Source organism: Pituophis catenifer, unplaced genomic scaffold, assembly GCF_029215685.1.
Source record: "Pituophis catenifer annectens isolate HBS135680 unplaced genomic scaffold, rPitCat1.0.hap2 SCAF_3, whole genome shotgun sequence".
Lineage (NCBI taxonomy): Eukaryota > Metazoa > Chordata > Lepidosauria > Squamata > Colubridae > Pituophis > Pituophis catenifer.
This window is the reverse complement of record NW_027256883.1, coordinates 47,089,630-47,377,987: the sequence shown is the minus strand read 5'-3', so window position 1 is coordinate 47,377,987 and position 288,358 is coordinate 47,089,630. Positions and strand designations below refer to the sequence as shown.

Genomic DNA, 288,358 nt, shown 5'->3' with positions numbered 1-288,358 from the left:
GCTTAGTTTGGATAATGAAATGCCTGCGAGAAAACAATCAAGCTCAGAGAGCACCAAGGACCTTCATTTCAACCCTAAACTACAAATATTCTCCTTTATCGATACCAATTTGAATCTGAAACCTTCTTCTGAATGTGCCAATATTTTGAAGAACTTTCCTGTTTTGTTGTATCTGTTTCCATCTTCAGTGTTTTTATTATGTCGTTCTAATATTGCTAATCTCCTGTAACAACTATATAATTCTTTGTTAAGCTGTTATGTTTGTCTTTTTTTACTTTGCCTTTTCTTCTCTTCCTAAGAATATCCATTCTTTGTTGTGACAGCCGTTTGCTTTCTTCTCTTTTCTGGTTTTTCAGCAGTCTCTTTTCACATTCATTCTGAACAATGTACTTGATTTTATTCCATAGTTCTTCTGGTTCCCCATCTATGAGGTTCAGGACTTTACAGCAGTCCCTAATGACTTCCATGAGTGTTCAAGATTACATTAGGAAGCTGGTTAGCTTTGTTCTATTTTAGTTTGATTTGGAACTTGCACTTGAATTGTTCTACAGTCAGTTTTTGTTCATAGTTTTGATGTTGTAAGTGATGTCTTCCATCTTGTTGTACCAATCAAATCAGCTTGATTTCTGGATATTTTTCTGGTAATGCCCTGATGTACAACTTTACTTGAAGAATATTCTAGGAGTGAATAAATAATTGGATTCTAAGAGATCATTAAATTTGTCTGCTTCATTTTTTTTGTGGGTCTATAGGAGTGATCAAAAGCAATATTGCTTTAACTAACCCTCAAATAAATGTTGAAAATAAATAAATATAAAGCTTTGAAAACCTGGCCTTTCCCCCAAATGCTAATATAAGATTAGGTGACTGTACCAAGTTTGACTTGATGCCAGGTTCTTCTTTTGTTTTTAAAATGTCTTTAATGTGTTTAGTATTCGAGTTTTAACAAGGGTTTTGTTGTGTTTTTTTTGGCTGTTTTTAGTTTTGATTGGGAGCTGTCCAGAGTTGATTATAAGATGGGCGGCTATGTCAATGTTTTAAATAAATAAATGAATATTACTGAGCAGGCAGATACTTTATGTCTCTTTTAACTAATGTATGTCTTTTATTTTCAAGGTTTTGTTAGGCTTCCTGAAGCATTGGTACAGTAGCATTTGAGACATTCAGGAGAAAATGTTAAAACAAGTACACAAGAAAAAAGGCTTCACCTAAACTCCTGAGTGATGACCTGCTGCTTGAACTGGAAGGTAATTCAGTGATATATTTCAAGTAGTTCATTCAGTTATACGAGTATATACTGTTCTCTGCTCCTTTCTTTTCCTACATATGTAAAAGCAGTAGGTATCTGTTTCAAATATGTTCCCTTGTACGTTTTAAAAAAAGAACACTTGCATTTTCTGGAAATGGAGAGTCAGAAACTTGAGTAAAGCTAATTACATGTGAAAGAGCTTCCAAGCAGATCTTTGGTATCCAGTCAGTTAGAAAAACATCAAATGAACATCTAGCATTCATGGTCACCAGCCTGCACTAAAATACATTTTTCTATTCTATACTTTATCTCATCAAAGTAAAACAGATGTTGCCGAGTGTCAGTGGAATAAAAAGATAATAAGGTGATACAGGTTTTAGGAAGAGACTGTCACAAAGTTGTATGAGGACCCGGATTGTGGGGACAATAAGCTGACGTTGTATAAAAAGAACACCGCTTAGGGAGGGCTGAAAGCCCTACTAAGCAGGTATATACAAAAGTATGAAGGCTATTGCTTAACGCATTGTAAGCCGCCCTGAGTCTCTGGAGAAGGGCGGCATATAAATCGAACCAATAAATAAATAAATAAATAAATAACTCCAAAGGCTTAGGACAGTGATGGCTAACCTTTTTCGGACCAAGTGCCCAAAGTATGCACGTATGTGCATGAACCGCCAAAATGCAATGCGTGCACTCCCCATGCATGCGCCTGCCCCCATGCATGTCCCCGCACCCCCTGCATGCACCCCGGCCCTCACACATGTGCGCATGGTCGCACTGCATGCGCCCCACCCCAATGCATATGCATGCACCCCACACATGCGCCCCTGCTCCCTGCGCATGCACATGTGGCCTCCTGCATGTGCCCCACCCCCTGTGTGTGTGCAGCAGAGACTCGAAGACCAACTGCTGGTGGGAGGTGCGCACGCATGTGCAGCAGAGCTGAACTGGGGCAACGGCTTGCATATCATCAGAGAGGGCGCCATAGGTTCACCATCACGGACTTAGGACTTGAAGTCAATGACTTATCATTCACATCTATTTTTCTATCAAATAAGAACCTTCAAATCATGTTCAGATTTGGAAGCTTGATCCATATTCTTTTTGTTCTATTTTCTGACCATTTCTTTCCATAAGAATTTATAGCGTAATAATTCACTCATGATTTACATGAGATGTATTAGTGTTTTGTAAATTCAGTACATGCATATATAAATAGTCACAGGGAAAGTGGAATAGTGTTGATACTATGAAAACTAGAAGGATAAATCTAAGACTTTTCGTATCCTATTTTGTCAATAACAAAATTGCTAGAAACACCTAAAATCTCTCAGTCTGTTGTATATGTGAATGTGCTGTATATATTTATTCTTGTCATGTAAAAATGCTATAACAGCTTAATAAATAACATTTGGTGAGGAAGTGCTACAAAATTATGTGTTTTATATATAGAAAAATATTTTAATCTTCCTGTTGTTCAACAACAGGCCTTCTCATAGGCGCCTTCCTTTCTTTCTTGTGTGAAACTGCTTCTAAGTACAAGATGGTTCTCTATTCATATGAAAGATAAGCCCCCCCAAAAAAGGGCTAAGAGATTTAACAAAAAAGAAAAAAAATAACCCCAAATACTTCTAAGTATTCCTGTGCTGCCCTCTAATGATCATTTTCTTTTCTTGATTCAAGGATGTAGAGATAAAAATTACTGTTAGCAATGACATATAGCATTAGTTACAACCTATAACCACGGAAAATTAGAAAATGCAGTCCTCCTTATAACCTTCCTCACGGCAAAAGCAGTGTGTTTTACCTCTATCTTTGTATCCTAAGTCATAGTAACCCAATAAAGAAACACTGATGATCTCTAAGCAGAGAACAATTGAAACTAAGATGGTTTTGGTATATTTAACATTATTCATGGCATAGAGAATTATTTCAGCCTAACTACAGCTGCAGAGGACCATTAAACATGATCTTCTTTGTCAGGAACCACTTCGCACTGAATTTATTATCTTCATCTGTTCTCTTTTCAGTTTCAGTATCTTAAACCTAGCCTGCTCATTCAGGTGCAACTTTCAAAGTGCTGAAGTTCAAGACAGTGATGTCTATATTTTAATAGAAAGCAACAGCCCAGGAAAAATAGGGCTATGATGTTCCCAGGAGTCACAGGTAGAACAAGTGAGGTTACTTGGCTTCTATCTGATACCTCTTTGAAACTGTTAGTATCAATATTTTTTAAATTATGGAACAGCCTCTCCTCAGAGATATAGATTGTCCTATTCTACTGGTTTTGAGGAAGATGGTGATGACTTGAATTTCTCACAAGTGAGGATGCAATCCTGACATGATTTGTGTGATCTATATGTATTCAGATTTTTTTATTAAGTTCTTGATTTGTCTTTTTCCTTTCTTCTTGTAATCTTGATAGTTGCATTGTGTTTTTATTTTTGTTCCTAATCAGGAACAATTAGATGGGAGAATCATATAGATTTGTGAAATATTCGTACTTCATCTTTAAGGAACTTTGGCTATTTAAAAGGGAAACTTTGCCTTCTTCTGTGAAAAGCAGGTCCCAGATACTCAATGAACAAGAAGACTTTTGCATAGTTGTTTGGAAAAAAGCTCTATCCTAATGGTTTCCTATCATTCCTCCCCACATCCAATGGTTGGGGCTGATAGAAGTGTGAGTTGGCTTTTTGGAGGACTTTATGTGGGAAGGTTGCTGTCATCAAAGAAATTAAAAAGGAAATTAAGAGAGGAGGGAAAAGGATAAAAGGTTGGGTAAGAGATAGAAAGCAGAAAAAGTTTGGGGGTTAATATAAGGAAATCAGTTTTGTCATATTCTAGACAAACTCTGATAAGCCATACATATTCATAATATAATAGTGGCATACAGTGGGTACATAATTCATTTCCCTAGTTTTGCACGCTCCCTTTTTATGAGAAGTGTTTTCTGCATCATTCAGAATTTAAAACTTCAGTGTTCACACTGCAGGTTTGAGGTTTTAAATGTCAGCCTGCTGAAATCTATATAAATGAGTCCTATACATTTGAGAAATAGCTTGTAGCTTCTTTTCCATAAAGAGAAGGGGAAAAAAGCAACAGCGGCAACACTTGGCAGCAGAGACTTTTAAAAGCAATTATATATTTAGTTACATATCATCTTCAGACCACTAATTGCTCCTAAGCCGTCACCTAAGGAGTCATTACATTCAATTTTTACCCCATCTCTGAAACCATAATTTAATGTTGAAACCAAACTGCATTGCTGCTTTTCTCTGCTGAAAGGTATTACAATTATCTTTTTACAAAGGCAAGTCTATTCCTCTGCTTGTCCCCAGTATCTCTCTATATATGCAGACAGTATTATATGTGTTGAAAATGGTTTCATTTTCTATAATAGCTGTTACTGATAAACGCTAACACTGTGAATTTTGATCAGTTTAATCAATAAGTTAATCAAACTTTAGCTCCGTTTATGATTGGGAATATATATTTTAGATAATGAGGGCAAATTTAAATGTTTAGTGTTTAAAGACAAAGTCACAGGTTTTTCATGATGCATAAAAAAACACACATTTGTGGACCTTAACTATGATAAGCCTTTCTTCCTTTTAAATATTTTCTTTTAAAAAATCATTGCTGATTCTGATGCCTTTTTTGCCATCTTGTTGTTCAGTTCTACTGCCTCCTTTGCCAAAATAGCCTCCATGTCTTTTTCTTCATGTTGTGAAAGCCTTTTCCATATATTTGCTCTGCTATACACATTATGTTTTCATGACACTTTCAAACTTTGAACCTTTTTACACAGTGCAGTCAAATTGTTTTTCCAACAATTGATAGTGGTCTGCATGATGCTGTCCCAGGCTATGTCAACGTAATAACTTTGCATATAGTGACTGACTTCCAGTAGTTAGTTCATCATCATGGTTTTCTTATCCCCTCAAGCCTTGCTATTAGACTCCCTCAGGTTCTGTGCCTTGAAAGCTTTTATTATGTCCTAATTGAGGGATTGAATCTGGTGGTGAAGTGCTTGATGCATGAAAAGAACCTCCATGTTTCGGGTGAGCATTTCTAAGTTCCTCATGGATTGGGGTATTATTCAAAACTAATAAAATCTTGAAGGCCAGGGTTTTGCTCTGGAAATAGAATTCAACTTTTGGGTTGAAACTCTTGTGGAAAGAATCCCAGAATATTTCAGATGTCATTCATGCTTTTTTGTTCCACCTCCACCTGGCATATGGTTCAAGTTTTTCCTTTTAAGTGCTTGTGGATTTTTAAGTGCTTGTGGATACCATTAGAGGCTTGTTCTTAAAGATGTCCTTGGCATTGGCACACAATAACAAAATTGCACAGTCCTAAATGATTCCAGGGCTTTGAAGGCCATTTGCATTATATAGGTTTGTTTGACAATGCCCTTGTAAAACTAGCCAGTCTCATCTCAGTTAAAAACCTATTCCACACAACCATATAGCACTTAGTAGATATTTTTTAAATTCTTGTCCAGACTCCTGATCTGCAGAACCTTGTCTCATTTGCAAGTTTAACATTTTTCATGCCATGTAGTCTATTGAAGCATGTGAGCCAGTCAGCACTAGGTGAGAAGGATTTAATATTTTTTTGACCCTGGGTAACATGGCCATACTTTTTTTTTTTTGACTTTTAGTCTCACAACAATGCTGTTCGCTATGTTTTTTAAAAAATAATTTTTATCAGTTTTTGTCAGTTTATGAATACACAGATTTGGATACTTTTTAAATCTTTTCATCATGCACTATAAAAATAAATTTGGTCCTTTTGGAGGGGTCTTATGTACAAATTGGCAAATTTCCCCCTCCTTTTTCTGGATCCTTTTTCTATCTTATTGTCAAGTCATTAACAGTGAACTCATAGCCAACAGCACTGTAACCCATGCCTGAACAAGGCTTATTTAGCATCTCTGTAAGGCACATCACAGTCTTTGTAGGAAAAAGATTAGCAGAGCCAGGAAAATAGAGTCAAAAGAGGAATCAGTTTAGAGCAGGGATCGGCAACCTTAAACATTCAAAGAGCCACAAAGATCCTAACCAGAAGCCCCCGTTCAATTCTGGAGCCAACCGGAAGTCCGGTTCCCCCATCCTAGTATCCTCCTAGTGCAGCGTCCTTTTTCCTCTGCCAACCGGAAGTCCGGTTTCCCCACAATAAACTCTCCTCCTAGCATGGCATCCTTTTTCCTCTACCTATCCTAATTGAAAACCCTATCAATTGTGGAGCTGACCAGCAACAGGGAGCCACAGCAGAGGGATGAAAGAGCCACATGCGGTTCTAGAGCTGCAGGTTGCTGACCCCTGGCCTAGAGTCTCTATATTGCCACAAAAAAGCTTGGTCCAAGCCCTCTTAAATTCAGTTAACCTATCTAGAACCAAAATAGTGTTAGCCATTAGTTGAGTAGATTCCTGTGCGTATGCATAATCAATAAATCAGTTTAATTAGAACTTAATGTGTGGCCCTCTTTCATGCCTTTTTGCATAGGCAAAAACTGTATACATTCCCACATACATACAGTTTAAAAAACTTAATGTGGTTATAAAATGGATGGGAAGCAACAAAGTAATGTTTTTTTTTTTTTTACTAGGAAGGTTTTTTTTTTAACTCACTCAGATTTTGTTTTTAAAAAATAAACTATGTTCTATATAAAACCTAAAAAGCAATTAACGTGATACCTGAGAAAAATTGGTGTAGTTCCAGTGACAATGTATTGCAATTTAAGTTTTCAAAGCTGATCTTTCCATAATGAACCTTTTCCTTCAGAAAAGACACCTGGATCTTCTGTATAAATGTAAAATATCTCTACCAGCCTATTGTGATATAACATAATCTGGAATTCAGGTTTCATGCTGAGGGTATGACATTTACCTATCAATAAACATAAAGTAATAAGAAAATTGGGAAAGAAAATAATATATTTTAATTAAAATTTTATCTTCAACTGGATTGGATTCTGAAACTGTTGTGTAAACAATTCCTTTTATTTATTTGTTTGTTTGTATATGGCATTTCTATACTGCTAACTGTCTTCAGAAGGACTTCTGACTATTTATAAAAGTTTATCATAACTTTTGTTGAGCATTGTAGGCTATAAACATATGTTTTCATTTCTAAAAGATCATTAAATGCAACAAATGGCCAAGCTTCCTCACTAGTAGGCATATCTAGGATGATACAGAAAAGAAATTAAAAATTGCTCCTATGAATTTGGACATGATTCCTGCTAAGGCTCCCCTAACTTTGTGAATAAATGAAATATGTATATAAAAATTTGCAAAGCTGCTGATGGAAATCCAATGCTATAATCACACTTCAAAATTAGATAAAAGGAATATGACAGCTTCAAGGTTCCAAATAAGAAGAATTGTCAGAAGGCAGATGTCCTTTTGTAATCCAGAATTAAATAATACTTCTCATTTTAAAAAAAGGACAAAAATAAGCAGTGATTCATTATAGAAAGAGAGTGATGGCATATGCTAATTGAATGTGCCTCAGATTTAAAGAGAATTTCAAAGACAATATGCCTTCTTGTGTTGCCTTCCATTTGGATTAAGTATCCAAGTGATTCCTAATATAGGGATAAACAAAGTATTCAAAGTAGGTATTTATCAGTTATACTGGGAAGTGTGTTTTTTCTGTTTATATTTAGGATTCATGCATTTGCATCAGTGGTAGGTTGCTACTGGTTCGCCCCGGATCGGGAGACTCCGCCCACCCTCCCGGATGTCTCTGCACATGTGCAGAAGCTTCTGCGCATGCGCAGAAGCATCGTGTGTGTGTGCATGAGAGAGCACGCGTCCGTGAGCGAACTGGTAGCGACCGAAATTGAAACCCATTACTGATTTGCATATTTGGCTATCTCAAGTTTAACATGAACTTAGCTATATAAAGTGCTGTTTACATGGTAGGCCAAGCTATTTACACCAAGCAGTGCCTTCCTCACATATTGAAAAAAAGGGCAATGCCCCCTCTGCAAAAGAAATCTAGTACCAGTGTTACACAAGTAATATTTCTCAAATAAATGTTTATCACAAACAGCAAGACCAAGAACTTACTCTTCTCCTCCAAAATTTATGCAGTGATGTTTCAAAAGTTAAAGAAGAAAAGCTAAAGTATAGAAAAATATCAAAGGACCAGTTTTAACCATGGCAAGTGGGATGAAAATCAACATTTCTCTTAAGATTTTAAATATATTTTAGGTGTCATATGTGTTGCTTTTTCTACACAATTTTACCACATCCTCAGATATAAGGAAGGTGTATAATTGGAAAATCAGATAAATAAACTTCTTTGCTGCAAGCACATTCCTTTTCTTCTCCCCTTATTACATTTAAATAAATCATTTATATCCAAATCAGGCAAGCAGAAGAGAAAGAAATCAATTCCCATGTTTCACAAAAATAAGCTAACATGTTTGGTCTTATCTTTTTCTTCCTTTAAACATTGGCCTGAAGGAAAAAAAGCAAAGCACACACTGATATTAGTCCAAGAAATTATCAAAATAATCAACATGTTCTGCAATAAATGTTTTACAAATCATATTTTTAATGCAAATTAGAAATAAGTAAACACTCTCAAAATATATATTTTTAATAAAAGCACAACTTAGATTATTTCCCTCCCTCCCTGCCCCTTTTTCAAGAGGCAACTGGACTTTCTGTTTTTTCCAAAAACACGCCACACCCAGTATTCAGGTAACCCTGAAAAATATCCAAGTGGCCTCAACAACTCTCTAAAAGAAGGCAAATGACCAGCTGTCTGCAAGGAATATAAATATAAATATAAATCCTTCCATTCCCCACCATCCAGTCAGAGCTGAAGAAGCTTCTTGGATGAGAAGTGAAATGTCTTCTAAGAAAAACAAGAAAGCACCTTTGGGACACTGCACTATGAATTTAATTAGATAAATTCTATACTGATTACTTACTTAAAACTTTACATGCCTGCAAATTCCAAGTAATCAATGAATATTGAGACAATGAGACAAAGCCTGTAGGTCTGTTGCAGCAAAAGCATTAAGGAATCTTGTGACACAAGTTGAAATCAGCCATCACTGCAGAGAAGTGTCGAAAAAGACAATATGGTGGCCCTATTGCTATTGCTGCACATGAAATTTTCATAAAGAAGAGTGGGTCTATGATGACATGGCTACCATACTGACTTTTACACAGAGAGAGAGAGAGAGAGGGAGGGAGAGGCAGAGGGAGAGGGAGAGGGAGAGGGAGAGAGAGGCAGAGGCCTTTGGTTAATATCCAACAATTTTCTATTAAGAAACATTTTTCAGTATAAATAGTGTGGACAACTAAATATACTGAATACTGGAAGGTTGTCTTCACTTCGCAGGTTTGCCCAATTTATTCCCACTCTGCCTCTTTTTTGCTGGGAGCTGCTGGGAGCTTGTAAAAGGTGGTGAGGCCCAGGGGTAAAATGCACTTATCTTCGCTACCGGATTGTAAATGCTTCCTCCATGCATGACAGAGCTTTCTGCACATGCGCAGAGGGTAAAAAAAGGGACAAAAAAAAAGGCCCGCCGCCGGCCCTACTGGCTTGTGCGAGCCGGATAGATCCGGCTGACTTTCACCACTGATGAGGCCCATACTAAAAATGAATTTGATTTGATTTGATTTGCATTTAACAAATTAAACATTATACATTAAAACTACTCTGTGCCATGCATTCAATAATGATTAATTCCTGTCACATTAAAATCATTTCTATCAATGAGGTTGACAGGCAATCATTTCTATCAATGAGGTTGACAAAACAAGCAAACAAGAAATTCCTAGGGATTTCTTTCAGAGCCCCTGTTACAGTGGCGGGTTGCCCCCGGTTCGGACTGGTTCTATAGAACCGGTAGTAAAACTGGTAGGAGGCTCTGCCCACCGACCCCAATGTCATCAGGAAGCTTCCCCGCGGCCCCATTGCAAACTGGTAGGAAAATTAAGTAGAACCCACCCCTGCTCTGTTTTTATTATAAATCTACCTTCAGTTCTCTTGATTGACCTTAGATTCCTAGAATCAAGAGACAGGCGAATCAATCCAGCACTGAAAAACTGTCAATCCCTACTTCAGAAGAATGATCAGATTCCCAATAAGAGATAAAAAGCCTGATATTATCAATTAATGTGTTAAAACTTTATCACCCATGTTGATTCTTGATGTTTCTTTCTTTCTTTCTTTCTTTTTGTCGCAAACATTGCATTATCAAAAGAATACACTTGGACTTGTTTTGGTTTTCTCAAAGATTTGGATATTTGCAATGAACCAAAATGTACAGAAGTAACCCACAATTTCACTGTGGTCTCAAAAAAGTAAAAAAAAATAAAAGCAAACCATAAATACTGTCACAGAATCGGACTGAAGATGGGTTCATGGTATCTTTGGGTTATATGTCATACAGGCTGCTCTACTACAAGAACAAAGATAAATTAGAAGATGTGCCCTCTGTACTTCATAGTGCTATCTTGAGAAGAAACAGAGACTTCCCTTCATCTACTGAGCTGTTAATGACTACTGATAAGAAAACAAAAAGCCTCTGTGCTTTTTTTCAATTTCTCTTCTATAGCTTCCCTCACCATACACCATGAAATCTGATTTTAAAAGCATATACACTATGCACACAATGTATTTAAAGGCTGATCAGTTTTTTTTCCTAAATGAGCAAAATGCACACACATTGTAACCTCTACTGAACTATATCCCATTGCAACCTTCATGATGACTACTTCTGCAAGTTAATTTCTATTTTGACTGCCTTATTAAGAATCTGCAAACATTCCTAGGCAGCTAAGGAAGCATTTTGAGAATGTGTTTAATTACGCAACCTTAGGAATTGTGAAGGTGATCTATTTGGAGCTTGCCAAATATTGACTACAGTTACTTTATTTTTTCACTTGGAAAAAGGAAGTCAGATTCATTCTTTTCAGTTTTGAAATTCTGGAAATTGCACTGTTTTGTTACTCTTTGGACAAGTATTTAATCCAATTGACAATTTTGTTTAAAGCTCCTATATTGGATTATTTTTTAAAAAAAGAATAGAACTCTTAAAAAGAATGAACTAAAATTCATTTGAACTAATTAGGATATTTTCTATTATGTTCAATAAATGGAATAATGGAATAATGTTGTTTTACTCTGGATTAGGATATTTTTAGTATACAGGTAGTCCTCGATTTACAAGTTCATTTAGTGACCTTTCAAAGTTACAATGGCACTGAAAAAAATGACTTATAACCATTTTTCACACTTACGACAGTTGCAGCATCATGGTCACATGATCAAAATTCAGATGCTTGGCAACTGACTCATATTTATGACAGTTGCAGTACCTTGGGGTTATCTGGTCCTCTTTTGCGACCTTCTGACAAGCAAAGTCAATGGGAAAGCCAGATTCACTTTACAACTGTAGCATGAAAAGGTCATAAAATGGGTCAAAACTCATTTAACAAATGTTTCACTTAGCAACAGAAATTTGGGACTCAGTTGTAGTTGTCCATCGAGGACTATCTGTATTTCCCTTACTTTTTCTTGAAGATAAGCCATCAAGTTTATTTAGTTGTTTTAAACATTTACCATTTGCGTTTCTAATAAAAATATAAAGGTGGGGAACAAAATCAATTTTAAACAATATCAATATGAAAATTCAAAGCACTAATAAAGCGATAAAATTAGAAGCCAATGGAAATTAGAAGTTTATACTGACTAATACATTATAAACATACTGTATATGACTGGGCCTATGGATGGAAATGAGAACTGCAACCCTGGAACCAAGGAGATCCAGGGGAATCAGAAAAGTCAAGATGACAGCTGCAATCAGATAATTGAAATCACACCCCATCTTTTACTTTATTTATTTATTTATTTATTTATTTATTTATTTATTTATTATTTATTTGTCAACAAATACAAGGAAACTATAGACCCGTGATGGCGAACCTATGGCACGGGTGCCACAGGTGGCACATGGAGCCATATTGGTGGGCACGCGAGCTCAGCTCCAGCATGCATGCGTGCGCCGGCCAGTTGATTTTCAGGCCTTCTGGGCCCAGTCAGGAAACACTCCAGAGGGTCTCTGCGGGGATGGGGAAGGCTGTGTTTGCCCTCCCTAGGCTCCTAGAAAGGCTCTGGAGCCTGGGGAGAGCGAAAAATGGGCCTACCGGGCCCACCGGGCCATCATGTGCCAAAAGCAGGGGGAGCATGGGGGGGCAGGGCACATAGAATTATGGATGTGGGCACATGTGTGCGTGACCCCCTCATGCTACCCCCACTTTTGGCACGTGTTGCAAAAAGGTTAGCCATCACTGGTATAGACATAGACATGGACACATGCAAAAAATTTTGGCACAAATAAAAGGAAATAAATAAGCAAAACATAGCCATAATGTTGGCTATGAGGACATATAAATGGGAACAGTAGGACAAGGATGGTAGGCACGCTGGTGCGCTTATGCATGCCCCCTTAGGGACCTCTTAAAAAACATGAAAGGTTCATAGTAGACCGTTTAAGGTAAAAGGTATGGGGATTAGAGAGACTAACAACAGGATCGGGTAGAGTGTTTCAGATATTTACTACATTTATTTTCTTGTGTGATCATAGAAATATGAACCCCAGTCTCCCTACTTGCATGCCTATTCACTAGATCAGCAGGCCCCAACCTTTTGGCATCAGGGACTGGTTCCATGGAGAGAGGTTTTTCCACAGACCTGAGGGGGCATGGTTTTGTGTGCTGCCTGCTGATAGTTTGCGTGGACTGGTTTCTGGCATGTTGCGGACTGATGATGGACCCCTACACTAGAGGACACAGACACTGTCTGTTTTTATTGTTTATTTATTTATTGGTTCGATTTATATGCTGCCCTTCTCCATAGACTCAGGGCGGCTTACAATGCGTTAAGCAATAGCCTTCATGCTTTTGTATATACCTGCTTAGTAGGGCTTTTGGCCCCCCTAAGTGGTGTTCTTTTTTATACAAAGTCAGTTTATTGCCCCACAATCCGGGTCCTCATTTTACCTACCTTGGAAGGATGGAAGGCTGAGTCAACCTTGAGCCTGGTGAGATTTGAACTCACAGTAATTGCAGGCAGCTGGCAGCTAAGTGCTACTTAACAGCACTTTAGTCTGCTGCACCACCAAGGCTCCAGATTAAAAAGGATAATTTGCTCTTTTCCACACACAAAAATCTCTGAATAGAAGTCTCCTCAAAGTATCTCATGATTTTTTTTTGTCTTTCTGCATTTTCCATTCTTTTCTAGTTGCATTCTTTTGAAACCTCTTCTCAATAAACAGGGATTAAAATATGATTATTTATTACTAATAAATAAGTTATTTGAATAACTTTATTTATTATTTATTAGTAAAATAATAAATCCCTATGCTGATGTTTCATTTGGATTTACACTAAAATAAAATATAGCTCAACAATGTAGCAACAGTACCAAATACTGATATATTCATTAACAATGAGGAATAAGTCCTTAAGTAATAAAAGATAACTCAACAATGTAATAATAAACCTATCCTACCTAAAATCTAGGAATCTCATAACATTTTGATCCATGGACGGGTGGTCCAATTTATGCTTTCTATTACCTTTCAAGTAATTCTAGCACAGGGGTGTCAAACTCGTGGCCCGCGGGCTGGATGCGTCACGTGCTGGCCATGCCCACCCCAGTTTAGCGAAGGGGGAAAAAGTTTCGATATGTCACATGACGATGACATGATGATGCAAGTTTAACACCCCTGTTCTAGCAGATGACGCTAGGAATTAAACATACTTGGAGATGGTCAACAAAATTTGGCTTGTAGCAGGAAGAGAGGAAACACTTGGTGAAGCATCAAAATAATTCCTTCTGATGTCTTGCACAGTAATAACCATCCATAGGTTTTAAACACAACACCTATTTGTTGCTTCAGAGAAGAATTTGGTGGTAAGTAGGAAAAAAAAAGTAGCAAGTTCAAGACCTAAAGGAATAGAAAGTGAAGTTGCCAAAAAGTCCAATGGCTTTTGCCAATTCTGAAAGAAATTTCCCAAAATCAGCTTTTCTATTTGATGTCTATATACGATGGTTGTACAGATCAAGGTAGTGGACATGTCATAATGAATTCAAACTTCTGGCATTTTTGTTGGCAAAGAAAAAAATCCAAGAACTAGTCTGTGGTAAAAGATAACCAATGGATTTCTCCTGAGTATCACCTTTTAGTAGAAGAGAGCACTGAATATCAGCCAGGTTCTCTAGAGCACAGGTGTCAAATTGGCGGCATCATGTTGCTGTCATGTGACATTTTATGATGTTTTTTCCCTTTGCGGAGCTGGTGTGGGCATGCCCTGCGCATGATGCAGCCAGTCTATGGGCCGCCAGTTTGACACCCCTGCGCTAGAGTTTTCAAATAACCCTTCAGTCAGAGTGACTATTCAATATAAGTCATTTTGTCAAATATTCTTAGGGCTTGTTTTGTAACATGCAAAGCAAAGTTAGAATGTCCTAATTAGATGAAATGTATTTGAATTTCTTGACAAGGCCATTCTGAAATGTCATATAGCAATAAAAATTTCATTTAGTGGCAAACTATTTATAAAAACATGGCCTTGAAGTGCAATAATTAGTGGTCAACATCACAGCAAAATCTGTGTCATTTATACTTCTTTTGCAGATATCTACACCTTGCTTTTGATGTTGGAGGGATAATTGGATAAAAGTATTGATTAGCCTGCAAACAGATTCTCACCCGGCATGACAGTCATTCACAGTCTTAATTATAATAGAGAAATACAGATTTTTCTTTCTAAATACAACTATGACAGACCATCTGGGAGAGACCATCTGTCAATGTGGTTGTACATGGCCACTAGCAGAAATACATAGGACAATTAGGAATTTGTCTTATACAAAGCAGAGCATATGTCATTACTGTATAACTCAGCATTATCTACATTGACTGGCAGCAACTTTTCAGTTTATTACACTACAATATTTTTTTTTTAGTTCTGTATAGAAATGTCTGCTCTGGGTTCTATAACATTAATTTTTATTAGATGAATAAGATCTGAGGTGCAAAATCCAGATGACCATTTGGTAATTGGAAGAAGTTATATGTATATATAAACAGATATATTTTGTTAAATATCTTTAACAAAAGTTTCCACCCAAAATTTCAGGAAAGTTCTAGGTAGAGCTCATAATTTCATTTTCACCCCTCTGGGATGCTTGGTGTACCTGTGCCTGTATGTTTTCCTGAAGATGTTTCATTACCAGGCCTTACTCTGCAATGCATAACAAATGCAAGCTCATAGTCATCATTACAGAAAAAGTCAAAGTCTTGGAACAGTGAGCAGTCACATCTTAGTTGATGAGAAATGACTAGAAAAATAAAGGGTGTATTGTGTAGAATTGGTTGCTGAAGGCAGAAAAGGGAGACAGACTGACTTAGGGGGAAGCAAGTGGATAGAGAAACAACTAGAAGCAAAAGATGTAAAGTTTAGTCACTATTTATTTATCCAGCAACTATGCAACTGTGTTCAGATCATTGCAGGTGAAGCTGGCTCTGCACATTCAAAAAGAAGAAAAAAGAGATCATACAGAAAGGGAGAGAGGATGATAGGTTCTTAACAAGCAGAGAATGCAACTGTGTTATAAGAAGACAAAAAGAAAGATCTGATAGTTGGTGATTCACTGCTATGAGAAACTGAAACAAGTGTATGCTGGCCAGAGCTATTAGCTCATGAAGTATGCTGTCAGGAAGAAGCTTCACAGATGTGTCAGATAATCTTTCCAGATTTAATGACAATTATGCCTTTCTGCTAACATGAAGGAACAAAGGGTATTAAAAAGGACATCCATAACCTCATAAACTTTGTAAAGTTTATAAACAAAGTTTCATAAACTTTGTAAATCTAGGAAGAAAACTCTTAAGAAGTTCAGCTGGTGTCCTCATCCAACTTTCCAGTCCATGATAAAGAACAAAAAGAAAAATACTCCAAGTCAAATACTTGCTGTTAGGATGGGAACAATTTGGCTTCTGAAATCCTGGTCCCTGGATTGGATTTAATGAAGCATGGGAAAGTTGATTAGAAAAGCTTTAAACTGAATCCTAGGTGCTGGTGCTGGTGGAAACAAAAGTAAGGACTGTGGATAAAGTCTTCTTCATTATAGAAAGTGAGAATGTGGCTGAAATAAAGCCATAGATGATGTAAAAGCAGTGGTGGGATTCAGCCTGTTCGCACCTGTTTAAGTGAACCAGTTGTTAAATTACCCATCACCACTATCAAAGTGGATCCTGGATGCTGCGTTGCACTGGACAAATGAGCAATGGCCGCTCTGTTGCCCATTTCTCCATTGCACCACAGTGCAGCACAGCGCAGCACCCAGGATCCACTTTAATGGGGGGTAGGATAATTTAAGAACTAGTTTGCTCAGGGTAAGGTTGGCTGTCGCGGGAGGCTCGTCTGGTATGTGCGGTGGAGCTGGAGGATGGGAATGGGCCATGCCTCCCACGAAAGCAAACCTGATTGTGGGCAAATGGGTTATTAAATTATTTGAACCCCCCACTGTGTAAAGGGCATTTTAATTTATATATTTAAAAAAATTAAAAAGGAAGCTAAAAACGAATATAAACTAATATAAAGTAAGAAAAAAAGAAAAAAGAAATCAAAGAGAAAGCTAAAGATGCGAAAAAGGAAAAGTGAAAAAAGATACAAAGTAATTGTTCTTATCTTCACACCAATTATAAACACAATTATAATTTACCTCTTACTCTATAACGTAATTCTCTTCTTCCTATAATATATAATGTCTAATCATCAGAACAATAAATCATAAATTCATTTTTTTCTGTTTTATGCAAAAATGCCCATTTGAGGGTGTTCAGTCAACAATAAACATGTTATCTTTTCTCTAATCAAAGAAGTCAATTTAACCATCTCAGTAAGTTCCAACATCTTCACCAACAATTCCTCCATTGTAGGTAAAGGTAAACGTTTCCCTGTCCAGTCGTATCTGATTCTAGGGGATGATACCCATCTCAGTTTCTTGGCCAACAGAGCCAGAATTGTCTGAAGACATTTTACATGATCATATAGCTTGTTTGTTCTCACTGAAGTGGTACCTATTAATCTACTTGGATTTGCGTGCTTTCAACTACTAGGTGAGCAGGAGCTAGCACAGGAACGGGAGCTTACCCTTTCCAATTGCACTTGGGTCTTGAGCCAATTATAGGTAGTGTCAGCTTTGGAAGCCATATTAGCACCAGATGCTTCCCTGCTGCCAACTTTTTGTGCTTTTTCTTCAAAAAAGTGGATGAAGCATAATTTTTGAATGGCTCTACTGTATTCTGCTTTTGCTATATCCATGTATTGGCTAGAAAGTCATATGTCTCTGGGATACTTTAATTTGGATTCCTACATTGAACAGGAGGTTCACCTTTTCCAACTATGATTCTATGATCCTTATGGAGACATGCCTAGAAATGGGGCCCATTGAACCTGCATCATCAGTCAAGTCATACATGGCCACCTCTTAGTCACTGATAGTTATGTCTGACAATTTTTGAATGGAACTTACTGAATTCCAGTGATTTGAAAGGGTTCATGCATTATTGAAGCATACCTATCATGACAAAGTAACATTCCTAACTTTATGTGATGGTGCCTCTGCAGCTTCTAGAATTTATGAAATCCACAAAATAAAAATTCCAAGCCAATGAAAAATACAACTGCAGGCTATATTATAGGGTTTAAAATAGCAAGGATGCTTTCATTACAGTGTGGCGCCTGTGGCTTATTTCCAAATTAGATTGAAAAGCACAGAGATGTATTTTCAGTTTGAAGCTCTTACTGTAGGAACAAGAAGGAGAAAGATGGAGGGGAGAGATTTAGCAACAACTGGAATTCCAGCAGTGGCTTTTTGAATGATGCATGAGGTGAAATTTTTCCCTGATTGTGCACAGAGGGAATATCAGATGGTGCTAGGAGAGCACTGCTGTGCAGGCATGTTTGACATAATATTCTGTGCCGAAAGTCTCGGGGAAACCCACCAAGCCCAGAATCCCACAATAGATATTTTTTTAAAGAAAAAATGTAGCATTTTAAAGATGCCTGTTCATTATCCTATATCCTTCTACTGCCGACCACATACTACCATTGCAAGCCAAATCATTATCTCTTAAGCATATACCCTTCTTGTAGGCTCCTAGTGAAATCCTATCATTCAGATACAGATATATGGATGATGCCCAGTTTGTTGGGGTTCTAGAAGACCTATAAGATCTGGCTTTGCTTCAAAATCTTTGCTTAATGTATTTGTGGGTCCCCTATCAGTTGCAGTGGATGCAGTGGCATAGCAGTTAAGACACTAAGCTTGTTGACCAGAAGATTAGCAATTCAAGACCCAAGCACCAGGCAACGGGATGAGCTCGCATTCTTGCCTGAGCTCCTGCCAATGTAGCAGTTACAAAGCATGCAAATGCAAGTAGATAAATAGTTAACACTTCGGTGGAAAGGTAACAATATGTTCCAGCACCTTGGCTATAGTCATGCTGGCCACATGATGATGGAAGAATCTTCAGACAATACTTGTTTCCTTGGCTAGGAAAGGCAGATGAGCACTTCTCCCTAGAGTTGGATATGACAGGACAGGGAAAACCATTATCTTTTTTTTAATTGTGTTTTTAATGTTATTTTCAATCTGAATGGTCACGTCCTGCTTCATGTTTTTAACTCTGTATTTGGATTTTGTAAACCACCCAGAGTCTACTGGTACTGTATAACCATAATCATTGTAAATAAATAAATAAATATGTACCTGGATTGCTATTTTGCATTGTTCTTTAGCTAGCTGAGAGCTAAGTGAATATACAATACTGTATATATGGAAACTTGAGTTGGACACAAATGGCTTTTAAAAATTGTCCCAAAATAAGCGGGTACAGAAATAGCTTGTTTGGATTCAACAATATATAATATAGTGATGTTAGTACCTTTGTACTCTATTACTAATTTCAGTTTCAGCTATTGTGTATAGTGTATAGTGTGTATACTGTTGAAATCTATCTGAAGTCTGGTTTAGAACTTTATGGACCTTCCATCTCTCTAACATTACAACCAGATAAGGCATTCTAAAATGGTAAATGGCTTTTAAAATGTTTTTTTTAATTAATGGATTGATTGATGTAATCATATGCAGTTGGTACATGCAGTAGAGAAGATGGAACTAAAGTTGCTTTTTCTATTGAGCAGAGAGCAGTTGTAAAGTAATAGCAAATAATCTGAGATAAACTTCCAGCAGAGGGCATTAGTGATCAGAGGTGAAAAGAAAAGGTGACACTGAACATCAAGAAGGACTAAACGGGAAAGACCGCAAGTCCAATCACACTCTGATTGGAAATATATGTAATGTATGGAAGCAAACATCATGAACTATACTAGCCACAGTACAACCTCATTAGTTAATTTATATAAATTTTGTATGACTCACTTTGCATGCTTTGCATTCGGTTCCCAATATACACTCTCCATCTTACAGTATTTTAATTCTAGACACAATCCCTGCAGTTTTAAACAAAGAAACAAAGATTCTGCATTTCCTTTAAAGCCTATCCATTCAAGTCTGGAGAGGGTGGACATAACCAAGGTTTGCTCTTCTGTGGTGAGGGATTTCATCTCAGGGGAACAGTATAGGAGTGCTTCAAATATATGGAGTGGTGCTAGGATATCCACAGGGACTGCTTACTAGCCAGTGTTAGGGAGTTCTCAGACTACGGCATTGGGGTAGGGCAGCTGTTCTGCTATCTGCTGGCATCTGCAGAAAGAAGTAGTTGGGTAGGCCAGGTATTGTTTGATGCCTCTGGAAACAGCCTTAATTCCTTCCTTAGAGTAAAACATGGGCTGTTGTGACCTAGGAAATCTTCATGCCAACCTTGGACACCATGTTAGTTTTAAAGAAGGATATCTCAAGCTGAGTCATTCAGTAAGGAGATAGCAAAAGAAAGTTTTTTCATCTCAGGTACAAGGACATCTTGGATCATTGCTGATTAGTCAGTCAAAACAGAAAACAATATTTATAACATCATAATATATGATACATATTGAAAGAGTTTTTGTATCTCAATAATAGGAAACCACAATGGCGTTATGTTTATAACTCAAGATTCAGCATTTAGAACTGTTTATATATACAGTAATGTTAGAAAAGTTTAATTCATACTCGACACCACAATCCTCCTGATTTCAGAAATACAAGTAGTCCTTGATTTAAGACCAATGGTGAAATGTAAAATTTGTTACTACCGGTTCTGTGGGCATGGCTTGGTAGGGGGGTAATATGACTGAGTGGGCGTGGCCAACTTTTTTTTTTCTTTTAAAACTATTTTTTCTACAACCTCTTCAGCTAAAAAATGCTTTTAAAGCCTCTAACGATCCCAGCTGACTTGCCTGATCGGCAGAGGGTTTTTTTCTCTTTAAAAACATTTTTTCTATAACCTCTTCGGATGAAGAGGTTGTAGAAAAAATGCTTTTAAAAGCCTCTGATGATCCCAGCTGAGCCGCGCGATCATCAGAGGCTTTTTTTTTTTACTTTTTAAAGCATTTTTTTAGCCAGAGGTTGTAGAAAAAATGCTTTTAAAAATAAAAAAAAAAGGCTTTGATGATTGCGCGGCTCAGCTAGGCAATGGGGGGGAGGCAGGGATTTTTGCTACTGGTTTCTGAACCACCCGCCTCCATCGCTACCAGATCGGCAACTGGTCCAAACCGGGAGCATTTCACCCCTGCTTAAGACCACAATTGAGTCCAAATTTTTGTTGCTAAGTGAGATATTTGTTAAGTGAATTTTGTCCCATTTTACAACCTTTCTTGTCACAGTTGTTAAGTGAATCACTGCAGTAGTTAAATTAATAACATGGTTGTTAAGTGAATCTGGCTTCCCCATTGATTTGGCTTGTTAGAAGGTTGCAAAAGGAGATCACATGACCTTGGGACACTGCAACAGTCATAAATATGAGTCAGTTCCAAGCATCTGAATTTTGAACATGTGGCGCACGGGTGTCAAACTCGCCATGTTATCTTGTCGTCACATGATATTTCACAATGTTTTCCCCATTTGCGGAGCTGGGGTGGGCGTGGCTTGTGCTTGATGCATCCGGCCCGTGGGCTGCCAGTTTGACACCCCTGATGTGGACCATGGGGATGCTGTAAAAGTCATAAGTGTGGAAAACGGATGTAAGTCACTTTGTTGTAACTTTGAATGGTCACTAAACAAACTGTTGCAAGTTGAGGACTACCTGTATGCAGTCTACGACAGCAGATATCCTTCTAACTTAATAGTGTGTTTCTAAACAGATTTTCAGTCTCTTGCTGATATTTTATGACTTTGTTTTTCTGTGACAACCACCATACTTGAGTGAACATTTGATTATTGCTATTATTGAAATGAAGCAAAGTAGCCCCAATAGGGAGATATTGCTTACTATTCTTTAATCATTTTCAGAGAGTTAAAATATAAATATCACTCCAATTTTGTCTCTCTTGCTGATCAATATAGCATACAGTAATTCAGAAATCTATGATTGGCTTTGTCTGGTTTACTTGATTCAACCTATTGTGAATTTAACACACATAACTGAATTCTGCATTGATTTTTCAACTATATCTGAAAGCTAATGTTTTTATTATTACTGCAATATGTGTAAATCACCCCAATCACTCAACTCCTAGGCAGTATGCAGCAATGCATCAAAACAAAAACTATCTCAGACTTCAAACTTAAATCATTATAGACCGTACAGCACAGTAAAAGACAGGCTAGGTCAAAGGCAGGCTTGAAACAGGATGGTTATCACAATCTTAAGAAATGCAAGGTGGTTGGATCCAAGCACACCTCCAGAGGAAATATATTTCAGAGTCTACTATTGAAAAAGCCTGACATCTAGACCATAGTCCATGTACTTTCTGTGGGAATGGGGCTTCCAACAGACTTTCTCCAGATGTTTAAATCAGATAGATTATTGCTATAGGCCAGTGCTAGGCTTTATAAGCCATGGTGGTGCAGTGGTTACAATGCAGTATTGCAGGCTAACTCTGCCCATTGCCAGGAGTTCAATCCTGACCAGCTCAAGGTTGACTCAGCCTTCCATCCTTCTGAGGTCAGTACAATGAGGACTAAGATTTTGGGATGCAACATGTTCACTCTTTAAATCGCTTAGAGAGTGCTGTTAAGCACTGTGAAGTGGTATATAAGTCTAAGTGCTATTGCTATAAGTGATAGCCAACACCCTGAATTTGCCAGAAGCCTATTGGCAGTTATTGTATTACCATCACAATACATATTGCTCTGTACTGCTCTGTCCAATTAGCAGTACAGCACTTTATAAAGTTGCAGCTTCTGAGTCATCTTCAAAGACAATCCAAATAAGCTTAGTGCTCATCATGATAAGAGTGACCATAAAAATGGCATGTTTGTCTAGGTTGAATGATAATTGGCTCATCAGCCATTTGGACAAGCACCACACCATGCCCTGGCTACTACGACTTTCTATTTGATTAGGAATTAAAACTCCAGTAGGACCCAAGATCATAGACTACCTGTTTCAGGGGGAGTGTAATTCCATATAGCACATGGGTGTCAAAGTCAATCATGTCACATGACGTATTGTGACGGTTTTTTTGCCTTTGCGGAGCTGGGGTGGGCATGGCCTGCGCATGACATATCTGACCCATAGACCGCCAGTTTGACAGGCCTGATCTAGCATAAGCACCAAGACATTAAAACAATTAAAAAAGGTTTAATAATTAAAAAAACTGTAACAGCAGTTAAAAGATTATACAAAGGCATTATTATGGTCTTCTTAAACCGTACTGGGGATGTATCTTTTTTATCTTAGTAGGGTGTTCTTTTCATGGTTAAGATCCATTTTCAGGAAAGAATTGAACTTCAATCCCTGAGATGGATCTCAAATGACTTAATGTGTAGTGGGGATCATTATCAGCCCTATGAGATAGACTAGATCAGGAAATTGACTCCACAGGAAGGAAAGAGCTGTACTTCAATGAGGCTATAGTATGATAATCTTGCAAGTCTTGTTGTGCTTTACCTCTCTTTCCTCTTACATTCCAATAAATGAAGGAAGAAACTGCCTAAGTCTCTTCTGAATATTTCTTGCTACCCAGTACTTAAGGCAGAGGTGGAGAACGATGGCCCCTTAATGACTTGTGGACTTCAACTCCCAGAATTCTTGATCCAGCATGGCACTTGAAGTCCACAAATTATAAAAGGGCCATCGTTTCTCGCTCCTGATTTAAGGAATGTTTCAGTCTTTACTTATGCAATGGTTCTTATCTTTTTCCTTCTAGGTAATCTCCATGGTCTTCTGCAATAATAGAATATGAGGCATTCTGTTCTTTTTTTTATACCAGAGTCCGGGACACAAAATAATGGTCTTCAGTTACAGGAAGAAAGTTTCTATAGAGGAAACTTCCTGCAGAGTTGCTTGACAGCCAAATGAATTACACAGAGAAGTCTTTAGCGCCATTAAATAAATAATTTTAAACTCTCTTTAATTTGGACTGTACTTGGCAAGGGATTGGATCTAATGGTTCCTTTCCAACTTTATGATTCTAAAAAAATCTTGGGAGTATTCTAAATTTGCCCTGGAAAATATTTGGAAAATGCCTTCTCTGATTATGTCAACATCTATAAGAAATCCCAAAGTAAACTGCTTCATCTTAATGCAATGTCATAAATGCTCTTGGAGACATTTCTCCTAAATTAAGTAAAGTATGTTCCTTCCTGTCCTTTAGATTTGACAGGATTTGGTTTTGGATTTAGTCATACTAACTGCCATGACTTAACAGAATAACAGAGTTGGACCTTGGAGATCTTCTAGTCCATTATCAGTGGTGGAATTCAATTTTTTTTTACTACTGGTTCTGTGGGCATGGCTTGGTGGGCATGGTGTGACTTGGTGGGTGTGGCTTGGTGGGCATGGCAGAGAAGGATACTGCAAAATCCCCATTCCTTTCCCACTCCTGGGGGAAGGATATTGCAAAATCTCCATTCCCACCCCACTCTGGGGCCAGCCAGAGTTGGTATTTGCTGGTTCTCCGAACTACTCAAAATTTCCGCTACCGGTTCTCCAGAACCTGTCAGAATCTGCTGAATTTCACCCATGTCCATTACCTGCTCAAGCAGGTAATTCTATATCATTTCAGACAAATGGTTGTCCAATATATTCTTCAAAATCTCTAGTGTTGGAACTTCTGGAGGCAAATTATCCCACTGATTAATTGTTCTAACTGTCAGGAAATTTATCCTTAATTCTAGGTTGGTTCTGACCTTGATTAGTTTCCATCTATTGCTTCTTGTCCTGCTTTAGAAATAGGCTGCTGTGCACAGGCAATATTAAACTAAAAAGCTGTTGTGAATTGCATATTCTACTTTCTTCTATCAACAGCCATTATAATAAAAACAATATTGGGTGAGGCTAAGCTGAAAATGAAGCAAACTACAGCTGACTGAAGCCAGTAAATTAAGGACTTTATTAGCGCATGAATGCACTTCATCCACCCAAGCGGTTAAGATGTGAAGCAAATACATGGAAAGCCACTGAAGATATATTTTAATACATATTTATGCAAAAGGATTTCTTTAAAATAAAAACCTTGCTTCAGCCTTGGAAAGTTGCAAAGTAGGAACACATACTGTGTAGGAGAACAGGATTACCATAATTTACTCACATCTGAAGAGAGAAGAGTACACCAAATTAATGTGTTCATTGGTAAAGCAGAGTACCGTTGCATTTCTAAGGAAAAAACCCACAGTGCATGTGGTCTTAAGCATCTGTAGAATTTTTTATCATTGTGGGACAGATTATCAAAGGTCCTTTAAAGCTCTGCAGCAATATCAAGCAGAATTACAGACTCATAGTAGAATCTTGAATAAATTTAAAATGATAGTAGGAAAGGCAAAAGTAGTACTATTCTATAGTAAAAGAACAGGTTTTTATTTTATTTATTTAGCATATGACATCTACAGAGATCATGGAATCACTGATATACTAATATACAATAGTTTAAATAAAGCTTTATTTAGTTTAAGTTTACATATACATATATACTACACATACTTATACAGTGGTGGGTTTCAAAATTTTTTACTACCGGTTCTGTGGGTGTGCCTTGGTAGGCGTGGGGTGGCTTGGTGGCCATGGCTTGGTGGCCGTGGCAGGGGAAGGATACTGTAAAATTTCCATTCCCACCCCACTCCAGGGGAAGGATATTATAAAATCTCCATTCCCACCCCACTCCAGGGGAAGGTTACTGCAAAATCTCCATTTCCTCCTGATCAGCTGGGACTTGGGGGGCAGAGAATAGATGGGGGCGGGGCCAGTCAGAATTTTTACTACCGGTTCTCCGAACTACTCAAAATTTCTGCTACTGGTTCTCCAGAACTGGTCAGAACCTGCTGAAACCTACCTGTTATACACATATACATGCACATATAGGTATACATATATGTATACATATACAATATGTGGGAAATACAATATAGGAGATTAAAATATTAAATTAAAAAAACATAATAAAATCAGCATAATATGGAGCCATAGAATTGCAATGGGATAGATCCGTGATGGCGAACCTATGGCATGTGTGCCAGAGGAGGCACGCAGAGCCCTCTATGCTGGCATGCGCGCCATTGCCCCAGGTCAGATCTCTGTGGTGTTTCTTTTGTGAGCGTCTGTTTCACTGCAAATGACAAAACAGAAGTTCACGAAAGAAAAAGATCTTACCTCTTGCTGCACTGCCAGTATTGGGATACCCCGCCTCCTGCCAGCCAGCTGGTCTTCGGGTCTCTGCTGCGCATGCGCGCATGTCTGTGCATGCGTGTTTACACGCACCTTTCAGTTTGGGCATGCAAGCGCACAGTTTGGGCATTAGGTGTCTAAAAGGTTCACCATCACTGGGATAGAATTAGATATCTAAGGAAGCTAGTCATCTAAAACTGTTTCTGTTGTGGAAAGAATAGGTTACAAGAATAGTATCACACAGGAGCAGTAATGAACTCTGATTCTTCACATAATATAAAGCAGTGGGAAGAAAATGCAGGGCCCCCCTCAAGCAAAAACATCACTGACATATAAGAACATGGTGCTTGCCAGATATAATTAGTAAACTACAACTCCCAGGATTCCTTGCCATGGTGGTTCAAAGTACCAAATTGGCAAGCAAAGAATAAGACCTCTTCTACTACATTGCACTATGCTTGCTAGCCTATAATGGGTAAAAATCCACTTTGATTTGGTCTCCATTAACTAAGCAGCAAATAGGTTGTATTTAAATTCTGCAGGTATGTGCAATTTCCTATTCTCCTAGTTATTTTTTTTGCTGTCAAAACAGGTTAAAAGTGCTTCTGTGATCTACACCAGGAGTCTCCAACCTTGGCAACTTTAAGACTTGCGGACTTCAACTCCCAGAGTTCCTAAACCAGCTAAGCTGGCTGAGGAACTCTGGGAGTTGAAGTCCACAAGTCTTAAAGTTGCCAAGGTTGGAGATTCCTGATCTACACCACAGTTGTATCACCTGAAAAACCAGAGCTACCATTCACCACCAGAAAAATTTGTGTCAGGTGTCTCCAAAAAGTTACTAGCTGTTTCTTTAAATGACAGAAAAATAAATTTTACAGAAATCCCCATGAATGCTAAATGGCAGCAAAATACATTATTATCCGTCTGTATATTCTTCTATCACACTTTGCACTTTAAAACTAACTCCTAGGCAAAGTTTTCTATTCTATTAAATATTATCCCCATAGGAACAACAGTATAAAAGAGGCACTTCTGTGTAGTGATTAAGAAGAAAGGAGGAGGAAAGAGTATGTTCTCTGCCTTGAATTGTATATGAAAAAAGCATAATTAAATTTAAAGGATCATTTGCAATTTTACCCCTTTCTCCAAATTGTGCTCTCTTCCATTTCAGATATCTTCCATTATCTTAGGAACAAAACAAATATTCAATAGTTCAATATGGGCCAATCCATTTTAGAGTTACCAGCCCTCATTGCTTTTTAATAAAATGAACAACAAATCCAATACCATCTGGATCCATCTTACTTTTCCAGCCATGAAATACGTATCCATTCATGTTTTCTTCCCACTTTGTTATCCCAGAGTTTCTGATAATTTAAGATTCCACCTCTAATGTCAGCCCAAAACCTCAACAGCCCCCCTTCTGCTATGATAACATCTTCCTAATCTAAGCTTCTTCTATTTATTACCTAGCATAAAGCATTTGTTTGGATGTCTGCATGGCTATATTAATAGTCAGTAGGAAGCCATGACTGAATGCCAGCTGCCCCCAACACTGCAAGGTTGACCTCAGAGCTGTAGTTTGTGCTTTGTGTTTAGTTTTGATATCAATGCAATTAAATTGCATTTGCTCTGACACTTGCTCTTTTCACATCAATGCAATTTGAGATACAGGCTTTGTTTTTGTAAATTTGAATATTATAGGAACCACATCGATTATACTTTGAGGACAAGACCCTTGCTTGGCTTTGGGGGCTTTTCTTCTTCTCCCCTCACCAGTAGAAGGGTTGCAGGTAAAAATGGAGGAAGAACTTTGTGGTGCTAAGGCTATAAATTAACTTTTGAATCCTGTATCAGAAGATGACAGCTGCTAAATAAAAATCCAGTGATCTTTCAGTTATCAGCTGCATTTTGCATTTTTGTTTTATCACGATCATCACATGTAGATGGTAAGGATGGAGAAAGGAATGGCCTCTTTCAGAATCTTGTGGTACTATCTAAGCTAGGACAGGCAACCTCGTGCCCTCCAGAGTTTTCTGTACATACACCCTCACTCATTCTAACATGATCAATGGCAAAGAATTTTAGGAACTGTGTTCAATTCATTTTCTAGCAATTTAGAAAGCATTCACTCCTCATTTAACCAGTAGTTTTTCTCCCCACTTTGACTGAGGTTTTGAAATATAAGTTAATAGTGGCTTTTCCATTTTCATTCAAATGTCACTCAGTTTATATGGGTAGACAATTATCAGTGACCTTTGTTATTAACTAGAACTGTTTTTCTTCCAGCTGCTTGACAAAAAAAATATATATGCATATTTCCATTGCCTCACTTGCCAACATTTAGCTGTGAAGAAAACTCTGTTGATAGTACTGTAATCTTTTAGGGCCAAAGTGCATGAATCTGCTGCTACTTTCAGAGGAACCTAAAAAAATAGCAAGAAAGAAAGCGTGCTGAAACTGTAAAATATTCAGCTAATGAAAAAATTCTGAAGAGGAAAAAGTAAATGCATGAATTATATATAGGAATAATTTAAAACTGTCTATCATAAGGTGACCAGATTTTAAGATTGGTAAAGAGGGACACCATTGTGGGCGTGGCTAGCTGGTCATGTGACTGAGTGGCCGTGGCTACCTGGTCATGTGACCGGGTGGCCATGGCTATGTGTATAGGGACTACTCAGAGGGCTGAAAAAAGTCATTTCTGACAGGTCCTCGCACTTTTGACTGGTCCTCACACTTATGACCATCCTCACATTTATGCCCATGCAGCATTCTTAACAACCATGTCACTCATTTCACAACTGCTTCTCTTCACCATGGTGATAAGACTGGGCAAAAAACGTAAAATGTGAGGACAGTCGTAAGTTTGAGGACTGGACAAAAGTGCGAGGACCAATCAAAAATAACTTTTTCAGCCCTCTGAGTAGTCCATATGCACAAAAGGACTAACCAGAGGGCTGAAAAAAGTCATTTCTGACAGGTCCTCGCACTTTTGACTGGTCCTCACACTTATGATCATCCTCACATTTATGCCCATGCAGCATCCTTAACAACCATGTCACTCATTTCACAACTGCTTCTCTTCACCATGGTGATAAGATAGGGCAAAAAACATAAAATGTGAAGACAGTCGTAAGTTCGAGGACTGGTCAAAAGTGCGAGGACCAGTCAAAAATAACTTTTTCAGCCCTCTGAGTAGTCCATATGCATAAAAGGATACAGCAATAGAGAGGGATGAAGGAAGGGAAGGGAAATTAGAGTAGGAGTGAGGGTAAGAGGGGGAGGAAGAGAGGAGGAGAAGGAGAAAGGAAGAGGAAGTATGGAGGAGAAGAGGGGGGGGAAGAGAAAGTAAGAAGGAAAGAAACGAGAGAGGTGGTAGGTTTGAGGAGAAAGATTGCTGTACAATAAAAAAGATGAAAGGGAAGAAAGCCAACCCCAAACAAATATAAAGATATTAAGATAAAGAATGAATGTTAAACTTTAAAGAATAAAAGAACAAATATGAATAAATAGCAGTAATTAGAAACACACATACAAACATACAATTTATTTTCTTTGAACAGAGTATTTGGCCGGTTCACAAATTTAAACAGTGTTTAGTCACTTCAATTAAATTTACAATTTCTATATTTCCTTTTTGCCATATTTATTCCTCATCTATTTTTTTTAAAAAAAAACAATATTACCCTTCATCCTCATCTCTAATCTTAATCAAATTCAATTTTTCCCTTCTATTCTATATTATACCCCTTTCCATTGTCATCTATTTTTATATCCATCCTCACATTGTTTAATTATGTAATTATGTAATACAGTTGTTTAAAACAAATTCAACATTTTAATATAAATCAATTAGTTATAAAACTATCTTTTTGTATATTAATCAATATGAACATGAATATTCCAATTATTTCCATGCAATCCAATTTCTTACAAATCAATTAATTATATTTACCAATAATAATAAACCAAATAATTTCCCCCATATATTCCTCTGAACCACAACTTAAACCATTTCTGCTTTCAACACAATATACAATTAATAGTATCTCAATTATTACAATTCCCTAGTTAAATACAGCTTTTTTTTCTTTTGTGTTTTAAAATCTTGAACTCTCCTCCTAAATTTCCCATTGTTTGCAGTTTTTCACCTACCTTTTTTGGGGAGGAAAAATAAAAATAAATCTCTCTCTGCCTCATTTTGTCACGTTGCACCAAAGATCCTGATTTCGGTTTCGTTTCTGCAGCTTAGCTAGGGGAAAAAAAAACTGCTTCAGGAACTCTTTACACTGATTGCCTGTAGGGCGGCCCTTTGAAGCCCCGGGCAAGAGTTTAAACAGTTTTTTTTTCTTCTAGCCATCAGCTGGGGCTCAAGAGGCAGCAGAATGAAAAATCAGGACTTTTTTGAAACGCCGCGGGACGCGGGACAAATTGCTAAAAATTGGGACTGTCCCGCCAAAAGCGGGACGTCTGGTCACCTTAGTCTATCATGTTGTAAAAGCAAAATGGGTAGCCATTTTATAGCATCAAATAAACAACCAAGTTTTTTAAAAAAAAAACTTTTTAAAAATCCCTTTTAGATTTCACCTATTTTCTAAAATGAAACAAAATTTTATTTTAATGTATGCCAATTAGTGTACATTCAATGTACACCAGGAGCCTGGTGGCGCAGCAGACTAAACTACTGTTAAAAGTACCATTTAGCTGCCAGCTGCCTGCAATTACTGCAAGTTCAATTCTCACCAGGCTCAAGGTTGACTCAGCCTTCCATCCTTTCAAGGTAGGTAAAATGAGGACCCGGTTTGTGGGGCAATAAGCTGACCTTGTATAAAATAGAACACTGCTTAGTGGGGACCAAAAAAAGCCCTACTAAGCAGGTATATACAAAAGTATGAAGGCTATTGCTTAATGCATTGTAAGCCGCCCTGAGTCTCTAGAGAAGGGCGGCATATAACTAATAAATAAATAAATAAATGTAACAATAAAATTTTTATTCTACTCTACTCTACTCTACTCTACTCTACTCTACTCTACTCTACTCTACTCTACTCTACTCTACTCTATTCTCTCCATGGTAGTGGTCTCAGGCTCTGCCTAGATAACCTGGTAATGCCCCTTTTTCTTTATCACTCTTTGACCAATAAAAAGAAAAAAGAAAGAAAACAATTTTACCATATTCCTTGTCATTTGGGGTAGTTAGTGGAAGGGAGAGTAGGACCACAGGAAATATTCCTGCCACATCACAGTGCAAACATTTGGAATAGAGGGGTTTGCCTATAACTAAACGAAATACAGAAATCAAACCAAACATCAGTGCAAGAATCAGAAAACATCAGACTATTCATATGCCGAAGAAAAAGATGGATGGAGATTGTCTTCCTGTTCCCAAACAATTGAGGATGTGTAAAGAATGTGTGTTCCGGCACCTGAGAAATTGTTGGTGGTCTGCAGTTGAGTTAGACCAATCTGGTCATGTGGATTAGGCTAAACCTGTGGAATACTGCTTTTTCAATTTACAGAAAGAGACTAGTTTTCCAGAGTCTCCTTTAATTCCATCTAACCAGGTTAATGTGTTTGCCAAGCAATCCATTATGTGAACAAAATCAAACTCAGACTAGAGAAAAAGGCAAATCACCACTCCATACCCAATTTACAAGATAGACTATTTATTCAAAAAACAAAACAGAGAAAAGCTGATGAAATGACAAATGAAATTGGCTAAAATGTATTAGGAATTAACTCATTTGTAAATAATTCAGTAACAAATAGAAAATTGGAGACTGAGCAGTGTGTAGTGTGTACGAGAGAGTGAGTGAGTGTGAGTGTGAGTGAATGAGTGAACTAAAAATGAGTTTTTGAGAATCACAATATCATTTGATATTGTTTCCTTTTTCCTTTTTATTAATTTTTATTAAAGAATATTTTAGAGTAAAAACACTTAAAATAAAAAGGGAAATCAAAGAAAAGTGGTGATAAAGGAATAAAGAAACAAAAGAGAAAAAGAAAAAAGAAAAATATAAAGGAGTGACTTCTGAAATAGAAAAAGATAAAAAGACAACTCTTTACAGCAGTTACAAATACTTTATAATTTTATTTTCTCTAAGGTTGCATCATAGCTCCCTTCTTTCCATAATGTACTCTTTCTAATCATCAAACCCAAAAATCCCAAGTACGTTTTTATCAGAGGCTTTCTAGTCACTAACAAATATAGTTACTCTAGCTAACCAGGTCAATTTTGCATCTCTGCAAATTTTGTCATCTTCAACAACTTCTTCTTCCCCTGCAGCATTTCGTGCACTTTTCATCTTTGTAGATTAATGAAGTAGTTTCTATAACTGTAACAAAAACTGTATTTTCCTATATTATAGGGCGAGGCAATGCTTAGTATCTTAGCTAATGCCATCAGACCAGGAAAAATGTCAGAGAACACTGTCCAGGTGAGTCTAGGGGCAAAAGGCAGAAGGAAGTCCCTTGAGATTAGCAATTCTTACAAAGAATAGGCAGATTGCCAGACAGAATGGGGAGAAGAGTAAATTCTTTACTCTTTAGCACTGCTGCTCGCTTGTGATCATTGGTCATGAGATGCTACTACAAGTCTGTGTCACCAAATGCTCATCTTGCAAAAGGTATAGATAATGCTTGAGATTTCTTATAACATATTTCTTTACCAGCTGCTTAAGTACAAGAAAAGGTTTTGCATAAACAAGGGGTTATTCGGTGAAATAGGTAACTCAGAAATAGTTTAAATACTCATATCTGGTCATTTTTTTCTTACTTAGAAATGTATTGAAGAGGAGAAGTCTAGATTTTAATTAGCTCTTCCATCCTTCACAGAAATGTGAGAATTCAGATGTTAATACATGTGAAGATGGATTTACCATTCCATTATAAATTAAGCAGGACAGTAAGAGAAGCAATTGCATGCTATCAATTTTAAAGAGGTGTTTCTCTTTTGCATTACTTTTCTGATCAAGTTAATATCTAAATGGTCAGCTTGAAAGATAACAAATAGGCCGTGAAGATGTATCTGGAGGTGTCAATATATACTGGGCTGAGTTTTCAAATCTTTCGGATTCATTGTTGTAGCCCATCTGCTGCAAACCTAACAAAATATAATTACTGAATTTTACACCTTTTGGAAACTGGTAGAAGCTTAGTTTTCTTTCTAACATTGTTAAAATCACAACAGGTGGGCAAAACCTAAATCTACTCATTTTATCCAAGCCCCAGGACTTACATTGTGCCTGCTGACTGCTTAAATTACTTCCAAGCAATTATTATATGCAGTGATCAGTGACAAACCTCTATTCTAATCTGGAATTTGTGCATTCAATATTATGGAGATTGTTTGTGTCTTTAAAAAAAAGAAGAATTTGTGATCATTCAAGTTTATGTTGTTTAATGCCAAATCTCTTAACATCCATGGAAGTTGAAGAATGTGCAAAGGCGATAATGACATGCTATAATGAAAATTCCTCAAGGTGTTGCCACTCTAGGAAGGACAGAAGTAATTAAGAGATAATTGTCAGTAGAATAGAACTGTCTGACAGGAAGGAGTTCTCCTGCTGCTACAAGAATGCCTAGATGAAGTTGGGGCATTTAACAGAAAATAAATGTCATGACAAGGCCAAGGTTTACTATAAAAAAGTTAAATACTATACTGATATCAGTGGCAGGTTGATCATTTTGCATGAACGAAAAATGTGTCTATGTGGGGTATGGGAAGAAATAAAAAATCTATCAAATTTCCTCTGGATCTGAGCCCAATTTATGGGAGGTTGTTGGAAGAAATGTCCATCTGGGTTCAGTTCCAAGTGAGGAAAAAGACACTGGAAAAATGGAGACTGCTTGGAAAGATGGTTTAATGGTGGACAGGAATCACATGGCTTGAGTTCCTGAACCGAAAAAGGGAAGAGATGCTGAGAGTCCCTGAGTTTTATACCCCTCTGGTTTTGAACTTCCTGGGGCACAGGAAGAGTATCCTGATTGGTTGCTGTTAGAGGTCATAGCTAGCCTTGCTGGCTGATGTAATCTTCCCAGGTGCCATGTGGGGAGTTTCTGTTGCTAGATGGGTCCTTTGTGTTTCAGATGGGATGCTGAGACCTTAATGGCCCATTAACAAAGGTGGGGGGAATGAATTTCTGCCTCCCTTTTAGGGGGAAATATTCTGCCTTTTTAGTATATCCTAAAATATTTCATTTTTCTAGGAGTGGGTTTTAACTTTGAACAAGGTTGAATAGGAATCAGTTTATAAGATCATCATTTTTTTCTCCAAAGAACTTATTGCTTAAGATAGGGCTAAAATCGCTGTTCAGAATCAAGATTTAGACCCCATTTTTGGAGGATGAATGGGAATGGAAGTTGCAAAGTTTCCCTGAAAGTATATCATACTAAAGCTAGTACCTTGAAAAGAATATTTTTAGAATTCAATAAAATGAAATATCACACATTTTAATTCATATTTGGATTCATATTCATATCTATTTTTTATGACAAACATCAAATCCTGAACGTAGTTCTTGAAATGTACTATCCTTTTGAAAGATATAAATGTGTTACATCTGAATAAATGCAGTGGTACTGATAATACTAGCCTTACCAAAGCAAGCAAGGCATTAGTGATTTCATAAATTATGTCAGTACATATATCAAAATAATATACATGCTGAATGTATCTTGTGATTAGCATACAAGCATGGTAATAATTATACTGGATTTATAAGAAATTTTAACAAACTGGCCATAGTAATTTTATTAGTAATTTTATTATCTAACATACATTATTTTAAAAATAATAACAGTAACAATAGTAATCAATAGGTGGACAAAAATGCCAAATCCAGTCTAAACATCTAGCTAACTGTACATTTGTTGTTGGTGATTGTACAACCAATCAAATTAATTTATTAAACTTTTATGGGTCCTGATTCTCAACAACTCTGAGCAATAAAACAAATTACCAATAATTATAATCATAATAATAATGGCAAGCATGATGATGTGAAGTTTCTCACTTATATATTATATAATTCTATAACACACATGCTATTTATAGTACTGGAAATTCAAATATTTGGAACATAAGGATCTGAGATTTGGTGAATCATTGATAGCAGAGCTCAGTTTATCAGGCAATCATAGCTTTCAAATAGGACCAGATGCATTTTCCTGAATATTCAAAGTATTTCTAGAAATTGTAATGGGATAAACAATAGGATTTTTGATTGTTGTCATATTGTTTAGTATTGTAGAAATATCTCTTTACGTATTTAATTGTATAAATAATTTCCAGCCAATGCTAAGAGATAATGTAGCTTTAGGGATCAGCTTCGTAAATGTCAATTTGTAATAATGTTTGCACAACGAGCTCTGATTAACAGAAGACAACTGCCACTGATGGACATATACACAAGTGTACACATGCACACATCTCTATTCTCACTCACACAGACCACAACCATCAAGTACTATATAGGTAATTGGAAGTTTCTACAAAAACAGCAGCATGACTATGATCAAGCTTATGATATAATTGACACCCCTTATATTTAAGTTATGTAGTCAAGAAGTGATGGCCTTTCATCAGCACTACCCTGCATTCAGAATGTTTTAACACTCTGCTTTAAATAAATTATTTTCATGTCTGTTCATGTTTTGATTGTCAGCAAGGGTTTAAAACACTGTTATGTATGATGACTGGCAGAAATTACGACTGTGCTATTTATCTTTTAACTTGGTGTCTTGCAATTTAAAAAGTCAAAAACTTCTGGAATAAGTGTAGTGTCAATCATTTTAGAAGACACTAGTCAACCCATGAGCTACTGGGTCATCTACTCAGAAAAATAAATTGTTCAAACATAGCAAAAACAAAGCAAAAAAATGCTTGGACAAAAAAGACAGAAGCAGCAATTTCCAATTTCTTGCTAGGTTCCCCATTGATGTTGCTTGTGGGAAGCTGGCAAGGAGCATTGGAAATCCTCCTCCTCCTCCTCCCAGTTTGTTGAAAGGAAGAGGAAAGAAGTGAGCCACAAACTGAAGAAAACTACATCCCCACTCCCTCTTCTAGCATGTTACCAAGGGCTCCCTCCCTCCAGGAAGTGGGCTCACCTTCTGTCAACCACCAGCACACCTCAGCCAATCCTGCCTCACCAGCAGACATCCAAGTCGCTCCCTCATTCTTCCCTTCCCATCCACCATTAAGAGATTTCAAATTTCAGCTTCAGTTCGAAAGCAGTCAATTGCTGCTTGCCTATTAGGCCTTGTTGTTTTCTAAATGGATGCAGGCCCAGAGAGACGCAGGAAAGAGAGTGGGGATACAGTCCTCCCACCTTCCCTTGTATCATACAAGGGGTTTCTGGGAAATATAGTCAGATGGAGTCATAGGAGACGTTCTGTAAATTAGCCCATTTGAGTTATCTTGGTTCAATAATTGTTGCCCTATACTTTCCAAATTAACCAATTGAAGGTTATAAACAAACAGACATGAGAATTTTAGTAGACTATACATAGCATCTTCTAATTCCCCCCCCCCCAGAAAAACACAGCTTTTAAGAATGCTAATTTGCAATAAACAGTAGTGCTTTTAATTCACTAAACTTACTATGTAACGTTTGGCCAAATATTGTAGCTTTGTTCAGCATTTCCTTAAAGTTGAGTTTGTGAATGCTTGAAATTGAGTTGCAGGCTGGATTATGCATGTTTGTATTCTGCCTGTTTTATCTCTGGTTTCCCAGCTTGGAGACAACTGAGTGAAGAGAACTTAAAGGGAACTGTGCTTTTATTATCATGAAAGTAAAGAAAGTTTCCTGTCATACTACCATACTAAGTACACAAGACTGGGAAGAATAACAGGTGGGACCAACAGAATGCAATGGTAGAGATTATGAAGCCAGCACACATAGCTCTGTGTCAAGCCCCTATGATTATCTCTCAGACTGGAGCCTAACTAGACAGCGGTAGAAAGTAAATAGGTTTGTCAAGTACTGGCAGTATCTACCTGCCTTCAAACTAATTCCTACAATCAATCCAAATACAATGGATTGTATTAACATAGACTAGGTTCAAAGCTTAACTCAAGGGAGAGTCATTTACTTTTGTCCACTCCTGTCTGGGATTTGATAAGCATTCCTGCAATTTCTAAGTAGGCTCTTACTAAAGTCATTTCAATGGAGCAGGGGTGTCAAACTCACAGCATCACGGCGGCATCATGTGACATATCAGGTCTTTTGCCCGTTCGCTAAACCAAGTGTGGGCATGCCCAGCGCATGACGCATTTGGCCCACAAGCCGCGAGTTTGACCTTTTTGAGGGAGACTTAAATATCTCAAAATCCTTTCCTCCCAATTCACAGTTGAAATTGGAACAGACCTTGCAAAGTGTCAAAGCAACTCTAATCAGTTATCTTCCCCTGCATGTAGCTGTTCTTTGGCCTTTTTATTTTCTGGTTTTCCACACAATTGATGCAATTCTTCCTGATAGCTAGAGGCCTTGCGTCCAGTTAACAATTAGAGTCCTGCAGACCTGATTTTTCTTCTTGTAGTGCAGTTTGGTTCTCTGTTTCTGAATTCACATGTTTTTAGGAAGATGATGGTGGTGATAATTGTGATGATGATGATGATTAAATTTATTTCCTGGTCATTTTGCAGTTCGAGCAACTCCAAACAGCTTACATTGGTGGTGTTTCCATTTTAGTTCTACTTTGCAAGGTTATTGCGAGAACAACATTTTAATAGGGTACCAAGTAAACTCCTTAGGGTTAGGAGAAAAAAACTCCACACTATAAAATGGAATTAATAATTTGGCCCATGAAATTTCTTCTCAATTCTTTCCGAAGACTGAAATTACTCACAGGGTTGTTATTGTGGAGAAAATAGGAGGAAGAAGGAGGTATGTTAGATATGTTTGCTGCCTTACGTTATTTGTAAAAATAAAAAAGCCTTGAATACAAATAAATTTAAAGAATAGAAAAAAATAAATTAGCCAGATCTTGAGTAAGATGAAACCCTATTTACTGGTATGTCTGGGATATGAAATAAGGTCAATTTCCCCCCTCCCCTTAAGTTGTATTTCACGTTATTTACTACATATTTCTTCAAAATTATAATGAAAGTCTCCTTTAAATTGAGCTGAATTCTTAGCAACTTTATGCAGGCTTCCATATAGTTTCTTGGATTCTATGCAAATGTGTTGCTCATTATTTTTTTTGTTTTTTTCCCTCCAACTTCCCAATTTTGTCTATACCCTTGAAATGTCCTGGTATGTATCATGCAAGAATTAACTAGTATCAGTCATGCTTTTCAAGGATAGCACAGTGGCGTCACAAAATAATACCACATATCAATCCAATTCATCTTCCTCCATGCCTATATCTCGTCAAGGAGGCAGATCTACCTCTATATAGATAATACAGAGACAGAAAGTTCTACTTCAGATGTAACAGATATTTAACTTCTGAATTATGGTTTTCTATGATCTGTGGCCAACTCACGTATAGAAGTATCTTTACAAGCATCAGGAAAATATTTACAGACCCCTCGCATCCTGGACATAAATTGTTTCAACTCCTACCCTCAAAATGACGCTATAGAGCACTGCACACAAGACAACTAGATACAAGAACAGTTTTTTCCTGAACGCCATCACTCTGCTAAACAAATAATTCCCTCAACACTGTCAAACTATTCATATTAGGCTACATTACTATTGCTATTGGTCTTCTCATTGTTCCTGTTGCCCATCTCCTCCCACTTGTGACTGCATGTCTGTAACTTTGTTGCTTGTATCCTTGCGATTTATATTGATATTGATTGTTTCCTAGTATTATTTGATTGCTTATTGTACTGCTGTACTGTCACTGGGTGTTGTGCCCTGAGTTTCTTGATGAGTGTATCTTGTCTTTTTATGTACACTGAGAGCATATGCACCAGAGACAAATTCCTTGTGTGTCCAATCACACTTGGCCAATAAAGAATTCTATTCTATTCTATTCTATTCTATTCTATTCTATTCTATTCTATTCTATTCTATTCTATTCTATTCTATTCTATTCTATTCTATTCTATTCCTTGTCCATCTACATTAGGCTGGCAAACAGCTTCTCATCCCATTATTTATATTTATTACAATTGTTTGGCCATCTGTGATTGTCATGCCAGGGACGATAACCCACAACTCCTCTCAGGGAATTTTATCATTCTACAAAGATTGGAAATTCTGAAACTGTAGTAAATCATTTTATAGCCGAAGAACCATCAAAATAAAGCCCTCATGAAACTTCTTCTCCATTATCAAGCTGTTTGATATTCTAGTCTTAGAACAGCATTAGTTGCCAGTTTTCAACACAGCATTTTACTACTGAGACAAATTGATAACTGAAACAATTCAAGCAGAATCCAGAGAAGACTGAAATGATAATGATCAGCAAATATCTATGATATAAGGTATACATGAGGAAAATGGGCCACTTGTCATCAACTATTCTGTGTCCTGTAAATGCCGAGGCCTTCAGCTATGGAGGAACTTAGACTCATCCTGCTGAAATGTGTGAACTGGTATTTTTCCTCTTAAGGGTTAACTACTGGATAAAGATAAAGAGGTCTCAATCTCAGCAATTTATATAAGCAAGCCTTTGGACATCTTTACCTTATTAAATAAATGTGACAACTTGTCAAAATGTTGTCATGTCAACAGATAATTTGTGAATTCATCCTGACACAGAAATGATAGGGTAGGATGATTTGGAAAATGAAGATGATGTCAAAGAGACCATTCATGTGTTCAGTTGTTCTCCAAAGATAATTATCCTGCAAAGTGCTATGTCCGGCCATATGAGACCAATCGCCTTGCATCAGCTGTGTGGCCTTAAGGCAGCAGTTAGTTATCCATCTTAGCTAGATGAAAAATAAATGTGTGAAAAGAGGAAAAACACCTTGTATCCTGTAGTGAATTTGCCCATAGATTGCTTGCAATCCCTTTTTGCAAACAGAGTGGCTCATGGGACTATGAAAAAAATCCCTCAGCTCTTTTCTTCTTGCCAGGTGATCAATACAAGCAGGAACAGATTTATGATTTCTCACTAGTAATGATAGTGGAAATCAGCCAATCTTGAACATGATCTCTGGAAAGGGATTATGATAACAGAAATCTATGTTGTTCCTCTGTAAAACAAATCAGGTGTAATTATTTCTTTCATAGACTAATTAGGAGCTATGGGAGAATGAGAGGGAAGGTCTAAGTCCTATTATTTACATTTTGTGAAAACAGGTGCCCCATGAATCAAGAAACAGATCCAATTCTCTATGGCTGCCCATCTCATATACATGATGCTGGGTGGATAACTGTTAAAATAGAAGAAAACCAAGAAGAAAAAGAAAAACAACCAAAATTAGAAATAATGTAACTAACATAAAATAGCAGGTGTTTTATTGACACCTTCAATAAAACCATGACCAAGAATTGGACTCACCTGTACACAGGGCCGGATTTAGATGAAAAGAGGCCCTAGGCTATTCCACTTATGAGGCCCATTCACCAGCGGTGGGATTCAGTTTTTTTAACAACAGGTTCTGTGGGTGTGGCTTAGTTGGGGGTGTGGCTTGGCAATCATGTGACTGGATGGGCGTGGCTAGCTGGTCACGTGACTGTGTAGGCGTGGGTAGCTCGTCATGTGACCGGGTGGGCGTGGCTATGTGCATAGACTTTTTTCAGAGGGCTGAAAAAAGTCATTTCTGACTGGGCCTCGCACTTTTGACCGGTCCTCACACTTATGACCATCCTCACATTTATGCCCGTGCAGCTTTCTTAACAACCATGTCACTCATTTCACAACTGCTTCTCTTCACCATGGTGACAAGATAGGGCAAAAACGTAAAATGTGAGGACAGTCGTAAGTTCGAGGACTGGTCAAAAGTGCGAGGACCAGTCAAAAATAACTTTTTCAGCCCTCTGAGTAGTCCATATGCAGAAAAGGACTACCCAGAGGGCTGAAAAAAGTCATTTCTGACTGGGCCTCGCACTTTTGACTGGTCCTCACACTTATGTCCATCCTCACATTTATGCCCGTGCAGCTTTCTTAACAACCATGTCACTCATTTCACAACTGCTTCTCTTCACCATGGTGACAAGATAGGGCAAAAACGTAAAATGTGAGGACAGTCGTAAGTTCGAGGACTGGTCAAAAGTGCGAGGACCAGTCAGAAATAACTTTTTCAGCCCTCTGAGTAGTCCATATGCGTAAAAGGATACAGCAATAGAGAGGGATGAAGGAAGGGAAGGGAAATTAGAGTAGGAGGGAGGGTAAGAGAGGGAGGAAGAGAGGAGGAGAAGGAGAAAGGAAGAGGGAGTAGGGAGGAGAAGAAGAGGGGAAGGAAGAGAAAGTAAGAAGAAAAGAAAAGGGAGAGGTAGTAGGTTTGAGGAGAAAGATTGCTGTACAATAAAAAAGATGAAAGGGAAGAAAGCCAACCCCAAACAAATATAAAGATATTAAGATAAAGAATGAATTGCTAAACTTTAAAGAATAAAAGAGAACAAATATGAATAAATAACAATAATTAGAAACACACATACAAACATACAATGTATTTTCTTTGAACAGAATATTTGGCTGGTTCACAAATTTAAACAGTGTTTAGTCATTTCAATTAAATTTACAATTTCTATATTTCCTTTTTGCCATATTTATTCCTCATCTATTTTTGTAAAAAACCAATATTACCCTTCATCCTCATCTCTAATCTTAATCAAATTCAATTTTTCCCTTCTATTCTATATTATACCCCTTCCCATTGTCATCTATTTTTATATCCATCCTCACATTGGTTAATTATGTAATATTAGTTGTTTAATATAAATTCAACATTTTAATATAAATCAATTAGTTATATAACTATCTTTTTTGTATATTAATCACTATGAACATGAATATTCCAATTATTTCCATGCAATCCAATTTCTTACAAATCAATTAATTATATTTACCAATAATAATAAACCAAATAATTTCCCCCATATATTCCACCAAACCACAACTTAACCATTTCTGCTTTCAACACAATATACAATTAATAGTATCTCAATTATTACAATTCCTTAGTTAAATAGAGCTTTTTTTTCTTTTGTGTTTTAAAATCTTTCCCTAAATTTCCCATTGTTTGTACCTACCTTTTTTGGTGAGGAAAAAGAAAAGAATTCTGCCTGCCTAATTTTCCAACCTTGCAGCAACAGCAAAGCAGTGTCAGTTTCGTTTCTCATCATAGCTAGGGGGGAAAAAAATCAGCACTCTTTGCAAGGAAGCAGAAGAGCCCTGAGCAAAACAGCTGAGACAAATCAGCTGAGAGCCGGGAGGCCAATTAGCCTATGCTGAAGCTCTGTGGGCCAATAAAATTACAAAAAAACCACCAAACCCTTTGTTAAATTGCTGGCTCCCCCGCCCCTTGCCCACCACTATTTATTGGCAATAAATAGTGGTGCGGAGGGGCGGGGCAAGCCAGCAATTTAACAAAGGGTTCGGCTGCACCACTGGCTGTAGGGCGGCCCTTTGAAGCCCCGCGGCAAGAATTTGAAGTTTTTTTTTCCTCTAGCCATCGGAGGCAGCAATAGATTGGGAGTGGGCAGGGTAAGCGAACGGCCGGCAATCCAACAGAACAGAGAGTGAGGGTGAGTGAAGGCGTGGAAGCTGCTTTCTCCATTCTGCTCTCTTGCGTCCAGAGCCGGTGGGGAACCACGTGGCAGCCCACGTGGATCCCAGGCAGCAGAACTCAGGCTAGGGAAGGGGTGGCCAATTGTGGCTCTTTTACAACCTGTGGCCTTGGCTGTCTCAGGAATTCTGGGAGTTGAAGGCCACAGGTTGTAAAAGAGCCACAATTGCCTACCCCTGGCTACGGTAGGCTGGTGCCGCGCGGGTGGGAGGCGAGGGGCGGGCGAGCCAGCAATTTAACAAAGGGTTCGGCCGAACCCCCTAGAACCCCCAGAATCCCACCACTGTGTAGGCCCCTCTTGATCTTGAGGCCCTAGGCTGAAGCCCAGTTAGCCTATAGGAAAATCCGGCCCTGCCTGTACACTTTTGGTCCCAAGCTTGATAGCAAAACCAGAGGCCAGCATAGTTAGTACAAAGCTAATCTCTGAGAGAATATTTAGCAGAATGAAGGGGTGAATGAAAGCTTTGGAAAGGAGGTTTTCAGGAATAAAAGGTAGGGAGATATATAGTATATATTATTGCTTTAAACTTGATTTAGTTTGGTGAACTTCCCTTTTCTTGATCTCTTGCTTTTCATTTCTTTTGCTTACTATTACTCACTTTCCTGCCCTTTGTGTAACATAGTTCACCCCAAAGGCGAATAAGATAATGGGTGCTAACATATATTAAAGGAAACTAAGATCCATGAGATAAGGGAAATATTTCTTCACAGAAAATTTAAAAATCATATAACACAAATATGTATAAATTTGAGGGAGTACAGATGCCCATGCTAAAACTGACATGATCAAATGTTCTTTTGCTTTTATATAATATGTCATTCACACATGATTTTAGGAAGCTTTAAACTGATGGATAATTTAAACTGATGATGCTTCTACTTTGGCAACTGATAACTTGTGCCAAAAAAATGTTTGAAGCTGCATCTAATATATGTCATTTATATTCCAGAATGATAGGTCAATGTTTGTTCAGCCCACAAGAGCATCTTGGGAAGTATTGCAAGCCAGATGGCCTTCGCTAATTAAGTTAGTTTAAGATATTGCTAATTAACACAGTTTGTACATAAGTTGCACGGATGTGGATGGAAGCTTGTAGTTGGTGGACATGCTGCAGAGCTGCACTGATTTACCCAGTGGCTCACAGCATATCATATTATCAAGGGAGAAGGATCCTTGGCATTTGCTGGAAAATCCCTTCACAAAACTCTGTGACAAATTAGAGCTTGGCACTGCTAATTCTGTAGTCAAAAAGCTGGAAATAGCTTCTTCTTCATGAGGTAGTAACAAAGGCAAACACATTTTACTAAGCCAGTTTCAGTGTAACAATTCACCCTTTACTTTCTCCCACACTGTCCATCAGAAATCTTTTATATTTGGCAGGATTGAACCTACCTAAAATTCTGAGTGGTTGTATAATATGCAAACAAACAAGCAGCACTGTCGCAGTTCAGATCTGCAGAAAATCTAAAGTAGATGCCTTGAGAAAGGACAGAGAAAATCATGGGTAATGCCAGTTATTATGTGCCAAGGACAAAAGACTCACAATCTTTAGACTGCAGTCTTAAAGCCATCTATATCCGAGATGAAAGCTCATTTAAAAACTCTGGAAGGTAGCACGAATGTACAGTAATTTTGCTACAGAAATGGAGGCAGAAAAGCACTTTTTTCATACATTAATTGACAGGCTATCTTGGGAGAGTCTTCTTTCAATTAATCCACAATCCTTAAAGTGGTTGTAAAGACAGGATGACTGATTCTTATATCAAGTATATAGGCCAGATATGCTGGTGAGTAATTACAGCTGATATTTTGACAGTAATTTAAGTTCTGGCTATGTCAGAGGAATGAAAGAACATAGCAGGTTGACCCAAGAGTCAAAACATTCTATGCTTATTTATTCCCGTATCCGACAGAATGGAAAATAAATCCTTCATGTACATCAGCCCTTGATCTGGTGCATTAGGAATGCATGTTTTTTTAAAAAAATTGTAGCTAGAAGGTCAAAGGGCTGAAAAAAACAGAAGTGGGAAAAATAGTAAGAGAAAAGAGGGGCATAAGCGCACCAGTGTCCCTACAGTCCCTGTCCTACTGTTCCTATTTATATGTGCTCATTTTATGTGTTTATGGCTATGTTTTGCTTATTTATATTCCTTTATTTGTGCCAATTTTTTTTCATGTGTCCATGTCTATGTCTATACTGTTACTTGTTTCCTTGTACTTGTTGACTAAATAAATAAATAAATAAATAAATAAATAAATAAATAAATAAATAAATAAATAAAGTTCCAAAGCTCCAATCCTGGATGCAGACTTCCAACCTGCCAAGCTTTCAATGTGCAGATGTTCCTCACTGTGCAATAAAAATACCTGGTATCTAAATAATTACATTTAAATTGTAGTTTTTAAAAATAAGGATCTCTCTTTAGTTTATCTTGAACCATAATACAGCATTGTGATAATGATGGTGAAGATGTGTGATTGTTATAGGGTATAACAACAATAAACAATTGCAACCAAATTCAAGTTGCATTCTTCCATTAGTCAGCAACAGCTCTGTCTAAGTTTATTTGTGTGGGTGTTCCAGTATGGCCAGGCAAAACACTGGTTTTACTGTGGCAAAGTGCTTTTAGAACTGTGAGGAGGGGAAACTAGTTGGTATTTTTTTTAACCTCAACTTTTCCCAACAGCAGTATTGAAGGATGCCATTGGGAAACTTGAGGAAATATATCTGTGGATGCAATAAAAAGCAGTTGAGAAATGACTATATATAATTAAAAGTTCTAGCTGAACAGCAGGAATTAATAGAACATTTTACCCCGTGCCTTCAAATGCTGGGAATGCGATTTCAAGGATTTTCAGCTTTTAATAAACGTTTTAATTGAGAAAGGCAATAGGAGGTAAAATTTAGAACAGGAGAAATTTTGGGGTTTTGTTTAAAGAGAAAAGGGGGGAACAGTGGGTTAAACTAAACTGTGCTATTATCAGATCTACAGAGGTGATCTTCCTTAATCGGATGCCCTTTGGTGCTCTTGAAAGGTCAAAAAGAAATTGTATTGAAAGCCAGATGGGGATCATTTAAAGTAGCGATTTAAGATAGTAGGGGTCTTTTTGGAGGTAGAGTCCTGGCAGTGTTCCATTGTATTTTTTAAATTAGTCTTAATTTGTTTAATGCTAGTATTTGGAATGTCTCTGCTTGGAAGCTGAAATTGTGAAATGTTCTGCTTTTTATATTTTCTTTCTTTTTTGAGTTTACAAATGCACCATTTTCTTATCCATGTTGCCAGTGAAGGGAAAACTTCTATAGGTAAAGGTTCTCTCTAAATATCTTTATAGACTGATGTGTCAATTTCTATGGATTAGGCTTTAAAAAGAGAAAGAAAACATTTAAATTGCAACATAATAGATCTATTGGAATCAAATAGAGTCACATGTTTGAATCCATTGTTTCAATGTTCTATTCATTGGCCGAGTGGGCGGTAAGAAGGGGCAAATGATAAAACAATATCATTACACAAACTTCATCTCTTTTGTATTTATGCTGCAATTGTGCACCCAAGTATGTTAAGGATGGAGCTTTCTTTGAAACATCACAGTATCATTTTGACAAAATCTTGGCTTCCTGTGGATACCTTTGGTTCAATCTATTGAATTTAGCATTTCATTTAATAACACATAATGAAGCAATGGTTTTATTTAACTGTTGGATTATTTCTTGGACTAAAATTGTGATTGATAAAGCTTTTGTATGGCAAAATCAATTACAGAATTGATGAAAACTACATCTAAAAGAATTGGCAGGCTTAATCATTTTTGAGGAAAAATATCTTATCATCCTATGGGTCACTGCAATATTTTGTTATTACTAACCACCATTTTATCCCTGCTTTTTTTCCTTGGATATAGTAAGTGAAAGAAAGCATCCTCTGCCTGTACCTAATCTTATACTATTGTATTTTCACCGCAAAGCATGAAGACAAAAAGACTCATTAAAATGTTGATTACAATGGCAGAGTGTAGTTCAGATGGAAGTACTAGAAAACCACATGCTCAGATTTCTTTGTAATTGCTAATTATTTTTATTGGTGGACTTAATATTGTGCTTATGGTTAAGTTGACTTTCTTAAGGTTACTGTACTTGATACTGCAAGGATTTAGTAGCAAAGTCCATCCTGTTCTATGTCTTTCAATTTTCAATATTCCTTCATAAATATTAATGAGCAAAACCCTCTTGAGATATGAACAAATGCTTTTGAGAAGTCTCTTTTTCTCAACAACAGATCAGTATCTCTTTTCTTTCTTAGTTCTAAATCAAGTTGACTTTTGTTCCTAATCTTGGGGGGGGGGGGACAGATTGCCTGGTTAGAGTTTTTGGCTCCATATCAAGGACTGAGTCATGGTTGAAGATCTATGCCTATATAATTTTTCTCTCTGATGATTAGTTAACTGAACAGTTTCCTTGTTGAGTAAATGAAAAAGCTTTTCCAACTCAGACAGTTAACCCCACCCGAGTCTAGCATCCTATTTCCCAACCAAGCCTAATGAATCCTAATCTTAGATCTTATTCACTCAAAGAGTTAGCTGTTTCCTTACATGGCTGACCATGTAAATAGTGAAGAATCAATGTTTGTTTTTCTGAATCCTTTTGTTTGATTCCCTCTTAACTTTAGAGTTAGTTTACTAGAATTTTCCAGTAATTTACTTGTTTGAGAATTTAGATGCTGGAAATCTGGAATAAATGGATTCAATACAAAACTACTTACAATATGTGTGATTTGCTGATAAATTCACTGTTGCCCAAAATTTTCATAACATGTACTGTTTAAATTGGAATGTGATCTGAGTCCACCACCATGCCTGAAAACATACTGTAAAAAGAGTGAGCCATATCTTCAGGGCTAACAGACTTCTGCTAACAAAAGAATAAAAGTCAAAACTACAAGTTCCCAAACCACCCAGTTTCTATCTCACTTGATCAATCTCTTTAAAAATCCAATGGAAATGAAACAAACATCAGGGTGGACTTGAAGGGTTGGAAAGGAGAATAGAACAGATTTATTGGATAAACGTGCTTATTTAATGGCACTTTTCCTTTATTATGGGAGTTTATAATGAGAAGCATCCCCTAGATCTCAGGACAATGCAGGAAGGGACAGCATGGCAATTGTCCCATGCCATCAAAACAAAATGAATATTTGGTCTTAATATTGATCTTTGAGGTCTATTGTGGAGCTATCATTAAATATGAATGACAGTCTTCACCCACTGTTATCACCGCTGATTTTAGAAAAGTCTGAAGTGACGAATTAGATGGAGGCACTCCGCATCATTTGATTAGCTAACAGCAGATAGAAGTAGTTTAGTAATGTTAAAGGCTGAGATTAGAAGCTTGACTACCCTCAAAGTTACAATTGATGTGTAGTTGTTGAATATAAAAAAAATAGTTCCAGGGGGTAGAAGTGGAGAGAGGAATATCTTCATTTGTTCTATACAAAATGTCCCCTGTCTTCCACAGAATAATGTTTTCTGGTTACCATTATTAGATGGGAAATAAATTTTATTCTGGAAAATAAATTTCTTCCTTTCTCCCTCTCTCTGTCCCTCCCCCACTTTCTCTAGAATTGTTTGTTTCCTTTAAAAGCATCTCTGGCCTAGCATTCAGAATCAAATGAAGATTATGTTCTGTGTAGTTTAAAAGACATACTTCTCAGGATTATATATAAAAAATCAGGCTAAAAGAAGAAGGGTTCCATCTTACTTCTGAATATACTGTTAAGTATGTTTTCAAAGCACTTCTGCATTAAGATGATTAGCAGCAGACATTAAAATTAAATGCAGTTTCACATAATACATATTCAATATTCTTTACTCTGACCCTTCCCATTTTAAAATAATTTCCCTTTTGTTTCAGATTGAATTTTATCAGCTCTTTTTGAAAGCACACAGTTAAATGAAAAGATGAGATGAAAGATCCACCTTCAGCATTTTTACAGAAGCAAAGGTGTTTTTTCTGAAAAAAGAATCAGAATACACAAATGAGGAATAGATGAACTATGGTTCAGTGTAATATCATGACTGAACTTCTATAAACCAGACAGAAAGACTGATATGTTTTCTTAAGGCTTAAGAGTTACCCTCTGGTAAGAGGGGTGGCCATCACATTTTCCAAATAAATAAATAAGGCTATCTTGTCTGGCCTGCAAAACATAGGATGACTATTAAGTGGCAGCACAATGTTAGCATTTCCTATATAGATTTAATACCATCTTGTGACTATCTGAAGTTTTGCAGCCAAGATAAAATATAACTGAACCAGTTCTTCTATCCCTGTGCAATCAACAAGGAATTTCTTAAACATAATTCAATTTTAATTTATATAAATATTGACTTGCTGAAAATGCTTTTTAAAAAAGTTTACTTAGTTGCTGGCTAGCTTCAAAAATGGAAGTTTGCCATGACATTGGTGCTTACAATATCAAGTTTCTTATTTTCCAGTGCCATAGCTTTCTTGGGCATATAAGAATCACAATATGCTCAAAAGTTGTTATATATGGAATCTTAATTTCACTGTAGCATTCTTCCTGTGTTACACAATTTGTAAGCCAGAAGCATATTTATTTTCAGGGAGAAGCAAGTTGAAACCTGGGTTGGCAAGGAGTTCCTTTGTGGTTTTGAGGCCTTTTGCTATCTGTCTGTCAATTGTCTTTACATTGCTGTTTCTATGAGGGTAGCCATGGCTGGAATTTACAGGCCAAAGGTGTAATACATATGTCTATAAACATTGCATCATAGAGTGTCACACTCTGGTGGATATTTCAAATAGAGAAGTTGAACAGAGGTAGAGAGGTAAACAGAGGTTGCAGAGGGTTGCAAATGGCCAATGGACACCTCCGAAATCCCATCATATTTGAGAATAAATTAAATGGTTTATTTAGAGTTAGGTTTTTATGTTTTTATATTTATATTGGAACCAGACACAGATTTGTAAACTATATTGACCCAAACCCTGGGCCACTTGATTTTAGCGGTATTAATATTATTACTGATAATTATTTAAGCAAACTTATGGCAATAACTTTTATGCTTTTGCTATGAAATCTAACAGAAATGCTCACCATTTTAGTGATTTTTCTTCTTCTTTTAGTTTATGGTGACTAATGCACAAAGGCATATTATATTCTATCCAAGCATCATTTATTTATTTTGAATTTGATTCTGGCTATTTTTTTTTAATATTACTAATGGTGAATTGCAAAATTATACAATCAAATTGAGGATAAAGAAAAAGACAAAAGAATAAATGTAATCCCCCCCCCAAATCTTATTGTTATTTTAAAACATATTTTGCTTTCTTATTCTCCTGTATGCCTGCACTTGAATGATGTTTTGCATAATGCTCAGGCTGTAGAAATTGTTTCATTTCTAAATATGGATTCAATTTGTGTTACTTCTGGAGGGCAGTAGCACCAGGGGAAAAAACACAGCAAGAGAACAAGAAAGGAGGTGCAAATGAGGAAAGCTAGAAAATTAGCCTTTATTTTAAAAAATTGAGAAGTGTAACTAGAAGTGGGCACTTACTGGTTTGCATTATTTTCCTCCATGTAAATCTCAGGATATTCAATTAAAGAAAAATTTCAACTTACAATCTTTTCCTAACATGCTGGAAATAAGGTACAATTTCATCAGCCAATGTAACTTTATCTCAATAACATAAAACTGTGACAAAACCTCTAATTAGCTGATTAGACTGCAAGAAAGACTTACTTTACCATATTGAATTTTGCATATAGCAGATACAACCTGGGATATTAGCTCAGCTATATGCCTTTCTCTGTCTTGTATAAATGGGAAATAGTTGGCAGACTGGAATGATATTCATATAATACTGACTCTTCTCTTATATACTAAATGCAAATGCTCCCTAAGACTATAAGGGTTTTATAGAATGGAATGGATAGACACTGAAGCAAGAAGCCTACTTAGACTAAAAGCTTTGAAGTCTTTGCATTTTTTGTTTTGTTTCCAGATTAGTGAAGGGACAGCAGGGAGGAAATTCATCAGTGGGCAATAGTATATGGAATGTATCTGAAGATTAATGGACCCTCACATGAAAAGAGAATAGTGCCAAAGAAAAGCAGACCTAGCTAAGTAGAAGTGTGATTGCATAACTTGGACTCAGTGTAGCTTAGAGTAAGCAGGAATGGAATGAGGGATTATTTTGTACTTCAATGATTGTGGGTTACCCTTTACAAACATCAAAGCAAATGGATGATACAGTCGATAGCTCAAATGACAGAATTAGTGTTCCAGTCCTTACATGTCAAATCCAGTTTGCCCCAACTATTAAAAGTCTTGACAAATCTCAGTGGAGAGATCCAATCTATTATTTTCTGTTCTTTTCTGAAATAAAAGCTATATGCTAGTTTTTATATATTTTTCCATGGGTAGCCTCATCTCTACTGGTCGGTCTTTCTCTGTCACAAGATGTAAATCAAGGTTGACAAACCATAGTATCCAGGTTTATAAAATATATACATATACATATACATACATACATACATACATACATACATACATACATACATATATCAGTAGTAGTAGTAGTAGTAGTGGGTTTCAAATCCTGCCACTACCGGTTCATTCGTGGGCATAAGAAGAAGTGTCTGGGCAGGTGGGCGGAGCCTCCTGCTGCTGCCGCTACCAGGTTGCCTGATCCAGGGCGAAGAATCTAGGGGGCGGTTCTCATCTCCGTTTCAAAACCAAAGAGTCAGTGCTGTCCAAAGATGTGTCTGTGGTCATGTGGCCGGGATGACTAAACGCCAAAGCGCACAGAACACTGTTTTATGTGTGTGTGTGTGTGTGTGTGTGTGTGTGTGTGTGTGTGTGTGTGTTTTATTTTTAATCAGTCACGCCTTATCCATGATGGGCTTTCATCTGCAACATTTTTGCATTGGTAAGGCTCTATCAATAATGCTTTGTTTCCCTACAAACTGGATGTAATTTACCAAATCCATAGACTTCTAGATATTGTTGGATTACAAATTCAAGCAGCCACAGGCTTTATGGCATATGGTAAGGGATGCTGGTATTTGTAATTTAATCTAGAAGGGTCCAGGTTTCACAACCCTGCTCTGGAATCATAGTGAATCAGTTTTCTTTGTACAATGGCATAGAAAAAGGAATATAAATATACAGAGTCTCTCTGTAGGAAATGGGATTTCCTAGAAGTGAAGAAGACTGTCAGAATATAGTTCAACTATAAGGCTTCATGATCTAGGCCTCTGGGCTAGTATGCTTATTTTTTTCTTTTCAAATTAATATACCAAGTAGATATGCTGATTTTTAAAATTTGTTCAGGAATTAGAAGCCTACATATAATGTTATGGTTGAAATGCTTCAAGGGTAGCCTTACAATTCAGATTTAGCACTTCCTTTTATGCATGAGCACAATGTTGTTCCTGAATATAAATACACACCCACACTAAGGCATTTATTAAAAGTGGAAAACACATTCACAGAGACAATCCTAATTTTTTCCGTTGCTTACAAAAGCTGGAACAAAGGCCATTCAGTAATGATGCAGTTAGTTCATTTGGCACAGTTCATGCAAAAGACAATAATGAGAAACTACTCTCTTTTTTGCCACAAACTATAGTGATGGAAAAAATTAAAGGCTATCCCAATCAGTAATTTCAGTGAGAGTAATCCCCAATCAGGTCACGCTAGAATTTTGTATTTATCTCATATTTATAACATTCTGAAGGGAAGACTCAATAAAAATTTTCTTGCTGTCCCCAAGTTATCATGGATCTGGCCCTGCAGGAACCATCTCTTCCAAAAGGAAGAAGCAATTGAGCATCAATAATGTATCAACCTCTAATTAGGGGAACATCCATTGATTGTGTTGAATTGTGTATCATATTAATGTAAAATGCTGACCATCAGGGAACAGGATGACATTACTAATATCATTTTGTCAAAGGCCTCAGGCCTGCCTCCTTCATGAACAGACCTCAATGAATCTTTTGCCACAAACCATCTGGTTGTGAAACAATCAGTGACATACTGTAAGTGTCATGTACAGGTATCTGGCAATTGCATCACTAAAAAGAGGAAAGCTATTTTTCCACCAGATAAAGTTAGGGCTTAATTTCTAAATCTTTTGTATCTTTAGAGAAATAATATATGTCAAATATATTTACTGACAATGTCAAGATATAAAATAATATATATTTTTACAGGTTCATTAAAGGAGTTATTTCTAAGAGTATAGCTGGAAACAAAGACTTCTAAAAATATAATATTAACTCAAATTTTCCTTACTACAGTATACTGAAGCAATGATTTATAGCAGGGATGGTCAACATTTGGCTTCTAAATGTTGTTGGTCTATAGTTTCTATTGTGGCTTGTCACTGTCATGCTGGCAATGGCAGATGGAAATTGGAGATTAATACTACTTAAATGACCACACATTTCTTGTTCCTTGATTATACAATTCAGATAATTAAAATGTGATTTTATTGTACTGAAAGATAAACATTCTAGCTCCCTCTTCCTGTCATCGTCCATGTGTAAATGGCTCCCAGAAAACCAATATACAATCATGAGACATTTATCCTCTACAGGTATACTATTTGCTTGTTCCCATTCCACCTGAATGCAACACCTCACAACTTTCCAAACTGCCTTAGGGTAGTTAATGAACATCCTTCCTATATGACAAACCACTTTGCATAACAAGGTCTTTTTGGCATTGTAACCTGTGTGGGGTTTATTTGCCAACATTCCTCAATTACTTCCAAAGGCTCCAGTAACTGGGGATTATGGGAATTGCAGCTGAGCACAATTGGAAGATTTTAGGTTTTGCTCAAATAAGATTTGGGTTTAGACTCTCCAATTTTAATCCAAACAATTTAACATCTATGGAGATTCTCCAGTCAGAGCTGAAGAAGCTTCTTGGATGAGAAGCAAAACATCTTCAAAGAAAACCCAGAAAGTCCAGTTGCCTCTTGAAAAAGCACCTTTGGAACAAACAATGTTTTTTTAAAAGTTATAGGTATCACCATATTTAGACGATATTGTTTTTGATAGCATACAGTACTTATAAATGCACAATATTTTGAGTTACTATCTGGAAACAGTATGTATTATTATTCATATTATTCATTAATTAATTTTTATTTATTAGCTAGAGATTCAGTTATACAAATATTTCTAATCAAGCCCAAACTATGGATTTGACTTACATTATCCATTGTTATTCATAAGAGGTCTTTAATCTCCCTCCCACCCTCCCTCCCTCCTTCTTTTCCTCCCTCTCACAATTCAATCATGAATTTGAAAAACAGTGTATTGATTCTGGTCTCAAATTACTTGGACTCTCATGCTGGAACCAAAAAAGCAAAAAAAAAAAAAAATCTTATGCAAGAATGTAGGATGTACAGAACTTCTTATTCAGCTGTGCCTTTTAAACTTTTCTTAGATAAAGAAAAATCTCTTTATCTAAGATACCCCCGCAATATGTGTTTCTCCCCAGTATTTATTCAATCCTCCAACCTCTCAAGTAATTAATGCTGTTGAGCCAGAATTTATTTTTTGCTGTTATCTGACCATTACTTTTGATTTATAGAGCAGGGAGGTAGCTGGATTTTTATAAACTCACCCTACAGAACTGAAGATAACAAATGTAATATAATAATCTAACTTTTCTAAGATATTGCACTGAAGAAAAAAACTCCAGCAGATTTCTTTATCTATAGTCACACACAGCACATTAAGGAAGTTTATCTTTCAATGCAGGCTGTACTACAAGAATAATTTTCAAAATTCTCTTATTCATTCTTCAGATTCAGAAAGCACACACACACACATGCGTGCTCTCTAGTTATGAATTAAATACTAGTTAATGATTTCAAGCTAATTTAATTCAATACTAGTTAATGATTTCAAGCTAATTTAATTCAATCATACTATATTACACAAATATGAGTATTTTATGACAATTTCAGAAAAATAGAGTTTTGGTACAAATATTAGATTTCAAGAAATCAAATTAAAAGAAAATGAGCAAGTGGCAGAATAGAAAAAAGTAGTTATATCGAACACGAAATGCTGTATCTGAAAAAGTAAATCTATAAATCAGTTGTATTAAAACACTGACACTTCCACATTTATAAAAGATCACTGAGCTCTGTACAGCAAATCTTTATAAACATATTAACAAGAAAAATGGAGAAAACAAAAATACAGCAGGCTTGGTGAGAAAAGATAAGGGCAACATAAAAATCACAGTGTTGAAAAGAATATATTTCGCAAAACAATTTTTGCTTTTGGAAAAGTTTTTGGAAGATTGATTTGGATTTGAAAATACATTTGCGGCCTTTTCTGTCACAGACAGATAGACACAAAAACATATGGACTTATATATACTGTACATACACTAGCTTAAGATACATTGTTCCTTGATGTGGGTGGAACATAACATTTTCCATCCCATAGATTCATAACTCACCAAGTCACCAAGTCTTCAGTATCCAGAAGAAAAATCCTGCCAACAATTTAATCTAACAATTGGCTGTTTTGAAAGTTATTCAGAGCAAGCTATATGAGGAAACAGCTTTACTTTCCCTAATAATGGGAATGGCTATGTGACACAATGATTGTCTTCAGCATCAGAAGAACTTTGCCTCATGTCTTACTATGTCATAGTCTGGTAAATGAGAAACTACTTTGATTATTTATTCATTTATTTTGATTTACATATGTTTCTGGAATGCCTTAAGACTTAAGGCAGCTAGAGTAAAGCCCAGCAGCCTTTCCATGTCACTACAACAGTGACAATAAAATCTAGCTAGATTTTAACAGCTTTAAAAGACAAAGAAATCTTTGTGGAATTTGCTCATCGTTTTTAGTTGCTCTGGAATCTCTATGGCATGCTTTGAATGCCAGCTATTAGGGAGAAATTGTGAACAAACATTCTCAAGCAAATTTGCATAGAATAGGCATTCCATATCCTTCTACAATGGACTTTGAATACAGATGGATCTCAATTTATGACCCCATTTAGCCCAAAATTTCCTTTGCTAAGCAAGACAGTTGTTAAGTGAGTTTTGCCCCATTTTACAACATTATTTGCCACAGCTGTTAAGTGAATCACTGCAGTTGTTAATTGAATCTGGCTATGATGACTCCTCCAGACACTTCCCCAGATGCCTCTCAAGATACTAGTTTGGAGGAAGATGAGCCGGTCCCAGGGATATCAGGGGAGCCAGCCGAGGGCTACGAATCCGGAGTGGAGGGGCCGAACACAGGAAAGTGACTGGACAAGCAGTCAGCTGAGCTAGAGACAGGAGAGGCACAGCTGCAGCTGGGAAGCCCAAAGTCTTCCGGTGAAGAGGGCACATAGCAGCCACTCATCAGTGGAGATGAAGAAGAACTGCCTCCTCCTCCCAGTATGAGAGCATGTAGGGCAGGCACAGCAAAAGTCATCTGAGGAGATAGCTTTGCCCCTCTTGATGGGCTGCACCAGGACACAGTTATTTAAGTTAGCAAGGGGAGTGAAACCATGCTGAGAACGTGTCATTTCCTTGCTTTGTGTTGTTCAGCCATTGTGATTCTTGCCTTGAACTTCAGGATCATGCCTTTGCCCTGTGGACTTACCTTGTCTTTGCACTGTGGACTAGTTCTGGCTTCTTTTGAGTAGCCTGTTGAACTTGGGGGAAGGGGGGCACAAAAGGTCGGAGCTGGCAAAGGGAATTGCTGGTGAATACTAATTCAGGCTTGGAAATCTAAATAGAGTGTCCTAATACCCATGGTATGTGTGTGTGTGTGTGTGTGTGAGTGGGACAGCATACTGGCTTTCCCATTGACTTTGCTTGTCAGAAGGTCACAAAAGGTGATCACATGACCCTGGGACATTGCAACCATTATAAATACATACCAGTTGTCAAGAGTCTGAATTTTGATCATGTGACCACAGGATGCTGCAATAGTCATAAGTGTGAAAAACAGCCCTAAAACTGTCCGTTCAAACAGTCATTAAACAAATGGTTCTAAGTTGAGCACTATTAAAATCAGCTTACTGCATTGTCATATATCATTAAGAGATGGCATTGCTTGTCAGTAGACATGAAAAGAGCATTTGTTAGCTTTTCAACAAGTTGCAAACATAGTTTTCCACTCTGAAAATAGCTGATGAGAATGCTATTGAATTCCACTAATTGTTTACAGTTTTTTTTTTTCCCTGGGACAAATGGGAAAAAAAGATTGCTGGATGTGAGCAGTCAAGCTGAACTTCTTCTATGACTTGTACTAGAGAATAAGTTTGAATGGGATGCTTTTTGGAAGACCTACAGAAAGTTTATTGATTGGCTTGAAGAAGAATGCATCCTGTTGGCATTTGAAGATGCTGTACATGAGATATCTGTTCTGTATGTTCTTCTGTACAGTTCCGGGTAAACATATTATTATTTTAAATAGTTTGTGTTTTGACAGCTTCTTTTGCTTTGGGGATGTCACACATAAATGTCCTAAAAGACAACTGGACAAATGAAGAAGTTCTTAGATGAGAAGCATAATATTTTCAAGGAAAAAACAAGGAAGTCCAGTTGCCTTTTGAACAGCATCTTTGGGACAACCATGACCTGGGTGACTGAGAATGTCCATAATCATTATTTGTAACTACAAATTTCTATCCCTCATTGAATAAGTACTACTTTATCAGCTAAAATTGAGTATAATATATATAGGGCTTCCTGTTGGTTAAGTTCAATATGAATGAAATTAGGTAGTTCCATGGGAGAAGGATGGGACAAGACAACGCAAACTGGGCAAAATACATTGGAGAAACATTTCAGAAAAGAGACAATTTGGGCATGTAGTTTCTAAATCCTAATCAGGGGAAATAAAAACCAAATTAAGGATGAGTGCATACAGAATAGGTACAGAAAAGAATACAGTTCTTTTCCAGGTAATGATGGCTTGCACATGTTTTATCCATAGGAGGCAAATGACTCTTTACCCACATGTCTTGTAAGAGGGAACTATTGTAAATGATTGGACAAGGTAAATGCGCAAAACTTTGATATCATTTCAGATTTTTGCAAGAACATGATCATTTAAATCTATGTATTTTTAATGGCAATTTTGAAACATTTAAAAAATTTTAAAAATACAATTAGAGTTTAAATTAATATATAAAGGCATATACAAGTTTGTTGAACCAAAACGTAAACATTGGGAGGTAAATCAATGGGTTCTCATCCTTTGAGAATTAATGAGGTTAAATAATGTCATATTCAAGCCATAAATCACCAACCTGAATCAGCTGTTTTCATACATCTGACACATATTAATGGCTAAATTTGACTTCCATAATTTAAGATATATTTCTCCCAAGAATGTCTTTGCCACCAGAATTTAGTAAAATGATGTGGCTATAATGGCTGTGATTGTCAGTTACTATTACCATGTAAAACAATGAAATTAACAGATTTGTCTAAATTACAAGTAACAGAATTAACTGTAGAAATAAACTGTGCCTTCAAACAAAAGATCACTAAAATACTCACGATCAAAACGGCTTAATCGATGGGATTAAACCCCCCCCCACAATCAACAAAAATCCATACAACCCATTTTATTCTGTTACTATTTATTTTTATTTCTATCTTAAATAAAAAAGTGTCTTAAGGTGAAATCTCTCCCCATCCCACACCCCATTGACAAAATTGCAATACCATTTGTCTATATGATTCCATCCCTAGGATGCTATAAAGAAATGAAATAATGCCAGTAGGTTGATTATGTTCTCAGGTATGGGATACATAATGTAATGTTCAACAGAATTATAATAAAATTATAGGAAAACTCATAGCTCAGTGACGGAACACTATTTTGATACATACCTAGTTCCCAGCATTTTCTTAACATAGAAGGTCACATAATCTATGTGGAAAAGATCTTTTCTGAAACTGTGAATTCAGTCTGGTGTGTTTTTACACCAATACTGATACAGAAAAATAACTTGGTTTACTTAGGTAATAATATTAAAAATGATAAATGATTATAGATTAGTAAGCAAACATTTTCTCAGCAGTTCACAAAATTATTAGAAAATTATCAAATCCTGCAGGTTTGAAAACACATATAGCCATACACACAGATTTTTATTGCATTTAATGAGCAATAAGGATTATTAATAATACTTATATTTGTATCATGAGTGGTCAGGGAAATCTATTCAGTGATACAGGTCTGAAATATATTAGGAAGTGCTTGTAAAGCTCTTTCTCAGATACACAAAAGGCATCTGTGCATGTTTGTGAGCACACATACATACTTGGGAATAAGTAAGATACTTATGACCTGGAATAACAATTATGGGATTTGTCAAGAACTTTTGACTATTTTTTTTCATTCCTTGTTCAGTGCAAGAGCACAAGGGTGAGAAAGAATTGCTGTATTCCCATTTTTCTTGAATGCTCCTCAGTTACCTTCTCACCTGGCAGTTTAACAATCAGTAAAGCAACTCTGGCAAGACATTCTTTAAAAAGAGCAAGAAAAGACTTTGAACCTTCCTGCTTGTGAATAGTTTAGGTTTCAGACATCATTAATTAAAATGTAAATTAACAGCATCTGGACCAAAACACCAAACAATAACCTAAAGCAACTGTCTAAAATTCTCTTATTTATAATGAGAACAGCTTATCTACTTCCCAAAGCACAGTACTATATTTTCAACTTTAATGAAAGCATAATCTGATTTAAAATTTTAGAGGAAACCATAAGCCTTTCATAAAGCATCAATATAAAACAAGACCAAAGAATTGAGCTTGTACATTATAGAGTAGCTCAAGATGAAACACTTCTAATACATCTTTGACTTCAAACGTCAAAAGCTGACATTAATTCGGCACCAGTGAATGTTTTCCCACCTTCCTCCTTTCCAATGTTCATCAAGTTTACTGTTCCATAATAAATTTGCATCCAAACTATTGTTAGCTTGGAGCTGAGGGAAGTGGGACGGTTCCTTGACATCAAAGTTTGAAAACAGAATGCCAGCTGCCAATTGCAAAGGACTCTGAAACTCCTATGCAGAAAAACTGACAATTGTGCTGAAGATTGTTCCTTTCTATTTTGTGGGGAAATCAAAACTGGCATTTTTCACAAAATAGAAAATACTTGTTTCCAGAACCCTCAAAGGTGACAGTGCTAAACCAGGTTCTATGTTGCCAAGAAAAATATTTGGCTTGTCCGTGAAGTCACCAGAAGCCAAGCTGAACTAAAGGTGATCCTTGTTTTATTTAACTGTAATAGTTGCTATAAAACACCGATTCAGATGTGCTTATCCGTCCTAAGTCATTCGATGGCTGGCAAATAAATGTCATGATAGATAGATGATACAAATAAATATGCTTCCAGAACTCCAGCTGATCTTAATGCAATAGACTATGTATCATAATGTAATCCAGTATCTTCATGGGCCACTTGATAGGAAAATATCAAGACTGCATCAATTGGATTCCTCAGATGACTAGTCTAAAACATACTGGCAATTCGTTAGGCAGCCATGTGTATCTGTAAGTGATGTACAAGTTTTGGTTATGCATATCCTTCCACAGAAATGTGTGACATTACCTGTTTTATTTTGATTTAGACAAGTCAAAGGAAAAGAAATCATTACTCTACTAATGGTTTCTATAGTTATGCTGGAAATGCACCATACAATTGCACAATTTACCCAAGGATATCATTTTGCCTTATAACTTACATTTATAAATCTGGTTTGGTTTTGCACTTTTGCCTATGTTTTTGATCTCATTTCAAATTGTTCTCTTACCATAATTCACTCTATTACAGTATTAAGAGTCATTTTGATTAACTTTGCGACAGTCTGCATCTGCACATGGTGGAAAAATACTACTAAAATAAATGAAACTAAGTTTTACAGTGTTATTTTAAAGCTGGAGATATTTGAATCTAATAAAAATTACAGAACTCTTAAAAATTACAGAACTTCAGAAAATAGTATTCCAAAAATTCATTCTGATGGTTGCAAAAATAACGTAATTGTAATTATACAAGCTCTTGTTGATGCTTCATCTCCGATTCTCCCTTCAGATGTCCTTTCAATCCCATGATCTCACTTCTGAATTGTAGGAGATTCAAATATTAACATATTAAAGAAAATATTTCTTCTGATTCTAATTAAAAACTAGTGAAATTAAATTCACACTTTATCAAATTGACATGTATAAGACAGAAGAAAAAAAATGCCATCATGACAATCAAGTAAAATGAAGTTATGACATTTCCAAATTTTTCACCTAGACTTTCCAGTTGGTACACTGTATTTCCCATTTTTGAAGGCAACCCATTCATTGACAGCATCTGTTAAATTACTCAAACAGAACTGCTTAATTATGTAGCAAAATAAATGGGATTTTCTCAAGCTTTCATTTTCTGTTTTTTTCAGGGGAGTCTTGTCCAGATGTTGTTTTCCATAATGCAACAATATACTTTTCCACATCCCCAATGCATTCCTTTATTGGTTTTATGTCTGATGTATTATTATTATTATTATTATTATTATTATTATTTATTAGATTTCTATACCGCCCTACTCCCGAAGGACTCAGGGCGGTGCACAGGCAAACAATAAAAACACATACAATACAAAATTTAAAAAATAGAATAAAATCAAATTAAATAATTTTGGCCCCGACAAATTTAAAACCCCAAACTTTTAAAACCAATTTAAAATTGAATATATAAATACTAAAAGATATTTAAAATTTTAAAAATCTTTTATAAAAGAGGGGGAAAATTAGGCCAGGCCGGCCTGGTGAAATAGTAAGGTCTTTAAGGCGCGGCAGAAGGTGCGCAGATCCGGGATCCTCCGTATCTCTGGGGGGAGCTCGTTCCAGATAGTAGGTGCCCCCACAGAGAAGGCTCTCTCCCTGGGGGCCGCCAGTCGGCATTGTTTGGCTGACGGCACCCGGAGGAGCCCCTCTCTATGGGAGCGTACCGGCCGGTGGGAGGCTATTGGTGGTAGTAGGCGGTCCCGCAAGTACCCGGGTCCTAAGCCATGGAGCGCTTTAAAGGTGGTAACCAAAACCTTGAAGCGCACCCGGAAGACCACCGGGAGCCAGTGCAGCTCGCGCAGGAGAGGTGTTACATGGGAACGCCATGTCGCTCCCATTACCACCCGCGCGGCTACACTCTGCGCCAGTTGGAGCCTCCGGGTGCTCCTCAAGGGGAGCCCCATGTAGAGAGCGTTGCAATAGTCCAGGCGGGAGGTGACAAGGGCATGAGTGACCGTGCGTAAAGAGTCCCGATCCAGAAAGGGACGCAACTGGCGAATCAGGCGAACCTGATGAAAAATCCTCCTGGTCATGGCCGTCAAGTGCTCTTCTAAAGACAGCCGTGAATCCAGGAGGACGCCCAAGTTGCGAGCCCTCTCCGTGGGGGCCAATGATTCGCCCCCAATAGTCAGTGATGGCGTCAACTGACTATATCGGGACGTCGGAAACCACAACCACTCAGTCTTGGATGGGTTGAGCCTGAGCCTGTTCCTCCCCATCCAGATCCGTACAGCCTGTAGTAGTTTCCATATAAATTTAACTAAAACATAGTACCCATATGTTGTATAACATGTATTATCTATTAGAGGTTTAATCCAATTTATTCCCGCTCAATTGAAATTTCTTAATTTCCCCCCTAACAACCAGATGTTTTTATTGGACTGATATAGATTGGAAGCTCACTTGATAAATGGCCCAAAGTCATTAGGTGAGCTTTCATGGTTGGGGATATAGTTGAATCAGATCCTGATTCAACATCTTCATCACTATGCAACTTTGATTCTCTATACTCTGTTTCCATTTCCCCTTTCAATGAGAGAAATATCTATATGGTTCAGGAAACTGTATGTAAAGGTTTAACATTGATTGTAATATAGAATGTTCCATTCCGACTATGGAATCCTTTTATAACAAATTGTCATTCCTATAGCAACTTAGAATTCGTTAGATTTTTGAGACAAGTATAAATGAAGCATTAACTATTTTTATTAGCAGTTTCTATTAATGATTGTTATTACAGTTATAATTTAAATACAGATTATTTAAATAGAAAAAAATACAATTCAGTCACGAGATCAAAAATTAGCATTTTATTCAGAACATTGGGGTCAGGGGTGTATCATTTATATTCTGGTACATAATACAGAGGCAAAGCTGTTGTCAAACATCTTTCTGGTTGTTTAACATACTGTGTAGTTACTCGAGCCGTAAGGATAAGGCTACCCCTTGACTTTTCAGTCTTTCTTTCTCTGTCTCTCTCACTTTCTCTCCCTTTTCTTTCTCTCGCTCTCACACAGTTTTTGTTTATTTGTTTTTGGTACAAATTATGTAAAACATTTGTGCTAAGAACTTTTTGCCCACCCCAAACAAATAAAACAAACAAAAAATTAATTTAAAAAACTCAAACCTTGAGTACTCTAACTACAGCTCAACAATTGAATCAATGTCACTTGTTTGCAACCTGTTTGTAAATACTTTACCCATAACAAAAGATATAAACATGCAAAAACCTGAATCCATAGTCCAAATAATACATACACGTGTTTGGAAGTTTCAGCACTTCCCAAAGACTATGCTAATAAAACATTATGTACACATATCATTTTTACAGTGAAGTGGGAAAAAAAGTACTGGAAAATGCTTTAAAAAAATGTGTATATGGATTAAGACCAAAATGTGTCAAACATTCTATCATAAGAAAAGAAAATCAGTTCTGCTACAAACTGGTGATATGAAAACTCCCTTTATTTGCAACCAGCTGCATAAGATTTAGAATTTTAGTGAAAAACCCTAGCATCTAAAACTAGAAGTATTGTACATTTTTTTCATGGCCTTCTTCCCCCACATGTCCCCAATAACAAAATGTTCCCATGAGGTTTTTTTCAATTTTGTTGTTTTAATAAAAGCAATGCAATGTAACAAAAGCATGTTGAAGCATATTGGTGACTGCACTTTCTCCCCATCCCCAATGTGATTTTTCTTCATTTTTCATAAATCAGTACCATTTAAAGCCTTAAACATAAAATTAATTCCAATCTGAAAAAGGTACAAAAAGGCACATAAAATCCCAGTGCTTCTGTACTGTAAAATTCAAGTGTAACTGAGCTCAATTGTTTGTTTTCCTTTTTTTTTTTTCCAAACAGCATTGGATGACTGATATTCCCAGTGAGCCCAAATAGGTTTGCAGCCTATGCCAAAGCCTTCAGTAAGCACTTGTGCTAGTAGACTACAAAGTTAAAGCCTAGCTTCTGTACGCTTGTTGGGAATACCAGTGAAAAGGTTTGTACTTGTCCAAATGCAACGATGGCCACTATGGCATTCAGTCATCACCTCCCCCGTACATATCAGCAAGTTTCTTGAAACGTGGACCCCAGTCATTTAGATAATCATAGTCTTGCTCGCCACCACTACTTGAAGAGTTGAGGGAGCTCAAAGATCCAGCGGTGGAACCACTTCCCTCATAGTCAAAGACTAGAAGAGAGTCATATGGAGGAGCTGTAGGGTCGTTGTCTGCAGCTTTAAGTCCCTGTAAACAATTAGGAGGAGAAAACTATAAGAAAGAAATTAAGAACACTACCCCAATCATTTCTCACATGAATTATGCAGATCCAAACTTGAGTGATTACTCCATGAGAAAATGCCTGGATTAGCAGCAGGTCCAGGAATAACTGAAGTGTAAGGAGAGCTATAATTACTTGCTTATCCTTCCTGCCTCTCACTCTATATAATTTCTAATCATTAAAGAGATTGGAACACTTTATGTCTACGCAACAAGAATAAATAAATACTGTCAAAGAATGCCATGTGAATATGAATGTCCACCAGTTAAAACATTCTTTCAATCTAGTTCAACAGTTTTAGCTATTTAACACATTGTAAATTATTAATAGCTGGCATGAAAATATTCATTGTGAGTTAAATGGCAATCTTGTTGTGTGTCGCTTGAATTTTTAAATTGAAAACTAAACAAGAACCAGTAAGAACTAAGTTTACAAATTAGATGCAAATAAGAAGTAGGTTTCATCTGTCTACATAAACATACCATTCAATTCCTTTCATACTTAAAAAAAAAGTACAATTTTGAATTGAGGACATTCTTTAAAACTTTTCACTCTCAAGATTTTGACTACAAAGAAATCAGCAAAAATCTCAGAAATCTTCCAAAGATATACTACAAAGAAAACCCTAAGTGCAATTTTTTAACTTCTGTGCTTTATAGTAATTGATAAGGCTTGCTTGGCATCTACACAAATAATCTAAAGCCTTTGCAAATAAACTGCAGGTTTTAAAAACAGCTAAGTGCTATTGTATTAAAACCCACTACACTGAAAATATTTTTTTGCTTTTGTCAAACTGGGCAAAAACTAGGGCCTCTTAGTTCAGTATCCAATGCTGGCCTTGGATGTATAATTTCTTATGCTATTTGAGTTTATGGGATAAAACTATAACAAATTCAATGTTCTAGGAAAGGCACTTCATGTGAAAACTAACTGTTAGAAAAAAAGTCCTGAAAGTTAGTTTTACAAAGGTGTGGCTAAAGGCTCAAAATCTGCATTATGGGAAAGTTTGTGCATTTCATGTTCTAAACAATTGATGTATATGTGATATAAAATGTGATATAAAAATTTAAACACTAGAACACTGAAAAAAGAACAGATTAATATTTCACAGATGTTATCTAAAAAAGTAAGTTCATTTTGAAAAAGCAGCACTCCCCAAATTGTTAAAAAAAAGCTAGTATGACATAATTTCTTGATACAATTTGCCATTTGTTGGTTGACAAATAGAGATCATTGATCCAAAACCCCACCTATTGAAAATTCAACAGGTATTGAACTGTACTAAAATGCAATGCATTCATAAAACCGTGTGTTACGGTACCAACCGTATGACAGGCATTTGTGATGACTCAAGTACATTCTTGCATTACAAAGTCTTATTTAAGTCCATAACTTGTAGCATCTTTATGATGTCAAACATGTGCCATTTGTCTCCTTTATTCCCCCCGCTTCAGAGATGTGGGGATGTTACATCATGATAACATCAGAGATGTTATTCTGTGGGGTCCTTGGTGCTCTCTAAGCTTCACTATTTTCTTGGAGATGTGGTAACCTGGTAACTTCGTCACTAATAATGTTACCTAGTTTGGTAATGAAATGTTTGCAAAGAAATAACTAAGCTCTGAGAGCATTAAGGACTCCATAGTTCAATCTTTATCTACAGATATTTTCTTAGTATGACTAATACCAATGCAGAAAAGTTAATTGATTCATTTGTTTTCCATTTAAATAAATTAAATGCTTTTGAACTTAAAAGCTGTATTTATATCTACAACATTGTAACTATCAACAATTCCTTAAAAAATCATTATTCTTTAGAAATAAACACTGTTCATAATCAGTACAGATTGGGCCTAGTAGGTCCTACAGGCACATGTTTTCCCTCCTTCTCCAGCTTTCAATTTACCTCATTAATGAAGTCTCCAATGTCCCCAGGATGAGGAGCTGCTGATCTAACTGGATATTGAGGTTCTGCATGAATAGGTCTTTCATCAAGTCGCCTTATTCCAACAGGTTTGATGGCATCTGGTTCTAAAGTGTCAGGTTGCTGGAGCTGACTTAAATCATAGTCCTGTAAATGATACATAAGATATTTATATATTGTTTTTTCATCCAAGAACCTGGTCTGGATCAGTGATTCTCAAACACTTTAGTCTCAAGATCCTTTTATATTCTAAAAGAAGATTGAGGACTTCAAAGATCTTTGCTCTGTATGTATGCTAGTTTCTATCAATATTAAGAAATTAAAACTCAGAAACTTTAAAATGTTTATTTTATTTGCAGATCTTTGAAAAGGTGTTGGGATCCTCACATCCCATTTTGAGAACAATTTGAGACTACATTTTAAGAAATGTCTTCTTTTAGACTCAGAGATTAATGCAGGCATTCCAAGCAACTTCAGCTGCCACCCCCCACTCTCCAAACAGTGTTGCCTTCAGTGAGAGAGGTGGCATACAAATTTGATAAATAAATTTTAAAAAACCTATAATAAACAAGTATTTTAATCACGGTTTTGTCAACTAGTAAGTATAAGGAAAACTACGGGGGGGGGCACCAAATTTTCTTGGCTGTTCTAATTCTAGCTTTAAGAAGATACCTTATCAGTGCTTTATTTGCATTAACATGCTTTTTGAAGTTTTGCTTTCTAAAGCTTTGCACAGCTTTAGTAACTAGGTCTGCTGTACCCTTGGGGTGGGTAGAATGTCCTGTGTGTGAAAAGCTGAAGCACACATTAAGTAATTTCCATTCCTGTCTTGAACATAGAGGTCATTTCAGACTCCAGGATGTGTAAGACTTCATGGAACAACAACTTATTTTCTAATTTGTCTTCTAAAAGCTGAATCCTATTACATTTATACCACCTGAAAAATGGGTAAATTGTGGTAGAAAAAATCCACTTTTGAAAAAAAAGGTGTAGCTCTGTAGAAAATAACTGTATCAAGCTGAGAGTATGAAATTAGAACCATTTTACCAGAACATTTGCCAAACAAAATGACTTTCTACAAAAACCAAAACCAAAATCACCAGGTTTTAAGGTAAAACTCTTGATTGGACATATCCTCACTGGTTTAATCAGTACCTATTTAACAAACTTGGATTCCTAGTCAGGAAATGTATTACTGGCAGGTTCAAGAATATCTCTCTTAGGAATCTATTATGCATGGGGATTATTTGATTTTGATCCATTCTTGATCATCATCATGCCAGTCAATATTTTCACTCCCTTTTTAATGTGCCATGCTTTTTAAAGGATTGCTCTGTGTTCCTGTCATCATGTAACATGCCTGCGGCCTTGGTTCCGCCCTAAGCAAAATTTATTGATATTAACTCTTGTCGGTGGAAGTAAAATAAGTAAAAAATTCTGAAAATAACAGAATTCTGAAATTCTGACAGAAACTGAAAATTCTGATAGTAATTCCAGCCTCCTTATTGTCAGCTAAAATAACTAGAGTATCACATACAGGAACCTATGCAGGAATTCCTTGGATGTAACTAATATTCATAGCATCTCAACTTTAGAAATTGGCCTGTTTGGCAAAGCAGAACTTTAGGAATGATACATGTTTTCAGATTTCTTATGTGACAGAGAACTCATAAAATCTGAGATGGAAAAAGCCTAGAGTAGAATGTTTTCTTTTTAGTTGTTTTACATAGTTTATCATCACAGCGGTAACATCTTTGATATTAATCAATGATGAAAGTGAAGTGACAGAATGGTAATGGAGGGTTTGTTTGCATTTTGGACATAAAATTAAAACCTGATAAGCATGACTACTGAATAGTAGATAAGGCAATCTGATGTTTTACATATTCTTGTTTCTCACTTCAGATTGCAAGAGCATCTTCCTAATTTATAAATGTTTTGCATCATGATATATGATGCTGAACCTTCTTGTGAAAGACCAAAATAATTAATCTCCATTCAGTTGCTGTTTTTGTGTTTTCTGATATACTTTAGTCTTCTACTGCTAGACACATGCCCAGGTGATTCTATCCTTCATGTTGAATTCCTATTTGAGAATCATTCAAAGGAAAGTGATTAGTGAAGAGCCAATTGATCGTCTATTTGGGCGATGTAAATATCTGAAGGGCAAACATTTGGAGTGTGCCTGGATACACACATAGCACACGCCAGGATGTCTTCTTCCCTGATTACACTGGAGGACAGTTGTATGAAGACAGAAAAAACTGCTACAAGCAAGCTCATTTAAATTCTAAACCATATCTTTCTCTCTGATTCAGATCACTTCACAGCTCTACCATCTAGAATCTAAGATTATTATTTTAAGACAGTAAATGTAATTTCTAATTAGGACTGTTCTAGTAAAAGCAATATACAGTTAACATATACATCCATGTATAACAATTATCAGAAAGTGATTTATGATTTAAATCTTAGTGGCACAGATTTGCTTGTGGAAGTAAATTTTGCTGAATGTGAATTCCAAACAGAATTGGAATACTTTTTTTTTAAAAAAAAATCTTGACAGCTATTTAAGTTACTAACAAACCTTGATTATGTGTTTTGAAAAAAAAGGTTAGCAATCAAGTTATTAAAATAGAAAAATTTTTACAGCTTTGAAAACATAATATTGGTCTACCATGAAAAATAGTAATTTGACTTGATTTTTATGCTTATGTGCTTTTCAAAAAATAGCACCTGATGTCCTCAGTTAAGTTTCATGCCTCAACAGTTTTGACATTTGTAGAATATACTAGAAATTTCCTGCTAATAATTTGTTTCTTCAATTTAAAGAAGTGAAATAACTATAGTCTGAAATATTTCCATTTGATATGCAATAAAAACTACAAATACATAATTTAAGGCTTCAGGAACAAAAATGTAATTTTAAAACCTTTTCTAGTTTTTTTAAATCTAAACATATTTATGTGGATTATTATTATTTACAAACACACCTGTATTAATTAAGAACTTTGATTTGTAATTCTAAGCCTACATTTGATCTTTTTTTCCCCAAAAAACAAATTGTTTATTGTCTAACTGAATGCAAAAAGAAATTTGATCTGATTTGGCCCTGAGATCAATGGGCATGAATTTTATATTTTTCATTCTTGCACAGCAAAATGTGCTGTGCAAAACATGGCAAGAATTCTTCAGTCTATAGCCATGATGGCAAACATATGGCACGTGTGCTGGAAGTGGCACACAGAGCCATCTCTCTGAGCACACCAGCTGTTGTCTGTTGCTCTTCTGGGTTCCGGCGGGCACATGTGCGCCGGCCAGCTGGTCTTCGCGTGGACGGAAGCATCGGAACTGGAAGCTCAGCTTCCCGGCGCGCAAATGCTCATCCAGTTTCTGGCGCTCCCCACCCGCGCGCTCCCGTTCTGGCACTCGGTGCTGAAAAGGTTCGCCAACACTGGTCTATAGCATTACGGTTGAAAATATACTATAAAAAGGTCACTGGCCTAACAGCATGCATTTAAAAACCTATCCTTGTTGGTTTTTTTTAGCAATTATTTTATGGAAGCCATAGCATGCCCTCTCTGCTAGATCCAGTGGTATGGGAATATGTAATTGGAGAGAGGCAGTACCTCAAATAACCCAGTCCCATACCATGTGCGACTTTAAAATCAGCATCTGGAATTGGACTGGAAACAAACCAATGGTTTGGACTGGAAAGTAACCAATGCAGCTCACGGAGAAGAGTGTAGAACACACAAAACGTTCTGTGCTGCTATATTTTGCATCAGTTGAAGGTTCTGGATGATCAAGGGAAGCCCATGCAGATCACATTACAATACTACAAATAGGAGGATCTATGAATGGGTGCTATTGGTAAACAATATAAAATTGTGCAAAGGCCTTTCTAGTCATGATTGTCATTTGCTCCTTGAGCAAGAATTGTGAATCCAGCAGGATGCCCAGATTGCCCAAGGGATATGCAAACTCATCTAGCACCAAAGTAGGCACAGTTTCAGAACCAAAAGGTCTCAATTCCGAAAAGCCACTCAGTATTGCCAAAGTTCAGTTGAAATCTATTTTTCCCATTCAGATCGTCATAACCTCCAGACAATGGGTTAAGACATACACAGCATTATTTAATTCTCCAGGAACAGATATGTATAACTAGGTATCATGGTACTGGATTAGCTCACCCAATGGTCTCATGTAAAAGTTAATGTGGAGAAGTGAAAACACTGACCCTTAGGGGCTGAGGGTGGGATTTCTCCTCCCCAATCATTGTTAATTGGAATTGACCCTGGAGAAAGAAAGTCAAGCAGCACAACACCATGCTACCCAGTCCTCAGAGTTAATCCAGGATATCATGATCCATGATATAAACAGAGAGAAAATCACCATCAAGAGATCAAGCAAATAAGGATAGATGTAATCTCCCATTCCATCCAAAAGCATGACTATTTATTTATTTATTTACTTATTTGATTGTTTGTTTGTTTGTTTGTTAGTTCGATTTATATATGCCGCCCTTCTCCGGAGACTCAGGGCGGCTTACAATGCATTAAGCAATAGCCTTCATACTTTTTGTATATACCTGCTTAGTAAGGCTTTTTGCCCCCCCTCCCTTCGAGCGGTGTTCTATTTTATACAAAGTCACCTTATTGCCCCCACAAACCGGGTCCTCATTTTACCTACCTCGAAAGGATGGAAGGCTGAGTCAACCTTGAGCCTGGTGAGAATTGAACTCACAGTAATTGCAGGCAGCTGGCAGCTAAGTACTACTTTAACAGCAGTAGTTTAGTCCACTGCGCCACCAAGGCTCTTTATGCCATTTCTAATGCCATTTCTGGCCAATATCCAGGTTTAAACCATGACTGAGAAGGATCTAGATAATCTCCTTTATCCAAGGAAAAGAAATAATTCAACAAAAGCATTATCATTTAAGTTGCTCATCGAAAGAGAAAAAATAACATCTTCCTCTACTAATTTTTAAATTCTGAACCCTACATTATGCCAAGTACTGCCATAAGTATCAATTTTAAGGCAAAACACTTCATTTGAATGCAGTCACATTCTCAATGACTGGCATCCCATGTGTTTTGATGGCTCTGCATCATCCTTACAAACATACACCTTTGTCTTTGATTACACTAGTAAAGGGTAAAAAATAGATTGAAATTATTATTCCTGTTTAGTACTCCCAGGTGTTTTGCAGCCAACTTTGTTATTTGATGACTATGTCTGCCTGCAAAAGTATCAAATTATGTTGACAAGGAGGTTGGGAAAAGCTATTCAAAGTAATCAGAAGCCCTGTATTTTTTTTCCCTCCAGAGAAAAGAATCAGTCTCTTTTGAAGCACATAGTGACAGCTTTCAAACACAAGCAGTTGTGGCAATTTACAGGCATGGTTTTCACAAATGTGAAAAGCAATCCTGATTATACAACAATAATAATAATAATATCACAGATTTTTGGGAAGGACTTCTAGGTGGATAACATTGCCAAATCCAATCTAAATATCTAGTTGACTGCGACGGACCATAAAAAAATATCAGTTCCTAATTAAGATGTTTTTGGAAAATTGCAGGAGAAGGAAGACCAAACTGAATGTAATTTGTATTGATTACAAGAAGGCATTTGACCTCCTGCCAAATGATTGGATAATCAAGTGTGTGGAAATATTAGAAGTCAGTAGAAACATCAAAGGTTTGTACAAAGATCAATGGAAGAATGGAAGACAACAGCTGTTGGTCAATAATTATAGACTGGGGGAGGTTAATATCAAGAGAGGATTTTTAAAGGACACTCACCATCATCACTACTCTGTCACTGCACTGATTCCACTGTCAGTAATACTGAACTAATCAAGCCATGGCTATCAAAAATCAAAAACATCTACCAGGCTATCCCACCTTATTTATACCAATGATCTGAAACTGTATTGAAAAAGGCCAACTGAAATAGAATTGCTGCTCAACATTCTCTCTATTCACAACCAAGTTATTGCAATGGAGTTTGGACTGAACAAATATACCACCCTGATCATCAACAGGAGACAATATTGAAAACCGAAGAAATCAAGATTACATATGGAAATAACATCATGACTCTGGATGGGAATGAACAGAAGATAAAATCTGTAGCTCAGGGTTGAATTGTGGAATCCTTGGTGCTCTCTGAATTTCACTGCTAGCACTGATGATGTTACCTAGTTCTGTAATGAAACATCTGCAAGAAAACAACCAAGCTCAGAGCGCACCAAAGACCTCATTGTGTGGACAAACACTACAAATACCTGGCACCCTTCAGGGCTGACTACATCAAGCACAGTGAAGTAAAGAAGAAGGTTAGAAATGAATACATTAAGAGTAAAAAAATTCTTAGAATCAGTGGAGGAAATACCATCTATTCCAGCAATTAGATACACCACTGGAATAGTGGACTGTACTCAAGCAGCACTAAAAGCCCTGAATAGAAAGACCAGAAAAATAATGACAATGAATCATGTCCTTCATCTTTGCAAGGATGTTGACAGACTCTACTTATCAAGGAAAATAGGTGGGCATGAAATATTGCAAGTACATCAGATGGTTGAAAAAGAAAAAAAAAAAGACATTGGATGAATATCTGAAGGGCAGTGCAGAAGATGCACTGAAGCTAGTATGCTAGTAAGGCTTACTGAGTACTGTAGAAACCAAACTGGCCAACAGGAAAGATCAGAATGAAGAAGGGAAAAGAGACATGGAAAGGTCAAGTATTACATGGACAGTACATTAAAAAATACCAGGTAAAGCAGAAAACAGCAAGATCTGGCAATGGCTAGTTGAAGTTGAAGAAAGAGACAGAGGGGCTAATTCTAGCTGCACAAGCCTTAAAAACAATGTGTACAAAGTTAGAATTGAGAAGACAGCAACAGACAGCAAGTGCTGCCTCTGCAAAGAAGAAACAGTGGACTACCTGGTTAGCTGCTTTAAGAATGTTGCACAGACCAGTGGTGGGTTTCTACCAGTTCGGGAGAACTGATAGTGGTGGTGGGAGGTTCTGCCCACCCGCCCGGACGTCTATGTTCTGTGCATATGCACAGAAGCGCTACGCGCTCTCACAGTCCCAAACCGGTAGTGAAAGTAAGTGAAAACCACTACTGGCACAGTCTGACTACAAACAACAGCACGACAAATTAATAACAATGGTGCATTAGAAGATCTGCAAGGAATACCATTTGCCTGCAAGCAAGAACTGGTTGGACCATACAATATAGTATAGAAAATGAAGAAACTAAAGTCCTCTGGGTCTTTAAATTTCAAACTGACACTTGCTACATAACATTCCAGATTTAACTCTCTATAAAAAAGGCAAAAAAGTCTAAATAGTGGACACGGCATACCTGAAAATAGCAGAATAGAAGAGAAAAGAACTGGAGAAGATAACACGATAAAAGACCTGCAAACGGAAATAGAATGACTGTGGCAAAATAAAGCAATGATACCCTGTTTCCCCCAAAATAAGACATCCCCGATAATAAGCCCTATTGGGCTTTGAGTGCATGGCAATAAGGCCAAATACTTATTTCAGGGTTCAAAAAAATATAAGACAAGGTCTTATTTATGGGTAAACACGGTAGTACCAATAGCAATAGGTGCTTTGGGTTCAATCCCAAAATAACTGCAGCACCACTTGGCACATGGCATCATCATAAATCAATTATAACTTTACCTGAAACAGTTTACTTCCTGCATTGATACTTCTAACACTATCAAACATAAACATCTGCTTATTCCAGGTCCTTGGGAAGTACTCAATACATGGATAAAGAAGTTAAATCCAATCTAAACAACTGGCTGATTGTGTGACAAATAATACTATTTCAAGAGCAAGCTATTGGAACTAATAAAATTAAGGCCAGAATTGAAAAATCATCATATGTTTCAAATTTCATTTGATTTGCAAATTGTGCAAAAAGCAGAAGAATTAGTAGATCATATGCTCAGTTTGTGCAAGAAGATTGCACAAGTTGATTCTAAATAAAAACAAAATAGTCATCAAAATGAATCATTGTAACATCTGAAAAACTGTTCATGTACCAGTAATGCAAAATTGTTGGGAACATATAGTTGAAAAAGTAACTGAAAATGAGCAGTTTAAAATATTGTAGATTTCTGAATAAAGATTGATAAGAGTCTTGGCTCATAATCACAGTTGTAACTGTGGTTTAAAAGAAGAAAGTGTGAATACAAGGAGCTAGTAGAAAAGAAGATGACATGTCGGAGAAGATCAGAAAGTATCAAGTTCTGAATATAAAAATTGAAAGATTATGCCATAAACAGATTGTGTGGTCCCAGTGGCTTATCTGGGTGCCATATCAAAAAAAATTTGGATGGCACTTAGAAAATCTGTCCACTGACAAAATTGCAAAAGGGCAACTCTTGGATTTGCACATCTACTAAACCAAAACATTACAGCAATGTAGGCTTTGGGAAAGAACTCAATGAATATGAAGATTAATACCAGCTAAAGAACTGGCTGCTGTGACTTTACATTGTTGTGAACGTAATAACATAATATGTATTTTTTTTCTTTTGTTCAATCATGTCTGATTCTTGAAGTCTGCCTGGACAAGTCCCTGGAGTTTTCTTGGCAAGATTTTTCAGAAGTGGTTTGCCATTGCCTCCTTCCAAGGGCTAAGAGAAAATGATTGGCCAAATGTCACCCAACTAGCTTTGCCTAAGGCAAGAGTAGAAATCATGGTCTCTCTCTCTCTCTCTCTCTCTCTCTCTCTCTCTCTCTCTCTCTCTCTTTTTGCTTGATGTCTTATAATGACTACAGTACAATGTAGTAGGGTATAGTACAATATAAATATTTCATTATGAACATATAATCTTACCTGATCTTCTTCTCCACCACCTTCTTCGTCATATTTGAGAATATTGTCTCTCACATCATCTTCTGGATCTATGAGTAACTGCTTGGCCTGACGTTCTTTATCACGGCGTTTCATCCAAACCACAAACATTAGAACTAGAACTAGATGAAGTGAAGAAGAAAATGAGAGGTTTATTTGCTTCTTCTTATATTGTTATTTTTAAAAATAGAAGAAATGAACACCTTCAGTACTTATCTGTTCAGGAATTTATCTGCTTCAACTTGCAATTTAAAGGAAAGAAGCAGTAAATTCCTTCTAAAACATTCCCTTACACTATGTAGGATGTATAGGACTTGGAGAATTCTGAACATGATCCATCAAAAAGATAACATTAAAGAAGAAGCTGTAAGAAACTGCATCTTGGGGAGGTCCAATTGGTTAGAATTCCTTCAGAAAAAAAGTCACTGTATGTGTCAAATCGAAGATGAAACTCAAATATTTTGGCCACCTAATGAGAAGGAAGGACTCACTGGAGAAGAGCCTAATGCTGGGAAAGATGGAGGGCAAAAGAAGAAGGGGACGGACTTCCGGTTTCTCTGCCTTCGGGGACTTCCGGTTTCTCTGCCTTCGGCGACGGCAGTGCCTTTCGGAGCTCCGCCAGCCCCGCCGCCCGTAGAGCCGCTTCGCTACTCAGAAGCGGCTTGAAAGCTTCAAAATCCTAAGGATTGAAGAAGTAGAGATCGCAGGGTACAGGTTGAGCCCCCGTTGTCCCCCAGGGAATAGTTTCTGGGGAGAGAACGGGTGTGGCTCCCTCCCAACCTGCGGAAACTCCGGGCGACGTGGGACGATTTTGCTTTTGCAAAACAAGCCGGCTGCAGGAAACGTAATTTGAAAAGAATCAGCTTTAACAAACAGCGAACCTATCTGAACCCTGAAATTTGGAAACGCAAGTATCAGCGCTTTGTTGATTTTTCAAACTGAGACAAATTTGAGTGAGTGAAAGTGCTTTGAAGAAAAAACATGGCGCTTAGCCTTAAAGTTAACGAGCCAATGAGTGTGGATTGGTGAAGTTATTTTGTGTTACAAGTTTCCAAGTTGTTGCAAAGTTGCCTTGTTTGCTATAAGAGAAGCAAGTGGAAAATTTCTCCCTTTCTAATATTGGACTTTGTTCTACTTTAGCTTTTAATTGATTAAATCTGGGGGATTTTTTTAGAAGTCTTTGTGCAGGAGGGAAAGGAAAAGGAACTTCCCTTTTTAGAAAATCCAGATTACGTGGCAGGATGGCTACAAAGAAGCAGGAAGGGAAGGCAGCAGGGGGGGGGATCCCCCACACATAAACAAGAAACGCAGCTTCCCTCTGCACAGCAGTTACAGACCCAGAAAAAAGAATTTGATGTGGGAGATTTAAAACAATTTATTTCTAAAACTCTGGATGATAAATTTTTAAAGTCTCAACAGGAGATAGATGACAAACTTCAAAAATCACATCAGGAATTTATGCAGGAAATTAATGAAGTTAAAGATATGGTGAAACAGAATCAAAATAAGGTGACCAAAAAAATATCAGAAGTGGCGTCTGGCCTGGCAGAATTTATTGGGAAAGTTGATTTTAAAGTTGAAGAATTTAAATCAGAAGTTAATGTCAAGATGAAAGACAATGATTATAAAATTGATGAAGTTGACAATAAAATGCAGAGAATTGAAGATGAGATTGTTATGATACAATTCTGGGCGATGGAATTCGCCATACGGCTTCGGGGAATTCGAGAGGGGGAGAGACAGGATTTGAGACAAGTTTGTTCTGAAGCCTTGGCCAAGATTCTACAAGTTAATCCTGATGTGGTATTTCACAAAATAGATAAAATCTACAGAGTGAACTCTTGGGTGGCCAGACAAAGACAACTGCCTAGAGATGTGGTCATATACTTTACAGAGAGAGAAATTAGAAATGATATCCTGCAAAAATCTTTTCATACTTCTGTACAAGTGGGGGGTTCACGACTTGAAATTTTTAAAGAATTACCTCCTAAAATGTTGAAAGCCAGAAAAGAATTTGGTTTTCTTGTTAAGGAATTGAAAAATCTACAGATACCCTTCCGGTGGGACGCACCAGCTGGGATAATTTTCAGATATAAGGGAGAAGGATATCGGTTGAATACCGTGGAGAAGGCACAACACTTTTACACTACTATTCTTAAGGAAAGAACACCATCTCCACGTACATCTACAGTTTTGGAGATTAAAGAGAGTGAAGAGAGGCAATTGCAAGAACAGTCCAAGCAGGAATCAGAAGTAGTGCAAGGTGCAGAAGGAGGTTTTCTGAGTGAGCCCTTGTTTGATTCTTCTCCAATTTTGGACTTGATTCAGTTGACTGAAGTTAAAGATCAACGTATAACCAGAGCTCAATCTAAGCTACTTAAACAAAAGCAACAACAACAACAGGAAAGACAAGACAAGAAGGCAGTTAAGAGTACTGTACAAGAGAGTGGAGCTATGGGAGGAGCGAGATCGAAGCTTTCGGATGATCTTCAAGTATTTTGCTCTGTGCTCCAGAAAGAGGCTGATGACCTTTAAGTGTTTATCTTGGAATGTCAATGGGTTGAATTCAGCACAGAAAAGGAAGAAAATATTTACATATTTGAAACAATTTAATAATGATATAATATGTTTACAAGAAACGCATATCACAACTCAAGATCAAAAATATTTGATAAACTCAAAACTAGGAGCACATTTTATATCTTCAACTTCGCAGAAAAAGAATGGTGTGGTTATTTATGTAAATAAAAAGTTAACAGCTAAAGTTATAGAAGTAGATCAAGATGGTAGGTTTGTAGCAATTGAACTGTTTACAGTAAAAGGCCAAATTCTTTTGATTGGAATTTATGCTCCCAATCAACAACAGGACTATTTTTACAAGATGTTATATACTAAAATATTGCAATGGGACTATAGATCTATTTTAATTATGGGAGACTGGAACGGAGTAATTGATTCTAAACTAGATAAAAAGAGTTTGGCAAAGTCTAGAATTAGACTACCACAGACTTTTTTTGATATGAAAGAAGATATGGAACTAAAAGATGTTTGGAGAATACATAACCCAAAAGAATTGGATTACACTTTCTTTTCTGATAGACATAGATCTTTTTCTAGGATTGATTTTATCCTGTTGTCAAATGATCTACTTGTTAAGACAAAAAGAACAAAGATTTTTCCAAGAACTTTGACTGACCATAGCCCTGTATGGATAGAAATTGAGATGGATAAGGTTGAGAGACGCTCTTGGAGATTAAATGAGAACTTGTTTAGATATGAAAAAAATATAATAGAACTTAAAAAGCATTTGAAAGAATTTTTTGAAATAAATTTGAATAAAGGTACCCCAATTGAAATTGTTTGGGACGCAAGTAAAGCTTATATGAGAGGGGTACTTATCTACATGAACTCTAAACATAGACTGTTCCGACAAAAGAAAAGATCTGAATTGGAAACGGAAATAAAGAATAAAGAACAGTTATTTATTAAAAATCCAACAGATGAAAGAATACGAAATGCTATAAAACTTCTGAAAGACCAATTTCAAATGCTTATGGCGGAACAAGTTGCAACAAATTTACAATATGCGAAGCATAATACATTTTGCAACGCTAACAAACCGGGCAGATGGTTGGCTTACACATTGAGGAAAAAACAAAGTATACGGACTATTGATAGTATTGATATTGGAGGGAAAGAAATTTTTCAACAAAAATTAATTAAAGAAGCTTTTGTGGACTATTATACCAAACTATATGCCAAAGAGGAGGTGCAGAATGGACTTATGGAAAAATATTTAAATGATAAGAGAGTTACAAAAATTACTGATCAACAAAAGGAAAGAATGAATTATCCTATAACAGAGGAGGAGATAATAGCAGCAATTAAACAGTTAAAAACAGCCAAAGCTCCTGGCACGGATGGTTTGACCGCAGTGTATTACAAAACTTTACAAGCTGAAATGGTGGGACAACTTAGAGATTTATTTTGCAATATTCAACAAGGGGGTAAAATACCCCCATCATGGACAACTGCTTATATATCTTTGATACCAAAAGAACAAGTTGGTCCTAAAAAACCAGAGAATTATAGACCAATATCCCTTTTGAATACAGACTATAAAATCTATGCGAAAGTATTAGCCAACAGGTTGATGCCAGTAATCCAAAAGGTGATTCATGAGGATCAAGCGGGATTTATTGAGGGCAGATATATGAAGGACAATGTAAGGCAAGTAATAGATTTATTGGAATATCTTGATAAGAATAAACAGATTCCTGCAGTGCTGGTTTTTTTGGATGCAGAGAAGGCCTTTGATAGAGTGGATTGGAATTTTCTACTAAAGACTTTAAAAAAGATGGACTTTGGGGACCAATTTATACAGGCGATTTCAGCAATTTATCAAGAGCAAAAGGCACAGATTATTATTAATGGAAGTCTGACGACAGAGTTTAAAATTGAAAAAGGAACAAGACAGGGATGTCCGTTGTCCCCACTTTTATTCATTTTAACATTGGAAGTCTTGCTAAACACAATACGGGACTCTAAAATTTTGAAAGGCATAATGATAAGGCAAGAGGATTATAGAATAAAGGCATTTGCAGATGATCTGGTTGTTACCCTATCACAACCAATGGAATCAACAATCCTGATGAAGGACATTATACAAGACTATGGTAGAGTTTCAGGTTTTAGACTGAATTCAAAAAAGACTAAAATGATAGTTAAAAATATGACACAAGATCGTAAACATGAGCTTGAAAGGAGGGCAGGTTTTGAAATTGTACCTAAGGTAAAATATCTTGGAGTTCAGGTTGCAGAATCAAACATGAAATTGTTTCAAAATAATTATGAGGTGTTGTGGCGAGAGGTTCAGAAAGACATGGAGATTTGGAAAAAGCTGCAACTGTCTTTACTTGGAAGAATAGCAGCAGTTAAGATGAACATTTTGCCAAGATTTTTGTTTTTGTTTCAAATGATTCCGGTGCTTAAAAGTGATAAACAACTGAAAGTTTGGCAGTCTGGTGTGAATAAGTTTGTCTGGAACGAGAAGAAGCCGAGAGTGAAATTGAAAATTATGCAAGATGTTCCAGAAAGAGGAGGTCTTAAACTCCCAAACCTACAGTTATATTATGATGCAGCAGCTTTAACTTTAACAAGTGATTGGTTTGGAAGTAAAAAGACTGGAATATTGAATGCAGAAAGTTTTGATCTTGAATTTGGATGGCATGCTTATTTATTTTATGACGACAAAGTAGATAAAGTATTTAAAAGTCATATACTTAGAGACTCTTTGATGAGAGTTTGGAAGAAGCACCGATTCAAATGGGATTATAAAATACCGCTATGGCTGGATCTTGGTCATACTTTGTGGAATACAAATATAATGTCACTCGGGGGGTTTTCATATAAAGAGGTTCTTTTTACAGATGCGGGCAGATGGCAGCTGAAGACATTACAGACACTGTTGGCTGAAGGGATTAATTTAACCTGGCTACAATATAATCAATTGCAATTGAGATGGAAAGAGGATCAAAAAACTGGTATTATGTTGCATGAGGAAGAATTGGTTAGACATATAAGAGAGAAAGGTCCAATGCATATTAAAAGGCTTTATAATGTATTGTTAGAAAGAGATTCAGAAACGGAATTAGTTAAAGATTGTATGATTAAGTGGGCACAGAATTTTGAAGAACCAGTGATGTTGGAAACTTGGGAAAAAATTTGGGTTCAGAATGTTAAATTTACACAGTCGCAAAACCTGAGAGAAAATTTTTATAAAATGTTTTATAGATGGCATTTAGATCCTAAAAAGTTGTCATGTATGTACCCTAATGTTCAGCCAAAATGTTGGAGATGTGAATGTTTAGATGCTACGTATTATCATGTTTGGTGGACCTGCAGGAAAGTTAAGGCTTTTTGGATAAAAATTTGGTGGGTCATGCAGAATGTTTTGAGGAAAAAAATTCAATTTTCTCCACAGTTGTTTTTATTGGGTATAGTTAAGGGTTTTACACGGGGTGAGATAAAACTGATATTGTATATGATAACAGCAGCAAGATTGTTGATAGGTAAATACTGGAAGAATGAAGCTTTACCCACTATCGAGGAATGGACTTTGAAGATGGCTAGTTTTGCAGAGATGGCGAAGATTTCAGCATATTTAAAAGACTGTTCACAAGAGACTTATGAATGGGAATGGAAAAGGTGGATAGAATATGTTCAGAACAAATACCAAACTAGAAAGTATCAAATAGCTTTTATTTGAAATAATGTATTAGAAATATTTTAATGTAAAGAGACAAAGAGGAAAAATTATACAGGGGGAGGGATGGGTTCAAGCTTATATATCAGTGTTACTAGTTATGAGTACATAATAGGGAAGTCTGGGGGGGGGAGGGTTAGGGAGGGTTAGGGAGGGTTTGGGGAGGGAGGTGGGGGGGTGAAAAAAAAGGGGTGAAAATGTAATTGTAAAACTTTTGCAATTAAAAAAAAAAAAAAAAAGAAGGGGACGACAGAGCATGAGGTGGCTGGATGGAGTCACTGAAGCAGTAAGTGTGAGCTTCATGGACTCCAGAGGATGGTAGAGGACAGGAAGGCCTGGAGAAATGTTGTCTTTGGGGTTGCGATGGGTCAGACATGACTTCGCAACTAACAACAACATATATCGAATCAGTTCAGGAGCCATAGCAGCCATAAACTAAATAAATGAAGAACAACAGCAGATATACAATATAATCAACCAGTTGCTGTAGATTTCTCTGTTTACAATGTAGATATGAAACAATTAATCTAAGGAATGAGAATCTAAAAACTCGGACTACTAGAATTTTTTAGAAGGAAAGTTAGGGTTTCAGCACAAGAATTTCAGCGAGGATTATGCTTTCAAATGAGCGAGTTATATTTAAGTGACCTATGGAACAAAGTCTAGTGCGTTTCCTTCTGCTTTCTCAGTGTCAAGAGGAGGAGGCTTGTTTCTGGTGGAAGCAGGGCACTTTGCATAGGTTCAATGTTTTGGTAACTGCTATTCTCAGAGCTGTAAACTACAGTAAATTATAATTCGATAAATGAGTGCACTTGAAAGAGCGAAATGTACATACATAGGCACCCAGAGGCAGTCAGAGTACTTTCTGAAGCTCTCACGCAAGCCTTGAAAAGACATGCCAGTTTTAGTGCTTGAGAAGGTGTGTTCTGACTTGTGTGTCATGAATGCTTAACACATCCATAACACATATTACATAAAATTGAGGTCAGTCACACACTAGCTTTCTAATTTCTTTATGTAATGAAGTATAAAACAGAACAACAATGGCAGGTAGGGAGGATTAGGATGAAACACTACAGAATGCCAAACCACTTCTGGAGCTCAGTTTGTAACAAAGACTATGTCTCTTTATCTTGTCTGAAACTTACAGCTCAAAAGCTAGCTGTTTACCATTGTTATTTTAGCATGACTTTTATACTTAAAAATGGAAGAAAAAAAGCATGTGATAATTGCTAAGCATTTATAATGCATGATGTAAGTTTGCTGCTGTTGTTTTACTGGGTTACTTTTACTGTCCTTAGTATACAACCTTTAAACACCTCTCTCTCTCTCTCTCCATTCTCTCTCCCCCATACATGCATGTGTGTACATGCACACACCCACCCACACACACATGAGATGGCACCAAAAGATGGAACTGCTGAGAGAATGCCTGGGGCAACAGAAAACATGGAAGGAAGATCAACCCATGGCAAGACAAGATCCTACATGGGATGTATCACTGACAGATAGCTTGCTGGTTGACATTAGAAATCCTATCAGTGGCTGAAAAGCAATGAACAAAAAGACAGCACTGAGGAATTGATCACAGTAGCACAAGAACTGATACTAAGCCCAAGTCCCATAGAATCAGGGCTTTTACCAGACTAGACAAAACCTAAGGTGCAGACTGCAGAGAGGCCTGAGACAGTCCACTACATACTGGTAGGCAGTAAGATACAGGTAATAATAGTATACACTGAACAGCACAACATGGTAGCTAACAAAGACCAGAAGACACAATGATGATAAATGTAGTGGTGCCAAGTGACAGTCATGTCAGGAAGAAGTATATATGAAAAGTATGAAGAACTGGGCCTGAAGGAGAAATTATAGAGGATCTGGAAAGTAAAGGCCTAAGTGGTTCCAGTGGAAGAGTGGAACCACTCTTCCACTGGAGTGGAAGCTGGAAGAGTGGGTCCAACAGATCCCAGGAACAACATTGGAACTCTTTGTCTAGAACAGGGGTGGGCAATTGTGGCTCTTTTACAACCTGTGGATGTCAGCTCCCAGAATTCCTGAGACAGCTGTCTCAGGAATTCTGGGAGTTGACCTCCACAAGTTGCAAAAGAGCCACAATTACCCACCCCTGGTCTAGAAGAACCCACAAATTACCAGGCCACTGGTAGGGGACCTGAGTTTATCAACCATAGAAGTGAGAAAAATAACATTTACACACAAATCTAAAATTTCAAAGATATTTCAGAATATGTCCATAAGAAAGAAACCACAACTTTTAACAATATCATTGACTATTATTATATATTCTCAAATTAATGGTTAATGTCCCATCTATGTATAAAGAATATACACAATGGCAAACCAATCTTTGTAATTTTTAGCACATGTAATAACATACCCAATCATTGCTAAAATAGTTAAAAGATTTACCAAGTAATATGATGATGCAGAGAAGAATTGCAATGATGGCACCCGTGCCTAGTCCTGCACCAACAATCCTGTCAGCATCTGTACAGTCTCCATTTAAATCACACTGACAAACTTTCACCTTCAGAATAGAAGTGCTAGACTTGGGAGGATTTCCAGAATCTGTTATTATTATTGGAACATCATATATTCCAGCCTCCAGGAACCTGATCTTTAAAGCCAATTGGGCACGGTCACCTGAAAAAAGAAAAGAAACCTAGATAAATACGGTTTGTTGTAGTAATTGAAGTAACCAGAAAACATCTGCTTTAGAATCTCTTTCTGAAATAGCTAAGTTATTTATTGGTGACTTTCCATCAAACGTGAAAAGTTTGTTTGAATTTTCTTCTAAAGCTTATAAAGACCTATGAGGAGCTGATTCCAGGTCTTAGAATCAGATCATCTAATCCCATGAACATATTTCTGCAATAGAAAAATCCCAAGACTAGGAAAGCTGAGTCCCCTAGTATTGCATTTAATTCAACTGAATATTATATTCTTATAATCACTTTAAGATATTATAAACAAAAATTAATAGGGACTACTATTACAAAACAAACACAAAATTTGGTATAAAAAGGAATGTATATTACCACTAATACGAACAATAGTCCAATTTTTCTTAACACTGGGAGGAGAATTTGGCAACTCAAATGCAAATGGTCCAGCATTTGGATCAATATCGTCATCTATTGCTGTGATATTTGTTGCGTTGGGTTGTAGTGTTTCACATGTTGTAGCTTCTTGAGGATCCACTCGGGGAGCATTATCATTGATGTCAAGCAGATAGATCTGAAGTGTACCAGTCCCACTCATTAATGGGATTCCTTTAAGAACACAAACACAAAATAAAATAAGCATCCTTTCTATTAAAAAGGGATTATTATTCTTACTGAACATACTACAAGAAACAAACATACTAACAGAAAAACGTACAAACTAAATAACATCTTTTTCTGACTACAAAGTGTTCTTTTCTGAACATAAAAATGCAGCTGAAACTGAGGCTAAGAAAATTTTTGCAGCAGTTTTTGCTTCAATGGAAAAATGTTGCATTGGGTAGGAAAAAAACTTCCAATTCAGACTCAAGGTGGAATAGTATCTTCATACTGAATTGACTTTATGACGCTTATGTGGATTTCCAGAGTAAAGACATTGTTTTTTTTTTCTGTGCCAACTTAGTGACATTGCCTGAATGAGGTTGGAATCTATGCATCAGAGCTGATTATAATGCAAGTTGTACAGTAAATCACCACATTCCTTAAAATAGCATCAACGTAGCAGTATTTTGACTACAAAATGGAAACAAATAGGAATGATACTGGTATATATTTCATTAGGTTGTCATATGCTATGAAATTTTAGAATGGCTTCATTTTATAGTTTAAAATTTTATTTGGTATATCTGATATTGCTATATTAAAAACCTGTATCAAAGCAGATACAGAAAAACGTATGGTTGGGTTTCTAATAGAATTATATAGATTTATTACTTACCGTACTTTTTGGAGTGTAAGACGCACCTTTTTCTCCCAAAAAAGAGGGTGATAATCTGGGTGCATTTTATACTCTGAATGAAGCCCCACCTAGCCTCTCAAATGGAGATTTAGAGGCTAAAAGAAGCCTCTGAAAGAAGCTTCAGAAAAAAAGTCTCAGAAAGGCTTTTATCTAAAATAATATGGCAAGCAACAAAAGAAGAATCAGTAAAGGTTCTAACCAAACTATGTTAACAAATCTGGAGAATGATACAATAACCAACAGATCGGAAGAGGTTAATCTACATACCAATACCAAAGAAAGGAGATTGAACAGAGTACAGATAGTCCTTCTGAAAGAAGCTTCAGAAAAAAAGCCTCTGAAAGAAGCTTCAGAAATAAAGCCTTTTTTTCTGAAGCTCTGTTTTGGAGGCTTTCAGAGGCAGAAAAAAAAGCAAGGCAGAGAGCTCACAACCAAGGAACCTGTTGTTAAAATTCACCTCTGGAAACAGCTGATTGGGGGTATTCCGGGAGGCCGATCCACCCACCAATCAGGTTTTTTCTTATTTTCCTCCCCAAAAACTAAGGTGTGTCTTATACTCCGGTGCGTCTTATACTCCGAAAAATACGGTAATTGTAAACTGTTTCAAGAACCAAGACGTTTTGTTTCATTTAGAATGAGCAAGTTTTATAGGTGTCAAGAGCAGAATGCAGAAATTGGTAATTTTGGGTAGAAATGTCTAAAAAGTAAAGCATTAGAATTCGCGGGGTCTACAATTTATATGAAAACTCATGGCTATCACACCACTGAATTCAAAGCTTTAGTGTATCATTTTGGAATGGGCACGCAATGTATCATGCATATACAAAGGAGAAAACTTTGTAGAACCATGGCAGCCATCTTATTTGAATTTGAAATTTGAAAACCTCCTTCTAAAGCAACCACTGTACGGTTCATTTTAAGGATTCCAAGTCTTTGAAATCTCACTGTTGCATGATACAGTATTTAAGAATCCTTCACTTTTAGTTAAAAGTATTTCCTTAGTCAAGAATATTTTCTGTTTTATACCCAAAATTTACATACAAAAATGACTCATGGTGTTTGCCAGATGTTCTAGTATCTCTAAATTCTAATGAGGTAAAACTAAACCGAATGAGGTTCTCAAAGTACAGCTCCTTGATGTTAAGCATAAAATTATGATGGTTATTTGATAACCTTAACAACAGAAATCATATGCTCCTAGATAAATAATATAAAGACAGGAGACAGGAGACAGAAAATGGCAAAGAACATAATTAATAAAAATCAAAAGTTCCATAGGAAGACTTTACACATGAAAATAGTGTTTTGGGAGCAGGTTAGGAGTAAATTAGGTTGTTTAACTCATTTGTAAACGAGTTACAATGAATAAAAAAAATTAAGTGCTTATGTTCAAGTTCATAATCTAAGAACTGAACTGAACTCAAGACTGGAACAACAGCATCTTTCCTAGCAAACACATGGAAATGGGCGGATTTCCTCTTAGTCATATTTTTTTTTTAATGGGAAAAATCCAACCTCAGCAGTCCTTGGTATCCAGGCAATGGACAGTGCCAGGATATTCTGGTCCTTAGCTCTTTACTTTCCAATTACTAATAGTATTGATCAGTGGCTGGTTTCAAATTTTTTTACTGCCGGTTCTGTGGGTGTGGCTTGGTGGGTGTGGCATGGCTTGGTGGGCGTGGCATGGTGGCCGTGGCAGGGGAAGGTTACTGCAAAATCCACATTTCCTCCCGATCAGCTAGGACTTGGGAGGAGAGAATAGAATAGCAGAATTTTTACTACCAGTTCTCCAAACTTCTCAAAATTTCCACTACCAGTTCTTCAGAACTGGTCACAACCTGCTGAAACTCACCTCTGGTATTGATGTCACAGAGTAGTAAATAACTCCGATTCAGGTACTAATTTCTCCATAACAATACCTATACCCAGAGATATAGGTATACTCTCTTATACTTTATTGTGATTATAGCACAGTATTTATATCAGTATTTCATATACTTGTTTTTCTGATGATATTCATGGCATTCAAAAATACAAATGACCTTTGAAATTAATCACATACCACTGTCGGTGGCAAGGAAAGTAGCATTATACATATTATTTTTCACATGTGGTGATTCTCTGTCCAAAATACTAGTTGTTGTTATTTGACCATTAATTGGATCAATCTTCAACCAATTGGCTGGATCTGAAAGTTTTGAATATCTGCAAAAATTTAACATAAAGCATTATATTAACATTAAATGCATTTGATCAAACAAATCATCAGCAGGAAAGGCCACACAGAAAACAAATTGTACCCAACAAAGTCTGTTTTTTGCAGAAGGAGAAAATATTTATACAATAAGCAAAATAATTTGTATTACTGAATAAATTTTCATATTTATATATTTGCTATATATTATCCAAAGTTACATAATACTTTTTGATATCCCTAGACATACACAATGACTTAAAATTGTATAGTATTTAAAAGCATTATCATGTAAACATTACATAACCGTTCAAAATTCAAATTATATCACTGATGAAAAGTAAGCCTCAATGATTAAAAAGTGCATTACTTGCGGTAGTCTCATTAAATTACTTGAAAAGTGGAATGTCTTCATCATTCTTAATTCAATTCTAAGGAAGAATCATTTAAAAAGAAATAAAATTTTTACTTTCTTTGGGGATTCTAGTCTGCAAGTAATATTTGGAAAGTCCTTAAAATTTAAACCAGACCAATTCAATGAAAAACACTTAAATCACATACTTGGTACAGATAGGAAGCTAAAATCTAGGCTACAAGGTAGCATAGGAAGACAGAGAAACAGGCTAATGAACGAGGATCTGGTGACGACAGGCAGGACAATTTTTTCAAAGGCTGCATTACATTAGGAAAACTGATCTAGTCCAGTGTTGGACAATGACAATTTCTCAATTCAAATGGAAGGCCAAAATTATTGGCGGAAGGAAAGGGAATGACTGTCCCTATGAAAAGTGAGGAAAGGAAGCTATTTTTATATTACACACAGTTCTCCAGATCAACTGGCAAGAGAGCTCAGCAAATGTGGGTCTAAATGACTAAAGGCAAGACGGTGAATTTAAGGTAACAGACCATGTCAGACTGGAACTCTGATATGAAGCTACCCTGAAGGAACGCTGTAGGAGAAATAAGAGTTTTGAGAATAAGAAAACGACAGTTGCAGAAACTCACTCAGTACAAAACCCAGCCAGGTAGAATTTGGGAAGAATTGTAGATATATATATATATATATTTTTTTTTGGATAAACCAGAAGCATGATCAGTTTGAGGATAAAAATACTATTTCAGTCAAAAACAAAATTGAAAGTATTTGGGCAAAGCTGTGTTAATGTGGTAGACATGGAGTTATTTGCTTGCACCAGACAATTTTAACTTCTAGAACACTGCATGTGTAGATGCATAAAATGTATCTGTAAATCATAGAGATTTAGATGAAGAACACTTTTTTAAACAATCTGCAAAGGAACAAAGAAGGGAGTCATTTATTTATAGATAACCAAAGGGTGAAGGCAGTTATGGGTTACCTTAAAGTAGTCTGTTGCATGTAACGATCTGGATCCTGAGCTGTGAATGATGTTAAAACAGCCCCAGGAAGAATCCCTTCCTCCTGACGTATAAGCTTTGTGACTGGAACAAAAGTTGGGCTTTCATTCACATCAATAACTGTAATCGATACAGTGGCTGTGGACTGAGGAGGATGCTGTATTCCTTTTGCCAAAGACACTTGGTTTTCTGCAGCTACGGTCAGTACAAATTTCCTATTGCTCTCAAAATCAATAGGCTGGCAAAAGCAAAATACAATATAAGTTATTTTAGTCATAGGCTACACACAAAAAAAAAAATAAGTACAATATACCAACATATAAGAGAAGTTGTAATATTACAGAAATACTTATTTAAAGTCTCTTGAAAATCTTAAAGATTTGCAACAGGAAGGAACAAACTATATGTGAAAGCCTTGTTATTACTATTATACAAACACAGCCTCCTCATTTTTGAAGTTGCTTCTTATCCTCTAGAGCAGGGGAGTCACCCTCGCTGCATCACATTGCCGTCATGTGACTTTTTCCCATTCACGGAGCTGGGGTGGGCATGACTTGCACATGACACATCTGGCCAACAGGCTGTCAGTTTGACACCCCTGCTTTAGAGCTGTTATGACTGGCTCTTCCAAACTCCCTTGCATGAAACAGATCTCTAGTAGTGTACATTTTTAATGACTATACTATGCTAGATAAGACTTGATCAACCAATCAATCAGTAAACCAAACAAAACCTAAACTAATCTGATTCACTTTAGAATAATTCAGTGTTTTCTCAGACTATTTCATTTTTATTTTGAACAGTATGAAACTTTTTGACCCTCAGCACAAACACTCAAACTGCCTCAGTGTTCTATTGGGTCTTATGTAGTACAAGTGGGCTATAAATATTTCAATTGTCTTTTAAGCAGAAACTCTGTGCAGGCTGTTTGAAAACTGACTTTACAAGTAGTAAGTGGTGGGCTCACAACTTTTAGCTTGGACAGAAGTCCATTACACACTAAATTCCATTACAAATGGAGACACCACTATGATGATTACTGGAATGTCTAATTAATTTAAAATAATTTACGTATTTCATTCTACAAATCAGTATGGCTCTGTAATACATTCTAAGGTGCCATAAAAACATATGCATAACTTGAACAGGGAATATTCACAACCTAAACATGCTACTCTCGGGCTTTTCTGTTATGGTCTACAAGGCTCTACCCATAGAAATTTGCTAATTGGAACAACATGCAAAGACTAGAATAGCCTCTAATATCCTTTTCTATGAACTTAATCTATTTTAATTTACAGTTATTTTCAACAGCTTCTGGAATTTCTTTCTAGTTTGAGAAATATTGCTTCATTCCATATGATGCTATTTTTTATTGTACTTTTAAGTATTGTAAGTAGTCAGCACCTTTCAAAGGGCAGCTGGAAGATACATATGAGGATGTTTGTAATGTATATTTTGAAAATTACATATTTGTTGGATGCTACTTTATCTAATTTGGGACAATTTTAATGTGTTTTGAATTTTTAACAGCCCCCTTGTGATTCTGTTTTTTTAATATGATTAAAGTTAATTGAATTTGTTTATGGTTGAATTAGCTAGCTATTTTGCACTTATAAAATTATTTATATTGTATTTCAGTGTTTTAGTAAGAAACATATTTGATATTAGATATTTTGAGGGCCATTTTTTAATTATACATATATGGTATAAATAACAAACTATTATATTGAATTTCATGGTGGTTGTGGACAGTTGCTGTTATTATTATGCGTTGATTAAGAGCAGCTCAAAATGGATCTGGAAAAATTATTAATTTTAGATTTGTCCACACTAATCTTTATCAAAACTAACATTACAATGTAAGCTCTGCCCTTAAGCAACTAAATAAGAGGCAGTTTCATTGTGAGATCACAATGCATATTCTGTTACTTGTCCCCTACCTCAACTATCTCCTATGGAAGCCATTCTCACATATTTTATATGTTAACTGAAACTGCAGAAATGGCTCTGAAGATCTGTAATCACCATTACGTAATCAGCAATAGAAGTTGGGTATATTCCTTTGACAAGAAATGTGAACAGATTACATAGGCATAGTTCTTAATCTTTTGTTTTGACCCCTAGAAATTTTGCTGATGGGTGTGATATTTGGAACTTTTGTAGCATAAAAAAAAAGAAAAAAATCAAAAACTTCTCTAATATCTGCAGTTTTTTATTCCATATGATTTCCAATAACTCATAGTAGTCAGGGCAACTTCTACCGGTATATCAATTTTTTTTAAAGATTATTATTTATTTATTTAACACATATTTATATGCCGAACACAAGCTAAAAACATACAATGATAAAAGAAGAATCTAATTAGTAGTAGTAATTACTACTATTAGTAGTATCCTGAGCTCAAGAACCCCAAATATATTTCACATTTAGCTGTTTATGCTGTCAAATTCAGATACCGTTTTCATGGAGTGAGGGATTGCTTACCAAATAAAATATAACCCCTTCAGGAATCATTACACTGTATTAGAGCTAATAAGGGCTTAGTGCTTCTCTGGGGAATTTTTCCACATTTATTTATCCAGTTTTTCCTTCATTTTTTTCTTGCTTGTATTATGACAGGTCTAAAAGAATTTAATTTGAAGCAAACTGAGCTGCTTCAAATAGATTATACTTTTGAGCCTTTCATTTCGTCCTCTTTACAGAGATTTAGTTCAATTTTAGCTTTTCTGTTTTGTTTTCCATTTCAGACCTTTTTAGTTTGAGTGGTTCACTTACGCATGAATATAAAGTACATCATCATGTACTTCTTATGAAAATGTTATACTTTTGGAAATATACAACAAAATAATCTAGAAATATGAAGTGATTCTCTTACTCTTCATACTAGTATGAAGAGACATTCTACAATACTGAAACTATAGTTTAATTTCACTTTGACTGAGTGCTTGGGGATATTTCATGCAAGGAAATGAAGTCTAGTATATGTACTGAAAGCGATTGAAATACCTATAAAATGGACATTGACTTACCTGAATGTCCTTTTTCGGAACGCTGCGTATACACTCCAGCATTGGGAAAATCCTCCTATCTGACAGCAACTGAGAGAACTTTTTTTACTTATCTACCCACTCTGTGCTCTATCCACGCCCCCTTTTGCACCCGAATCCCCAGTCTTGAACGAAGACACCACAGGTAAACTACAACAAAATTTATTAACACAAAACCACCACAAGCCAACATACAAAGAAAGGGAGGGAAATGGAGTGTATACGCAGCGTTCCGAAAAAGGACATTCAGGTAAGTCAATGTCCATTTTCCAGAACGCTGCTACTACACTCCAGCATTGGGACATACCCAAGTCTAACTCCCAGGGACGGGCAAAACACTATCCAACTCAGAGGACCCAGACACCACTGCTTGCAAAACTCGTCGCCCAAAAGACGCCTCAGCCGAGGCATAGGCATCAATCCGGTAATGTCTTATGAAAGGCGACAAAGAAGTCCAGGTAGCCGCTCTACAGATGTCCAACACAGAAGCCTGGGTAGCCCAGGCTGCTGAAGTAGCCGCACTCCGCGTAGAATGAGGCAGAATGTTCCCAGGAACAGGACGACGCTGATTCTCATAAGCAGCAGCAATACAGGCCTTAATCCAACGACCAATCGTAGTCGACGACACTTTCTGACCCATGGATGCAGGATGAAACGAAACAAATAGGGCCTCCGTCTTCCGAAACTCGGCCGTCCTACGCATGTAACGTCTCAACGCCCTGCGCACATCCAGAGTGTGCCAAAGAACCTCCCGATGATGACTCGGCGACGGGCAGAAATCCGGAAGCACTAATTCCTGCGCCCGGTGAAACCACGAATTAACTTTGGGCAAAAAGGCAGGATCCATCCTCAGAACCACAGTGTTAGCATGAAAAATGCACAAGTCTTTCCTGACGGATAAGGCAGCGAGCTCAGAAATGCGCCTAGCCGACGTGATCGCCAGGAGAAAGGCAACTTTGAACGATAGAAACTTAAGTGAAGTGGAACCCAGCGGCTCAAACGGGGACAAAGTGAGAGCCTGCAAAACTAAAGATAAATCCCAAGAGGGATAACGGTGAACCGTAGGCGGTCTCAGGTTCGTAGCTCCATGAAGAAACCCCTTCACCCACGGATGATGAGCCAAGGAAGTGTACGGCGGACAGGACAGCACAGTGGCCAGGGCCGCCACCTGGCGCCTGAGAGTGGCGGGAGACAAACCCCGCTCCAAACCCGCCTGTAGAAAGATGAGAACATCCTGAACCGATGCAGACGTAGGATCCACATGAGCAGTCGCACACCAACGGCAAAAGGCCCTCCACGTGGCTTCGTAGATCCTCGTCGTGGATGGACGACGGGCCGACTGAATCGTACCAATCACCGTATCCGGCAAACGGCCTTTCTTCAGGAGGACGCGCTCAAATGCCAGACGGCCAACTGCAGCCACTGGGGCTCGGGATGACGAATGGCCCCCTGACACAGCACGATTCGATGTGGAGGAATCACCCACGGTTCCGTCACCGAAAACTCCACCAGATCCGCGAACCACGGCCTGCGGGGCCAATGTGGAGCCACCAGTAACATCTCTGCCCTCTCCGCAATCATCTTGCGAACCACCTGCTGAATCAGTGTGACGGGCGGGAAGGCATACAGCAGACCCGCTGGCCAACGACACCGCAGAGCGTTCGTGTCTTCTGCCGCTGGAGACGGATAACGAGTGATGAACCGGGAAAGCTGGGCGTTGGTCGGACTGGCGAACAAGTCTACCAGAGGCCGTCCGAAGCGAAGACAAATCTCCTGAAATAGACTGGGAAGCAGCTGCCATTCGGCCTGGTCTATCACTTCTCTGCTGAGCCAATCCGCTCGTGTGTTGGCTTCCCCGGAAATGTGGTCTGCGAGGATGGACTCCAGATTCCTCTCCGCCCAGTTGAACAGACGTGTCGACTCGAGCATCAGCGACTGTGACTTCGTCCCCCCTTCCCGGTTTATGTGCGCTTTGGCAGATGTATTGTCCGTGAGAATCAGGACATGACGGCCCCAAATCAGCGACTGGAAATGCAGAAGGGCGAGACGAATAGCTCGAAGTTCTAATAGGTTGATGCTCAGTGCACGTTCCTCTGGAGACCATAGTCCTTGGCCCACCTGGGCACCTAGGTGGGCTCCCCAGCCATGGAGACTGGCATCGGTGGTGATCACGATCCGGTCTAGTTCCAGGAAACTGCAACCTTGCAGGATGGCCGACGACTTCCACCAACCCAGTGACAGTCTGACTCGCGGAGGCACGACCACCGTCCTTGTGGAGTTGGAACTGCCTGTTCTCTGGAATGGAAGAAGAAGCCATTGCAGTGGACGAGAATGTCTGCGTGCCCACGGAACAACGCGGAAGCACGAGACCATCTTCCCCAACAAACGTGACAGCGTCAATAGCGGAGCCCTCCTCCGGGTTAGCACTTGGCCCACAAGCGATTTGATGTTTTTCGCCCTCTCTGAAGACAGGAAAACCTGACCCTTCTCTGAGTCTATCAGGGTCCCGAGGTGTAGGATCGCGGTCGTGGGGACGAGCTGGCTCTTGTCCAAGTTGATGGAGAAACCGTGCTCTCGGAACGTCGAAAGCACCCTGTCTCTGTCTTGCGCCGCTTGTGTCCTGGACGAGGACAGGATCAGAATGTCGTCCAGGTAACATAACACCCTCACCGGAACGGTACTGAGAGAAGCGGCCACTACCGCCACCAGCTTGGTGAAAGTCCTGGGAGCCGAGGAAAGACCGAACGGCATCGCACAGTACTGGTAATGCCTGCCCGCATACTCGAATCGCAGAAACTGTCGATGCGAAGGAAGTACTGGAACATGCAGGTACGCTTCTCGCAAATCCACCGACTGCATCAGGTCCCCTTGGCGAATAGAAGACAGAATGGACCGAAGGGAGTGCATCTTGAAACGACGGTAACGTACCGCCCGATTCAACTCCTTGAGGTTGAGAATGCCTCTGACTCCTCCCGAACTTTTGGGAACCAAAAATAGAATCGAATAGAAGCCGGTTCCCCGCTGGTCCAACGGGACCGGTTCTATCGCACGGATCTCCAGCAGGTGCGCTATCTCTTCCACCATCAGGTTGCGAGAGTCTGTGGACAGGGAAACTGGGCACCGGACGAACCGTCGTGGGGGCCGATCCATGAACTCGATTGCGAGGCCCTCCGAAATAGTACGACGCACCCACTCGTCCGGAGTGGACCGGGCCCACCGATGACAAAAGGCCCGAAGACGACCTCCCACTGGTCCCGGAGTCGGTGAGTCATTTGCCCCTTCTGAAGGGCCTAGAAGTGGATCCACGATAGGGGCGCTTGGAGGAGGACTGTGATCTGCCACGCTCTCTGAAACGTTGTCTGTCGGAGAAGCGGTCTGGAGTCTGGAACGACTGCCGGTAAGTCGAGGGGCCTCCCTGCCCCGAGTAGGAACGAAATGGCTGACGTTGCGTGTAAGGGGTGTAACGCCTGTCCTGTCTGCGAAAGGACGAGGGCATAATTTTGCGTTTGTCTTTGTCCTCCACAAGAATCGGCTCCAATGCCGTGCCAAACAAGTTCGGAGCTTTATACGGGGCCGCCGCCAACTTCCACTTGGTTTTCACATCGGCTTTCCACGGCCGTAGCCAGAAAAGGCGTCGAGACGTGACAGAGGTCGCTAACGCCCGCGATGCAAACTTGACAGAGTTCAACGAAGCATCCGCCGAATACTCTGTGGCTGCAATAATTTTGTTAATATCGTGGCGCAAGCGGGTATCCTCTGGAGGGAGTCGTTCCTGAAGTTGGCGCAGCCAGATCAAAGAAGCCCTATTGAAGAATGAAGTAGCCGTGGCAGTTCTAACAGTCCAGGCCACGGCTTGGTGAGACCTACGAAAGGCCAATTCGGTGCGCCTGTCCTCCGATTTGAGCCCCTCCAGCGGATCGGATGAGACCATCGAATGCGAAGTGAGAGACGCCACCGGTGCATCCACAGTGGGCACGTCCAACATGGCTTCAAGTTCGGGCGCCGCACAGAACAGCTTCTTATCTAAATTGTTTGGTGCAGTGGACGACCCTGGTTGGGCCCAAGGCGCTTGCAGAACATCCGCGAACAGTTGAGGGCACGGAATAAAGTCCTTCTCCTGCTTGACTTGCTTAAACAGGGCATCATGCGGACCGGTCTCAGACGGGGTAGTCGGGGGTTGTGCTCCCACCGAACCCAGATTAGTAGTCAAACGAGCCTTGTGAAGGAGGGACTTAAATAGTGAGGGACGAAACAAGCCCGTGAAGGCTGGAGTGTCAGGTAACAGACCTTCATCCTCAGAGAATTCGAGTTCATCGGGGCCCTCCTCGTCATGGCCCGAGCCCTCAGACGAAACAGACTCACGAGGCGAGGGGGAACGAGCCCTGCGAGAGCTAGAAGAGGCCAACGTGCCCGAAGTTCCCGCCGCCGATGACTGGGCCGCTGTCTGCGCTCCGGCCGCCATAATAGAAGCCAACGCTGTTGACAACATCGTCTGGAAGTCGAACTGGGACGAAGGCGGAGGATTGCCCACTTCTCTGAGTCCCGCTGCTGTAGGCGTAAAAGTGGCCGAAGGTTGGCTTCGAGGGGGCGGAAATGCCTCCAACCCCGCTGAGGAAACATCAGGCATCGCCTGGGACACGCCCTTCTGCCAAGCCAAGGAACCGGATTGGACCGCTCTCCGCTCCGAAAGGTCAGGAACCGGAACCGTCTGGTGGGCGGATCCCGCATCACCACGGACCAAAGAAGCTGACGCCTGCTTGGCCTTCTCACATCTCTTTTCCAAGGCGTTATGACGCCTGAGAGCATCCTTCTCAGCGGCAGAGGAGGTCTTAGAGTGGCGGGACTTGTGACCGCCAGACGCAGAGCGTTTGCCCGATTGTTTCTTGCGGGACTTAGATCTGACAGGGCTAACCTCCTGATCACTGTCTGAGGAGAACGAGCAGTCCGCCATGGTGAGGATGCCCAAATTGAATAGTAATTATAAATTAATTGTAGTAATAAATAATGAATCAGTGATTGATTGCTTGATTAATTGATTAATTGATTGGAAATATGCTTATTTGAATAATTAATTGATTGATTGGATGACTGGCTGCTTTGAAGACAAAATTAAGAGATATCCGCTTGTTTGATTAATTAATTGAAATTTTGCTTAATTGCTAATTGATTGTAGAATTGATAGTCTGGCTACCGCTCTGGGCAATGTACTATGCCCCAACAAACAGTGCTGGCCCTCCTGCCACGCTGAATCCAAGGGCCCCCTGTTTCTGCCCAGGAGAGAGGACAAGCCTTGCACAAAAGGCTGCAAACGGGGTGAGCGATAGACTGGTGATGCTCCTCCCCCCTTCTTTCTTCCTTCGAGTCAATGCCCAGACCGGGACAGAGACTCAGCTGCCAGACCTCGGAGTAAAGGCTGCGGCCCTTTAACTAGGGTCCGCGCTGCCACGAGGTGCATTCAAAATGGCGGCCGCCCTGATGACTCAAAATGGCGGCCGCAAGTTGGTGGCGTAGTTACAAATGGCGGCCCGCCCGAGCTTCGTAGGATGGCGGAGCGCTTTTTTTCCCCCCCCTGGCGCCGCTCAGACGCGGACGCCAACCAGGGCTGGAGATCGGAGCGGTTTTGGCGCGTCGGGAGGGTAGCGAGCCCCGACAGCCACGCTACACCCCCCCCCCCAGTTGAAACTTACGGCCGGAGCTCCGAGGCCGACAATCCACGCCGTCAGAACACAGCGCCGCCCGCAGAAGCCTGACGGGACGGTCGCTGGATAAATCACGCCTCCAAACTCAGCGAGCCGGTAGCCGCGCCTGAAATGTCCTCCGGCCCGGCTCGCCGTTCCACACGAGAGTCGGGGAGCTATTCCCTTAGCCCCGACCTCTCTGGCAATAGTAAGGCTTCACCGGATCCGCCCCGCAGGGACAGAAGCCGGCAGCAGCAGGCGCTAAAGCGCAAAAGCCGGTACGACCCAGCTCCCTGGGCACGAAACCGACAAGCAGCTGAGGGGCTCACCAGAAAGAAGACAGAAGTCTAAACTGAACCGAAAAACAAAAAAAGGGAAAAATAAAAAGGGGGCTAATCAAAAATAACCAAAGGCCTAACGCAACACTCAGAGCACAGAGAAAATCCTCCCAGTGTGTCAGCAACTGAGAGAAAGACTGGGGATTCGGGTGCAAAAGGGGGCGTGGATAGAGCACAGAGTGGGTAGATAAGTAAAAAAAGTTCTCTCAGTTGCTGTCAGATAGGAGGATTTTCCCAATGCTGGAGTGTAGTAGCAGCGTTCTGGAAAATCTATCATTTTTAATTTACCAAACTATAAACATGAATTGAGCAACAGTTGCATGCCATGAAGAATGACAACACAAAGGATTATTTCTTCCCTATCATTATCGGATATTCATAAACCGAATCACCTTACAAATATAGTTGTGGCATACTGTATGAATGCTGCTTTTCTGCTTCAGGGCTGGATCTATTATTGCAAACTAAAGTCATGAACATGAAAACTTCCCAGTAAGGTACTGAATATTTGTGATGTAACAATCTTCATAAATGTGGTATTTGTTTAAATGTAAGTTTGGCACTGATGATGATAATGATTTTAAAAACATAATGAGGCATCATGAGACTACTTTGAAGTCCATCTCTTAAACTTCATTTTCACTCCAACTGCAAGCTTGGTAATAGCAGTGATCCCAAATAGGGGGGAAAAGGAAAAAAGAGATTATATTTTTTTAGTTCATATTGCAGAGATAATTGATCCAATTCTCAATATTATGCCACTACATTTCTCTTAAATTATGTTTGTACCTGCAGATTTATATTCATTGGGGAGATTTTAAAACAAATTGATCTGCTGCTTGCACATATAGTTTGATCCTAAATAACATAATTGGCTACACATAATGCAATTAATTTTAGCAACTGCAAGTCAAATCAGACTCATAAAACAACAAATAGATTAAAATCTATTGTTCTCAATCAGAATTCTGCCATTTATAAATTAAATATCGTGATCTAATTCAGGTTTTTCAAATTATGTTGTGTGGAACCCTAGTGTACCATGACATCTATAGCTGTTGGATGATATATAAGACATATCACATTATAATTCCACACTAAACCAATTAACTGATGCAGTGGAGGTATTTCTTGGTGTGTGGAGACTGTGGGAGTTTGAACGGGGAAGAACAGGCTTCTACTCGGCCCTAGCATGACTACATGGCTCTGGCTCTTGGCACTTTCTATCTTTTAATCCAGATTGGGCTGCACTATTTCAAGCCGAAGCAGTGCACAATTTGAAGGTCCTTCTTTTCAAGAACAGGTGATAGCTGTGGACAGCTTTTTTGCATAACTTCATATTATATTGTATCTGTTCCTAGTCCAGGGCTCTGCACACAATTGTGCCTTAGTCAACTCTCAAGTGGATTACTGCAATGTGTTCTACATTCCGTTGCTCCTGAAGAGCTTCTGGGAATTGTAGCTGTTTCAAAATTTAGTGCTGTGAGCAATTATAAGCATTCTTCATGGTAACACATCTCTTATGGGAGCAGAATTGGTTACTGGTATGTTTCTGGGTTCAACTCAAAATGCTGGTGGTCACCAGAAAGCCCATCACAGCATTGAGTTGGGATATTTGCCTGTTCCCAAACACTTCTACCTTTCCCATTAAATTTGGCAGGAGAGACGTACTATTGGTCCTGTTGGTTAAGAAATTTCATCCTGTGAAAACCCAGGAAGAGTCTTTTCTTTGTGGTGCTTACACTTTGGAACATTATCCCCTAGATTATATTGATCTTGATCAGGCAAGACATTTGCAAAGCTATGAAGACATGGTTGTGTGTCTAGGTATAGGAGTTGGGTTGTCAGAGCCTGTGATATTGTTATGTTAATTGCTGATTGACAACAATTGGCTCTTAGCTATGTGTTTTGCTATGTGGTTATTTCTTAATAGCCACCCGACTTGAATTAAATTAAAAAAATCACTTGAATACAAGGTTATCTTTAGCCATTTTTCTAAAGTATAACAAAAATGGTGAATCAGTGAAGAGAACCATTTTTTAGATTAGAGTTTTTGTAAATTTTAATTAATAGGTTTTGTGGTCAAGTTTTTTTTTAAAGTCCTTGATATAGTCCATTTGTTGCAAATTTAAAAATGTGCAACACAAAACATACCAGATTTCTTAATATGTGGATTTGAGATAGTTCAATTTGGCCACTTTCTTTTAGACAGAAACAATCTTAAACTACCTTTCTGAATTACCCATTCAAAGCAGACAAAGTTCCATTGTAACAATATTTAATTAAATATATTTCACAGGAGTACAGAAGTGTCAAAATTGTTTTTAGTTTGAAAATATTATTTAGTCAATTTGGAAAAGAACAAAGAAAATCAAACATCAAACAATTTAGACCAATTTAGTATTTCAATTTTTAAAATCAGTTCCACAGAACCTTCTACAGTAATTTTGATATATACTGTGGAATAAATTCCTTTGAACAAATTAGCTAGGTTCTTTAAACGAAACCATTGTAGACTAATACCACAATGCATATACTGAGGCTTTGAACAGATAAATTCTACCATTTCAAAATATTTGTATTTATAGAAATCTACCCTTAATTTGCTTTCCTCATTTAACAACAGGAGCTATATCTGTTCATGCTTAACTTGGCAAATACATACCTTCACGACAGTTACCAATCCGTCATTGCTATTTGGATCAGTAAGAATGGTAAACCGGCCTGAGGGATCGCCACTTGTCATTCTGTATACTGCATTCCAAGCAGGTGTGTGTGGCTGATCTTTATCTGTCACACTTAAATTAGCTACTATAACATCCACTCTGTTTTCAGGAACTTCGCCATAGAACTAAAAATATAAAGCACACATACTTATGTACAAGATGTCAACTTAGTATCCCTGAAACATTATTATGTTGTTTCTCTGTTGATGCACTGAAGATCCTTCATGTTCCTAAATGTCCAAAGAGTAGCTTTCTTGTGGAAAATCGTCTAAAAGGCTAGGCCACAACTTCTGATCTACTAAGATAGCGCCGCCGGAGGCTGCCTCAGTGAAATGCTCTCTAATAGTTTCTTTATTTTTAATTATTTTCTGCAACTCACTATGGATTTCTTACTCACAAGACCATCTTCTATTTGTACCCTATGACTATCATTAAGTGTTGTACCTTATGATTCTTGATGAACGTATCTTTTCTTTTATGTACACTGAGAGCATATGCACCAAGACAAATTCCTTGTGTGTCCAATCACATTTGACCAATAAAAAATTCTATTCTATTCTATTCTATTCTATTCTATTCTATTCTATTCTATTCTATTCTATTCTATTCTATTCTATTCTATTCTATTCTACTCTACTCTACTCTATTCTATTCTAATTATTATCTTCATTCAGAAATACTGTGCATGGGAACATTAGTTGGTATTTTAAAAGAAGTAACGTCTCTCTGACTCTTATGAGCTAGACCAGCCTTCCTGAGCTTGGCCAGATAAGGAAGATTGCAATTCTAGAATTCCTAGGTATAATGGATTGTAAGAGAACTAAAATAAATAAACAAACATCTGCTTCTGTTTATCAGGCAAACACTATAATTTATCTGTCATTTCCTTATTTGGTGCTCTAGGTAGCAAGTAATTCTGATTCATTGATCCATAGTCATTTTTCAGACTGACGATCACACTTGATCACAAAAAGTCGGTAGAGCCAGGAGAAAACAATAATTCATTTAATATACAATGAATTATTTCAGTAAACAATACATAAATTTAATTCAGTGATTTTGTGTATGTAATGTTGTTTCTGATATACAGACACATAATCTATATCTATATTTTCATTCAAAATTATAGTGCGATAATGGTTAATACTATCTTATTAAAGTCAGAGAAAGTCACTGAATGGCTAATACAGCTTGGTTCCATTGATGAAGAGAGAATGAAAATATGGAATTGAAGTTCTCATAAGTCAGAAACATATTCAATGCATTTAGTTTACTAGGCAAGCAAGTAAGAACTATCCACATTCTACATCCCTTTTCTTTACTGCATACTTACAATCATGGCGGTGAACTCTGGGGGATTGTCATTGATATCTGTCACTGTGATGATAGCAGTTGCCGTATTTGAAAGACCATATGTTGGATTTCCTTCCATATCTGTAGCTTGAATTATTAATGTATACTGTTGTACTTTCTAAAAAACAAAAAGCATCATCACAAGATGACATCAAGAGCAGTTACAGATAAAGCCAGCATTCCAAGGGGATAGCAAGTATTCAATAAAGTAATTTTTTTATGATGCAGTGAATTTATCACATTGGCCATTCCTATTAATGTCACTTAAACTGAGATTGGACTTGCAATAATTTAATTTAATTAATTCAATTTATATACCGCCCCTCTCCAAAGACTCAGGGCGGCTAATAATCAAGAACAATGAACAACACTAAATTCCAAAAGCACTGTTTTCTTGCTTGGTTTGGTAGCTTTTAAATGGGGAGAGCTATATCTAAGAGTAGTTTTTTAAATAGCAGGCAATAATCAATTGAAGAGCACTTTTTATAAAATATATTTTTCATTTTTAAAGACCCAAATGCTGCATAACAGTCAAAAGTAAAGTAGGTTGGGTTTTATTATCTTTTTTTAAGAAGGCTCATAAGAACTAAGCATGGGAGGGCACATTCTTGGCAAATGATTCAAAATGCCAAGGCTTTGTGGTGAGGGGAACTGGAGGGTAACGGTGGCAACAACCTCTCTGTATCACTATGGAAACCAGTGGAGGCAAGGATAACAGAAACTAGTCCCTAAAAGAGAAACCCAAACTAAATTATTTCATTAATGTTAAACATTAGGAACTAGATAGCTCTTCTTTGTCAACAGCACAGCTAGCTTCTTTTTTGCTTTGTCAAAAAAGAGCCTTTGGTGGTGGGAAAGTCTGCTCTTAAAGCACTGTTGGAATGAAGCCAAAGGCAGAAGAACACATTCTTCCCTAAGAAGAGGAATTCGCTTGCTTCAGGAATTAAATTGTTTGAAAATAATTAATGCATTTTATTAATTATTTTAAAATAATTAATAATTAATTTTATGATGTAGTTACTTGCAACGTCTTGGTAATGTATCTGATATGAGACATAATCAGTTATAAAAGAAATATTCTTTTTCCCAATATTTTAAAAATAGGATTAAGCATCCTATACTTCTTGTACTGATATAGAGATATTAATACCTAAAGTTCACCATCTTCCAAGAAGAAAAGTAATAAATATAGGCCTTTTTGATGTTGTTTTACAATATTAAGGTCACGAGTCATTTATTGATATAGCTAAAAATATTATATTTTTATAAGAAAAATACCATTCCTGGAGAATCAATTTTTTATAATGATACTTTTACGTATTTCATTTCTTAAAGTAACATAAAAAATGTTACTTTTTTTTAATACAGAGGAAGTTTTTCAAAATGCTCCACTGAGAATCTATGTTTAAGGAAAACCAAGTTATTTAATTTTTTTTAACTTTTTTAAATTTAAAGATTTAAATTGATTATTCTATCACAGGCCTGTCAAACTTGTGGCCCACAGTCCGGATGTGTCATGCACAGGCCACACCCACTCCAGCTCCACAAAAGCAAAGTTGCAATACGTCACGTGACGCGCTCGAGTTTGACACCCGTCATCTCCATGGGTTATACTGGTTAACAGAATTGGGTGCAAGATGCTTGTTGTCACTTTTAAAGCCCTTCACGACTTGGGACTGAGTTAATTAAGGGACCATGCTCTTCTAGTTGCTTCTACCTGTCCAATCCAGTCTGGCAGGATGGGCATAATCCAGGTCCCATCAGCCAAGAAATTCAACTGGCAAGAGATTGGGAGACATGCTTTTTCTATCATAATCTCTGTACCTGGGACATCCTCCTTTCTGAATTAGGTCCTGAACCTGTTGGCCTATCAGACCTGGCTATGTGCCTGGGCATAGGTTCCCAAATTTTGTGAAGTGCTCTATTTCTTAGTTATATTTACACTAACAGATTATAGTATCTCTTGCTATTTGTATTGTGTTTTAACTACTTTAATTGCTTTTATGATTATTTATCACCCAGAGTCATTGGTTTCAGACATACAAAATGACTGATGAATGAATGAAAAAGTTCAGCAATGAGTTACAAATTTTTCTCTTCTGAAGATTATTTTTTATGTCTGTGGGAGAAGAGAGATGAATGATAATCATGATCTCATTTATGGAGGTTGGGGGAGATAGTCCTGCTTGTTATGGGGATATGGGTACTTTTTTTCTCATTAAGCTATACAATGGTGGTTTCTTTAATAAAAACACGTAAAAGTTATTGTACATGATTTCTTTAGTTTTCCATATGTGCACACAAAAGTATGGTGGGAGTGATGTATTTTGGGCAATTTGTTACACAAAATCAGAGCATGATTCTGAGAGATTCCAGAGAATCAGAGGGTCCAAAAAGGAGTCAAGCCTATCATATGAATTGCTTGTCCTAAGATGAAAGCAGAAGCCAGAAAGAAACTAAAATTATGTTAAAAATAATCTATATCTACATTGAGAAGGAGGGAGGGAGAGGAGGAAATGAAATCTCAATTATTTTTTCAACCTCTGAGTATAGATTCATAAACAGCCACTCATCTTAAGACAAACATATTTAAAATGTGTGATGCCAGGCCTTCTCACCTCTCTGTCAAGTCCAGCTGCAACTGTGATAATGTCACCTGTTTCATTGTTGATTGTAAACATATTTGGAGAAGGGGTGCTTGGGGCTTGTGACAAGATTCTGTATCTCAGCATTCCATTCAAAACGTTGGGATCATCAGCATCAATAGCAGTGACAGTCATCACATAGGTGCCTAATGAAAGATCCAATAATCCTCTGAGTTAGACAAACACTTTACTTGGATCTTACTAAGGCACTTTGAAGCATAAACCTTAGTTTAATGTTTATTTCGTCTAACAAAACACATCATATTCCTTCAAATCAAGCATTTTCCCTAAGGCCTGTAATTAATAAGGAATTGTTAAGAAAAAACTATGAGTTTATATATTACCAAAATTCACCTACTGCTAAAGCAAAAGTAAAGTATTATGTTCAAATTGTTTCTTCTTTGACCTAGCTTATATAAAATGAACCCCAATAATATAGTAAGACAATGCCTGTTAATTCAACGTACAGGGTTGAAATGACCATTTAAAATGCAGATTTTTGAAGCAATAAGAGATGTTGGCATGTGATGAGATATAATCTGTTTTGAAAAGAGCCATGAAAGAACATACCAATTAAAAGAGTGTGTAACCTCTAGTATACACTCAGGACAAATTTGACCATGCTCCAGAACTGAGAATTAAAGGATAGGAGACATTTATTCAGCATAAAATTTCAAATGAAATCTGGCATACTGACGGAGAAAGAAAACCATTAAACTCTATTAAAATCCACATAAATCACTGGATATATCTCCCATCACCTTTGAAAAAAATAAACAATACATTCTTTAGTTTGTTTAATATCCATCAGAATATACTGTATACATAAATCATAAATTATTCCTCCAAGTTAAGAGTTAATCAAAAATTCTCTTATATAAGTCAGAAACAGACTTCTCTCTGGATCTACTTCCTTACTATAAATCACACTTTTAAATTTCCTTGCTAATATAATTTCACCATCCACTCAGGCATACAATTTGCCTACTGAAGTTTAAAGAAACATTCTGCTTGTAGTGTATTATGAAGCATATATATATCTTTTAGTTTTTTTTAATTCAATATTTTCTTTCAGAATAGCAATTTAGGATCCAAAATCCAAATTTAAGTACTCAAACTATGATTTTGAGTTTTTTAAATGTTGAAATTGTTGATATATTTTCTGGACAATATAGCATCCCAGCAAATTACAAGAAATTAAGTTTAAATAGATATCTAGATCTACTATATGTATACTCTACATCTCTCTATGCTACAACAATTTATTTGTTTGTTTGTTAGATTTCTATCCAAATGTTATTCTAAAAGATGAAGACATAAATATAATTCACTCTTTCCGGTTTTTATTCACAACTGTAAGATTGATTGATCCAAGACAAAATAATTGACCCAAAGCCTCCCCGGGTATTTCCATGGCAGAATATGGTTTCCTCAGTCCTAATCTAATTTAATCTTACTGTCTGTTTTCATGACTGACTATACATTTTCAAATTTAATGTGAGAGTGAATGTGCATGCATTAAAAAAGGAGAAAACATAACAGCTGAGTGTAAGAGAGAGGGAAGGGAAAATGCTATTAGACTTTCAAGAGTCTAAAACAATAGCCTGTATCAATAAAGCATAGTTCTAATCAAGTTGCTTAATTTTATCCTTCTCAATGGGCTGATAAAACTGCACAAAACAACAAGACAGTTCTCACATCTATGCCTTCTTTCTGCATCTCCTTCAATTGCAGAAGATCTTGTAACATAATACAGTTGATTTGCTAGTCAGGCTATTGCAAAAAGATAGAAAATCTGTTCCGCTGATGGATACAGTTTTATTTGCTAATACACTGGACATAGTTAAAGAATTTCTGGAATGTTGCTTGATAGTTATGACTGAGAAATACAATTAAGAAATTCTTTGTTCTAACTATCTCACTTAAAGATTTTAGGCTAACTGTTCTTCCCTCAGTGGCTACCCATCATCATATTTGCAGCATGATGGTAATAATAGTATATTAAGAGTCCTTTTTAACATTACAATAAGATAATAAACTTTTGACTATACCAATGTTATGACTGTTATTAAGGTTTTTTTTCACACTACATGCCTTCCATTTCTAAATCTGCTTCTTTGTACTGTAATTCACTAGTATACCGCCATGATGGTGTTGCCACAAGCTTTGGAGTCAAGTGTCAATTTTCTAATAATAGTAAGAAGAATAAACAACAAAAATAAAAAGCAACACCATCAAACATCATCTACCAGATTCTTAGAAAGTACTCAATATGTGGTAAAAATGCCAAATCTGGTTGACTGGGTGACCAACCATAACAACAAAAGGTCTAGAAAGCATTTAGGAATGGATAACTCATAATTGCAAAATGTTGCATTAAGTGGAACAGTGAACATATTAGAAATATATATTTAGCCATTCTAAATCTTTGGGAAGGATTGGACAGTCCAAAGTATCAAATCAAGACTGAACTATCTGGTAGACTGCGTCTAAATATAACATAATACTATCATGGCTATCACTGTCAGCATCTTTACAACTAAGCATGGAACAGAAACAAATATCAATTAAATAAAATTTGCAAAATTATAAAAAAGACAACAAACCTAGGCAATTGCAATTCTATTGGTTAATGGCATACCAAACAGATATTTACATAGAAAGAATACATAAAGTAGACCATTTGATTTATGTCAAATTTGTGCTAAAGTAATAATTATCTCAGAAATAATTATGTTTATTTCTTATTGTCAATATCAGCAAATATGAAATTTCAGATCTCTGTATCAAGATCCAGACCTGGTTCCTCTTGTGGACAAATTGGTCTTGTGTCAAATCAGGTGAATTGAATTAAGCTATTTTGAGTCAATGAAGAGGGATATTAAAAAGTAGCTTCTGCAAGCTCTGTCTCCTCCCAATACAGATGCGATTAACTAAAACTTGTCGCCATTTATTGAGATGAATACAATTAAACTTTTATATACTTCCTTTGTGTAAATTAAATTACATATTTAAAATGTTCTACAGTATTAAAATATGTATATTAATATTTAATATAAAATAAATGACTAATTAAGTTTCTAATATTTTACCTGGTTTTGATCCTTCTGGGACTGTCCCATTCCAAACCTGATGTAGGAATTCAGGTCTATTATCATTCATATCAATGACATTAATAACGATATCAATGGGATTTTCCACCTGATTCCCATTTACATCTACGGCATGTGCCCTTAGCTGCAAAAGATAGTTTTAAAAACTCAGAAAAACCTGAAACAGGTATCATCAGACAAGGTAATTGTTGTTGCTGAGAGGACATTTTAAACAGATTTTAACATTATTTATTTTGTCTTCTTTCGTTATCCTCTTTTGGTTGTTTCAAACATTTGAAAACAGATTTTAAAAAGTAATATCTTGAATTACCAAAACCTCATAATGCCTAAAATTAGCAAAACAAGACAAGACATTTCTGAGCAGTAAAAAAAAAATAAAAAAAATGTCATGCGGGGAAGGAGAAAGGGTAGAAAGAAGGAAGGAAAAGGAGGAGGAGCAGGAGGAATTAGCTGAAGGTAAAAAAAATTTTTTTTCTTATCATAATACTAGAATGAAACTAATTAAATGAGACTAATTTGTAAGATAGCTCAAGAAAATACTTTTTCACCCAAAGCAAAATTTATCAGTGGAGTCTGCTGCCAGAAGCTACAACAATTAGACAGCATGTTGGGCTGCTTCAGATGTCCTTCTCTTTCACTTTTCACAGTTTATAATATTTATCAAACATGAAATGTTTTTTCTAGTAATCCATTTATCCATGCATCCTCTTATCTATTTTTCCTTCTGCAATTAATTTAATCCCCAAAGGTGTTTATATTTAAATGAACTACACAATTAAAAAAATATCTCATGGTAATTTATTTTTTTATTTCTGAAATAACTATCACCATTTAATACTCATATAAAGCTTTCACATTAAAAACATTTCTTCTAAATTATGTGATTGAATTTGTAACTGGAAATTGAAAGAAAATAGAGTTTCTCATTTTGCTTCTTTTATCTAATTCATTAAATCAAACCTGAGTTGTTAAACTAGCGAAGTAATTCCATTTACATAATTTTAAATCTATAACTGAGAAAATAATTCTAGATAAGATATTTGATTTTAAACTTTATTCTTTAGTTAAAAACTTACATGAAAAGAAGCTATTTGTTCCCGATCTAATGGTTTTGTCACCGATAGTTGACCTGAAATGGGATTGATGATAAAGATGCCAGTTGGAGGCTGATCAGCACCTGGACCAGTAACACTGTATCGCAGGGAAAGGCTTTTATCACGATCAGATCTGATCTATATACCAAGAAGATGGTGAGTTTGTCAGTTATAAAAATATTCAGAGGTACCAATTGCTTAAAATAAATCTATCAATATGCACATGCATGCATAGCCCGCCAAAACAGCCATAGAAATCTTTCACATTTTCTTATCTAGCTTATTGTTTTAATTGCAAAAATTAAAGTTAACTTTTTTAAAAAGTGAACTGCACTGGACTTCTTACTAATACAAATGGTAGTGCTGGTATCTGCAATCTACAGAATGCCTAATATATATTTATCAAGTATTATTATCAAAGGAAATTCATCCATGGTAACAAACTAAATTGCCTGTTCTGTTACAAAACATGAGACGACTGGAAATTGTTCCTTCCACCAAAGAAACTCTATTATAATAGTTGGCTGTATGTTCAGACAGTGCTGAGTAAGGATTCTAGTTCAGACGGTGTTTTTCCATATATCATCAGTCCATGTAAAGAGGATTAAAGTAGGATAGCCAACTATCCTAAAGTAGGATAGTAGATGTTTTTAATGTTTGATAGCCATGGCCTGACTTGATCAGTATTGTCGAAAAAGGAATCAATGCAATAACAAACAGTAATGGTGATAGAAAGTCTTCTTGAGATTAACCTCTCCCAGTCTGTCTCCATTGAGCAGCCACTATGTTTCCCATTCTGCCATTGATCTATTATCCTAATTTTGCTTATGCCTCAACAGTATCAGTGGCATATCAACTGGCCATTTTGTACTGCTTCTTATGACCATAAGGATTTTTGCACAACCACAGCTTGTGTTGGGTTCTCCTAGGCCCGTGATGGTGAACCTATGGCATGTGTGTCACATGTGGCATGCGGAGCCATATTGGTGGGCACGCGAGCGTTGCCCTAGTACAGCTCCACGTGTGAATGCGCGTGCCGGCTAGCTGATTTTTTGGTCTTCCGGGCCTACCAGAAGTCAGGAATCAAGCTGTTTTTGGCTTCCGGATGGCCTCCGGGGGTGGGGAAGGCCATTTTCGCCCTTCCCAGACTCCTAGAAAGCCTCTGGAGCCTGGGGAGGGTGAAGAACGGGCTTACCGTGCCCAGTGTGCCATTGCATGCCAAAAGCGGAGGGAGCACGGGGAGGGGGCACATTGAATTAAGGGTGTGGGCACGCACGCACACGACCCCCCCGCACTCTGCCTAGTTTTGGCACACGATGGCAAAAAGATTCACCAGCACTGTCCTAGGCTAACGCTTTCTGATCTTTTATTTTTTAAATATAAAAACAATATTTATTAAATTGATATGCCTCCCATCTTACTATCCAAAGTGACTCATGCCAATAACCATTCAATAGAAAATATGGATTGAACGTAAAATCAATGTGTATATCCTTACCAGTGGTGGGTTTCACTTACCTTTGCTACCGGCTCACTCGTGCGCCACGTCTGCGCATGTGTAGAGCGTATTTGATGACATCTGGTGGAGCCTCACGCCGAACCGGGGTCAACCGGTAGCAACCCACCACTGATACTTACTTTAAAGCCCATTTGAAGGGAGAACCACACAAATCTGAATATCTGTTATCTCTATAAATGATATCATTTTACAAATGACATAAATTTGTGCAGATGATATAAACTTACAAAATGATATCATTTTTCAAATGACTTATATTAAAGCAAATGAATACATAGGACTTTATTTCAAAATAATACTGTAAAAAATGTTATTGGTTATATGCAAAGTCCATTAAACGGATATTGTTAATATGAAGAGTTAACTATATAACAATTTGTCTTTTACATTCTATCAGAATTCAGTATCCTTTTGATTTTTTAAAATCTGGCTAATAGTATTTGTCATATTGATAAGCCATGAATAGTATACTTGGACAAAAAAAAGCTTTATCTTATTTTTTCATATTTCTTCTCTTCTTCTATTGACAGTACATATAATACTGAGATTTTAACGGGATTACCTCTAGAAAGGTTTCTACTGAGGAGAGAATTGCCCAGAAATACAACAACAAAAATTCTCATATTTGGTTTATTTTTTTCCTTTACATATTAATAACCTGGTTTCATGTTTGATAATAATACACGGAATATTTTTTCATCTCAGCTCTTTCATAAAGAAAACCATTATTAAACTCCTTCAATAATACTCTTTTGTTCTGTTCTCTGTCTTACCCTAACTAATTCCTGAGGAAATGGCCCTCTGGAGTTTTCTGGCAAATTGATTGGAGGGATAACCCAATCTCTCTTCTGTCTTTGCAGATGGCCACTGTGTTTATTTTGTTGTCTAGGAAATACAATGTCTTCCATTTTCTTTTGTTCCTTGCAATTATAGATAATGAAAATTAATACAGATTAGATTCTTAAGGTTTTTCAAATAGAAAGCAGCATACAAATATTTAAGTACATTTACATAATGAACAAAGATTTAAATTATATAAAATAAGGCTTCCAAAGACAATGTATAACCCCCGAACTCACAAAATGACGTGACCTGGAATAAGAAAAAAAAAATCTATATAATACCTATTTTGTTTTCTATTAGAAGTCTGCAGAAAGAAAGTGTAAATTTTAAGCAATTTATTAGATCTTAGTTCTATACCTTATACTTTTTATGTTCCAACTGCAGCTTAGTTAATACCATTCCAAATTTAACAGTATGCCTTTAGATATTTTTCATTAGTTGGAGCTACACTTCAGGTAATGTTCTACTGTACATTAAATTTAGACCTGGGTGTGCTAAAATATAATTTGAGTTTCTAAGGAAGTTTAATACATAGTAGTAAGGACTGTCTCAAATATTTATGACCCTATTAAATCGCATAGAATTAATGTTGTAATTATTTTAAACCTATGTCAGCTATGATGGATGCTGTAGATGGCCCACTTTACACAGTAGGTATTAATCTCTGCAGGGTGTCAACAATTCTTCTCTGCATCTGTAAGCATTCTGGCTTTTGCTTCTTGATGCTGGCAGATTGCTAGCTTGCTTATTATGCATATGTTGAAAACAAAGAAAGACATATTTCTTCAATCCTTTAAAACAATTTTCGGTCTTTTCAGTTAAATGTGGAATAGAAAAAATAATGATTTCTTTTTACATTATGGAAGCCAGATGTTTCCAACAACTATGAATAAGTAATCTTAACTACCTTACATAAAATAATCTAATAGGGAAACATTTTGGAGATTTGCAGCACTAAGGTAATTTATCGATAAATAAATAGAAATATATTTATTTGTTTGAAACACCGATATGTTGACCTTTAAACAAAGCTTTAATGAGCATGCTCAGGACCAGGTTGTGTATTAAGAGTCCTAGAAAAAAATACCCAGCATTTATATACATATGCAAGCCCAGCTATATAGCTGGCGATGCTTCTAATGAGCTAGAAATGCAGAGTAACAAATTAAGTTTAGCTGGCCCACCAAACCAAATACATTCAATCAACCAAGTAGCTTGGCCTGTCAAGAATTTTAAAGTATCTCTCCCCCAATTTATACAGTCCCCATAAAGATGAAATTGCAGACAACTTACTAAGTCCTACTAAATATACACAAATAGGTATATTCGAGACCTTGTTTAAAAGACTGGGCTTGCTTATGTTCTGGTCATGCAGTTAAAACATGCTGAAAAAAATATGATATCCTAGCTGAACAGCAAGCTCTGTGACTGCATAAATATGATTACAGGTTTGGAGAGTCACAGTCCAGCAAACACCAATGCAAATTCCAACTCTATGGAAAAAGCAAGATTACCAGCATGAAAGTTTTCATTATTAGAAACCTTTGCCCAAGTTCACTAGCTATCTCTTGATTTCATGAATGAATCAAATCCATGTTTTTTTCCGATATTTTCAACCTTATGCCTATAATTGTTAATTTTATTGTGTACATATGTATTGACATAAATTATCCAGTATACTTTTTAGAAGAACAAGTAGAGAATGTCAAACAATGTGCATATTCAATGCTTACTGGCAGCACGGTTGAACAAGATTTCTTTCCAACTTGGCTGAGAACACTTTACACAAGAGGGAGGCTCCTTTCTCTAAAGTGGCAGTGGAGTCATGAATAATTTACACACATGCACACCCCAACATTTTATTACTGAGGCACAAAGCAAAGCCAATACTTTCTGCCAGAATTGCTTTTCCTGCTACATTTGTAAATCTGAAGTTCCAATGTTATAAACTTGACTGATGGGCCTGATTTATTTGTTTTTGGTTAGATTTAACTGCTTGAATAAATATTGAGTGCTTTCTAGGGATTTAAAATTTAAAAGACACATTGCAATTCAAATATCTACCTTTTAAAAATATACTCCTGTACTAAGGCAAATTTTAAATGTAAACAACTTCCGTATTTTCAGTGAAATGGGATGATGAAAAAAAGTATTTTGAAAATTAATAGTATTTAACAGATAAAATTAAGTAAGAATTCCCCAAAAATTGATAAATTATGAACCCCTTTCGCATATATATTTCTAAAATATATTAAGACATTTTACCTTTATGGAATCCTTTGGATCAAGACCTAGTTTTATGATCACTTGCCACTGTTCTTTTGTTTCTTTGTCACTGGCATACAGGAAAAATTCAGTGGGTTCTGGAGAAAGCTGAAAGCTTCTAGCTGCATATACCACACCATCTTCACCAATTCTGAAATCTGCTGGTGCGCTGCTTTCAAAATGGACTTTTCTGCTTGCTTCACAGCTTCTAAATCTTACTGCAAATACATAAAACACAACAGCTATAATGTAAAAGGTTTAATAACCCTGATATTCTGAATAATTTGTTGTAGATAAGTCAACTTTAATGTTGGTTAATTTTAAGTATGTTGATGAATCAATAGCTAACTAAAAACAAAGTAGAATTTTTAATTAAGATCTCCCACTAATTTGTTTTATGTAAGACCTGGTACATTAAGGTTAGTTTTTAGGAGTATATAATTTTTTATTTGTCTCATAACCAAACAAAATATTATATAACAATTGTTTCATCACTACTTTCCAATTTTTTCTTGAAGTATTTCTGAAACAACTGCCTTCTACCTTTTCTGCTCTAGAATATGAAAGTCTGAGGTTTGGTATCTTTTGGACCATTAACTTGCAAATCCCAGATTACAACAATGCAAAATGTAAGAATACTGTAAGCAATATATAGTACCTTGTGGGGTACTATTGCTGATTTGCTTCTCAATTTGAAGAATTGTTCTCCCTCAACAAATATTATATTTTAATTAAAAAATCTTGAAAATTCACCTTAACATTATTCAATATATTCTGAGAAAAGCAGACCCATGTCTATAGTACCTTACATGACTGCTTATGAGCAACCAGCTGTGCAACGTAGTGGTCAAAGCAACAACCATATAAATGAACAAGAACTACCACAAGATATAAAAAGCTTTAAGTACAGAACCTATAAATTGCATGTCTATGGAGATTCTCAGTCATCTAGGTCACAGTTGTCCCAAAGGTGCTTTTTCAAAAGGCAACCGGACTTTCTGTTTTTTCTTTGAAGATGTTTTGCTTCTCATCCAAGAAGCTTCTTCAGCTCTCTGAAGAAACTTCTTGGATGAGAAGCGAAATGTCTTCAAAGAAAAAACAGAAAGTCCAGTTGCCGCTTGAAAAAGCACTGTTGGGATATAAATTGCATGCCACTACATTAGCTAGCGTACTTTTTCCTTGCATTTAAATTATGAAATGAATAAGTTTCTTCTAATAGACCCTGAAGGAGTCTCATAGGAATATATGAATATAATTTGGACAATCACTAACTGGATTTCAGAATTTATCTGAGAAAGTTTAAGAAATGGGTATCACAATGTCTCTCTGTATCTCAGTATGCTTAAATATCTAATGGGAAGCTAGAACCTTCCTTATTGATATTCTTTCTTGAGGCAACTAGGTGCTATAAAATTCAAGCATCTTGCTGAAAACTTATAAAACTGGCAGTGTCCTAGCAAAATCATTCTCTGAAAGTAGTCATGTTAAAAGATTTCTGTGTGTGTATGCTTGTGAATGCATAAATGGATGGAAACAACATGTTTTTAGGCCACTGCTGAGCAATTGGGTTTGTAAAGAAGAACTTGGATTGGTTAACAAGCTAACTTTCTGCTTTCAAGAGAAAAAAAACACCTTTTAAATTATTATTATTGGTTATATTTTATATTAAAAAATCCCCTTGTAGAAAGTCATTATTAATGCCGTTATTTTCCTAAACCGATGAAAGGGATGACACATTTTTCACAGTATTGTGACATTTGTCTTTAGCTGCACTGCAATTTAAATGCATTACTCAGAAAGAATAAAAACAATTTTTCACAGTAAAAAATAAAAATGCTTATAAAGAATACCCAAATTTGGTAAATTATAAAATGTAAGCCAATATAATTTAAGCTTTTTTTTTTTTGTATTTTTGGTATGTGCATGTGAAACCAGGTCTTGAGTATCTTTTGGGGGTCCATCATAACTTCAAATAGTTAGAGTGACCAACAATTAAAAAAGAACTACCTGAATAGAAACATCATCAGTTTTCTTGGAAATAGTACTGAAGAGTAAAGTCAAGGGATTAAAATAGCATTGTTCCCTACTCCCTTCATTTTCTCCCCAGTGGCCTTAAAATTTTCTGGTAATTAAAGATATTCCTCTTTCATTGTTGGTCATCGTTGGTCATATCAAAATGGCAGTTCAGCTGCGGAGGGAGCACGAAGCTCCTGTCAAGGCCGGCTGAGAGCTCGGGCCAAAAAACCCCGGTCATGGCTGCTGACTCGGGGAGTGCTGGGCTGTCGCCACTAATGCAGGCAGGAGAAAAGAATCGCGAAGTTTCTGCGATGAAATTCGTCGGGCGGCGCTTGGAGCTCTTGAAATAAAATGGCTGCTTGACCAACCCACTTGGGAGCGTGAAGCTCCACCAAAGCGCTCAAGGTAACAATGGGAGCGTGAAGCTCCACAACCACCAGTCCCAGCTCCCTAGGGAGCATGAAGCTCCTCCACGACTGCTGTTCAACGGAGCGTCCCTGCAAAGGTAAGATAATGATCTTAATCAGGGAGTGGGGAAGCCCTTGCCTAAGGGCAGGCCAAAGATCTTCCTGGCCAGGCAGCTGCAACTCTACCAGTAGGTAAAGGCAGCTAATCACTCACAAATGTAGATCAACAGAGGTAACAAAGGTGTAAGGAATTGTCCATAAGGCGAAGAACAGTCAGGAAAGGTTAAAAGTTGCTCTGACACGACCGTACAGTCTGAAGGACTGAGTCAAAAGCTGGAAGCCTCTAGCAAAAGGGGCGGGACTTAACAACTCTGACAGACTCAGTCCTTCAAACTGAACAGACGAGTACAACCCATGCCTGGCTGTTGTCTCCATCACTATGGAGAAGGATTCAAGCTACATGAAATATTTTAGGCAGAAAGTTCTGTGCAGTGAGTTCTGTGAACAAGAATTCAATACATATCTGGGATACATATAAACAAATTATCCAACTAGTGAAAAATAACATGCTGAATCATGTTTTGATAGGGTATTTATACAAATGTTTCGCCATGGACGTATGTTAAGCTAACAGACAAAACATTACCTAAATAAATATTTCTTGCATTTTAAAAATAAATAATTATAAGTAAGTCAGAATTAATTATTTTTATCTTGAAAGACCACAATTCTGTGGGTTATTCTGATCCTTTTCCCTTATATGAAAACCATAACGGAAAGTGAACTAATAATGGAGAAAAATATTTATTCAGTTACACTATATGTCCTAATTTCCTTGGGTTATTATATAAGGCCCTCAATTTATGGTCATAATTGAGATTGGAATTGTGGTTGCTAAGGAATGCAATCATTAACCTAATCATGTGACTAGATCTATTTTATGATAATTTTTTCCATTAGTGCTAAGCAAATTACTGAATTACGTGGTCATTTCTCCAATTTACGTCGCTTATTGGAAACTGGCTGAAAAAGTTGCAAATAGTGATCAAGTACCCATAGGATACTGCAATTGGCAGTGAAATGTGGTTTGGTTACAAAGTGCCCGAATTGCAATCACATGAGCATAGGGGTGGTACAATGGTCATAATCTTGAAGAGAGATTGTAAATCACTTTTTCAAAGACTGTCATAACTTTGAATGGTCAATAAATGAGTGGTTGCTAAGTCAAGGACTACCTATATTTTATTAAATCTAATGTGCAACAACAAACCATATGTACTGAAGAGCAAAGTGTGAAGTATGCAATCTCATTTACAGAACGTTGAAGAAATAAACTGTGTACATATATTTCTAATGATATAAATAATTCATAATAGTTGTAAATTTGTAATCTCGTATATTTCACTATTAATCTTCAATTAAATAGTTTCATTTATCAGGCAATTACTGTTATCACAGTGACACTTAACTGTGTTACCATGCTGCATCCCAAACTCAATTCAAATTGTTTGAATTCTAAAGTTCCTTAGTGCTTTAGCGCCTTCATTTTTTATTACTTTCTCTATTTTGTGGTCCTACCAATCCTTGCTTGAAGACAAATTTTATTTCTTGCAGATCTTCCAATTTCCATTTGTCATGCCGTTGTTTGTAATCAGACTGCTTGATCTTCTTGCAGTAAGTAACTAGCTGATCCATTGTTTCTTCAGCTTCTTTGTATACATTGCTATTTGTTGTCTGCTGTGGTCTTCTCAAATCTGGTATTATTTTTACTACCCTGTTTCCCCGCAAAATAAGACATCCCCTGTTAATAAGCCCAATAGGCCAAGTGCTTATTTCAGGGTTCAAAAAAATATAAGACAGGATCTTATTTTTGGAAAAACAGGGTATTGTATTACTACTACGGTCCCCTTTTATATATTTTGATCAACTCAAAGAGCTGTGGTGGTGCAGCGGTTAGAATGTAATATCGAAAGCTAACTCATTGCTTATGCAAAGAGTTTAATTCTGACCAACTCAAGGTTGACTTAGCCTTCCTTCCTTTTGAGGTTGGTAATATGAGAACCCAGATTGTTGGGAACAATAGGCTGACTCTGTAAACCGCTTAGAAAGGGCTGTAAAGCACTGTGAAGAGTATATAGGTCTAAGTGCTATTGTTATCCAAATGCTCCTGCTTTCTATTTTTTTTTATGAAAACAACCCTGTAAACTGAGTTGGATTGAAAGAGAATGAGTGCCCTAAGGTCACCAAGCCAGCTTTCATGCTCAAGGCACTCATGATCTCTTGGTTTCTAGACCAGCATCTCTTACCTAAAAAAAAAATAAATGGGAAGTAAACAAAACAAAAAACTAACAGAAGTGCAACAAAATAAATATTTAAGAAGAGGAAACACTGGTGGCTACTATTAGCAAGCAAGGACTATCAGGCTCTCTATAAGAAACTTGAATTTGCCTGAAGCTTCACATAAACTTGAAATAATATTATAGTTTATTCCCAACATGATATCCTCTTGGATTTAACCTGGGGTCCCCTTTCCCCATATTTTCCATTAATAAATAGCAAACTGGTATCACATTTCCTATATTCAGATCTATGTGGCAGTTTCCTGTATAGATTTTCTGCATTCCTGCCCTAGTTCTAAGCCTAAATCCTGGGCATGCACAAAATACACAAAATACTTTTCTGTCTTGCAAAAAATTCAGGACAGTAGCTGACTTGTCCTACACCTTATCTCTCTCTATTTCTTTTTCTTAGGCATCAGGAATATTCAACAATATTTTGTTTTGTTCCATCAAAATACTCAAGCCATTTTTAGGTATGTTTTTCAGGTAAAAGCCAAGTGGATTGTTTTAACGAAGTTTCTGGTGGAGCTGTTGTCCTCCTATTTTGAAGCAAAATTTATTTTTGTAGCCATCCCTAAACATAAATACCTAAACATCCCTAAACATAAATACAAGCCCATATAGTTTAACTTTTTTGTTTTAATATGCTATTACTGCATGATAATTCAGAAATTAGCTCAATTCTATAGGGATTTTTTTGCAGGTAAGCACATAAACTATAGGATGAAATTAACTTTGTTTAACATCTTCCTAATGTGTGGGCACTGCAACTCTCAAAAATTAGTAGGCAGACTATTTGAAGAGCCTGGTAGCTGGCAATTCAATGGCGGTTAACAATAGCAATATATGTGGAAGATACTGTTCAACAACAGTAAATGAATTGTACAATGTAATTAATTTGATGCACAAAAACTTTTGGCAAATATTTATGCCACCTTAAAACAATAATTTCACCAATTACTACATTACATCGTTTTGTTTCCCAAAAAGGTGTAATGTAAAAAAAATTTAAGGCTTATTGTATTAAGGAAATGTACCTTTAAAAAAAAAAAATCAATGCAATCAGTATGGTCCCTGTAATACCTGGTTAGAATGTCTGCCTACAATTTATAGGCAGTACTGAAGGCGCAAGTTTATTTAATTCATCAAAATTACATTTCAAGATTTGGAGTCTTGATTTTACATTATGTTTTGCAATCAATTTTTTTAAAAAAACATTCTAGTTAATGCTATTCCCCTATCCCTCAGCTAATCAAATCAACATACATGGTATATTTTTAAAACTACCTATAGGTAAAGCACAATCTCAAAAATGTTCAGTGAATCTCATTTACACATTTTTACTAAAATGTTCTATTTAATTTCACTTCCCATAATCCTCTTTGTTTACTGAATAAAGTCATAATAAGCATGCCAGAAAGAAAATGGGGATAAAGTTCCTTCTGTTTCATAGAAATGCCTATGCAGCTCTTTAAAATAGGAATAGTGACAGTCAGCAAAAACACAGATTAGGTAACTCCAACAAACCCAAATTATATTCGATTCAATGATTCTTTTCAAGTTTTGCCACTCCCATTCACTGACACAAAATCCTTCATATTAGTCACTCTTTTGCCTTCATTTCAGTGAAAAAATATAACAGAAAGGGGTAAGCATCTTAGAGGAAACAGTACATTTGTATTTAGAAAACAGCTTTTATTTTCCAATGCAGATATAATAGAGAGAATCCAGCCTCTCTTGGACTATTGAAATTATTTAATATTATTTAATAATTATTTAATGAATAGATGGCAAGCATAAATCTGTATATTCTTGTGGAACTCTACTGAAGCCACCAAAATTAAAAGAAGAGGGACGAAATAATGCAACTGTATAAAAATGAGCTTCAAAATAATCAAAATTACTTTCTTGAATGTACAATTCTCGTTAATAAAAATGCTAAATATTAATGCTGTTTATTAATATAGATAAAATCTACTTTGTGCCCAAATATGTCCAAGCCTATTCCACTTATACAACAAAAAATAAAATAGTTAAATGATGAAACAAAAATAGTCTGAAGAGATACAACAGTAATTTCCATACCAATAAAATCAGCCAAATTTAATGAAAACCTGCTGGAACAAATATCTATTTAACAACTGATGATCACCATTAACAACAAGGTGCCAAAGAGACTACTGCATCAGAAAATTTCAAATTCTGAGCATCTATTTTAAAAAGGCTGTAAAATTTCTATCATTCATATTATGGATTAGAGAGCCAGGGTAGTGGTTAATGAACTGGGCTAGAAAATGGAAGACCATGAATTCTAGTTAGGCATGAAATCACTTGGGTAACCTTGGGCTTCCTCTTACAAATTTCACTGGTTGATGCAACTTAACCCTAAAACATTGTCTTTCATGCTCTTTTTAAATATAAAATATTTTATGTACTTCTAGTGAACCCACAACCAAATGTTTAGTCTTAAGGCTTAAAGTTAATAATCTTGGTAAATTGTTCTATCTCCTTGCTATAGGTTGGAACCAACCTTATCGATGCTTGCAAACTGCCTGCAATGATATAGGTTTTGGGGTGTTTTATTTTTTGGCCACAATGCAAATTGAACATGAAAGATCCTTTAACTTGGCAAATGATTAAATCCTGCCTATCATCCATGCAAAAACCTGAGCTGGATTAGCAACTTTACACTGACAAGGGGACTGGAAAAGAAATTACATATATTTTGAGTGCACTCTGTGTAAATGTCATGCCCAGGACAAAGACACAGTAAATTCCATCCTTTATTTCCCTATCTTGCCAAACTAAAGCTATAAACCTCTACCCTAGTAGATATATCCTGACAGAATCTAGGGCCGTGATGGCAAACCTATGGCATGCATGCTCGAGGTGGCACGCAAAGCCATCTTTCTGGGCATGCGAGCTGTCACCCAACTTACCTGCAGCTGCGCACCTCAACTGGTGTTTGGGCCTCCGGTGTGCATGCACGCAATTCAGGAGCCCCAGCTGGTCTTCGGAGCTCTCCTGCACATGTGCACGAGTACTTGCGCACAGTGCATGCATGCATAGATGGCATTCGCATGCATGCATTGCATGCATGAAAACCATGTGCATGCACAGATGGTGTGATTGCATGCACAGCGCATGGGGCACGCGCGAAAACCATGTGCATGCACAGATGGTGCAGTTGTGCGCATGAGGAGCTGCGCATTAGTGTGGATAGCACGCACATGCGAAGCGCGTACCTGTTCGGCACTCGGTGAGTAAAAGGTTCGCCACCACTGATCTAGGGTATTGTTGGAGCAGAACGGGTATGGCTAACTCTGAACCTCTTCTGCTTTCCCCTAACCACCCTGGAAATGCACTGCTTCATACCAGTGGTGGGTTGCCCCCGATTTGCACCGGTTCTATAGAACCGGTAGTAAAACCAGCAGGAGGCTCCGCCCACTGACCTTGACATCATCAAAATGCTTCTGCGCATGCGGCCCCGTTGTGAACCGGTAGTAAAGGTAAGTAGAACCCACCCCTGCTTCCTACCTAGAAAAGATCTGTGCTGACTCCCCTCCATTACCTCTTCAGATGCACATCTTATCACAGTAAATGATTTGCACAATACTGATTATCAAGCATCATCAAATAGAAAGACAGTCCTTTTGTCAGGTGCCTCCTTACATTCAGATAAAGATTTATGTATGTAAGGACAGTTGTGAGGGACAGTTGCAGTGTTAGTCTTTTGCTAGAAATGAAAGGAACACAACCAAAATACTTGGAAATCAATAAAGCCATCAAAATACTAGACAGAACTACTTACATATAAACATAGAGATAGTAAGTGATAAACAGCAGAAATATATCAATTCAAGATATAAGAAATGTGAAAACTTGCAAGATTCTGCTAGGAGGGTTTTTTTTATATCAGCATAAAATTAGACATATTTTAAGACACAAAGCAAAACAATTTTGTGCAAATTATGCAATATAGTGAGGTAATACTCAGTACCTACTTGGAAATTAGCATCAAGATTCCTTGCTGAACTATCAACATTTAGTTTAACAGTATAAAAGAAAAAAATAGAATGCCTACTTTCATATATGAGTATTGTTTTCTATGTTGAATGTAACATACTTTTTTTACTTGGTTTTCCAATAGTTCTATCTAATACAAAACACTGCACTTGATATTTTGCTAGAGAGGATGAGATAATGGATGAAAATGGCAACAAGCTTGATGGATTATAGGAAGGCTAAAATTCTACTTTTGGAAAAGGCTTAAGGGCAGGAATAGAATGTTTACTTTTGAGGACTCTATTACAGATAGAACCAATTACCTGAATTTGAAGATCCATGAGTATAGTATATACATTTGCCTGAATGAGAAACCTGAATACAATGTTATTCGTAAGTGGATTTCATTATCCAGATTTAATTTTACTATGAGTACTGGTGAACATTCTCAGTCATAATCTGTAATACAGTTTTCATGCCTCATACATAAAAAATGTTTATCAGCAAAGGGCACTTATTTATTTAGAATCATGTCCGTTGCTACTGGTGTTTACAGATACATTTTTTAAAGTACTAGTGTTTGAAGGTTCATTTTTTAAAAAGTATTATTTAAGATTTGGACCTAAAACTTCTTTTACAGACACAATTCTTTCTGTGTCTTTTATAGAAGACACAGAAAGTACTGGGTCTTTTACAGAGGACAATAAATTACTTCTACTCTTCAACACAATTGAAATAGATTTTTTTTCCTGCTTTCTGGAGATATTATGTTTTATAGAATATGCATTTCACTGAGGTGCCCTTAACTCTACACTTTTTATTTTTAAAAAGGGACATAAATTTCATGTGAATTGTATCTGATCAACTGCCTCTACATTTCAATACTTATCAGATGAACCTATTATAGTTTAATACACATTCACTATGTAATTCACAGTGGGTATAATTTATAATTTTATTACCTTTATATTTTAATCAATATTTCAACAACCAGTAAAAAGTTCTTCCAAGTGTTTTCAAAAAGTAGATTAAATAAGTACTATATGTATATAGGTACCTGGTTTATGTTTAATACTTCATAAAATGCAAGCATTAATACATGGTGTGTTTAGTAATCTCCAGATTAGAGATCCTAGCTTGAATAGAATATAATGAACAGATTAAAACTACGCTTGCTTATATTCATGGCATGCCAAACAAAATGCAACAAAACTCAAAGTTATATTCCTTACTATTAGCAGGGAATGCTCATATGGTTCAAATTCAAACTGTAATCCTTCAGGTGTTTGTCTACATCAGGGGTGTCAAACTCAAGGCCCGGTGGGTGTTTAAATCTGGAATGCGGGGCCGCCCTGGAAACAGCAAAGGCCTGGCTCTGGCTCTGTTTTTGTTGACAGAGGGTTTCAGGAGGCCATCGCAGCCAAAAACAGAACTCGGGAGGGCCGCACGTGCCCCTCCGGAGCTCAGTTTTCACTGGCAGAGGTTTGCAGGAGACCATCGCAGCCAGAAACTGAGCTAACCTCCTGAGCTCCATTTTCGCTGACAGAGGGTTGCAGGAAGCTGTCGCTCAGAGCCCGTTTTTGCTGGCAGAGCATTTGGGCCACCACAGATGTCTCAACACAAGTGATGTCGAGCTGGCCATGCCCACCTTGGCCCCCTGCAGTCCAACACAATCCTGATGCAGCCTTCAATGAATCATGTTTGACACCCCTGGTCTACACAATCCAGAACAGGACAAAAATCCCAGAAAACAAGTTGGGGGCTAAGATCAAACTAGGAGAGAAGTTAATAAACTGGTGGAACTATAGAAGGTGGTAGAGATTAAGGATAAAACTCAGTTACTGGGGGGAGGGGGAATACAAGGCTTCACTTCATCTGAAGCTAGAGTGCTAAACAAAGGTTCACATATAACAAGTGCAAAATGGCCACAGGACCCAAGAACAGACCACAGCAATCTCCTAGAATAGGAACCAATCATCATCACAGTAGCAGACATGCAACAGTGGGTCAAGAAAATGAAGATCTGGCAGCACCTGGCAGTGAGTGAATGACTGTCTATCAGAACAGATGAACCAGCTGCTAGCTGCAGGCTCCTACCCAGTATTCATCATGAAAGATCCCAAAAAGGGAACACTACCAGCCAACTACCAGCCAATAACCTTTCACCACACAACATGGAAATTTTTTATCAGACATCATGCCCACCAAGCTATAAAATCATATGGTCCAGAACAGCTCAGCAGGCACTGGGAACACTAGAGGCTCAAAACATAAGTTGATTGCAGGCAGAGCAATAACCAGTGGTGGGATCCTACCGGTTTAGCAACCGGTTCGTTGAGCGCGTGCACTTTGAAGAAAATTGAACTTCTGCATTGCTGAGAGCAAGGAAAACAGCTGAGAAGCAGCAATCCACTGCCGCCCCGATCAGCTTGGCTTCGGAAACAGAAATATAGGTAAGTATAACGCAGGGACGGGCGGGCCCACTTCAAAGAAAGAGAGAACCGGTTTGCTCACGGCTGAAAGTCGGAGCAAACGGTTCTTCTGAACCAGTCCAAACCGGTAGAATCCCACCACCGGCAATCACCCAATACACAAGATTTACATAAATCACTCTGAACACAGCCTTTTTTTATTACATAAAGCCTATGACTCTCTGCCTCACACATGGATCTGTGAATGCCTGGTGATATATAAAATCAACAGGACACAAAGGGCTTTTCCTCAAGAACAGGACGGGACTGTAGAAGACAAAATGAAACCAAGAGAACCCAGGAGTACATCAGTAAGATGACACACAAAGATGAACTTATGAGAGAATTCTTGAGGCAGTAGTGAACATGGGAGGAAAACCAAACACAAAAATTGCCATGGCAAGACAAGATCTTTCATAGGATGTACCACTGACAGACAGCTGAGGTGGCCGACAGTGAGAAATTCTACCAGTTTCTGGAAAGAACTGGACTAAAAGATAGAACTGAGGGACCGCAGCACAAAAACTGGCACTAAACACCAGATCCATTAAATAGAATAACAGAGTTGGAAAGGACCTTGGAGGTCTTCTCGTCCAACCCACTGTTGAAGCATAGATGCAGGGTCTACTGCACTAGACAGGATCCAAGTTCAGACTGTGTAGAGAGGCCTCAGAGACAATCCAATGCTTAGTGACAGGGTTAAAGATGCAAGAAGGAACAGCATACACTGAATGATACAACCAGTAGCTGGCATTGTGTCATTGTGCACAGAAACATTTACACAAGGTTTGGGCTAGACCCTTCCAAGTCCATATGGAACAGGGCTAGGATCCCGTGACACTTCCAGATCTAGATGGATTGATAGGTACCGCACAATCAGTCTAACATCGTGGCAATAGACAAGAAACAGAAAACACTGGTCGTGACAGATGTAGCAGTGCCAAGTACCAGCAACATCAGGAAGGAGTATGAGAAGCTGGAGAAGTACCAGAACCTGAAGGAGTAACTGGAGACAATGTGGAAAGGAAAGACCAAAATGATGCCAGTAGTGATAGCAGCACCTAGGGCTGTAATTCCTAAGTGGGAGAGTTACTCAACAAATCCCTGGAACAGATTGGAGTTCTCTGTCCAGAAGAGTGCATGCTAGAAACAGCTAAGATTTCTCTCTCCGTCCAATGGAGACCTTAACACTAAGAAATTAGCTCTTTAGTTTTTTACAGTTATTATGAAGCTTATATGATGTAAGTAAAAAATAGAACAAAAACTTATTTTATCTTTATTTTAGTAAAATAATTTTAAAATCCTACCATCATTATTCTCATGCTAAAATTGTCCCAAAATGGAAATATTTTTCTTTTAATGAGACAGAATCATCCCTGTAATTAAAAATATATTTACCAGAAAAAAAATTGGTAGTAACATGTGGGCAATATTTTTTAAAGGGATAAAATAAGTCCAGAAAAAGATTATATGGAATGTACATTAAGGTATGACATTTTTTTGCATTGTTGGCCACTGCCAAATTGATGTTTGTTAGAAGAAAACAAAACAAAACAAGTAGAACTAAAAATATTCATTCCTATGGATATTGCAATGCTTTCCCCTGGAAGAATACAGAGTAAAAGAAGAAAGAGTAACAGATGAGAATGGACGTTGGTCTTACCTGATACGTCCGTTCTCGACATGAGGAAAAACGTCAGTCATACTGGGGATATGTCCCGTCCAGCCAATGACCGAGACCTTTGGAAGCCAAGGCACCGCCCCTTTGAGGCCGCCCCAGTTCTTCGTTGAGGCGAAGCAAAGGACTCCAAGGACGTGTCCTCCTGAAACGACAAAAAATTAATAACACCCCCCCCCACCACCGCCGGAACGTACCCAGGGTGGGGATGACTGACGTTTTTCCTCATGTCGAGAACGGACGTATCAGGTAAGACCAACGTCCATTCTCCAACGAGAGGGAAAAACGTCAGTCATACTGGGGACATACCAAAGCTCGATGTCGCCCCGGGAGGGAAGGTACGGGTCCGGAAGCCGTCAAGCGAGGTGCACCGACTGGAGAACCCGTCTGCCGAATGCAGCATCCGAGGAGGCGAAGGAATCAACCTTGTAATGCCTTATGAAAGGACTGATAGTCGTCCATGTGGCCGCTCGACACACTTCCTCGAGAGATGCCTGAGTTGCCCAAGCAGCCGACGTAGAGGCGCTTCGTGTTGAGTGCGCAGTGATGGACGAGGGAAGCGGAAAATCAGATTGACGGTAGGCTAGGGCTATAGATGCCCGTATCCAGCGTCCTAATGTAGTACTTGAGACACGGGCCCCAAGCGAGGAAGGATGGAAGGCCACAAAAAGAGCCTCTGTCTTACGATGAGCAGCAGTCCGTGCTATATAAATCTTCAACGCCCGGCGGACATCCAGCGTGTGCCAAGACCTCTCCAGCCGATGGGAAGGACGAGGGCAGAAATCAGGGAGGACGAGTTCCTGCGCTCTGTGAAAAGGCGAGTTCACTTTGGGCACAAACGATGGGTCCAACCGGAGTACCACCCTATTGGTATGGAAGACACATAAGTCCGCCCGCACGGAAAGGGCTGCCAGCTCTGAAATCCTACGGGAGGAAGTGATTGCTACTAAAAAGGCAACCTTGAAGGACAAAAAACGTAAGGACACAAAACGGAGAGGCTCGAATGGAGGAGACATGAGAGCGTTAAGAACTTTATTCAGGTTCCATGTAGGAAAACGATGTACTGTAGGGGGCCGTAAATTTGTAGCTCCCCGAAGGAAGGTAGTGATAACTGGGTGACGGGAAATGGAATCCCTTGAGCTGCAAGACAAAACTGAAGCAATGGCAGCAACTTGACGATGTAGAGTATTGGGTCGCAATCCCTTATGAAAACCAACCTGAAGAAATCTCAAAACATGGAGGAGTGAGGCTGAAGTGGGCAACACTGGAACGGTTAAACACCACGTCGCAAAGGCCTTCCACGTGGCTTCATAAATTCGGAGCGTAGAAGGTCGGCGAGCTGCCTGCATAGTAGAAATAATGTCCAATGGAACTTTAGCCCCCGTTAGGAGGAGCCGGTCAACCGCCAGACGGTCAAGTGAAGCCAGCCCGGGTCCGGATGGAAGAGAGGGCCCTGGGATAGGACGACCTTGGAGGCAGGGATCCTCCAGGGAGGGGCCACAGAGAGGTTCATCAAGTCCGCAAACCAAGGCCTCATTGGCCAGAAAGGAGCCACCAGAAGAAGTTGGGCTCTTTCCTCCAGTAACTTCCTTATAACCTTGGGAATCACAGGAAGAGGAGGAAAGGCATATAGCAGGCCGGCCGGCCAAGGGCTGTGGAGGGCATCTGTAGCTTCCGCCTGAAGGTCCAGGAACCTGGAAAAATAACAGGGCAGACGATGATTTGCATGAGAAGCGAATAAGTCCAGGACCGGGCAACCAAATTTAGAGACGATGTCCTGGAAAAGGTCCTGGGAGATCGACCACTCGCCCTGATCCACTTGCGACCTGCTGAGAGAATCGGCCTGGGTGTTTGCAGAGCCAGAGATGAAATCAGCTCTGATGGATGCCAGGTGCTCCTCTGCCCACATGCCTAGCCTACGAGCCTCCTCCATTAAGGAGCGAGACCTAGTACCCCCCCAATTTGTTAACGTGGGCTTTGGCCGTTGTATTATCAGTAAGAACTAAGATATGGTTACCTTCCACAAGATCCTGGAAATGCAACAGGGCGAGACGAATGGCCCGCAATTCCAACAAATTGATATTGAGTAGGGCCTCTGTAGGAGTCCACCGACCTTGGGCCATACGATGAAGAATGTGAGCCCCCCAGCCAGACAGGCTAGCATCAGTAGTAAGCCGGAGCCTCAGAGGCTCCCTGAAGAGTGAACCCTTGGACAAGGACGGAGAAATCCACCAGCGAAGGGAACGGAGCACCGAATCTGGCAGCCGAATAAGGCGGGAAGACGCCTCCAGGTTGGCCCGCCGATAAGGTAACAAGAGCCATTGAAGCTCTCTACTATGCAGGCGAGACCAGGGAGTGATGCCGAAGGAGGAGACCATCATGCCCAACAGACGGGAAAAAACCAAAACCGTTGCTGTGCCCGTAGATAAACATTTATGAACCAGAGCACGCAGATTGGATTGACGGTCAGGAGATAAACAAACTGTGGAAGAAACTGTGTTGATCAAAGCCCCTAAATGAAGGATTCTAGAAGAGGGAGACAACTGGCTCTTGGACCAATTTATCGAAAAACCATGGTCTTGAAGAGAAGTGAGAACCAGAGACAAGTCCGCTAACGCTGCTTGACGGGAAGAGGACATAATTAAAATGTCATCTAAATAAAACTGGAGGCGGACCGGGTGAGAACGAATGTGTCCTATCAAGGAGGCCATAATCTTGGTAAATACCCTAGGGGCCGAAGACAGCCCAAAGGCAAGGCCCTATATTGGTAGTGTGTTCCTTTAAAGGCAAACCGGAGGAATTGACGATGAGAGGGCAAAATAGGGACATGGAGATAAGCTTCCTGCAAATCAATAGAAGAAAGAAAATCGGAAGGACGGATAGACTCAAGGATAGATGCGAGGGATTGCATTTTGAACCGGCGGTATTTAATGTGCCGGTTCAGGGACTTCAAATCCAAAATGGGTCGCCATCCACCTGAAGCCTTCTGGACCAGGAAGAGACGGGAGTAAAAACCATGGCCTTGTTGGGAAGCAGGAACCCGTTCGATGGCAGCAATCTGTAAAAGATGGTTAATAGCTTCTGAAACTAAACCCGATTTCACAGGGTCCCGAGACACGGGACAAGGAAGAAAACGAGAGGGAGGGGAAGAAGAAAACTCTAAGGCTAAACCGAGGGAAATGGTGTCAAGAACCCAAGTGTCAGAAATGGAGGCCACCCAACGTTCCCGAAACAAGGAGAGACGGCCTCCAATTGGTGATTGAAAAACCTGTTCATCAAGCTCTACGAGCCCAACAACCTCCCCTACCTCCCCGATACGCCCTCCGAGAGGGGGGCCTAGCTCCCTGTCTAACCTGGAAATCCGGAGGGGATCTGGAAGGAAAGGATCGCTGGGTCCGAGGTTGGAAGAAAGAGGAACCAAAGGCACGAAAGGATTGAAATCTGGAGGATGGAAAACGAGAATCAGCTCGACGAGAGGCAGGAGGGAGAATCTTGCGCCGATTCTTGGTCTCAACAAGTAAGGGCTCCAAGGCAGAACCAAAGAGAGGACCACTAGAATATGGGGCAGAGGCGAGTTGCCATTTACTGCGCATATCGGCCTGCCAATTCCTGAGCCACAAAAGACGGCGGGAAGTAACATTGGAACCTAAGGCCCTGGCCGAGAAACGAGTAGAGTTCAGGGTGGCATCAGCTGAATATTCAAGTGCGGCTGCGATCTTATTTAGGTCCTGGTGTGATCTTGCGTCGGAAAGAGGAAGTCTGGCCTGTAATTGTTTAAGCCACAGCAAGGCCACCCTGTTAAAGAAGGATGCTGATGTAGAAGCTCGAATGGACCAAGCCGTAGCTTGGTGCCCTTTCAGGAGTGTCTTTTCTGCTCTCTTGTCTTCGGGTCGAAGAGAATCCTCAGGAGGGCCTGCGGGATGAGAAGAATCTGTTAAGGCCACAATGGGGGGATCCACCGCCGGAGCTTGCAGAATATCTGACAGAGGAGGAGCCGAATTATAGAGGCGTTTATCCAAACCATTAGGGCTAGGACCAGCCCCTGGCAAAGCCCACTGACGCTGGAGCACGTCGAGAAACAATTTAGGAGCCGGGATGGTCTCGGGCTCACTGGTAGGTTCGGCAAACATGGCAGCGGCTGGATCCGTAGAAGATGAAGGAGCAATAGCTGTAGAAGAAGATCCCAAACGAGTGACCGCAATAGCTTTAAACAGCAGAGAACGAAAAAGATGTGGTTTGAAAAGTCCAATAAAGGCAGGCTGGTCAGGCCCCAACCCTTCATCATCCGACCAGGCTTGGTCTTGAAAATCCTCCCCTTCGGAAACCGAGGCCTGATCCGGAAAGGCCTGTATGTCAGAGCGCTCCTGATCTAGAAAGGTACTCTGTTGAGCCTCTGACAAAGGTTGAGAAGGGGTAGGAACTGTAGGAGCAACTGGGGCCTGGTTAAGGCATTCAGATATAGTCTGGCGGATGGCTCTAGAAATCATCGCCTCCAATGAATCCGCCATAGGAGTGGGAGGCGGGGGAGGAGGTGTAGGAGGAGGAGGGGCCGCTGGAAGACCTGGATCAGGTATAGTCTGAAAAAGCCTCTGAGGTTCAGAGGGCGAAACAGTTTGGGGACCTCCTAGAATATCTGGAGATAAATCTCTGACAGAGCGAGGAGAGTGTGATCCAGCAGGAGGGAGAGAGGAGGGTCGCTCAGAATGCCCGGCCTGAGATTGGGCCTTCAAAAATGCCTTCTCCATAGCTCTGTGCCTGCGCTGTTCCTCACGAGAAGCCCCGGATGTTGCCCCTTGAGAGTTATTTTTTTTAGATCGTGCTTTCTTGCTTGGGGGGGGATATTGAGGAAGAAGATCCCTCAAGGGGATCGCTGGGGTGGCGCCTGCGAGATGATGATGAACGTCCCTCCGAACTTCGCATTGCGGCCGCCATCTTGAATTAATTAGGGCGAGCGAATTTGGCGCCAACACAAATGGAGGCCAGGAACTCCTTTAACGGCCAAGGAACTCGCTCCGCAGGCGATTTACAAGGTCGCAAGCCCTCCGGCTAAAAAGCGACAATGGGGAAGCGGCTGGCCTCCGCTCCAGCCGAAACGCCGAAAAATCGCCCCCGCTGCGCCGTCTGAGAGAGAAAGGGAGGCAGAAATCCGTCGCTAACCTTCCGGCTACAAGCACGACGTAGGCACAGGCGGGAAGCCTCCGACGGCGGGAAAAAGGCTGCTTGGCAATTGCCGTTTAAACGCAGCCGCAACAGAAGCGAAAGGGAGAGTCCAGCTGACAGGCGCTAAGCCTGCAGCTCGATTTACTTGCCGGTAGAAGGAGATCGCTGAAATCGCTAAATTGAGGGAAAAAACGTTCTTCAGAGGAGGATCACGTCCTGTCAGGCGAAGACCGAGATGAAGAACTGGGGCGGCCTCAAAGGGGCGGTGCCTTGGCTTTCAAAGGTCTCGGTCATTGGCTGGACGGTACATATCCCCAGTATGACTGACGTTTTTCCCTCTCGTTGGAGAATATTACATGAAACACTTTTTCAAATTTGCATGAATTTTAACCCCATATTGGATGTTGCAAATACCAGATATTGCGGGATTTTTTTAAAAATAGCAACAGCATAAGGCATTTACAGTAAGGTAAAGTAAATCAGAAATTATTGCACCATTCACATTTTGGTTATCAGGAGAATGAGCGATTTTTCAGGAATGATGTAAGCAATTTGCAATATTAAATTTCATTTCTTAAAATAGCCCTTGACTTACGACCACGATCGGAACCAGAATTTCTGTTGCTAAGCAAGACGGTTATTAAGTGAGTTGTGCGCTATTTTATAGCCTTTTTTACAATTGTTGTTAAGCTAATTACTGCAGTTATTAAGTGAATCGTGCAATTATAAAGCAAATGCGGCTTCCCCAGTTGACTTTGCTTTCGGAATCTGCCTTAGAAAGGTTGCAAATTGTTATCACATGACCCTGACACACTGCAACCACTGTAAATGCATTCCAGTTGCCAAGCACCCAAATTTTGATCATATGACCATGGGAATAAGTCACTTTTTTTCAGTGCCATTGTTATTTTGAATGGTTGTTAAATTATTGGTTGTAAATTGAGGACTACCTGTATTGCTTACTGATATATTGTCCACTATACTGTTAGCTTTCAAAAATGTAATAGTGCAGAGACAAGGAATTTGTAGCTTCATATGTTGGTAAATACAATTTCCAGCAGCCTTTACCATTGTTCCTGTTGGATGGACTGGTTGGAAATTGTAGATTGTTAATATCTGGATATTCCTTGAATAATGCCTTATGAATAATACTATATCATGCAACAGCTTAGGGAATACTGCTGAAAAGTCTGCCTGAGTACAGTAGTCCTCGATTTACAGTGGCAATTGGGATTGGAATTTCCATTGGGAAGTATTGCAGCTGTAAAGCATGACTGCACTGCTTAGAATATCATCATTAACTGAATCCCATGATTCTTAGGTGAAGCGACTTCCTGACAGCTTTCACAAACAAAGCTGATAGGAAGTTATAAATCCCAGGCTGGCAGAGATGTAAGTAGGTGGTGAAGAAGCAAGGGGATGGGCAGGATGTAGTAGTAGGAGGCTGAAAACAATCACGATGGTGCATGGGATGGGAAGAGTGGACAGCAGTCAGTGCTGTGGAGTCGGAGTCGAGGGAAATTTTGGGTACCTGGAGTCGGAGTCGGAAGTACAAAAAACTGAGGAGTCCTGGCAGTGGTGAAATCTAAAATTTGTTACTACTGGTTCTGTGGGCGTGGCTTGGTGGGGGGGTTAATGTGACTGGGTGGGTGTGGCCAACTTTTTTTTTTTTACTTTCAAAACCATTTTTTCTACAACCTCTTCGGCAAAGAAGGTGTAAAAAATGCTTTTAAAAGCCTCTGACGATCCCAGTTGAGTTGCCTGATCGGCAGAGGCTTTTTTTCTTTTAAAAGCCTCTGATCAGGCAACTCAGCTGGGATTGTCAGAGGCTTTTAAAAGCATTTTTTTACAACCTCTTCCGCTGAAGAGATTGTAGAAAAAATGTTTTTAAAAGAAAAAAGCCTCTGCCGATCGGGCAACTCAGCTGGGATCATCAGAGGTTTTTAAAAGCATTTTTTTTACAACTTCTTCTACAACCAGCTGAGCTGCGCGATCATCAGAAGCTTTTTTTTTTTATCTTTAAAACGTTTTTCTGCTGAAGAGTTGTAGAAAAAATGCTTTTAAAAATTAAAAAAAAGCCTCTGATGATCGTGCGGCTCAGCTGGGCATGGTGGGGGAGAGGGATTTTTGCTACCAGTTCTCCAAACCACCCGCCTCCATCGCTACCTGATCGGGCGATCCGGTCCGAACCGGGAGCATTTCACCCCTGGTGCACAGGGGTGTATAAGTGGCTGATGCTGCCCAAGCACAGAGAGGGTGGCCTTTGACTTTCTGGGGAAGATGGAATGGAAGCTTGCAATGTTGATCATGGGGTGCTTGGCAATCCGCTGTTAAGTTTGAATGAGTTGCCAAGCACCCAGACTTTGATCATATGGCCATGGAGTGTTGGGACAGCTGGAACTCCAAGGACTGGATGTGCCGTTGTAATTTTGAACAGACACTGAACAAATGGTTGTAAATTGAGAACTACCTGTATAGCAAAAATACAATGCTGTATTTTCCTATTTGTAGTCAAAGTTGTGGAAGTATCAAACAGGATGTGGACACTGAAAAGGAACTGATTTTATAATCTCTAAGATGCATTCTAACTAAATGAACTGTGCTTGTGTAATTACATACAAAATTGAGATTTTTTTTACTATAACAGTATTTATAACACTGCAATATTTTATAGCTTTTATTTATTATTCCTATAAAAGAGTTTTCCTGTCCTGCTCCTATTAATGATTTTTAATGATTTTTTTTCCTCATGCAGAAAGAAATTATGACTACTTCATATTCAATTGCCTAAAAATTGCATTTTGAACAGTATATAACTTTGAAAAGTTATATATTTTATTTTTGTTAATTTCAAAGTTACTTATTTAATTTTTTCTTATCAAATACGTAACTTGTCCAAATTTTAATATTTTATATGAATGCAAAACACACAAAATGTTATCCTAGAGAGAATAAACTCAGCCAGTAAAACAAATACATAGAACTGCTGTTTTGAAGAAAACTGCAAAGCGTGAAACAACAGCCTGTTATCAGACACTGAGAGTCAAAAATTCAATACTGGCAGCTAAAACAACTGATCTATTTCACCATCATTTCAACAAACTGATGAATACCATCTGCATGGCAGTTAGAATCCAAGTCTTGCGTATCTATTTATTAAAAATCAAAGTTATATTCATTTAAATGGTAGATGGGACAGAGGGGAGTTGAGTTTACAAGAAAGAGAAAATTTAATTCATTAGCAAGTACATTGCTGAATACAACTGACCAAATCAGAAACTAGAAAATGACAGTGCTTAGGGTTCAACAACCTCAACTTGAGGGCATGAGGTTGCTCTTGAAGATAAAGCATGCAGATTACATGAAATTATTAATTTTTTTCTTCTTTTTATATTTAAAATTAGTTGGTTAAACAGGAACAATATCTTACATTTTAACAGAGAATCTAAACAGCTTAATTTATATGCAATATCTCTCTTTTATGACATGTTAATTTCATTACTAGAAGCTTAATGGAATGCAGGATTTCTACGGATGGACCATCATCTGTGTATTTTGATATGGAAAAATATAATATAAATGTATAAATATAAAAAAGTTTTTCTTAAGTATTTGTGGAACCCAGAGTTTAGCAAATGTATTTTAATGTTTTGAAGTATAAGATACTAATAATTAGAATCAATATCGTAGTTTTATAATAATTCTCCAACAGACAAAATGTGATTGATAACGTGAGACTAACACTCAAAATTACTCAAAAAATCATTTGGAAAAATATGAAGTATATTATTAATATACTGAAGATAGAAGAAAAAAATAAATATAATGTAACTTATAGTAAAAGATCATTTTGGTTTTGCTGTAATCAGTACTGCCAAGAAACAAATATGTTTTTGTTATATCCCACTCTGGAACAGACCTTGCACATTTTCATTGCAATTCCATATACGTTTATCTGAGAATTTATCCAATGAACATAATGGAATCTATTTCTCACTTTTTTATAAGAAAAAAAATGCTTATTGGAAATTTTTGGATAGATAAAAAATAAATAAGAATTAAAAAACTAGAGAAAGAAGAAAAAGATAAAAGAAAGCAATGCACTTAAAGAAAAAGAAAAATGTAATTGAAGAAGCTTTTTGCAATCTTTGTAGCAGTTACATACATATAAAATTATTATCCCTTCTTGTTCATTAAAATTACATTAGAGATCTCTTTTGTCCCATATTCAATTCATTTTATAATCAGCAAATCCACAAATCACCATTCACTCTTTTTTATATTCATATTCTATATTCATTAAAAAAAGATTTCTAGTTGTTTATAAGAGTACCTATTATTTTATCCCTGATGGAACAGGTCATTTTTGAGAATGCTGTCATCTTTACAATCCATTCCTCTATTATGGGCATTTCAGTACTTCATTGTTGTGATCATTATGATTTTGATGGAGTTACCATAAATAAAATTAATCTTCCATAAGTCTTTTCTAATTGCGTATCCATTAGTCTCAGTAAGAAAAGATCTGGTTTCATCTCAATAATTACCTTTAAAATTCTTTGCATCAACATTTGTATTTATATCCCACCTTTTTGTTGTTGCTACTTTTTCACAACTCCCACCATGCATGTCCCTTGTATTTTTCACATGACCAACATTGACTAGAAGTATCTTTATAGTTTTTGCCAGGGTTCAAATGAAGCCTGTTGTTCCTCATCCAGACTCCCAGTCTCGGGGCACAAGGCCAAGATGTTCACAGCCAGTGCTATGGAGTCGGAGTCGAGGAGTCGGAGGAATTTTGGGTACCTGGAGTCGGAGTCGGAGTCGAAAGTACAAAAAAACTGAGGAGTCAGAGTTGGAACATTTATCCCCCGACTCTAAAGCCCTGACGTCGGAGTCGGAAGTACAAAAAACTGAGGAGTCGGAGTTGGAACATTTATCTCCCGACTCCACAGCCCTGTTCACAGCATTGCTGAATTCACTAGGAGCAGATATTTATAACACAGTATCATTGGCATACTGATGATGCTTCACTTTATGGCACCAGACCAGATTACCCACAGGCTTCATATAGATGTTGAATAGGAATGGAGAGAGTACTGAATCCTGCAGGATATCTTTCCTGTAGTGGCACTGTACAAGACCATTTTATTTCAAGGAATTTAGTAATATAGTTAGATTTCTACTTATTAAGAAGATTCTAGAAGTTTAGAATTCATTTGGAGTTATATTTATCTTTCTTATTTTTCATTCTTTCTTGATGAATAAAATATGGGAAACCTTCACATAGTTGCAGAACAATAGTTTATCTGTATATTTCCCAGGGTTCTGTCAATTTGTACCTTCCAATGAAGGCCAGATCCTGCAGTGTCATGACCCTGAAAGCTAGGCCATGAAGTTTTGGTACCGTATCAAGTTTTCAGAAAACTTAGTGTTAAGAGTTTTGAGCTTCAACACAGACCTAGTGCTGAATGCTGTACAAATCTTGACTACTTTAAGGTATCTCCACTGTTGTTTCAGTGGAGCTCCCAATAGCTGAAAGGGGATATTGCTTGGTGTGTAATTCTTTTGTGTTTCTGTTTAAATTTGCTTTCTGAAATTGTTAATAAAGCTTAAAACCTCTTTACCTACAAATGTATTCATAGTGTCTGGATTCTCCAAGAATTCTGACACTACTTGGTATCTCACCCCCCCCCCCCCCAATTGCTAACGACTGGAATTGATCCTAGAGAAAGGATGTAAATCAGCACAACACAATGCTGCCCATCCTCAATCCTCTGAGTCAATCTAGAAGGACACTATGTTTGATGATATCAAACCAGCAGAGAAGTCAAGTAGAGCACGGATGGATGCAAAATAGCAATCCTGCCCTTGCCCTTATTTGGTTTAGACTATCAATACAATATGGTTTTGGAGGACTTTTCTTCAACTTGTTGATGTCAGCTCCGTTTGTCCTTTATCTCTCCAACAGTAATTCAAGCAGGAAAAGCATTGTGAATCACCAGCAAGTCAACTGACCTCTTACTTATACCTGAGTTTTCCCATAAAAACCTAGTTCATTCTGCCAGTCACATGCAGCATTCTTTTTCTCATATTTTGGGCATTCTTTTTTTTTCATATGTCACCATTTCAGACATGCTATTTCAGCCTTCACTGCCCTGAAGCCTTGCACTTTCTATAGGAAGTTTAGGCCACACATGAGCTCCTTAAAAAATATGGGTGTAGATAAAGCCTACAAAGACATCGTTGCCCATCATTCAGAGAGAGGGGGGGGAGAAGAGAGAGAGAGAGAGAGAGAGAGAGAGAGAGAGAGAGAGAGAAAGAGGGAGAGAGAGAGAGAAAAGCACTGATCAATAGAAGGAAGGCAAACTCTTCAGCCCCAAAGACATTGAGTCAGAATCAAAGAAAAAAATGACATATTGTTCCTAAGAATCATATATCCTTCCTAAACTAGCTATCAACCTGGGAAAGAGGAAAGAGTCAACAGGAATGGAGAAGGATAAATCTTAAGAGGAGATGGGGGAGGGGGAAGTCCTCATAGTCACAAGTAAGCAATCAGATTTCCACTTCAGTTCATTTTTAAAACAACAGAGAGAGAGAGAGAGACCTCTTACTTTAACGTCATGTGGGTAGTATAAGAATTAAGGAAAGTTAGAAAGTACACTCTTAAAATCAGAGCTGATTTTAATTGGAATAGCCTAGTTTAATAAACAAAACTGAGTCTTAATTTAATTATAAATAGAGCTTATATATGACATATAGCATTTTTTAATAATGGTTTCATTAATTTTTCTACAATAAATTTACTTATCAGAACTGTGGTATTCTTAAAAACTATTTTTGCCGTTTTCTTGCCTAGCTAGTTGCTACAGTATAAGGTTGACACAATGTTGAAAGGCAATGTTTCAATACAAAAATTATCACATACCGTCTACATGAGCATATTCTGCATGGGCAACAAACAAAATGATGTGAAAGGTATAAAAAAAGCTGCAACCAAATATATATATAAATCAATTCCTGTTTTAACAAAAATAAAACTAATGAACTAATTAAAACATAATTCATATAAAGTACATTGCTGGTCTAAAATTAGTCATGTCTGAAAGCTGACTGTAAAAAAAAATTGCTCATTTGCCAACAGTCCCCCCCCCCCCCCCCGGAGAAAAATAATGCTGTGATTTGGCTGACAAATATTCATTTGTAGGCGTTTTAATAAAATTAACGTTACTTTTGTAGCATGTGTTTTCTTAAGATGACTTTGTCACTACTTTACAGAGGAAGCCATAAAAACATTGGTTATATCAAATGTATTTCTATAATGACTCTATGGTGACAAATGATGAAAAACAGCATTAGTAAACCACCTAACCCTAACCCCCACCATGAGAATGTAGCCTTATTTATTCACACAACCCCTGGAAACCTTTACCTTATATCTCCATAATCCAAGTCCAATACTTTAATCACTACACTACATTGGCTATTACTAATTATATACCTATTGTTGTAAGCCCAACACTTGAGATATTGCTAAACACTTTAGGCTATTTAGGTATAATACAGTAAAATTGGGCAGTGGTGAAATCTGAATGGGTTTGCTGGCAGTGCATGCACGCCAAGCGCACACGCATGTGCAGTTTGCACCAAATGTGCGCTATGCACGCATTTGCAGTACGTGCCAAAAGGAAGCTTCAGAAGGTAAGTAGAACAGTGGGGGGGGGGATCAGTTGTGGCGCACGATCTTGGAAACCTTTTAAAATCTTTTTAAAGCATTTTTTTTTACTACCAGTTCGGGCTAATAGGTAATTAAAAAATGCTTTAAAAAAGTAAAAAAAAAAAAAAAAAGCTCGGACGATCACAGCTGTGCCACGTGATCGTCCGAGCCTTTTTTTTTTTTTTTACTTTTTAAAACATTTTTTTACTACCTATTCGCCCGAACTGATAGTAAAAAAATGCTTAAAAAGTTAAAAAAAAAAAAAAAAGGCCCAACGATCAGCTGAGTGACGCACGATTATCGGAACTTTTTTTTAATACTTTTTAAAGCATTTTTAGCTACCGGTTCGGGACAACTGGTAGTAAAAAAATGCTTTAAAAGTAAAAAAAGAAGAAGAAGAAGAAGAAGAAGAAGAAGAAGAAGAAGAAGTAGTAGTAGTAGTAGTAGTAGTAGTAGTAGTAGTAGTAATAGTAGTAGTAGTTCTGACAATCGTGTGTCACTCAGCTGATTGTCGGAACCTTTTTTTTATTTTTTTACTACCAATTTGGCGAACCAGTAGCATTTTTTACTATGAACTGGTAGCATTTCACTCCTGAAACTGGGCAAATAATATTATGTAGTCAACATCTTCCTGAGATAAAATCTGAAAGTAGGTGAATATCATCCAACATCTAGCTAATGAACAAAGGAAGTGATCGCATCAATGTTTTCCTTCCCATTTTCCTACATCTCAGTCAAATCCTTGTGATCAAAAGTATCAGTCACAACAACAAAATATGCAATAATCATAACTCACAAATAAGGAAGCAAAATGCCCTCACTCCAGCATCCTGGAACATTAATTAAAACTAATTGTAAGGGATTTATTCACACTTACTAAGCTATTGAGTTTCTGTACTTTGCCATGGTAAAAGTGTTTTAGGTAAAATTATTATTATTAAGAATAAAATATCCTCCAACATAAATTCCTTCTAAATTGGTTTAGGGAGAAAAAGTGTCCATCTATTGGCAAAAGCACTAAATAGAGACATGAGACATCCAAACTGTGACCTGCAAGAAACAGAAATATTGTTGACAGTGAAATCTGAAAATAGAAATGGAACCATTGAAATATAATGGTTAAGATGATGGAACAGATCTGGGGAGATTCAAATCTATCCTTGGCTATGAAATCTTACTGCACAACATTGGGCCACTCAGACAATTTTAACAAAATATACTCCACAACTTGTTTTGCAGGGAAAAAAAATTGAAGAGTTATTCTACATCAATCTCTTAGATAAAATATATAATAATGCCCAGTACCATGATCAATAGGTCAAAATTAATATTTAACCAAAATGTCATGAAAAATGCACCACACATGGATAACTCAATTGTGAAGAATAATTTTTTTTTATTTTTCATGAGTAGGTTTGCTTATTCATGAATGGCACATTTTTCATGGTAATTTAATTAGAACTTTGAGAGTCACCTTACTCATGGACAGTCTATTACATGTATATAATATTGATATGCTATTAGGTTTTGTAATGAAAACATAGAATCACATCCATATAATAGATTATGCATTTATAAAATATTTCCCAATAGGAATTGTACTTTAGCCCATTAATAAGGAAAAAAAGAAAAACACCACGACAATTCATGTGCAGAAAAAAAAACTAAGGCAAACCCAAACCATAATAGTAGTAATCATGATGATAATAATCTCCCCCATTGCGCCTCGCCTGCCTTGGGCAATGATTAGAGTCACACCCATGGCATAGCTTGCTCTCTTCCAGCTCACCGGTTTGGGCATTGGGAGCTTGAGGGGTAAATTGTGTGTCCTGAAGTCTGTCTGCTGCTCCTTCAAGCCCAGCTCTGGCTGCAGTCAACCATTGGCCACTTTTCTTCCAGCGCTTATGCAGGGAACCCGGGAGTGGCAGTATATTGCATGCTTTTCACTCCAAGCAGCCTGGGCTGGAAAACATATGGTTGGGCAGAGTGGTCCTCCTTAACAAGCTCCAAACTGTTGCTGCTGCTCCAAGCCTGGGTTCTCAGTACGAGCGCTGGAAGTCCGGTACTACTTCCCCACCCAATCGGCCTGCACTCCCCTCTCACTCTAGGCACCATTCCCCCAGCGTCCCACGCGCAACCCCCCCTCAAATTTTTGAGAATTAGAAGAAAGTTGCACTGATCTCTGTCTCCCTCTAGGACTGGCCTTGAAAAAGCCTGCCCTCACAATCGGACTCTCTTTCTCCCAGCATTTGTGCGAGAACCCAAAATTTTTAAAAATTAGCACCATGGGGAGGAAAGGCACACTGAGGCCACCAGCGGGCTTGTTAAGGCATGCAGTATGCTGCCACTAAGCTCCAGGGTTCCTCGCACAAGCACTAGCGGAAAGGGAGTCCAATTGTGAGGGCAGGCTTTTCCAAGGCCAATCTGGAAGGCAGTGGCAGCACACGTGGCTGCCTTTTCTCTTGCCACACGATCTTTGAGGCAGTTCCCTAAAGGTAATGGTGCTGTGGCGGCAAGGGGAGGTGGTGCAGGTGGATAGAGAATGCCAAAGCCTGAGTGTGCAGGAGCAAAGCACAACTTGCTTTTGCGTTGCCCATTCTGGGGGGGGGTGTCTTCGTCATGGTACATTTGCATCAGCTGATGGCGCCCAAGGCGTGGTCCGGGTCCATTGGCAACAGCAGAGAAGTGGATGCAGACTGGGCCGCCTGTTTGCACATCTGCCAGCCAGGCTGGCCAAAAAGTTTGTTCCCCATTGCGAGCAGGAGGATCCAAGGCAGAGGAGAGGGTGAATGGGCGTCAGCCCCTAGAACGCTGACAGAAGCTGAGAGCTGGGCTGCCTATACCTTCGATGGCGACCTGTGCCCCTCGGCGTAGGATTAAGTAAAAAGTCCCCAAACTTTCCAAAGGGGAAGGGAAGGTTTTATTGGCGCAGGACTGTTGCTTGGGCATGCCCCTCACCGCCTGTTCGTGGCAGAGCAACTTCTCCCTCACTGGGTGTTAGCCAAGGGGAAGCAGCAAAATCAGTTTTTATTCCTTTGCTAAAGCTGCCATTCCCTTCTTCACACGGGATCGCCCAGCAGCGGAGAGGGAGAATGGGGCAGCGGCAGCCGCTAGCATTGTCTGTGGAGCTAGCAGGAACAGCAACACACACGAATGCTGCCACCTTCTCTCTCTCTCTCCCGGCTGCTGGGCGAAGAAGGGAACAGCAGCTTTAGTAAAGGAATAAAAATTGATTTTGCTGCTTCCCTTGGCTAATGCCCAGTGAGGGAGAAGTTGCTTTGCCACGAATGGACAGAGATGGGTGGTAAGGGTCTTGTCCAAGTGACACTCCTGCGCTGATAAAACCTTCTCTTCCCCTGTGGGAAGATTGCATGCATACACACACACACACACACACACACACACACACACACGTTGGCTCTCTTTCTTCCTGCTCCCCTCCACCAGAGAACCCTGGATTCCCTCCCCAATCCTGCCGATTCCATATAGGCACCACCCACATGAGTGATGTAGAGTTGGCCATGCCACTCAGTCACATGACACCCATCCAGCCATGCCCAGACAGCGCACCCACTCAGAACTGGTTTTTAAATTATTTGCATCCCACCACACTCTATTAACATTTGAAGGTCTTGATCTGTTTCTGAACTTAATTCCAAAGGGTGAATATTGAAGTCTAGTTTTCTTATTATTGCCAATTTAAATATTTTTATATTCACAATTGCTGCTTATTTTAGTATGAAACAAAACACCTCCACCTAGCCTATCCACAAAGAGAATATTTCAATATTGATTTTCAGATGTTGTTGTAAATTGCCCTAGAGTGACTTAGATAACATGGGCAATGTAAACATTTGTTAAACCAAACAAAATAAATAATTCATGTTTTTATCAATTCTCTATCAGTTATTTTTATCAATACTATGTTTAGCAAATTATGAGGTGTAAAAAGGCCAAAACAAAACAATGGTAACTCTGAAGCCCAAGAGGATGGATAGATAAATATTGAAGTTTATTTTACAAAGAAGGCAAAATAAAATAAGACCCCCAAGTTTTCTAAGAAAAACTATATTTAATCTTAACAGAAACAGTACTTTAAAATTCAAAAACTGTAAAACTATATTAATGTTAAGTTTTGTCCATGTTAAATAAAGAAAATGAAAAACAATAATGGATTCAAGATTCATACATATTACATATGTTAATAAAGGGAGAAATGTTATTTTTTATGCAATTAATATAGTACAGGTGAATTTATGCAAATTTTGTAGAAATATTCATAATTTAAATAATTATTTAAATAATTAAATTTAAATTATTTAAATTTAAATAATTTACATGGTTTGCTAATGCCAAAGAAGTCTGGAATCACTTTTCCAATAAACCAATAAAATATATAATTTTGTTAAATTATGTTAAAGCAGAGTTCGATAAAAAAGGTCTAAATATAGACTGAATAAAAGAATGATAAAATTATTTTCTTAGCAATGGTGATCCACCATCATATATCTGGACTAATGAATTTCTGTGAGCATCTGATGTTTTACTTTCAATATACTTCCTAAGATATGCAATTCTTAGGAAGCACAGCTAATCATTTTGTCCTTTTACCTATTTTTTAAAACCTATTTACGCATACCATGGTTTGGATGTAAAAAACGCTCCTACCGCTTGTTATCTAACATTTTTAGCTGGAGATAACAAACATCAAACTGGGATTTTCTGCATCCAAAGCTCCAACTTCTGAGCATGTTGCATTTGGTTTCTATGTAAAATTTCCGGCATAATTATATAGTTACATCTTTGTAAGAGGAAATCACTATTTTTATTTGGATCTGACAAACTCATCTGAGATGGAATCCTTTGAATACTATTGGAGTTTCTAGAAAAAATGCAAGTGAATGTGGCATAGTAAAGCTATTAAAAAGAACATGATTATTAAGCAACTTGAAATGATTATCCCTAGACTACCGATTTCATACTGCTAAGGTCACTGTAAGTTATATAACTGAAGCTACAGTGCAGCAAGCAAGTATTCACAGGAGAGAAACTCACATATTTCCGTTATTGGAAATGTTATGAACAATAATCTTCTTCAAATTAATTTTATTCTTGAAATTGCATTTATCACATTTTCTATTTACTATTTTCCCACACTTGCTCTAGCTAATAACCAAGCATTATAATATGCAAAAGAAAATCAGAAATATACATGGTCATGCTGACTACGATGGAATATTTTATCCACTGTCAAAAGCCCTAAAGCTTCATTAACACAATCTAATAATATTTTTTTTAAAAAGAAGTTTTTCAAAGGAATGTATTTCTTTCATGTACATGCAGAATTGAAAGTCAGCAGGAGCCTTGGCACTTCAAGAAAGCAGACTGACATTTCAGATATTAATGATCAGTAGAGTAGTGTAGATAAATATCAGAACCTTAGTATTAACTGACCAAAACAGTTTCAGTAAATTGTTTCTTTCTTAACATTTAAATCAGCTTGTGTGTGTATGCTGTATCACTTAGTTATCAATTATAATTATTAATGTGCATTTGTATCCTGCACTTGGAAAAAAATCCATTGTTTCTACATATTATGTATAGCAACAATGCCTAGGCTGCAAGTTATTTCTCAACTTCCATTTTAATTTATTTACAAATAATAATCACATTTGGTAATACCTGATCTAGAATTTGTTTCTTCCTGCTTCTATACTGGTATCTATTTCTGCCAGAGTATTTTATGCCTGGTGTGTGTCAGGCGATACTTACTTCAGAGTAACTAAGCAGCCTTTGAGATGCACAACTGATAACAGCTTTCTACATATCTCTTCCAGACTGATTCTGAAAATATTAATACAAATTATTTGTCTGCACTTTTATATATTTCACAGCAAAAGTCACAACTATGAAACAAGAATAAAATAGGACAACTGAATGTCATCACATTCACTCACTTTTGGCCAATAACAGAAGTAACTACATATATTTGCTTTCCTCACTGGCATCCTTCAGTCTCAAAAGACTATGGTATCATGCTCTGGAAAGAGGTCCTAAAACAGCATCTAGTGTGACTAAAAAGGCCAATTCGAGTGGCAATCCCTTCCACACTGAGGGCAGATACATTCTGTCCCCTGCCCAGCCCCCAGATTTTGTTGGTTCCGGGACTGCCTCTTTGCCTCAGCCTGCTGAACGAGTGTCCCTTCGAATTGGAGAAGGCCATGCTGCGTCTTTAGCCTCCAAGCTGAACGATTGGAGGTCAAGGTTTCCCAGTTGTTAATGTCCATTCCCAGGGCCTTTAGGTCCCTCTTGCAGATATCCTTATATCGCAGCTGTGGTCTCCCTCTGAGGCACTTTCCCTGCATTAATTCTCCATACAGGAGATCTTTTGGAATCCGACCATCAGCCATTCTCACGACATGCCCCAGCCAGCATAGATGTCGCTGTTTCAATAGTGTATACATGCTAGAAATTCCAGCACATTCCAAGACTGTGCTATTTGGAACTTTGTCCTGCTAGGTGATGCCAAGAATTCGCTGGAGACAGCGCATATGAAAGGTGTTCAACTTTCCCTCCTGCCGTGCATATTTGCTTTACACATTCATACTACTCCATAATGGGATTTATTTTATACTGAGAGAAATGAATAAACCCATCTACCACAACAGAAGTGTTCACACAACCCAGGAAGCCAATATCAAACTACCTTATGACTTAACAATATATGGAAACCGGATTATAATTCTATTCTTGCTTGATATGGAATGATCCTCTGTTACACATAATGGAAATAAACTTTCAAGTCTTAAACTGGCACCCACTTTTAATCACTTATAAATATAGCATTTTTTTCTAATATATTGTCCCCTTACAGAGGCATACTAACTTTAATTTTATTAAGTTAATTGCCAACTAGTCCCTAGTGACTCTGGGTAGTTTACAAATTGTTAAAAACATTTAAAAACAAACCACTCCCCAAAAATGTAACAATACAACAAAAGAAAGATGGCATAGAAAAAAAAAGGCTGAAGAGAACAAAGATTATAGAAGAAAAGAAGCATCCACCATCCCTGCTAAAGGTGTGAGTAAAGAGCCTGTCACCATGATCCTTTGAAAACTGGGGGGGGGGAGGGGAGGGCATTCAAATGCCAAGGGAATTTCATTCCAGAGGTCAGGCATTCCTAAAGAGAAGGTGGGCTGCTCTGGTCCCAACAGATGGCTCTTTGCTTTACTGAAGTAACCTACACTTTGCCCACTCTGCCAGATTGGACCAGCTGGGCAGAGACTAGGGAAAGCTGATGTCCCACAAATAACTAGACCCTATAGGACTTTACAGATATATGCCAACACCTTGAATTGTACCCAAAGTAAACTAGAAAATGTCTCATAGAAGAGAGTAGGAATGACGTTGAGAAATATGAAGAACAGGTACTGTAATGGTCTGGAAAACAAAATTTTGATTCAGAGGAAGAAAGGTAGCAAAAGTATCTCAGAAGGGACCACTCCTACCTTTGGTGACAGTAAAAGTGGCCCATAGGAGGGGTACTTTCAGACCTGCAAGTTTCTGTTAATGTAACCTTACAATAAAAATATAGCTACTATTCCTAGTTGTGCTTCTTGTCTGAACTACTTTGCAAGACTAACAACTTCTTGCAACAATTTTTAGGATGGCTACCAATCACTTAAAGATATAATGGAACAGGTGTTGCAACAAATTATTAAGACTTAAAAAGAGCCGACTACTAGAAATTCCTTCCATGCTGGGATCAATTATGTCATCACTACGAATGTTGAAATGGGGATATTCACCTTTAAATAAATAACAGCTGCATATCATGCCCACTTAGAGATAAGGCTCACTGAACTCAAATACATATTTAAAGCAAGATTTGACAATGTGGTGTTTACAGTTTATGATTCCTCTTCCTGAGGATTACTTTAATTAACATAAATATAAAACTTAAAAGCAAAAATGTCAGGCGTGAGTAGCCTATTTAAATTTAGAACTATCTTGGGGTCAACAGTACTGCCATTGAAAGGATAAGAAAATCCTAGAAGCCTATTTCACTTTGTGGTAAATTGGTGTTTAGTACGGCTACAATCGCAGCCATTTTGTAAACTGGCAATTTCCTGTGCAGATATTTTGTGACTGTGCCCGTTATATGTTCTTACAAATCCAAATGTATCCTGGACCAAAAAGGCTGGATAAAATATGAAAAACTAGATGCATTATTACTAGAAACAACCCTTTACAAAGATTCACACAGGTTTAAAGGAAGATTCATTACACAGCCTTATTGGTAATGTAAGTGTACGGTGATGATGCTATGAATAAGCTGATTTTTCCCCCCTGTCTCATTCTTGAATGCAAGCCAGATTATTTGGAAAAAGTCAGGAAAGTCTAAGATGTCTGCTTTTAAAAAAAAATCTGGGCAAATGTTGATAACTAGTTGCCTGCGGAAGTAGACATCAATGATCTGAAGGAAAAACCAAGAGATTGAAATTAGAAAGCCTTTTAGATGCTGTTGTCTAGGAGACACCAAAATCTAACGTATTAAGTAACAAAAGAAAGAAAAGGCCGAATGCAATTGCTGAGGCTTTCAGCCTGTTTTCTTTCATCTTTCCTGGTTGGGAAAGGGATCGGTGCAGTGACAAATGCTGGTAAAATGAATAGCTGATTAAAGCAGAATTTAGCATCCATTTTACCACTTAAAGAGGAATCATGCTACCACAATATCCTCAGAAGATATAAAGATATAAACAGGAGTTAATTTTACATACAGAAGTAGAATTTCAAAGATAAATTCTACAAAGTAAAACTATCAGCATTATTAAGAGGTATTGACAAGACTAGGGAAGGAAACCTTTAATTACTTGCCATAGTTGCATTTACAAGATTACAGTTTTGTTTATATAATTTAAAGGGATCACAAAACAGAACTGTGTAGATTATTAACAAGCAGAAAAGACTTTCATATTTTGCAAGCATAAAACAAGTATCTCAAAATGCTAAGCCAAGACAAATCTACAGTCACCTCAAAAACTCAGGATTGTAACAGTAAAAGCTCTTGAAAATTGGAAGAAAATCAAAATCAGTTGTTTTTTAAAAACCAAACAACTCACCTTGAAGTGTGAATAGGATGACTTCTGCAGTTAGACCTATTCTATAACCTTCATTCTATAAACTCACTGATCTTTTCAATGAATGAGTATATTGTACTTTCAAATGTCTTAACTTGATTGTGTGAGAAGGATGTAGTACAAACAACTAATGGGCATACTTTTAACTGCCAGGAAGTATTAAAGCAATAAAACGGCACTCAATCTGACTCAATTGTTTGGAATCTTTGAGAGATTTAACATTAGAATCTACAAGCAGAAACTCCTATTTTTGCAACCTCACTGTAGTATGTTTAAGATATAATAATATTTAAGAAAGTTTTTAAATAGGATTTTCAGATATTCTGTCATGTCCAAAAGGAAGTCAGTGAAATCTTAAAATTTAGCACATGGTTATGTTGATGTTTCCCATTCAGCTTCCTTTCATCTGTATTTATAATCATTATAGTGATCTATATATATATTATTCAGCCAGATGTGGATCCTTAAAAAAAGATTTGGTTAACCATAACTCTGCAGATTTCGTTGGTATAGTCAATTCACTACTGGATGTATACACTTATTGGAAATCTAAGCTCAGAAGTTGTTGATTCAATGTTTCAAAAATTATTGCCATCAATGGAAAAATGCCACTAACACATCCAAAAGAAGCAGTTAATAATGGCAAAAAGAGAACTAAAGGTAATTATAAAATTTATAAATGCATACATCTTTCCACCACAGCAGATTTCCTTGATATATCTGTGGCAAACTTTATAATGTATACCATGAAAGGCAAATACAACCTTTATTTAATATATTACTGATTAGCTTGGCTTTCTCTAGACATTACATTTTTCCAATGTATGCAGCGATTTAAATAATTTCCAGTTACAGCACATCCTCCAGTTATCTTAATATACCCCAATATTGCTAAAATATTGATATTCATTAAATACTTGTAAAATAGTACAGAGTGGCTTTACACCAGGAAATATGAAAATGTACTGCATTGTGAATAGTTAGGAAAACAAGAGATCTTTGATATATCTAAAATTCATCTTTGTTTCAGAATTTTGGAATCTATAAAATCAATTTATAGCATTAATCAGAATGCTCAATTTTCAAAGATTTTTATTTCTATGGATTACTTTTGTATAAGAGAAAACTGCACAGGATACTTAATTACAGGACTACCTACAAAGTTCAAGTAAAAACAAAGTAAAACCATTTAAAGAAAAACAAAACATGTTGTAATTATACTAATTAGAATAAAAATATATTTTTCTGTTTATTAAATTCTATGAACAAATCAACATTTAGATTGCAAATCTGTGCATTCTTTATTCTGCATAGTTAGTTAACCAATTTATCAAATCTTTCAAAAAGTGGTGAATAAAATAAATACTTGCAAATTAATGTTTTATATTTCTAACTACACTGAGTGAGAAATATTCCCATTAACTTCAGTGATGTTCACCACTTTTTTTAGTATATAACTTGTGGGAATCCCTGCTCTTACTCTTGAGGCCCTGTATTTTTTGGAGCAAGATTCATAAGAAGTAATTATTCTACTGTAACTTTCTTATACTGCAATCTAGTTATTGCAATACTGCAATCTAGTTTACAAATTTAAAACAATGATCTTTTTCTTAGTTCAAAACTGTCATATGCATCTCTCTCTCATGATGACACTTCAGATAGTCCTCATTTAAAAACAACTCAATCAGCAACTATTCAAAATTAGACCACCACTGAATGAGTGGTCCTTAAAACCGGTTCTTGAAGTTTCAGCCATCCCAGTATTCCTGTAATCATGTGATTATGATCTGGGAACTTGGCAACTGGCTCAAACCTATGATAGTTATAGTGTCCTATGATCATGTGATAGTCATTTGCAACCTTTGCTCCTGGCTTCCCACAACCAAAATCAATGAGGAAGCCAGCAGGGAAAGTTGCAAGTTACTCTGGTAAATCACTTGCAACCTCCCCCACTTGGGAACAATCTCCCTGGTCACACCTTGTAAGTTACCTGCACATTGACCCCATGCCCAGTAACAGCCAACCCCAACTCTGCTTGTGCCTTACCTGCCTACCAGCCTACAATTCACTTAACAATAATCTTGGGGAGTACAATCTGTCTGAGACTCACTTAACAACAATCTCAGTGAGTTCCAGTCACATGACATTATTCTTTATGACCGTATTGCTAAGCAATGAAAATTCCAGTCTCAATTTATTAATTTATTTGATTTTTAGGCATAACATAATTTATTGAAGCCTTTACAATAAACCCACATTTTATTCCAACAGAACCTAATTGAAATAGGAAGTCTGCTATTTTATTCTAGCATGGAAAAGCAAACATCACAGCAATAGACAGCAATGCAGTCTATATTGTAAATATGTGGTGTTGATATATCTTATTGTTTGTTGGGTATACTGTATTAAGAGGTTAAGTAATTTATGGCTAAAATTACTTAACTGTATCATGACATTTATTTTTTAACTTTACATTATAGTGTCAAGCCTTAAAAAGTAGTTCTAATCAGGCATTCAACCCCATATTCAGGAAATTGCTTATAGCTGGAAAAGGTTTGTTTCCCGACAGGCCATATTTTGGAGGGTACAGAGAACTTGTTAAAATGCTTCACTTTCTTATAAATACAGCATTTAGTTGAAGCTTTGGAAAAGAATATTTTAGCAGAGCAGTCAACATGCAAAATGTATAGATTCTCCACAATAGAAACATAAGATGACTCACAATTTTTAATTCCTGAGGTCCCAGATATATAGGTCAAAGGTGGGGAGAATGAAATAAAATAGAATAGTGGCATATTCTTTTTTATCTCTGTCCTGGCATACTTTTTCCAAAGTGTATCATCTGGATTAATGCAATCACTTTCTGAGTTGCCTAGACAATTGAATTCAACTCATACTATTATAATAATTATTTAAACCATTAAGCCTTTTTCATCCCAGTCCATATTCCATGTAAAAATTGAAAGTTAGCAGTATACTTTTGTACTGAGTTCTTATCCTGCCAGAGTGCCTGATTTCATAGTTGGTAGTTAGTTTCGTCTAACATTGCCCAAATTTGGACTATTCTGCATCACATAAGAAGTGCAGCTGCTTCTGTCATTAGTTCAATTATAAATTCTTCTTGATAGTAGTCTGTGGTAGATTCCCCGAGCTTAGTCATAATGAACATGGAAGGTAAAATATTTGCCAGAATTCCCATTACATTTGTTGCTTGACATGATGTGAATGCTTTATGTAGGGTAACTAGTGCTGATAACAACAAGCAATGCTGAAACTTGCCTAGGATTGGTGCAGAAGCCTCCAGTTTTATTTTAATCCACTTTCTGGGTTAAATAATTTATTTGAATTGCAATTTGGTTTGGATACTGGACCAAACATTGGTAATTATATCCATGGTTAGAGGATTTGCAAGACAATGTGCAAACATGAATGAATTTTGTTGTGAATGCGTAAGTTCCTCTCCCTTATAATTGGGAGTACTAATACGTAGACTTTAATGTTAGCCTTCATTCTAGGCAGAGCAATAAATCTTAACACTAAACTTTGAATTCAGGAACTTTCTTAAGGAAAGCTGAAAGGCTAAGAAAGCTATTTTTCTGCAGGTGGAAAAAGAAGTCACGTGCACACAGAAGATTTGCCTACTGCAAGAACACAGAAATCAAGTCAGTTCCAGCCTTGCCAGCTTCGGTCCCTACATCTTGCCAACTTTAGTTCTCAGAATATTAGACAAAACCAAAAGAGTTACCAAGGAGATATGAGTGTTGCCTAAGAATGTTTGACTGCAAGTCAGAATAAGGATCTTCCTGCTCGAAGCATTCCACATTAATTCATTTTAATTGTGTTTCTTTCAGTTAGATTTGTATATATAATCTTAATTTTAGATCCCTTAACATGAAAACTATACACTTTATGCATAATGCTGCAATATCCTACTCAAAATATTGTTAACTGGAAATGGTTTGTGCTTTTTCAATTGGTTTAAAAATCTAAACCAGTTTGTTTATTTGAATGCAGAACTTTACCAAATTACTTGGGAGTAAATTCAACTAAAGGATATGATAGCCTTCATATAACTACATAAATAAATAAGGATCTAGTTAATTCACTATTCTGATACATGCCCAGAAAACATGAAAAAGAATGCTGCCCACTTAAATAGGCCATAGGCTTATTTTTCTCATAAGAAACTACGACACAAAAGAAGTTATAAAATGAGTAGACATCTGTTGTATAGACTTGCCTTAGGTTTTCTTTTAATCTAACTAAATGTTGATGGCCTAAATGAGCCTATGAAAATAGTTACAAAACTTGATCCAAAGTAGTGAAGCAGATGGGGAATAAAGTAAGTATGGTAACTGTTTATTGCCATATCCCAAAGCAGGAGTGAAATGCTCCCGGTTCGGACCGGCTCGGGCGAGTAGGTAGTGATGATGGCGGGCAGTTCGGAGAACATGAGGAAAAATCCCTGCCCCCGCCCCCCATGCCCAGCTGAGCCGCGCGATCATCAGAGCCTTTTTTTTCTTTTAAATGGCTCTGACAAGCCAAGCTCTGACGATCCCAGCTGAGTTGCCTGCTAATCGGTAGCAAAAATCCCTCCCCCTCCCCCCCTCAGCTTGCTTACCTTAGCTGCTGGTCGCAACGCCTCTGCAATTCATTGCATCAGCAAGCAACTGAATCTCCCTGCCTGCAATCAAGCAGGCAGGGAGTTGTGGACTTCAACTCCCAGAATTCCTCAGCCAGCAAAGCAAAGCTGGCTGAGGAATTCTGGGAGATGAAGTCTATAAGTCTTAAAGTTGCCAAGGTTGGAGACCCCTGTTCTATTGGGTAAGTTTTTTTCCCCTTTGGGAGCTTTAAAAAAATAGTTAATTGGTGTTTTTTTTAGTTGTTCTTTTTTTAGACCTAGCCATTTAAAGTTTAGGAAGTTTTAAATTTCAGCTGCTTTTATATAAAAATAAAAATAAAATAAAATAAAATAATATTTGTGCAGCTTTCTGAGATTTAGTGTGTTTCTGTAGTGTTTCACTCTAACTACACAAACACACAAAATCTCACAAAGCTGTATGTGGAATTTTGTGTGTGTAAAGTGTGAAAGTTGGGTTTTGGGGCTTTTTGTGGCTGTGTGAGGTTCCTGCTTGTTTCAGGAACCATTTTGGGTCTAGCACAGCTGCTTTTATATTGTGGGTGAGCCAGTTGTGTTGTGTTGTGTTTTGTAGGTTAAAAAAGGACAAAGAAGTGACATTGACTTGGCCACGCCCACCTGACCAACAAGCCACGCCCTCCCAGTCACCTTACCACCAACCCCGTCCACTAATTAAGCCACGCCCACAGAACTAGTAGCAAAATTTTTTAGTTTTCACCCGTCCCAAAGCCATTATAACCGAACCACAAAACAAAATACTAACTGTACAATCTTTTCTCCTGCATATATTCTGATAATGTTCATAATGATTAATGATCATTAATGATCTTTTAAGGGGAATTGGGAGGATGACCAAGAGGGATGGGGGGGTAATCCACCAAGGTCGAAGCCGAGCCTGGCATGGGTTAACAGTTTGGAGGGTGCAGGACGAAGGGCTGGGGAGGTGATGAAGGGCCATCCTAATGAGGGATGTACCATCAGCATGGTGGATGGGAGGGGCAGATATGGCGGGAGCAGGAGGCCATACCATGTGTCAGGGGTGCGCACTCGCTGTTTGAGAGCAATTGCACACCCCAGTCCCCAAGGCTCCTCTCCAACCTTCGCTTTGTGGTGACAGTTGTTGAGAGTGTGGTCGCACGACAGTTTCCACAATACCTGGAGGAAACGTCTTATCTGGATCCATTCCAGTCGGGTTTCAGGCCTGGGTACAGCATGGAAACGGCATTGGTCACATTAATAGATGATCTCTGGAGGGCTCGGGACAGGGGTTGCTCCTCTGTTCTGGTCCTGTTAGACCTCTCAGCGGCTTTTGATACCATCGACCATGGTATCATGCTGCGCTGGTTGGAAGAGTTGGGGATGGGGGGCACCGTGTTACGGTGGTTCTCCTCCTTTCTCTCAGACCGGTCGCAGTTTGTGTTGGCAGGGGGGCAGAAGTCGACGCCTCATTTGTGGGGTGCCTCAGGGATCGATCCTCTCGCCCCTTCTGTTCAACATCTATGTGAAGCCGCTGGGTGAGATCATCCATGGCTTTGGGGTGAAGTACCACCAGTACGCTGATGACACCCAGGTGTACATCTCCACCCCGGGCCACCCCAATGATGCCCTTGAAGTGATGTCCCGGTGCCTGGAGGGGAGGATCTGGATGGGGAGGAACAGGCTCAGGCTCAACCCATCCAAGACTGAGTGGCTGTGGTTTCCGGCATCACGATATAGTCAGTTGACACCATCCCTGACTACTGGGGGCGAGTCTTTGGCCCCCACGGAGAGGGCTCGCAATTTGGGCGTCCTCCTGGATACCCAGCTGTCCTTGGAGGAACATCTGACAGCTGTAGCCAGGGGGATTTTTTATCAGGTTCGCCTGATCCGCCAGTTGCGGCCCTTCCTAGATCGGGATTCCTTGTGCACAGTCACTCATGCCCTCGTCACCTCTCGCCTGGACTACGACAATGCTCTCTACATGGGGCTCCCCTTGAAGAGCACCCGGAGGCTCCAACTGGTCCAGAATGCGGCCACACGGGTAATTACGGGAGCCGCATGGTGCTCCCACATAACACCTCTCCTGCGTGAGCTGCACTGGCTTCCAGTGGTCTTCCGGGTGTGCTTCAAGGTGTTGGTTATCACCTTTAAAGCGCTCCATGGCATAGGACCTGGATATTTCGAGACCGCCTACTGCTACTAATGGCCTCCCACTGACCTGTGCACTTCCACAGAGAGGGCTTCCTCAGGGTGCCATCGGCCAAGCAACGTAGACTGGTGGCCTCCAGGGGGGAAAGCCTTTTCTGTGGGGGCACCTGCCCTCTGGAATCAGCTGCCCCCAGAGATATGAAGAATCCAAGACCTCGGTGCCTTCCGCCGTGCCCTTAAGACCTTTCTTTTTCAGCAAGCCGGGCTGGCTTAACACATTTTTAAATGTTTTTAATGGGTTTGTTATTGTTTTTTTAAACTTTGGGGCCAAAAGCATATATATCTTTTTAACTGTATTTTAATGTTTGTATTTATGTTATTTTGGCTGTGCGGTATATGAATTTGATAATAAATAAATAAAATAAAATAAAATTCATAAGATAATGCTTATTAATACTGCTAAAACATATATATCATGTTTAAATTATATCTGCATTAATACTGATGTTACATACCGTGTTTCCCAGAAAATAGGACAATCAAAGGCCAAGCCTGATTTTTGGCATAAATATACGCCCTCCTCTGAAAATAAGCCCTCCAGCAAACGTAGCCATTTTTGCCATGGATTGCGGCCACTTCTGCAACAGGAGGCCAAGCGATATGCCCCTTGTGCCTTGTGGCAGCCTTCCAAAGGGTACTGTAGCAGCAGCTCTCCACAATTTTTTTACCCTTATTTCGTCCTGACCGTACTGGGCCATGTGAGTGAGGACGAAATAAGGGTTAACAAATTGTGGATAGCTATTGCTATGGTACCCTTCGGAAGACCGGTGTGAGGCGTGAGTCTCTTGTTGCAGAAGTGGCTGCACCCGAGGAGCACTTCTGGAAGAGAAGGCAAAGGGGAAGTGATCCTTTGCAAACTCCCGCCCTGCTCCCGCCTCTCCGTCAGGTGACTCCCAGCAGCCCCAGATGCCCAAAGCCCATGCCCGCCTGGTTCCCTTTTCCACAGTGCCTAGCTCTTTATTGAGGGGGGTGGGGGAGAAGCGAGAGCCATGGACCAAGACAGGGCTCACTCTTCTTGCCGTCTCTTCTCCCCCTCTCGCCAGGCATGGCAGGGCTTCCTGTCCCTGCCCCAATTGGATGCAATTTGGAAATGGCAAGTGGGGAGGGTGGGCCTGGGGAGAAGTGAAATGTGTCTTATCTGCCTTGTAGTTCCGTCGCATTTCTTGCCATTGTCTGCAGGCAAACACGTTGTAGGATAAAAGAAAACTCACAAGTTCAATCAAACTTCTCGAACTCGCGAGAAGTTTGGTTTTACCCTACAATGTGTTTGCCTACAGACAACAGCAAGACACGCGACAGAGCTGCAAGGCAAGTAAGACACGTGTCTCGTGTCCCCCCCGGCCCCACCCCTCCCCACCTGCAATCCCCAAATTGCATCCAATTTGGGCAGGGACAGGAAGCCCTGCCATGCCCGGCAAGAGGGGGAGAAGAGATGGCAAGAAGAGTGAGCCCTGTCTCGCTCCATGCCTCTCGCTTCTCCACCGCTCTACCTGCCATTCCGCTCGACAAAGAGACGGCGGGAAAGGACAGAAGCCAGGCTGCTGTTACCATTGGGGTGCTTGGAGCCGTCTTACCTGCCTTGCAGCTCCGTTGTCTGCAGGCAAACGCGTAGGGTAAAAAAAACCTCGCAAGTTCAATCAAACTTCTCAAACTTGCAAGAAGTTTGGTTTTACCCTACATGTTTGCCTGCAGACAAAAGCGAGACACGCGACAGAGCTGCAAGGCAGGCAAGACTTGCGTCTTGTGTCTTCCCAGCCCATGGCGAGGGTGGGGGAAGAAGAGAGGGCAAGACGCGTTTTGCTTCTCCCCCACCTCACATGCCACCCCCCTCAATAAAGAGCCGGGTGCTGTGGAAAAGGGAGCTGGGCGGGCACAGGCTTCGGGCGTCTGGGCCACAGCAGCGCAACACAGCAGAAGCCATGAGGTAGCCACACTCGCTGTCTCCTTCACCCTCAAAATAAGACCGTCCCCCGATAAGGCCAAGCCCTTATTTCAGGGTTCAAAAAAATATAAGACAGGGTCTTATTTTTGTGGAAACATGGTACCACAAAGACATTTACAAACTTTTCTTGTTAAGTATATGATGTATTTGGCATAACAGTTTATACAGAGCCGTGGTGGTGCAGTGGTTAGAGTGCAGTACTGCAGACTACTTCTGCTGATCACCGGCAGTTTGGCAGATCAAAACTCACCAGGCTCAAGGTTGACTCAACCTTCCAAGGTCAGTAAAATGAGGACCCGGATTGTTGGGGGCAATATGCTGACTCTGTAAACCACTTAGAGAAGGCAGTAAAAGCACTATGAAGCGGTATATAAGTCTAAGTGCTATTGCTATATTACCACTCAACTCTCGTCATTGTAAACATTAAATATAGGTAGTATCAGTCTTGTAATTTTCAAAATATAGAACTTGAAGTCAGGGTGGATTTGCTTTAAATCGAGTTGATTTAAATCACAATTTAAATCATGATTTAAATCACTAGTAAAAAGGCTTGATTTAAATCAACTCGATTTAAATCATAATTTTTAAAGAGCATCTGTCATCTCTGCTACTCCTTTGACCCACTGTTGACTCACCAATAGTCCCAGTGTTGCAGAATATACAGCCTAATGCTACATAACTAAGTTCCATTTCATGCTGAATAAACGAAATTATTTATGTATCTTAAATAGAAAACTATCTTACAATAGATTTTTACCCCAAGTTTTTTATTAAAATAAATCCGATTTAAATCAAAAAAATCCAATTTAAATAAAAAAAAATCCGATTTAAATCAAAAAAATCTGATTTTTTTTATTTATTTTTTAAAAAATCATTGCTTTTTATCCACCCTGCTTGAAGTGCATAACAACATTTCAAACAAGAACTAAGTACTACTTGATTATATGGAAAAATAGTATATATGGCCTAGAATTGCCTCTAAATTTTACATTTTGGAGTGGGGGGGGAGGAATAGAATCTGAATCATTTGATGTATTGGAAACTGGCCCCTGATCATTGTTAAAATCATATAAATAACCAAACAGATGTTGGAATTAAAGAGCTGGATTATAAAGTGTTATATAGAAAAATAGGATTTTAATTTACCCAAGATTAAAGGACAAATGAAAAAAATAAGAAGGAATTATTACCTATGCATAACCTACAAGCATATGTAATCTCTTCTACAAAATTTCCTAAGAATACACAAACACTTCAAAATATTATTATATGCTGTTACAAATATTAAATAAACACTGCTGGTTTTAAAATCGCCTCCAATTTCAATCTTACTTTCTAATGAGCTCCTTTATTCCTAATCAGAAAGTAAATGTCTAGTCATTAAAGCAAAATTGGTTTTCAGTTTTGTAAATACAAAATTTGGATGAAATGTTGTTTTTCAAAACAGTAGTTTGTTCTAAAGAAAATCATTCCTGTTTCTTGTATTGTTATCTTATAGCCTCGTTCAAATGAATCCTAAAAGCAATCATAATTAAAATACAAATCCTAAAGGTTCATAAAAGTATCATGGAATTAATAGAAAAACAATTAAAAGGATGTTAAAATAAATGCATCTTTATTTATTTGAAGCAGAGAAAAGTGGAAGGCCAATTGTTACTCCATGTTACATTTCACAATCTGGATCTAACAAAGAAAAAAGGGCTTTTTTATTTTATTTTTAGTGGCTGATCTTCAGAAGTGCTTCTCTTGCAGATTTTAATAACCAGGCTTGGAATGGGAGATATTATAATTTAAAATTTGAATACTATAGTATAAACATGAATGAGACTATATTCATGTACCAATCTAAATGGACTTAATAAATGCTCAGGATTTCCTAATCACACACAGCTTTTATTAACAATGGCCATGATTCCATGGACTGTCCAAAGCAGTCAAGAAAGGTCTGGATTTATTTTTCAAACAATGATGACAAAAAATAAATCATTTTTAAATTTAATATTGCTCTCAGAAATAGTATGTGGTGTGGCATGGCATGGTGCAGGAGTTTGCTCTCAGCATTAAAGCAAAATTTCTGTTTTTAAAAAAGGTATTGCTTCATGAAACAGATATAATGCAATAAATATGGTAAGTAGAATAGTAGTCAAATCAAAGATTTTCTAACTTTCAAACATCTTACCTTATAAAGCATCTTCTCTTCCACATATCCATTCATATATTTAATATTTGGAATTCTCAACACGTTTTCACCCACCACCAATATTAATATTTGCAATATTATTATTTGCAGAAGACAAATTAATTAGTTTTTCATGTTTCTAAACCACCCATCTCCCTCAAAAGGAAAGCTTTTCCAATAAAGGTAGCATAATTTAGTCACTGTGATCTGAGTTGTCTTGTAACATATTTGAAATTAGGTGAAGGAATGGATAAGGAAAGGTATCAAACCTTAAAGCACATGAAAGCTAAAGCCCAATTCGTGGTAACATAACTTTTTATAGAAAATCTGTCACATAGAAAAAAATATGTTTAAAGTTATTCTTTAAAATTACAAAATTATAAAGATTTAAATTACAAAATGAATAGATGTTCATCTCATAATTTGAATTACCTAACAAATACTGAATGTAACATACTTTTCATTCTTTTTGCACCAAAGTCATTCTATTTTTGTCTCTACCATACTATTAAGAGAGTTTTTAATCTCCTATTTTCGTAATTGATTCAAATTTAGCCTGAATAAAGAAAGAAAGCTAAAGTGAAAGCAATATGAGACAACTATTATAGCTGCTTATAGAACAAAATGTAGACTCATTTATTTGAGATTAAGAGGCAGGATCTTGGTATAAGGAGGTGAAAAGCAAAGATTCCTTTAAGCTTAACTCTTTAAAACCTCTGTTTTTCTAATACAATGCAATGAAAAAATATGATATTTTAATATTTAAAGGGTTAATCATATAAAGTTCAAGTACAATGACATCCTGGATTGCAAAACTTACAATGTCATCAAGTAGAAATTAAGCAGAGAAATATTTTTTACTTCTGAGTAGTTATATATAGCATTTCAATGTAAATTACTTTAGAGTTAGTGATGACTTTCATTGGATTTAAGCCATTAATGTTCCTAGTTGTCCTGTCTTATTAATTAGCTATCCTTAAAAGAATAATAAATAATAGATGGACAAACCATTGGTCAGGGCTGTTCTGTGTTTTTGAAAAACCCAGTTCAAACCCATTGTTCCTATCACCCATCTCCTCTCACTTATGACTGTATGACTGTAACTTTGTTGCTGGTATCCTTACGATTTATATTGACTGTTTCCTAATATTATTTGATTGCTTATTTGTACCCTATGACTATCATTAAGTGTTGTACCTTATGATTCTTGACGAACATATCTTTTCTTTTATGTACACTGAAAGCATATGCACCAAGACAAATTCCTTGTGTGTCCAATCACACTTGGCTAATAAAATTCTAATGTATTATTCTATTCTATTCTATTCAAAAGAAATCAATGGCTTGCACCAACCCAACCCCTTTCTTTCAAAACATTCTGCTAGGTATATTATCATGGAAATGTGTGCTCACTCATAAATTTTTTTATATTTAATAAAGATGGGCAAAAAACCCCAAAACAATTTCAATTGTTTCCTAGAAATGGTCTCTTAAAATATAGGTAATTTGACACATTGCAGCGGGTTTGTTTAAACAGTGTTTGTATTTTAATCTTATTATTTATTTAAATTTATATCCCACCTGTCTCCAAGTGATTCCAAGCTATTTACATTTAAAACATAAAAACAGGACAATAAAAGCAATAAGAAACAAAAAGCAGTAGACATTGCAGAATAATAAACCAGGTAGAAACAAAAGAAAACAACCTAAATTAAAAAGGAGGTTTCAATTTCAGTCAAAAGCCTGAATAAAGAGCAGCATTTTCAAGGCCCTTTAATGGAGGCTGCCATTTAGAGCTCATTCCAGAGGCAAGCTGCGTAAGAGAAAAGTAGACCAAGAATATAGGTTGCCTTATGCAAGAAATACTTTACAGCAGCAAGCCTTCTCTTTAGCAAAACTCTGTACATTGTTGCTTTTATTGTCATGTTTTAAATGTTTTAAATCATTTCTAAACACCCTTGAGTTGCTTGGAATCATGCAGCATATACATTTAAATAAACAACACTAAAATACAAATATTGTTTAAACAAATCTGTTACTAAGTGTGGAATTACCTACTATTTTAAGAGGCCATATCTAGGCAAATTGTACATATGAAATTGTACTAGAATCCTTATAAAGATCATTAATGTATTCATAATCTATATTTTCAGACTGATTAAACTCCATGCTTCAAGGCTGGCCTAATCTTTGGGACTTCCTTGTTTCTTGCCCATTCTGTTTTACTTGTTTACTGATTTATATTGTTTTTAGGTATGCTGACTTGTGAATAATTCTGGATAAACCATCTTAATTTCTGAATTAGAATTTTTAACTTCTTTTCCATGGTGATATCTATAATTGCTTTTTCCCTGAAATCAAATTCATGTGAAAAAATTAGTAAAATGTGAAGAATTTTTTTTTATTTAGAAGTTTATCCTGGAAATGAAATATAAGATGTATATACAAGAGATTACAGCCACATGTTATGCTTAAATAATACCATATGTTTCTATTTAATATACTTATAATGAATTGGGACAGCACAACTTTCTTTTTATCATTCTTAAAATATAAGGTTTTGTTTAGCTGCTTTGTATGCTGTTAATCATACAACTAGCCACCAAGATATCCATTTTCTTTTGAAGCATGCATGCAGTACTAACAGTCTGTTTTTATTTTTTTAAAAAATTATCTGCTTCATTCCTTATATAGCCTCATGTCATTTTGCATAGCTTCTGAAGCTACTGAGTGAGAATCTTGTAAAGGGACGTTGGTCTTACCGTGATACGTTCCTTCTCGTAGTGTAAAATGGGAGGTGCCAGTCTGGGTATTCCTTGCTCTAGCTCTATGTCCTGAGCTGAAAAGTTCTGAAGATCCGCCTCCCTGGTGACGTCTCTTCAGTTTTGCCAGCGAAGCGAAAGCGAATGGTACGCAGTTCAAGCCAATGTACGCAGACTGAAAGATAGAAACAACATGCTCCACCAAGGGAGCCGGTCCAGGCAGCCTCAAGCAGGGTGGGGCTGGCACCTCCCATTTTACACTACGAGAAGGAACGTATCACGGTAAGACCAACGTCCCTTCTCCATAGTGTAGAAATGGGAGGTGCCAGTCTGGGATATACCAAAGACTGACCAGCCCTAAGGGAGGGAGCTGTCCTGGGCCGACGACCCCGGATCTTCATGAACCCGCTGCAGAACCCTTCTCCCAAAGGCCGCCTCCGCCGAAGCGAAGGAGTCAAGTCTATAGTGACGGATGAAGGGAGTGGGAGAAGTCCATGTGGCCGCCCTACAAATGTCTTCCACTGACGCCTGAGTAGACCAGGCCGCAGTCGTGGCAGCACTGCGGGTGGAGTGGGCCGTTATCCCTGAAGGCACCGGGAGAGCCTGAAGCTCATATGCAGATGAGATGCACGTCCTAATCCAGCGTCCCACCGTGGAGGAGGTCACCCTGTGGCCAAGAGTCGACGGCTGAAAAGAGACAAAGAGAGCCTCCGTCTTCCGGAAAGAAGAGGTTCTAAAAATGTAAATACGGAGGGCCCTCTTCACATCCAAGGTGTGCCAGCTCTGCTCCAAGGCGTGCCGAGGCTGAGGACAGAAGTCTGGCAGGATCAACTCCTGTGCTCGGTGGAACAATGAGTTGACCTTAGGAAGGAAGGCAGGGTCCAGCCGCAGAACCACCCTGTTGGGATGAAAAATACAGAGGTCTTTCCGCACCGATAAAGCCGCCAACTCTGAGATCCGTCGGGCAGACGTGACGGCCACAAGGAAAGCAACCTTACACGAAAGGAGACGGAGACTAGTCTCCCTCAACGGTTCGAAAGGTGTCTTAGTCAAAGCCTGAAGAACCTTAGCGAGATCCCAAGAGGGATAACGGTGAAGGGGCGGCGGTCTTAAATTAGTCGCCCCACGCAGAAAGATCTTTACCCTCGGATGGTTAGCAAGGGAGCCCCACCTCCCAAATGTCAAGACAGTGCCTAGCGCAGCCACCTGTCGCCGTAGAGTGTTAGTGGAAAGTCCCATGTCCAACCCGTCCTGCAGGAACTCCAGCACCTCCACCACCGATGCTGAAGTCGGGCTCAACTGTCTGGAGGCACACCACCCGGCAAACCTGTTCCACGTTGCCTCATATATTCGCGTGGTGGAGGGCCGCCTGGCCGCCTGCATAGTCCTGATGACCCTGGTCGGAAAGTTCTCCCGTCTCAAGAGGCCCCGCTCAACCTCCAAGCGGCTAACTGCCGTCTCTGTGGGTCCGGATGCTGAACCGGGCCCTGGCTGAGCGCGACTCTGTCCGGGGGAATCCGCCAGGGAGTGGCGACCGACAGGTCGACCAGGTCGGCGAACCAAGGGCGTCTGGGCCAATAAGGAGCCACTAAAACCAGTTCCGCCCCCTCCAGTATCAACTTCCGAATGACGGCCGGGACCAGGGGTAGGGGAGGGAATGCGTAAAGGAGGCCCCTGGGCCACGGGGTCCGCAGAGCGTCCACCCCCGCCGCTCCTGGGGCAGGAAACCGGGAGAAGAAAAGGTGGAGTTGTGCGTTCGCTGGGGAGGCGAAGAGGTCCACTACCGGGCGGCTGAACCGGTCGACTATCTCCGCAAACAAGTTGGGATGGAGCCTCCACTCCGAGGGATCCACAATGGCTCGGCTCAGCCAGTCGGCTTCTACGTTGTCCGTCCCTGCGATGTAGTCCGCTGTCAGGGACAAAAGGTGAGTCTCTGCCCAAAGACAGAGGGTCTCCGCCTCTCGCATTAGAGGCCCGGAACGAGTTCCCCCTTGCCTGTTGATATGGGCTTTCGTCGTCGTATTGTCTGTGAGAAGGAGCACATGCTGCCCCCTCACCTGCGGTAGAAAGGTCTGAAGAGACAGACGGGCAGCCCGGAGCTCCAACCAATTGATCTGATGGAATAGATCCTGGCAGGACCAGCGGCCCTGGGCCACCTGAGACCCGCAATGGCCCCCCCAGCCCGTCAGACTGGCATCCGACGTTACTATCACCCTGCGGGGTTCCCTGAAGAAGCACCCCTTCCGGATGGCCCCCGACGTCCACCAGGTCAGGGATCGTAGGACCCGTGGGGGAACCTGAACCCTCATCTTGGATGAGCTCGTTCCTGCCTTCTGAAAGGGGAGCAAGAACCACTGTAGTGGTCTCGCATGGAACCTGGCCCAGGGAACTATGTTCATACAAGAAATCATTTTCCCCAACAATTGGGATAGCCGGGCTACCTGAACTGTCTGGGATCCCTGAATGGACTGAATCAGCGCCCTGATACTGTCCTGTCTGTCCGGGGACAAGAAGACCTGTCCCGCTATCGTGTCTATCAGGGCCCCCAGGTGAACTAACCTTGTAGACGGTACGAGATGACACTTTGCCAGATTCACCGAGAACCCGTGGTCCCTCAATACCTGTATTGTCGTGGCCAAGTCCTGTTCCGCTCGCCGCTGGGAGGACCCTTGAATGAGCAGATCGTCGAGGTAACACTGAATTCTGATGGGAAGAGACCTGAGATACGCCGCCAAGGCAGAGAGAATCTTGGTAAACGTCCGGGGGGCGGAGGCCAGCCCGAACGGCAGGGCAAGATATTGAAAGTGACGGCCTGAATAGCAAAACCTCAGGTATTGACGATGCTCCGGCCGAATTGGGATGTGGAGGTAGGCTTCGGTCAAATCTATGGAGGCTAGGAAGTCTCCCTCCCTGATTCCGGCTAAAATGGAATGCAGGGAGTGCATTTTGAACCTCCTGTAAACGATAAACTCGTTGAGGCCCTTCAAATTTAGAATTGCCCTCCACCCTCCCGAGGCCTTTGGGATGACAAATAGGATGGAATAGAACCCTCGCCCCCACTGCCCCCGTGGAACCGGCTGGATGGCCCGGATATCCAGCAAATGCTGGATAGCCGATTCCATGAGTTCCCGCCTGAGCGGGTCTCCAGAAACGGGGCAGTGGAGGAAACGCCTCGGAGGGGATGAAAGGAATTCGAGGGAGAGCCCTGCTCTTACTGTCTCCCTCACCCAATTGTCTGTAGTGAGGTCGTCCCAGCGGTCTGCAAACAGGCCGAGCCTGCCCCCAAGAGGATCCAGTGACGGATAGTCACTTAGATCTCCTGGCCCCTCTGCCACCGGAGCCCCTAAACGGCTTGTTGGATGACTGTTGGCGACCCCGGGGAAAGGCTGATCTATCTGCCTGATAATTAGGTCTGGAGGAGTGAAAGGGCCGTTGCTGACGGGGAAAGCTTGGCCCAGCTCCCCCCTGGCGGAAGGAGGGCCGCCTATAGTAAGGGGATGAACGGAAATCCGTTCGCCTGCTCTGGGACGGGAGTACCTTCCTTTTATCCCTAGTCTCGATAAGTAGGGGATCTAAAGCTTGTCCAAAAAGAAACCCCCCTTCAAAGGGAGCGGAAGCCAACTTCCACTTGTTCTTCCCGTCCATACGCCAGTGGCGTAGCCATAGCATACGTCTAGCGGTGACAGACGAAGCCATGGCCCTGGCAGAGAACCTGGCAGCTGCTAAGGTAGCGTCCGCCGTGTATTCAGCTGCAGCCAGAATCTTAGAAAGGTCTTGGTGGGCCCGAACATCATCTGGTGCCAAATGGCCTTGTAGCTGGCGAAGCCATCTGACCGACGCTCTGGTGAGAAAGGATGCTGCCGAGGAAGCTCTTATAGCCCAGGCGTCCGCCTGGTGCGCACGACGAAGTGCCGTCTCCTCTCGCCTATCTTCTGCCTTTAAGGCGTCCTCTGCATCAGGTGGTAAAACAGAAGAAGAGGTGAGAGCCGCCACCGGAGTGTCCACCTTTGGAACCTCCAGCAAGTTGATCATGTCCGCATCCACCGTAAACAACTGGTTGTCCAGCCCTGAGGCCCTGGAGGGAAGAGCTGGAGTCGCCCACTGTCTACGGATCATGTCCAGAAACATTCCCGGGATAGGAATAGTATCTGCCTCCACCGCCTGTTCTGTGAAAAGATAATCATCCTGCTCTCCAGCACCCAGGGTACCAGAGAGTGCTGGGTCAGGACCCAATCGAGCAGTGGCCCTGGCCTTAATCAGAAGTGGTTTCAAAAGGGCTGGATTAAATAAACCTTTGAAAGCGGGCCTGGATGGTTGGATCTGATCCCCATCCGAAATCTCTCCCTCCTCCAGATAATCTTCTGCATAGTCAACTAGTTCAGAAGGGGAAGGAGAGACCTGTCCAAGGTAATCCTCAGAAGGGGCAAGATATCCCTGGGACTCCACCTCAGGTCTAAGGGCATACATTTGGGCAAACATCTGTGACTGAAGCTGCATCCCTTCTGCAATGCCCTGCCTAATAGCCTGCTCCACCCAAGACTTCATGGAATTCTGAACCTCCTGCTCCCCCCCTTCATCCTGGCGAAGGCCAGCCGCTGTGGGGGTATAGGTGGCTTCAGGACGTTTGTTGGTACCAGAAGGCCCTGGACATTGCTGGGGCTCGGCCTGCAATTCTGGAGACCATGCCCTGGATGGCCCAGCCAAGGTAGGAGAATGGACAGTCTGAGGGACAGAATCTTCCACAGGCTGAACTGATGGCTGAAGCGCAGGCACAGTGGCTTGAGGGGGATCAGCAGCCATATTAATGGCAGCGGCCTTTGCAAATTCTCTGTCCAAAGCACGGTGCCTAACTTGAGCTGACTTTTCCTCAGCCTTGGAACGCCCGGGGCGAGCTCTAGCCTTGGCCTTAATTTTATTGGCTGCAGCAAGGCTGGCAGTTCGTGGCCTAGAGGCCCTACCCCTATCAGGTAGAGGTGACCAGGAGCCCTCAGCAGAGAAAGATGGTTGCCTGTCAGCATCCCCCATGATGGTAAGTCAGATGGCAGTCACAGGAAACCAAATTCCAAAGACTCTGCAAAAAACAAAAAAACAAAAACAAAAATACAAAATGGCTCCCAGGTCTCAAAATGGCCGCTCCTCAACTGCCCAGTTCAAAGAAAGGCTCTCTCTATAATCAGAAGCAGTACCAGATCAGGCCGCCAAGCAAACCCGCAGATAAAGTTGCGCTGGTCAGAAATCCACTCTCTCCTCTGCTTCCCAAGGAAAGAAAAAAAAAAACACCAGCTCTGTATTCAAAGGTTGCCAGGGGATCACAGCCGGCTGGACTAATTCGCGCCAAAAAATGCGCGGGGACGAAGGCCGCCGCGACTTACAGGCCGCCATTGCCAGCCAGGGAGTAGCGTGGCCCAGCGCCCGGCCCACACTCCTCAGCCAAGGCACCTTCTTCCAAACCACCAGCCAATTCCAGCTGGTGCGGCTGCAGCAAGATAGAGAAGGCCTCAAACCGGCAAATAAGGCCCAAAAATGCCTCTCCGCCTCCCAGCTGACGAGCGGTGATCAAAGGGAGGCCGCGGCCCTTCAAAATGGCGCGCGCGGCTCCCGCGGCTGTCTGTGAAGCCTGAGAGGCTTCCGAAGAATTTTTGGAGGGACCGGGGCGAAAGCCAGCCGGCTAGCCCCTCACAGCCGCCCACACGATAAGGGAGATTGAGGGGAGAACAACAGCCACCCCCCCCCCACGCTCAATCCAAAACCGGAGAGCTTCCCTTTAAACAGTACCTGCAAGCAACGAGGAGAAAGCAGCTTCCAAAATAAAAAGAAAGTAAAAAGAAAGAAAATCCAGGGAAAAAAGAAATTATTTAAACTGGCTCAAAGCTCAGGAGCTAAAACTTTGCAACCATGAGCTGTGCTGAGCTGAAAAAAACTGAAGAGACGTCACCAGGGAGGCGGATCTTCAGAACTTTTCAGCTCAGGACATAGAGCTAGAGCAAGGAATACCCAGACTGGCACCTCCCATTTCTACACTATGGAGAAGTTTGCATTCTATTACACAAATCTCATTTATAAAGTGCTTCAGAGTTCTTGCCTGTATCATCTTTGATGCAAATATGCTTAAGAAGTGGGGAAAAGGAATGTAGCATACACCAATAAAACAGCAATTTATTTTTTTCATTTCTGCAAATTGAAAGCTGTCTAGGTGGCCTTGGTACAGTTACTATCTCAGCCCAACCAGGGTGGATAAAAATCAATGATTTTTTTAAAAAAAATAAAAAAAATCGTATTTTTTTATTTAAATCAGATTTTTTTTATTTTTATTGAATTTATTTTAATAAAAAAACTTGGGGTAAAAATCTATCGTAAGATAGTTTTCTATTTAAGATACATAAATAATTTCGTTTATTCAGCATGAAATGGAGCTTAGTTATGTAGCATGAGCTGTATATTCTGCAACACTGGGACTATCGGTGAGTCAACAGCTGGTCAAAGGAGTAGCAGAGATGACAGTTGCTCTTTAAAAATTATGATTTAAATCAAGTTGATTTAAATCAAGTCTTTTTACTAGTGATTTAAATCATGATTTAAATCATGATTTAAATCGACTCGATTTAAATCAAATCCACCCTGAGCCCAACCCACCTCAAGGGATTGTTGTTGATAAAATATAGGAAGAGAAAGGAGTATGTTTGCTGCCTTGATTTATTTATAAATAATAATAAAGGTTGGATAAAAAAATTATATATGGAAGTATGTGTATAATTTGCTTCCCTCACAAATAGTCCATATATAGACAGTATGAATTTGAAAAAGAAAATCAGAAAGTTTACCTGGTAGAGACAAAAATACTTATTTTTTCAAGGAGAGAAATAATTCCAAAGCAATAAAGGAAATTGAATTATATATTACGCAATTGTCCTAGCCCAATATTATCTGGAAACAGTTATTCAGTGCCTACAACAAAGATGAAGCCACATAAGCTTCACCCTTCATTACCCTTTTCCAAAGATCTGGCCTTAGAAATACCAACAAGATGGGGATTGTCTGAACCTCATTCCAGAGGGCAAGCACTGTAGATACTCCCCAATTTATAATCAGTCATTTAATAAATGGTTGAAGTTACAACAGACTTTAAAAAAATTACTTATGACCATCCTTGAACTTACAACTGCAGTACAACTGGTCACATGATCTCATTTCAGGAGCTTGACAATTGGTTCACATATACCACCAGTTTGCAATGTTCCAGTCACATGATAATTTGCTATGCTTTTTGTCATTTTCCAACAGATTCACTTAATGACCACGGTGACTTGCTTTATGACTATTGTAAAAATAATGTGACTTATGATTGTAATGACTTACAGCTGATATTCCATTGTGTTTATTAAGTTGAGGACTACCTATAGCGTAGGCACACTTCCAGGCTCCTAATTAATTGAAGGATCCTGGAACACATTAACCCAGTCATATTAAATCATCTGGGTAGATACTAGCTATTCACCAAGGGTCTCCAGGATGTGCTACTTATTTTTCTACACTTGAAATAAGTAAGAATACTGTTTGAGACTAGGGTGCGCTGTTTCTTGAATATGCCTCATTTTACACTTGCTCACATAAAACCAGATTGATCATTTGAATATTTACTAATCCTTTTGATCCCCCCCCCTTTTTTTTTGACTGTTCATATTGGTCTCTCCAATTCCTGACTTACTTTTCTATTCCTTATTCTAATCTTCTCCTCCTGCAGATTTTCTTCTTTCAAATTTTAATATGCCTTTGTTGGGCTTTCTTAGTAACTCTCTCCTTAAATACAAATTAAGTCTTAAAGTACTATGATGGCTATTTTCAAGAGTTTAAACATGTTTCACATCTAAATATGAGTACTATTTAGGATTAAACATAAGATTGTTTTTAATCCAGTTCATTCCATGATCAACTGTTTGAAAGAACAATCAATCATAGTTTATGAACATTTTACAATGTTCACAATGCTAAACTTTAACTTACTAATTCAATCTATATGGACTGAGACAATCAATTAACGTGATTAGAGGTTGAAAATATATGCACAGCACTAAATCACTTTTGGGACTGGTTCTGACATTTTGCTGTGATGTAAATAGCATTTTCCAAAAAGCAACAATACTGGTTCTTCAGAATAGTATTTATGCTTCAGCAGGGTTCGCATCTTTGACTGGCACACAGCTGGTGAGATGTCAGTTGTTCATAATTAACTAAATGGTTTATTTTGTTAAGATTATATTCTACTTCTTGTGAGGTAGTTTTTAAATCAGTAATGGTTACCATGTTTGAATTGAAACTAGATGCTGTTGCTCAGCAGCAACTAGAAAATGAGCAACAGCAAGTATGTTACAACCCAAACAATGCCCTGTTACAGGAATCAACACAGTTGTTCTTCACTAAAATTTATCAAACACTATTCAACTAATTTGACTATGAAGCTTGCTGAATTATCTTGCCAAGTCATACAGTTTCTTTTAATATAATTCAAAGGTCTACAGAGAAGACAGAAAGACCAGGAATTCAACTAAGTTCTTCTGCCATTAACTAAATTACTTCAGTTAATGAAATGGGACATGAACCATTCTTCTTCCTCTGCACCACTTTCTCAATACTTCAATATCTATTTTAACAAATTGAGCAATCCTCTAAAGGAAATTCTGGACGGTCTGGAAAAAGAGAGTAAACAGTCCCATATTTCCATTCTTCGAGCTTAATAGATGAAAAAAATCACAATAGCAAAAAAGAGGGCCAGAGGCATCTACCCGATCCATCACTTTAATCAAAATGAAAGTGTGTCACACCACTGCAATTCAAAGTCCACTCCTTTCATATATGCATATGGCATGCTGCTTTCATCATTGGTCATTTCCCCACTACTGGCAAGAATTACCAAGTAGCTCAATCCACCTGGTTCTCAGGGTCCTAACAAATAGCCTGTGATCTGAAGCAGTAAAAAAGATAAATGTCTGACTCTAGGGGATGATGCTCATCTTGTTTCTTAGTCAAGAGACCCAGGCTGTCCAAAGATGCTTCTGTCATGATGTGGCTTTCATGGCATGACTATATGCCAAAGGCACATGGAACTCTGTTGCTTTGTCACCCTAACCCTAACCTAACCTATTCATCTACTTACATTTGCATACTTTTGAACTGCCAGTTGGCAGGAGTGTTGAAACAGTATAACATTTATTATGCATCTTAGGAGTTTTTTCTGATGTACAAAAATATATAAACTAATCTAAGTGTTGGGAAATAAATCTGAAAAATCTGCTGATCTACCCAGACATGCAACCAGAAGTATTGTTTTTTTTTTAAAAAATAAATTTAATGTTGTCCTTACAACTATGAAAAAAAATAGGAATTTGGGCCAAAAAAATAAAATAAATAAAAAATAAGCACAACAGGCCCCTTTAAAGTTCCCAATTTAACAACATAAAAATCTTCATTCACAATTTAGTATATAGAATATAGTATATAGTATATAGTATATATTCACACTGGAATATTTCTTCTCACTAGATATAAATAAGTTTATATTACTAGATATTTATTCTATATACCTAATTATCTAGAACCCACTCCCATTAAATCTTTACAATGTTATTCCATTCCTATCCCTATCCTATGAGTATTATGATTGGTTATGGATGATGGGACATATAGTTCAAAGTTTGGAGGCTCAAAAAAATTTATTTAATTTTTATAGCAGCTGATCTAAAAACATTGATAACTATCAGTCTCCCATGTAGACAGACAGGAAACATGACAAGATAAGCCATTCTACTTTACACTAAAGCAACATTAACAGAATATTGCAAGTGTGAAGATACAATTCTCCTGCCATCTCTTTTTATTGCCTGACTCGGTATGGTAGATCCCGAGCTGCTTTCTCTGCCCATTGTTCAGCTTCGGATTCCTTGTCCTTTTATCTGATTGTTCCCTAGGCAGCATCTCTTCCAGTCTCTCAAGGTCATTCCTACATGCTATTACAAAAACAATTACAACCCATGGCACATTTGTTTACACACAGACACACATATTTATATATTTAGAAAAACATGCAGAAAACTGCAGTCTTAAAGTTTTCAAAGAAAATGTATTTTTTCTACAAATTACATTTAGAAATCCTCTTACTAGAGAATTTCTAAATGTGATTTGTAGGAAAAAATACATTTTTGAATATTTTGAGTATGAAGAATAGTTAAATGAAATAGATGTCATAGAACACAGGATACATATGGAAGCTTTATGAAGCTTTACAAACTTTAAATGAAGATAAATTCTTACCCTTGAAAACTATAAAGCCTGCTTCCTGGAGTTATGAATTGTTCATTACTGGATGTTTTAGAGCACAGATTGGATGATCATTTGCCTGGGATGCTTGATAATTCCTGCTTCCCAACTGCATGATTCTATGACCATTCAACAGGCTTTGTCATCAGTTATTATCATTATTACTAAGACTGCCATCCAATTAGAATTTCTAAGTCCTCTGGGCTGCAGAATTCCTATTAGCTTTTTTTTTTGCAGAAAATAAAATATGCTAAATTATATCTAATTAATGATATGATTCATAGGGTCTTTTCATGCTTTAAATATTCAAAATAATAGTGTGAGACTTCATCTTTTTTTTGTTCCAACTTATAGGACTCTGATGCAAGCTTCGTCCTTTGTATTGTGTCAGAAGTTCAGAGGTTATACACACTGTGGTATCTGTAAGAATGAATATACAAATCGATTTTACCAATTTGCTACCACTTTTAATATTTCAGAACATGTTTATTCCCACCCCATCTTTGAAATGGTATCCTTCACTAGTTATGGAACATGACAGTATTCACTATAAGGAATCAGTTCCCATATGAAGAAGTCAGAAAGGAAGATGAAGGAAATAAAAAACAAGACACATAAAGTAATTACTGGTAAGTGAAAAGGAAAGGAAAGGAAAGGAAAGGAAAGGAAAGGAAAGGAAAGGAAAGGAAAGGAAAGGAAAGGAAAGGAAAGGAAAGGAAAGGAAAAGAGACAGTAGTTCTATCATTAATACATGTAGTGAGTTAACATTATGTGTTGAGAGAACCGAAGACGACCTACTACCAAGACAATGGTCAGATAAAAGAGGACCAAGTCTGAGGCAGGAATATAATCTAAGAAAAAGTTTTACATAAGACGCTCATGAAGATATAGGGTAATCTTCAATTTACAACTTGTTGTTTAACTAACCCTTAAAGTTACAACAGACTTTTTTAAAAAGTTACTTACTTACAACAAAAGTTACAACTGCTGCCCCCTGCTATCATTCAAACACATTTTGGGCACTTGGCAAAAGTCAGTATTGCATTTATGACTGGTTGCAGCATCCCCTAGCCATGTGATTGCAATTTGGGCCCTTTTTTTTTTTGCTGATTTCTGGTTTAAAAATGCCCATTCAGGAGTATGAATTTAGACTTCACTTTATGACCACAGTGACCTACTTTACAACTGTTGTAAAAGTAGTCATAAAATTGTGCCTGATTATGTGGTGCCTCAGATTATGATTGCAACAACCTATAACCAAAATTTCAGGCTCCACTGTGGTCATAAGTTGAGAACTATCTTAAAGTGACAAAAATATGACAAAAATAAGTAATTTTTAAGATAAGTAATTTTTATTGCTGAAATCTCTACCTTTAAAGTTTCGATGCAGATAGGAATTCCTCTGATAAACATTGAGATAAATTGCATTTATTAAAATTCATTCAGTAGTACAATTAATGATACTATTCTATACTAAGCAAACAACCTGAGGCACATGATCCCGTACAACATACAGATAAAAGACAACACAAGGCAGAACCAATCTAAAAAGAAACAATGCAGCCAACTAGCAGAGGTAGATCAATCACAACAGACATACAAAACTACAACAACCACAATCAAGGGAGTTAGGACAAGCTGTTATGTACTGTATAAAAAAATCAGCAAACTCCACTCTCTTGTGTCAAAACACTGGCAATGTTGCCTTATGTACATTTAAATCTTAGATGTTAAATGAAGAAAAACAAGCTCATGGAATATCCAATTGATGACGCATTTTAACGCTTAACTATTTTGTTACAATAACTATAAAACTTTGACATATCTGCTAGATATGGTTAACTGCAAAGAATGTACAGATGTAAAATCCTATAAAAACTTTTCTTTCTTGGAAATTACACATCTTTAGACTAGAGGAAAACTGCAAATTTCAAAATTAATACATACTATTTTAAAAATGAACATATAAGGTATCAGGGAGGCCCCTTTAGGAGCATTAAGTCCCTCTAATTTTTTTGTACAGCCAGGAGAAATGTACTTCTATGAAATGAATCCTTCGATGTGCAAGATTTTGTACCTAATAAATGTAGAGGTTCATCTTTGATTCTAGTCCAGTTACCAATGTTTCATTTCTAATTTGAGATAACTTTAAGAGGATCCAGAAAGAACCAATGAGAAAAAATAGTTTAAACTGAAAAACAAAAGATTGTTCAATTCTTTGCAATCTTATGTAAAATTGATTGGATACTTAATTAAAATATTATTTAATTAAAAACATAATAATAAAGAATTTTCAGAGTTTAATACCAGCAATTCCAAGTGCAACACAGTCAGATATTTCAGAAAGTATTTTCTAAAATTGCAGAGCAGGTAATCTATGTATGGCCCCCAGATGCTTCATCATCTGCAGGCCACAGGTTCAGTAGTTGGGAGTAAGGAGAGGCGCAAGCCACCTGCTCTTCTTGTAAAAGTACAAGGCTGAAGGCCGCATATGCAAATTCACAACAGCAATGTTATTGCTGTTGTTACATATTCATTCATTTAAACTTCTATCTTGAGAATAGCTTGACTCTAATAATGTTTTGCAAACAGTTGTTATGTGTCTCATTCTCCAGCAAGAGTGTTTTGCTTTTTATCCTTTTAATTCTACTATTCTATAATATAAACTAATTTCTCTAACCTGAAAGTGCTAGAAGTAATATAGAGATAATGTATTTCATAATTTTACACTACATTACTCAATTTCAGAAAAGTCCCCAAATCTCTACAAGAGGTTCAGGATCTTGAGAAGAATAGCTCACCAATTACATGAGGACAACATTTATTAGTTATTAATACATGTGCATGTATTTTATCAGCATCACCAACTCAGGTATGGTATAGCTTGTATGTGCAGGCTCTTTTTCTATATAATGTGGTATTTAATAAAAGACACCTGAGAATACAATTGATAGGCAAGCAAAGAAAAAAACCCAGAAGAAATACAGTCACATTTTTTTCATTACCAAGCTCATTATATTTTGGACACATGCAACTCTCCATAGTAGTCTATAATGCTGGAAACTTGGAAGAAAAGTGAATAACAGAACAACCAACAGGAAGTTGCATGGACTCAATTACAGTGGCAATGGATGCATTGTTGGAAGACCTAAGAATATAGGCCAGAAACTGGTCATCCCTGAGATCAATCTATGTGATGGCTGAGAGCTAACCCAACTAGATGGCAATCAATCAAGCTGATATATAACAATAAAATATGTTTTTTTCCTATAGTTACAATCATATTAAAATAATTTTGGTTACTTAAGTCACTGATGTATATTAACATCCATACTATTCTAGTCTATTTTTCATAAATTCTAAATCAAATAAGAAGAATTGAGCTTGCTATCAGGTTTTCTTCTTTGTTAATTTTAAGTGATTTTAAAGTCATTCTAACTGAATGGATAAAACATTTCAATGTTTCTCTGAATGGCTGCACTTGTAAACAATGAGACATATTTCAGTGTCATAATACTGATTCTTATAAAAATGACCTAACTATTTCAGGGTCAATGAAAACAAGAGCTGCTTTCAAATTCTTTTTATTCTTTTCATCCAGTAGCCATATTTGCATATAATAGTAAGGAGTTTTGGCCTAATATTATGACAAGGAGTGTGTCAAGGCATATTGCCCTACTCTGCTGGCTTGTTTCCTCCTGACATTTAAACACCAAGGATGTGGAAAAGAAATTAATGAAAAAAGCCTCATGTTAATTTAAACTGAGAATCCTCTACAAACTAGAAATCAGAAATTTAAAATCATTTTTGTCTTATATGTAACATAAATAATGAATCAGGAATCACAATTCAAATACAAAATTTCTACAAACTTGCTTTTGGAAAGTGCTACAAGTAGTGACCAGTGGAAAATATATACCGCAATTACCTGCCAATCTGGTCCATTGTTCCATACAAACATCGGATTTTCATATGAACAATTCAGGGTGCTGTGAAAACAAACCTGGGGATGATAAAGTCACAAACGAAGAACTACTAAATTCCAAATGGCTTGGTAAATTTCCTGTCCTGAATGGTTATTGTTTCTCTGACAGGACACACTATCTTTTTCTCATAGTACTGGATTCATTGTCAGGAACCTATGTGGTATATGTTGTATAGGTGGTCCTCGGCTTACAGCTGTTTAGTGACCATTAAAAATTACAAAGGAGCTAAAAAAAGGTGACTTATGACCATTTGCAGTATCTCCACAGTCAAGTGATCAAAATTCAGATGCTTGGCCACTGGCATGTATTTATTACAGTTGCAGTGTCCTGAGACTGGGTGATGTGATCACCTTTTGTATCCTTCTGACAAGCAAGTGAATGGGGAAGCCAGACTCACTTTACAACTGTGTTACTAACTTACCAACTGCAGTGATTCACTTAACAACTGTGGCAAGAAAGGTCATAACATGGGCTAAAACTCATTTAACTGTCTCACTTAGTAACATTAAGTTTGGGATCAATGTGGTTGTTAAGTTGAGCACTATCTGTATGTGTGCTTATGCTTGGTGGGAAAAAATGTAAAGAAGGGGAAGGATATGAAACTAGCATTCACAGAAACAGACAAATGTAGGACGGGACAAACAGGAGGTTCTTCACCAGTTTAAAAACAAAGAGAAAACTAGCTTCAGAAGGAAGGGAAACCAACTCTAGAAGCACAAGAGTACTGAGGGCTTAGGGTTCTTTGCTTTGTATTTCAAGTAAGATTTTTCTAATCATAAAGACAAACCCATAGTAAGTATATTTTTAAGAGGGACAGAGTTATTGAATTTATTTACATTGATTTTACATTTCTCTGAGGTAACTGACAATGCCCTGAAAAGATCTCACAGATGCTGCCATTTTATTTAAATTTTTGATGCCAACTTCAGGAAACTTGACAATCTCTAGTTTGCAACATCTATGAAACTATTTTACAGAATTTTCCTTCTCTTATCATACAGTAAATGTATGATAAAGCAATAAAGCTTAAGGGTAAATAAATAAATATTCCTATATTGCAACATGTTCAGATGAATGATTGGTGGTTTGCTTTCTTGACAGCAAAGTTACATCAGAGAATTCATCTGATTAAATAGTGTGAACAAAACGTCTTCGATTTTTTTGCTGAGGCATGGTAAAAGAAAGGCCATGGGACACACACAGCTGAAATTGATATACTTTTTCTGATTTAAGGATGGGAGAAAACTACACTAACATAGCTATAAAGACAAAACCCACAGCAAGTATCTCCAAAGACTGTAGTGTAGTGTAGAATACTGCTTACACTACATGACTGAGTGGGAAAATGTCATATTGTTTCCCTGTTTTTAGGTATTGCATTGGTTTTAATTGTATATCATCCAGAGTCCATGGTGAGATATATAGTCTTTATTAATCTAAATAAATAAATAGGCACAGTCCTTCTGCTTGAACAGCGGATGCAATCGCCTTAAAGTTCTGGATGTCACAAAATTCAACTTTAAAAAGTCTTATTCAGTGTTAAAGCCATCTTGATAATTTTAGGATAGTTTCAACTTTAAAGCTACCCCACATTAGAATGTAAACACTGTTCTGGGATCATTAGTAGAAGTAAAACAAAGTACCCTTCTATGCATCCATCCAACCAACCAACCAATTGGTATATAAAAACAAACACTTTAATATTAATGGAGAATTGAATAAAGAAACAAGAATGCTATAAAAGATTCAGAAAAATGCAGTACTGCTTCCCATATGTACTTTAGGATCCATGGATGAAAATGAAATTGAGACGAATTTCTCTTATGAGTATAAATCTAGAATAATTGATGTAATTGATGTAAACTAGCAACCATTTCATAATTTATAAAACAATCTTCATATATTTGATTTCCAATAGATTATGATTACCATATTTGGACTACAATTTAACACCTTTTGTAACAATTTTTGTCCAATGAAGTAAAACTTTCCCATTTTATCATCCTGCCCAAGTATTGAATGCAACAGGACTCTCAAATATATCATTACAATATAACCAGTTTTCTCCATAACGTATTTCATATAGTTGACCTGCAGCAATTCTTGCTGTTAGTTTTATTTAACCTCTTAACACTGACCTGTAAACAAACTATAAAGTCAATTAGATTAAACATAAATGCATGTATCAAAACCGTATTGTTAATTTAAATATGTTATTTAAAGGGTAACTTTTTCAACAATAATGCCTTGTAATGTATTTGTTCCTGCATCCTCCAACCCCTCTGTAGCTTTAAACCACTTTAACATATGCCTTCATTAACTTTTTCCTTTCATTGTAATCAGTCAGTGGAATTTTGGCCACTGGAGGAAGACAAACTACTGAGTAGCAACTAAACAGCTCCAGCTGTCATGATAGTAAACAGATGAAATGCAATCCTGCACACTTGGGAAACTGCCAGTTCAAAGGTATCCTGATAGGCTGGTACTCAGTTTTTAATCAAACAGCTGCTGCCAGACCATTCAGAGCTATTTGAACAGTCAACTTCAACAGTACACCAAGCACAAGGGATTATCAAAATTAAGCATGTTTTAAACATTTTACATCCAAGGGCTTCTTGCTATTCTCAAATCACAACTATGCCTTGGACTGGCAATACTCTTCATCAACGATGCATTTTGTGCCAGACCATTATATTAGGATAAGGCCCACTGACATTTAGTACATCTGAAAGGCAATTCAAACTGGCAAGTTGCCTATCTTCTCAGTGCTTCTACAAATAATTATAACGAACACATTCTGTTTGTATAGAGGGCACAGGGAATGACCTTGAAGGGCAATTGGAAGAGCCATTACCAAGGCTACAACAGATAAGCAGATTGATTGAGCTACCAAGAGAGTAACTTGAGAAAATGGCCATATATGCTTGGCCAAAAAAAGATTTAACTTGAGGAAAAGATGTCAGATAAGAGATGTTCACACAAAGATATAATGGGGGTGAAGAAAGCAGATTCAACATGGAAAGATTCTATTACTCTATCTGTTATAATAAAAGTAGTCCTGAGCTACAAGGCATTGACTTTTAGTCTGATTTTCCTTGCAGAGCTGAAAATTTGTAACCATTTTGGTACCTTGTTTCAAATAATTTTATTTTCTCCCTACGTTTGATTTTTCCCTATAAAATGTTCTTTATTGGAGACTAACAACTCATTAAACATACTGAAAGAGAGACCCAAGTCCTATCATTAAACAAACTGCTTCAAGCAGCAAATTTGGAGCATCATGAAAGAATACCTATTTAATTTATTACTGTATTATTCCATGGATGAGATGTGTCTTTCTGGTGCATTTTTTGATAGTCTCTGAGCTTGATTGTTTTCTTACAGATGTTTCCTCATAGACTTCATCAGTGGTGGGACAAGGTACTATATACTGACAACCAGCAAATCCCAATTTCCCCCCACACTGATGTTACCTGGACAAGTAATGAAATATTTGCAAGAAAACAAGCCCAGAGAACACCAAGAACCAACAGTTCAACCCTGAGTTACATTATATTCTGTTCAAGAGCAAGTATTTTTCTGCCTAAATAATTCGGCTTCAGTAGCCTGATGGAAGAAATTCTTTTTTTGCTTTTGTTCTTTTATTTTTGCCAGGAAAAAAAAAAAAATCTAGACAGGTCCTGATGACTGCAAGTACAAACAAAGGCTTTAAGTTCCCTAACCATAATATTAGTAACTATAAATGTATGATATTACACCAGGGGTCCCCAACCCCCGATCCATAGACCAGCACCGACTTGTGGCATGTCAGAAACTGGGTTGCGCAAGCAAGCAAAGCCCATCCGCAGGATGCAGGAAGCATGCAAAACCATGTCCCCTCTGGGCAGTGGAAAAACCTCTCTCCACGGAACCGGTCCCTGGTGCCCAAAAGGTGGGGAGCACTGCATTACACAATCTTACATCAAGTTTTTTTATTTCTAATCTATTCCACTAGCTACATTTTCTAGGTCAAGGACATTCAAAGTATACCATGATTCTTAAGGGTAAAGTTGAATTTAAATGATGACGTCCTCATAATACTTCTACATTTGTAGTTTTAGTATGTATGATCATATTTTAACTGTAAATTACTCAAAATCTTTCTGGACTTGTGTAGTCTCCAAATCTGAATAACAATAATAATTTATGATGTGCAGAAATAGATCCAGAAATACATTGCATGAAAAAAACTGAAGACTGTTTTGGAAAAAACAAAAGGGTCTATGAAATAAAATCTCTCCTCTAAAGCAATTGGATGGATGTTAAGTTACTTTGAAAACTTTAGATGGGAATTGCATCATATATCCTATTGCCCTAACAGACCTGAAACTTCATGGATTATTAAATTGTGGATAAAAAATATTTTAATTTATTTTATTAGAATTATATGGCTGCCCATCTTGGAAAATACAACTCTGGATGGCTATCAGCATTAACAAAAATCCAACAAAAACAAGGAAAGACCACCTCAATCCAAAAATTACCTCTATTTAGATAAAGTCCTCCAGGATTTAATCTGGCTGTAGAGTGTATGGGGGGAAATCAGCAGTTAATGGCTTTCTGGAGGCCTGATGACTATCTGATGAACTAAGAATATTCTGTGAAACATGTCATTCACACTTTTTTTTTTTTTTGGAGATTCTTCTATTCACATGATACATTTTGCATAATTACCACTTCGGTTGTTTAACAACTATTAGGAATTTTAATTGCTAATTGATCCCATTTATATTGTACATACTGTAGCCAAAAAGATCCTATTAAACAAGTATTTAGTACTAGCAGAATTTTTGAATGGGATGTAACTGGTAACGCCAATGTCATTAACAAAATATTTAGATGTTTAAGAACCTCTTTTAAGTTGGTAAAACATTCTCTGGCGAACGTATTTACAGTGCAAGAATAAGACTGCAGCAATTTCAGATTCCAAGGGAAAAATACATTTCTCATTGTGCACAAGGGACATAACATATGTTGCCATCTCTTTAAACAAACTTATTTTTCCCAGGATCTTGCTGCAGCTGTGCAGGACAGGAAAAGATACAGTTGTACGGAACAGACTTCTATCATATTACTTTTTGTTTACATTAGTAGAAGAATAAATATCCTTTTATAATTTGTAGATACAAGATGCTATGTACTCTACATAAAAATTTTGTAAGATCTTTATCATGATGATCACTTCTTGCAAGCTAATAATAAATTATAAATTTGAGACAAATCCGAGACAAATGCTTAAGACTGCAAACAGAAGAAAATGCAAGTTGAAGTACATACAATTAAAATATGGCAACCATACATATTTGAATATTTGGAAATATGCTCTATTCCAGGGGTGGGTTCTAAAATTTTTTACTACCGGTTCTGTGGGTGTGACTTATTTTGTGGGCGTAGCTTGGTGGGGGGTAATGTGACTGGGTGGACGTGGCCAACTTTTTTTTTTTTTTAACTTTTAAAAGCATTTTTTCTACAACCTTAAGAGGTTGCAGAGAAAAATGCTTTTAGGAGCCTCTGACAATCAGGCAACTCAGCTGGGATCGCCAGAGGCTTTTAAAAGCATTTTTTTTTCCACAACCTCTTCAGCCGAAGAAGTTGCAGAAAAAAAATGCTTTCAGGAGTCTCTGACGATCAGGCAACTCAGCTGGGATCGCCAGAGGCTTTTAAAGGCATTTTTTTTCCCTACAACCTCTTCGGCCAAAGAGGTTGCAGAAAAAAATGCTTTTAGGAGTCTCTGACGATCAGGCAATTCAGCCGGGATCGCCAGAGGCTTTTAAAGGCATTTTTTTTTCTACAACCTCTTTGGCCGAATAGGTTGTAGAAAAAAAAAGCCTTTAAAAGCCTCTGATGATTCCAGCTGAGCTGCGCAATCATCAGAGGCTTTTTTTTTTTTTACTTTTAAAAGCATTTTTCTGCCGAAGAGGTTGTAGAAAAATGGTTTTAAAAGTAAAAAAAAAAAAAAAGCCTCTGATGAGGTGGGCAGCATAAGCAAGTGGCGACCGAGCCAGGGACCGGTTCGGGGGCATGGCCACCCAACATTATTACCAGTTCTCCAAACTACTACAAATTTTTACTACCGGTTCTTGCAAACTGGTACGAACCGGGAGCAACCCACCACTGCTCTATTCCTCCCACTCTTTCTTGTGTCTTGCACCATCCTTCATTCCACACCTTAGTGCTACTGTATTTATTTGCAGCCCTGTTACCTGACATGGTAAGAAGATTCCCTCTGGAAAATCTTTATGTATCATGTGATTGTTTGGTCTGTTTTCCTTCCCTTATTCTGAGGTTCCCTAAAAAAGGAATGCAAGTTCTTCCCAAGCAATATCTGATGGCATACATCTTTATGAGAACTTGTGCAGGCAGGGAGGGAGGGAGGGAGAGAGAGATGGGGGGGGGGAGATTTTCTTTAATTTTTCAGGAACGAGTTAACAATCTTAAAAGACTCTTTATTTTCCAGCCTATGTTGAAAAATGACACAATATTAAAATCCAATCAAATAATTGTGAGAAGTGGTAGTGGCAACTAATGTTAATTTAAACTAACTACACTAATTTTAATTTAAATGTAGTAAATATCAATAAATTTAACAATAAAAAGAAAAATTCTTTGGGATGGAGGTCCTCCATAAATTTTAAAAGAGAAAGGACCACAAGAGAAAAAATTAGTTTAAGAACTACTACTCTGAATAAAGTTGAGGATAAAATAATTATTTTACACATTTTGTAATTTAATTTCAATTTACAGAGTGGTAAACTGTAGATAAAAGCTATGGTAAATATTAAAAGGATTAACAAAAAATTGACCAAAAAAAATCTGATCAATTTCTCTGGCTTTCCCCTCCCCTTATTATGATAGAATGGCTACAAATTGATTTAGTCTTCTGAACAAATATCTTCTCCAATGTTTTATTAGAAACCAAATGTATAAACATTTTCTATAGTATTATTATATGAAAGCAGTGGGACTTACTAATGTTTAATTTATATTTTATTTTCCAATAGGTCATGAAGCTGATGAAAACAGAAGCAAAACCACATAAAAATAACAGTAGTATTATATAAAGGTTACAAATAAATTGCACTCCTTTTTCACTTGTTTGTATGTTAACTGAATGACAGATAGCATTTCTAGTGCTATTAAAATGCAACGATTTTTATTCCTAGCCTTTTCCACCATATGGACTACAAAAGTGAAAATAATGCTTTTAATTATAACTTTTACTGGTTGGTATTGAGGCTGATTGAATAGCAAATTGTTACAGATGGGTCACATGGTTTACTTATATTATTAATGACTATAGAAATTGATATTCTACTCAGTATTGCATTTCATTGTTCTCTGAACATTAAGTGACTATAAAAGAAGAAGCTAATGTCATGCCCACAAAAAATATTTACTGTCCATATACAGGATTTAAGGGATTTAAGGGAGAAGACATTTTGTCTAATTACTACAGAAACAATAATTCTCTAATTCTCTTATTTTTAGTTATTAAATTATTATCACAATTTCTACCATTTAATTTAATTTCTATGCCAAACTATTGATTGCAGATTAAAAACAAGAGAGTCATTTAATATTGTTCTCTTTAGCCTAATCCCAGCCTGTGTGTGTGTGTGTGTGTGTGTGTGTGTGTGTGTGTGTGTGTGTGTGTGTAACAATAAGATGTTTAACAAAAGGCTTATTTTGGTCCATCTACTACTTTATTAATTTTCTGATAATTTTCAACAGCTTACTCTAAAATCAATGTAGAAATATTGCTATCAAGAAAAAAATGACAATTATCATTTCTTGCTTGTGCTATTAAATTAACAATATATTTTTTCTCATTATATTTAGTCATTATTTATGCACTCACATTTTGCAAGAAATTGGGATTTCCTAATATTTTAGCAGCAAAAAGGATGTGTAGAAAGCATGCATGGTTAATATCCATAATATCTTTAGTTTCAACAGTCCATCACAGACAATTTCAAAAGTAGTTTTATACATTTTTATGTTTTCAATCTAATAAATAATCTAATAATCTAGCTTAATGAAAAAAGTGATAGTGATACCTGTTTGAAGAACTGAATTAATAAGAGGAATATTTATTTATTTATATCCTACTTTTATTTTATAAATAATTCAAGGCAGGGAACACAGTACTCCTTACTACTGTTAATTAAGGTACATCACAAGGTTTTTGGTGACTTTTAAGACTGTTGGACATAACACACAAAACAAAAAAGATTATGGAGAGGGAAAACCCCTAAACTTCTTTAAAATTTTGTCCATATTATTTTCCTAAAAATCACTTATTTCAACTTGAAATTGTATTATAAGTACTTCATATATTTTTTTTGTATACTGTGTAGCTTGGAATGTAAAACAAAAATTCAGCTTTTGAAGTTTAACAAATTTTAAATTTGTAATATTTATTTCAGAGCTGGCATTTTAAATATATCCCAAATTTGGAATCTGAAGGCTAAAACAGCCATATGTCAATATTTTAGTTTGGATTTTAAGTGATAGTGTGCAAACAGAAGGCATTTTGACAAAAGGAAAAAAAAGGATTTTAAATACCTTCAGTTTTCAAATAGTGGATGGAACTATAAAAATGAATTCTACAAAATATCCATAACTTTGTATTGCTTTTAGATGTCAATTGTATTAATTTACAGGTAGTCTTCAACAACCATTCTTTTCAGCAACCATTGAAAGTTATGATTCTGCTAACAAAATAACTTTACAGCCCATTTACAATCATTTACAACCTTCACAGTGTCTTCTCTCTTTTTCACCCTTGCTGAGTGGAAAGTCTGGAGGGAAAGGCATTTCAGAAAGTAAACTGTTTGTATAGTAAGCCCATGGCTCCCATTCCTGGGCTGCAGTACAAATAAGCAAGCACTAAGGAATTCCAAAGGACAAAGTAATGTTTAGGAGGCAAAGAGAAGCCAAAGGTGTGAAATTGAGTAAGTCTGGTCTCTTTCTAGTCAGAAAGCATACCTGCAATCATGTGACTTCCTATGTAAAATGAAGTTGCTGGTTCCAATTACAATACACACACATTTGCTCTCTCTCTCTCATATATATAATAATATAATATAATATAATATAATATAATATAATATAATATAATAAATATAATATAATATAATATAATATAATATAATATAATAATATAATATAATATAATATACATAGATAAAATATAAAATCCATTTAACAAATGTATCGCTTAACAACAGACATTTTAGGCTCAATTGTGGTAGTAAGTCGAGGACTATGTATACAGGTAGTCCTCGACTTATGACCACAATTGAAGCCAAAATTTCTGTTGTTAAGTGAAACATTTAAGTGGATTGTGCCTCATATTACGACCTTTCTTTTGCCACCATTGTTAAGGGAATCACTGCAACTGTAAAGTTAGTAACCCAGTTGTTAAGTGAATCTGGCTTCTGACTTTGCTTGTCAGAAGGTTGCAAAAGGTGATCACGTGATCCTGAGACACAGCAAAAGTCGTAAGTATGAGCCAGTTGCCAAGCATTTGAATTTTCATCACATGATCATGGGGATGTTGCAAAGGTCGTAACTATGAAAAACGGTCATAAATCACATTTTTCAGTGCCGTTGTAACTCTGAACTGTCATTAAATGAACTGTTGTAAGTCAAGAAGTACCTGTAGATAAATGTTAAAAACTTATTTCTTTAAAACTCTTAAACTTGCAACAATAAAATATATATTAACTTTATTAATATAAAGTGCAATTGTCAGATAATGTTGGTATATAAAAAGGGGTGTATGATTCAGGAGTTTAATACATTTATTTTGCCACCAACCTAAAGTGTAAACATACAATGAGGAACTCTTTATAACTCAATCATGTTGTTATTCAGGTACTTTTTATATACCACATTAAAAAGTGAAATGTATTTGTCTTTATTGTGTTTCTTTCTGTATCTAACCTATTTGGCAGGAAGTCAAAGTCACAAAACTGTATAGAACCATTCTAAGAGAAAATTCACTAATGTATATAATTCCATGTCTGTAGCTATATATTATACTATGCTACAAAGATATTTGTTGTACGGATTCAGCCTTTGAGGTTTGCTGATCATGGTTTATCCATTAGCAATATGTGTAAACAAGGCCTGCCATACTTCATAAGTCAATACCAACTCAGGATAGTACCTCTTAAAGTCAAGAGGTTGTGATACACTGAACTAGACTTTGTAATCTTTGATTTGGCTTGAAATGTTTTGCTAAGGCTAAGCTAAACTAAGACACAGCATTATGGATATTAAATGATCCTGCAGTGTCACTTTTAGCAATATTAAATTTGATATAAAATTTCCAGGAAATTCTACAGTTTTGAAAATAAGACTCTTTTCCAGTGCTTTTCAACCTTTTCTTCACCGTGGAGAAAATACAGTTTTGTGGTGACAGGCGATGACCCCACATCCCCAAAACTTAGTTCAAAATTTAAATCATAACATTTCTTCACGCCTTCGCAGACTCCCTGCGATGGCATTGTGGCCCCCCAGGAGTCCACAGGCCACAGGTTGAGAACCACTGTGTTACCTCATTCTAATTATGTGTAAAAGGAATGAAATAATCAAAATATGTGAAACTTGTTTCAGTTGTCTGTTAAACTGCTCAAATACATATTTTCTTATCCTCCATTTGTACTTGTCTGCAATTCCCAATTCAATTAAAACAAAAATGCGCCAGATCAGCTACTCTAGTCAGTTTATACATGTCTTATAAACTAGCATACAAATCAGAAAGACATCCTTATTTAAAATCTCCCTAAAGTCTCTGGATGATACTTGATTTCCAATTCCAAATTAGAAAGAATATAATTTTGTGTGTGATACATTGCATTTTTAAGTATTAATTTGTACATAATGGAATTAATTCCAAGTTTGGTTTTCGGTTTGTGCTGACTAAAGGTTACAGAGTATTCAGTAATGAGCTCTTACAATTTTCTGCAGTGTCTAGAATTTTTAAGAAGTTAAAGCAAAATAATGTTCCTAATGAAAGCTAAGCAATATAACCTAATGGATATTGATGGCTTGTGTTATTATGTAGCTGATCAACCTTAATAATTTGCTCTTAAACTTGCTACAACTTGACTCAATTAGTTAGCCCTATACTGAAATAATTTAAAGTAAGGCAATTTACACATATATTTATGTTCTGCAAGATACAATGTCCAATTGGAAAGCAACAAAGTAACCAGGTTCCTAAAAACAAAACAGATCCCTATATTTTGTTAAGTTTTTCATAACTAGAATATAGTATTATCACTTAGCCAATGCTTGAGCAATCATTCACAGTACTAATAAAATCACTGACATTTTTAAACACATAAAATTTGGCAGGGGCTCTAGTTGAGAAGGCACAATTCCTTTATTACTTCAGACAAAATCAGCATTAAAAACTGAAGTGCAAAGAAGAAATGCTGCTTTTCCATATAAAAAAAAACAAAACTAGAAAATATGTGGTAAGACTGAGCTCAACATACCAGGAATCTAATTTTCTATAGAGGCTGCCTTCAACTTACGACCGGTTACCTAGCAACCATTTGAAGTTATGGCAGACAGCAGACCCCCTCGAAAAAGCTACTTTGTTTTGAACTTAAGATCACTGTAGCACCCCCACAATCTTTCGCCGATTCTGACTTATTCTATACAGTACAAAATTAGAAACAAATACAAAAACATTTGCCTCTTGAGAACTGAAATTTATAATAACATTATTTTAATGAAGTTCTGGATAAGCATTTTAAATATTTCCTTTTTATGAAACAATGAAAATGAGGAGCCTGCAGAGGTGATAGATTTACACAATCTTTTTCTATATGCATACCTTTGAAAAAATTATTAGCCTACTTATTTTCAATTTGATAGAGCTATAGTTTTAGTGATAACATTTTTATATTTATTCCTTAATATAAGTGAAAAAAGTTTCAGAGGAAAAAAGAGAACACTATTTCTAATTAATGATTGTTTTAACCAGGGAAAACTGTATTTAAAACATCAGTGAAAATTACTCATACAAGCCACAATGTAGGAGAACATCGCTCTAGTCACAAAATTCAGGTTTGGCTTAGGAAATTGGAAATTTCCAATGGGCACTTTGAAGTGTATTATAGCCAACAAGTTAATTACAAGTCAAGCTCAAATTAATTTTAAAATACAAATAACAGTAAATTAATAATAAAATAAATTATTCTCCTATTCCAAATTCCTAGTTTTACAAAGAGTTTCCAAATTATATACCTGCATACTTAAACTTGGTGACCAATAGCTAGTGCACTCAATGACAGCTTTGAAGAAAGTAAATTTACATGATAGCAATAGCAATTAGACTTATATACCACTTGACAGTGCCTTACAGCCCCTCAAAGCAGTTTACAGAGTCATCTTACTGCAACCAACAATCTGGGTCTTCATTTTACCGATCTCGGAAGGAAGGAAGGCTGAGTCAATCTTGAGCTGGTGAGAATTGAACTGCCAAATTCTGGCAGCCGGTAGTCAGCAGAAATAGCCTGCAGTACTGCATTCTAACCACAGTTCTTGATTTACTCACTCTGAAAAGATTTCAGGAATCACTATAAATAATCACTCTAGAAATTGTTTGTGCTGCTTACACATTTCATGGACTTCTAAAACACATGACAATCCAAAAACTGCAATAACAAAAACAGGAAATGGCCAGAAAGATTGATGCATTACCGAACCAACTGAAAGACACTACTAATATATATGCTAATCAGCCTAGAGCCATCTTAATAGGCTACAAAGAAGAATTTAAAGTTCTAGCTGAACAGTGACTGCACCCAAATCAGATTATTAATGTAATCAGTGACAAGGATGCTTTGTAAATTTAACTGCAAATTGCTTTGGATTTTAAAGCACTTCTATGCCATCTTTAATTCGATACTGTATCTTTATTGGTTTGGATAGAAATAAATTCCTGAATTATTAATTTATTGAAGCTAATTCCGAATCATGATGAGGAAAAAAAATGAATTTTATTGTCATATTTCTTGCAAACAAACCTGCAATCTTCTTAATAAAAATATCATTGGTTTCCTAGATAGAGGGTTTGGGCCCTGCTACGGTAAGTACATGGCATTATAAATTGATTTGGGTTCTATCATATCAATGGTGAGAAAACAGAACAAGAGAGGCACTCTGTTAACTAAAAAAAATGAAGTCATTTTAATTGGACCCCAAATACTATTCATCATTATAGGGAATAAAAACTGATTTTTTTTTTCAATGTCATTCTATGTCTAAGAACTTTGGCCTATCTTTATTATATTAAAAAAGTTTTAAAATGATGAAATTAAATGTTACTTGTAAGAGTGGGTTACCTAATCACTAAGGTATTCATTAGTTAGCAATGATTAAATCATTTCCTTTACTTTAATGGAAGAGGAAAGAACGTCTTTTTAGAATATTAGGTGACCACCTCAATAGCATTACATGATCTTGGCATTTATGAAGTAATAAAATGAACACTCCTTTCAGCAAGAGGAAAAGAATTAATTTCGTACTGCATTATCATATAACTATTATAAACAGTAAGAAGACAGTTTATGTGATATTTCTCTAGCTTTTTTCAACATTTCATGTGATTATCTTCTAAGAAGTTGGAACTCAAAATTTGCATTCAATAATAATAAAATTATTATTGGCATTTTAGGTAGCATCCTGAACCATCATTCAACTGCTGGTCACATAGGGAGTCATAGGGGGAGTCTTTTTTCTTTGCAGTCCCAGGCAGATTTAGTCCATTTTCAAAGTTATTGTTTCTCTTCCCCTGCCATGCCAAATTTGATTCTGTTTTGTTTTCAGAGACCTTCTCTGTTGAAAGACAGAGCTCCTTTCCATAATTTATTTCCAATATTCCAGGGGACTGGAAAAATAAAAAAGGATGATATTGTTATAACAGAGAATATAAAATGGAGGCCTTGTGTTTTCATGGGCTTATGTATGGAAAGACATGTCTGCTCTAAGCAAAATTAACTGACATAAAATGAAAGATTATTTCCTAGGGTACTTTAATGCAAGGGATATCGAAAATTTGAGCAAAACAGAATGAAGGGTATAGCCAAATAAAAGGGGGAAATCTTCAAAGATAATGTTTTCATGCTTTATAATAAAATAGATACCTTCTTATTCCCTGCAGTGATCCTTAGCAGGGAATTGGAAAACAGACTTCATTACATTCCATCGATCTTACTAAACAAAGTGATCCGAACATATTGATCTAACCCAGCTAAACCTTGAACTGTTTGCCAGATCATGCATGATATACAGTTTTGGGGAACTCAAGAACAAAACAATAACAAAAAAAGCACGACTCTTTGTGCTTAGCATCTCAAAAATACATTTTTGTTATTAATGTATATCATTAATAACCAGTTTAGAGGAATTCAAACAAGTCCCCTTGAAAAATGTTGCTTTTCTAGAAATTTTATCCAAAGAAAAGAAAACATGAAATTTAATTCTATTTAATAAACATGTTTAAATTATAGTATAATGTATAGTTTATATTTATGGTGTAAGGTAATTTCAGTTACTTACACAATAGATATGAACTATATTAGATAACAGGAAATTTAATTCTATTTAATAAACATGTTTAAATTATAGTATAATACCGTGTTTCCCAGAAAATAAGACCCTGTCTTGTATTTTTTTGAACCCTGAAATAAGCGCTTGGCTTTATTGCCATGCGTTCAAAAGCCCGATTGGGTTTATTATCAGGAGATGTCTTATTTTGGGGAAAACAGGGTATATAGTTCATATCTATTGTGTAAGGTAATTTCAAATAAAAATAAACTACTTCACAAAAGTACTGATCAAAAAATTTAAAGCAATCCATTCTTGTGCTACAAGGGTTTTTTCTTTTTTCATATAATTTCATCTGGATAAAGACATTTCTCATTTTTTCACTCATCTGATAATCTCATTCTATAACATTTTGTCACAAATCTACGTTTCCAAGCATTGTTTGTTTTTCTGAATCCTGAGCTAAAGCTTCTTATGCTCAATGTTACGTTTTAGCAATTGTATGGATTTGCAAAAAAAAAAAAAAGTAATTTTTTTGACAACGATACAGAAATGGTTTATCACTGGATTGAGACAGCATCTTTTCAATAGGGAGCACCACAGCTTCTCTTAAGGCCACTAGCAAAAACACCTTCCTAAAGAGCAGTTTTGACAGTCTATCTCCCCACTGGATCTCCAAAGAAGGAAGAATATGGGTCAATGCCCAGGTATTGGAAATCATATATAGATTTCCAAGAATCTGGAAATTCCAGTTCATATAATCAAGACACCCCATAGGATTCTTCATGGGAAGTCAAGATCCAAGTGAATCTTAGAGCAAAATGCTCTAAGCTGTGCTTGGTTCCTCACTAAAAGGAAGCCTGCCACCTTACATAAAGCTGCTAGATATCAGATTATTGTTCCTTATCACAAGGTAGGCCTGAGCACAGGCACATACCTCTGCTTGGTCAGATTCAGCTTTATATTATTTCATCAAAGTTGTCAAGTCATCTCTTCTGCTGCTTCACGTTCTACAGTTCCCTGGTGAACACAGGAGCTAAACAGGATCAGTCACTGGAGAACACTTGCCTGGGTGGAATCTCATCAAAAACTTTTTATCTCCAGTGATAACTAGTTCTTTAAAGAACTTTGCCAGTTCAATGGAAGCACCAATCAGATAATATACCTACAAAATGGGCAGTTTTGACTCACCCTTTACAAATGACGACTGAAATCAACTCCACATAAAAGATAACCACCACAGTACCATGCTTCCGACTCTCATCTCAGAAGGATATTGTGATTAATGGTACTGAAGCTGCTGAGACATCAAAGAAGCTTGCATGAAGCTGAAATGGCTTAAATCAGTACACACAGTAGAGCGAAACCAAAATGAGCATCGTCATTATAAGAATGAACTTCAGATTAGTAAAAAGAGAATTGTATCAAATATTATATAGTTAAGACTATCGTCAAAGCTACTGTACAGAAATCGAATAAATGTATAAATAGTATTATTTCATTTAATACATTATACTTTAAGTTACCACTAGAATTAATTTTATTCTGTATTATAATGTGCCATATTGTTATGTTATTTCAAGAATTTATTTATTTATTTATTTATTTATTTATTTATTTATTTATTTATTTATTTATTTATTTATTTATTTATTTATTTATTATCAAATTTCTATACCGCCCTACTCCCGAAGGACTCAGGGCGGTGAACAGCCAAGATAAAATACAGATAATACAAATATTAAAAATCCCTTAAAATTATTAAACATTTTGGCCGAAACACTTCATTGGGAAACTTTATTCAATGGGAAACTTTAGACATTTTTATCTTTGTAACATTAAAAGATGAAAACTCAGTATTTCCATTTTTACTTATATTTACATTCATTGTAAATGTAAATAGTACAGTTGAACATACAATTATATACACAATGAGAAAACCGTTAACTTTATATAGAAATGTCACAAACACCTACTTTGACTACTATCCTTTTGATAGATTTTTCTTAATGTTAATGCTTGAAAAATCTATTTTTCAAATAAATGATTTACTTTTAAACTCTACTGCAGTGTTTGTCAATGTCAGCAATTTTAAGATATACGGATGTACATGATGCTGGAGAGTTCTGGGAATTGAAATCCATACATCTTAAAAATTGTCAAATTTGTTGGACACTACTCTATTGCATACCTTTGTACCTTTACTACTACTTTCATTTCTGAATTCATATTTCTTAATAGCTATATAAATTATCCGTCACTTAACAATTGATACACAGTGGTGTAAAATCATATGAAATCCTTATTTGCAAAAATACTAAGTAACAATACACAATGGAAAATAAAGGAACAAAAAAATAGTCAGATTGCATTTCTCCATCAATTGGAGGTTGAAAATTCATGCTGTTCGATGTGCAGCTGTAAACATTAATAATTTGATAACTAAATATACCGGTATTTCCAAGCAAGAATGGCTAGAGGGCATAAAAGAATATGAAATGACTATATACAAAGTTCTAAGAATTCTATTGGTATATATTTAAACTGTAAACTGATAAAATATGCTAGGCCTCAGCCTCAATGCAAATGTTCCTTTCTATGAAAAATACACAACATTTTGTAAAGTATAAAATATTTTATTTTTTTAAAATAACACAATTACACTTTAAAAACAATTAACAGATTTAACTTTCTGTCCTCTATTTCTTTTGAAGTATATAACAGTCCAAGCATTGATTTTGTATTGTTTCAGATTCACTATCATTATAATATGTTATTCAGAGCAGGGATGAAATCCAGCAGGTTCTAACAGATTCTGGAGAACCGGTAGCAGAAATTTTGAGTAGTTCAGAGAACCAGCAAATACCACCTCTGGCTGGCCCCAGAGTGGGGTGGGAATGGAGATTTTGCAATATTCTTCCCCTGGAGTGGGGTGGGAATGGAGATTTTGCAATATCCTTCCCCTGCCACGCCCACAGAACCGGTAGGGAAAAATTTTGGATTTCACCCTTGATTCAGAGTGCCAGTTTTATTCAGTGAGGCTGACTGACTTAAGTTTCCATCAGTAGCATTTGCAAATTCTGGCTCTTCTAATCAGAATGATGAAAGCAGTATTGCAGCATCAAACCACAAGTTTATTGTTCCTGACATCTCCTACTGTCCAGCAGATGCTTCTGGAAATGGTCTAAGAATTTATATATTGTATTGTTTGACAACACCAATCGTTTCCCAATTTACCAGTGATTTTTCAATTTATATAACTTTAAAAAATTATATTAATTTCACATGAAGCAATTTGGAAGTTATTCATCATTAGATCTTTTTCCTGCATCATACTAAATCAAAAGTGTGAACAATTCTTGCAATAAAAAACCAATATAGATCTAAATGGAATCAACATGGTGGTTACTGAAGCTAATGCAACATTTAAAGTAATATAAATATTCTTAGGATATTGTCATGTTAAACTGAAGAGCCAATTTGGTCTATTGGTTAAAGCATCAGACTAGAAAGCAGGACACTGTGAGTTCTAGTCCTGCCTTAGGCATGAAAGGCGGCTTTAGAGCAGTCACACGCTCTAGCAACCCAACTCACTTCATAGGTTTGTTGTTGTGTAGAAAATAGGCATGTTTTCTGCCTTGAATTATTTATAAAAATAATAAATGTATTTATTATGTAAAAATATAAACTATTTACAAAGTTGAAATTGTGAATTTATTCTATCCCCAATGGTTTTAGAAGAATCTTTATTAATTCCCAGCCTTGCATATGAGAAAATATTTACTAAATAATGCAGCATTGCTATCTGAAATTACAACAATTTTGAACATTATCCTTTTATATTCAAATAGCCATGCCTGATCCCATGCCATACTAAAAATGTGATAACAGCCTGAAGAAGGTTGCCAGGAGATTGCCAGGGAAGCACATTTCCACTTTGAGTCACATTCCGTTCCCAAATATAGAAATCAGTTGGATGCTGAGCATACCAGAAAGTTCACCAGCCAAGCACCAAAGATAAAATTGTCTGCAGTACTTCAGAATCAAGATAACCATTTTACAACACTGAGTTAATTTCTTTTTCTTTTTAGTATTTTAGGCAACTTCAAATTTTGGCATTTAAAAAAATAACCATATTTGTCTAATAATTTTCTATCTTCCATTTAACACATTTGCACTGTTTTATATATTTATTGGATTTATACAAAGCTCACTTACAAAGATATACAAAAAAGATACATAATTACAAAAACAAAAAACAGGAACACCAGAGAAAAATGTTAACAGGTCATAATCATCAACAGAATACATTTTTATCCCAGGATAAAGTCTCATTGGGTTCTGCTAATCAAAGGCCCTGAAATATTTAGGTTGGGGGAAGGGGATAGGCAAATCAACAATACCCTTGGACTTATGGCTCTAGGGCCGTGATGGCAAACCTATGGCACATGGGCCACAGGTGGCACGCAGAGCCTTCTGCAGGCACGCCAGCCATCGCCCTAGTCCAGCTCCACTGCGCATGTGCGCACGGCTCCCACTGGCCAGATCGTCTTTGGGTCTCTGCAGCGCATGTGTGGGGCGCATGTGCAGAGTGGTGCAGGAGGCTTTTCAGGCCCAAACAGGGTGTGGTGGGCCTTGTGCTGTGCCCATGCGTCCCATTTTGGGCCTGGAAAGCCGCCTGCACCAATCTGGAAGCTAAAACGGTGCGAGGGAGCATATATGCAGGGGGGGCAGAGTGCATGTACAGGGATGTAGGTGCATGCATGGGCAGGGCACATGTGTGGGGGGGGGCACTGGCATTGCATTTTGGGGGTTTAGGCATGCGCACGTGCATTCACGTGCATGCACGTGTGCTTTGGACACTTGGCACCAAAAAGGTTAACCATCACTGCTCTAGGGCTACATCGTAATTCAGCAACAACAATATTTTAGGAATTTGGATACTGCAGTTTATATCTGAATATTTGTGCCAAAGCTCATAATAGGCAAAGTTATGACAGGATTTCGGAATGAGGGTTTTTTTATTTTTTGTTGGAGGATGGCTTCTATCTTTCTTTCTTTTTTTTTTTTTTTAAATAGTCACATTCATTTTCCTACAGAAAATTAGTGGAAAATTATTTATTTGCATTTTGTTACTGAGAGCAAGTAAAACTATGACATAAGGCTCCTCAAAACAGGCATCCAGGCCCATAATTTATACTAATCTTCTTCCTCTACTCACACTATTTTGTTAGTGTGGGTGCTGTTTTGATTCCATATCCTATCCATGTTCCATCTAAAGCTCCATTCCTTTAGAATGGACTTTAATACACCACTTAACTGCACTTCCTGCTCTATCTCCTGCTGTGCTCACATTTGTTAATAGTAAGCTGCAACTAGAAAACAGATATCTGCCTACTTTGGACAATATGTTCCCTCTTGGCTTTCATCTGTGTTTCTCTCCCTGCTAAAGCCATCTAGAAAACCTGCCCAAACGTATTCTCTACAGCTCTCATCATGTGTTGCTGAAATGTGGATTTATGTCTATAAATAAAAGCAAGGAGAAAGGTAGTATAAAGAATATTGGGTAATGTTTATTATTTTGCTAGTATTATTAGGGAAGAAAAACATTTTGGGACGACTAGAGAAGCTAAATGCTTTTTTAAAAAAAAATGTTATTCAAAACAAATAATTAACAAATTAACTAATAATTTCTTATTATTATTATGTTCAATACTGTAGGAAGAAATATCCTTCTGGGTTCAGCTCCAAGTGCGGAAAAAGACACTGGAAACATGGAGATTTCTTGGAAAGATTGTTTAATGGTGGACAGGATCACATGGTTGAGTTCCTGAACAGAAAAGGGCGTGAGATACAGCGAGTCCCCAGGTTTTATGCTTTCTCTGGCTTTGAACTTCCTGGGGCCCAGAAAGAGTATCATGATTGGTTGTCAGACTCCCAGGGGTGGGGGTCCTAGTTAGCCTTGCTGGCTGATGTAATCTTCCCAGGTGCCATGTGGTGAGTTTCTGTCCTAGATAGGTCCCATTATGTTAGTTTCTGTCCTATTGTGTTGTAAATGATGGTCCATTGACAAAGATTGAGTTTCTGCCTCTGGCCCATTGACAAAAGGATGGGGGCAGGAAGGTAGGAGCTGCTTTGTCTTTTAAAATTTGCTTCTCCATTTCTCATACAGGGAAACATAATATTCTGCCTTTTTAATATTTCCTAAAATATTTCATTCTTCTAGGAAAGGGGTGGGTGCTAACTTCCTACAATACTTTTATTTATATAAAGATGGGCAGCTGGTAATATTCAGACAAATAATTCTGACTGAACGTTAGGACTCCACAGAATCTTTTAGAGAAGCTGTCATTTAAAGCCACTGTTCAAAGTGTCTATATGCCATCTCCTTTCAAAAGCTAGGTGTGACTGAACACTTTTCATATGCACAAATAGCACTCCTGTTATGATTGCTACTGAGCTTGCCAAATGGCTCTCACAGTCTAACTAGAAACATGTTTGTTGCTAATTAAGACATTCCTTGACCTTCAACTTTTATTATCTCTGTTAGTCAGATGCCGACTGTTTTTTGTACTGCACGGTACAACTCATGTTCTTTATCAAACTGGGCAAATTCATTCCTTTTAGAAAACCAACACATTAATATCACAAATCTCCAATCTTATGAGCACTTTTCTGATGGAAGACCATAAGCAGTAATCTGCTGGATCAGATTCCTGGCCCATATTCCATTGGCCAAACAACTACACAAGGAACTCCAATAGTCTTCCAGCAGATGACCTTCAGAGGCAGTCACAATGCCATCAAGACTAACAGCTTTGATACACATGACATCCTTGAATTGGTCCAATTTTTTTTTAAAATTGCATCCAGTCAATCTGGATGCAAGTTGCACTAAACCTGGCCCGTGTATATGAGTCTTTTATGAAAGTCATTTTGTAAAGTTTTTTATTCTAGAAAGTAACCTAGAAATATTTATTTGAGAATAATATTGTTAATCACTTTTCCTCTGCCAACATCTTAAGCACTTGGCTGATCAAAATCCAGCTGGCAATAGCCAAAAAAGAAATAGCTTTTTATATTACCCATTTGGTCTGAAAAAACCTCATCATTTTCATAGGACGCACTATTATAAGAAGTTAAAATACAGGCAATAAAAATAAAATAAAAGTAATTGCAAATATAAAGAAACAAAAATAATTTTCCTCTGAATTTTGCATACAGTTTTCATCTTTTAAATAATATGGGTACTAATGCATATTTTAGGAAAAATGAATGTAAAAATCTGTACATTTGGAAAAATTGGCAAATAATTCATATAATAATAAGTGAAAAATGCAACAAAATATTAGTCCAAATTATTCAATATACAAAAAACACATTTGAATTATCCTATGATATTAAATGAGCAAGCCTAATGTAAAATTTAATTTGACTTATGACATTAAAACAATGCAGTTAGTTTGATTTTGAAAAATTAAAATGAATGATCCTTCCCTAAAAATAAGAAAAAATAATAATTTATAAAAATATTAAGAAGTTATTGAATTAGAAAATATATTGCAGTAATACGTTTTTTAAAAAATACACATCAGTTTAAATATAATCAACAAGTTTCAAAAAATACTTATAGGAAAAAATAAATAAAATGCACATTTCCCCCATATTGTAAGTGACACAATATAACTTCCAACAAACTGAATTTGAAGTAGATGCAGCATCTGCTAATAAAAGTGTAAGGATCATATGGGAATGCAGGAATGTGACAAGACATTCAGAAGAAGATATCGAATTGTTTTCTACCAGAATTCTTTTTTAAGATAAATTTTATACTTTGAAGAGAAACAATTGTGCAGAAATTGCCTTTCCTAAATTTCGATAGCAAAAGAAACATGAAAGAAAAGTTTAGCTAGTTTATCTGTCTTTTCTCTGTATTTTACAGCTAAGAGAATAAAATGTCCACCTTTTCAACAAAATGAGTTTAAACTGCATCAACCTCTATAGAAAATACGTAATTAAGTGCAAATTTCAAATCTTGATATAAATCTGAACCAGCCCCAAGAACATAAATGAATTTACAAAATTTTGTGTCAAGCCCTAGAACTCTTTCCCTCCCCCACATTCTGACTCTCGGCAAGATGTATATGACTTCCATTGTCACATGCATCTAGTTTAATAACCAGAAATTGGACTTTAGACAACAATAGTACTTCAAAATGACAGTGTAATTAAATTTTAAGTCAAAGCCACCCAATGATGCCTTGTAAATTTATTAAACCAGCAAATGATGTGCTTTCAAGCATGTCGGTGCTCTTACGAGAATTAACCATTAAAATAATTTGTCTAAGAAGTTACTCTGGGAGGAAAAAAAAATTGTCCCACAAAATGCCCCACAAAATTTGTCAAGTAATTCCTATTAATCCATAGCATGATTCATTCCAAAACATAATATAAACTGCTTTTAAACAAAGATTTTTTGAATATATCAAATAGTGAATGTAGTGGTTGCCTCATATGATAAGTAAAGTGCTAGCCATTTGTATTTATTTATTTAATTAATTATTTTTTAACTTAATTAATGTATACACTGTCCTTTCTCACTGAAAATATCTAAGAATCTGGACTTTCAGGTTAAGAAACTTACTGACCTGATTACTTCAAGCTACTTTGTATTAATAAATAAGAAATAGATCATACTTTTATTTTTAGCAATCAGATCTTAATGTGATATCTACAGTAATATGAAGCCATAATTTTTTTAAAAAAATTTGATTTATATGCCGCCCTTCTCCAGAGACTCAGGGCGGCTTACAATGTGTTAAGCAATAGCCTTCATACTTTTGTATATTTATACAAAGTCATCTTATTGCCCCCACAAACTGGGTCCTCATTTAACCTACCTTAGAAAGGATCGAAGGCTGAGTCAACCTTGAGCCTGGTAAGGTTCGAACCTGCAGTAATTGCAGGCAGCTGTGTTAATAACAGGGTGCTTTAAACCACTGTACTACCAAGGCTCCTGTATTAATGAAAAAAAATGCAATCTAATGCCCTTCAGATATTTGGGGCTTCCACATTTGGTAAGAATTCTTGGGAACTGAAGTTCCAATATATTTCAGCATATTGTGGAAGAGGCTATTAAAAATTAGGCATTAAATAAAAGCAGAGCACAATCAGTCTATTGACAACTAAACTGCTAATGGTATTTACCTGAAAATAAGTCTGGCGTTTTTCCCAAATCATTTACTTTTAAAATTGGAAAGTTTTAAAACACAATGGAAATGGAGACTCTTGGAGGGAAGGGATGATAGTATACCGATTTCAGGATTGTATTCCTTTATAAATATATTTATCTATTTATAAATAAATACAGTACTTGAAAATAAATGTATGTGAAAGCCTTGAAAATTTCAAAACTACTTATTTTTGGGGCATGGATTAAAGCCAGCGTCTCATTTAATAATTACTATGGGAATGTTTTATTATTGTTCCTGATCAGAATGAATTGCAGATTTATGTTGTCTTATTAAAATCCAAAATACAGCTGATATATAAGAATATATCGCTAAGCCACAATTTAGTAACTAAGCCACAGTTTAGTTTATTTCCCATCTATAGCCAATGAACTTTTTAATTCACTACATACTAGGGTCACACCTGAACTTTCAACTGTACTTAATTGCAATGATATGATGAAAAGTGTCATAAACTATGGTTTGCAGAGTTATAAAATATATAAACTTTGACTTTCTTCATTTTTGTCTCTGATAAACTAGCATACAAGGATCTCAAATTTTTGTAATTATTCCAGAAAAACGTAATTTAATCTAATTAAATGAGATTAATCTTAATCTAATTTTTTGGTGCCTTCCTCTTCTCTTTTAAGCATGAAAGGAGTCTGCATGGATAGAAGTGGGCAGGAAAATCTCTTTTCACCATCTATTATATGGATGCTATGTCAATTAACTGAGTCTATTCTTAAATGATATATAACAAAGGTCATAATTCCTCAAATATTCTACTCTTTACGTATGTTCAATTCCTTTAGCTTCTGTTATTTCCAAATAATTTCCAATTTCTTCTTCAATAATTGTTCTGCCTCAGCTACGGACCGCAAAGAACGCAGCACACACAAAGTCCATTCAAACCTTAGTTTACTGAATAAACCAGTCTTTTACAACAACGGCTGTTAATTAATTGCATTAACAGCCACCAAGAATTAAAAGAATAATAACTGAAAGCTTACTATGGTTGTCTAAGCAAGACAAGTCACAAAGGTATGTGAACTAAGTTGTTCCCTGCAAATTGCTTCAGTCGGCGTTCCTCCTTAAATAGGCTTAGTGGCCAATTAGCCCCAAGCCTTACTCTCGAGGAGATCTCTTCCTGAGGAGCCATTCCTGCCTTTTGGCAACTCTGCGCGCCGTGCATCAAGAAGAGGCTCCCTCCTCTTTGTTCTCTTCACTTAAAGGAGCTTCTGGAGGTTCTGAAGGCCCTGGCTGAATCCCTGCCTCTGGCACCACATCTTCTCTAGCTTCCTCATTGTCCGACTCGAGTGCCAGCTGCACAGGCTGCTGGAGCAGCACCACACCAGCCTCCTCGCTGTCTGAATCAGCTACTAGCTGCACAGGCCACGTACGGGCCACAACAATAATCGCTACTAGAAGTTGAGATAGAAAACCTAGATAAAATATGATGCTTTGTTTTAATGCCACAAATTACTTACAAAAAGTTGTGTGTTAAAAAAATCCGGAGTAGAAACACTTAAAACTGAAAAGTTTTGCTTTAAGTTTTGCTTTATAGAGATAATATTTATCAATAAGATTAATATTAAAAAAATAAGTCATGAACATTCTGTTTAAACCTGCTAGGAATTCCTATTCTAGAGAATATGATGAATTTGTATGACCTAAATATAGAACTGGTTTAATAGTATTATATTGTTTATTTATACTTATTTTGTTTATACACAAAAACACACAATAAAACAAAACTACTATAGTTTGCATTTTTGCAGAATATTCTGTCATTATTTTCAATAATGACTCAAGTCCTAAACAAAATATATGAAATATTCTTGTCTGTTTTAAACACAGATGTACTTTATTAAGTCAGGTTTTTAATAACTTAAAATTGATTTGGGAATCAATTATTGTTATAAAATATTAAAAACATAACTGCAAGATTCTGTTGAGGAAAATAGTTTAAACACAAAGACAGCTTTTATTTTAAGGATCAATTTGATTTGCAGTCTCATTTAGAAATCTTTCTTATTTATTTAATTCTTGATCCATCCAACTATATTTATTTTGGAGTGAAATAATGGAATAAATCAAATTAGTTTTTCTTCAACATAAATTTGGAACTCACTGAAACCAATCTTCTTGATCAGCATTGTAATTTTTAAATTAGGTAGGAAGTAATTTCAATGTCATTCACAATTATAAAACATAAAATATGCTTTCATATGCCAAGAACCTGTACTTACAATTAAAATTGAAGCCAAATATGTAAATAAATGTAAAGAAGAAGAAGAATGTAAATAAATATGGATATTATTTAGCACAAAGAATGAACAAATATATTTTTATTAAAAGTGGAAATAATTACATTAACTACAAGTATACCAACACTGATATTGCAACAATTCCTTTATTATACTAATTTAAATTGTAAAATATTATATAAATTTTTAAGTTCTCCAGGACTATTCATTAAGCCAGTGCAGAAAGCAAAGCAGAGAAATTACTGAGTTTTAATACTGTTCCCAAATTATAGAAATAAATAAGATGCCAATTTAAATTTTGAGGATTTCTGATTGGAGAATGTTATGGTTGCCTGTGTGTTTCTACAGATTTATATTAGTATTCTCATCCTTGCTTGCATTCGGAAAGAAGAGCAAACAAGGTTTTGTTTTGCTTTTAAAAGGATATTTATATAATAACATCTTGAATCTGTAACTTTTGTAAATTATATGACACCAATATATGTTACATTACTTCTGCAAACCTTTTGCAGCCAAAACATGAAAAAAGTTTAGGTTCAAGGTTTAAAATTATGTGTAGAGGGGGAAAAGGCACTGAAGACATTGTGTTTCTCTGGAAGCAGTATTTTTTTAATTCAAATATAGAATTTGTCTACCATATGTAGAAGCAGTCAGCATACAATTCACAAAAAGCTCTCAAAATATCTACTCTAGAAAAAAGGCATACAAAGCAGAAGGAATAAATATTACACTGTCTTAACTTTCTCTGGATATTCTGTCTGCTACATGGCAAGCAAATCAGTTTCTGATATAGTAGTGGAACTTATTTTGAAGCATTATATATATTCTTCTCTGATAAATAAGTAACTTCAGGAAACTTACAGACCTTGAGAACAATACTTATTAAACAAAAACATTTTATCTAGTGGTTTACCCAAGGGATATTCTAATAAACCTCTCTAGCAATCTCTGAAAAATACAAAAAATAAACTAATATAGGTACTGGTTTCAAAGTTTTAAGTTATGTCAATGATACAAGATCCTAAGTTATTCTTAGGATCTACCATTTGTAAAGTGCCATCCATTACACCAAATCCAGAATTTGGAGAGGAATTGAGCAGCATGTATAAGACAGAATAAGAAACTAGGTTTTATGTTCAACAATACCATTCAGAAGAGGCTGTCCTTCGTTTACTCCCTTGGATATGATTGCATTGTAAATGTCTTCAGGAAATCCAGTCTTGCATAATGTGCCTTCTTCACAAGTTGCCTTTATAGGTGCCTGAAATGCGAGACAAAATTTATGTAATACTTTGCAAATCCATTCAACTGAGAAACATTCAACTTGGCCTGAACCATGATTTTGCTACTATCTTGTACAAACAGCTTCTTTGTTTCCAAATGGCTGCAATTAGAATTCCAGGGGCAAAGGGTTAATCTTTCTTATAATGGAAAGGAATGGAAGGAACAAATCCCACTTGTCTAGCAAGATCTAAATAATATGCAAACTTGATTTGTTAATCCACTGAATGCTTGAACTAAAACAGTCATTTAGATTTGAAATAGAATTATGGGAGAAGACAATCATATTTCTTAAGTAAAACTAAATCTTATACAAAATGAAGTTTGTCCAATACTGATTATGATACATTTGTGAGCTTTAACATCAATTAAAAGGATGATCACTAAGAACATCAATACATTTCTGACCCTATCTTTTCAACTTAGCCTTTATCTACATAAACACAGAAATATAATTTGTTGGTCTATCTAAAGTCAAGTATGTCATTAAGAAAGCATGTTGTGTCTCATAAAACATTGTTCATAATAAAGGAAGACTAAATAAAAGATCTGTGTTACCAGAATGAAAAAACTGGTTTACATTTCCCTTAGTTAATTTGGCTGAATTGAAATATTATTTTTTTCATATCGGGGAAGTGTATTTATTCATGAATCAAGTTACCTCTACATATCACAAGCTTGGTTTTAATTAATAAGCCATAAATGAGAGAGATTTATGTTTCTTTCATTAAGGTAAGCCTTTTTAATAAGAGGACTTCTATTTACATGTGTAATAGTGGAAAATTAACATCTGTTTCCATCGTAAAGGTAAAGGTTCCCCTTGCACATATGTGCTAGTTGTTTCTGACTCTAGGGGCAGTGCTCATCTCCATTTCAAAGCCAAAGAGCCAGCGCTGTCCGAAGATGTCTCCGTGGTCAGGTGGCCGGCATGACTAAATGCCACAGGCGGACGGAATGCTGTTACCTTCCCACAAAAGGTGGTCCCTATTTTCTACTTGCATTTTTTATGTGCTTTCGAACTGCTAGGGTGGCAGAAGCTGGGACAATTAACGGGAGGTCACTCAGTTACGCAGCACTAGGAATTCAAACCGCTGAACTGCTGACCTTTTGATCGACAAGCTCAGTGTCTTAGCCACTGAGCCACCACGTCCCTGTTTCCATTTTAGGTTCCTGTATATCTCATGGCAAACAACAGCACCAAACAAAATATAAGTGGCAAATAATTCCTATATTATAAAACTAAGTATTGGGGTTATTTCGTAGAAGGAAGCGGGAGAGGGAACAAATGGGATTACCATCCAGATGTAAAAGCACCGGAAATATTTCAGGCCAAAATGCAGTTCACATTCCATAAGCTTTTAAGCTACACATGGAGGTTGTTGCTACTTTTGAACTTCTTCAGAAACAGATAATTCCTAGGTGGGCAGCTGTATGATTAACAGGATTGTAAGCAAGCCTATAAAATGCATGGGAATCTGTCAATCTGTCCAGCACACCATTTATACTAAACAACTCCTATATACTAAAAAAGAATTCACTATGAAATAAAAACTTTGAGACATAGATTTTTAATATTTTCATTTGCAACCTTTCATTTTTTTTCCAGAAACAAGAGAGTAGTCTCTTCCTCAAATTAGTCAATTGTCAACATTCCTTAACCACAAACACAAGAGGAATGAGAGAATTTATAATTCAATCAGTAAGTTATGGCCTACTGCCAATCCTAAAACTGCTTCCTGCCATTCCATGCAAGAAAACTGTCTCATTCTTTCCTGCATGTAAAGCTCTGCTTTGTTTTTGCTTTTTCTTCAAAGAATAGGAAAGCCTCTTTTAGCCTTCTGAGCAGTTGACTTGAATTTAATATAAGCATTATACCTTTCACAGAAAACCAAAGTAGCTATGCTTTATTGCTTCATGGTGCATTGGTGTGTACATACTGTAGCAGCTGATCATGTAGTTTGGATCAAAAGCTGTTTTCTCTGAACTTTATGGGGATTTGTTAATATGTACTATATAGAAGTGAACTCTTATATAAACTAGATAAACAACGATTTTTATTTTATGAAATGTTTAAATTATTTCCCAATATTGTAACTAAAACATATTAAACTTAGGAACTGATATCTATTAAAATCATTTCTTTCTATAGGTATTGCTCTAACAAATAATGCCAGGAAGTAAATTATAAGAGAGCCTTGCAAAATCAATCAATTTTTTTTGCTGCTGAGGTATTACCAGATAACTAATGAAGCAGCTAATGAAATGAAATATAAATCTTTATATATGGTTCTAAAATTCACACAATACTACAATCCTACTCAAACTGGTAAAAATGATGGAAAAGCATCAGTTCTTCTGAATAACATAACGGAAAATATCTTACTGTACCAATACTCCATAGCTAAGTGTTTAGAACTAAAATATTATAATTTTTTAGTTCTAAAAATTGACATTTATTGAAGAAAGTCATAAAGGGCAAGTTGGAGGTTGAGGCAATGCAATGAAACCTTTTATACATATGCCAGCATGACACGTGTTTATTGAAAAGGGTCTGCCACAATCACTATCTTGATTCTTTTGATGTCTATGGCTATTGGATTTCAACATTCTGATTATCATTCTGGCTATAATATTGTTATATAAGGTACTATCATAAAATATGAGTGTTTATTAAACCCAGAGTGCATTTATAGAAATCAGCCTTTCCTTCACACAAAGTCAACCTTGCTAGATCGACTGCTAAAATTACTGCCATGTCTGATTACTATAAGCAAAAATGCTCGATAGATAAATCATGGCTGTCGGAACTATATCTAAATACAGTTATTTTAATTACAAATTGTCTAGATTTTCAATGGGTATTTCTTGGTAGATCTGCATGAAGAATTTAAAAATCATGCTTACAGCAGATTGTTGAAGAACTAGTGTGAAATATCCATGAAAACCACTTCAAGATAAATTTCAGAAATATAAAGTATTATATTTTGATCTATATAGTTCACAGACTTAAAACTATGGTTAATATGGTTAGTGGAAACTTCAGATATGTTCTCATAAAGTTATAAATCCAAAATACAAATTCAGTCAGCAAGTGTCTCTTTAGCCTAACCATTTAGGCTGGAAAATCGAATAAAAGACCTGGGCTTTTTTCAAGATGCCTTTTCAAACTGCATATTATCCCTTTTCACATTGTTCTTACAGAAAGGGAACTTTACATGAGTGCTGGAAACAGGAACAGACATAATCCTAATCACATGGAAGGCTATGCTGCCCATGTATATGATGTTTGCTTATGTAAATTAATGTAACTGGGAAGCTGCAGCAGGCCTGAGAACCCCTGTGGTAGGGATTATCATGTGCTCATTATCATTGAACTTTGTTGTTTAATCTATACAAATTTTTGTGCACACAGAATTCCAATGTGAGCCTGGGAAAAGATACAGACAAATGCTACATTTTTGGAAATAAATCCAAAGCATTCTACAACCTAATTTGCAGTTCTGTAACAGCCATAGGGCCAATAACCACCTTTCTCATTCCGATCATATTAATGCCTGATTAATAACACAAAAGATAACATGTATAAAATTGTTGACATCATTAAAAGAAGCTGAATCTCCAGTGTCATCTCAGGCTGATAATGTACCCATAAATACAATCCTTGGTACTTATTTCCCTCCCTACATTACCTATTTTTAGAGACTTTTAATTAAAATAAAATGAACAGGAAACTGGAATGCTAAAGTAGTCACTGCAAAAGCATACCCTGTATTTCTAAAAATGTCTTTCATTTCCTCATCAATCTGAGATTCTTCTGTATCCAGTATTCAGTAAATCCAGTATTTAATTTGCCTCCTATCTAGTCTGGGACTGACTATATCATGGCAGATATTTCATGAAAGGACACATAACAGTCCAAAAATGCACCTCATCAGCTCAGAAAGATTGGGGATGCTTAAAGTGTAAGGCTACGGAAAATCTATTTAAATAATACCCAATACCCAGCCCCATCCTCTTTTTCTTACATGAGTATACATTATTTTACGATTTACAGTTGCTTTATGTTTAAACCTTAATACCTTTCAAACAATGATTGACAACTTCATAGAAAGTTGACATTCAAAAGGGTTCTGGTTTTTCCAATGGGTAGAATATAAACTGTGTTGAACTGCAGTTGAATCCTCACTGTTCTTTTTTTGTTTGGTTGTTTGTTTGGTTGGCAGAGTAAAACTAATGTATCTGATGCCTTTTATTGTATCTCTTCTGTCAGAAAAATGCATTGACTGGAAAACCCAACTCTAGAAATCTTCTAACTTTATTGTTAAAGATACAGAAGGAAAATCTACAGTACCCCTTAAAAATCATATAATATTTTCAAACTATATTATCAAAGCATCAGCCAGGTGAAATTCCTCTAGTTCCGTGATGGCGAACCTATGGCACGCGTGCCACAGGTAGCACATGGAGCCATATCTGCAGGTACATGAGCCATTGCCCTAATTCAGCTCCAGCATACATGTGCGCGCCGGCCAGCTGAGTTTCAGCTGCCCCTCCCCTTCCAGGAGTCTCCACATGGCCCGTTTTGGATGCCAGGGCTTATGCAGAGGCTCTGGGAACGAGTTTTCAGGCCTTGGGGGGGAGACCATTTTTGCCCTTCCCAGGTTCCAAGAAAGCTTCTGGAGCCTGGGGACGGCGAAAAACGGGCCTTCCGGTTCCACTGGAAGTCGGGAAACGGGCCATTTCTGGCCTCCGGAGGCTTCAGGGAGGCCAGCTAGGCCCAAAACAGGGCATGAGGGGTGGGGGTGGGTGTCACGCCTGCATTCGCAGGGAGGCAGGGCCCAGGGGAATTGAATTATGGGTGTGGGCACATGCACAAAACGCCCCACATTTGCCCCTCCCCCCCCCCGTGCTTCTGGCACGCGACGGCAAAAGGTTAGCCATCACTGCTCTATTTTATAACAGAAGGCATAGAAAGAAAACTGAGGTGCAGAGAACATGAAGCTCAAACAATGAAAAAGGAAATGAACAATTCAATCCCTGAAATATAATTTATAATACCGATTTACTAAGGAACAATTCTGGTAATTGATCATGGCTCATGTCTAGCAGTCTAAAAAAAGATCATGCTTCTCATGTTTCATTCTACAGTAAGTACATTATAATTTCATTTATTTCACCAACACGAAGCTACTCCAGATCACAAGAAAAACTTTAAAAAATTTAAAAAAATGAAATGTGGAAAGAAATGTTTCTCTGCTTGATTTTTTTTTTAAAAAAAACAATCTCATAATACAAAGTTTTGAAGTGTATTATAAAAACACTCTCATTAATCTTTTAAATTGCATAAAATCCTTAGAAAACTTTTGGTTTCTTTAACTTTCACTGGCTGACCATGAGAAGACTTATTTAAATTCTTATTAATCAAGAAATTAAAAAAAAACTTTAAGAGAAGTAATTAGAGAAAAGCCCATGAACAATGATTGGAACCAAACAATTAATTTAACAAGCTAGGCCACAGAATATCCATTTTCAATACTGAAGATCTTGGGTGTTAGTTTTATCTTAAGCAGAAAGCCTGTAGACAGAATCTGTATTATTTTTAGTATCTGTACAGTACTTAGAAGTTTTAAGACATTTCTAAAGAAAGAAATCTCAACAATAGGTTTTTACAAGAGCCTTGGTGGCGCAGCAGACTAAAGCACTGTTAAGTAACACCAGCTGCCTGCAAATACTGCAAGTTCAAATCTCACCAGGCTCAAGGTTGACTCAGCCTTCCATCCTTTCGAGGTAAGTAAAATGAGGACCCGGTTTGTGGGGCAATAAGCTGACTTTGTATAAAAAAAGAACACAGCTGGGGGGGGGGGCTGAAAGCCCTACTAAGCAGGTATATACAAAAGTATGAAGGCTATTGCTTAACGCATTGTAAGCCGCCCTGAGTCTCTGGGAAAGGGAGGCATATAAATCGAACCAATAAACAATAAATAAACAATTCTACTTATTCTGCTATAGATTTGGGATAGAGCTAACTAATTATCAATATCTCTCTTGTGCTCAAATTGTCTGTAAGCTGATCTGGTAAAATATAATAAATCTGACCACTACAAACTCTTGAGTGATTATATTTTACCAGATCAGCTTACAGACAATTTGAGCACAAGAGAGATATTGATAATTAGTTAGCTCCAAATAAGGTCAGAAAAGAAAAAAATAGAAAGAAAAAAATAAGAACATAGTGAATAAAAAAAAGAAATCTATAAGGAAGCAACCTCCTCCTTCTTCACAACAAATATAAATAATTTTATGGACCTCTCTTCTTAAAGTGCAACAAATGATCTCGCCCTCCCATATCCCATTCCTTATCTATAAACAAATGCATAAAATCTTGTCATTTCAGTCCTGATCTCAGCAACAGTCTATTAAGGGTTCCCAGAGATAACAGCATATCTATTTAATATTTATAAATAAGAAGAGTAGACAGACTTGTGTCAAGTCTTTTGCTGCTCAGTCTGTTTCACCATAACTAATTGAATCTATCTTTATCTTTTTTGAGTAGATGGGTATGCTCCCAAACTAAGCAACAGACTGAAAGCACTCCTAGTATGTCTATGGTAAATAAGCTGTAAATAAATATGAAGTAGAAACTCATATTAATATTATGATAAATATTATTATTAGTCCTCTATCTTGTTTTTATATTGTTTTATTTTTGGTTTGTCTAATTATATGTTATAAACAACTCAGCTGAACTGTAGGTCTTCACGTCATGTTGAGAGGGAGGGAGGAAGGGAGGGAGAGAGAGAGACATACCCTAATACTCTGAAACTATTATCCTGGTTGAATCTCATTAAATATGCTATTGCAATTTTAAATAATTTTTTAATTAAATAAATACTTCTCTCATTTCTCCTATTGCAGTGATGGCTAACCTTTTTGCCATCGTGTGCCAAAAATGGGGGGAGCACGGGGGGATCGCACACACATGTCCACACCCATAATTCAATGGACACCCCCCGCGCTCCCCCCGCTTTTGGCACATGATGGCACAGTGGGCCGGTAGACCAGTTTTTTGCCCTCCCCAGGCTCCAGAGGCCTTTTTGGAGCCTGGGGAGGCTGAAAACGGCCTTCCTCCCCTCCCCGGAGGCTCTCCAGAGGCTGGAAATGGCCTGTTTCTCGACTTCCGGTGGGCCTGGAATGCCCAAAAATCAGCTGGCCAGCATTCACTGCTAGCCAGCTAGGGCAACACTTGCGTGCCTACAGATATGGCTCCACGTGCCACGCGTGCCATAGATTCACCATCATGGTCCTAGTGTCTCAAAACTCTTTTAAGTCTTCAAAGTAATCTTCAGTATAAAAAGTACAATGGACATGTAGCTATATTTAAATACTTCCTCTCTAATTTTAAGATGTGTGTTCTGACAAAATGTTTTGACAAAATAAAGTTACAGAGAAGTCCAAACCAAATAAAAGAAAGGCTTGCAGTTCAACTGGAGAACAACTACATGCGCTATACCTCAGTTTACTTACTTTGATAAAAGCAAATACAAGCCTAGATTTCAAATTCATAGAAGTCTGATTTTAAAAAGTCCTCAGAATAGAAAGTTTGCTTATATTAGAATTCCTAAGATAAAGACATTATAACCCACAAATTTAGTTACTGGAAGGGCTATAAAGATGAAGTGGTTGGGAGATTCTTCTGTGGGCTGAATTGTCAAATGTCCCTGTCAACAGTAAAAGTCAAAATAAATTTGATTCACCGGAACTAAAATGCTTCCATTCCCCACTGACAGGACCTTAAGATTAAGCCAGCTAAGAGATGTGTGGGACTTTTTTTCTTCCATCATAATCAATGCAAGCAAAAAGAACAAAACAAAAACCCTTATCTTAAATATTAAAAGAAGAGACAGAAATACAACTTATTTATTTCTGCTGTATTTGGAATGACTTAGCAGGCTTCTGTTGAAAACACCAATTTATTGCTTTGTTTTCAACACTTTGTCCACATTAAACTGTACTATTAAATCTTAGAATCCTTCCACAGTTAACTTCTCATAAGAAAAATTGGGATCATGTTGTACTATATCCAAAGCATTCAATACTTTAATCAAAATGGCAAATGCCACCTGTCTTGTAACATACATGCAACTTCATCAAACACAGATGAACAAGACCAAATTTGTAAAACACTATACTTTTTGTCATTTGCTCGTTACAGACTACTGTGTTTGTTTTGCTTTGAAATGAATTTCACTTAACTGCTCCTATGTGAGTTACTACGTACCACATGGAAGCCCTTTTTTTCAGGTTTCAACATGCAGCTGTTTTAAGCAGATGATTTACCAAAGCCCATGAAGCTCTTAAAGCAGCTGCACCTTTTTTCAATTTCATGTGGAATCCAGAAAAAAGTGGGGCTCGTTTAAGAATAGCAGAGAATGCTGTGCACATTCCAGCTGCAAAGCATTTCTTCAGAACCATATTCAAGCATGCACAGCCCCACAGTATTAGATATAAAATAAAAAAACAGTGATGGAACAATGCCTTCCTGAAAGTGAATGTTTTGGTATGTTATGCAAGAACTGATCTGAAATTCAAAGTTTTCTGCCTGACATAGAAAAATGACATTATTCAAAATATTAACATAGTTGTTTAATTAAAACATGCAATTTATTCACTCATATATAATCTGTGCATATTTGACTGTCCACATACTTTGAATTCTACGAACTATATGCCATTGTCCTCTAACTGTAGCAAGAGAAGGTAGTTGTGCCTAGCATTGAAACAGATTACAAATATTTTTGATAATTTACTTAAATTCTAATATAAAATGCACATTTCATTATAACAACCCTCAAACATTTATCTTTTCTTCTTAGTAAAACTAAGAAATTGATTTCATATGAGTATTATTCCAAGTCTTCGTTTAACAATTACTTTTGTTCAACAACTTGGTTGACAACCAACTTGGATTTCTGAGCATTGCAGTGTCCCATGGTTATGTGGTGATGATTCTGCAAAGTCAATGGCAAAGCTGGCAGGAAATCAGAAGTTGTACTTACATGATGTACTCACTTAACAATGGAATTTCCACCACTAAATGGAAAGGTCACCTGATGTTGAGTTTTTATGACTGCATTGCTTAGTGATGGAAATTCTAGTCCCAATTTCTGCCATTAAGCAAATACTACCTGAATAACATTTTAGCTACTTTCATTATATTATTTTCATTACTGAAATATCAATAAGACTTTTTGCTTTTTGCTACATTTTGTTACCATCTCTTTTATTCTGAATACTGGACAAAAAATGACACAGAATCATACTTAATTTCTAATTCTGTATGAGGAGCCTGCATTAGTAGAGCATTATGGTATAAAAACAAACAGTATCTAATGAATTAGAAACTCAGTCCGATTCAAATGTGATTTGCAACCTGATGTATATCCGTGATTTTAAAAACTTGTGTGCGTCAGACACAAATATCTGGATGATACATGCTGTCAATCATTGTGCTAATAATATATAAAGCCAAAATCTGCCAGTATTTTCTTTTTTAAAAAAAATATTTTATTAAACTTTTTTAAAAAAACAAAAAAAAAAGCTTTAATACTTTTTCCATTTCAACAGTTTCGCATCAGTCAAGAATTTCATATTTCTGTCAGTATTTCTTATTTCATTCATGGCCTACTTGTCTTCTTATATTAGTTTCTTCAGTAGCTTACAATAATTAACACAGAAAAGTAATGCTCTCTAATACCAGGTTTGTACTTTTTCCCCCAATAGAAACTATTACTTTTCTGTGTTAATTATTGTAAGCTACTGAAGAAACTAATTTTCCAGTCCATCCTCATATTGACCTTAATGTTACCATTAGTTTTTTATTTTATTTTTTGGTAAGAAAATGCTAAAATGAAATCACTGGCATAATTATCAATAACTGGTCCTACGTACACAACACTTAGTCAAAATTAGGAATTCCTGTTTAATATTGTGGCTGTACAATAGTGCATAGTAAGAATAAGACTAAGCATCAGCTAAAATTGTTAATATAGTGATAAGCATTTATATAATAATCAGGATTCAGGGTGGTATGGTCCAAATCAGTTCTATTTCATCTAGGACATTATGTCTGAAGCATCTCAATTCATTTTTGGTTCACCTTTGTTTTTATTTCCAGAAAACCATTAAGTCACCATAGGGAGATTCATAGGGTGACTTTGGACCAATAATACTCTTTTTGACTGACAAAGCTTACAGGATTGTTGTATGGATAAAACAAGGAAAAACCTGAGCCACCCTGAACTCCTAGAATGATAACAAGGTATGAATCTAATACATTCCAATTTTAAGTGGAATAAAAACATTTTCCATTCATACATATCAGTAAAATAAGAGTATTTATCCATTGACAAAAAGGACAATGTTGTCAACTATATGAATCATGTTAACTATAATAAGTCTCTAACTACCATAAACTATCATAATTCTTTAGATAATCTATGTATTTTTTTACATACCCTTAAAAAGGAGAAAATAGAAATCAGAGTATGAAAATAGAGCACATCATTTTCCTAAATGAAGAATAAGCAGAAATATGACAAGAATAAGCAATGCAAAAGTCACCAAGCAGCCATCTTTATTTAATTAAAACAGTCCTATTGAATTTCTTGTATTTATTGATATAATATGCCCAAAAGATTTCGGAAGCAAATGGAATATAGGTTCTTTGCTTTCCATAAAAGAGTATTTTAAGAATGGTTAGCCTTCTTTTTGAATTACTTTAATTTACAAGGTTTTGCTTCTGATATTATACTAAACTTTATTTTCACTCTGTCATAGTATAATGCTGATAATCCTTCATAGGGATCTATCAGGGATGGGAGGAGATATTGGCCCCTTGATTTGCATATAGGGTCCAATGTCACGATATACAATATGCAAAACTGTCGTGACATCACTGCACAGGTGTCCTATTCTGTACAGCACTGTGGCTAGCCATAGACTTTTTGAATAAATGGTCAAAAATTATTGAAACCATGCAAACCTGTTGGAAGTATCAGGCAAAGCAAGCAACAATGGCTACAGAAAATTAGGCCCATTCTAATTACAACAACAACAAAAAAATCCTAGGATTTTTAAGATCCTGACAGTTTGATGGAAGTGATTCAAATGCAGGAGAGGAAACTAGAGGCACTTCTTCCAGGCAGTTGTTACAATTGATTTGGAAGATTCCATAACCCTCAAATGCAGTTTTTTATGGTACACTGGAGAGTGGAGCAGACAGGAAGAAACCTGTTCCTTGTTGGCAGTAAAATTCTGTTTAAGGTACAGAGTGTTAATCCAGTTGTAAGCCTATCACAAAATAGAACAGGATCATGTATGACAGAGCCAAGGAATAATTCTCTCATAATATGCTTAGGCCAAGGAAGTAAAAATTATTCAAAAATTGTTCAAATTATTGCTGAACCTGTAAGGCAGTGCTGTCAAATTCCTGGCCTACAGGCTGGATGCATCACATGCTGGCCACGTCCACGCCCGGTTTAGCAAAGGGGAAAAGTCCTGATACGTCACATGATGCTGCCGTGATGACGTGAGTTTGACACCCCTGCTTTAAGGCTAACATTTTTAAATAATAAATTAAGTTTTTCAAATGTAAATATGCTTTACATATTTATTTATAATATTGTTATTTACTATATCACAATAATTGTAAAACATTAATTTATGTAATGTTTAGAAATTCATAACATGAATTTCGTCAAATAATTCCATTATTCCCAGTGTTAGTTTCTTATTTAATACTGTATTACATATTTGAAATTTGCCTGTTTAATAAGGAAACAACATTTCTCTAAAAAAAACTATTTCTTTTGAGCTTCCACAGAAAATGAATGATATCAAACAAACTCAACATTAGTTTTTTGATTTTAACATTTAGATATCACTAATACTAATAGCAAAACAAACAAGCAATAAAATATCAAATCCTGGATATTTCCCAATATGCATAACATTTCTTACACTGAAATTTATTCAGAAAGAAATAAGAACTTTTTATCCAGATTTTTTTTTTTGGGGGGGGGGGAGATATTAGTCGGAGGAGGAGAAAACTGTAACATTACACAACTTTTTTTAAAAAAATCCTTTTTTGAAAAGTAATAGATAACAACTATGAAAAATATACCTACATAAATGAAATATATTGGTACAAAAAGGTTCCATCTATTAATCTACCACAGTATCTTAAGGTTAATTTGAAGCATAGTCCTAAGCCTCTTTACTGATTAATATGAACTATATGTAATGGATGTTAATATTATATAGTTGCACCTTACAACTTGATCTTAACCACTGATTGATGTAGATATGGATTTGCACTACAGAAAATGTTAATGAACAGGGAACAAATGGTTCCCAGTCATCTCTCACTAGATCCAATTCCCATCCTTGACAAACAAGTGTATCTGTTCTACTTTGCTAGTATTCTTTTTAAATCTAAGATCCACTTTTCATAATAATCTACTCCCTTTGCAGTATTAGTATACCTTTCTATTCTATGATGTTGTTAGAAACTTGACTAACATAAATAATAATACGTATTGCTAAAGACTGGAGAGTTAGATATTTTCCCTACCAATGCCTACCACAATGTTATCTTTCCCCTTTCTCCATTTTTTTAAAAAATATTTTTCTGCAGTTTTCCTCAAACACTAATTCTTTCCACAAACTCAAAAGCACTGATATTATAAATAATTTTTCTTGTAATATTTTCTCTTAAGTTCCAGATTCTATACAATATATTGAAAACGTCCAAGAATATCTAAGAATATTTTATCCAGTCTTTCATCTTCAATGTCTATGTAGTATCAGTTTCAGTTAAGTTCCTAAATAATATATTTTGCGAAATACATTCTATGAACTTCACCCCTTTTAGAATTTTAAAAAATCTCATGGAAATATTTGGCAAATAAAGAAAAAAGGGCAATCAAGTTAAAGAATCCTCATACATGTTTTGAAACAATGCCTCAAACTTTCTATTGTATAAAGGTATATACATAATGCAAAAGTTTTAAGCTATTTCTAATTTGTAACAATCCTGATTAAATAACAAAGCTAGGAAGCCGGACCATCTGTTAAAATAAAACTATTTTCCAAGCCCAGGTTTATGAAACTGAATTCATTCCTAAATTCTAGCATTGTTACACAGTGTTTGAAAAGTCTTAACCAGATTTAATGGATATCCAAACAAGAAGGAAATTGGATTCTCCAACCATGACATGCCACTGACATTAAGTTATACATAAAAGCAATATAACTTTCTCTGTCCATAATTCATTTTCTGTTTTAATTTAAAAACAGTCTTGGGAAGAACACATACAGAGAATGGAATAACATTATGGTTCAGACTTCAATCTGTCTTAACCAAAATCTGGAGTACTAATATGTTAAAAATACCAGGAATAACTGAAGAAAGAAGTATTCTAGGCAGATTGATACAAATAGGAATTTATCTTTAAAGGAAAGATCAATAGTTCAAATCCTAACTATTTCTAAATCTAGAAATATGAAACAGTCCTTCAAAGGAGGAAGATGGAAATGAAAGAGACTGGAGATATGAACCCAAAGGAAGAATCTCCAAATGCTTAATATTAAATGTTTTAAACACCTTAAATGCATGAGGAAACCATCAAAACTACCATAAATTAACAGAAGAAAATGATAAATAGCAAGAGAAAGTCCTCCCCACCCTTGAGGCACTGACTGGTATATCCAGTTCATATTTGCAGAATAGAGTTTTGCTCCATAGCCATGATTAAGGCTCAATTGTACCTAATCACCTAGCCACACAATATTTAAAACCGACATTATCCAGTGCCAAAAGGTAGCCCAGTCAGTAACACATATACAACCAGAAATACTCTTTTCTTGAGCGAAGAGAAAATAAAATGCCTTTACCTTTTCTAAAAAATATGTTCCAACCAGAAATGCCATTAAGAGCCATGGATATGTACCATCTGTCTCTGAAATGTATTCCTTTCGTCTTTTGCACTAAGATGAAAATTTTACACTGACCAAAGAACTAGTGTCAATTCTGTATGTCTCACCCTGGCACCAATTCAAGGAAACCCTAGGAAACTTCCAACCTTTCCTGCAAGCACATACATAACTCAAAGGCACATGTCCTGCTATCAAATAAATAAAGATTATTTAATCTAAACCTGCGTCAACCAACCACATTCCCTCTTGGCAGGATACATCAGATAAGCACTAAAATGCAGAAGTCTTCAACTCAGACAGATGTCCATGGCTTCTATTTACTAATATCTGCTTCACAAGATACAATCCTGCAAAAAGACCCTTTTATTATCTGGACTGCCCTTGCAGCCCAGGACAATTCCATGCACATCACGCATTCATTTAATGAGCCATGACAACTCTATTATCAGTTTCCAAAATCTGCACCACCCATGCATTTTCTGTCTGGGATAACTAAACTCTTATTTCAGAAAGCTCAGACCTCCTGTAATTTTCATCCTCTCACCCTCAGCCTAGTCCCCAACCTTATTGGAAGATGCACCTAATTTCCTTTTTTACTCACAAATGATGCAAAGCTTTATCTCCAACTGATCATAAACTCAACAAAGGGAAGTTGAGACCACCACATTTTACCATCAATGCACAATTTTATGTACTGTATAAGGAATCTATCAACATTCACTGTGGCTTGCAAACCTTCAGTCTCAGCAAATGTAAAAACCTTTGTTTTTAGAGACAACCCCAACTTTGAAAATGCTAAACTCTCAATAAAGACAGATTTGCATCCCTTCTTGCAAATTTGCAAATAGAAATACAGTAGCAGGTCGAATAGCGGATCCATGCCAGCACTCCTGCATCTAAGAGACTGAAGTTCATCCTAAACTAAAGATAGAGTAGCCTTGGGTCTACTTGCCAGCCCAGCCTCTGTTGGCTGCGGGAGGTGATAAGCTTTAACCCAAAGTAACCCAGGTTACTCCGATGGAAATTCTCACTAGCTGCTGCAGTAGCAGCAGAAAACAGCAGGAGCCAAGCTGGGGAGGAGGGGAGCGGAGGCGGAGGCTGATTAAATTCTTCCCGGGGAAGAGATTAGTGGATAGAGCTGAGGGGCGAAATAACAGTTTAGCGCTCTTCTCTTCACAGGACCTGAGTCCACAGAAGGGGGCGTTATAAACACGTTTGACCCACTGCAACTTTGGGGACTGTAAATTACTTTTTTAAGTCATTCAGGGCTCATTTCCTGACCCCCTCCGAGTGGATGGTGCACGGCTATTTGGCACACTGCCACCCGATCCTTGCCCGATGCTTCTAGGCCGCTAATACGACGTTGAATCCCTCGTTATTCAAAGGTAGGCTTGGGAAAGGAATTCAAATTCGGTTTTTTTCCTTCTGGTGAGTGGACCGAGGAAGACAGCAAAGGAGTCGGAAATAGTAAATGGGACAGCCTGTGCCATGTTACACCGGGTTCGACCTTCCAAGGTTGCATGACTAGGAACAACGCGGAGCATCTGCCGTAGTGAATCCCAGGCAAGAGCGCGTGTGAGCTCTGAGCGGACAGTCAGAAAAGCAAAGCCACGGGTGGCCCCTGCCACGCCTATTGGTGAATAGAATCCGCACCCTATTCCCAAACTCGAGGGGGGAAAAAAACCCGAAAACAAGCCCAACTTTCTTAGTCACGTAACTTCTATCATCCTATCTAGACTTCGAAATCACCAAGTCCGCGCGTGTTTCGTTTCCTGGCCGCCCGCAGGAAAGGCGCATCATTTTCATAATCCCCAGGGGAAGATGTGGGTGGTAGCGGCGATTCCTTTCCCACGCTCCTCTCCTAGGAAGAGATGGCGCCAAGACTGTCCCGTTTCTAGTCTTCAAGTAAAAAAAGATCCTTGTTCGCAATTTCCATTTCATTCACCTGCCTTATTTGGCCTTTCCTTATAATAATTATCCGGATAGTCCCTTTCTTTGCAACCGGCGCCCTCTTCCCCCCCAGCCACCTTTGGGATTTTTCCCCTCTCTGTCACGCGTGGAAGGCCCACTGCCATACCCCACAACAGCGGGTTAGAGAATAACTTGGCTCGAATTTATCATCCCTTTTCCTCCCCAACCTCTTCTCTGGGTTTGACCTATCCCTCAAGTATGACTTGACGCCGAAGTAGCCACCTGCTCTGCTCAGCCCTAGAAAAGAACGGGTCTCTAACTCCCCGTGTAAGAAGCCAAGAAAGCAAGAGCTTCCGCTGCTGCCAACCTAAATCCGGCTCTGCAATGTGAAATCCTCTATTTCCTATTCGATGCACCCCGACTCTTCTTATCCCTGGATTGCCGGGGTGGGGGTGGGGGTGGAGGCGCTTCTGCTCGAGCCTCTTTCCCCAAGGCTGCTTCTGTTCAAACTGCAGTTGCAGTCCCCTTCTCCAGAACCCGCACCAGTGCCCTCCTGAACCGCAGGCCCACCAAGCCTACAAGGCGTTGGAGAGAGCAGTCGCCCTTCTCCAGTTCCAGTTATCCCGTCCGATCGCCGGCGTCCCTCAACCCCCGCCACCGCCCATCGCCGGGATCGTCAGGAACAAAGAGCCCCCAAGCCCAGCTCCTCTCTCTCTCTTTTTTCGCCCTCCTTTTACCTGCTGCAGGGCCGCCAGTACGAGCCAGAGCAGCGGCGGCCAGATCCGAGGCGGCGTTCCCGCTTTCCGGCACATGGAGGCGAAGGCAGGGGAGGAGAAGAGATGCACAAAACGGGAGAGAGCTTAAACGGGGCGAAAAGTCCGCGGGCCGAAGAGGGAGGCTCGACCGTCTTGGCCCAAGGTGAGAAGAGAGAAAGGCAGGAGGGGCCGGCGGAGGATCGGCAGGGCTGGTCTCGAGGGAAAGGGCGACTGGGCTCTAGGTCAGCGGCAGCTCGGCTCCTTATCCCTCCCCTCGCGTCCTGGGTACCGGCGACGGTCCGCGCACACAAAAGGCAGCGGGCTACTCAGTCCAAAATCCGGGGCGGGTGGGGGTAGCGGCTCCTTCTTGGAATATAGCCCCGCTTCCTGTTTCTCAGGCTGCCTTCGCCGGCGACTTGAAGCAATCGGTCCGCTTCTTAGCACGTCCCCAACTGTGCTTTGGCACCGCCGCTCGAATGCCGGCTAAGCTGTTTCTTGCATGTTCCGTCCCGAGTCCCTCTTTTTTTTTCCCCCTTGCCTCCTTCACTTTTCTAAGCCTCCCCGAGCAGCGGTAACAGCCGCCGCCGCCGCCGCCGCTCGCTCCCAAGGATAACAATACCGGAGCAGCTTTTGCCTAGCTCGCGCTGCGTGCTTCTGGCTGCCTGTGTGCGCGCCCGCGTGTGTGCGTGCGTGTGCGCTTTTCCTTGTGCGAGGCTGCCGCTGGCGGCTTCTCCTCCTCTGTTCTCCCCCCCCACCACCCTCCTCCTCCTCGGCTCTCCCTTGCCGGCCTCGCGGCCAATGAGAAACCACCGGCTTCAGCTCGGCCCTCGCTTCGGCCGGCAGCCGCCCACAGCTTGCTACCCCACAGCCAAAGGCTGAGCTTCCGTGCTGCAGCCGCAGCCAGAGATGCGCCGAAGAAGCCTTGGAAATGATTGCCGGGCCTGGGGAAGGAGGAGGAGGGGGGGCAGGGTGTGTCTGGCATGGCACGAGCAACACGCGCGCGAATGCGATTTTAGGTGGACCGGGGGAAGGGAGGGGGGTGGGAGAGAGAGAGAGTTGAAGTGATGTTTAATGAATCTGCGTGAAGAAGCTCGTCGGTGTTCTTATTTGCGGACTGAAGGGGAAGACATGCCAACGCCGAAAAAGAGAAGCGAAGAGCTCGTCGACGCCAGGGAACGCTGCTCGGGCTCCCATTGTCTGAAGGCGCTTCGCAACGAAGCCACCTGCTGGGGGAGGGAGAAAAAAAAAGTCGTTATTTAAGGCGGCGGCATTTGCTTTTGTTTTTATTCCTCTCCCACTAGTGCTTGAAGAGCCTGGGATTTGACCAGCCGGCCAATTAGAAAAGTTCCCGGCCCTGCGGTTTATTGGTTTAGCGAGCCTTTTGTCTCCGTCCGGGGCCTCTTTTCCCATCTCGCTTTCCCCGCCTTCCTACGATCTGTTACCTGCTTCAGTGCTCAAGAAATGTGGTTGGTTTGCTTTGTGGTTTGTTTGTTTGTTTGTTTTTTTGTTGTTCTTGCTACTGCTGTTGTTCTTCGTGTTGTTTTTTGAAAAGGGGAGGAAAAACCCGCTTTGGTTGGCTCCGGGCTGAGCTCCAATCCGTAGGTCCAAAAATGTCAGGCTGCATAACGGAAATTAGGAAGGTTGCTGAGTGCACCGTTAACAGCGAGTATCAGTGCTGGGTCATTTACAGAGCCGGCAAGGATTTTCCGCCACCCTGCAGGTCACTGAGCAAACTTGTTTTGCGTCCATGCTTCAAAGCTTCCAGCCTTAGAAAAGAAAAAAAGCAAGAGGGGGAGGGGAGGGGTGGGCGCTAGACGGGAGGCTCTCTGCTCCGAGTGGCTGTCTTGATTTTTAAACGGTTATTTAAAATGGACTTTGCCTGGAAAGATGGAAAATAATACATTTATAATATTCTGCTGTGACCCAAGGGTTTTCAGACATCTAGATTTGGTCCCTGCGTTCGTAACCTGTAAGGTAAAATAGTTGAGTGTCTCTCTTTTTTTTTTTAACGCAAAATGAAGTTTATTGGACAATGACTGATGTAAAGTTTCTGCCTGTCCAAAACAATGGCGACTTTAAAGTTAACACTCACCCACCCTCCATTGAAAATAAGGGTATAAAAACACCAGACTTAACATGAGTCAGCTTCTTATCCTTGTCACTTAGAGTGATCAACTCCTGTTGAAATAATTTCTGCATAGATTTTGTTCACCAACTAAGGCACGCATGTAATATAGTAATGCATGAATGTGTACTTGTATATATACTGGGCAGAGACCACCTGCCAGAAAAGAGCAGGGCCAGAACAAAACATTACACTGATAACTGATTTAAGTAATCATTACTGAGTAATTAATTGCTTGTTAAATAAGGCATTAAAATGAATTGATCCTCATCTGCATATACTATACAGGCATAAACCATTTCTCCCTTCTCTTGCAAACCCATGTTTGCACATTCACATAGATAAAAATAGTAGCAATATCAGTTCGATAAGGATAAATCTGAGTATTGTCACTGTGTAACAAGCTCTGCTGTGGTAAAACCTTTATTCCAGGTAAATGCGCATAGGTTACTGCACTGCTGGAAACGTACTGTATCTGTTTAGCCCAATTCTTGCAAGCTGAAGTAGAGATTCTTGAGCTATGCAGCTGTTTTCCCTGTTTGCAACAACACTGTGGGTTCATAAACGGCCTGTACCGATTGACAGCAGAAGAAAGCTATGCAGAAGGAAATCTATGCAGGCTTACTTTGAATCCTTATTCCTCAGTCAGTATACTTACAGGCTAAATTACATGCAGAGTGGAATGGCAGAATGAAGCCACTTACCTCTGCATGTAGAAACTTAAGTTCAGTGCAGAGAGGCCTTATGCATAGCAGCCCTCCATTGTAGTTAGTGGGAGCTGACAGGACGAAGACTTTTACCTATCTCCCTGTAGCTTCCAGTTTCCTGCTTGTTTCAGCACTCTCTTTCATTATTTTGTTTCAGCACTCTATTTGCAACTCCTGCCAACTGATGCCTTTCAATAACGTTTTCTCTTACTTATATGCTCAGCAAAAATAAGACAATCCTTCTAGTTCACCAGTAATGTAAAGGAGACATCTCCATTTTAGGCTAATGTAGCTTAGAATATAATCAAGCACAGGTTGATTCTGATGCACTGAGTTTCAGTTCTGCACGGTTGCCATATACTAAAGCAAATTGACTGGAAATATGACTTAATTTTACTGAGGGCAAAACCACACAGGCACATTCAAGTACTATAACAAATCCTTTAGCCAACAAAATGTATGGTGGGAAAAAATTTGCTGTCCCCATTGCAGAGGTCTATACTGCCATATTAATGAGTTTGATTAAGATAAGGAAAGCAATTGTGAGATTATTCCATCTTCAAGTTCCCTCCCAGCTACCATTACCTGCCAGTAGAAAATTAACCATCCAATGTATCAATCTTCCTATCAAATGGGGCTGGGAAGGATGAATATACAGGTAGTCTGATTTATGGCTGTTTGCTTAATGACAATTTAAAGTTAAAAGAGTTAAGGAGAGCCTTCTCTGTGGGGGCACCTGCCATCTAGAATGAGCTCCCCCCGGAGATACGAGGATCCCGGATTTACGCACCTTCCGCCGTGCCCTCAAGATCTTTTTATTTCAACAGGCTGGCCTGGACTAACTTCCCTTTTAATTGTAAATTGTAAATTTTAAATTGTTTTAAAACATTAGGAGTGTTTTAATTTGTTTTTGGGCCAAATTATTTAATGGGTTTTTATATTGTCTTTAAAATTTTGTAATTTGTGTGTTTTATCTTTTTGGCTGTTCACCGCCCTGAGTCCTTCGGGAGTAGGGCGGTATATAAATCTAAAAAATAATAAATAAATAAAATAAATACTCAAAAGTTACAACTGAAGCGTCATCGCTACAGTCATGTGATCCTATTTTGGATCTGGGCAACCAGCTCATATTTACAAATGGTTGCAGTATCACATGATCACATTTTATGACTTGCCATTTTCTGGAAAAAACACCTAAGCTGAATTCAGGCTTAACAGCTTGCAAAAATAATTGAAAAATTGAGGCCAATCACATGATGACTCAACTTATGACCGCAGTGACTTGCAACCAAAATTCCAGGCTCAATTGTAATATGGAAAATAGAGTGTGTTTGCTTGTGTTAAATGCCATTGTGGGCATATTACAGCGTCATGTAGTATTGCTTGCTACATTGTACAACAGAAAGAAAAATTGCTTAGTTCATATATTTTTTAAAATATCATTACGGATGCTTATTATACTATGACCTCATTTATATCCATATAGGAAACTACTTGAGGCCTGCCTTGTAATCTTCTCATAATGGATTATTGTGGGGAAAATAGGAGGAGGAAGTGTGTTGGATGTGTTCACTGTCTTCAGTTGTAAAAATAATAAAGGCAGTATACAAATAAATAAAAATGATTCAATTTTTTTTTGTTTATATAAGTTGATATAGCTTATATTTGGCAATGGGGGGGGTGTTTTTTGCCTTTGGAGATTTCTAATATGACTTTTCTCTGTGACTGACCAGGCTCTACACATATTTACAAATAAGCTATTTGGAGACAGAGTTTTAATTTCATAATCTTGACTGAGTAAACAATGAACCAGTTTCAACCTTGTTATAATAAAATGGGAAATTATGATTTTCTCACAGGTTTTTCTCCAACAATAGGTGATTGACATGTGTTTAGCCACCTGTCAAATTGCCCAATCATAGCCCATTCATGTGAAGCTATTCCATAACTGTGACTTGCTCACAATTACAGATCTAGCACTTGCCTAAACAAGTGTTAATTTCATGAATTTTTCAAAAGATTGTGAAATTCATGTTGAAAAGAACCATGTAAACTTGACTGGTGCTGGGATCATGTACCAGTAACCCAAGCAAAATCTGTTTTGTTCTTCATAGCAACCCAAGCAAAATCACAACAAGAATGATCAAAGGATAATATGTTTGTGTGTGTCCCCAGCAATCTAAAGCAGATGATAGGAATTGGTCAGTTCCCAACACCTATTTGCATCAGCAACTACATTCTCAAGGGCATTCCAGATCATAATCTTTGCAAAAAATTTCTGTGGGAAAAGAGCCAGTTTCGTCTACTGGTTAAGGCCTCAAGCTACAAAGTGAGCACAGGTAGTCTTCAACGTACGACCACAACTGAGCCCAACATTTCTGTTGCTAAGTGAAACATTTGTTCCATGAGTTTTGCTCCATTTTATGACCTTTCTTGCCACAATTGTTAAGTGAACCACTGTAGTTGTTAATTTAGTAACACGGTTGTTAAGTGAATCTAGTTTCCCCGTTGACTTTGCTTGTTAGAAGGTCACAAAAGGAAATTCCATCACTCCGGGACACTGCAATCGTCATAAATATGAACCGATTGTCAAGCATATTAATTGATCACGTGACCACGGGGATGCTGCCACCGTCCTCAAAAATGGTCATAAATCCCTTTTTTCAGCACTGTTGTAACTTCGTAGGTCGTACGGTCACTAAACTAAATGTTATAAATCAAGGACTACCTGTACTAGTCCTACTTCAGGATTACCTGGGTGACTTTGGGCCAGTCGCTCTGTCTCAGTATCTTCCTCAGGATTGTTGTGGAGAAAATGGGAAGAGGAAGGACTATTAGAAATGTTTTCTGCCTTGAGTTATTTATAAAAATGATGATGAAAATAAATAAAAATAAAAAACAGTAAATACCGTACTTCTTTAACCCTACTTTAATAGAACAACTAAAGATAACTTTAATCTGCCTCCACTCGGGCATGTCAGTTAGGAAAATATGTGGATAGCACCTGAAACTATTCCCAATTAGTTGCAATGCTTTGACTCAAATCAAACATGTTTTTAACAATGCTACTTTGTTCTAAATAAGAATATCATTTATTCTGTCCAGGAATGGGGCAAAGTAAGTCCCTTAATAACCCACAATAAACAAAAGGAGCTCTGGTGGCTCAGCAGACTAAAGCACTGTTATTAACATCCACTTACATCTGCTGCCTGCAATTACTGCAAGTTCAAATCTCACGAGGCTCACTCAGCCTTCCATCCTTTCTAAAGTAGGTAAAATGGGAGCAATAAGCTGACTTTGTATAAATATACAAAAGTATGAAGGCTATTGCTTAACACATTGTAAGCCGCCCTGAGTCTCCGGAGAAGGGCGGCATATAAATCAATTTTTTTTAAAAAAAAATGTATGCATCTCCAGTTGATTAGAATGAAAATAGCCATTCCTCTATTTAGCTTGAGATGATAGGGGAAAGAGTGAGAGCATGACCCAAGCAGGTAGATGATATTATTCCACAAGTTAACAAAGGGCTCTTGGAAGTAGCATTATTCTCTACTAATCAAAGCTACATGTAGTACTTAGACAGATTTTTATGATACTTTTACAATAGGTTTTGTATTTGATTATAGTATAGTATATAGTATATGGTATTTATTAGTAAACCAGTGACAATAAGTTTAGTGTACAAAGTAGTTTTTCATTTGGGGGGAAATTCTATCTTTTTCTTTTTTGATTTCTTTTTTTTTTTCTTTTAAGGATTGTTCTATTTCATTGTGTTTTTTAAAGTATATTTTGGAGTTTTTTCTATATGTTGTATTTTTTTCTAAATTTAATATTTTCCTAAAATATTTATTTAGAAGTACGATTAGCTCAGCCAATAATTTTTATTGGGAAAAGAAAGACTTCTTCAAATTCCTGCTTGTCCAATTGCTTTGAAAAATTGTTTCTAATGCTTGAGGAAGGAAAGCCTTGTAGTGGCCAGCGTGAGCTCTTCCTTTTTCCTTTGTTTTCTTTACTGGAAGAAGAGAAGCCTGAAGTGTACTGGACCATGCTTGGTTTCCAACTATAAAAGGAAAACAATAATAGCACTAGAGTGTGAATGTGTAGGTGTGTTTTGGAGGAAGATTTGTGTCACACGGGAAAAGAGAGAGAGAGAAAAAATCACCCTTCAACTCAGTAGGCAATTGATGGGGAAGGAGAAAGTGGCTTGGACTTCAACACACCAGCAGCACAGCAGCTGAAAGAGGAAGCTGAGCCCATCAGTTTTAACACCCCGAAAACCTACACCAGCCAGCACAGTGGCTTTCCTTTCTCCACGCCAGCACAGACTGAAAAATTGCAAAGCCAATGCTTCACCAGCAGTTCAGAACAGTAGCTAATAGCAATAGACCCAGTTAACATGAAGATGGCTAAATAATGGTTAGGAGACCAGAATTATTCATGGGACTGTTTAGAGATTAGATAAATGCACAGACATAGATGTTAGCATGGCACAGTACACTAGCATAAATTTAGTGATAAGTATTAAGGTAAAAATTAGGAAAATAAGTAAGTTTGGTAATTTTTGTATAATAAAAAGCCTACCTGGAAATATAGAGAACATAACAGTAGTCTCTTTGTTGGTGCTGTGTTCCATTTTGCAAAAGAACTCCCTCACAGCGCTGATTCCATTTTCAATCTACTGGAGAAGGAAATATGAAATAGCATTCTGATAAAATACTGCATAATTGTTTTTTCTTCTGAGGTGCCCTTGAAGTGGAAAAGGGCATCAGAAGTGATGCAGCTGTGCTTACAATGTCAATTGGCATATTCTTAAAAGAAGCTGTGTATTTTATTGGGTTCACATGACCCCAGGATAACATGCACTTGAGTTAAGGAGGTGACAACAGTAGCTTGATACACTTTTCAGCCATCTTCTTCTATTTCCTTAACTACAATATGTATTTTCTTGGGATCACATGGCTATTGAGCAAGCCCACAAAAAGATACAGCTTTTTTAAAAAAAATGTCTCTGGGTGAAGGAAGAAAATCTGTGTACCCTCCAGATTTCTTTTTGTACTTTTAGATCAGGGATGTCAAACTCCGATTTCATTGAGGGTCGCATCAGGGTTGTGTTTGACCTTGGGGGGGGTCAGAGTGGGCACGGCCAGCATGATTTCACTCATGGGGGGGGAAACCTGTGGTGGCTTAAGCTCTCTGCCAATGAAAATGGGTTCCTGAGCTCCATTTTTGGCTGGAACGACCACCTGCAACCTCTGCCAGCGTGCGGCCCTCCTGAGCTTCATTTTCACTGGCAGAAGCACCGTGGGCCGGTCCTTTGCTATTTCCAGGAATCCCCCCCCTCCCCGGGTCAGATCAAAGCACCCCATGGGCTGGATCTGGCCCTCGGGCCTTGAATTTGACACCCCTGTTTTAGATGATCAACAATGAGTTATGGGGACAATAAACTAAAATCAGGCAAGATGTAAATTCTTTTTATAAGTTCTTTTTATTTCATTGAGGTAGTCTTGCTTTGGAACAAGTTGTATGTTCTGGCATTCTGATTTGTGTTTGGATATCTATATGTAATATATAGCTGTTAGTACCTGTATTTGTTCTTTAAAAGATTTACACACACAACACACAAGATACAGAATATATATAAAATGAAAACTTTTAAAGAAAAAGAACTAATATATAGTAAGGATTTAAAAGTATCTGTACTATAAAAGTACGAGTAAAGAAAAGTTGGAGAAAAATGGAAAAGAAAAAAAATGGATATAAAGAAGTGACTTCCAATACTCTTCATAAAGTTACCTCACTTTACTTTTCTTTCCATAGATTATAATTTATCCTGTCTAATCATCAGAAAAATAAATCACAAGGTTTTTTTTCATTGTATGCAAAAAAGTCATAGAAGGTTTCCAGTCAACTATAAATGTAGCTAATGTCTTTTAAGCTGTGAATAATTTTCAGACTGTCCCAGCTATGCCCTAGTCATATTTCACTTGATTATTATAATACACAATGATGAGTTTTCTGTTAAGATCATTTGGAAATTTCATTGCTGTATTCAGGCTGATATAGAATTGGGATACACAGCTTGTAGCCCAGATTCCTTAAAAGAAAAGCTTTATACAGACATTAAGATCTTCCAAAAGTGCTCCCTTGATTTCCTTGCTTATTTGTTTGTGCAGACACAAAAATAGTTAAAAGTGAGATGGTCAGGAAAGTGAATCAAACATCTGGTAACAACCTTTAAGGCAGCAGTACTGAACCTTCTGCGAAGTGCAGCTGCTTTTATGCTTTGAGGAGAGGTGTTTTGTTTGCGCCAATGCCCTTCGCAAGGCACCCCTTGAATATTTTTGCATAGCCGAGTAAATATCACATATGAGAAGCTGCCTCATGTCAAACCACTGTCTATGTAGCTCAGTTACACCTCCATAATTTCAAAAAACAGGGTTTTTTTGCCATCTATGATATATTGTATTTTAAATAGATAATAAAGTGAAATAAAAATACCAGAAATGATAGCATGTTTTAAAATATAGGTAAATAACAAGGTATTCTTTGGAGGTTCTACTTTTAGAGTCAAAGTAATTGTTTCTGCAAGAGGGAAAAATGTAATTCTCTTTGTTTACAGAAAGAAACTCTCTTTGAATTTCTCCAGATGATGAAGACTCAGTCATGTTTGGCCATGCATCATCACTGTTTGTAAATTGGACAGCATTATCATGTTCTTTATAAATGGATTGGACAGAATGTGACTCATGACCCAACTAGTGAAGCTTTTAGTCACCTTGAATTATAAATTCTTCTTGAAGGACCACTAGGTTCAGATGTTAGCAAAAGGAGATTCATTCATAAGGAAATGTATCATCACCTTCGCTATCTAAATAAGGCTTAAGTAGGGATTAATTAAGTGTCTGAAATTACCTTTTGTGCTGGTGTGAATTTCACTGTACATTAATTTTAACTAGGAAGAATGCAGGCTAATAAATCTGAACACTAAAAATTCTTACTGTCCAGAGTCCAATAGCAGAGGGCCATGGGGTGCTAACGAGGGATACCAATCTCCAGCTTTCGACATCTGTTAACAAATGAGTCTCCAGCTATGCATAAAGCAACACGAAAGCTAAAACTCTGTTCTGCAGTGTCCAGAAAAACCAACATCCTGTTTAATAGATAGAAAGCTAAATCTAAAAGCAAGTATCCTGATGAAGGTCATCTGGAGAAGCCTGAATCAAGAACTGCAGGGTTGGTATCGATGAATTGGCTGGACCACAAACCTAATGTTTAAAGAAGCAGATTACATAAAGCCAGTAAACATTATAAGAACATAACCAAGAATAACTGACATAATAATAAATAAATGAAATTCGATATGATGTTATAATGGGTGCTGCACAAATATGTGATTTTTAGACACTCCTAAGCAAGGAAATGAAAAGATTTGGCCTCTGGATTAAGTGCCTGTATGTTGTGCATGTGTCTATATGTCTATATGAATATATGAGTGGGTTCTTGAGGCCTCCTAGTGATGTTTTTTGGCTGAATCTTCCCATATATGTGGAAGATATGGCTAATGTAAGAAAGATCTGGTTGCTATAGAGCTAATGTCTCATTTCATAATCGTTCAAGAACTCTTCACTATATTTTACAAATCAGACTACAGAAGTCTATATATTCTTCAAATACAAGTAGTTGAACAGTTGAAATATAACTGGTCCTCACTTAACAATGGGATTTGGGACCAGAATTTCTATTGCTAAATGATGCAGTCGTAAAGTGTGATATTACATGACTACATCACTTAGTGTCTGCGAGGATGAAATGATTGCATGAGGAACATGAATAATTAAGAGAGGACTTACTTGCAATTTCATATTGACTTCCCACAAGCAAAATCAGTATGGGAAGTAGGCAGGAAATTATAAGTCACAAGCAGGCTGGCAGGCAGGTTGGGAGAGCTGTGCAGATGGTTGCAGTGATGCACAAGAGCAATTTCGGGCCCAAGGGTGGCTGCAGCTGGGCAGGGAAGACTTACTGGAGCAACTTATGGCCTTTCCTGGAACTTCTTCATTGATTTTGCTTGTGGGAAGCTGGCAGGTAAGGTTGTACATGGCAATCATGTAACTATAAATTGCTTCAACCATTGTTAAGTAAGCTGGTTGCCAAGCATCCAGATTGCAATCATTGGAACTGGTGTGATAGCTATAACTTTCGAGGACCAATAGTATCACTCAGTCAGACAGTCAGCACTGTCACAATTTTGAATGAGACTAACTGTATTGGACTACTGACAATTGAGTCACAAGCTGTCAGGCACAGGGACAGTGCTGTTTTTGTTGAGCTAGAATTACAACCTAATGAGATTTTTCCATAAATAAATAAATGGGATTTCAGGTAATATTCAAGCTTTTAAACCTTCAATTGTATACTGTTATCTAGGACAACACTCCACTGATATATGAGTAAACATGGACAATTACTTTGCAGGCCATTGGATGACTCACTTATCTTCCATAACATGAATATATTTTGAGTTTAGCATGGTCATATCGAATTACAGCCTAGGAGTAAGACTTCTGAATTGATATATTTTATGATTGTATTGTTAATTTCTACACAAAGAAAGCAGTACTCATACCTGGTGCTGGAAGTCATACCTTATTTTTTTTCTAACATACTCTTAATCATCAAGTGTGAAATTTTTATTTTCTTCTGTGTTTATATCAATTTGCCTATACAGACAAGTCATAATAATTCCACTTTGACAAGTGCCTTAGTATATATGCCTGCATGGTGACCTTTACTACTAAATACTCCCATAGCACCTCTAGCAGAGTGACATTTGAGATGGTAGCTAGTAAATCTGTTTTGTGGATATTGTGATGAGATGATTAAAAATTGCTGACACAAAGATAAACAATTAGCATTTTCAGAAACATATCTTCTGGTCATGACATTTACAAAAGCAAAATATTTTGAAGAGTTTTCTCAGAAACAAAATATGACAACGTACACTAAAATGTAACTTGTTTTTCAAATTTAAATACACTTTCTGTTCCTGAAATTGTCCTAAGACTTTGTTTTCCTTTGTTTTTTAGCTCTAGATAAGTACTTCCCCTCTTCTTTTTGGAAGGAAGGAAATAGATCTCTAGAACGTGCACAGAGATTTTTCTTCTATGTGTATTTTCAGGGCGGAAAAATATTTCTGAATAACTTACTTGAATAGAGTCTTAAATATTGACAACAAACAAATGTATAAAAATCATTTAGTACTTCATCAAAATAAATAACATTTAAGCAAAATAAAAATAAACAGCAGGTCTAGTAAAACTAATAAACCAGTCTGTTTTTAAAAAATGCAGCTTCAGTATTTTATACACTTATCCGTCATTCTCACTTCTCAATCTTTTGTTTTTGTTGGTAAGAGATAACTTGTTGACTCTAAATAGTAAAACTAGCTTTTAATATTATTCTTTTCCAATCCAACAGAATGTAGAAAGAAATTGTGTAAAAGGAGTTATGGCTATTGGCATAGTACCCTGTTTTCCCCAAAATAAGACATCCTCTCATAATAAGTCCAATCAGGCTTTTGAGTGCATGGCAATAAGGCCAAATGCTTATTTCAGGGTTAAAAAAAAATATAAGACAGGGTCTTATTTTCGGGGAAACACGGTAACTCTCCAGAAACTGAGCAAAACAGAATCAAGTTGGATTTGTGGGGAGAAAGATAACAAAGGAAAGCATGAGCTGGATTGAGCAAAAGATGCAGAGGAAAGAAAAATCCAGGAACATTTCTCCAGGATATCCCTATGGAAGATATAGTTAAGTAGCTGGTTGAAGCCCTTTCCCTCTCCCGGTCATGAGATCAAGATGGGAGCACATGTAGCTCACCCTTTGCTTCCCAGTGTACACATATAGTTTTGTTTTGTTTTAAATTTGATTTATATGCCGTCCTTCTCCAGAGACTCAGGGCAGTTTACAATGCGTTAAGCAATAGCCTTCATACTTTTGTATATTTTTTACAAAGTCAGCTTATTGCCTGTACGTTTTGAGGAATTTCTAGTTCTTCACATTGGCAGCCTCCAAGTTATCCTTGGCTAACTCATTATATCAGCAGAGTATCTGATGACTGTCAGAGTGTGAATATTGATGGTATGGAACTTGTTATTTTTATTGAGCTAGCTCTTCAGGATCTGTCTTATCTTTTGGTGGTACTGGATGTTGCTGCCATTCTTGTCTCACCCTATGGCTACTATGACACCATGGGATACCAATGTAGCTGGTCTGTATATCTGCTATGTGAATGCCTAGTTCCACCCTATGTACATATTTTGTCAATTCAAGACAGCAAACAAGTTCCTACCTTTTAAAAATTCATTCTTTTGTAGTTAATTTCTTTACCTGGATAGTATAGAAACAAATCCTGGATCATTTCTTCTTTTGTACCAGAGGTTCTCTTTCTCCCCAAATGAAATGCCCAAAAAGGCAAGCAAGAAATCTGGGAAATGGGCAATAAACAGGGAGCAAACCCCAGACTCGCTAGCTCTGTTGATGTAGTTACCTAGTCAGTTAATTAAATGTCTAGAAGCAGACAATCAAACGCAGAGAGCCTCAGGGACTTCACAGTTTAACCCTGAGCTACATATATTCTTTCATAAGAGAAATGCATCGGACAGCGAAATGAATCAAAGCGATGCAGTATTTGTTCTTTTTTTCAAAATGACTTGATTAGAAATAAGTTCAATCGGTGTAATGGATGGTTTTGTAATTCCAAGCTCTGATAACTTGATTTTTTTTATCTTGTGTATTTTATTACTTACAATCTACTGGTAATTTTCAGAATATAAAATATATACTGTAAATCGCCATATGGATTAATCTGTACAAGTTATTCTTCATAGAACAAATCCTGGAGAGTTCCTTTATTCTGCATTCTATCTTTTATTAAAAGCTTTAAAAAATAAAATAGATTTTATAACATGCTTGAAAGATGTCCAGAAATTCATTTTGGCTGTCAATCTACATGGTGCTGTTATTGGCAATCCAATTATTAAGTGAAATATCAATCTTGTGAATGTAAGAATGCTTCCTCATCAACTTTTGCTGACAAGTGGGATCCTGTCTTTCAGTTATATAGTTGTCACAAATTCAAATATGACTCATGACATTTGCCTATTGCCATGATAAAACATTTCATAGTATTTGTTTTTAAAGTTATTGCAAGAGATACTTTAGAACGTTTTCAGAGGACTGAAATTCCAGCAAATGCAATTTGGATCAACCAATAAGTAACACCATTAATTTATATAAGGATCCTCAAAAGCAAAATCTTCTGATAGGGATAATTTATCACAATTAATTTTTATTTATTCAATTTATATGCCACCCATTTCATTGTCAGAAAACTCTGGGTGGCCAAAAGCACAATATAAAACCGTTAAAACTTTCAGCCATAAAAATTAAAAGTAATTAAATTAATTAAAATTAATTGTCAGTAAGCAGCACTGCACTCAGTGTATTCCTGTAAATAATATTAAACACATTTTTGGAGAAAAGCTTCACTTGCTATATTGCCACAAGCAAAGTCTTCTGCCAAAGCCACCCTCCAAACCATGGAAGTTGTTCATCTACTAGAAGACTTTCTTGTCATGGTTGCTTTAAGGAAGCTTATTTGCAAATGGAAGAACATGCAGAAACAATATTCAGTCTTAAGTAAATATTTTCATTTATAAATGCAACCTTTATAAATTTATAAATGCAACCTTTATAAATTTATAAATGTTATGATTAACTAATTTAAAATGTGAAGGGAAAGATATTCCATGAAATATTTTAATAAGGGGAAGAAAGTGGTTGCATTATTAGTATTAGAATATGTTTGTATTTAAAACATAATTAACTGGAAAAAGACTTTCTCTGTGACCTCACCTAGAAAATGGTCTGTCTGGTTCATAAAATTCATTAGTTCCTTTTGTTGTCTTTTACCAAATCTCTTACCTTAGACATCTGTCTTATTGGATTCGTTGAATATTTATTCTGTGATTTCCAAACTCTAAATTAAATTATATAGAAGAAACTTATAAGAAGACATAATATTAATAAACACTTTTTTCCAGTTCCTTCTATAGTATAGATCTATAATAGCCTGTCTACAATACTTATAAAGCATTTGGGGATATAGGACTTTAAATCTCCAAATTTTTTTTAGTGTTGCTTAACAGTATCCTTATTTGAAAAATATGTTATTTGATTTTTACTTTAGGGGGTTATGCAATATCTAACAGCATACTTGTTTGGTCATCTCATAGGAACATAAATGGTTTAACAGAAAAGTGTTCGGTTGTTGTGATTTATAACTTGGAAGCTATAAACATTTCAATGTCCTTCAATGTAGTAATTTTCTGAGATAGAAAGATATATTCAAAGTTATTTATATTGCTAAAAAAATCAATCTGACATAATTTTTTTAAAAAACAGAAATTAGGATGTCTTCTGAAAAGTCTTATGCCCTGATGCGTTTCACAATTGTATTGTTTTTCTTCTTCAGTATTCTTCTGAAAAAGATTTTCTTTTGCTTCCATTTATAATCCTTAATACTGGCTTTATAATCAGAATAGAAATAAATGTAGAGAGAAGTATTTTCCTATATAATGAAAAGTAAACCAAGAGTAGTTGCTTAAAAAAAAATGTAAGTTAAGTTACTACAAGTTATCTATCACCTGTTCTTTATTATTTTTGTGTGATAAACCATTCCTTTTCAAAATTATAATCCAAATATTCTGTTGTTAGGCTATATTTGCTTGAATCACAAATATGTGAACCACATTTTTCTTCAATATTTGTAATACCAAACACTATCATGATCAATGATTATGGAGCTTGCTCAAATTCCAGGAAGCAGTTTTATCAAAGGTGTTATAATTTAATATTTTCTTCTGGAAATCTCATAACCAAAGAGTCTATATTTGTGTTTATAAACCAAACTTAAGATTTGTTTTGCACAGAAGAGTTTTGCTTTTTTTAACTGATCACAATTTTGATGTTCTAAGTTTATGATTATAATTGTCTCAGACTTTCTGTCTCCAGCTACTCACTTAATTTTGGTTAAAGGGATAAACTAATATATCCACTCATTAAATGTTGTCCAGCAGAGATGCTGATAGAACGTTGACACAAAATGGACACATAATATTCCTTTGTAATATCAATGATGGTAAGAATGCAGGATTTCCAATTTTATAAATATAAAGTCTAAAAAAACTATGTTACTCTGTAATAACCAAAAATCAGGAGGACTCGAGTCAGATTTTATTAACCCCCCTGAGCTTTTGAGAGATACAGCTCATTTCATCTATGGTTAGCTAAACTGATCTAAGATTTTAATTGGGATGTTGAGGAGAGGAGAAAAGATGGAGGACAGGGTAGTTATGCAGACAGATTACAAGTACTTTTCAATTTACATTGCTGCAGAGCCTGGTTTTGTTTCTTGTTGCTTGTGAGAATTTTTTTCAGGTTGGTTATAACAAACCCAGATATCAGCCTTGCCATTATATTTACACCAACTGCATAATCATAGGCTTCAATATTGGAAGAACTTTCATGTGTTCTTAACGTGTGATATATGTTACTATTTGCCAGCAATGCTCTCTGGATTCTACTCAAGACAAACAGATCAAAAGTTGTAAATAAAACAATGGACACAAGTTTGACACCAGAGACTCAAAACCAGGCTACTTCTGAAAAGACATGAGTAAGCTGTATTAAATTTTGAAGGGAGTAGGGTTGCCAGGTGTCCACTATTTGAGCGGACAGTCCACTTTTTTCACATTATGTTCACTATTTTTTTTTCCACAAAATAGTGGACTTTTTTTTATTCAAAAGCTTTATGATGAAATGGTACATAATCTAAAGCTGTACAGTCTAAGAGAATAAGGATAGGAGAATCGCGTTTTGTCTTTTTTTTCATAAATTAGAATGAGACAAAGATCGAATGCTCATTGCAATAATCACATTTTACACAACAGTGCAAAAAATGCATTAAAGCAGTTATCTTTTGATATCGAAAATGTAGTGCTGAAGGTTTTCACCGAATTTTCAAATTCTGCGAAGAAACGAGAAGAGTTGAAATCATTTTTTGAGTTTTGCGAGTCAGAATTCCATGAAGCTTTGCGCCATGTTCCAACATGTTGGTTAAGTTTGTTTAAAGCAGTCGAAAGACTTCTTTTAAACTGGATACCTCTAAAATCGTATTTTATTTCTCTTGGATCTGATGAGTGCCATAAGGTTATCTGGAACCTTATTTCGGATCAGGAAAATGAACTCGCAAAGGATAATGAACCAACAATTTCAGAATTGTATTTATATTTCATGCACTTCTTCATGTCAATAATGCAAGACACCCTACTGAAGCTGGAAAGCAAGAAAATTCTTGCATGTGATCTTCACATTATCATGTGTAAGCTGCGTGATTCTTTGCAAAAAAAATACAATGAGCAGTTTTTTGGAATGAAAGTTTTATTTGCCTTACGTAAAAAACATTTGCCTGAGAATGCTGTGCAAAAGTTCAAGAAAGAAGCCATTAACGTGTATCAAAGAGCCATTGCATACCTAGAAAAGTGGTATAATTTCACCGATTCAGTATATGAGACGCTAAGTTGTTTCAATCTAATTGATCACAATAATCCTTCAACTTTAGAAGAAATGACGAACATCTGGTTATTATCACCATGGAGAGAAGAACTTCCACCCAACACTCTCTTCAATGAAATTTCTGCCTTAGAAGAAGTTTATGTTCATCTGCAGGGCGATTCATCCCTTGATAAGTGGACGTACTTTTTCAAGAAAGAGCCAGCACCGAGTTTACTGAAACAGTTCCAGTATTGTGCATCAATTCCGGTATCAAATGCAAACGTTGAACTAATTTTTAGCGTCATGGGAAATTTGTGGACTGACGAAAGTAACCGACTGCTTGTATCAGTTCGAAGTGAACTTTGTATATTTTTTAATATTTCTCAACGTTGTACTGAAATTATTCCTTAAACACAAAGAATTGATCAAAGCTGCGCAGTCAAATAAAAAATACACACGACAGCAAAGTAAAATGTAATTTAATATTTTACATATTATTATAATATATTTGATGTTTTGAATTTTAAGTAAAGTTTTGAAGTGATTATTTTAATACGTGTTAAAATGTTTGTAAGAAAATATATAATTTAATTGTAATTTTTTTTTATTTTTTTACTACTTAACCCTCCCTCCCGCTTGTCCGCTATTTTTTGGAAGCAGACCTGGCAACCCTAGAAGGGAAAATGTACTTGTAATATATGAAGTATATTGTTACCGCAAATGACATACTGCTAAAAATTAGTACAGCAAGTGACTAAAATATGCAGGTTCTTTATTATTCAATATACTTGGCTTTTGAGAGTTAGAACAAGTAGAAAAAACAGTTGCAATATAATTTAGAGCAAAAACTTAAGCCTTTCACTAGTTATCCTCAAGTGTGAAGAAAAATAGGAAGCACCTAGCAATTTATAGTACATTGCCATTTTTGCATGTCTTTAGTTTGATCAGCCAAATGTTGATCAATACTGAAGTATTTGTGGGTTTGCTACAATCTCTATCATTTCACTTCTGATTTATTTGTCATGTGGAAATCCTCCACAAGTAGATAAAGGCACCATAGAAGCAGGGATAAAACAATGAGGAGGAATGGAGTTAGCATAGTTTGTGCTTCTAAAGGCAACATCACGTCTGTGAAAACCCTCTCTGCGTGAGGTAAATTTGCTGTCCCATCATCATCATCATCATCAACCTCATCATCATTATCATCACCACCACCACCACCATCATCAATCATCGTCATCTGTTAATTTGCATTCTGCCCAACCTCCAACCTCCAATGATTCTGGAAGGCTATGATTTATTTTTTTTTAAATACACAGTTTATGAGGAGCTTCAAAAATAAAGTACCAGTCTCCAGCTGTTTCGGTTTTACAAAAATGCTTCTGAGCCTCACACAGATTCCAGGGATTATTATAAAATAAGGGGTGGCTGCAGTTCAATGTTTTTTTGGGGGAAGAATGTGTCTCTGGCCAAAACCAGGAAGACAGAGGTAAGCTAAGACAGTAGGAAGCATCCTGGAAGAAAGCTAAGGGATAATGGGGATCAGAATCACTGGTTTGCCATCTGTTAAATGAATATTTTGTGCTGGCTTATTTCAGGTGAAAAACATTTTGTGACAGAACCTACAACTTTCAAAGAGTGCACATTAGTTCTAAATAAATAAATAAATAATAAATAAATAAATAAATAAATAAATAAATAAATAAATAAATAAATAAATAAATAAATAAATAAATAAATAAATAAATAATAAGATTACCAGTGTAGAATTAGTCTTCATACATTACACATGCTTTTAGCAGGCATTATATTATACAATGTAGATATTATCATCGGTAAATTACTATTAAGTAACCTATAACTAATACGGTTCTCCACAAAATATTCTCTTTTCTAAGAAAAGCTATTTTCATAAACAGTGCAGCACTGTGACTTTGAATAATGAGATTAATTTTAAAAACAGGCTCTGTTTCAGACTTTATGTCCAAAGGCAATGACATGATTATTGTTATTGTCTTGAAAGAAAATTAAAAGTTTAAGCTGATGGAAAACATGCCTGTCTGTGGTGATTAAACCATGATGAGTTGTGCTTAAAACTGATGGGTAAAACAATCAGAGGTATGTTTTAAAAGGATTTTTTTTAAAAGACAGTATAAATATTGGTATTGATTTTATAGAGATTTCTGCTGTAATAACACTGCACGCTGAGTCCAGAATTTCCTAGCATTTGCTCTTGGGAATCTCTATCAAGCAAGTTGAAGGACACTGAACAAGATTACTTTCATCCTACATTCTGCCTCAGATTTAAGAGGAAATGTTTACTTCTGCTGCAATTTTTCTGTGCTATTTTTAAAACTAGTATCCCTTATACGTGTGTGTGTGTGTGTGTATGTGTATAAAATCAGAGCACAGCCAAGCCTCCACCCAATCAGAACACAGCCAAGCTCCCACCCAATCAGCTCCCACCCCCACTGGCAGTTAAAAGGAAGAAACAGCTGCGATCACACATTGCTCCTAGAAGCACGAAGCCGAAAACACCAGCTTGAAGATGATGAGACTTCATTGAAACGTCGCCAAGACACTTCCAATTTTATATATATATCGGGTGGGTTCTACTTACCTTTACTACCGATTCGCAACAGGGCCGTGTTTGCTTGCTTTGCTCGCTTACGCTCTTCTGCGCATGCGCAGAAGCGTTCTGATGACATCAGGGTCGGTGGACAGAGCCTCCTTCTGGTTTTAATACCGGTTCTATAGAACCGGTCCGAACCGGGGGAACCTACCACTGATACACACACACACACACACACACACACACACACACACCATTTTTGCAGTATTATTTTCACTGTTTTAAGCACATGCAACAAATAACACAAGCCAAATGCTTGTTTTTTGCCTTGATGTATAAATGTTTCATTTTTTCCCGACAGTGAATATTTGATTAATTCAATATTTTTACTGTAATTAATATTCATTTAGAATTACAACATTGATAACAGTTCTGGTAGCAGATTGATTAGCTAGTCTACAAATATAGTGTGTGAAAATTGTAAAAAAATGGAATATATGGTAACAGACTATATACTAGAGTTCATAGTTAACAATATTAGCTACACAGCATATATGGAGTTTTCTCCAATAAGTAACAAAGACTAGATGGGTATACCACTGAACTACTTTCAGTTTTGGGGAAAATAAGGTTAACAGCTCGTTGTGAAATTCAATAAGTAATCTGAGGCCGATTGCTCTCTCTTTGCCTGATATATTGGATAAGACAATTATGAATATAAAACAGGAATAAGAGCAGCTCCCTTTGCTCTGGAAGAAAGGTTGGTTGTAAATATCAATAACTTCTTATATAAATAACCATAATTCTTTACATAATATGTGAGAAAGATATAACATAACTGGGACAGCAACAGTTTCAAACAATGGAAGAAACTGACTTTACATTGTTTGTATACTCAATACAGTAGCAAACTACCCTCAGTCTATATCTATTTATCTGTACATAAAACTTTAAATGTTGGTTATCTAATAAGAGTAAAAAGGACGATGTACATTTAATGACTGCAGAGACTATTTCTCAGGCATTCTTTTTTCCCCCTCTGCCGTGAGCATTCTTGATGTTATTTTAATAGCAGCACTGTGTGTGTCAGATGCTTCTTCTATGCGACAGTTTGCTGACATAAAATTATATATTAATATAAGGCAAACCGCAGGAAAGTTTTTCATGTGTTTCCAAGATATACTTTTTAAATGTCAATTTAACCTAACAACATATATTATATCTTAAATACTGTTTATGTTGCTCATGGCCTTGCTGTTTCATATCTGATTATTTATAATCTTTCTCTTGTTCTTGATTACTGGCACCTCCAGCATGTCTCTGTCTATCTTTTGCTAGGAAAACACAATAGATACCATGCTAGCATACAGATTAAAGGTTACTGGCGGCTTTGTGTCATATTCCTATACAGAATTAATCTAACTGAGACTTGTGAAGAAAGCTGAGGCTGAAAAACCAGACAAAAGAGATGAAGAATGTGATTAAAGTGTCATACAATTCAATATTATATTATATTTAGAAGCAGATATATTGAGTTGACTGGAATTTATAGTCAGTGAAATGATCTTACGATTTAGATATTTGTGAATTAATTATGACAAAAAGGAGCACAGAATCTGTACTAAAATGTGGAAGAGAAGAGCTACCATTCAAGTGTAGAATTCATCATAATCCTGCCCTTCGTTGTACATGTTGTACATGTACATGTTGCATATATTCCATATCTTTTTGAGTTCTTTGCATTTAATTGATTACCATAAAAATATTTATTTATTTGTATCCCACTTTCATCATTTTTATAAATAACTCAAGGCAGGGAACATATCCAAGACACCACCTTCTTCCTATTTTCCCCACAATAACAACCCTATGATTTAGGCTGGAAGGGAATGATTAGGCCAAGGTCACCCAGTTGGCTTTCATAACTAAGGGACTGGAACTCATTGTCCTCATTGTCTTCTACTTTCTAGCCTAGTGCTTAACCACTAGGCCAACTGGTTCCTAAAATGGTGTGATAAAGACCTTTCATTATGAAAGTATAATCTACCATTCTCGTTCACGCAAGTTTATAGATGGATAGTTTTTGACTTCCCAAAGACTGACCCAAGGTTATCCAATCTGGCCACCTTTTGTGTCATGTGAGGACTAAAACCTGGATTCTAACCATAATCCATTCATAGGCTGGCATTTCAATCACTACACGACACTGCCTCTCAATTATATATTCCTGATGGACATCCTGATAATGTTAGAAGAATAGATTTGGATATTTCAGGCTCCAATGATATCTCAGCATATTTTACTCAAATGTCCCAATATTTGAATAAGTCCTAATGACTTGGAAAGCTTTTATGATTTCATAGACATTTGTTTCAAGGTAACATTTATGAAAATTAATACATCACAATTTATAACTGGTTACTCACACTCACTCGCATTCTCTTGAAGAAAACCATTGTTGTTAGAATCTTCTTCTCCCAAGGTAAATTTTGGGATTATCATAGAATTTAGCAAGGTGGTATGCATTGTGAACTCTTCAGAAGTTGTATTTAAAGAAGTATTTTAGTGACAGTAACTGATGTTGTCAATGTTTCTTATTTGAATTTGCCTCATTCCATCTTAAACTTAGTTTTTGTAAAACACAGAAGACTGAAAATATGCTTGACTCCTGACGATGGCTACCATTTCTATACATTTGCATAGTCCTTAAAATATGTGTTTTGCATTCCCAATTGTAGCTGAAATGCAGCTACAAGAACCCCTATTTATTTCAGAATATTCTTATTTGAGAACAATTTTCACCCATTTTTCATTTAGTGTTATTACTAACAGATGTTTGCCCTGTTGGGATACAGTAATCTTTATAGCAATAACTATAGCACTTAGACTTATATACTGCTTCATAGTGCTTTACAGCTCTCTCTAAGCGGTTTACAAAGTCAGCTTATTGCCTCCAACAATTTGGGTCCTCATTTTACCGACCTCAGAAGGATGGAAGGCTGAGTCAAACTTGAGTCTGGTGAGATTCGAACTGGCAAATTACAAGCAGCCGGCAGTCAGCAGAAATAGCCTGAGGTACTGCATTCCAACCACTGTGCCACCACAGCTCATTATTGTGCTTGAGTTGTTATATCTGCCCACAGCTCATAGTTTTTTGATTTTATAATTTTAAAACCTGGTGAATAGTGTGAATTGTAGTATAAGTGTATAGTATAAGGCTATAAGTGTGCTTTATAAATAAAATACCAAAGTTTAAAAAGTTCAATATGTACCTTTTCTTTCAAAATTGTTTACCAGATAACAGCTGGCTGGGTTAAACAACAATCAACACAGTCAGTTGTTATAGAGTAAAAAACTTTGAAGTCTTACGTATTATCCAGCAAAAATTACAGAAGATAAAAAGCATGTATAACACCAAACTTCTCTTTAAGCAGGATGAAGAAACAGTTTCAGAGAGCAGATTTTAGTGTGATGAGACAGTCACAAAATATTCACTATTTCAGTTTTTCCTATTTGCTGTTACAGCATCTTATGTTTGATGCCAAAATAATTCGGCATTATTTTGCGTGGGAGCATTATACACCAAGATTTTGGAACATCCTGCTCTGGCTCTGAAAGTGTACAAATATGATCAGTATGTAGTAAGTGAACCAAATCATTACTATAACTAAATTAACTGGGTCCTTCCCTCAAATATTGGTCACTTAACTGTGTACTGACAAATATATAACATTAATTTTTACATCAAAAAGGATGAGAAAAGAATAATTTCCAAAATAATACTTAAAACTTCATAAAGAATGATTCATAGTGTTTTCCTGATGATAAGCACCTGTTTTAAAGCTGTTGCTGAAAAACACTGATAAAAATTTTATAACAATGCAGTGCAACAGTTTTCACCATCTCAAATTTTCTGTATTTTAATCAAACGGTATACAGTATGAACAATTTTCCATTTCAAAGTACCATTGTAATTATTTTTCTACATCCAGCTAAAGCAAAAGCCCAGCTATATCTTGGCTTTTTTAAACTTTCATCACAATAGGATTTATATTTACTCCAAACTGAATTCCATCATGTTTAATGGAAAATACTTCCAGGACTTTGCAACTATGGCTTTTATATAAATTGGTAAGCCAGTGACCTTGAAATGAATTGAGATATACCTACTTTTATAGTTATTAAAACTCATTCTCCCTTAGTTATTGATACTAATGATTGTCATACTGCCACAGTGCCACCATTTTCATCCCTGGGCCCAAGAAGCAGTTTGAAAGCAATCCCTAATTATAGTAGGGATTCCTTTCTGTTGATTTGAAATGTTTAGGAGTACCCAAGGAATAAAGATCTCTGCCCCACTCCATATGCTACAACAAACAGGTAATATTATTTATTGCCACTCTGCACAAGTTTGTATGTGTGTGTAGCCAACAGAACCAGAAACTGATGAAATATTAAGACGTTTCTTTGGTATTCAAAGATGATGCTTAATTTCCATCATGGTTTTGTTTGTAACCTAATAAATATATGAAAGGTTAGCCATCAGAGAAGTGCTCTTGAATATACAAATTTAGGATGAAATGATTCTTCAGAAAACAAAGCATTTTTAAAACAACTTTATTAGATTCTAAAATAGATTAAAAAAACTAACAAGACTAATAATTTAGAGAAAAAAATAAATAAGAGAAAAAAGTGAATGAAGCAAAGTGCAGAAAGAAAAAAATACAAAGAAATGATTTCCTTTTACAACAGATGTAAGTATATATTTACAATGAAACTTTTACACTTACATTAAAGATGAGGAAAGAGTTCACATGTGCTCATTAAATGCCAATTTATATTGATATTAGTTTTAATATGAATGCATTATTTATTTTTCAAATTATGAGGTTATTTACTGAATTCTGGAAATCTGATTTTAAGTATACCACATGACAAGTCCTTGAGAAACAAGGAAGTTAGCAAAGAAATAAAAACTAAAGCAGCATATTGCAGCTTTCTTACGTGATTCAACATGTGGCTCGCACAAACAGAATAACTATCATAGATTAAAAGCACAGCTTTCCTATCACTTACATCAACATTCTTCAATCTGAAATCATCCACACGGTTTGGAGTGCAACTCCCATTGGCAGTCAATATGGCAATTGGGAAGGCTGACATAAAAAAACAATAATTTTTACTTGCACATTTTCAGAGATAATATACTGATTCATGAATGAGCAGTGTATGGGTGTGCAGATGTTCCTTGAATGCAGGTCTTATAATCCTTCATGATTGGCTATAATATCTAAGACTAGTTAGAATTGCAGTTCTATAGCACAATGGGACCACACTTTGCCTATCCTATTACTGACGCACATACATTTCTGCATTAGATCTAAGAGACGTGTTGTGCTGTAGAATTTTGTTCAGGATTTAATTCACATTTCTAGCAGGTGGTGAGTAATTCTGTGAATATGTCTTCAGTAAACAATAGTAGAGTTTTCTGTTTTTCAAATCTCTGAACTTTTATCATCTCCCCAAATCAACTTTTAAAATATTCTTTAAGGTCTTAGATACATTTACAAAGAAATATAACATCATTGCTGTTCCATTCTGTAGTTTAATTTCTTAGCAACAATAAGGTGACCAGATTTTAACATTGGTAAAGAGGGACATTGTGGGCGTGGCTTATTTTGTGGGCATGGCTAGTTGGTCATGTGACTGGGTGGGCGTGGCTAGCTGGTCATGTGACCGGGTGCCCATGGCTATGTGTATAGGGTAAGGTGAACAGATTTTAACATTGGTAAGAGGGACACCATTGTGGGCGTGGCTTATTGTGTGGGCGTGGCTTGGAGGCCATGTGACTGGGTGGGCGTGGCTAGCTGGTCATGTGACCGGGTGGCCATGGCTATGTGTATAGGGACTACTCAGAGGGCTGGAAAGTCATTTCTGACAGGTCCTCACACTTTTGACTGGTCCTCACACTTATGACCATCCTCACATTTATGCCCGTGCAGCATTCTTAACAACCATGTCACTCATTTCACAACTGCTTCTCTTCACCATGATGACAAGATAGGGCAAAAATGTAAAATGTGAGGACAGTCGTAAGTTCGAGGACTGGTCAAAAGTGCGAGGACCAGTCAAAAATAACTTTTTCAGCCCTCTGAGTAGTCCATATGCACAAAAGGACTAACCAGAGGGCTGAAAAAAGTCATTTCTGACAGGTCCTCACACTTTTGACTGGTCCTCACACTTATGACCATCCTCACATTTATGCCCGTGCAGCATTCTTAACAACCACGTCACTCATTTCACAACTGCTTCTCTTCACCATGATGACAAGATAGGGCAAAAATGTAAAATGTGAGGACAGTCGTAAGTTCGAGGACTGGTCAAAAGTGCGAGGACCAGTCAAAAATAACTTTTTCAGCCCTCTGAGTAGTCCATATGCACAAAAGGACTAACCAGAGGGCTGAAAAAAGTCATTTCTGACAGGTCCTCGCACTTTTGACTGGTCCTCACACTTATGACCATCCTCACATTTATGCCCGTGCAGCATTCTTAACAACCATGTCATTTCACAACTGCTTCTCTTCACCATGATGACAAGATAGGGCAAAAATGTAAAATGTGAGGACAGTCGTAAGTTCGAGGACTGGTCAAAAGTGCGAGGACCAGTCAAAAATAACTTTTTCAGCCCTCTGAGTAGTCCATATGCATAAAAGGATACAGTAATTGAGAGGGATGAAGGAAGGGAAGGGAAATTAAAGTAGGAGTGACGGTTAAGAGAGGGAGGAAGAGAGGAGGAGAAGGAGAAAGGAAGAGGAAGTAGGGAGGAGAAGAAGAGGGGGGGAAGAGAAAGTAAGAAGGAAAGAAAAGAGAGGTGGTAGGTTTGAGGAGAAAGATTGCTGTACAATAAAAAAGATGAAAGGGAAGAAAGCCAACCCCAAACAAATATAAAGATATTAAGATAAAGAATGAATTGTTAAACTTTAAAGAATAAAAGAGAACAAATATGAATAAATAGCAATAATTAGAAACACACATACATACAATGTATTTTCTTTGAACAGAATATTTGGCTGGTTCACAAATTTAAACAGTGTTTAGTCATTTCAATTAAATTTACAATTTTTATATTTCCTTTTTACCATATTTATTCCTCATCTATTTTTTAAAAAACCAATATTACCCTTCATCCTCATCTCTAATCTTAATCAAATTCAATTTTTCCCTTCTATTCTATATTATACCCCTTCCCATTGTCATCTATTTTTATATCCATCCTCACATTGGTTAATTATGTAATACAGTTGTTTAATACAAATTCAACATTTTAATATAAATCAATTAGTTATATAGCTACCTTTTTTGTATATTAATCAATATGAACATGAATATTCCAATTATTTCCATGCAATCCAATTTCTTACAAATCAATTAATTATATTTACCAATAATAATAAACCAAATTATTTCCCCCATATATTCCTCCAAACCACAACTTAACCATTTCTGCTTTCAACACAGTATACAATTAATAATATCTCAATTATTACAATTCCCTAGTTAAAAAGAGCTTTTTTTTCTTTTGTGTTTTAAAATCTTGAACTCTCCTCTTTTGCCCTAAATAATTTTCCATTGTTTGCACTTACCTTTTTTGGTGAGGAAAAGGAAAATAAATCTGCTGCCTAATTTTCCAAAGTTGCAAGCAAACCGCAAAGCCAACAGCCTGTTTTACTTTCACTTTCGTTTTGAGCTTGGTTTGCACAAAGAGAAAAAAAAAACTGCTGAGCAATTTAGCAAGAGCAGAGCCCTGTGCAAATCAGCTGAGAGGGGGAAGCCGAGCTAATTAACGTAGGGCGGCCCTTTGAAGCCCCGCGGCAAGAGTTTAAACAGGTTTTTTCCCTCTAGCCATCAGCGGAGATTCAGGAGGCAGCCGGGAACCAGGAGGCAGGATGAAAAATCGGGACTTTTTTAAAACGCCGCGGGACGCGGGACAAATTGCTCAAAAGCGGGACTGTCCCGCCAAAAGCGGGACGTCTGGTCACCTTAAGCAACAACCAACTATTTCTCAGAAGCTCACATACATTTATCTAATTCTGTCAAGAAGAGAGAGGTGATCCTTGATTAAGCCTCTCATATCCAGGATCCTTTCAGGTACACCAATATTGCTGTTAATACTATAGCTAACACATGTTAAAGGAAACTAAATTAGGGAGAAAAAGAAGACATAAAAACCAGTTTAAAGACAAAAGCAATATGCTTTCTTCACTGGCTAGAAAAGTTAAAGCTCAGAAGATTTAAAAACTTAGGTGAGTTCTAAAGATTTGCACATTCATTCAAATTAATTTCTCTAACCCAGAATGACTTCATTTCTGTGTAGGATTACACTATCTGGTCTGTAAAAATCCAGGCAATCATTAGTAGTAGCAACAAAGGGTGGAGTTTGGGAAGTCCTCTAACTCTTTCCAGATCACTGCACCCTTATTTAGTAGCTCTAGCTGTGGGGTCTGTAACTTCTCCAGCCTTGGAGCTTTCCACCTAGTCAGAAATTGTTTTAAGACCACGAAAGGGCTAGGAATGGAGGGCAGAATATACAGTACATTTGAACCATGCTACTCTTTAGTTCTTATGACATCCCACGTCAATCTAATCTTTGATTATTTTTGGTATTATGTGTTGAAATCACCACCCCAGAAAATAGAAATGTGGGACTGAAAATTTAAATATTGAAATAGCCCTTGGTACAGTATTTATACTGCATATTTTATTGTGTATAGCATGGGGAGCACTTGCCTATAAAGTCACCAAGAGTCAGACACAACTAAATGGTTAAAACAACCACTGTATTTTAACTTAACTAGTGAAGAAAAAGCATTGATTCATCTGATTATTTTATATATTGTATTTTATTTATTGTACCATTTTGCAGTCGCTCCACTTGTGTAAGAATAGGACAATTTCTTTTTCTAGAAGTCCTGGGTAGAATAGCATGAGCAAATGAGATTTGTGGCCTTGCCTTTTTTATATATATATAAAATTTGGAGGCAGAAAAATTGGGCAAAGGGTAATAAAAATATTGCCCGAGTGATGTGAATAATCAATACATTACAAGTTAGAGTAGATAGCGACAACATTTGTAAAAACACCAATTAAGAGCTGAGCAAGGCATGATTGTATCACACACATTTGGCAGGCAGGTATTTAAACTGACATTCTATGAGGGCAAACAAGCAGAAAATAAATATTTGCCAGAGAGGTTTTGTCTGGAGAAATAGTGGGTGAGCCCATCCCTACTGAAGAAAGACTGCCTTATACAAAGAAACTGCAACAAAAATAGACACTGGGTAGAATTGACTGTTTTGAAAATGGTGCTTGCACTCCAACTGTTCTTTGACAATATTGAAATAGCTACTTCTCAAGCAAACACTCCAAAAGCTAATGGTGTAATAAATGTCTTAGCCTTTACTAATGCTGTGCTGTAGAATTCTTCACTTTTTTCTCTGTTATGCCTCAGTTTAATTTAAAAAAAAAAAATCCAAAACAGAGTATTTAAAAAGAATATTTGTGGATTGGGATGGATTTCCTGTAATTTAACTACATCCTGCAGTTAAGTGAGGTGCTACTCAGTCTCAATAACTTCAATATGTGTGGACTTCAGCACCCAGAATTCCCCAGCCATCATGAAGGGGTGGGCAATTCTGCAATTAGTCTATACATTTTAAACTTGCTGAGGTAGATAATATAATAATATTAATGTATTGATAATAATAATATTTATTAATAATAAATAATATTTCCCAAAATTCCATAGGACTTTTTCCGGACTTGAGAAAGCAGCCAGAAATGCTGCTCAATGAGACAAGATGTGTAGTAGTAACACAGAAAATAGATGATAGATTTCAGCACAGCATTAGTCATCCATATTTCACAATATTCTTGCTATATTAACTACTGCTACTGAGTTAACATACTAAATAACACTACAGTCAGAGAGACATGTGATAATTTCTTAGACTAATTAAAAACATAAAATAGACTAAACAAGATGGGAGATGAGGCCAAAATATTCAATAGCAATAAGCTAGATTCTAGTATTAATCATATGCAGTGTTTTGTATTTTAGTCAGTATTCATGACTAATACAATCTGTTCTTTTATTGTTTATCTGATCATTTATTTTATTTGCAGGCCACCTTTCCATCAGAGCTCAAGGTACATGCTCATTTCTCTTCTGGTTTTATACCCACAACAACTTTGTGAGCTTGGTTGGAGTTGTTTGAAAAGTGCTTTAGAGGGTGTTTTGACTGAGTCTTATTTAAACTCCTTTTCCATGTGCCTTTCTGATTTTAACGTAATGATGAAAAGAATTATTACAGCTGATTAAAGTCCATCCATTCCCCTTGCATAGCACATATTACTCTGTATTTACTCTGTTCCTCCCACATATTGCTCTGTATACAACTAATGGAATATTAGTTATTCCATTCTAGATATTTAATAGAGAATAAAAGAGTTGGAAGGGACTTTGGAGATCTTTTAGTCCTCAAGCAGGAAATCCTATAACATTTCAGACAAATGGTTGTCCAATTACTTCTTAAAAACTTCCTGTGTTGGAGCACAACTTCTGGAGGCAAGTTATTCCACGGATTAATTGTTCTAACTGTCAGGAAATTTCAATTTAGTGCTAGGTTGGTCTCTCCTTGATTAGTTTCCATCCATTGCTTCTTGTCCTGCTATCAGGTACCATGGAGAATAGCTTGATCCCCTCTTCTTTGTGGCACCCCCTTAGATAGGAGGCCTATTTGAATACTGCTATCAGGTCACCCCTAGCAACCATTCTTCAGATCACCCAATTCCTGCAACCATTCTTCATATGTTTTAGCCTTCAGTCCCTTAATCATCTTTGTTGCTCTTCTCTGCACTTTTTCTAGAGTCTCAATTTTTTTTTAAGGCAACCAAAATTGAGTGCAATATTCCAAGTGTGTGTTATGCTCCTGTTGGAATCTGAATCCGTGGAGGAGGATGAACCAGAGTTGGAGCCGACAGAGTTGAGGGGACAGCTCATTGGCTTTGGGGTAACTTGGGGAAGAGCAGGACAAGAGAGCCCTGGGCCTCTTGGACTTGGGACGGCTTGCCAGCAGAGAGGAATGGGGAAAGGATGACCGAGAGAGGGCAGTCAGTGGAGATGAAGAACGATGGAGTTCAGGCAATGAGTAAGGACCTCCCCTCCCGATCCCCGAGCATGGAGAATGGAGACAAGGCAGGAACAGCACAGGCTGACCCGACGACTCGGGAGGAGAACGCCGCCCTCTTCACAAGGCACACCTGGGGACTGAGACTTAAGGAGACGCTGTGGGGAAGGGTATTTGTCAGGAACAAATGCTGAATTCGTGGAGTTTTGTGTGCTGTTGCCAATGTCTGGAGTTTGCTGGACTTATTGCTTTATTCCTTGCTTTGTGGACTCATTGCTTTATTCCTTGCTTTGTGGACTCATTGCCTTATTCCTTGCTTCGTAGACTCATTGCTTTATTCCTTGCTTTGAGAATTCATTGCCTTATTCCTTTGCCTCGCTGGATTTCTTGCTTTGAAGCTGTTGTGCTAACAGAATTTTGCTGGATTACTCACAGCTAGCTCTGTGTGTGTGTGTGTGTGTGTGTGTGTGTGTGTGTATGAACGCTTTGCTCCGGGACTTTCCATAAACGTGGGAGCGTTTGGGGAAAGTTGGAGCAACAAAGGGGAGTTTGAACTATCAGCTGGCTGTGTTGCCTCTGTGCCTTGTGCCACAGTGTGATCTTACCAGGCTATTATAAAATGGTACTAACACTTCACGTGATCTTGATTCTATAGGTCTGTTAATGCAGCCTAGGACGGTGTTGGCTTTTTTGGTAGCTGCAGCACACTGGAGCAGTAATATCAGCCATAAATTACCAAGCCAGCTTCTGCAGAACACCCTTTTCTGTCTGTCAGGACTATGAGACTGCCTGGTTGATTTTGATTCTAGTCTTCTCACAATGTGTAGCATGTGGACAGCATTTATGAAATATTTATTATTAGTAATACATTGTTAGTGTTAATCATATGCAGTGCTGCATTCATCTTTGATGCTTTTGTCACTGAACTCAGTACATTAAATCAGAAAGCATCAAAAAGAATATTCAGTGTTATACATGACAACTGGGATCTAGAGCAAAAGATCGCTGTTTATCGTTACATCCCCTGCTCCATCCATGATACTGTATCTCCAATTGGAAAATTGAATAAAATAAATGGGACAGAGCAACTTACACTAATCAGCATGTTCTTTCTGCCCAGTTTTTCAGTTTTTCTCTTCTAGCTGACATTTAACATTCTTCAGTCTTGTACAGTCCTATTTGGATTCCAGCTCCCATGTTTAATATTTTTATAGCTTGTCTTTTTTTTAAATTAAATATGTTTTGTACTTTTTCATAAATGTGGCTCACCTCTTTCTTATTTTTATTATCTTCATTAATATCATTAGCAGGTATTTTCCCATTCTGAAGTTATGGATTGTCTTCAGCTTCTTGTGCTAACCTAGTAAGATTATTTTGCATTTTATTTCTGTTTTAAAAGATATTAACCATCCCACCCACCTTTGAGTCATCTTGTAAACTTGATAACATTTTTTTCCAAACCATTAGTAAGAATATTTAAAAGCAGAAGACCAAGGACTGATCTTTGAAGAAGCTTGTTTTTACTCTAATATGGCAAAGAACCATTGATGAGCACTTTTACTTTGATTTTCAAACTATGTATCCATTTAATTGCCCTGCCAACTACTCCACAATTGTTGCTAATTGAGCATGCCAGGCAGTATTTTGTCAATTTGTTTGCTGGAATTAAGTTATAAAAAAGAAATAAGATTGGCAACATTTGTTCTTTGAGGTCCTTGGTGCTCATGATGGTTTTCTTGCAGACATTTTACTACCATACTAGGTAACATAGTGCTAGAATGGTGTGGGGTTTACTCTTATTTTTATATACTTTTGGCTTGCTCTGTCAGTTTGGTGAGAGTGTTCTTGATAGTTCCTTGACTAGACTGTTGTTTACTGTTAGCTTGTTTGTCTGCATTGGTAGTTCTTGATCATTGGGCTAATATTAATCTTAGTGTCAATGTCTGCTCATATTTATGTTGATTGCTGGTAAGGAGCTGTTTTGGTCTTTTTGTTTCCTTTTGATTGTCTCTTTTGAGTGGTATGTAGATATTGTTTAACTCTATGTGCCTGCTTACCTGGTACCTGGTACCTATGGTCCATTTATCTGAGTGCCAGACCTCCAAGAACTCTCTTGCTTTTTTGGCAAGCCACGAGTATAAAAATAACCCACTCCTTCTAGCACCAATGATGTTACTTAGTTTGGTTATCAAATATCTGCAAGAAAACCAAGCTGAGAAAACACCAAGAATCCCACAGTTCACCCCCCCAAGCTACAAATATTTTCTTCTGCCAATAACATTTGTTCTTAAGAAATGCATGCTGACTTACTGTAATTACTACTTTGTTTCAAAGTAGATAATTGTTTTTGTATTTATTTTATTCTCTGGAAAGTATTTTTAACTTTTATTTCCAGGTATCAAAGAATAAATTGTTGCAAGATCAGTCAGGAATTTCCTGGAAAAAGCATGCTTGGCAATTTATTTCATAATATATGTCAAGATATTTAAAATGCTGTCATACAGGATAAGTTATATAAAAAATAACGTCATGCATCTTTGAAAAAAAGTGATGTTGGACAACTTTATCCACATGTTCCATTTGCTTCAGTAGATGTTAACAAAAGTACTTCTCCTGTTAGTTGTAGTATGCATTATTGCCAGATTCACTCATTAGCATTTCTGAGCTGAAAAGCATATTTTTAACACACAGTATAACTCCTTCCTTTTTATTGCCAATGTTCCTTTTGAACAAATTATGTTTTAGTTGTTCCTTTCCTACAATATCACTGGGGTTCCAGTATCACGATTAAATCATATTTGTCTTTTTAATACTCTAAGAAATAATATATAGACAATGAAAACCATGTCATTTTAAAGCGCTTTATAATCAGAAGTTCTTTCTGGTTTTTGACTGAATGATTTTAAGAGGATTCATTTCAGCCTCTTAAACACTCCTGAAGTACATAATTATGTCTCTTAGGTCCTTCAGAGTTTTCATTTATGCCAAGTTGTTTTCTGGCAGGAACAGAAACATGAAGCACATATTGCAGGTCACAATTGCAGACTCCCATATATTCAACTTCAGTTTAAAAAAAAAACCAGGGTCCCCATCTATTGAAATATTTTTATTTCTTCTTCTTCTTCCCTTTTCAGGATTTCAGAATAGCCAGGTACAAACTCTTCATATAGAGCAGGGGTCTAAACTCGCATCACCATGATGGCATCACGTGACATATCGTGATTTTTTTCCCCTTTGCTAGTGGCCAGTGCGTGACACATCTGGTCTGCAGGCTGCGAGTTTGACAGCCCTGATATAGAGGATACATTTCTTAGGAACTTCATTTAAAACTACCCAGCTGCCTTTATTCATTTCTTCTGGATGGAACTGTTTATTAGGGACATTTTCTGAAATGTATTGATTTTTATTTGCTTCTTTATTCATTATCTGAGACATGATAGCTGTTGGCAGCATTTCTCATACTCCTAAAAGTTCTTAACCAGCTTAATGTAAATAAAGGTAAAGGTTCCCCTTGCACATATGTGCTAGTTGTTCCCGACTCTAGGGGATGGTGCTCATCTCTGTTTCAAAGCTGAAGAGCCAGCACTGTCCAAAGACGTCTCCATGGTCATGTGGCCGGCATGACTTAAATGCCAAAGGCGCACGGAATGCTGTTACCTTCCCACCAAAGGTGGTCCCTATTTTTCTACTTACATTTTTATGTGCTTTCGAACTGCTAGGTGGCAGAAGCTGGAACTAGTAATGGGAGCTCACCCCGTTATGTGGCACTAGGGATTCGAACTGCTGAGCTGCGACCTTTCGATCAACAAGCTCAGTGTCTTAGCCACTCAGCCACCGTGTCTCATGTGTATACCTTGGGCATATTAGCTCAGTATGTGGGATTTGCAGATGCAGATCTAATGTGTATGTCCAAGAGTGCTGATTGAAAGGCAACATCACTTCCACATCTTGCCCTCCACTAAACTTTTGTATATGCAGGATGGGTAAAATCAGTAAGATGGGAATCACTGGTATCCAGGCCAGAGATACAGTAGCTGTTATACAAATATACATCAACTGTGGAGCTGTGGAGGCACAGTGGTTAGAATGCAGTATTCCAGGCTCATTCTGCCAACTGCTCAAGGTTGACTCAGCCTTTCATCCTTCGAAGGTCGATAAAATGAGGAGCCAGATTGTTGGGGGCAATATGCTGACTCTGTAAGCCTTAGAGAGGGCTGTAAATCACTGTGAAACTGTATATAAGTCTAAGTGCTATTGCTACTAATTCAGATGTGAGGGGGAAGAAACTTCAGGTTTAAGGCTAAAGCTCCCTATGAATGCCACTTCCATTTTGGCACTAGTAACAGATGATCAATTGCTATATATGCCTTTATTCTTGTCTGCAATGAAGATTCTTGTCTAGCAAAGTGTCATTGTGAGTCTTCAGCCAAGCAGGAGGTATCTTCAGGATCCAATGCTTTCAGCAAAATGAAGAATGAATGTCATGCTATTACACCACAATGTGCACCTCTTTTTTAAAAAAATTGTATCACTTATATTATTGTATCAATGGGTCTGAAAGTGAGTAAAGATTTTGCTTGTTATTTTTTTTTAAAAGAGCTAAAAATTATGTGATACAGCAATCATGATCTATGGTTTATGTTAGACAACCCTCCTCTTTTGCTCTCCAAATGTGTTTGACTACAGTTCCTATCAGATTCTGGTTCCAAGCCAGAACAATATGTTTCTATTAGAATTACAAAACCAATAATAGAAATGGTAGGAGTTGTCCAATGGATCTGGAGAGTAACAGATGGGGGTAGGCTTTATTACAGCTTAATCTTTTCTTTTTATATCTCAATGTAAGCTCTGATCAAGCAGGTTTTGCAGTTATCAGTAATAGTTCGTTCCAGGGGTGGGTTCTACTTACTACTGGTTTACAGCAGGGCCGCACGTGCGCACTCGCTTCACACACACACACACACACGCTCTTCTGCGCATGCGCAGAAGCATTTCCGTGATGTCGGAGTCGGTGGGTGGAGCCTCCCACCGGTTTTACCACCAGTTCTATAGAACCGGTGCGAACCGGGGGCAACCCACCACTGGTTGGTTCCCAGACAAATATGATTCAGAAGACAGTTTTGTAAATAGCCAGTTGCACGCTTCTCCATAATAAATGAAAAGACCTGCCTCTCTACATCTCACCTGCCTCTCTACATCTCACAGGAAGGCTGTTAAAAGAAAGTAAAAAGTTAAGTACACAGAGACCTACTTAATGGGTTCTAAATGGGGAATAGTTCAGTTGCTGAAATTCTTGTATCCTTCAGCTCAATAATTCTTGCTAAAGATATTCTTGAAAAGTATTTCTTTTGTTCTGAGGAAGCTGGCAAAGTGCTTAACAGACTCTACATACTACAAAGACATGAAAATGTAAGAAGACAGAAGATAAGTGTCAACAAATGTTGTCAGCCATCTTGAATTCCATGAAGACAGACTGACTCCTTCAAAGAGCAGGACCATAAATAAGTGATATAGTGAAGCTTTGCCTGGTTCAATCCACGGCATTTATAAGTAGATCTGAAACTCTTGCCTGAAAATCTGGAGAGCTGCTTCCAGAAAGCAGAAATGATACATAGCTAGATGAATTAATAATGTCATCTAGCCCAAGACAAAAAGTATTAATGTTCTTAAAGCTCAGGATACCAGATTACAGAAGATACTGTATCAGGAACTGTATTAAGTTCCAGCTAGTTGATTACAATGATTGTGATAAGAAAAAAAAATCATGTAGGCTTTTAAATTCAACTTTTGTAATAATTGAATGAAATATGTGTACAAGTGCTCCACATAATCCTAGCATCCAGTAGTTTTAAGTAAATAGGAGGAGTTGTATGTAACATATATTTCTTGGAAAAATATAATACATATTATATATATTTCTTGCTATATACTTTTTATCAGATATACTCAGGGCATGATTTCATATTTGTATTGTTTATACTTTCTGTAATACAATAAATATAAAGTGCAGAAATTACTCATTTCTTCTAAGTGGTGCTAGGAATAATAATATCCTTGGGTAACAAATATTTTGATCATTATAAAACAAGAAAATGATTCTGCACAAGCCTCCTCCCACCCATAAATTGCCCACTTAGTGATTTTATTAAATCTAGATAATATTGTTGCAGATTGTCTACCTTTCTTATTAAAGCATCAGTTTGTAGGATTTTCTTGACTAAAAATAATTGCAAAAGCCCACCAATATTACTAATGCAAGCGATAGGAAAATGATCCAGGAAACAGTGGTCCCTCTCCCTCTCCCTCTCCCTCTCCCTCCCTCCCTCCCTCCCTCCCTCTCTCTCTCTCTCTCTCTCTCTCTCTCTCTCTCTCTCTCTCTCTCTCTCTGTGTGTGTGTGTGTGTGTGTGTGTGTGTGTGTGTATGTATCTTTCACTACATTTTAAAAGTCCAGGATTCCTTTTCCTGGTTCTTCTCTACGTATCTATGTCTTTTCTTCAATGCTTCTCTTTGCTTCTTCTTTTGGAGCTCTTTTCTCAGCTTGAATATTTCTGCATTTCTTTTTGCACATTCAGGTGTTTGAAAAAACAGCCTTCTTCTCCATCATGTTCATGGTTCCTAAACTTTAGTACAAGTTTTGAACTTGCATGTTTTAATATTAAAGGCGAGAAACTGAGCTCTTCATTTTTCTTGCTTATACGTATGACTGTCCTGTCCTGGTAGCATTAATCAATACCTTTGTTATCCCAACGCATTCCTCCTGAATACATTCTGATTTAATACTGGGGAAACATTATGGTTCTCATGGCTGGAGGGCCAAGGTATGTGGGATTGCTAGGGAAATAAAGAGTTAAAATTTCATTCCACATAAAACTACATGTTCTGGCTGATGATGAAAGATACACTCTTTTGCATAACTACATAAGGGCTTTACTTGGGGAGAATCTTATTCACCAAAATTTAGATGATGAGCCTCATTATAACTTTGTATCGCTTCATTTGTTTATATTATACAAAGCTACAATTTAATAAATAAATACATTTTAATTTATAAATAAATAAATATTCATATATATTCATTCTGTCTTAGCTTCCAAGCTTATGACAGTATAATTCAGTCCTCCTCAATTTAGCAGTTCTCATAAAATCCAGCAGTCCCCAGAATTTTCAGTTTTATATTGTTTTTATATAGTAGTTTTTTGTTTATCCCACAATGTATAATCATTATCACTCTATCTAGGTCTTTAACCCTCTTCTATTTTTAAAAAAATATGGTAGCCAAAGATAAAGAGCATATCTACTTTAATTCAGGGTTGGAAACAGTTACAAGTTTTTTCAGTTAAAAGTTACAAACAAGGATGAGGAGGCACCTAGGATGATGGCATGAGGTGGTTTTGGGGGGAATCTGGGAAATGGGAAGGGATTTTTTTTTAGGATTATTTTTTAAAAATCTGTTGAGCTCTTCATCTGAGCTGTTACATTATAATTTATATATGTTTACACTTTTAAGGACTTGAAATCGTGAGAAGTTGTGCCATAATTTTATATAATAGTAAAGGAAGCCTTGGGAGGTGAAAATTAGAAGCTTAAAATGCATGTATCCTAAGATTCTTGATTGCCCACCACTGTTTTAATAGATATGAATTCCATTTCATCAATATCAAACTCCTCTACATTTTTATTGAAGAATGTATGCTCTTGATGATACATAGTTAATAAGACATATTCTGTTCTAAAAGAACAATCTGAAAGTAAATAGTAGGCTTGAGCTTACTAAAAAAACTGTGGGATATAAAGTAGTTAACTAAAATTCTTGTTTCATTTAGAAATTGAACAGATTTAATCTTGAAGTATACCTAGAAGAAATAAATGGACACCATAATGGATATCATTTTTATGGTGTCATTTTTTTTGTCCAGAATTGCACTTCTCTAATACTACAATTGACATGATTTAGATGCTAAGTGGTATCTTGTGTCTCACAGGATAATTATTAAGTGCTGTTGTAAAAAAAAACAAATTTTTACAGGCCATAAAATTGAAAGCAATTGATGTTATTTAAACCTTGACATAAGAAAATATAATGTCATAGAAAACATACTAAGTATGTACTGATGGAAGAAAATACTTATAGCTCAGAGCAGTGGTGAAATCCAATTTTTTTTACTACTGGTTCTGTGGGCGTGGTTTGGTGGTCATGGTGTGGCTTGGTGGGCGTGGCTTGGTGGGTGTGGCAGGGAAAGGATACTGCAAAATCTCCATTCCCAACCCACTCTGGGGCCAGCCAGAGGTGGTATTTGCCAGTTCTCTGAACTTCTCAAAATTTCTGCTACCGGTTCTCTGAACTGCTCAAAATTTCCGCTACTGGTTCTTCAGAACCTGTCCGAACCTGCTGGATTTCACCCCGGCTCAGAATTGAACTGTGGGTTCCTTCATGCTCTCTGAGCTTAGTTATTTTCTTCCAGTTTCATTACCTAACTAGATAACATCATCAGTTTAAATGAGCTTGGGGTTTGGTTTATATATAGTAGCTTACCTTGCAAGGGTTAGTGACTGAGTGGTTTTCTCCTTGCTGGTCTTTTTGTTTCCATATAATTCCTTATATTTTTTCATTGTTTCTTTTGTATTTTTTTGTTCTTCCTAGCAACCTAGGAATCACCAAGACCATTCCCAACAACACTGACAGGGCAAGTATATAAAATGAGAGGAAATCCAACCCTTTCTAAATTAGACTATGTGAAATAACATTTTATCTGTGACCTTCAAGTAAGTAGATCATGCAAACTGTATTGTATGACTTGAATGCATGGTGAAAATTCCAGTAGAGCTTTGTAAGAACTTCAGCCTTGTAGATATACTGAATACATACAACTAGCAACTTTCTCTGTTTATCTGCAACAATATGATATTGAACAGTTTTGTATTGTTACTGTTAAGGTTACTGACCTACATTTTCCCTCTCTTTTGAGAAGATCACAAAAATGTTCAAAACCACAAAGCTGAAATGTCTGTCTTTAGAAATGTCTCCCAGACATTAACAAATTTCTTCCTTTTCTCTTACTCTCTTGCAATTTCTCTGATATGTGAAATTACATGTGACATACTAAATAAGATTTTTAAGAGCATCCTGAATTTAACTTATTATTTTTGGGTGGGAAAGCAGTTTAATGAAACTGAATGGTGGGGGATTCAGTACAGATAAAATAAAATGTAGTTAGACTAGGAAATTTGTTACCAAGGCAAAAGCTAATTATCATTACACACAACAGCTCTGGGCAACATAGGAAAGCGATGTCTTAATGGAAGATTTTATTTTATTTAGAAACTATCCCTTTCCCTCAGAGTGGGTCTCTGGGCAGTGTACAGATAAAATGTGGTAAATGTTAATCTTGAGGGTTGATAATTGCCTCTGGAGTATAATTCTATATATTAGACATAGGGATACATAAACGGGAGAATACATTTGCTCTGCTTATGGACTTCCAATGCACATGGATTTGGCCACTGTAAGGACACAATGCTGATCTAGAGAGATTTCTGTATGTATGAATTTTCTGCAGGAATTACTCTGTGAACAGGGAAGATGTTCTGAATCTTCATACTCTGGCTGCTTGTTCTTCAAACCAAATATTGAGTTTATGCATTCTTTTTTTTTAAATGTTTTTCATAATAGTCCTTGTTTAGTAATTACAATTGGGCCCAGCAATTTGGTTGTTTAGTGAACTGATTGCTAAGTGAAATCATGACCTGTGTGTGTGTGTGTGTGTGTGTGTGTGTGTTTGTGTGTTAAACAGCATCAGAATGGGGGGGGGAGAGATTAGAAAGTTATTTTATAGCTCAAATAAATAAACTCCATGGAATGACGGAACTGTTTTGGTTTGTTAAGCACAATTCAATACTACAGTTCAGTATATAGGACTCTTTTTGCGTAGATTTTCCTGCTATTAATATGTCTCTGAGTGTAGTAACACTCAACTTTTTAAAAAGAAGGTGACTGTTTTGGCAATCAGTCCTTGATATAATGGAAAGAAGTAGGAAGTGATAACTGAGCTCCAAAACAAGCAGGCTGCATGTATCAAGTAAGTTACCTATGCCACAGTATTTGTCTTATCACCAGCTCTTCCTGTCCAAGAGAAGCTGTATTTTGCTTTGCCTATCGTTAGCACCGCCTACAGTTTGCTTCCCTTTCACCTAATTTCTTTCTATCTCTAACATAACATGGCTGTAATATGGAAAAGAGAAGAGTCAAATGAACAAATGAGAAAGTTTTCCCAAGAAGCAAGATACCAGTAAGTGGTATATTTCAACCATGTGAAATTTGACAAGGAATTCCCCCATCCACAACCCCCCAAATTAGGTAGCAATTATTTTTGATAGCTTGGCATCAAAGTAAATGAGAACGGGCAAGGCAGAAAAAAAATGAAAATCATTCTTCTTTGGATGAATAATATTACTCTGAAGCAGGCAAAAATGTATTCAGTATGAGGAGAAAACAGAAGAAATTTTAATTTGGCAAGAATATGCAACATGACAAGCGAATTTGAATTAATCGTTCTAAAAGTTCCTCTTGACTATGTTAAATAAAAGGTGCAGGAAATGTTTTAGGGCATATTTTTTTTAAGGGACTGTCTTTCCACATCCGTTAGATAGGCAGGGGGAAGCATCCTCCAGGTCCCATCCATGAGAGAATGTCACCTGTCAGGACCCAAGCTCCTGCTTTGGGACCTTCTTTTGGAATGCTATCCCCCCCCCCCCCAAGAAACCAAACTTGCTCCAAGCTTGCTGTCCTTTCATAAGGCACTAAAAACCTAGGTTTGCTATCAAACCCATGGCCTAGATAGTATGGTAAGCCTATAAAGCACGGGTGAAATTCAGCAGGTTCTGACAGGTTCTGGAGAACCGGTAGCGGAAATTTTGAGTAGTTCGGAGAACTGGCAAATACCAGTGGCTGGCTCGAGTGGGGTGCGAATGGGGATTTTGCAGTATCCTTCCCCTGCCATACCCACCAAGCCAGACCCACAACCACACCATGCCCACCAAGCCACACCCACAGAACCGGTAGTAAAAAAATTTGGATTTCACCTCTGCTATAAAGTTTGAATGTTTATGACTGTTCTTGGCTGCTCTTTTTATGCTATTTCCATTGTTTTGATCTGGGTTGTTTTCATTCTTTTTCATTCTTTTAATAGTTATTAAACTAATATCAAGGATTGATTGCCAAAACATTCATCTTTTTTTTTAATTGAGAGCTGCTACACACAGAGATATGTTAATAGCAGGAAAGCTATGCAAAAGAGTCTTCTATAGTGAACTGTATATATATATATACATATTCAGAGTCATGTATATTAATAGGTTATCTAGAAATTTAATTTAAATAAATAACTAACTTCTAAACCAGGGACTAATAGAGTCAAGCACTGGGGATTGGTTCATGAAATGGTTCCTTAAACAAAAATAAAGAAGAAAGACAAGAAAAATACACAGATTGCGATCTCAGCAGATAACATTCACAGCATTCTCAATTTTATAGTTTTGTTTAGTGTTTCTATTGCATTTTTATAAATGTAGGGAAACACTTATATTTCTTACATGACAATATCCCAATTTGGAAAAATAACAGCATTGTTTTAATGTTGCCAGAGAAAGACTGTCATCTTGCTTAAAAAAAGGAAAGAAAGAAGTGGTCTAAAGCCTTTCCAGTTTCCTATGTCTTCCAGATGTATTGGACTACACCAATAATTCCAGCCAGTTGATTTAATTGGAGCTTAATTTATGTATGCTGCTAATAATATCATAGCTTATGATGGACTGAAATGGGCAGATGAACAGGATGAAGAGATTCTAACAAGATAAAAGTCAGATAAAAAGAATCTCAATCTGGGGCAAAACTGAATAGATATCTCAGAAAACCATCTCTGGTTCTATTAAAAATAAAGGGAGGGATGGGGGAATGGCGTTACTGTCAAGTTACAATGAAGGTCCCATCACTGAAATTTTACAATAAAAGTAGTATTAGGAGTCATAATTTGGTTTCCTAGTCTGGGCTATCTTGAAGGCTGACATGGACAATCTAGAGTCTCTAGTGATGTGTTGCCTGCTTTTCTTTTCACTGTGGTGGTATAAATAACTCCTCTACCCTTTCCACTCTTCTGAGTTCGATGCAATTTTCTTTGCCCTCATGAACTGAAAAGAGTTGCTGACTCATTCCATTATAATCTTTATTAACTTTTTCTGCCCAGAAGAAGCTCATTTGTAAAATTTACATTTCATCTCATATAGGTCTTTCCTACTAATCTGTCCTGTTCCTGACTTCAGAGACCATATATCTTTGTACTGTCACTATTATATTGAATTATTTCCACTGTGTCAACAATGGAGGGGTTATGAAATCCTTTTCTGATTTTGAAGTCCCTTAACAGGTATTTTAGTTTTTTGGATGTTGAAATGAATATTGTACTTTTCTCTCACTCACATATGATGCAGATAGCATTTTATACTAAAACTACCAATGAAATTATGGTTTCTATTGGGAAATCTTCGGCACAACATAATGTGATGTAGTTTCAGAAGATTCTCCATTTGTTGCTTAGTATTTTATTTGAAGATAGAAGTATGTTAGAATAATTTAAATAAAAGGCAGAATATGATATAAAATACTGTGTTTCCCCAAAAATAAGACCTTGTCTTATTTTTTTGAACCCCGAAATAAGTGCTCGGTCTTATTTTCGGGGAGGTCTTATTATTTTGGGGCACGTGGAGCAAAACAGGGCTTCTCTTGTCGTCTTATCTGATTTCCAGTTCTGTCTCCCTAACCATAACCAGAAGAAATGGCGGGGACCGGCTGTGCATGTGTTTACATATTTTTGGGGACGGCTTATTTTTGGGAGGTTTATTTTTTGGGGAGGTTATTTTAACACATGCGCTCAAAAGCCCGATTGGGCTTATTATCAGAGGATGTCTTATTTTCAGGGAAACAGGGTAATGATTTAGCACAGAATGACTTAGAGTCTTTAATTTTGGAGATGATTGCTCTCACTGGATCAAGAAACACCAAGAAGGGAATGAATTCAACTTTTTATCAACACTTGCTAGATTTATTTATTTTTACTTATTTTAGTAAGTAATATTAATATTATTTTGAGAAATTCTTGCTCACATGGTACAGTCTAAATTCTGTACATATTATTTATATACCACCTATTCAACCAACTCTCATCCCTTGTACATTAATGAAGACCTTTTGGGTATATTCTTACATTATGGAACTTTCAGAATTATTCTACTAAATATATAACATAATTATGCACAGGCAAGGCCGGATTTAGATGAAAAGAGGCCCTAGGCTATTCCACTTATGAGGCCCTTTCACCAGTGGTGGGATTCAATTTTTTTAACAACAGGTTCTGTGGGCGTGGCTTAGTTGTGGGTGTGGCTTGGCAATCATGTGACGGTGGGCGTGGCTAGCTGGTTACGTGACTGTGTAGGCGTGGGTAGCTCGTCATGTGACCGGGTGGGCATGGCTATGTGCATAGATTTTTTTCAGAGGGCTGAAAAAAGTCATTTCTGACTGGGCCTCGCACTTTTGACCGGTCCTCACACTTATGACCATCCTCACATTTATGCCCGTGCAGCTTTCTTAACAACCATGTCGCTCATTTCACAACTACTTTTCTTCACCATGGTGACAAGATAGGGCAAAAACGTAAAATGTGAGGACAGTCGTAAGTTCAAGGACTGGTCAAAAGTGCGAGGACCAGTCAGAAATAACTTTTTCAGCCCTCTGAGTAGTCCATATGCATAAAAGGATACAGCAATAGAGAGGGATGAAGGAAGGGAAGGGAAATTAGAGTAGGAGGGAGGGTAAGAGAGGGAGGAAGAGAGGAGGAGAAGGAGAAAGGAAGAGGAAGTAGGGAGGAGAAGAAGAGGGGGAGGAAGAGAAAGTAAGAAGGAAAGAAAAGAGAGAGGTAGTAGGTTTGAGGAGAAAGATTGCTGTACAATAAAAAAGATGAAAGGGAAGAAAGCCAACCCCAAACAAATATAAAGATATTAAGATAAAGAATGAATTGTTAAACTTTAAAGAATAAAAGAGAACAAATATGAATAAATAACAATAATTAGAAACACACATACAAACATACAATGTATTTTCTTTGAACAGAGTATTTGGCCGGTTCACAAATTTAAACAGTGTTTAGTCATTTCAATTAAATTTACAATTTCTATATTTCCTTTTTGCCATATTTATTCCTCATCTATTTTTGTAAAAAAACCAATATTACCCTTCATCCTCATCTCTAATCTTAATCAAATTCAATTTTTCCCTTCTATTCTATATTATACCCCTTCCCATTGTCATCTATTTTTATATCCATCCTCACATTGGTTAATTATGTAATATTAGTTGTTTAATATAAATTCAACATTTTAATATAAATCAATTAGTTATATAACTACCTTTTTTGTATATTAATCAATTTGAATATGAATATTCCAATTATTTCCAGGCAATCCAATTTCTTACAAATCCATTAATTATATTTACCAATAATAATAAACCAAATAATTTCCCCCATATATTCATCCAAACCACAACTTAACCATTTCTGCTTTCAGAAATATACAATTAATAGTATCTCAATTATTACAATTCCCTAGTTAAATAGAGTTTTTTTTCTTTTGTGTTTTAAAATCTCCTCTTTTTCCCTAAATTTCCCGTTGTTTGCACCTACCTCTTTTGGTGAGGAAAAAGAAAAGAAATCTGCCTGCCTAATTTTACAACGTGCAAAGCCAACAGCCTGCTTAACTTTCTCTTTCGTTTTTCAGTATAGCTAGGGGGGAAAAATCTGCACTCTTTCCAACCAAGCAAAAGAGCACTGAGCAAAACAGCTGAGAGCAAATCAGCTGGGGGTCGGGAGCCGATCTAAGCAAGGGCTAATTAGCCTCTGCTGAAGCTCCCGGGGCCAATAAAATTACAAAAAAAACACCAAACCCTTTGTTAAATTGCTGGCTCCCCCGCCCCTCGCCCACCACTATTTATTGGCAATAAATAGTGGTGCGGAGGGGCGGGACAAGCCAGCAATTTAACAAATGGTTCGGCTGCACCACTGGCTCTAGGGCGGCCCTTTGAAGCCCCGCGGCAAGAATTTGCAGTTTTTTTTTCCTCTAGCCATCAGAGGCAGCAATAGATGGGGAGTGGGCGGGGTAAGCGAACGGCCGGCGATCCAACAGAGCAGAGAGTGAGGCATGGAAGCTGCTTTCTCCATCCAGAGCCGGTGGGGAACCACGTGGCAGCCTACGTGGATCCCAGGCAGCGGAACTCAGGCTAGGGAAGGGGTGGGCAATTGTGGCTCTTTTACAACCTGTGGCCTTCAACTCCCAGAATTCCTGAGACAGCTTGGCTGTCTCAGGAATTCTGGGAGTTGAAGGCCACAGGTTGTAAAAGAGCCACAATTGCCCACCCCTGGCTACGGTAGGCTGGCGCCGCGCGGGTGGGAGGCGAGGGGCGAACGAGCCAGCAATTTAACAAAGGGTTCGGCCGAATCCCCTAGAACTCCCAGAATCCCACCACTGTGTAGGCCCCTCTTGATCTTGAGGCCCTAGGCTGAAGCCTAGTTAGCCTATAGGAAAATCCGGCCCTGTGCACAGGACATGAAAAAGCAAAGGTACTTATTGTGTGAGATTTCTTTCATATGCAACAGTTATTATTTTAGCATTGCCAAACTAATTCACAGAGAAAAGTATATGCAAAAGCATTTATAATGTCATAATGATAAAAAGACTAGAAAATTTTACAATAAAAAGAATTTCAAAAAGTTGACAAAATTTCTTTTAAAAAACCTTTTTTGTCCCTTTTCTCTCCCCCCCCGCCTCCAATCAATGTTGATGAATAAGATGTATCAACAAATTTATAGTCAATTACTGCAGATCAGGTCCAGATTTCTTTTTTGTGTTATTGTTTTTTGTAAATCCAAGTTCCAAAATCTAAAACATTTGATGCTCAATAAATTTGATATTCTAAAAATACAGCTAGCAAAGATGTATACAACTTTAACAGAATTCAAAGTCATATGAACAATTCTGCAAATTTTGTGTAAAAAATATGGCAAAAGAAGGATCTTAAATTTAAATTTAAATTCCTACGCCTACTTCTAAATCTTATTTCTAACAGCAAGGTAGTTACATCTAACCCTTATTAAAATCTCAAGCGTATTCATATCTGAAAAAAAGAAGTTGAATTGTCCTAATTTTAAGTTCAAAAGAAAATAATTTGAAAGTCTTTAAAGGGAATTTCCATTGGTTTATCAAGACAGAACTTTCAAGGTAATTATTCATCAACCACCTATACAAAATAGATTACTGGCACAATTAGGCAAGAAAAAAAGGAGCAAATGGAAATATATTGATTTCCATGGGAAACAGTGTTGAGATGCTTCTAGGAGAAGGAGAAGAAAGATATAGACTGTGGAGCCTAGTTGCCCAAGTCCCATAGATTCAAGGTCATGTTATTCATGGGTTAATTGTCCAGGTTTCAAACTGGAACAGATTCCTCACAAATCATAATAATCAATAAACTGAAAATTGGATATATTAAAAGAGAAAGACAAATTCTGATGGAAATTGAAAACAACATGTCTTAAAAGTTGTTGAAAAGAGCTAAATAAGGAATTTCCAGTAGAGGTAATAGAATTAAAATAAAAGTGATGAAATGATTTAGGAGGAAGCTGAAGTGAAAGCGTGCTGGAAAGGATATTTTTTAAAAATGTATGGGAATGATCCAAACTATAATAATGGTTTAATGCATTAAAGTGCAAAGACATCACAAAATGATAAAAAAGCAACATATTGCGAAGGCCATAGTTTTCCCAGCTGAAATATATTGCTGTAAAACTGGACCATGTGAAACACTGAACAAAGAACAATTAATGTCTTTGAGCTGTGGTGCTAAGAAAAATTGCTGACAATTGCTTGAATGCAAGAACAATACTAGATGGAGAAAAATCATGAAGCACTAAGACTGAACTAAAGCTAAATGATTTTGAAGACACAATGTGAAGATAAGAATCACTGGAAAAGACCCTTATGCTTGGAAAAATCAGAGACAATTGAAAAGCAGATTGACAGAAGACAATGTGAACTGGAGAATTTCACTGATGTCACAAACGGGGGCTTTTAAGAACTGAAAAAGAAATGTCTGAAAAATACTCCTACTAAAATAATGTCCATTTCATCGCAAAGAGTCAGAATTCCTATTTTATTACTGAACAACAAAAATGATAGTAATATATCAAACAGGAGAACTGAAATGAATGTTGTAAATGTTATTGTCAATGAAAAAAAATGAGGAAAAGGAAGACAACATGATGTGATATAGTATAGTATAGTATAGTATAGTATAGTATAGTATAGTATAGTATAGTATAGTATAGTATAGTATAGTATAGTATAGTATAGTAGTATAGTACAGTACAGTACAGTACAGCATAGCATAGCATAGCATAGCATAGTATGATATAGTATAGTAGAAATATAGTAATTCCATCAGTGTTGAAAAAATATTGAAATATGAATGTAGTTTGCTAATAGGATGCATGTACTTTGTATTTTTTATGTTACTACTGTAGACTATATTTTTAAATATTAAATTTTATTTAGTATTTTGAAAGTATGGATGAAAATAATATAAGTACTGTACATATATAGAACATGTAACAATACAAAACATAAGGGATGGTAATTATCTGTTGCTCCTGCTGTCTGGAACATCTTGCCCCCTGCCCCCCAATGCGAGATTGGCCCCAATCCTCCTATCTTTCCATAAGGTCCTAAAGACATGGCTCTGCTGATTGAGTAATAATAGATCCCATGTCCCCCCACACTCTGCCCCGCCTTCCCCATGTGTCCTTGGGTTTAATGTCTGATTTTAACTTTTTATGTTTTAACTGTATATGTAAGCCACCCAGAGTTACCCTATGGTAAGATGGATGGCTAATAAATTTTGTAAATAAATAAACAAACAAATAAATAAATAAATCTGTGTTGGACTTTAAATTGAATATTCTTGGTTAACAAAGTACAAAATATGAACAAAACAATAAACAGTAAACTATACACTTGGTCAGTGATGAAAATTGAATGAAAATTCTATAGGTAAGAAAAGCCAGCATGATAATACAATCTGAAATTTTATTGTTCTTTTAAATCCTACTGTTCGTTTTTTATTATTTAATCCTTGCTTTTTGTTAAAACTATACTTGTCTATGCCAATCATTTCATACTTTATTCTTGACAAGGATTGGAAGGATAAGGATATCCTGATAAGGAAAAGGAAATTAATTCTTCATAGAATATTCATTTTAACAGCTCTTTTTAAACAGTTTTAACAGTTCTTACCTGAGATTTATAGTTGAATTAAGTAGTTGAATTGAAATTCTGTTTTGAAATTTAGAATTCTGAAACTATGTAATCTTAGGGTAGTGGAATTGCCCTTATTTCTATTGACATAATAAAGGACTCCTCCTGTGCAACTTTTTAATGTGTTCGTCAAAACTAAATTTGTATCTGACAAGTGGAAGAAATTTGTTTAATATTCCACTTTATAACAGTGAGAAGAATATTGATCAAAAAGAGTATGAGAGAAGTGAGTGACAATTTTGGAAATGCCAGGAAGGGATGTGAAGAAAACATGTCTCTTCTTCAGCAAGTCAGTGAGAAAGATATGGATGTGGTGAGAAACAAACTTTAGCTTACAATTGTGGGTGTATGGAAATTGTATCATATAATGTATAAGCACAATTTAAGGAATATTGTGCATGATCGTAGAGCTGAAGGTTATTATATTATATTGAATATAATAATATGATTTACAGTGGTACTAAAACGTGTGAGAAAAATTTAATGCTTTATAGAGGTTCAGGACTGAGTGGGGAATAATACAAGCATGTGTTATATTTGAGGGGTCCTTGGTGCTCTCTCATCTTGCTTGTTTCTTGCAAGCGTTTTATTACCCAACTAAGTAACATAATCAGTGGTAGTTGGGGTACTGAAACATTTGCAAGAAAACAAGCATGCTCAGAAAGCACCAAGGAATCCTTATTTCAACCCTGAGATATAAATATTCGCCTTTTTGTGTGATATTTTCTTGGTGGTTCAATGTATTTATGGATTATATATATGTGTGTGTGTGTGTGTGTGTGTGTGTGTGTGTGTGTGTGTGTGTGTGTTTTCTCAAGGTTCTCGCGGGTGTTTGTATGTAGGTCTTTGGTTATTCGGGTCTTCTCCCACGTAAAATTGGAAGTGTCTTGGCGACGTTTCGACGAAGTCTCATTCGTCATCTTCAGGCTGGTGTTCTCGGCTTCATGCTTCCAGGAGCAATGTATGTATATATATATATGATGACAGCTAACGAGCTAGAAATGGATCTATTTAGGTCTCCCACCTAGCAGTGAGAGCTTGCTAGGTGTTAGAAAAGGAAAAAAGCCCAGAACCGAGTAGATGAGATTCTACTGAGCTGGAGCTACCAAAAAACAAACAAACAAACAAACAAAAAAAAAAACCTTGGCTACGTAGGGAAAACCTGGCTAGAAGAAAAACACACATAAACCCTACGAAGAAGTAAGAAAATTGATACTATGCCTTTACAGGGAGGAGATGGGTGTGGCCTACTGATGACAGCTAACGAGCTAGAAATGGATCTATTTAGGTCTCCCACCTAGCAGTGAGAGCTTGCTAGGTGTTAGAAAAGGAAAAAAGCCCAGAACCGAGTAGATGAGATTCTACTGAGCTGGAGCTACAAAAAAACCTTGGCTACGTAGGGAAAACCTGGCTAGAAGAAAAACACACATAAACCCTACGAAGAAGTAAGAAAATTGATACTATGCCTTTACAGGGAGGAGATGGGTGTGGCCTACTGATGACAACTAACGAGCTAGAAATGGATCTATTTAGGTCTCCCACCTAGCAGTGAGAGCTTGCTAGGTGTTAGAAAAGGAAAAAAGCCCAGAACCGAGTAGATGAGATTCTACTGAGCTGGAGCTACAAAAAAACCTTGGCTACGTAGGGAAAACCTGGCTAGAAGAAAAACACACATAAACCCTACGAAGAAGTAAGAAAATTGATACTATGCCTTTACAGGGAGGAGATGGGTGTGGCCTACTGATGACAGCTAACGAGCTAGAAATGGATCTATTTAGGTCTCCCACCTAGCAGTGAGAGCTTGCTAGGTGTTAGAAAAGCAAAAAAGCCCAGAACCGAGTAGATGAGATTCTACTGAGCTGGAGCTACAAAAAAACCTTGGCTACGTAGGGAAAACCTGGCTAGAAGAAAAACACACATAAACCCTACGAAGAAGTAAGAAAATTGATACTATGCCTTTACAGGGAGGAGATGGGTGTGGCCTACTGATGACAGCTAACGAGCTAGAAATGGATCTATTTAGGTCTCCCACCTAGCAGTGAGAGCTTGCTAGGTGTTAGAAAAGGAAAAAAGCCCAGAACCGATGCAGAAAACCCACATGATTTACATTGAATGTTATATAGATTGATGAATGAAAAGCATGAATTTTTTAAAAAAACATAGCTGTGTTTGGCTTGGAAAATAGAGTGAACAATTGATTATAAGTTTAATTTTTTTTTGCCACCCACTTTCCTCAAAGTTTTATACATAAATAACTCACAACTGGGCAATTAAAGAAATATGTATACCTTGGTAGAATAGAGCTGAAGAAGCTTCTTGGATGAGAAGTGAAATGTCTTCAAAAGAAAAAATAAGAAAGTCCAGTTGTCGCCTGAAAAAGCACCTTTGGGATAACCATGACCTGGATGACTGAGAATCTCTACAGATCCTTGGTAGAATAGTTACTAAAGATAGAAGAATGGATGGAAATAAGATATGCAAATTTTAATGCAAAGGTAGCAAGTAGTATGTTATCTTTTGTAAGGAATGAATGTTCTTTGAAAGAGCAACATGGCTACATTTAAGAGTGTGTTCCTATTGACTTTGTTATATGGAAATAAGAACCAGGTATTGTAAGAGTTGATTTTCAGATTGATAAAAATTCAAGCACCTCTTATGTAAACAACCAGCTGCTGAATCCCCAGTTATTAATGAAACAGCTGCCTCTTCTCTGGTGCTGCCTAAGACTTTGGCAAAAGACACAGAAAGTCTTATCTTCAATGTATGCTCAAGTATATTGGTTTTCAATTGTAGTTACTTGCTGAGATTCTTGTACCACTATCCTTTAATCTTAAATAAATCTTGCTAATAGGTCTATGTGAGAACAGAGCTCAGAAAAGAATCATTTTCAGTTCAGGCATCTGCCAAATGATGCTGATGGGTATGCTGGGGTAAATATAAAATTAAATTGAATGCAGTGGAAGACAAACACTTAATGAGTTTGTCTGGTAAACCAAAAAAGAAAGAGTCAAGAACAAATAAATGCTGAATGAATATGGAATGAATGTAACAATGAGTGACCCTACAAAAATATATCGATAATAGGATCACAATACACACACACAAAATAAATTCAGGAAGATAGTCTGGGTTGTGACAGGGGTGAAGATCAGGTTGTTTTTAGATGGAGAGAAGAAATCATTTTCAAAAGTGAGAAATGTGAAGATCAAAAGGCAATTCATGACGTGATGTATGGAGTTGCTAGAAGTGGGGATGGTTTACAAGAATAGAAAAAGCTGAGAGGTATACTTCCTTTCCTTATCTTATATTCTTCCATTTATTTGGCTTACTATTTGTTTTTTTTTTCTTTTCTGTGTTTTGCTTAAAGTTGCTTACTCCCCAAATATGGCAAGTATGAATATATGTGTATAGAACATCTTGAATAAATCCTGGCTGAGATGAATGTCCAATAGTCAGAAAATCATACTGTAATTTATGGACAGTAGCTGTTAAAATCCTGCCATTCATATTCTTTAATGAGAATCACAGATCAAAGCACAAAGCACAAATAGTTTGGTGAATAGTTACACAATTTCAACTAGAGTTTAACTGATTAACAGAGTTGGAAGGGACCTTATAGGTCATCTAGTCCAACCCCCTCACCTAAGCAGGAGACCCTACATCATTTCTGACAAATGGCAGTCCAATCTTTTCTTGAAAGTCTCAAGTGATGAAGTTCCCACAACTTCCGAAGGCAAGTTGTTCCATTGGTTGATTATTCTCACTGTCAGAAAGTTCCTCCTTATTTCCAAGTTGAATTTCTCCTTGATCAGTTTCCATCCATTATTCCTTGTCTGTCCCTCAGGTGCTTTGGAAAATAGCTTGCACCCCTCCTCTCTGTGGCAGCCCCTCAAATAGTGGAACAGTGCTCTCATGTCTCCCCTGGTCCTTCTCTTCACTAGACTAGCCATTAGTCATTGTAACCGTTCTTCATATGTTTTAGTCTCCAGTCCCCTAATCATCCTGGTTGCTCTCCTCTGTGCTTTTTCTAGAGTCTCAATATCTTTTTTATAGTGTGGTGACCAAAAGTGGATGCAGTACTCTAGGTGTGGTCTTACTAAGGCTTTATAGAGTGGTTCTCTAGTTTAAAAAAATAAACTTTGCTAATGATTCCTGGAGAGAGAGAGAGAGAGAGAGAGAGAGAGAGAGAGAGAGAAAATACTAGTATGTTCATGAAATAACTGAACATCTCACATTTGGTTTTTAAAAAAACCCAACAAAAGCATTAAATTATTAAAAACAAAAGAAAAACTTGTTTGTTAAGAATTAGAATCTATATACAGTTTCCTACTGGTTCCTGAATAAATGTATTCATTGTTTTCATTATTATATTTTTAGATAAAGCTATTAAGTTCAAGGAGGGTGGTCTGAAACTCTTGATTGTATCTGATAAATTTTGATAGGCATGTTGAAAATCAATAGCAGTCTTTAAGATGGACAATGTAATTTTAATCTTTTCATTATACTTAAGTGTTTAGCACAAAGAAGAAAACAAATAATTGGTGTTGCATTATTGCAATGGTCTGTTGATTTTTCAAAACAAAGAAGCATGAAGCTACAGCAGATGCTGTGTTAATTAGATTAGGAATAGTGAGGCATTGGTGATAGGATCCAAGTTACAAAAAAAAAATCCCTCCAGAGGCAACCCAATTAATGAGAAATATATGTGACCATGGAGGACATCACAGCCTGGACAGAGATTTCTAAATAATATTAAAATCACACAGAACTCAATGAAGGCAGTAAATATTATTCACTGATGATAGCAATAGAGACAGACATGTCAAAATGAAGCTTGTTATTTCTTAATCTTTTTTCTCTGCTTTGAAATATGGGATGTTCTACCCTGTTTGAAAGAGGGTAGGATTTACTATGCAAAAGTACTAATACTATTCCCATGAAAGCAAATCCACACATCTTGACCATTTTTAAGAACTAAAGATAGAAATAGAAATAGAATAACAGAGTTGGAAGGGACCTTGGAGGTCTTCTAGTCCTCCAGGGACTAGAAGACCTTTCCTGCCCAGGCAGGAAACCCTACACCACTTCAGACAAATGGTTATCCAACATCTTCTTAAAAATTTCCAGTGTTGGAGCATTCACAACTTCTGCAGGCAAGTTGTTCCACTTATTAATTGTTCTAACTGTCAGGAAACTTCTCCTTAGTTATAAGTTGCTTCCCTCCTTGATTAGTTTCCACCCACTGCAGGGGTGAAATGCTCCCGGTTTGGACCGGATTGCCCGATCCGTTAGCGATGGAGGTGGGTGGTTCGGAGAACCAGTAGCAAAAATCCCTGCTCCCCCCCATGCCCAGCTGAGCCGCGCAATAATCAAAGGCTTTTTTTAAAAAAAAAAAATTAAAGCATTTTTTCTACAACGTCTTCGGCTGAAAAAATGCTTTTAAAAGTAAAAACAAAAAGCCTTTGATGATCGTGCTGCTCAGCTGGGATCATCAAAGGCTTTTAAAAGCCTCTGATGATCCAAGCTGAGTTGCCTGATCGGCAGAGGCTTTTTTTCTTTTAAAAGCCTCTGACGATCCCAGCCGAGTTGCCTGATTGGCAGAGGCTTTCAAAAGAAAAAAAGTCTCTGCCGATCAGGCAACTCGGCTGGGATCATCAGAGCCTTTTGAAAGCATTTTTTTTACAATCTTTTCGCCGAAGAGGTTGTAGAAAAAATGGTTTTAAAAATAATTAAAAAAAATTGGCCACGCCCACCCAGTCACATTACCCCCCCCCACCAAGCCACGCCCACAGAACTGGTAATAACAAATTTTCACCACTGACCCATTGCTTCTTGTTCAACCCTCAGATGCTTTGAAGAATAGTTTGACTCCCTCTTCTTTGTGGCAGCCCCTGAGATATTGGAACACTGCTATCATGTCTCCCCTAGTCCTTCTTTTCATTAAACTAGACATACCCAGTTCCTGCAACCATTCTTCATATGTTTTAGCTCCAGTCCCCTAATCATCTTTGTTGCTCTTCTCTGCATTCTTTCTAGAGTCTCAATATCTTTTTTACATCGTGGCGACCAAAACTGGATGCAATATTCCAAGTGTGGCCTTACCAAGGCATTATAAAGTGGTATTAACACTTCACGTGATCTTGATTCTATCCTTCTGTTTATGCAGCCCAGAACTGTGTTGGCTTTTTTGGCAGCTGCTGCACGCTGCTGGCTCATATTTTAATGGTTGTCCACCAGGAGTCCAAGATCCCTCTCACAGTTACTACTATTGAGGAAGGTACCACATATACAGTACCTGTGCATTTTGGTATTATAGATAATGGTATTAGATAATGGTATTATATTCATAAGTAAAGTAAATAATATGTCACAGTGGGATAGAAAATGATTTTTGAGTTCCTTCTCCTATTTGCTTAATACCGAAAAAGATGCAAAATTTTGCATAACTTTTGCCCAAAGTAAGCTGTCATTTAGTAAATTCATTGTATTTTACACAATTTTTCACAACAGAAAAGAGATTTTTATCAGCAGTAAGCCTATGAGTACTTAATTAAGTATTCCCTTGCTAATGCATTTCAGATCTATTAGATTATATACAGTACTGTATGCAGCCAAACTTGGTGGAATGATGTACTCATGAAGGAGTTGGGCTAGGACCTGGAGATTTAGTTTCAAATGTATTCTCATCCATGCAATGGTGGACCAGCCACCATTTTTCAGTGCAACCTCCAATCTGATGAACGTGTTGCAAGAAAATGAGAGAAGGGGTGTTCTTATGTTGCCTTAAGCAAGAAAGTTGTCTTTGTAAGAAAGACAAATAAGAGTCTGGATGATACCAGTTTAAGAAATTTGTCTTCTCTAATTGTGAACTTTGGAAGAGACAAATGAGATAAAGAATAAAAACAATATTGGCACAATTTTCTCAACTATCTAATTGTCTAAAGTTTAGTTTTAGACTCTAAACCTACTTCTTTTTAAAAGTCAGATGGTTTCTACTGAACTTTTTTTTTTAAATGCACTTTCCCTGTGATAAAACGCCCAGTGTTTTACTTAAGGAAACTTGCCACTTAATTTGGATTATAGTTTTAAAATCAAGATTTTGAAAGCTGCTCACTACATTATGCAAAGACCTAGCAAGAGCATTTAAAAGCTTCTCAACTTTTGCTTTTAATGTATCTATACAATTGTATCTCACTTTGCAATCTAGTTACTCTAGATTATTTGAAAAACATCACATTTCCCATGAGCCATATGTTTAGAGATCTTAAATTCCCTTCTTTTATCACTTTCCCTGCTTCCACTTCTAAATGCAGACAGATCTCCCTCCCCCATCACTCTGGAAACTAGTTTCAAGGACAGACATCATTGTAAAATTATGAATAGCCGCAAAGTCTTTAATTTGTATTATATCCTGTGTTGAAATGTCAGGGTTTGATGCCAGGCTTCCAGGATATAATGCAGAGTCATTTTGCTGCAGGGTGATAATTTTCCCACCTGCTTTTCAGTGACAGGACATCTGCTTTTAAGAAGCATATCCTTTCCTGCATGTGCATATTCATGCAATGTGAGACATCACACCAACCTCGCTCTTAAGCCTGACATGTCAGAAGTGTTAAATAAAACCCCTTTTTTATTGCATGGATTCAGGCAAGATATTTTCATTTAATTTCATTTTCTAACAGCAGAATAACTGACCCAGTTCTTATCCACAATGTGATACAGCTGCAAAACAAATACATATGTAGTATAGATATAAAGAAAATAAATAACAACAATAAACTGTTCCCTTGATTGAATTTGCATGCTTCAGTTGTATATTTCTACTTCTCTGCTCCCTCTAATTGTTTTCATCTTTCTTCTCAAATGGCACTGTATAATACATGGCCTGTCTAACTAAAGAATACAGAGAAAGTCCCATTTATTTTCTGGAAAGGTTTCTTAATTCTCATTGGAATTAAAACATTTGATACACGGAAGAGCATGTATCACAGCAAATGCATCATTATCATCATAATATTATTGTTTCTATTATTAAAAATTCAAAGCAGTTTGCAAACACAAATTAAAATACAAACAGTAAATTAAAATCATGTAAAAATAGCTCTGAATAAAGTGGGATGCAAAATGTTCAAAAGAGATGATTTCTCTTCTGTTTGGAACTAAAAGATTTGATACAGGAAGGAACATGTATCACAGCCAAAGCATCATGATCATATTATTGTTTCCATTGTTAAAAAACCAAAGCAGTTTACAATCACAAATTAAGACACAAACAGCACATTAAAATAATATAAAATTAGCTTTGGTAAAGCGATTCAAAGCTTTGAAAAGAGGTGATCTGCAAAATCTGAGATAATATGAACAAAGCTTTCCTCTGTCATTCAATCAACTACATCCTTTGCTCAAGGCTGCTTCAAATCTCTTCCTGGCTGCTTCAACAAGCATGTTCATGTGCAGCCATATTGCTGGGCAGAAGCAGCTGGGACAATGTCCAGAGCAGCTGGACGAGCTTTGCAAAAGATGTGGCTTCTTAAACTATTCAAAGACAGGTGTTCTATTTACCGTAATGCAAGTGGCAAAAACATTCTTCTGATTATTTTCCACTGTCCTAATATTCAATTTAAAAAATGAAGCAGGAAAAGAATCACAAGTAAACAAAAATAATTCATATAAACTTCATTCAGGAGAGTCACAAGTCTTCAAAACTGCCTTATGACTTTCAAGACAGAAACCATTCCGGAATGCAGGTACTACTACTGATGTGTTACCTATTTGGCAAAGCAGGGCAGTTGTCTGAGGGAAATGCAACACGGGTAGCTGCTTGCTATATTCAACATGATCTACCAGCTGTGCTGTTCAGGCTAAACACAAGGGTAAGTCCACATTGAAGCAATTTAAATGTACATTTAACAATTTAAGCCTAATGTCAGGAGGCCATCCTTGTACAAGATAGTGTGTAAAAGTGCATCTACCCAATCTGGTAATAGGCATTCCTAATCATGAAGTTCTTGAGGCTGTAACAACAAGGAAAGATTTAAAGCATCCCCAGATCTATCCAAGCATCAGATTGCATGGGATAACAATGATTTAGGAGGGCAGTGTAACCCTCCTAATGATCATACACTAAAATCCAGTGTATACTTACTTTTGGTGAATAAATTGTGTGTTGTATCATATTGCATTAATGCTTTCCCACAGGGTGGACTTGATTTAAATCGAGTTGATTTAAATCACAATTTAAATCATGATTTAAATCACTAGTAAAAAGGCTTAATTTAAATCAACTCGATTTAAATCATAATTTTTAAAGAGCAACTGTCATCTCTGCTACTCCTTTGACCCACTGTTGACTCACTGCTAGTCCCAGTGTTGCAGAATATACAGCCTCATGCTACATAACTAAGCTCCATTTCATGCTGAATAAACTAAATTATTTATGTATCTTAAATAGAAAACTATCTTAAGATAGATTTTTACCCCAAAAGTTTTTTATTAAAATAAATTCGATAAAAATCAAAAAAATCCGATTTAAATCAAAAAAATCTGAATTTTTTGATTTTTTAAAAAAAAACATTGATTTTTATCCACCCTGCTTTCCCAACTGCCCTTTCCAAGCATTAGCAGTTGAAAAAGTAAAATAAAGCAACAGTAATAAAGCATTATTAACCAGGATCTTAATGTACAAAATAGGAGGGAGGGAAAGAGGAAAGGTTGGAAAGAGAGGTTTCAAAGGGAATCTATAAATATATTTGGCATAGAAGTAAAACATAATTTTCATATATCCAAATGCAATCTCTTCTGGAAAATAAACAACCAAAACTAATCCTGCTTTCTCATTTCCAGAAATCAGAATTAATGATTCAAGGTCTACGTTGGGAAACGGTCCAAGGAAATTTAAGAGGGGGAAGTTGTACACATTGAAGCCTTGGCAAGACTCCAAGCAAACTGAAGAGAAGCTTTGTGACACTGAAACTGGTAGGAAGAGATTAAGCACCAGAAAATTACAACTAAGACTTCATTAGTGCTTAGCAAGATTCCGCATGTGGAAGTAGAAGAAACAAGTAGCTGGAGACAATTTCTCAAAACAGTTCTCTTTACTGACACAACACTGCTTTTCTGTAAAACCTCCAAGAGGAATTCATTTTCATACACATTAGGGCACTGAAGCACAGAAGGAAATCATCAGTCTTACCTAGCTTGCAATGCAATCAGTTTCATTCCCTTTTATTCCCAAATTCTATTTCCAGGACCCATAATACAGCATTTGGAGCATGATTCTTCCGAAGCAACAATCCGAAAGTGTAAATGAAACATGAAACTATAGGTTGTTAGATGAAAGATTGTCACGAAACAACTAACAGGAAATTAAATAAACTATTTTAGTTTTTTAACCACTTAAAATTTATTTAGCGTGTTTCATAAAACTCAGAATTGAGTGTTTGAATTTTTGGATAAGATTAAACAATTAAAAGTATTATCATTGCATGTTATTGATCATCATTTAAACTATACAAAATGTTGTATATACAAAATTCCAAAGACTTGCGATCCTACGGAAAGATAAAGATAGGTGTGATATTTGTGTTGCTATACTCTTGAAGTATCTTTTTGGAAATAAATCCAAAGCATTCTACAATCTAATTAACAGTTCTCTAATAGCCACAGAGCAAATAATCACCTTTATAATTCTGTTCATATTAAATCTAGAGATGCAGATAGCAGATTGTTGATATTATTAAAGCAAAAATTAAACCATAAAAAATGAGGAAAAATGAAAGAAATTACTTTAGATAATTAAGCAAAGACTACTTATAAATTTGGATTATGTCAATCTTTTTTATTCTATTTTTATTTTGTTAAAAAAAGGTTAAAATACAAAGACAAACATTCAATTTTTTATCCATTCAGAAAAATTGTCTCAATCTTTTGATACTACAGCAGATTTTTTTTTTGTCCTTCGTAACCACATCTTGTAACAATGTATAGAAATATAAATATATATATATAGCAATGTTTGATAGAATATCTTTGAATGTTCAGGTATCTAACTGGTGAGAAAGTACTTTTCTTTCTAGAAATGCATTAACACTTTTCTCTGGCTCTCTTTAAACTTGTAAGTGAAGCCAAAAAAAAAAAATATATATCATCAAATTCTTCACTCTCTAAGATTGTAAATCATTCATTTTTTACAATGGTTCTTTACTTCTGCTACTTCTGATGATGTGCCTGAATGAATAATTCCTGTTATTTCTGTTAGTATGTTACATTTGTCTGGCAAAGGTTGTGTTTTTAATCACTTTTAGACTATGCTGAAGCTGAATAGTGTTCTGTCTTCATAGAGAAAAGAAGAAATTAATTTTTTCTGCATGTTGAATTAACCAGAACCAATAGCTTTGAAAAGGACATTCCCTCCTTTTACTTATCTAAATGTATAAAACTATAGAATGATCTCCTTTATAGTAGATGAGCTTTTTCAGAATTGTTTGTTTTTCTGTTTTTGCTTGAACAATGGGGCCTTTTCTGTTTTCCACAATGCCAGTGACTGATGGACGAGCCCTAAAATTCTACTGAGGAATCTAGGAGAAAACCAAGTTAAAATAAGCCTGATTTCTTAGCCTAATTTGCAGCCTTTGAGGTAGATTAGTGCTTTTCGGGGCTAAAAGATAGGAAAGATGGGAAGGTAAACTTTTCAGCAATCACCTTTTATTAAAACGAACCACTGACTTCTAACATGCATTAGTATGGTTAATGTGATACAGCAGACTGGAACTCAAAGCTATCTGTCACAAAGGCGCAGCTGAAAATTTGTAAATTGATGTATTTTAACTTTTCATTGCAATTATCTCCTTGGTAACATTTGTTACAGTCACGATTTATTCTGGCACTAGACTAAGGAAAAGAAGTGGCCATGAGCCTCACTTTTGTTTTGAATATTCAGTAGAAGATTGTTTTTCCATCCTTTTAAAAGACGCTACCATTGATGTCCATTTAACTAATGCCATTGTTGGCATCTACTGGGCCCCATCATCCCACAACCCCCCCCCCAAAAAAAAAAACCCTAACAGGCCTCTTTTCAAGAGGAATTCTTCTTTTGCAGTCACTAAATAATATCGGACAAAGAGGAGGTCATACATTTTGCATTCCTGTTACTATTTTACCTGTGGCGATATTATGCCTGTTTAGTAGTCAACATAACACTATGTTTTTTTTAAAAAAGAAAATGCTGTATCTAATCTGAATGTATTTTTTTTATTTATCTAATCATCAATATTTATATATTTCTGTTTAGTAACCTTCCAGACTGATTTATAAAATCAAGATGATATAAATACAGGTAGTTCTCACCTTACGACCATGATTGAGCCCAAAATTTCTGTTGTTAAGTGAGATATTTGTTAAATGAGTTTTGCCCGTTTTAAAACCTTTCTTACCACAGTTGTTAAGTGAATCAATGCAGTTGTTAAGTTAGTAGCAGGGGTAAAATGCTCCTGGTTTGGACCGGATTGCCCAATCCGGTAGCGATGGCGGTGGGTGGTTCGGAGAACCGGTAGCAAAAATCCCTGCGCCCCCCTGCCCACCATACCCAGCTGAGCCGCGCGATCATCAGAGGCTTTTTTTTTTTACTTTTAAAAGCATTTTTTCTAAGAACTCTTCCGAAGAAAAAATGCTTTTAAAAGTAAAAAAAAAAAAAAGCCTCTGATGATCGCGCGGCTCAGCTGGGATCATCAGAGGCTTTTCAAAGCATTTTTTTTCTGCAACCTCTTGGCTGAAGAGGTGGTAAAAAAAATGCTTTGAAAAGTCTCTGACGATCCCAGCTGAGTTGCTCGATCGGCAGAGGCTTTTCAAAGCATTAGAAAAAATGCTTTGAAAAGTTAAAAAAAAAAAGTTGGCCATGCCCACCCAGTCACATTAACCCCACCCCCACCAAACCATGCCCACAGAACCGGTAGTAACAAATTTTACATTTCACCCCTGGTTAGTAGCATGGTTGTTAAATGAATCTGGCTTCCCCATTAATTTTGCTTGCCAGAAGGTTGGAAAAGGGGATCATATAACACTATGTCCATCATAAATATGAGTCAGTTGTCTGAATTTTAATCTCATTACTTTGGGAATGCTGCAATGGTTGTGTGAAAAATGGTCATAAGTCACTTTTTTCAATGCTGTTGTAATTTTGAACGGTCACTAAACAAACTGTTGTAAGTTGAGGATAATTGAAGTCATTATCTAGCCAACCAACTGAATAAATTTTCAGTATCAAGTTGACTTTTTTTGGAAAAGAATATTATGAAAATTCTGTCAGCTCTACCAAGATGATATTTTTTACAACTGAGAGAAGTCACTTAGGGCAGTGGTCACCAACTAGTAGTCTGTGGACCACTGGTGGTCCATGAGAAAATTTTGGTGGTCCACAGTAAAATTATTTGCATTTTTTATATTGCACTAAATACTATTTATGTTTTTAAAAAATTCATATTAGTGGTCCGCAGGATTTAAAATTATGAATTTAGTGGTCCCTGAGGTCCGAAAGGTTGGTGACCCCTGGTTTAGAGGATCTCAGATGATTCCTTCCAAATATAACTTCAATATTTGGATTCCATAAACCAGACGTCCACTACAGTCACACCTATCTCCAAATAGCAAGCAAGAAATAACCCAGATATATTGTTTCGCATTGGTATTTCATTAACAGAAATCCATGATCTCTAAAAAAAAAACATAGATTGCAGTTCTGATTATTAGAGCTGGTAATCAGACATGATACAGTTCTCTTCCCTCCTGAGCCTTTTTAAAAGATGTATTGTAGTAACTGTAAAAGAGAAATCCTTGCAGCAATGCAGTTCATGGGTCAATTATGCAGAGTAGGTTGAAAAACTGTCTCTTTTCATTTGCGTTAACTTGCCGGCTCCTGATTTCAGCAAAATAACTCAAATCTTTTGTATTACTCAAAGTGTCAGGATATTGATTTTATCTGCAATGTGGCTTAAAATGTTCTCACTTCAAGTATTGAAAATTGTGCTGAGGCACAATGCAATATTATGCATGTTAGGCAAGGTGGAAGATCCTAATTCCACGTTTAAATTAATGAGGTCTGAATTAGCTGTTGATGAGTCAGAAAAGAAATCTTGGGGATTTTGTATCCTGAAAAATAAAAGCTTATAGTGCTTTTAAAATATATATTTATATTATTGGTAGGTGAGCATGGTTCTCATCTTTCAATCAACTTCATCTGTAACCAAATCAGAATGCAAAGATTTGACAAACCAAACACATTATTGTATTAGCTGAAAGGTTTTACTAATTTCAGCTATATGCCAACCCCCAACTTTCTTGAATTACCAAGGCATATTGTGATGTGAAGCAAAGGAGAGATCTAGCCTTAGGCACAAGATAAATAATGTCCTATTATACAATGCAGACAGCATCAGGAAATATCCGCGCTTGCCAGTTTCACTATGCACTGAAGCAAGAACAGAAAGCACAGGATTCATCCTTTTGGCCAATAATGATTCAAAGGCTTCATCTTTTTTTTCTTTACTTTTCCTAAAAAAACTAGCTAGGAAATACAATGAGAAAAAAAATCTCATTACAAAAGATATCTTAATAAATAAGGTAAGGGTATTACTTAAGAGATAGAAGGTCAGAAGATGAGAATGTAAAGGGCAGGACAAGTGTATTTGGAACCCATAAATTAATTAAATATGGTTCCTGACCCACAACATCTGTCTGTCTGTCTATGTATCTGAAAAGCAGTGAACCCATTCTGCTACATTTCTATGGATGCTCCAAAATAAACAAGCCCAATGTACTTCTTCATCCAATTGTACAATTACCATAGACTCCAACATACAACATAGCCAAAGAACTTACAAAAAACCTTGAACATGTCACAGAGGAAAGTGAATATTAAGTTCCCCCTACCATGATTCCAGAAAACCAAAGATCTAAAAATAGAAGATGAATTCATGGTTTCATTTGATATCTTGACATCCATAGATCCAAATTAGCAAAAGAATCCATGGCAGCAGTATCACACAGAACGTCTCTGGAGGGCTCAGGACAGGGGTTGCTCCTCTGTCCTGGTCCTATTAGACCTCTCAGTGGCTTTTGATACCATCGACCATGGTATCATGCTGCACCGGTTGGAGGGGTTAGGAATGGGGGGCACTGTGTTGCGGTGTTCTACTCCTTCCTCTCTGACTGCACGCAGTCTGTGTTGACAGGGGAACAGAGGTCGACCTCAAGGCGCCTTGTCTGTGGGGTGCTGCAAAGGTCGGTCCTCTCGCCCCTCCTGTTCAATATTTATGTGAAGCCGCTGGGTGAGATCATCCGTGGTTTTGTGGTGAAGTTCCATCAGTATGCTGATGATACTCAGCTGTACATCTCCACCCCGGACCACCCCAATGATGCCCTTGATGTGATGTCCCGGTGCCTGGAGGCCGTGCGGATCTGGATGGGGAGAAACAAGCTCAGATTCAACCCTTCCAAGACCGAGTGGCTGTGGTTTCTGGCGTCCCGGTATAGCCAGCTGGTTCCATCGCTGACTATTGGGGGTGAGATCTTGGCCCCCTCAGAGAGGGCTCGCAACTTGGGTGTCCTCCTGGATGCACGGCTGTCTTTAGAAGATCATGTGACGGCTGTGGCCAGGGGGGCTTTTTATCAGGTTCGCCTGATTCACCAGTTGAGTCCCTTTCTGGACCGGGATGCCTTGTGCACAGTCACTCATGCCCTTGTCACTTCCCGTCTGGACTACTATAATGCTCTCTACATGGGGCTCCCCTTGAAGAGCACTCGGAGCCTCCAACTGGTCCAGAATGCAGCCATGCGGGTGATTATGGGAGCGACACGGCACACCCATGTAACACCTCTCCTGTGCAAGCTGCACTTGCTCCCGGTGGTCTTCCGGGTGCGATTCAAGGTGCTGGTTACCATCTTTAAAGTGCTCCATGGTTTAGGACCTGGGTACTTACGAGATCGCCTTCTGCCACTGATAGCCTCCCACCGGCCAATATGCTCCCACAGAGAGGGACTCCTCAGGGTGCTGCCGGTCAAACAATGTCAACTGGCGACCCCCAGGGGGAGAGCCTTCTCTGGGGGGGCACCTGCCCTCTGGAATGAATTGCCCCCGGAGATACGTATGATCCCTGACCTATGTACCTTTCGCCGTGCCCTTAAGACTTTACTGTTTCAACAGGCTGGGCTGGCTTAAATAACGAATTTTAATGGGTGTTTTAGTTTTTTAATATAAGAGCCAAATTATTTAATATGTTTTAAACTGTTTTTAAATTTTATGGATATATGTGTTTTATTGGGGCTGTGCACTGCGCTGAGTCCCTCGGGAGAAGTGCGGTATAAAAATTTAAATAAAAAATAAATAAATAAATAAATAAATAAATAAATAAATAAATAAATCTGACATCTGATCTAAGATCAATATACCCAAGATCAGGGGTTTTATCAACCTATGCCTGTCTACACTCACTTGCACTGATTCGGTTATCTGGTTGGGTAATGAAATATCTGGAATCAAACAATCAAGCTCAGATAGCACCAAGGACTCTCTGATTCTCCGTCTCTCTCTCTCTCTCTCTCTCTCTCTCTCTCTCTCTCTCTCTCTCTCTCTCTCTCTCTCTCTCTCTCTCTCTCTCTCTCCCCCCCCCTCCCTCCCTCCTTCCCTCCCTCCCCCCCTCTCTCTCTCCATCAAGGCAATGCAACAAAATTGCTGGAAGAACTCAAAAATGACAGTCCTCCCCTTAAAAAAAGAGGAAGGGACTAAAATAAAATAGGCATCAAAAGGCATTACAGTTATTTAAGCTGATTCCACAAATTTTGCTTTTCACTTCCTCTTTAAAAAACAACAAGTCCTTTTGTAGCTATTATTCAATTATCCTGTGCCAAATATCAGTGGCTCTGTCCTAGAAAGCTCTAAGGGATGCAAAAAGTAAACAAGGTAGACTGAGGACAGTTCCAGCCCATAGAACAAGTATTATCCAGACTATATTCGGAGACATTGGCAGATAACTTGCTGCTAGATCGGCAGCCACTTCTTCAAGAACCTATCATGGATTTTGCTCCAGTCCAGTGAAGGTGTGTAAGTGATATGTTTTTCTGGAGGAAAGCAGAGAGTGTCTCCTGCCAACTCAATTTATGATTTTCTGTTTGACGCTGGCACTAATTGCAACTTTGGAGCTTCTTGCTTTGGCAGCCACTATTGGAGTAAAGCTGTCTTAGCTAAAGTAGCCAGAAACAGAAGTCTGGTAGTACCTTTTCCAGCTAACTTGTCTTATTAAAATGCATAATGAGTTTTTACTTCAGTAGCTAAACTTGATCTGATTCTGCCAAGAATATGTAAATGGAAAATTCACACATACATTTTGTGCATATTAATGTATATTAGTGTTTGATTTTGCACTTGTTGATGGTATGACATACTGTGCCCACTAATGAATTGTAAGTCGTAATATTTTTTGTTCAGTTGATTGTAAAAGAAGCTTTGTTTTCTTATCTGTTTTTTTTTTCAGAGCAGTTTCAAATTATTTTGGAAATACTTTTGATGGTATTTTGAGATTATTTTATGGTTGTGTCATGACTGAGTTTGTAAGGAGTATTATTTTTATTTTTTCATGATACATCTGTCCATTATTGTGAACCTTTTCTTGGAAGTCCTCCTTCCTGATCTGAGAGGTCTTTCCTTGAGAAAGATACTTTGTGTCTTTCTTTCTTTGAGAAATGTCTTTCCTTGAGAAAAGAATTCCTTAATTTTCCTAATGAGAATTCAAAAATTATGCATTTCCCCAAAATCTCCTCTTCGAAAGAAGAAATGAAGAACCCTTTGTTGTGAAACTAAGAGCATATGGTAAAAGTGCAAAATAAATTTTTAATACCATGACATAAAAGTAATTTCCAAAAAGATGTTGAGACTCTAGAAAGAGTGTAGAGAAGAGCAACAAAGATGATTAGGGGACTGGAGGCTACAGCATATGAAGAACGGTTGCAGGAACTGGGTATGTCTAGTTTAATGAAAAGAAGGACCAGGGGAGACATGATACCAGTGTTCCAAAATCCTAGGGGCTGCCA

General features: G+C 37.3%; 1 protein-coding gene across 3 annotated transcripts; it reads right to left on the bottom strand.

The window, feature by feature from the left end:
- Positions 1-62,900: 62,900 nt before the first annotated feature.
- CDH2 (cadherin 2) lies at positions 62,901-221,382 on the bottom strand. Of its 3 annotated transcripts, none has more exons than XM_070940566.1 (16): positions 220,645-221,382; positions 203,867-203,981; positions 113,671-113,888; positions 111,336-111,482; positions 109,026-109,181; positions 107,929-108,073; positions 104,810-104,982; positions 102,172-102,309; positions 100,778-100,963; positions 89,027-89,283; positions 87,537-87,679; positions 84,550-84,783; positions 83,921-84,154; positions 75,208-75,347; positions 66,312-66,476; positions 62,901-64,371 (listed from the first exon to the last, which is right to left on the bottom strand). In XM_070940566.1, the coding sequence occupies exons 1-16, from the start codon at positions 220,717-220,719 to the stop codon at positions 64,165-64,167; spliced, it is 2,733 nt and encodes a 910-aa protein (XP_070796667.1). In that variant the 5' UTR covers positions 220,720-221,382; the 3' UTR covers positions 62,901-64,164. The 3 variants fall into 3 exon arrangements, with proteins under 3 accessions (XP_070796667.1, XP_070796668.1, XP_070796669.1); XM_070940567.1 differs by having other exon boundaries at positions 111,336-111,473; XM_070940568.1 differs by lacking the exon at positions 220,645-221,382 and adding an exon at positions 217,955-218,034.
- Positions 221,383-288,358: the final 66,976 nt, after the last annotated feature.

Coding starts and splice junctions, on each gene's coding strand:
- CDH2 (XM_070940566.1), bottom strand. CDS start 220,719: ATGTGCCGGAAAGCGGGAACGCCGCCTCGGATCTGGCCGCCGCTGCTC. Junction 108,074..109,025: donor AACAAATAGCTTCTTTTCAT/GTAAGTTTTTAA, acceptor TATCTTTTGCAG/CTAAGGGCACATGCCGTAGA. Junction 89,284..100,777: donor GATTGGTAACTGTCGTGAAG/GTATGTATTTGC, acceptor TGCTTTTGCCAG/CCTATTGATTTTGAGAGCAA.